Raw genomic sequence first — 227,815 nt, forward strand, 5'->3', positions numbered from 1 at the left:
CCAATTATATAAAGTTTCATGTATCTTGTGGTGTGTTTTCAAAGCCAAATCTGTTCAATGATTTGTCTGCATATGCAGATCACAGATGCGATTAAATTGTTTTATAAACAGAATCCTGTATGGGATTATGATTTGCTAGATGGCCACAGTAAAGTCTTCCACAACCTGCATTTTATGATAAGATATATTTGATATGAAATGCTGTTTCCCATTTAGGGGGAAGCAAAAAGCTCCCTGTATTAACTAAATGTGCCCTGAATTTACTAAGTAAAAGGAGAGACATTTTTAAACATCCCAAACCTACATATACAAAAACTCAAGGTCACTGATAAAAGTAGAATTTTTCTTCATGATTGGGTTGTGTCCCCTCCTCTTTTTTTTTTTTTTTTGCATCATTAATACTCATTTAAGTATCACATGCAGGACTGTAGAAGCGTGGCGAAAATCTCAGTACTTTCTAATGAGAGTTTGCTTTTCATAACTTAATGCTGTTAAAAGATTTTATGTTCAGCTTGGGCATTTAACCCCCTACATGTTTTCTCTCTCTCTCGTGTGCAAATCCTGCATCTTTTTGTGACATCTGCTACCCTTTTTATTTATCTTAACAATTAAACACACGGCTTTAAAAAGAGCATGTTGGATCACAGAGCTGGCTTTCACAAGCCAAAAGGAAAAACGATACTGGATTTAATGCTTTGGGGCTTTGGAAAAGGCTGTAGAGTGAAAACTGTCACAAAGCCAAGTTAATATGACTGTTTCCTTTATGCTCAAAATAACGCACCGGGGATTTGATTGCTTGCATACAGGAAACAAGGGTTGTTGTGCTAGAACAAGAACTTTTTTCTTACTATTCTTGTGCCAGTGCAGCACTGTGCCCACCCATCCCATTGCCCCGTGGAGGTCACTGCAGGATCCCTGCATAGAGCACAGTCTTACACTGCAGGAAAGGGGGAGGTGGCAGGTTCAAGGAGGTCCTAAGTGCAGGGAAATATGGGATAATCTAGCTAACTTTTTACATGCCCCTTGCAGTAACCAAGTGGAAGGGCAAGTCAGAGCGCAGAAAACATTTCACCTGTCCTAGAGTTATTGTGAAATGTCTCAATTTCAGTGAGACTTCATTCTACAGGGTTCAGCACCCTGTTATTTAATTATGACAATTTTTGACAAGCCAGAAATATGGAAGGAAACACCTGCAATAGTGCAGAAGGAAAATACTATGTGTGACCAGGAATGAAGGACTGCGGAGGCACCTCCCCTAAATCTGTTTCCTGGGTTGAAGCGCAAGCTTAGATTTATTTATTTGTTTGTTTGTTTTATTTAATTTAATTTATTCTATACTGCCCTCCCATACAGCTCAGGGTGGTTTATATACAGTTAAAATTAACAATAAAAAGAAAGAACAATAATCACATTTATAGTCTAAAACATAGTAAAAACCTAAGTAATCATCAGCATTTCAGTCATCGTCATAGCAGCCTTCAGATTTTTCAGTGCTTGTAAATCTCCTGGGTGTCTCTCTCTGGAGGTGTTTTTGTGGGGAGGGCCATAGATGTTAATAAGTCTTTGAGTCACTGGCCCCAACCAAAGGTTTAGTAGAAGAGCTCCATCTTGCAGGTCCTGTGAGATTGTGCCATTTGAACTGAATGTTGTCTTATACGTGTGTTCGTGTTAGGAACAAAAGAAGGAGGAATGAAATATCCAATACACTCTGATGCTTCATACAAACTCCTTGGGAATAGCACCATTTTCCTTTTGCCACACCCCCCTCATAATTCCTGGTTCACAAGTTGAATGTAAACTAAGCAAGACTTGTGAGTGATTTTCTCCATAAAGCGGGCCACCAATTGTGTCTGGTAACTAGAAACTAGATCCCTATATAGGCCCTGTCCTGTCCTACTTCTTCTGCATTCATTTAATTCTTTGATCCCAACCTCTTGATCCTCCTTCCCCCAAACAGTTACTAATGGGAAAGGAGAAAAGTGAAGTGAATAAAGCGGCAGGGGGGGAAAGAATATCTGCAGAAATAAAGTGACACCAGAAACTGGATTTATGCAGCCCTCATAAAAGTATGTGGCACTTTATTACACTTTTGTCCTGTTTTTCACCCCCAATTGGTTTCTCAAGCAGCTCACGGCTTTAAAAATCCAATACAAAACTGTACTTGAGATTTTCTACCAACAAATTGTTGAAAGTGAATCTCAGCTGAAGCAGGATCTGTTCTGGAACCTTGTCGACCTTTGTCTCTGTTCCTTGTGGGCTCCAGGAATGCAGCGGGAGAGAACAGAATCCTCTGCTGAATTTGGCCGGAATGGACAGGTGACAGATTCTACTGCTAAGGAGTTCAGTTGTGGTTTTAAGCCCTGTCACATTTGTTATCATACTATTCGCCCAAGATATTGAGACTTGGGATATTTTTCTTTCAGATGAGGCCACTGAACAAAGAAGTGATCTGAAAAGTGGTAAAGAATCTTTCCAGACAGAGATAAGTTTTCCACACGGCAGATGCTTTCAACATACACAATGGTCACTTTCTTTAGTCCTAGCAGCCGCAGAAGAAGAGCAGATATGCAGATTGGGACACAGGTTCCCGGACCATTGCACAGCACCTAAGCATATTGTACAGAAAAGAGAGATTTTAGTATATCTACACCCACACAGTCCCATAATGTACAAAGATAATCATCAAATAGGACAATAAAGAGAATGAAAGTAAGAAACATTAGGCTTTAAACAAAATTAATCATTGAAGGGGAGCGGTGTCCTTTCCCTTCTTGTTTTATTGGCTATCAGCATTTGAGTTCCTTGCAGCAGATACCAATTATTTGCTTATATCATTCTGTAAAGCACAATGTACTATGGATTCATGTATGTAGCTGATATACTCTCCATGATACCACTGGTCAGATTGTGATAACAGCCTCACTCCATGGTCACACCAGAGAACTTTCCCAACCCATCCAAAATGCTCCAGGTGCCAGGAATGTAACTTGGGATCGCCAACATGCAAATCATATGTTCTACCTCTGAGCTATGAACTCTGTATAATGCCCTTATATAATGTGTTTTAACACAGGCCCACAAACAATTTGGAGCACAGAGGAAAGCAGTGGATTCTTTTGGGTTTTTTTAAACTACAAAATATACCATACACATACTCCTACAACAGCCTTTCAACACCACATCACCATCGTTTTCTCTTGGCAGAGAAGAAACACATTTCCCTTGCTACTCAAAAGAGAGGGTGTATAAAGTTATATAAAGTTATAAAATACAAAGATGCGCCTTAAAGCTCAATTCCACACATACAGCCATCCCTCCGGAGCCAGCTTAGTGTAGTGGGACTGTTCTCCAGTGGACACCTGTCACTAGATGTGCATCTTTTCAGCTGAACCCCCCCCCCCGCCCACGAAAATGGTATTAAGAGCAAGGGACATGCTCCTTATCTGTCAAAAAGATTACAGGATGAGAATTAATAGAAGTAGGGAGCAGAGAGCAGAAAAAGATAAAAGGTACCCTGTATCTTTCCCCTATAAATATTCACAAGTAAGCAACCAATTTTTGTGTGTAGCTAGAACATACCTTCAGTTTCTGCTTTTTCCAGTTTACACTGTTTCAAATGCACAAATATTGCAGGAGCCCTCTAATGCATGTGGTTAATATGCACTGTGCATTCATATAGTCAAAAGATTTCCAAGTTCCCAGTAAGGTAAGGCAATATTAACACTGCACTAAACACACATGAGCTTTACCTCCTCAGCAAAGGAAAGCATCCAGAGCTACAGTTTGAGCAGAGATGGGTTGCTTGAAGAAAGGAAAATGAGAAGGTGGTGGTGTGGAAAAGCAGTTCTGTATGCATATACTCTGTAGGGACTTCTGATTGAGTGCCCTCTGACACCTGTCATTGCACTTGTATATGATCATAACTCCTCCCCACACGTGCTCCTATGGAGTATGTGCATACAGAATTTCTTGTCTGCAGTCTGTGTTGCCTCCCTGATTCATTTTGGCTTCAATGTACCATCATTCTGCAATGACACATACATAACACAGGATCAGAGGCTACTGCCTTACTGGACCTTCAGAAGATGGCTCTTACAGGCTCCTACTGGCGGCCTATATAATGCAACCTAGTACATAATTGTGGGGATACATTTTGTCTATTATAGAATCATAGAGTTGGAAGGGAACCCAGGGTCATCTAGTCCAACACCTGCAGAATGCAGGAAATTCACAACTGTCCTCAAAAATCCAATTCATTCTCAAAAACATTATAAAACTTTGATTTAACAGAACAGTTAAAGCACAACCCCTCCCCCAAAAAACACTGGCATAGCTGTTAGCATCTGTTTCTTCAGATTCTACATTGTCAGTTTGTCCCTTCCATCATTAATAATTAATTGCCAAAAGTAACCAAACGTTATTAACCCAACTCCACTATAGAACCCAACCTGCAGGAGGGCATGAAGTGTCAGATTTTAGAATGTCTGCATGGTGAAAATTAACGTGCAGCCTTGATTTACAATTCCCATGTTTTTGGGATCATGAGTAAGTCTTAATTCTTCTCTTAAACCAAAGATTATAATTTATTACAAGCTATCAACCCCTCCCCCCAATCAGGTGAGGTACAAAACCTTAAATAAGAACATATGCTTAAACATTAACCCAGCAAGCTACAGATCCTGATGAAATTTTCACACAAAAAACAAATAAAAGGATAAACTGCAGTGGGATATCCAAGATTTCTGCGGGGAGGAGAGGAATTGCAAATGTGGTTAGCATGAGTCATCCATGAATTTATTATAATTGTACTTCAGAGAACTATTTTCATAAGCCATGATGGGGATGAACAGCTAATAAGAAAAAGAAACTGCAGCAGCCTGCTTTGAAAAGACAAACATATTTGTATCCCCCTTGATTTAATTTACAACTGAAATAAGTGGGAACTGGGTCTTCCCATTTAAGGGAGAAAAATGTCTTAAGTCCTGTCACAGTAATTTAAGATCAGTCTCTCCCTTCCCCACAATTTCTTTTTTACTATAGTCCAAGAAGGAATTAGATTATGCATTTGTAGAACTCAAGGTGCCAGTTGATGCAATTCTCCAGACACCTTTATGGATGCAAGTGCCACTGAGAAACAGGGGACTTGCCACTGAGTAGACTCGCTTAGGATTGCTCCCTGTAACTCTGCCCCTATTATATTTTCACCTGGGTCTTAACTGTGATGCCAGTTACCAAAGTACAAGTCTCCTTATTGTTAAAGAACAGTTTGGATCATCCTCATTTCTGCTCTACTCTAGGGCAGTGGTCCCCAACCAGCGGGCTGCGGCACGGCGCCGGGCTGCGAAGGCCTCGGCGCCGGGCCGCGGCTCCTTCTTCCCTCCCCCCCGAAGCGAGAAGCTCGCCAGGCCGCGAGCAAATTGGCCGCCAAAGCGGCCGATTAGCTCGCAGCCCGGCAAGCTTCTCGCTTCGGGAGGGGAGGGAAGAGAAGCTTGCTGAGCCGCAAGCTAATCAGCCGTTTTAGCGGCCGATTTGCTCGTGGCCCGGAGGGGCCGGGAGGGGAAGCCGCGGCCGCCGGCATGGCGGCAGTGCAAACGTGCATGCGCGGACTGGGCACAAACGTGTGTGCGCGGCAGTCCGCGCATACGCGTTTGTGCTGGGGCTGCCACGCGTGCGCGGGCCCCCGGGCCGCCCACTACGCCGCAGCGGTCCGCAGCAAGCGGAAGCTTGTGGACCACTGCTCTAGGGCACCTCTAGTCATACCCGGTCCTCTGCAGCACTCCAGCTATCCTTTTCCTACCATTGCCAACCATTGCCAACCCGTCCCCAAGAGTGATGCTGGAAATGTATAATTTACTTGTGGAATTCACTGTTGCAGGGAGGAGTAATGGCTTCAAAAGGGGATTAGACAGACTCATGGAGGATAAGCCCATCAGTGGCTGTCAGCCATGATGACAAGGTAGAAACCTGCATGGTCAAAGGAAGCAAAACTCTGAATATCAGTACAGGGGCAGTAGCAACAGTGGAGTCTCTGGCTGCAGGACCCAGCTTGCAGGGCTTCCCAGAGCATCTGGTCTGTCACTGTGACCCTCTAGAACTGCCTTTCTCAACCAGGGTTTTGTGAAAACCTTGGGTTTCTAGACAGCCCTGAAAGGGTTTCCTGAATGGGTGGGAATTAATTTTGTATATATCTTTTTATAAAAATGTAAAACTTTAATCAGGTGATATGGCCATGTATGCTCATAGTGACTGGCCCTCCCCTCCCAAAATGGCAATTGATGTGGTTAGGTGTGCATACTTCTGGCAAGCCAGGTTTGATTCTGCACTCCCCCACATGCAACCAGCTGGGGGATCTTGGGCTCGTTAAAGCTGTTCTGACTGAGCAGTGATATCAGGGCTCTCTCAGCCTCACCCACCTCACAGGGTGTCTGTTGTGGGGAGAGGAAAGGGAAGGCGACTGTAAGCCGCTTTGAGCCTCCTTTGGGTAGAGAAAAGTGGCATATAAGAACCAAATTCTTCTTCTTCTTCTTCTGGAAGGGGTGGGAAGGGAAGGGGCCTCGGGTGGGCGTCTACTCAGCTATGCTTCCCAATGATAATCTGCATGATTGCACCACTTTTGGGGTTTCTCAAAGCCTGAAGACTGTTTCAGGAGTTCCTCAATGGCAAAAACGTTGAGAAAGGCTGCTCTAGAACAATTAGCTGGTGTAGTAGTTAAGAATAGAAGCATCTAATCTGGTGACCTGGGCTTGATTCCCTGCTCCTCGACAAGCAGCCAGCTGGGTGACCTTGGACTTGTCACAGTCCTGATAGTGCTGTTTTCACAGAGCAGTCCTGTCAGAGCTCTCTCAGCCCCACCTACCTCACAGGGTGCCTGTTGTGGGGAGAGAAAGGGAAGGTGATTTGAGACTCCGGGTAGCTAAAGACTCAGGGTATTAGAAAGACGCTTCTTGTTCTGGTTGCTGACTAGAAATCTGCTCTTGTAGCAGAGCTTTGTTGTACCCAAAAGTATCTTATCCTGGTGGCACCATGGCTTCCCCTACACTTTGTCCATATTCTTTTGTTTCTCTATGCTATTGCAGGGGTTCCACCCATCTTCTACGTTCATAGAAGAAAACTGCACATTAAAATAATAAAAGGGCTGCCGCCATGTGATACCTCCAGTGTGTAAAATGCCACCAAGTCACAGCTGACTTGCAGGGCAAGTGATTAAGCCAGTGCTTTCCTCCTTGGTGGGCTCCCCTCCAAGTACCGGCCCTACTTAGTTTCCAAGATCAGGTGAGACTGGGCTACACCATGCCACCATCACTTTCTGTGATGCCTTAAAAACTGTATTCCAGCATAAGCTTTCATTGACTACAGCCCTCTTTGGACTCTACACCAGGCTGACATTTATGAAAAAATACTGAGCCATGAATCATGCTCAGTGAAATCCACGCCATGAAATGTTATTGCCAAATAACCCTTCTTGTAATGTTTTGTTCAAGTTACATGGTGTCCTGATAAGGTGTGTTTCATTAGCTGCTGCCAGCAGAGGCATTGAAGCATACTTTATAATAGCCTTGGGATAAAGGTTATGTTGAACTAGACATTAGGGAGGTGGTCTCATCATGTATTCTATATATAATATAGAATATATAGTTCCATTAACACCCCTGCCCCGGATTGACTCCATACAATTGCATAGAACACCATGACCTTCTCAGAAAAGTGAAGGAAAAACAGATCTGGGTGATGCACATTCATTTGAGCCAGCCAGACTGGACAGAGATGGCAGAAGCCATTTTTTTTTCTAGGCTCGGCCCATCCTGAACTTTGACACTTTGCAGATGAAAGCTCTTTCAGTCTATTGAATGTGGCAATGTATTCAAATGACATTTAGTAGTTCCAGTGCAGAAACCAGAATTCCCAGCCTTACAAGGACTAAATGTCAGCCAAATTAGCTGGGGGGGGGCTTTCATAAAGCAGAGGACCAGTTTTAGGACATTTCCTGAGACAACTAAACTCTTTTGTATATTTTAATTGCACATTGGGGATCTCTACAAGTTCCAAACCCAGGAGAAACAGAAAGGATAAAATGTCCCCACGTTTCAATGCAAATGCTTATTTTAAGCTTGCTACCATTTTACTGAAGAAGGCTTTCAAAACTTTATCAAAGCTCCCAATTACCCCAGACACCAGATTTTGTGAGCCTGTAAGACACTCTGTTTCCATGTTGCCTGCCAAAGAGTAGCCTGGAATTCAGCAGTGTCTCACAAAGGTACCTAACAGACAGCTCAGCATAGCACAGCACAGCAGCTACAGGGTGTTGACAACAGCTGTTTCAGATCCCTGCTTTGTCATTTTTGACCATTTGAGTACAAGTGGATGGTTATACTTTATTTTTCAAAATTTCTATGCCACCCTTCCCTAGGGGCTCAGGGTGGCTCACAACATGTCATGTACATTTTGGTTAAAACATTTAACTTAATTATTAAAACCAGTTTACCTTAAAACCAGAAGGTCCCCACCTTCGATCTTATGGGAAGGAAAGGGTGTGCTCAGATGACATTAACTATATGACATTGGGATGTTATTATCTATACATATATGTATGCACTAGAAATAAAGCCCGCTGTCCTCTGAATACAGCGGGAGCTAGCTGGTGTAGGCCGGGGGTGCAGGCGGTTGTTGGGGTGGGCATGGGCGGCCCCGTGGGGACCTTGTGGCCACTTGAGAGGCCATAGGAAGGGAGTGGAGAGGGTGGCTGGCCGTCACTGCCATGCGTGGGTCGGGCTGTGCGGCCGGTGAGGGCAGGCGGAAGAAGGCCAGGGCAGCGAGGCGTGGCAGCAGCGGCACCCCGGCTCTGTGGCGTTCACGGGTGCAGCCCCGACCTGTGGGCAGGGGCGCGGCCAAGCTAGAGGGTCAGGCCACACTGTGGCGGGACGGCTGGCGGGCGCCCCAGCTCTGTGGTGTTCACGGCCACGGCCACGGCCACGGCCCCGACCTGTGGGCAGCGGTGCGGCCAAGGCTCGGGGACGATGTGGACGGCAGCAGGATGGCGCAGGGAAGTTCGTCAGCGCGTGGGCAGCCAGCCCTGGTGGCGTGGTGGTGGCGGCAAGGCGACGGAACGGGCAGGGAAGCGGCCAAAGCAGCAAGCAACAAGTGCTGGTGGGGAGAAGGCTTTGGGGGGGGCGGCGAAGGGACGTGCGGGGTCAGGGTGGGAAGGGCGCATCGGGCGGAGCGCGGAGAGGCGTTTGGGGAGCCACAGCCAGGGCAGAGGTGAGTTCCAACGGCGGGGAAGGGGTGTCACTGGGCAGAGGGAAAGCAGGTTTCCCTCAGCCCAGCGGTGTGGGGCGACCCTCCTCCCCAGCAGCCATCCCGGTGTTTGGGTGAAGGCCGCGGCTGACTCACTGTCTGGTGGCCGCAGAGGCTACAAAAGCGGCCTCGGTGGAGTGGAGAGTTGGCGGCACGGTGTTCGGGAGACGGGCCAAGTAGCCAATGCCATTGGCCACTTGGCCCTGGAGTGCCACTCGGAGGAGCGAATCAGGAGCTGCTTCGCGGCTCCTGATTTGCTCCTCCGAGTTTTTATCCCGGACAGCACCCACCCACTCTCCTCCCACTTACCCCTAACCCTTTTATTTAATACCGCAGAGTGGTTTAAAGATAAGGAACCCAGGTGGTGGTTGTGTTCTATAGGCCTCCACCATAGGCCTGGTGGAACAGCTCTGATTTGCAGGCTGCTACACGGAACTGTTTTAAGTCCCACAGGGTCCTGATTTCACAGAGAGGGCCCTCGTTCTGGTTGAAGCCCATTTAACTTCCCTGGGGCAGGGGATCTTGAGCATATTTTGTGTGCTCGAACATGTGGCCCCACAGGAACAAAGGTTCCAGACCATTTAGGGACTTAAAGTATCTTGTACCTGATTTGGTCCTCAGTTAACTATGGGCGGACTAGCATTGTAGTCAGTTATGAGGAAGCACACAGGGCAATGGCATAGTAAGCAGGTGGATGGATTCCAGTTAAAATTCCCCTGCAAAATTAAGGTGTCACTATTTGCTTTAAATTTCAATACCATGGGTCAAGGCAGCATGAACTGTATTGTTGTTGGGTACTTTCTTAAAAACAAACAACCTCAGTACATCATGAAATATAATTATTAAGCATTTTCATATAAAAGCAAAAGTGTCTCAGGTTCAAGACACTTACAAAGAAAAGAAAATTCCACAACTTATGGCTAACATTGAGAACACTTTTTAATGTGCCTCTGATATTTTGATTGGCACATGGCTGCCAGTTTTAGGAAAGTGCACTCAAGGGTCACAGGCGATACTGGCAAATGCATTAAATTATTTAGGGCATTTTAAATGGACAAAAAAAACACCCCAACTCTCCATTTTTGTCTTTTGTTTGTATGGAGCTTCTGTTTCAGTCAGATGGCAGAACAGTCAACAAGAAGGTGACAAGCCAAGCTACTGCTATACGCACCTGCTTGGCTCTAAGGTTGGGCTTGAAGAGAAAGATACTCCTCCTTCCCAACCTACCTATGCTACAAGAAGCGTTCTTGTGCTATGGAAGCTCTCCTGACTGACTGTGAGAGAGCTTCTATCTTCCCCATCTAGATCAGCTGCTTCCACTGCCTGGAGCTGGGGTGTGCTGTAGGCGAGCAGCACACACTGTAATGATGACAATCAAGTGGAAACAACCAAGATAAGAAGCTTCACCCATTCTCTACTCTATTGGCTAAGAGCAGGTTTCTGTAAGAAGGAAAGGAGAAGAGTTGCAAGCTTATGCAACAGAAGAACAAGTTTTTCTTGCTAGATGATGCAAAGATGCTCCAACCCAACAAAAAGACAATTTTTTTTTAATTTTAAGAATGTAGGAGGGCAAATGAGTGAAGACAAACCATGATGTGGTTACCTCAGTTCTGACTACACCATATTAGAATAATAGAATCATAGAGTAGGGTCCTCCAGGGTCATCTAGTCCAAACCCCTGCAGAATGCAGGACACTCACAACTACCTGCCACCCACAGTGACCTTAATTCCATGTCCAAATGATGCCCCCCCAAGCCTCTCCCCCCCTCCAAATGGAAGGAAATGAAGGTTTAAATGGCTCAAATACAAAAGCAAGATGCAACACTATGTTGGGCAAAATCCAGATTCATTTATATTAGGCGCTATAACATGCCACATAATATATTAAGTAGAGATGTAAAACATGCACGAAACTGCAGATTACATGATTTCAAATGGACAAAAGTTTTAAATGGCTGCCGATCATTTAAACCTCACAACTTGATTGGTTCGCTGGTCAGCTGTGAGGTTTTACTGCCATTTAAAACCTCTGTTTTACTTCTCCCCTTTCCAAAGGCAATGAAGGAAAAGCAGCCATTTAAATTGGCCTCACAACAGACAGGCAAACACACTTGCAGTGACGCTGAAATGGGTACAAGCAGGAGGGAGTGAAATGGATCCATAAAATGACTGGCAGCCACTTTGGCACTGTTTTGCTTCCCCTGCCTCCGCTTCTAAGCTGATTTGTTTCAAGGTTGGGAACATCCTGAACACTGAGGTGAACCGGAATCTTCCAGTTTGTGCCCATCTGTAGAAAATGATATTTGAGAAACACAGGGCCAAAGCACTGTGTGTGCGCGTGTGTGTTGGGGGGTGCATGTGCCACTACTTCTCTCCCCTCCTGCCTTCCTCTCCTTCCATGTGCTGCATCCAGCCTGGGGCTCCTGTAAGAAGGTAGCACTGGTGAGTGACTGGAACTGACCCAACATTTTGTGCCAGCTGCAATGCACTGGCCTTCTTCTGTAGCCTCAACAGTATCCCCACTGCCTTTCTCGGTGGCCATGCCAGGCCTGCTGCAAAGATTAGGGGTGAAGCTGCTGAAGCTACAGACACTGGCTGGGGTGCTGCAGTCCCCCCTGGCAACCACAGGATCTCAGCTGGACCTGGGAGTCTTGTCCTGAGATTAGGGGCGGAGGTTATTTGTTTATTACTTGACTTTTACCCCCGAAAAGGCTCAGGGTGGCTTGCAAATTAATTAAATACAAGTTGAGAGCATGTTGGGCCCTGTCTGGCTGGAGGTGGGGCTGTAGAGCCCATGGGCCTGTTGTATACTCCCTTGGAGGCTGAAAAGGGAGGAACCAAAATGCTGCAAGCCATCGCTTGAGTGCCACTGCCATACATACTTCAACAAAATTCCTCATATCCTTAAAAATCATAAGTGGGTGAATAGCTGCTAATGGTAATAACTTTAAAAATAAACTTTTCTCCCCTTCATTCCCTAAAAAAAGAAGAGTTAGTTTTAATACCTCACTTTTTTCTGCCCTCAAAACAAGTTACAATTTCCTTGCCTCCCTCTCCCTACAACCGGCACCTTGTGAGGTTGGTGGGGCTGAGAGTGGCCCATGGTCACCTCGTAGGCTTCATGTGGAGGAGCGCTACAACTTAATCCAAACCATACTTATTAGAAGTTTTATCCCCTAGAGCTAAAAAACGTTTACTTCCAAACAACAGAATAAACCCAGCTGAACACAGTGGGGTGTATTTCAGAATAAGCACAAACAGGGATTGTGGTTATGTTCAGAAATGCAAGCCCTTTGACTTGCAAATAAACTCTACCCAAAGATTACTTCAAATTAAAGCGTTTGGTATAAGGCTGCCAGGTACAGATCAGATGGACTTCTCTGCCTCTCGTAAATTTAGTTCTGTTTGCCAAAGTAACTACAATCATCCCCTAACACATATAGGACCAAGGAATCAACTGCATTCCCCCAAGAGTTTTCGGTCTGTTTCCTCAGAAGAGAAATAGCTGCAGAGATTTCAAAGGACAAATGACCAGCTTTCTAGATTCCAAATGAGCCTCAGGGCATACAGGAAAAAGTAACCAAGAGAAAGATAAGCCCAATGGAATCAACCATGCAAAGTGCATCAGGCAATTACAGGGGTTTCAATTTGGAACAAAAGAGAATACAAACATAGCCACTGCAGCCTTGCAATTTATATAACAAAAAGTCAAAGGCTCCGGGCAAGAAAGTGAAAGTGCTGGCTCAGTCATTCATATTGAGATACTGAACATTTGTGTGCTGGATTCCACAAGAGTATTTGTGTGAGTCCATTAAAGGGCCAGGCGTCCACTGCAGATGACTTGAAAAGGACGGGCTCTGGATCACCCGTTGGCAGCCCAGGGGTAATTGATATGTGTCCTGGGCCAGCGGTAATTTGCAGATCTGGACTGGAATCGGTTTGAAGATTTTAGTCTTGGCTTCCCTAGTTTGCCGGAGCCATCCACAGGTGGGTGAGGGATGGCAGATTAATGGAAACATTGTGCAAGCAGCATGTCCAGAGTAAACACTGGGCCTCCACAGCGTGCTCCGTTCCCATTGACATACTGGCACAGTTCAAACATTCTATTTTTAAAGAGTGGCTGCCGCCAGTATTTGCACTCGCGTGGTACGGCCAGGCCACCATACCCCAGGACTTTAATGTTGGAAGTGGAATTTTTTGTTTTGTTTTTAAAACATAGATTGCCTTGGAGAAATGCTAACGAGTTTCGGAAAATATTAGTCAGAACTAAGCAGTTATGATCCACTAAGTGGTTTGCTGGGAAAAGAAGATGTTATACTTTAAAAGAAATGTACTGGTTTGCCTGAATGTTCTCAAAGGTCTACATGAATGTATGAAGTCGGTTTAGGTGAACTGGTCCTTCTGTCTACTCTGAAAAGAGGCAACACTTCAGGGGTTCAGGCCAAGGTATTTCCCAGCCCTCCTACCCCCGAATCCTTTAAACTGAAGATTGTACCTGTGTCGTTTATGTGCTTATCACTGTGCTACAGCCCTTCAAAAACACTGGTCAAAGTAAAAACAAAAGAGTTAGGCCAAGGAAGTTTAGGAGTTCAAGAAATCGAATTCCTGAGCAATTTCTGCAAACGTAAGCTTAACTCCTTCGGTTCCATAGGAGCTACCCAGACTTTGGCACAAAATTATAAATGTCAGTTGAAATGGGCTAAGTAGTCATGGATATCCCATCAGTTCTCAATGGATAGCTTTGCTTGTTTTTACTACTGCTCATGAAAAGTGCCCTAAAGTTATGCCAACGGGAACTTTCTGTGATTGCTTATATATAAATAAAAAAAGGAGCCACACATGCCACGGCAAATGTGGGAAGGGGGTTGCGAACAGCAGCCAATGTAAAATACTCTCAACTCACTTCTTTAGTGGAAATACTTATGAATAAACAAAATTCCAGATTACATAAATACAGATATTGAGTTTTGGCCAAGAAACATTGTTCTGGCACCAGAAAGGCTACACTTGGAATACGATGTTTATCCATTCATGTCATCAGCAGCAAGAGAGCTAAGAAATAGGGCATGCCTAGTAAAAGAAGGCCAGAAGGATCCAGGCATTCCAGCGGCTTAAACGTTTAAAGGACTTGCTGCATACTGTTTTGAAGGGAACAGGGTTTTACGTGGACAGCTGCAGAACCATGCAGTCCTCAGGAGCCGGAAGGTTGGCACAATCCCTGGGTGCCTTGCACAGGACAGCAAGCTTGACAGTAGAAAAAAATTGGAAGCAATTGGCAGCACAATCTCAGGCACATTCACTCAGGAGGAAGTTCCACTGAAATTAACAGGAAAATACTCCCTAGTAATCATGCACAGGGTTGTAGTCTTAAACGTATTTGCTAGTTTATATATTCCCAGGAAAATACGTATGCAGATACAACCAACTATAAACAGATCTTCATTAAATTATTGCTTGTGTGAAAGCCAATGCTTCTTTATCATCCAGAGGAAACGGAAAAAGCAAAGGCCTTAATTTGCACAGGCAGGGAGTGTGATTGTTGTTCCCTGGCCACACTTTTTCCATGCCAGTTGTGCTGCTGCTGTTCCTAGGTTAGCTGTTTTCTAACGTGGCAGGGCTGTCACGATGCTCAGGCCCTTCTGTAGCTTACTTCACAAGTATCCAAGCATCTGCGTGTCCTCCAGAGCCCCATAATAGCTACACTCAACAGAAGCAGGTCTAGAGCCTCATGCAGGGTTAGGCAAGAAGATTTTTGGATCTGGTGAGGTATAGACGGGCCTAGGCTTCACGTAACTGGCTGCCACATTGCAGTATGTCTGGCAGAAGCCACGGCAGGGAAAGAAAGCGTCCCTCGGAGCCTTATAGGAGCACGTGCTCTGCCTAACGCCCCATGTACACACAAGAGATAAGACTGCCTCCTCGGCCACATAGAGGCTGCCTAAACTGCACTCTGTGATCAATTCCACAGCCTGACGTCTCAGATATTTCCAAAGCAAACATCTAAAAAAAAAGAAAAGTACAATCACTTTTAAGGACATTCAGATCTCTCTTTATGCTATCGGATACGATTACTTAGGTAATTATCAGCCATGCTGTGTTGTTTCTGGATTCTCGAGATCGTATCATAGCTTTCCCTCCCCCGGCCCACAGAGGTCACTGTATAAAACCAGTTAAAACTGCACATTCCTGTGCCATTAGAAGGTAATGACCTGAAACCATACACAGAAACTAACAAACTGCAGTAAGCAACAAGGCAAATTCATTCCTGATGTTAGGCTTGGAGGGGGAAAAATCATTTCAGAAGAGATTATTCACTTTAAAAAAATCAGTGCCTGGCTCCTTTCCGTAAGTATTAGCAGTATAAAAAGAAGCTCTGGCTTGAGATCATTCCTTCTTGCAAGTGGGGCGCATTCATTCTGGCACAAGTCAATGATAAAAGTCAGCCGTCTCCAACATACATTGCATTTATTGGTCACGCTTCACCTCACGATAAAGAGGGAGAAGAGTTGGTCTTTAGACCCTGCTTTTTTTTTTTTTTTTGCCTTAAGGCAGAGGTAGTCAACCTGTGGTCCTCCAGATGTCCATGGACTACAATTCCCATGAGCCCCTGCCAGCAAATGCTGGCAGGGGCTCATGGGAATTGTAGTTCATGGACATCTGGAGGACCACAGGTTGACTACCCCTACCTTAAGGAACCTTGAAATGGCTTACTATTGCCTACCCTTCCTCTCCCTACAACAGGCACCTGGTGAGGTAGGTGAGGCTGAGAGACCTGGGGCTGGCCCAAGGTCACCCAGCTGGCTGCATGCGGAGGGGTGGGGAATCCAACCCAACCCAGGGAGCCACTTGCAGCCTCTTAAGCCTGCCCTCCTGGGAGATGGCAGCATTCTGGGAGCCACCTGCAGATGGCAAAAGTGGAATTGCTGGTGGTTTGCTTTAAAAACAGACACCTCTGGACTGGGCTTTGGCAGAGGGGCTGCACATTTAATAATGACTGGCAGTTTCCTTCACTATGTGTTCCAATTAGATTTTAAAAATTTGGTCCCTATACAATTCTTCAGCATCTCTATAGCTAGATATACTGGTGTAGGATGCATGACACAATAGAGGGTTACAAAAAAAAATATGCACGGGAGTACTTTTTCTCCCGTTCTCATAATGCAAGAACTCATGGGCACGCAATGAAATTAATGAGCAGTCATTTTAGAATAGACAAAAGGACATACTTCTTCAATCTGAAGAGTAATTAACATGTGGAATTGACTGCCGCAGGAAGCGATGGCAGCTACAAGCACAGACAGCTTTAGGAGGGGATTGGATAAACATATGAAGCAGTGGTCTATCAGTGGCTATTAGCTGCACGGTATAAATGGAAAACTCTTGCCTGGGGCAGTGATGCCTCTGCATTCTTGGTGCTGGGGAGGGCAACAGCGGAAGGGCTTCTGGTGGCCCTCCTGATGACACCTGGATTTTGGTCACTGTGGAGCAAACAGTGTTGGACTGGATGGGCCATTGGCCTGATCCAGCCTGGTGTTTCCTATGTTCTCTGCTGAATAGACTGAACATTCTAGCAAGCTAATTTGAAAGGGGAAAACATCAGGTATGATTCAGCCCAAGCTAAGCATGTTTAGCGTTTATTGATTATTGGTTAATAGCGCAATCCAATATACATTGGTCTAGGAACTGGGGACCCAAATTCAAATCCACATTCTACCATGGAAGCTTACTGGGAGTAACCTTGTGTCAGTCTTTCTCATCCTAACATACCTCATAGGGAAGTTGCCAAGATAAAGGAGAACAGTGTTGTAACAATGGGAGAAAAGCAGGATATAAATATATCTAAATAAATGGCAGTAATTCATGCTTCTTCTAAAGTCACAGCATAGTGCTAGTTCAGCCATGGCTGCCTTCAGCAAGGTCATTATTCTTGAAATTATATGCATAGTACAAGATATTGAGAGAGATTGTTTTACAATGGGCATTGGAAACTACATGGTCTGCCGGCTAGGGTGGAGTCTTGTAATGGGTAGTGCTGACAAGTCACAACCAACAAGGCAAGAGATGAACAGCCTCTATAGCAACCCTGTCTTCCTTGGTGGTCTCCCATCCAACTAACCAGGCTGACCTTGCTCAGCTTCAGAGGTCTACAACGAAAAAAAGGACGGTTCAAAATTAATGCAACAGAAAAACAGAACCTATCCTAGGCTAAACAATTTTCCAATAAATATCAATAGACATTTCTTATCTCTTCCTAGGCTAAACAATTTTCCAATAAATATCAATAGATGTTTCTTATCTCTTCCAAAAGAAGAAGAGATAAGAAACGTCTATTGATATTTATTGGAAAATTGTTTAGCCTAGGATAGGTTCTGTTTTCTGCAGCTTCAGAGGTCTGACAAGATTGGGCCAGCCTGGGCTGTTCAGGTTTAGCATACCCTAATTCAGGGGTAGTCAAACTGCGGCCCACCAAATGTTCATGGACTACAATTCCCATGAGCCCCTGCCAGCTGACAAGGGCTCATGGGAATTGTAGTCCATGGACATTTGGAGGGCCGCAGTTAGACTACCCCTGCTCTAATTGTTCATTGCAAAGGGCCAGTCATATTAGTCTGCTGTAACAAAACCTTTTTACAAATCCATTGGCACCTTAATGATTTAACAACATTTCTATAAGCTTTGGGGAGTCACTGTTCACTTCCTCAGGTATATGAAGCAGGGATCTTGAAAGAATCCAAATACAATCCAGGCTTTTTAAAAAGATCATTCTCCCTAAAGAAAAAGAAACCTAACGATGTAAAAGAACAATAACTTCTTATCCATCCTCGCAAGCTACTGAAGTGCTGTGAACTTAAGACATTTGGAGAGTTGGAGAGAGAATGGAAAATCTTAGCTAAGTGAAATAAAGATCGTCTTTCATATAGTTCCACTGAGTGAGCGTTTCTATAACAAACGTAGCTGTTTGTTATACTGAGTTTAACAAGCTCTTGAATCTGGCGTCTTATAGGGCTTACTCATCTCCAAGGTTTAAAGGGATGTGGGGGAAGAGGGTGGGTTCAACCCTTCCATTTTAGGGTGCCTAATCTGGCACCCTTATGTGTGAAGCTCTTGGCTTCATCCCTGAACACTGCTTTGCATGCTGTTTTATGTGAGATGGCGACCTTTGGCCTATCCAGCTGTAAACAAGTAAGAGATCCTGCTACATTCCTCTTTTCCATGTAAGAGGCTGGAAAATGTCTTTGGATTGGTACAATCAAGCAGAAAAGCTTTCCTTGGGTTTTATCACTTAAAGCAGCAGCGGTGTTTTTAAAACCGTTTTTAAAAGCTTCTCCGCAAAGAACAAAAATTAGCACTTCCTTGCATAAAGAAAAGAAAAAAAAACACAGCACAAGGAAAAGGCTACAAGGGATCTTTCCATCTGATTTCCTGTCATGCTGTTGCAAGAACCTGAAAGGAAAAGTCTGTGTTGCTGGAACAGTAGCTTATAGTCATGGTGTTTCCTCTTATTGCTTCAGTCTCTGGAGTCTGGCAGAGGCCATGGCTCAGGGGCAAACCTTCGTCTTTGCATGTAGAAGTTCCTAGCTTCAACCCATGTAGAAGTTCCTAGCTTCAACCCCCGGCACCTTCATCTTAAAAGATGCAGATTGTGGGCCATGTGAAAGACCTCTCTCTGAGATTCTGGAGAGCCACTCACTGCCAGTCAGAGTAGACATTACTGACCATGACAGACCAGTGGTTTAACTCATTATAAGGCAGCCTCCGGTATGTGTTCCTTTGTGAGCAGCTACAGGTTCATGATAGGGTCTCTCACCATTTTCCAAATGACAAAGGGGAGGGGTTTTCGGGGGGGGAAAATTTGCTCAGACTATGGCATTCTGGAGGAGAGGGGATAATCCTGTTGCCATACTCTGTTTTCCCAATTTAAATAAAACTCCCCAAAGTGACTGTGTTCCCAGGGGACAATCAGAGTATTTCCACATCAGTCCAATGTAGCACAATGACCATCTTTTGCACACATAGCTATAACAGTAGTTCCAGATGACATTTTCATCAGTTCACTGTTTTTTAAAAATTCCTTCCCCACCCTGATCAGTTACATTATTATTACTTTTGTGCAGAACAGAGGGCAATCTCCGTGCTAGGTGGATGGTTTTTGCACTACTATTTCACCGTGTTCTCGATGAGGTGCATTTCAGCACACCTTGGGAAGTGTAATTCCAGTTATCAACCTACAAATGGTTTGCTCCACTTACCATTTAAAAAAAAAACCAAGACAGGTGCTATTATATCACATGCTTAGTGCCATTCCTGATTTTGTTGTACAAAGTGCATCATGTGAAACGGGGGATGGGGGGAGGAAATGCTTCCAACAGAGCTGCGGTCATGAACATAGTGGAACCTGTGTGGGTGGGAAAATCCAGGAGGCAAATTATTTCAAAGGGACACTATCCACTGATGATGTGTACTCTGTGGTAATTTGTGCACACGTTAATGCCAGAACAGCAGCAATTTGACTGCAGTATGAGCCACCTATATACACAAAACATGTTAGACAGATTCATGGAGGATATGTCCCTCAGTAGCTCCTAGCCAAGGTAGCTAAAGGGGAGGGGAAGCAGCAAATCTCTGAATACTTCTGCTGGGGCAAATATCAGGGAGGATATTTGCCTTTGTCCTGTTTGTTGGCCCTCTTGGGCAACTGGTCAGCTACTATGTAAAAACAGATGTTGGGCCAGATGAATCACTGTTCTGCTCCAGCAGGACTATGTTTTTCTCCATTAAATAGCAATTTTGTAAGTACATTTGAGTGGCTGAAGTCATTAACATATGGGATGTCCAGGTGTAAATTCTGGCTTACTCCTGGAGACAAATACCTCCCAGGTTTGTTGTGAGGATAAAAGAGAGAAGAAGAACCACAAATGCCACCCTGTTCTTTGGAGGGGGGTGGGGTGGGATAGAAATGCACTAAATGCATGAAGTACAAACATGGGAAATGACACCAGGAATCTTATCCCTTATGCCTAACATATGCTTTTAAACATTTGGGGAGAAAATTATGGGAATGTTGATCCAGGATGTCCAACCATCTCATCAAGTTCAGTTCTGTTTTGGTCCTAGAGCAGGCAGTGTTCAAGTGTTTCACTTGCCTGCATGAGGATGGTCAGAATTAACTCCTGAGGCTGAAGGATCGAAGCTTTAAGCATCCTGTTTGCCTTTTAGGCCATGGATGGTTGAGAGGATGCAGGCCCAAATACATTTTTGGTGGGACAGTAATATTGGAGGCCTGGTTTGGCAGGCTGTTGTAGACGCTTACTGGCACAAGGACAGGAGAAACATTGTGCTGTGTGCGCATACCTCTGCATAATAACCCACACAGACACTGAATTTCAGGGCTGCCTGTGGAGCAGCATGGGAATACATCCCATTGTATTAAGTGGGCTCTTATTCCTACAGGATGAAAGGGAAACCCTTCCCTGGGGTTGCTCAATCTGGCATTCCTTAAGCTGGTCTGACTGTAGTCATGGAGCTGGGGGAGGGAAGGGAAACGATGGGAAAAATTTGCATGATCAGTGACTTTTAACACAAGTGACTTTTTAAAAGCATTCCTCCATCCTACTGCTTCCTATTAAAATTACAGTAGAGACAAACAAAACAAAACCACCCATGCCGAGCAGCTCCACACATTCCAGCATGGTAGCTATATTATTTGGGCTTGGTCTGATCCTTTGCTCCATGGCTGCTCCTATTTTTAACACTTAAAGCCGGAGTCCCACGGGAGATCTCTGATAAGTGCTGTCATTTTGAATCCCAATTTTTTGTGGTCGTCATCTCTCCCCCCTCCCCCCGGCTTCCCGGTAAAGCAAAGGCTTGTTAATCCACTGAGTCTGGCAGCCTGCCAAGAATGTGGCACTCCATCCCGTTAGTAAACACTGTCCCCACCGAAAAGGCAGCTAGGCAGACACAGTTATTGAGGCTGTTTGGGGGCTCATGACAAAACACTCCAATTCTGATAAAGGACATGCAGTATATTAGCCAACCTACATGACAAAGGTTCAACAACGGACACCAGAGTAAGCATTTCAAGGGAGGCGGGGAATGATCAAACTCCTCCATTCAACTGGCATCCCGTTTCTCTCCCCCCCCCCTCCCCGAGTCCTTATAAGGAACTAAAACACAGTACTTTGGTTTTTCAGCAGAGAGAACAGCTGATCAATTAACTGTTTAGATGAAATAAATTAGTAATATTATTTATTTATTTTTGGATTTATATCCCGCTACTCCCAGACGGCTCGTTGCAGGTCACAAAACATAATAAAACCCTGATAAAACCCATCACAACCCAGTCATTAACCCAGCAGCAGCGATAAAAACTTCTTCCTTTACCGTCCAGCCAGCCCCAAGATGGTGGTGCATTGGGGGCATATAGGATGGACCAGATGTTAAAGATCAGCCAGGGAGGAAGGGCCCAAGATTTTTCTGGCCCACCTCAACCAAAGACTTGGTGGAAGAACTCCATTTTACAGGCCCTCCGGAACTGTGAAAGCTTCATTAATGTAAGTAAATTATTAATGTAAACAAGGTGTGTGATTAAGGTCAATTGGGGCTCCAAAGGGAAGAAAGCTAAATGCAAAAGGGGGTAGACAAGATATAACGTCTTAATTATAAGGGTGGTATTTCAGCTACAGTGTGCATTTCCTTCAAGGCCAATTCTGTCTCAGACAAAAGTCTCCCAGATGGCCAAAAGAAAACTCGAAAGGAGAAAATTGGTCTCTGAGGCTACATGCCCCACCTTCTTTGAGCCCAATTACCACCCCCTTTGAGGCTAAAGGGAAGCAAGGTGCCTGATCAGAGACTTTGATCATTCTCCAGCAGGATAATTAGATATCACTGTTCCAGGTTCTTCACAACACACATCATCAGCCTCCCAAAGCCTGGCCAGGTTGGGGCTCACACCTTCACAGAGCTCTGTTGATGGGGATATTCCCTAATAGTATGAGAGAGGTGTGGTATCAACCAGTTTCTGAGGATGGGGAGGGAAAAGGTAGTTGTAAGCCATGAGGGGCTGATACACATTTCTTCTGTGTGCTCTCTCCCCTCCCCCTATCACTTAGCAAACAAGGAGTGATTTTTACAAAAGTATTATGAAGGTTCTGGAATTTGCACATACAACTGATTGGTTCATTGCAAATTTTTATTAACAAGTCTGTGTATGCATACGAAATGCTATTTTAAAAAGCTATTCCTTGTACAGCAAGAACCTTATTTATTGGTTAACAAAAGTCATTTTAAATCCTAAGAATGAATTTTTGCTCTGATCAACAATTTGCCATCCTCACAATCTAACTAGCTTTCCCTTACGCCTGTGCCTTTCAGAAAGATCTTTGAGAGGTCACAGGGTGATCAGCCCACTGCAGACAAGCTAAGGCAAAATGCTAGGACTTATTAGTCTTGAAAATATTTATACAGCACTTGTTTAGTACAAGGGCAAAAGCCCAGTGGTAGTGCATCCCAGAGTAGCCCAGGAAATGGAAAGGAAAAAGAGTGCTGCCCAAGTCATTTAAAAGCCACTGCCAGGCACACTGGACAGTGCTGGCTAGTGCACTGGCTAAATGGACCAGTGGCCTGTTTCTGCCTATATACATGAGCCACCTGTGTGTTCACTCACCACGTGGGGAGATAGGACAGGGTAGAAGGAGCTTGCCCCCCCCCCATAATTGATGAGTGGTCTGCACAGAGCAAACATGCAGAGGAGGTGCCCATGCATACACCCCTCCCTGTGATAGCAAGGCTCAGGAAGATGGTATACACATGGGCACTTTCTCTGCACCACTCAGCAATCATGTGGAGGCAGAGGCAGGTCCGGCTTGATCATGCGGTGAAGTGAATGTGCAGACAGCCATCTGAATAGAGTTTGCATAAGGTTCATGTGAAGGCCTTTGAATATTCATGGATACCATATCTGTAATCTTAAAACCTCTCAGGGAGGTAGGCATTAAAAAGTGTAGGACCTGCAAGGACTTGCAGAGGACATTTCCTTCTCCTCTGTATCTCTTCCCCCACTATTTTCTCTTTCTCTCCTTCTGGCAGACCCCATATTTTCTCTCCTTTTTCTGCTTCCTTCTCGTTCACTCACCAGCAAACCAATCTAATTGCCTCCCCATCTTCAGCTATATTTATTATTAAATCCTTACTCTCACCAAAGGAGCTGACATTCTCTTCTCCATTTTAGCCTCCCAACAATTCTGTGAGGTAGATTAAGCTGGGCGTGGATGACTATCTCAAGGTCACTTAGTGAGCTTCCACAGCACAGTGATGATTCAAAACTGGATCTTCTTGACCCTAGTTTGAAACTCAACAACTACATCACATTAGCTTTTATGGGATGGCTGCTGTTGCACAGTCTGAGTGAGTCACGCAAACTCTAATGTTTGCTGCCAGGCCTGGCTACAATCCTTCCTTAAAGGCTTGAAAAGACCCTGCCTTGTCTCTATGCTTTTTACTCAAAGAAACCAAATTTTGAAGGCTGGCATTACTATTTTGGTTGCCTAGCAACAGCCACAAAGTTTAGGGCATTCATTTTTTAAAGCTACAGGTGTATTTTAACACCCCAACCTTAAAAAAAAAAAAGATTCCAGGTTTTTTTTTGTTTGTATTTTTTGCAAACATGGACATTTTTCAGATTTGTAGAAAGATCTGTCTTGTCTTTTTATGGCTCCAGTCTCTGGACAAGTATTTAAAGATATGGTCATGTTGAGAATGAGATATGTTGACAAATGGTGGCCCGTAAGACTCGCAGAGGGCGGGATTCCATCTTCCCCTCAATGGCTCCCAGTTTCTGGTGCAGCTACTGTACTCTTGGACTCCAATACAACCAACACCAGACCTGGCATGGTTCCTAGGCTCCCTCACAATCACGGGCTTGTGTGGCTCCCAGTCTCTGCCAACACTGGGCCCCCTGCAGCTCCCAGTTTCCCCTGTATAGCCACTGGGGCCATCATGCTTCTGGGGCTCCACCACTGGCTGACAGAGCCATTGCCACTGGGCCCAGCATGGGTCCCAGGTTGCTAGAATTAGTCAATGATTGTGCAGGAGGTAGGTGCATTCTCTGTGCAAGTGCAGAGGGGAAATTTAAACTCCCCAATGTATTTTTAAGGTTTCCGCAAGGTTGTAGTAGTATCTGTTTTGGGTAAGTGCGGCCCTAATTCACAGATTTAGGTATCCATAGACTTGAGGGGGGTGTCACATTTTCATTATTAGATATATACATTATAATCTGTTTCATGTTGTATTGGGGTAGTAGCGGATTTTCTACAGCCACCGGGGAAACCGTGGAGGTGAAATTTCTGGGAATTTGCAAATCACAGATTCAGTTTACATATCATGAAACCCATTAATTAGGCTAGTTTCATTGCTTGAGCCACTCCACTATAATTAGTTAGGGTCTGTCAAACCAACAGGTGAAATTGTAATTTGGTTTCTTAAGAACAGTTAATCTTAATTGTTACTTCTCGTGAGGATGTATGAATGCAGGAATCAGCTTAATTCTGGTTTATTCTCTGGCACCAGCATCCCTGGATTCAGAACCAATAATACCAAGATCTGTATAGATGAACCAGGATTGTACAAACTATTTTCAAAGTGATTCCTGGCTCCCAACACTTTAAAATCTTTTGGATATCAAGTCTCAGCTGACTTATTTTTGGCCCCATAGTGTTTCCATGGTAAGAGACATTCAGAGGTATTTTGCCATGGTCTGCCTCTATATAGTAACCCTAATATTTCTTGGTAGTCTCCCATCCAAACACTAACCAGGGCCAACCCTCATTGGCTACCAAGATCATGATAGCCTGGCCTATCCAGGTTAGGACTCCACTGACCATCTTTAAACCGCTCCTGTGGAGCAGATTAAATAAAAGAGTAAGGGCTGTTGGGAAGGAGTTAGGGCGGGCTTTGTCCGGGATAAAAACTCGGAGGAGCAAATCAGGAGCCGCAAACCGGCTCCTAATTCGCTCCTCCGAGTGGCACTCCTGGGCCAAGTGGCCAATTCATGCGCCTCCCTATTGGCCACTTGGCCCGTCTCCCAAATGCCACGCCACAGACTCCAGTCCTCCCAAGCGGCCATCCTAGCTGGATGGCCACCAGGGAGGAGCCTCGCCCCACTTTGCTGGCCTCGGGGAACATGGTTTCCCCTCCGCACAGCGACTGCCCTTCCCACCCAATGGGCCTCCGTTCTACTCGCCCTCGCCACCTGCTGCCGCCCAAGACCTTCCCACCCCCATCCCGGACGTCCGTCCACACACGGCCCAGGCCGCCCCCCCTTCCCACCCCGATCCCCTCCGACCATCGACAGATGCCACCGCCGGCCCTCTTGCCACCCCCAACACTTTCTGCCGCTTTCCCCCCTCTCCCTGCCCTTCCTCGCCGCCGCCGCACACACTCCCCAACCTCCTTACCCTGCTTTCACGCTTACCAGCCTGCCCGGACCCGCGCAGCACTTCCCCCCCCCTGTCCCCGCCCTTCGTCGCCGACACTGGGGCCACCCCCTGAGCTCCTTGCTCCACTTACCCGCTTCCCCCGCGCTTCTCCCCGCTTTCCCCCTTCGGAGCCGCTACCACACACACCCGCCTGCTCTCCAAAATGGCCGCAAACATGTCAAGCCTGCTGCAGAGCAGGCCGCCGCAAGCGGCCCGCCGAGCCCTCGCCGGCCACACACGACATGCCGGGACAAGCCGCAAGACCGCTGCGGAGCCGATCGCAAGCCACTGCTGCCCCCAGCCAACAGACCTAGCCTCCTTCACCACTGCCGAAGACCTCCGATGAGCCTCACCAAGGTAAGTGCGCCCTGGCTTCCCAAGCCCACACCTGCAACCGCGCCAGCCCGACCCATTCATGTTTCCTGCCCATTTTTATAAATGGGCTTTACATCTAGTGCTTATATAATGCTGAAAGCATGAAGCTGTCTTTTATGACTCAACCACTGGATGGTCAAGTTTAGGGTATGCTATGGATTGGCAGCATCTCTCCTGGCAGTATTCTGTCAAAGTCATTACACCGGGGGTAGTCAACCTGTGGTCCTCCAGATGCGTTAGCAGGGGCTCGTGGAAATTGTAGTCCATGGACATCTGGAGGACCACAGGTTGACTACCCCTGCATTACACGGTTGGTCGCCTTGCTGGATGATATCCGTCACCAGCTGGATTGAGGCGGGTCAGCCATGCAAGTTCTGTTAGATCTGTGGGCCACATTTGATGTGGTTGACTATGAATTGCTGGCTCACTGCTTTGCCGGGACGGAGATACGGGGCAGAGCTCTGAGCTGGATATGCTCCATAACCGGACCCAGAAGGTAACAGTGGGGGATGAGTTCTCCCTTGCAGGGTCCCTCAGGGCGCGGTTCTCTACCCCATGCTATTCAACATCTTTATGTGCCCTCTGGCCCAGCTGGTACAGAATTTTGGGCTGGTTTGTCATCAAAAAGGCCCCGCGGGACCTTTTGGCATTCCACAGGGCCTGCAAAACGGAGCTCTTCTGCCAGGTCTATGGTTGAGGCTGGGGCAGGGGGGAAGATCAATGGGGTCCTCCCCCCCTCCCCGTGTCAAGCTGCAACGCTGGTTATCTTGTCTCTTCGTCCTCTTCCCTCTAGAGGTAAGGATGGGGGAGAGTTTCCGTCATGTTGTTGGTTTATTTTGTGTCCATTTTAATGGGGCTTTTAATTGTACCTCTGGAACCTGCCATGAGCCAGCTCGGGAGTGGCAGGTAACAAATTAAATCATCATCATAATCTGATCCCTTTAGAACTAGGGAGGCCAGTGATGGTATTGCTTTTACTTTCTATCAAACTCAGAAGTTTAAATTAGGAAAGTCTATTTGGCAGAATCAATAACACAAAATAGGTCTGGTGATGTATTTGGATATCAAATTAAACTCTGTGCCACTGAAAACAGTGATAATATATTATTAAAGTGTACAAACACATTATAGCTTGTTAACTGTTGACATTTAAACAATAAATGTATCCCTGAAATACAGTATTGTCTGCTATGTACACAGGAATTATCATGACCCAATGCTGCAGTTTGTCTTACATAAAAATTTTCATGTTTCACACCTGAGTGACAAAAATCTTGTCTTAAAAAGCATTCCAGTAATTCCAAAAAAAGGGGAGGAGAGCTCAATAGAACAGGAAAAAAAATGCTGTCCCCCCCCCTTTACATCTTTAGTTATGTCTGCAATTAGTCTGTGGAGACTACTAGAAATCCAAGGACAGCTGGTGCACTTTTTAACTAAATAATGTGCTAAGAGCTGCAAAGCTTTGCCTCTCATCAGCAAATTCAGTTTGCAGTTACAGATTGATGGGAGTTCTGTCGCCACCTTTAAAAAAACACATAATGAAGATTTAAGCGCAAAGTCCGCATGGCACTTGATCAATGGCACAGTACCACTGAGCTTCACAAGGTAAAAACTAATACACTAGTTAAACTCTCACTAGCTGAGCAATCTTCTTTTCTCAGAGAAATGCCACAACGGAATCCTCTAATAAACAAGGGATGGATGGACTTAAGGTACAATCAGGTTACCTTGTGTTACCCTTTCTCCTTTCCCATATCAGCTCCTTCAGCACCATGCCAAACAGCTGTTTGATTTTCCAGATAATTTCCCTCATAATGGAAACTCAATACAATTGATGCTAATTAAACAAAACCACCAGCATAACACAAGGAAATGTCCTCTCAGAGAGGCTGATTATTTAAATTTAGATAAAAGACTTTTTATGTCCTATTTAATGAAGAGAAAAAAAATCAATGTCTAGGGAGGAAAAGTAGTGGTGGGTTCATAAAGTCCTAGTCCACATAAAAGGGAAGGAGAATGGCGGGCCATTTTATTGCTTCAAAACTGGTATTGTTGCTAGGATTTTAAATTGACAATAAATTTCTAGAACCTTACATTAAGCTGGTAGTCTTCAAGCAGTAGCTGGACAGATACTTATCCCAGATGCTTTAGGATGATCCTGTATTGAGCAGACTAGATGGCCTGTAAGGCCCCTTCCAAATCTATGATTCTATGAAACATATTTTATATTGCTTATACTCCAAAATACCTTTCATTTAGCAGCTGGGAGGTGGGGAACCCAGAATAATGGGTGGCAGGGACATAATGGGTAGCAGGGCAGGTCGACCTGAACCACCGCTTCCCAAGGGCCCTCCCCCTGAGCCTCCCCTCCTATGGCACCCACCATGATTCCACCCAACCCACTGGGCTATCAGTAGGAGTTACTTCAATGTTTAATTTTTCTATGGTTCATTATTGTTACTCTAAGATATCTGTATTGTTTCTGTTCTGTTTTATGTGAACCATCCTGAGTCTTCGGGGAGGGCAGTATAAAATATAATAAACAAACAAATAAATAAATATGGCTTTTAGCCAAGAATATTTGTGACAATGATGTTTGGAGCTTATTTCTTAGATTGGGTTTATACCCAATGATGTTGCTAGACAATAGATTCTGGACAGACAAAAAAAAATTCTGCACTCATTGAGTAATTAAACTGTAGAATCCACTGCCACTAGGATACAGTGATATAGATTGCTTTAAAAGGGAATGAGATTCCTGGAGGCTAGGTCTACCAATGGCTACTGGTGAAAATGACTAATGGGAACCTCCACATTCGGAGGTAGTGTAAACTTCTGAATTCCAATACTGAAAGGCATCATCAGAGCATGGGCCACAGACTTTGCCTCTGTGCCGTGACTGCTAGCCCTCCAGAGCCACTGGTTGGGCACTGTGGGATACAGGATGCTGGACTAGATGGACCACTGGCGTGATCCACCAGACCAGATACTTGTTTTGTTTTACAACATCACCTGTTCGTACTCCTGGCATCACATTTAAACTGGGTCACAGACAATTCTTACACCCCCATTAATGATGCTATTTAAGGGTCTGCTTGTTAATATGCCTGGGGCTACATTTACACAAGGCCTCAAATGCTGAGAATTTTTATGCTTAAAAGGTGCAGATCTTGGACAAAGGAAGAAAGTTTCTGCAGGGAAGGGCCAGCAAACTTTATACACACACACAAATGTGCCTACTTTGTATACAAGAATTGCCTTCAAGCAGTTATTTTCATTTGAAAACACTCCACTGTAACTCTGTGGACAGAAGTTGTTTTACGTACCATATCTGGCTTGAGTCTGAAGGTCAAAGGAAGAGCGTAAATGATAGAACGGAAGGTTGTGAGCACCGACGAGTTCCATGACTGACGGACCTCCCGACTTCTGGGAATGCGACTGAGGGTGAACTTGGAAAAAAAGATGAACACAGCAGAATCATTACAGCTCACCTTTCTAGGATGTAGCCACTTCTTATTAGTTGCTATAGAGCTATACCCACTCCCATAGATACACACAGTTCAGGTGCCAAAGAAGGCTGCACTGCTCCGATTTAGTCCTTTGAATGGCTTCAGACTGAACCTTTCTTCCATGGTAATCCAGAAGAGGAAATCAAGCCCTCTGAGCTTCTCGGGAATTTTTCTGAAGCAATACCCAACACCAACCTGCTTTAAAAACCTTGACAAGTACACAAGAACTGAAGCAGTACAAGCACTGCTAGGGCTTGTGGCAGCATCTGTGAAGAAGAGGGGTGCTTTTATACTCTGCTTTTTACTACCGGAAGTCCCAAAGCAGCTTACAAACACCTTTCCCTTCCTTTCCTCACAACAGACACCCTCTGAGGTGGGTGGTGTCCAGAGAGCTCTGAGAGAGAACTGGGACTGGCCCAAGGTCACCCGGCTAGCTGCATATGGAGGATTGGGGAAGCATACTTGGTTCTCCAGATCAGAGGCCACCGCTCTTCTTATCCACTACACCAAGCTAGCTCTCCACAAATGTAAAGTATCGCCATTTTTGTTCCCTCTTGAATACCACATGTAAACCACAGATCTTTAACTTAGAGCCCCACCTGGTGGACAAAGAGGCACATTGTTCACAGCAGAGTACGAGGAGGAAAACTGAGACTGAGAATTTCAAATATAGGAAGGGTGCTGCTATAACTATGGCTTGCAGTTTGCAGCATCACTTTAGGAAAGCAGGTAGACCAGGGATTCTCAAGGTAAGTCACAGTTATCTCCTCAAATACAAAGCAAGCACTGGTCAATATATGATTACGGTAAAAGAGCTCCCTAATGGACCTAGGAATGCGGATCCAGGCTATGTGGGAATCACGTTTGGTGGGCCAAGATGACTGTCATCTGGGAAAGGACAAGCCACAAACTAAGGATGCAGTGGTTGATTGATTACTCAGCAATATTAATTGACCCAACCTTTCAATAATTTTACAAAGGTGTGCCAGATTTTAAAATTTATATTTTCAAAATAATAATAATAATAAAATAACTTTGAGTGACAGTTTGAGAGAGAGTTCTGTCTTTGAGTGACAGTTCTTTTACAAGCCTAAGCAACAACTCTGAGAAACACTTTTCCAAAATATCCATTTCATGGTCTTCAGATCGCATCATTTGATCAACTGTATATGTGCGTTTTCCATTGCCGTACAGTATGGTGCATTAATCCCTCCCCCCAAGTGGAAAAAATGTGTGGTCTCCATTGGGAACAAAAGCTCCATCTTTGAAATGTTAAATGAAACTGGAGCATGGATCAACTCCTCGAGTGCTAAGCAGAGTCATAACTTTTAGCGTTTGATACAAATGAGATCAGACAGCTAATGAAAAAGCAACCTCATATTCAAGTCTGTGTTAAAAGTAAAGGATGGTTAGTGGAGATAAGCACGGCCTGAAAGTTCAGTGGGGGAAAAACCCCTAAAGCATGTATCAACAACAAAAATTCAAGTTTTCAGAAGCGCATCCAAGTCAAACACAGCTTTCATTCTCCTGAGTTTTGGTTACATAGAACTTGCTGGGCACTTAAAAGAAAACAGATGTATGTTAAAATGTGCATGTATAAAGATCCTATCAACTTAAAACCCACACTTCTATCTGATATTCTGCTATAAACCCACATAGAAAAAGACTAAAGAAATCTTTATTTGCCCACCCGACATATCTTTGCTGTATCAATGAAGTTGAATTGCTTATATCCTAGCTAAAATAATTAAAGCAGAGCTGCTGGCAAAGTTAGAGTGAGGAAAGGCCTGAGGCAAGATGCAGAGTTTGTGAGTAATAGCCCAATATTAGGCCTTCTTATGCAAGCTCTTGTGTTTAGATTCTGGCATACCAATAGTAAGTGAGACCTTGGATTCTTTCTATTGTTTCTACGTATTTTTCCCTGTGGACACTTAAACAGTACTGCAGGAATTGTAATACAAGAGTCTTTCAGGGAGAAACAGAAAGAAATCCTGGGCTTTGTGATGTGAAAGTCACAGAGATCTAAAATTTGATAAACAGAAGATGAAACACAAGGAAATGGCAATATTGGAAACCACAGCAATATTTTCAAAGGAAATGTAAATTATTATTTCAGAATCAAAATACAAATAAATCTATTGCTGATATGGATAGAAGAACTTACCAAGGAACCAGAACAAGTCTCTGCTTTTGTCTGTTCAAATGAACGGATTTTGACTTCACTCATCTTATCTGAATCAGCCAAAACATAATGCCTCGGAGAATAAGACTGGGAAAGACTACCAAGTAACCTCAGGATTTCTGTAGTATGCCCTCCTAAAAAAAGAAGATAACGTTAGTTTGAGAACCTGTTTTTTTATACCCCACTTTTCACTGCACAAAAGAGTTCCAAAGTGGCTTACAAACAACTTTCCCTTCCTCTCCCCACAGCAGACACCCTGGGAGGTACGTGAAGCTGAGAGAGCTCTAAGAGAACTGCACAGCAAGAATAGTTTTGAGAACTGTAACTGGCCAAAGGCTACTCAGCTGGTTGCATGTGGAGGAGTGGAGAATCAAAACCAGTTCTCCAGATCAGCATCTGCCACTCTTGGGTCTCACCGTGCTGGCTCTCTTGAGGGAGATGCTGTTCACAGCATCGTTTTTACCTTCTCCACAAGTAACCTCAAAAGTGGAAGCCTGCATGGTGATATGGCTGGAATGCCGGGAAACTCTGGTTCAAATCTCCTCCACCATAGACATGCAATGAATGACCTTGGGCCGTCTTCCTTTCCGCCAAACCTGCTGTGAGGATAAAATGGGAGAGGGGGAAATGGTTCAGTGAACTCTGTGAGGCCCCATGGGAAAGGAAAAGCAAAGTATAAACATCTAAAAAACAATATGTATAGTATAAGGTTTGTTATCCAGGGCGTATGGAATGGGCATTGCCATCTTGCCTTAAGGGCAGGAGTTTCTCGAGGGCAGGAAACATAGGTTGGCAAATCCCTGCCAGACCTGGGTAATTGGGAAGCCTTCCAGAAGATCAGGCTCCTGACTAGCTTGATGCTGGTTGAGAGGGAAGGAGGTACCTGAGGGCGACATCAAGCCCAGCAACTATCAGAGGCCTCAAGCCAGACTGCTGGAGAGGGACACATCCACGTGCCCTAAGCCACCAGAGTGAGGTAGAGCTTCCTTTCTGGGCAATGCTGGTTAACTGAGTTTTCTGGATATCCCAGTACAGGCTAATCAAACTTTTAATTAAAAACTTATTTTAATCATGATTGAAGCATGATGTGTTGAGTTATCCATTACACATCAAAACACCACAAACCAAATTTTCCTAGGGTTACAATCACAAAGCATGTCTGTTGCATAATTTCAGAAACTGACAGAAATTTTACACATTCAGTTTGAATCAGCAAATCTTGACTAAAGATCTAAATATTTATATACATGCAGGCTTCCTCGGGAGGTGACTGATTCTCCTTTTTTGGAAGTTTTTAAGCAGAGGCTAAATAGCCATCTGACAGAAATGCTGATTCTGTAAAGTTAGGCAGATTGTGAGTGGGTGGGCAGGAAGGGTTGTGTCAGTGTTTATCTCTTGTGGCCCTTTCTTGCATGCTGATCGCCACTTTGGGGTTGCAAGGCAAATTTCCTCCAGGCCAGACTGGCCAAACATTCTGGTTTTCTTGTGGGGAGGGAGGCATCATCTGGGCATGAAATGTGGGGGGGGGGGAGGTAGTTGTGAGTTTCCTGTATTATGCAGGGGGTTGGACTAGATAACCCTGGAAGACCCTTCCAACTCTATAATTCTATTCTATACACATAACCCCATTCTGTGACATGTTGTAGTTGCCAATCCTTCCTGTGGCAGTTAATTGGTGGTTGTGCTCACCACCTTGAGTCAGAATTCCAAAGGTGCCCACAGGGTCAAAAAGGTTGGGGACACCGTGTCCTCATCGCTATTGATTAATCTTTGACATTTGGAAACTTTTAATTCATAACAATGAGCTTCTTGTGGTGCAGGGTGGTAAGGCAGCTGACATGCTGTCTGAAGCTCTGACCATGAGGCTGGGAGTTTGATCCCAGCAGCTGGCTCAAGGTTGACTCAGCCTTCCATCCTTCCAAGGTCGGTAAAATGAGTACCCAGCTTGCTGGGGGGTAAACGGTAATGACTGTGGAGAAGGCACTGGCAAACCACCCCGTATTGAGTCTGCCATGAAAACGCTAGAGGGCATCACCCCAAGGGTCAGACATGACTCGGTGCTTGCACAGGGGACACCTTTACCTTAATTCATAACAATTTTATGATGGAGAAAACAAAACAAGGTCAATTCAGGAAATACAGTATTCAGAAATCTGCTGACGTGAGAGCACTGAAAGGTAATTAACTGGAGTTCCTCTGAAAACTGCAATCACTGTTATGACTCATTTGTATGCTAAAATAAAGCCTGAAGTCTGGATCAACTTCCCATTTATAGAAAACATCAAAGGATCATGGAAGCGTCTTTGTGCATTCAGTATGCAAATTAGGAAACTGTTACCTGAAATGCTTTATTATTCAGTCCCATAATAATGTAAATAAATGTGTCTTTACATTTTTATTCCACTCTTCCTCCAAGGGTCTTAGGGGTGGCATTCATTGGATTGGATCCACCAGTTTTTCTCTGGTGAAAATAGGTGATCTTACTTTAAAGAGCTTGTTCTCTTGACAATGCTATGCTGGGAGTCATGGGACCTTTATAGACTCAAGCCACATGAGTTGAAGGACTAGTAATGAGGAGAATTATGCAAGCTTGAGCCAAATACCCTGGCTGGATCCAACCCATTGCTCTCACCTCTCAATTTTATCCTCAAAGAAAAACAATCATGCGTATTAGGCAGAGAAAGATCCATTGGCACAAGATCCATCACAATATTTGCTGCTTAACTTTTCCCCAGAAGATGTAGATACAACTACTTAAAAATTATTAATTTTAAGCACAACTGATGTTTTAACTAGCTGAAATATTGGATATGGCCTTTTTCTTCCTAGAGAAATACATAATAATTTATTCTAATGTTTGCAACCTCCTTTTTCCTTATCACAGTATTTACACTTGTTTACAGTACAGTTTGCTACATTTTGTGGTGCATTTGGCACCTAAGACTTAGTACTATCAGAACAGGTGCCTAGTGCTAAGACAGAAAATGGAGAAACAGAATAGTTTCCAGCTGGCAAAGGGGTCAGGACAAGGAGGTACAACAAAATTGGAGTGAAGATCAAGAAAAATTTATTCAAGGTGTGAGCTTTCATGTGCATGCACACTATCTCCCTATTTTTCTATCTGTAGGCAAATCATATCATAAAGAAAGTGGATTAGATTTAGATGGTGGAGGGAAAATTGGAGGAAAAACATTAATAATTTGAGATATGCAGATGATACCATGTTATTGTCACCCGCATAAAATAGTGAAAACTTGAAATGATTTCTGCTGAAGATCAAAACAGTACCAAAGTGCCAAAGCGGAATTACAGGTGAACATCAAGAAGACAATGACTACTAGAGAATTGCAGAGCTTCACGGTTGGCAATGAAGAAATTGCTCAAAATTTTCTGTTTCTTAGCTTCACCATCAACCAAAAGGGAGACTGAAACCACAAAATCAGAAAACCAGGGGAAAATAGAAGGCAGTAGAAAAAAAGACCTGAGGTGGATTAATTCAATAATGGCCCTCAGTTTCCAAAATATGTGAATGGCTGTCAACAATAGGTCACGCAGAAATGACAGCACATTGGAGACATCAGGAAGGGGGCAATACTCTAGCTTTGAGGCAAAACTGTATGGTAGAACTGGCTTTACAAGAGTTTAACCCCAAACCAAGAGCACCAATCCCGTTTGTACCTAGATGAAGTTTTCGGGGTTCAGAGGAATGTGGGGTGGGGGATTTGGGGGGTGAGGATACCTACCCAGATCAGTACAGCTGGCAGCCCTACTTGACAGCAGTCCATACACACATATGTGTGCACATATACATGGAGGGTCGACTGAGTTCTCCAAGCATGTATACAGCTGCTTTTGCTAATGAACGAAAATGCTTCCTTGCCTGTATAGAGTTGCCACCCCCTCCCCCAGATGGGGTCTGTAGCTGTTCTGAAATTGCAACTGATCATTAGAGCACAGAGATCAATCCCCTTGCAGGAAATGTCAGCTATAGAGGATGAATTCTCCTACTGAACTCTCCTCGCTGGTGCCTCCTCCAAATCCCAATAAATTTCCTAGGCCAAAGTAATCTTAACTACAAGTGAAGTGCAATCTAGTTATTGGCGCCTCACTTTCAGATATATGTCCAGAGATGCTGCACTGTCTGAAAAGTGGGAAGCAATCCCTCAGCTGATGGGAGAGAGATTTGGGCTCTTTCCTTGCCTGGTCGGTTGACCTTTACAGTAACTGAAAACCTACATATGCAGTTTCACCAAAAGAACCTTGCAAAACGGTGCCACTCCTTAATCATACAGAACTTTTCTTTAAAGAATGAAATGGCACAGCTGCATTCATGTGAGTCAGTTTTCAAGACGAACATGTGACACTGCTGCAAATCCCATTGAACACACCAGAAAATATATACACTATATAAAAACATAGGTTAAGCAAATGTTCTTCCCGGATTCGTACGGATTTTTCTAAAATTCTGGCCAAATACATTAAAAATATACTGCAAGGGGTTAACGCGGCAAGGCTGCATAAGCTAGGACACTAATTTGAAAGCTCCTGGACACGTTTTGGCCAAGTTTAAAGCCGCGTCGCCACTCTAAACTACAAATCCCACGGTCGTCACCAAAAGTGGTCAAAGCGTCTTGCAGCGGCAGGGCCGCTCAGATTCCTGGGAATTGTAGTCCGGATGACCTATGCGAGGTTGTCGGGGGTTTTGATAGATTCGTCTGCTTCCGTCTTACCTGAACCAGCCACCACCAGGAGGCTGACCGACGTATTTGGCGGGTCACAGACTCGCTTCCCATAATAGAACCGGGCGACGTAGAGCACAGCGAAGAGGACCGCAATGGCCAGGACGGCATAGAACATGTCCACGGAAGAACCATGACAGCCAGGGGGCTGGGCGACGGAAGCCGAGACAGCTCGAAACCCTACGAAAGCGCTACGTTCGCACCTGAGCTGGGCGTCTGCAACGTCGCCTTTCCTCCCAGTCAGTGCTCGCAGGCAGAGGGGGATTGGCGGCGTGCGCGGAAGCGGGCTCCCTTTGAAAAGGGTAATGATTAAGCAGCGAGAAGTAAGCAGCCTACAGCTGTCAGTCACAAGACACCAGAGCTCATGTGTTAAGCTGTGAGGCGGATTGCGGTGGCCGGTTTGTGTAAGTGCTGAATTTATGGAACTGCGTTATACCCCTTAAGCTATTGGTCCAGTATTGTCTGTTCGGACTGCCAGCGGCTGTCCTGAGACCCATTTGAATGGAGATGCCGGGGACCGAATTTGGGACTTTTTGGAAGCCAACCATGTGCTTTGCCACATAGTCACACCCTTCCCCTGATTTGTATGCAGGATAGTGAGTACAGAAACGTTGTTCTGAGAACTCTAGCACACCCCTGGCGTCAATTCCAGAGGGGAGCAACAAAACAGAAATTGGTTGGCTCCTTTAAAAGATTAGTACAATTTTAGTGCAGTGTAAGCTTTTGGGAGCCAGCACTCACATCAGGATGAAGGGTGATATTATGATGTGTGTAGTGTTAGGATGAACACATACTAGCAGGGCTCCTCGCAGGCAGCTTGGTGTAGTGGTTATGAGTATGGACTTCTAATCTGGTGAGTCAGGTTTGATTCCCCACCCCTTCTTCACATGCAGCCAGCTAGGTGACCTTGGGCTCACCACAGCACTGATAAAGCTGTTCTGATGGAGCAGTAATATCAGGGCTCTTTCAGCCTCATCTACCTTACAGGGTGTCTGTTGTGGGGAGAGGAAAGGGAAGGCAACTGTAAACCACTTTGAGATTCATTCAGGTAGAGAAAAACAGCATATAAGAATCAACTCTTCTTCTTCTTTACCTGCATTGGCTATGGCCATCCCCTTAACCTGCCCCTCATTAACTTCCCCACTCTAATTACAACTGGTCTCTAGGCTACAGAGATCAGTTTCCCGGGAGAAAACTGAAGCTTCAGAGGGTGGACTCTTATGGCATTCTACCCCTGAGAGGCCATTCACATCCCCAAATTCTGCCATTCCTAAGCCCCACAAATCATGTGCCATTCCCTGGCTATCCAGGTCAGGTCACATGAACAATATTGACCCTGCATATTGATTAGCCTGCCCAGTGCTGCAAGGTTCTGTCTTGTTTTTGCAAGAGTAAACTCACTTGGCTTCTCTTTTAGCATTTTTCTCTTGCTCAACAGCAAAACAACAATATAGACTATAATTTAGATCATAAATGTGTTGTAACCACTATTACTGTCCTTGTTCACACCTGGAATTCCCGTGGCATATATAAACGTATGAAACCCAATGCTACCATTAGGGGAGCAGTGAATAAGGAGACTGACACGGCAGTCTAGGGTTAACCAAAAGGCCTCTGCAGAAATACCTTGTGCCTTCAACAGGCATTTAATGGGATGTTGTTTTCCTCCTACTTCACCTGCCCATTTCTAAGCAGAAAGGTCTCTTTATGCTGCTGCGGGGGTCGGTTATTCCTACTGAAGATATTCATGATTGTTTGGAAGTAAAGTATGCTGATTTTTGTAGGACCTTTAAACCCAAGAAAGTGTGACTAAATAGGGATGTATCCTTTAAGTCTGCTTTTATCTTTCCAGAACATCAAGGAGAATTATCTGGTTGTTCTTTATTTTGAACCACACAGCTGCATGGTGTTCCAGATTTCTATAACTGGCATCAGCCTTGTCCCCTATCTTTCTTCCTCTGTCCCTTCTTAGAATCTTTTCTCCCCCCCCCCTCTTCTCCACATCAAAGTCTTCCCACTTGTTGTATCCCCTCTAGAATTGTTTTATTTTGGATGTTGTATCAAGTGCAAAAAACATAGCACCAGCTTTGGTAGTATTTTTATGCATTAAAAAGGGATGCACAAAAGAAACCAGCTAGCTTTTACAATAAGGGTTCCTATCACAAGGCACATTTACTTAGAAGTTGGTTCATTATCAAGCTTGTAGTGCAGCCCCACATTGGGACTGCGCAGGCCAGCCACGGAAGTCTTTTCTAGCTAAAGCTCTATAAAGGGCACTACTGCCCCGACACAGTGTGCGGTTTCCTACCAGAACGCACACGTGATGTGGGCAGAGAGTCCCCTCATCACTCAGTTTCTTTTTTGACGCCGCAAAGAACAGTCGTGTATAGTTCAGCTCTTACTACCATGGCTTCAGAAGCCATTTTCAAGAAGTGCTTGCATTGTGGGGTTAAAATCCCACAAACTGACAAACATGAGATGTGTCTTCTGTGCCTGGGTGAGGCACGCAATGTTGGGGCCTGCAAGATCTGCCAACGCTTTACACCTAAGGCAAGGTCAGGTCGTTCTGCCAGATTAAAGGCAGAGCTTTGGGAGAAAGCCCTCCAGGATCCACAAGTCTCAGCCCATCCTAAGCCAGCATGCGAGCCAACCTCCGCTCCCGCCTGCGCTCCTGGGTACTTGTCCTTCCATTCCACTGTGTCCATTCCAGCCTTGGTTTTAACCCGAGTGGAAAAGCAAAAATCGGTTCCATCGATTCCGTCTGTTCTGTCCCTGGCTCCTGCAAACCCGGAGGCCATTAGGGTTCCAGCCACGTCGGCTCAGTCTTCAGAGCCTCATCCCAAAAGGCTAAAAATAAGTCCCATTCTGACTATGGAACGGCATCTCAATCTGCAGTTCCATTGGTTGTGTCTACATCCACGGTTCCTTTAACCCAGCATACTCCTTCTCTGAACCCCTCCCCCCCGGTTTCCAGCCATTCACCACAAGCCAGGTCTGCTCCTACGGTCTGGTACTCCGCTTCGCAGGCTTCCTATGACCTGTCTCCTGTATACATGGTCCAGTGGGACCAACCCTATGATGAGGAACCCACGATTTCATTTGGTTTTGGAGAACCTCACCCTCCTATGGAATACATTGATGTAGAAGAGGGCAAATTAATCCAACCTCCTCCCTTTCCAGTACCACTACTGACCATTCCCTGAACTCTAACGTCAGGGATCCCTCCCCCTCTGATGACTACTTCCTTCTTATCCAGAGTCTTATCAACTCTGAGCAGTTGATAAGAATGGCAAAGTCCCTGAAACTTGACATTTAATTCTTGGACACCCACCCAAAGGAAAAGGCAGCTTTACTCCGACACCCCCACTACCATCTCTCTCCCCATCCTGGAAGGTTTTGACGACCTCACTGTTCCCATTTGGAAGAAGCCAGCCTCAGCTTCACCAGTCCCTAGGAAACTTGATTCCTTTTACAGGGTAAAGCAGGACAATTCTGCTTTCCTTTCCACCCATCCTCCTTCTACTTCCTCTGTTCTGTGGGATATGCAGATCAAACAGCGCCCAGGACAGCACTCTGCTCCCTTGAATAGGGAGAGCAGTAAACTTGATGGCGTAGGTTGTAAGGCCTACTCTTCTGCAGCCCTCTCCTTCTGCATTGTCAATTACCAGGCAATAAATGCTAGATACCAGATGCTAGATACCAGAATGAGGTGGCTGGATGGAGTCACTGAAGCAGTCAGTGCAAACATAAATGGACTCCGGGGAATGCTAGAGGACAGGAAGGCCTGGAGGATCATTGTCCATGGGATCGCGATGGGTTGGACACAACTTCGCACCTAGCAACAACAACACCAGATGGTCCTGTGGGAAGGTATTTCCAAGTATCTGGACATGTTGCCTGAAGAGCCCAAATCCTTGGACAAACTGCTGCAAACCAAAGCTCTTTGCACGTCTAAACAAGCCATCAGACCTGGCAAACAGCAGAGGTAGCTGCTCAAGCTATGGCATCAGCCATCATTCTCTGGCGCCATTCCTGGTTAAGGGGTACCTCCTTGCCCCTTGATGCTAGGATCAAAGTGGAGGATCTTTCATTTTAGAAGCACACTCTTTTTGTCGCAACAACGGATGATTTTCTCAACTCACTGAAGAAAAGCCGTCAGACCGCCTGTTCTCTGAGCACCTTTCCTCCTCTGCCTTCTTTTCAACCAGACCAAGCTTCCAACACCAACATTTCCAGGCTTCATATCTCTGCCCACCCCCACCCCTTCTTCAGCAGTATTCTCAACAGCATCCTTCACGCCTGTTTCACCAGTTTCCTAGGAGATGCTAAACTTCCTGCCCTATGGGGCAGCAATATCCACAGAAGGATATCCAATATCAACCGTGCTAGCAAGGCCAAGTCGAATTCTGACAGTTAACAATTTAAACCAGCATTCAGGTGGATTTCAATAAACATTTGGCCCCATTTGCCTCTACATGGGGGTCTATTACTTTGGATTCCTGGGTTTTATCCATAGTCCAAAATGCGTATACGTTGGAAATATCCTCCCTCCCTACGTGCCTTATTGGTTCCAAGGCACATGTTAATGCATTTACTGAGTTGGATTTACAGGTTATTGAATTGGTGAAGAAGGGGGCTATTGAGGAACTACTGAATGGTCTCCTCCAGTTTGGTTTCTACTCCTGTTTCTTCCTGGTGGATAAAAAAGATGGAGTTTACTGTCCAATTCTAGATTTGGGGGATCTCAATAAATGTTTATCTGTTTCATGTTTCGGAATGGTCTCCCTATCTTCAGTTATCTAATTTCTCTCATGTGGGGATTGGTTTGTGGTCCTTGATCAAAAGGGTCCTTATTTTCACATTTCTATCCATGCAAGGGATAGATACTTCTTACGTTTTTGGAAAAGATCCAAATTCTTCCAGTACACCGTGCTCCCCTGTGACTTGGCCACAGCATGAATCATAGAATCATAGAGTTGGAAGGGGCCATACAGGCCATCTAGTTCAACCCCCTGCTCAATGCAGGATCAGCCCTAAGCATCCTAAAGCAGTGGTCCCCAACCTTATTATTACCAGGGACCACTCAATGCCGGGGACCACTCACCGGGGACCACTCAACGCCTTTTACTGAGGCCCAGTGGGGGGGGGATAGTTTACCCCTCTACTCTCAACCACTGCCCTAGCGCTCTCTGATTGCTATGGTAATGTTTAAACATCCCTTCAAAATAAGATACAGACACGTCACAACAATGAAGTGTGTTGTAAAGGGCTGGGGGGGGGGGATGAAGTAAAGGGCCGGGGGGGGGGGAGAAGGCGTCCTTCAGGGCCCACCTCCAATTAGTCGAAGGACCACATGTGGTCCACGGCCCACAGGTTGGGGATCGCTATCCTAAAGCATCCAAGAAAAGTATCCAACCTTTGCCTGAAGACTGCCATGAAGAGTGTTCACGTGGTAGTTTCATATCTCCATCCCCAAGGTACAGTGATATTTTCCTATTTAGATGACTGGGCCTTCAGGTTTTCAGAAGTCACATCTGACCCCTTCAAGGGTTGTTGACTTCATTGGATCCACTCTGGATTCTACCCAAGCTCAAGCTTTCTTACCCTGGAATCGCATCAGGTTAATTTCTGCCATGGTCCATGCTCCATCAAAAAGTCATTGGAAATATCTAGAGATTGTTGGACCTGTTAGCCTCTAGCACGGTGGTAGTTCCCTTTGCTCGTCTTCACATGAGGGAACTACAGCATTGGTTTTTGCATATTTTTCTCCTGTTAATGATAGCCCATTTAAAGGGGTTTCTGTTCCATGTGGTGTTATTAGGTTCCTCTTACGGCGGACTGAGGAGGCTAATGTCCTGACAGGAGTGCCCTTTGGCCCTGGTGTCACGACTTGACAGAGGCCTCCCTCTTGGATTGGGGAGCTCACTGTTTAGACAGAACAGTCCAAGGTTGCTGGTTGAGTTCTGAGCAACAATGCCATATTAATTTCCTGGAATTGCATGCAGTTAATTTGGCCTTGACTCATTTTGCAGATATGCTACGGGGCAAGAACATTCTGATTCAGACAGACAACACTTCATGTATGTATTATCTGAACAAGCAAGGAGGGGTATTATCATGGTGCCTATGTCTTGAGGTCATGAGATCCTGGGAAGCAGCTGTCAGCCTAGACATAAATTTCAGGGCCATTCATATAGCAGGGATTTTGAATGTGCAGGCAGATGCCCTGAACAGGATGTTCATACCACTGTACATACTACAAATACCTGCTTCCAATCCTGGAATTCTGGGGGTTCCCCACAGTAGATCTATTTGCCCTCCCCCCTGTCAGCCAAATTTCAACAATTTTGCTGGATGGTGGGCATAGGGCACAACTCCATGGGAGATGTGTTCCGATTACAGTGGGTAGGAACCCTGTTTTATGCTTCCCCCCCTCCTTACCACTCCTTCCCAGGGTCTTACAGAAGGCTCAAAAGGATCAAGCCTCCATGATTCTAGTCGCACTGGATTGGCCATGCCAGAGTTGGTATCTGGCACTGATAGAGCTTGCAGCAGGCTGGAGGATTCCTTTCCCAGAGAGTCCAGACCTTCTGTCTTCCTTTCCCCTTCATTTTTTAACCCAGAGAAGCTGCTTCTAACAGCAAGGACGCTCTACAGAGTTCTTTTCAGGATGTGATGGAGGTGCTTTTACAGTCTAGGCGCTCCTCTACCAGGTATTCATACAGCCTTAAATGGGCTAGATTTGAACAGTGTTGCCTCAAGAGTGTCCTTTGTCCTTTCTCTTGCTCCCTGCCTGCAGTCCTGGAATACCTCCTGATTCTGGCCAGGCAGGGCTTAGCAGTGTCTTCTGTCCACAGTCACTTAGCAGCCCTCTCTGCGTTTCATGAGCAGATTCAAGGGTTTTTGCCCATAAACTTTATCAACATTTTCTTAAGAGATTGCTTTAATATGTTTCCCCCTTCTCCGAAAGTGACCCCTAGTGGTCTTTATCACTGGATTTGTGTGCCCTTATGCTACTCCCTTTCAAGCCTCTAAACACAGTCCCTTTGGGCCTGCTTTCTGTGAAGATTGCCTTTCTAATATCTATTACATCAGCTAGGCAGGTGGGTAAAATTAGCGCTCTTAGAGCTGACCCTCCTTTTCTCCAGCCCTGATTTGCACTTTCTCCCTAAGATAGTTTTCAACATTCACTTGTCCCAGGCCATTACCTTGCCTATTTTCTTTCCTAATCCGACCTCCGATTCTGAGCGGTCTTTGCATTCCCTAGATGTTAGAAGGGCATTGTTATATTATTTACACAGGACAAAGGAATTTAGGAAGTCAAATTCTTTATTTGTTTGCTATTGGGTCCCCAATAAGGGAAACAAAGCTTCTCCCAGCACTGTCTCCAGGCGGATGGTGTCTGCTATCAGGTCAGCATATTAGGCCGCAATGGTTCCTTGCCCAGTTGGTATTTAAGCTCGCTCTCTGCAGTTGATGGGTTCGTCAGCTGCTCTTCACCGAAAGATTACTCTGAGGAAAATCTGTCATGCAGCGACCTGGGCAAGAGATGAGACTTTCACGAAGCATTACGTCAATATAGGAGAGTCTCAGAGTTTGGAAGAGGCAGTGCTGCAATCCTTGTTCTCCTAAGGACTCACCCCGCCAACCTCAGGTATTAGCTGGTGAAGGTCCTAATGTGTGGTTGCACTACAAGACTGATAATGAAAACGGGGTTTCACTTACCTGTAACTGTTGTTCATTGAAGTCTTGTGTGCAGACCCACATTCCCTGCCTCCGTCTCCACAGTGAGCCTGTGCCTTGGAGTCCTGGCTGAGATGTTCCGGCCTAGGCTCTCTGTGGCAGTTTAGAAATGAGGAATGAGGGGCACTTTCCCTGCATCATGTGTATGTTCCGGTGGGAAACCACACACATGCGCACCATGTTGGGATGGTAGCGCCCCCTATAGAGCTTTATCTAGAAAAGGCTTCCGTGGCTGGCCTTGCACTTGCGCAGTCCCAATGTGTGTCCGCACAGAAGGCTTCAATGAACAAATATTACAGGTAAGTGAAACCCCTTTTTCTATGAGATTAGGTGCCGCTAACTCAGCATGGGATTTTTTGCATAGAATTGTTCTCTTTGCAAGAGTTCACCTGGAAAGCATCCTTGCATATTTCCTTTGTGCTTGTTTCTCTCAGCAATCTGCCTTTGCCTGAGTGTCCAGTGGCTTCTTTGTCAAGTCTGCACTTTAAAAGAATCCTCTGGTTACAGAGATGCAGAAAATATGTTCTTCAGAACCCCTAAGCCAGTGCGCTGGTGCCCTTCAGTTATTCTGGTATTCATTGAGATGCTCTTAAGTAAAACCCTGCTGTGTTTGTAGTTCTTCTGTGGTTTTTTTTAACTTAGGGTTAGCTGGGGTGGAAAATTATGTGCTAAAGATTCTGATAAATGCATGTTCTAATCTCAGCCATGCTTGGGTATATAGGAGCTTCCAGTAGCTTTCTTGAAGAAAAAAAAGTGGCAGGAGGTAGGTGGTATAATAGGAATATTATAATAGGAATAGGAATAGCCTATAATAGGAATAGCCTAATAGGAATAGGCTTAGGAAATGTTTTTACACCAATGGCATATATATCCCACCCTATTGGTTTTTTCCTATCAATCATTTTGCCATGTGTGGCCACCAGGAGGTGCCTTTGTAGGTAATCATGTCCTTTAGTCAACTATTCTTTCCAGTTTAAGATGAGGGTTTGGGCGTCTTGTTCAGCAAGGAGGTTGAAAAAGCCCTGTTAAATCAGAAGAAAATGAGTAGTTGGGAGAGAGGAGGGTGTGGCTGAGGATTGTAGGAAGGGGAGGATGTAGGGAGAGTGGAACAGGTAGGGAAAAGGATTGAAAAAAGTAAGGAGGGACCTGGATTTTGAACCACCAAGAAGAGTTAGATTGTAGGGCAGGAAGATGTTTCAGATACTCAGTATACACACAGAAAAAAGCATACTGTTTATGGTGTAGTGGTTAAAATAAAAATGGCTTCTGATTTGGTGAGCTGGTTCCCCACTCCTCCTCCACATGTAGCCAAGGGCTCATCACAGCCTTTATAGGGGTGTTCTAACTGAGCTGTTAGAGCTTTCTCAGCCTCACTTACCTCACAGGGTGTCCGTTGTGAGGAGAAGAAGGGAAGGCGATTGTAAACCGCTTTGAGACTCCTTCAGGCAGTGAAAAGCGGGCTATAGAAACCAATTTTTCTTCTTTGTGGACCTCTAGGAGGATAATAAAAGATGTTTTTATTTAGCAAGGCCTTTGATTGCTGTTGAGCAATAATGATGTACTGTGTGGGGTTTTGTTGTATGTTTAATTGCTTGGGAGTTTTCTAATGCTATGTTAGTAAAGCAATAATTATATAATTGTTTTAGACTATTTTGTGTAAGTAACTGCGAACTGCCTGGAGATTACAGGAAGGTCTAAAGACAGGGTGCATCTTTAAACACACAGGAGGTATTTTCTCTATAACATGGTCATAAAGCAATGTGACATAACTAAATTATATTGATGACAACTCAGCCAATCCAGAACTGGGCTCTTAGCAAGGCAGTGTTATTTTTAGGCTTGCAGTCATCTAGTTTCAAAAGGCAGCGATGAAACTGGGAGGTGAGAGTTCACTTGTGGAAAAAAACCAGAGATCAGTGCATGCAGGGGCAAAGCTGCCCAACAGGGAAAAAAAGCAGGCTTTTGTGCCAGCAAGTAGTGTATGCTTAGCCCCCTGGCAAGTATGATACAGACATACATTATAGGCGGTCCGATCAAGAAATGCGGCAGCTTGAACTTGTCTCAGAATGAATGAGGAGGAGTTCTAACAGTGGCTAGGAACATAATTTTGAGTATAGGGTTGGCAAAACTTGTGACACAGTGGAAGCGGTGAGTGATCCCCTTTGTCATTTTTCCAGGGGAGTAGCTGTGTTGGTCTCCAGTAGGAAAGTTAGACCCAAATCCACTAACACCTTGATCAGGGGTAGTCAAACTGCGTCCCTCCAGATGTCCATGGAGTACCATTCCCAAGAGCCCCTGCCAGCTAATGCAGTGTTCGCTGTCAGGGGCTCATAGGAATTGTAGTCCATGGATATCTGGAGGGCCTCAGTTTGACTACCCCTGACCTTGATGATCAAGAAGAATTCCAGGATGCAAGTTTTTTTTTTTAAACTCAAAAGCTCTCTTTATTGTATACAAGTAGTAGTGAAGATTCCCCTGAGCTCTTCTTCTGACTGGGATATAAGGGCTCAAGGCCCATTACTACTCCTACCTTTTCCTTTTGAAGGCTTATACCCTGAAACAGAAGAGCCTCTTGTGGCGCAGAGTGGTAAGGCAGCAGACATGCAGTCTGAAAGCTCTGCCCATGAGGCTGGGAGTTCAATCCCAGTAGCCGGCTCAAGGATGACTCAGCCTTCCATCCTTCCGAGGTCGGTAAAATGAGTACCCAGCTTGCTGGGGGGGGGGGAAACGGTAATGACTGGGGAAGGCGCTGGCAAACCACCCCGTATTGAGTCTGCCATGAAAAGGCTAGAGGGTGTCACCCCAAGGGTCAAACATGACCCAGTGCTTGCACAAGGGGATACCTTTACCTTACCCTGAAACATCCAGAAACCTACCTGTATTATAGAATGAAAGCTGGTTTTACTATTGGTAATACACTTCTACTGTGGAACTATGATGGGGCTGGAGGATAGTGTTTGACCATAGAGTCAGAAACCCCCTTCCCCCTTGATTTGAACTATTTGCCTTCTTTGGTTTTGTATATCTTTCCGTACAGCTAAAGCAGAATAGGTTCAGGAGAAGCTTCCAATTTCTAGCTTTGTAGTAGCCGGTTTGACAGAAGACTTGAACGTGGCATGTTATGCAATTTGTTCTTGGCAGTGAATAAAGATCTTTGATACTAGGGCAGCTGCAGGAAAAAGAGCTCCTTTAGTGGGGGGAAGAAGCCACATTCACCCTGAAGAACATTCTTTTTTTTTTAAAGCCATGCCTAATACATTTCTTTCATTTTAGAAAGAGCATCTCTCCTAGAATGGCTTGTATTGTTTATTACCCATCAGAGGCAATGTTTTTAAGGAAAAATAAGGAAAGGAAAATAGAGGAAAGTTCATGGGAGAGTAATTGCCTTTAGGAATCTGGCATTGGTCTAGAAGTGTTAAGATGGAATGAGACCAGTTGAAATTAGTTTCCACATACCAGACTTGGGGGGCAGAGAAGTAAAATTTACATAAAGTATTTCAGTCACCCAGAGGCTGAGTTGTAGATTCTATAAAAGGTAGTGGTGGGGAAAACTGGATATTTAGTAAATAAAAGGATTTGCTCATGGAAAAATGCTTTTGTTACTGGTCTTTGCAATTTGCAAAATATTTGGGGAAAACTACTTTTTACAACCAGTTTTTAAATCAATAATGGGTAAAGAACTGACACAGCAACCTTGCTGAAGTTTATTGATTTATTAACTGAAAATATTTATACCCTGCTCAATGGAATAGACCTTGCAAGACAGTTCTTATGTTTTTGAGTAGTCTGTAGAAAGGATTTGTGAAACTTCCTAACGTAATGGCTTATGTTTTTCTAATCTTTTGTTCCTACGTTTTGGCTTTCTATGCTGCTTCCAAAGTTTATTGTTCCCTTTTTTCATCTGATAATCAACTTCTTCACATGTTGCTTTAGGACGTCCACAAAATATTTCCTTGCACAATCTTATCTTCATTATATCTTTGTTCCTCTTGATACCAGTTATGCTGCTCCCACACAACGTATTCATTGTGTCTTTACGGACTCCTTTTTTTGCTGCCATGCTTGACCTGAATCACAAATACTATGGGGATGCCACCGAAACCAGTCATCTAGTTTAAAGAAGGGAATCTAGATGTGACATTGTGCCTTTCTAGAAATTGCTGGAAACTGTGGTTTTACCATAGACATAATGCCATCAGGGCAATGGCAATTTTTTAGCTTATATTTCTCCTGCCACCTTACAGAGTATTGGCAGCCAGCAACTTCTGCCACAGTTGGGAGACCTGGCAACCCTAGGTGGGTACTTGCAAACAATATGGGCCAGACAAGGGCAGAGTCTGCACTTACTTTCTTTATCCCATTGTCAATCCTGTTGAATTCAGATCGCTTTGAACTCGGATCTTCCTCTTCCCCCCCTCTCCATTGAAACAGGAAAGTCTTCTGCACGTGGTTAGGGTAGTTCAGAAGGGGGGGGGGAGCCAAACCTCTTTCTTTTCTTGAAGGGGGTGGGGGAGAGGAGCCAGGCAGGAAGCCTCTTTCTTTTCTTGGAGGGGGGGGGGAGAAGATCAAAAAAGGCAGAGGAGGGAAGAAAAATCCAGTACCAACAGAAGTTGAGAGAAATCAGGGGCTTCTCCTTTAAGGCAAGCATGTCACATGACCAGGTGTGGCCTATCAGAGGTTCTCTACCACGGAGCTTGGTTTCCCAATCCAGATTTTAAACTATATTAAGAGCATTAAAAGCACTCTAAGATATTGCACAATAAAGGTAGGGTCACTCCGGATCAATCCTTCTTGCTGCAGAAGGAAATTTTAAATCGCCCCAAATCCAAACAGAAATCGCATTTTGTGTAGAGCGCAGGGACTGAATCGACCTGGGGTTGGAATAAAAGCTCCGTACAGTTTACACCAAGGATTGCATGTCACAAGAAAGCTGGTGAGAACCCCGTGCCAGACTTGCTATTTAGAAGTGCTGGGGATTGAACCCAGTACTGCGAGGCTCCTGCTGTGGAGTGGTGGATTCTCCTGTTTTCATTTTTTACTGCCTCTCACAGTAGCAGTGGGATAATTTTTTCAATGTCACACCTCTTTAGGAATTGTGGAAACCTCTGTGGTAATAGCACAGTTTTCCAGCAATTCCTAGAGAGGTGTACTGTCACTTTGATGCTTTTCTAGAAGTGGTGTCACACCGTTGTCATTGGTTATGCACCCATGTCCTCCAGTCTCCTGTTGATTGCAGCATAGTCTGACAACCCTAATTGAACCTTTAAACTAATGATAACATAATATGTGACCTGTTCTCCATTTTTGTATTTTCATTTGTACTTCTATACATATATGCTTTAAATATAGCATATTTTGTTGTTGTTAGTTGCGAAGTCGTGTCCGACCCATCGCGACCCCATGGACGATGATCCTCCAGGCCTTCCTGTCCTCTACCATTCCCCGGAGTCCATTTAAGCTCAATTGCATATTATTTATAAGTAAATCTATACTGATATGTTTTGTACTGCAATTCTATGCATACTTAATTGGAAACAAATTAAGTTGAATATAGTAGGAGGCACTCACATGTTTCACATTTTCAGGTCAATCGATCAATATATATTTACGGTCATTCAGACCAAAATTAAAATACAAGCAATTAAAAACTAAGACAATTTAAAAATAGAAAAAACAGTAATAGTACTATAAAAATTTAAAAGATCTGACAACATAAAAACTTTAAGATGTTACATTCAATATTTAAAACATAGTTTAAGTTGCCAGTGACAAATGGCTATTTGTACATTTGAAATTGGATCAGGGAGAAATTTTCTGAGCCACATACATAGTACGCAGTTTCATGGTGGCAGTGCAACATTTAGCTGTGCAGAGAGCTATTTGCCTGTCACCACAGTTTCAGGCGAAAAACAAGTATTCACAGAAATCTTTGGTGTATAAAAGCACATTCAAATATATATCAGTGGACTCCAAATAGCTTATTGGTTTATTTTATTCTTCTGAATATAAAGGAAAAAAGTTAGCAAAATGTTTCAGAAATATATTGTCCAAATTTGCACATGAATGATCAAATTCATAAAATAGTTATCAATATTTAGCAAGACTGTTCTAATTTATAATCAAGTTAATATGAAATTATATTCACAATGCTGTCACATACACCCTGTCCAAAACGTTGTTGTTAGTGTTATTTCTACAACCCAATCAAGATTTCTTTTCAAAAAATCTAACCTACATCAACTTTCCCATTAATTCTTTTAAAAATTAATCTAGCTTGTAAAATTCAATAATTTACCATCTCTATAAGCTGCCATATCTACTATCTTGAATGGGTGATTATTATGAGTCTTTTGTCTGCCTAGTAATGGGCTAGGGAAGAACTAGTAAGCCCAGTGCAGATAAAACTGAACATTCAGCAGTCAAAATTCTAGGCTGGGTAGTTTTCGGGGGGCCTGTAGAATAGAGGCTCAGGTCTCTTCTGTGGTGTGTAGCACCTTTTCATTATCAGTCTTGTAGTGCAGCCCCACATTGGGACTGCGCAAGCACAGGCCACCCACAGAAGTCTTTTCTAGCTAAAGCTCTATAGGGGGTGCTACCGTCCTTACATGGTGTGCATGCATGCAGTTTCCTGCCGGAACACACACGTGATACAAGCAGAGCGCCCCTCATCCCTCAGTTCCGATTTTACCTCCACAAAGAACAGTTGTGTCTAGTTCAGCTCTTTCTTCTAACATACCGCTGTGGCTTCAAATGCATTTGCATTGTGTGGTTAAAATCCCACGAACTGACGAACATGGGTAAGGTACACAATGTTGGGGCTTGCAAAATCTGTCAGTACTTTACACCAAAGGCAAAGTCAGATTGCTCTGCCAGATTAAAGGCAGCGCTTTGGAAAAATGTCCCCCCAAGGTCCCCAAACCTCAGCCCCTCCTAAGCCAGCATCTGAGCCAATCTTTGCTCTTGCCCGCACTCCCAGATCCTCATCCTTCCATTCCACTGTGTCAGTTCTGGTCTCGGTTCCAACCTGAGTAGAGAAGCGACGATTGGTTCTATCTGTTCCATCCCTGGCTCCTGCAGACTCGGATGCCGTTACGGTTCGAGTCGCACCAGCTCTGTCTTCAGAGCCTCATTCCAAGAAGGTGAGAAAGGCAACAAATAAGTCCTGTTCCTCTCACTCCGACTATGGAATACAGTCTCAATCTGCGGTTGCATTGGTTCCGTCTACATCCACAGTTCCATTGACCCAGCACACACCTTCTCTGAACCCACCCCCCTCGGTTCCCAGCCATTCACCACAACCCAGGTCCACTCCTATGGTCTGGTACTCCGCCTCACAGGCTTCTTATGATCTGTCTCCTGTCTACGAGGGTCAGTGGGACCAGGAACCCCACATTTTGTTTGGTTTTGGAGAACCTCACCCTCCAGCAGAAGAAATAGATGTGGAAGAGGGCCAACTTATCCAAACTCCTCCCTCCCCCAGTACCACCTCTGATCTTTCCCTGGATGCCAATGTTGGGGATCCTTCTCCTTCCCCCCCCCACCCCCGAGGACTACCGCCTTCACTCTGAGCAGTTGATGAGGATGGCAAGGGCCCTGGAACTTGACATTTCATCCTTGGACAGCTGCCCGAAGGACAAGGTTCTCAGTCACCTTTACTCAGACATCCCCACTACTATCTCACTCCCCATCCTGGAAGGCTTTGAGGATCTCACTATTTCTACTTGGAAGAAGCCAGTCTCAGTTTCACCAGTCCCTAGGAAGCTTGATTCCTTTTATAGGGTCAAGCAGGACAATTCTGCTTTCCTTTTCACCCATCCTCCTCCTACTTCTACTGTTCTGCTGGATATGCAGATAAGACAGCACTCTGCTCCCTTGGACAGGTAGAGCCATAAACTTGATGGCCTAGGTCATAAGGCCTATTCTTCTGCAGGTCTCTACTTCCGTATTGCCAACTACCAAATGATCAATGCTGGGTACCATATGGTGCTGTGGGAAGGCATGTCTAAATACCTGGTGCAAACTGAAGCTCTTCATATGTCTAAGCAGGCCATCAGCGCTGGCAAACATTTATTGGAAGTAGCTGCCCAAGCTATGGCATCAGACATCACTCTCCGGCACCATTCCTGGTTGAGAGGTACTTCCTTGCCCCTTGATGCTAAAACTAAAATTCCTTTTGATAAGGACACTCTCATGTGTCCAACAGATGACTTCCTCAACTCACTGAAGAGAAGCCATCAGACCGCCTGCTTTCTGAACACCTTTCCTCCTCTGCCTTCTATTCAACCCAGAACAAACTTTGAACGCCAGAGTTTCCAGGTTCCATATTTTTGTCCACTCCCACTCCCTCCTCAGCAGTATTCTCAACAGGATCCTTCACACTCCTTTTACCAGTTTCCTAGGAGACACCAACCTTCCTGCCCTAAAGGACAGCAATACCCACAGAAGGATGTCTAGCATCAACAATGCCAGCAAGGCCAAGGCGGTTTCTGACAATTAACCACCACCACTCTGGTGAATTTCAATAATCGTTTGGCTCATTTTGCCTCTGCATGGAGTTCTATTACTTCGGACTCCTAGGTTCTATCCGTAGTTCGAAATGTATATAAGCTGGAATTATCCGCCATCCCTAAATGCCTTACTGGTTCTAAGGCACATATTAATGCAAACTATACACTCCAAAAAAGACAATATGAATCTCTAATAAACACTAAGAAGCGCTCTTACTATCAGGCAAAATTGGACCATCTTTTAGCAGCATTTAAATCTAACAACAGCAGCTCTTTTTGGAAAACGATCGCAAACTACTTAGGTGAAAGGAACAGACCATTTAAATCTTCTATCCCTTCCCAAACATGGCACAATTATTTTTCTACACTTTTTGCTCCCTCCCCAATCCAAAATAATAATCTCAGCTTACCCTCTGCTGATTCTCTTCCTAGCTGGCCACCTGTCAGTTTGGATGAAATTGAAACCCTTATCCAAGAACTAAAACTAGGCAAATCTCCAGGGCCTGATGGTCTACCAGCTGAACTATTTAAACTAAACTCTAACTAGTGGAAACAACTCCTGGCTGTCCTTTTTACAGCTATCGACCAATCGGGAATATTCCCTGAATCTTGGCTCAACTCAATCATTGTGCCTATCTATAAAAAAGGTGGTGCCAGCTCTCCAGAAAACTACCGTCCTATTAGCCTTCTGTCCATCGCCAGCAAAATGTATGCCAAACATCTAGAACTTAAACTCCTAGATTGGGTGACTTCAAATGACCTAATAGGTCCTGAACAAATTGGCTTCACTAAAAATTGTTCCACTATAGACCACTGCTTAACCCTCTACTCTCTTGCAGACAAATATCTTCATACAAGTAGGAGGAAACTCTATGTAGCTTTTATTGACCTCAAGGGTGCATTCGATTCTATCTCCAGGTGTTTACTATGGAGAAAATTGCAAGATCTTAATATTGATTCGCGCCTATTACTACTTCTAATGAACCTCCATTTCAACAATACCTGTCAGGTTAAATTTACTGAAAAGGGTCATTTAACAAATCAAATCCCCATCCTGAGAGGAGTCAAACAAGGCTGCGTCCTTGCTCCTCACTTATTCAACCTCTTTTTACATGATCTTCCAAAAACCCTAAGACTCACAAATGGTCATCCACCCAAACTAGATAAATTGCCAGTCCCACTTCTTCTATATGCTGATGACACCGTCTTGCTTTCCCATTCCAGAATTGGTCTGATTAGATACTTGAATGCTTTCCATAAATATTGCCAACTCAATGACCTACCGATAAACTTCAAAAAAACCAAAGTGATGGTCTTTGCACAGAAGTGGTCTCCCTCAAACTGGCGCATTGGTGGTCATAAAATCGAGCAGGTCAAATGTTTCAAATACTTAGGAATCACCTTCCAACATAATTTGCATTGGACCAAACATAGAAATAGGATTACTTTGCAGGCTAACTGTTCCATTACCCATCTAAACCGGTTTTTCTTTCTTAAAGGCAATCAGTTTGTCCCAGCTGTCTGTCATGTGTTTGACTCTAAAATTATTCCCCAAATTTTATATGGCATCCCTCTGTGGATCTCAGGTTTTAACAAAAACATGGAGAGGTTACAGTCTGCCTTTTTCCGGCAGATTTTGAAAACTCCAAATTGCGTCCCTTACTCCTCTTTATGTCTTGAAACTGGACATAATCTTCTTGAAACTAAGGCCTGGATTTTCACCTTTAAATATTGGCTAAAACTGCATTTTAGGGTTCGATCAGATAGCCTATTGGCCTATTTACTGAGAGACTCTTTTAAATTTAAATGGTTCTCTACCATCTTGACTACACTCCAACAAATTGGCATTGACTACGATTACATCCTATTTTCCCCTCTACCACTGAGCTGCAGCCGCTCCCCTCTTATTGATGCTCCTTGTAGTACAACCCTAAACACAGTTGTATCGATCTAAGCCCATTCAAGAAAATGGACTTAGAAGAGTGTAACTGTATTTAGGATAGGGTTGCCAACCTCCAGGTGTGGCCTAGGGAACTCCTGAAATTATCACTGATTTCCAGACAGAAATCAGTTCCTCTGGAGAAAATGGCTGCTTTGGAGGGTGGACTCTATGGCATTATACCTTACTGAGGCCCCTCCCCCCAAACGTCACCCACTCTAGGCTCCACCCTCAAATTACCAGAAATTTCCCAACCTGGAGTTGGCAGCCCAAGTTTAAGATTATACTGCAAGTATATATGATTTTGTAAAATCTGCTTTTTATTGTAAAAGACTGCTATTTATGCTGGCATGATCTGTAATGTCATCTATACAATTGTGGAGCTTCAAGTTGATATGATAATGATGTTATCCATTCAGTCATGTCCGACCCTCGGCCATTCTGTAGGAAAGTCTTCGCCATGCATGTCTGTCAAGGTTAGTATAGCTTCTTTTAATTGGGGCCCATACCCATCCTGAGAAGGTGAAGTCGGGATAATGTTGGGGAACCTGGAAGAAGGTTGCAGATGAAGCTACTCCAGAGCCAGGTCAAGTGTGATTCAATAAAACAAAGAGAAATGTGTGTGCGTGTGTATGGAAAACAACGGATGGGTTTGCAGTTATAATATACTGTAATTGTCACTTTATGGTGAGTTCTAACTCCGCTAAAGCCATCTGATATTACTTTGTTTCTGACAGGCACGTGGATCTGGTTTTGTTGTGATCTGAAAAATCCAGAGTACCCATGTCTTCGCAATGAGGGTTTTGGGAATAGTTGAATGCTTGTCAGACTGGAAAGTCAGGCTCTTGCTGAGGTGAGTAGGCACAGGTTTTATTTTCCATTGTCTTTCCTGTTGTTTGTAATTATGGCCTTTAAATATAGTAAACAAAGATTCCCTGTGTATTCAGGGAAATGCAGGTACATGAAATATAGGGCAGAGATTCCTTTAGATATACGCCGCATTTACCGCATTTCTTTGTGGGTATGTTTGTTCCAGTGTTTGCAATTAGTAGAAACAGTCTGTACATTTCAAGATGCTTGCATGTTTGAATGTGCCCCACACTGCCCTGAGTCATTTCATAAGGGCGGTATATAAATCAACAATCAAATAAATAAAAAGCATGTGGGTATCGTAGCATATGATAGAGGACAGTAGTTTTGCCCCCTGATAGTGAAAAGCTATAAAGTTCTATGTGCAGAGCTTTAAAAATGTTTTTGCATGCCACATGTATACTGTACAAACACTTGCTTCACTATCATAAAAAGTAGCATAGCCCAAGAAAATAATTTGCTGTATCCTCACCTGTTTGCATTATTAATGTATTCTACTGTCTCTGGAGTGGCTAGACTCTTGAGGGACAGCATAGCAGTTTCCCAGTATGATTTGCTTTGGTTGACAGGTTGCTGGATACTATCTTTGAAATATTTGCATTTTTTATGAGTTTGCAAGTAGAGCACAGGTGGAGGCACAGCGGCAAATGACAGAGCCACAGATCTGATATCCCATATCCGATCCTCAAAGAGGTCTGCATCCCCCCATTGCTTCATCTCCAGTCAATACTCACGCATCTCTCCTGTCTTTTTCCAAGCTCCAAATGAGTGAGTTTCTTAGTGCGCACTTTCCCCTTCACTGCCCCACTCCAAGTTGTGCTAGTTAAAATATTCAAACTCACCAATCTTCTACCATTTGTTGCAATAGATGTAACATCTGCTAACCCTTCTGGGCTGTCAGCCCAAAGCAGCCATAACACCTTGCCATTCCCAAAGGAAATTGTGTGCTCTGGATCAGTTTTAAAGGGCCTGGTTGAGAAGAAATTTTAAAAAACATATTAGGTAATAAGCTTCACTAAAAACCCATTCCTCTGAAACTGTGGCATTTTCCCCTTTTAGCTTGGTGTAGTGGTTAGGAGTGCGGACTTCTAATCGGGTGAACCAGGTTTGATTCCCCGCTCCCCCACATGCATCCAGCTGGGTGACATTGGGCTAGTCACAGCACTGATAAAGCTGTTCTGCCTGAGCAGTGATATCAGGGCTCTCTCAGCCTCACCCACCTCACAGGGTGTCTGTTGAAAGGGAAGGCGACTGTAAGCCGCTTTGAGACACCTTCTGGTAGAGAAAAGCGGCCTATAAGAACCAGCTCTTCTTCTTCTAACCCACTTTGTAATTTCCATTCAAGCCATCACCATTGACAGTGCAAAAAGATAATGTTTACCTTTTCATTCAAAGCCTGATTTCACCAACACCTTTGTTTGCATGAAGTTAACTATTTGTTTAGACTTCCAGCTACTCACAAGCACAAGTGAAGCTTTATCAGAGTTGTGGCAAATAAATAAATAAATAAATAAACAAACAAAGAAACAAACAAACAAATAAATAGCCTGTAAATGGTTAAGGTAAAGATGTACAAATTCCAATTTGCACTATCTAAGCTGCATTCTAGAAAGGGACACGTTTAGGCATTCTACTTAGTTTACATTTCTTTTCCATAACCCCTATCATATGTCTATAATTGTCCACTTTGGGAATCTCTTCATTTGCTAGAGCTCCTGAAATACATTCAGCAAGCAAATAAGCTTCTTTAAAACAAACAAAAAACACACCCTGAATTCACTTGTATGCAAAACAAAGTAAAAAATCTTAACAGCATTACTTGGAATAACTTATTTCTGGGCCATGTGAAGGATCTCTAACCCCCATACTATAGGTAAGAGATCCAAACACTTAATCCTCAAAGCACCACCAAAATATGCAGGTCCTAGGGCCGAGTAGATATTCATATCTATTGTGTGTCCTGCTACCTAGAAAGGGAGCATTTCAATGAAGATAAGGGGAATGTTTCTGTCAGGCACGGGGGTGAGGTGGGCAAAGGGATGCTGCCAGACAGCCATTTTTCCTGGGACTCAACAGCATCATACCTGGCACTGACCAGGCACAATAAGGCTGTAGAAGCATCCTATAGAGATCTACACGATAACTCTCTCATCAACAGGTAGCCAACTGACATTTGGCAGTCTGGTGGCCCCACCCTGGGGCTGGGAAAGGGGAGCAGCACAGGAGAGATTGCATTGAGATTGCTCTTGGTGACTCATGAATTGGCTACACCTCCATAGTTAGGATACCACTGAACATGTCCCGGACAGGAATGACAGGTCTCCACTTCATCAGGAGAGTTTCTGTTGGCTAAGCTCTTTAAAAGGCTTCTGGGAGGAAGTTGAGGAAGATGTAACACCACTGACTCCAAGGTCAGAAGGGGTTAGAGCTAACGAAGAGGTTGGATAGGGTGGTAATAAGGCAGCTTCATGCATTCATACGTATGCAACTGCTTACTTCCTTCCCTTGTAAGAAAAAGTCGTCTGAAACTTGTAAGTCTCTACTTCATCCTTTTACTCTGCCTGTTTTGACCTCTTCCTTCAGTGATCGTGTGCTTGTGGAGGTAGGGTGAAATATCTGCATTCTGGCATTATAGTGTTGAAATATATTACTACCATGTGCTTGATATAATTCTGACTGTGTAAAGGTGTTGGCTATTTTAGTATAGTTTGCTTATACTACATTTAAGTGTCAATACTTCTTGCACACTAATATGAGGAGCCTTGTTCCCTTGCCAAAGGATCCTCCAGGTAGATTCAAGTGGGTAGCCATGTTGGTCTGAAGTAGCACAAAAAATCTGTTTCCAATGGAACCTTTAAGACCAACCAAGATTTATTCAACGCATGAGCTTTTGTGTGCAGGCACATTTCTGACAAGGGAGCAGGTATGGTAAGAGTAAATTACTAGCACTGTACTCTTATTACCAAGTCAGAATATTAATCTCTCACAGCCATTACCATATACTCTATAAACACTGAGCCACATCTAATTCCCTGAAATACCTTGGTTGGTATTTGACTTTCCAGGGTTTCTGCTATGTTTACTGTGTATGTTTGTTTACAGACATGTAAACAGACTATTGGAAGAAGGAAGTATCCCTAGAGCATATAGCAGAACTTGCTAATCAACTATTAGATTACTAAAGAGCAATTACATCCTTCTTAGTGTGTCCTTATCACTCAAAACGTAATGACTATTACATTGCTAAAGCCATCAAGATCAGTGCAACTCTTTTATTTATTTATTTCAACATTTCCACCCTATCAGGGTCCACATGGAGGCATATATAAAAAAACAATACAATATTAAAAACACAGTTTAAGAATTAAGAATACATAACACTAGAAGGAGGACTAGTAACTGCCAGGCCAACAAAAAAGTCTTCACATGCTGGTGAAAGGCACTGATGGAGGTTGTCAGAACTAGGGTTGGGCGCTTTAGCACCCAAAGTGGCCAGTCTCTCCTGGTGCAGCGAGCGCCATGCTGCGGGCGTGGTGCTCGCTGCGCCGGGAGAGACCAGTCACCTCAGGCGCCAAAGCACCCAACCCTAGCTCAGAACTCAATGTGGAAGTAGTTGACCAGGTTGCTCCCTGGTCTAGGCTCAGATAGTAGGGACAACCAGAGTGGGTTCTCAAGGATAACCAAAGTGAACAGTTGGTTCATGTGAGAGAAGACAATCCTTAAGGTATGTTGATTGCAAGTGGTTACAGGGCTTTAAAGTTCAACACAAGCACCTTGAATTGACCCCAGAAACAAATTGGAGTCAGTGTAAGTGGAACAAGACTGGAGTGATATGGTCCTTATTGTCAAAAGAAAGGAGACTCTTGTCAAAAGAAAGGAGAAGATTATGGAAATAGTAAAAGTGATTTGGAAGGAGAAGCTGGCAGACCTCATGTATCTATTAACTGTCCTGGTCCTGGATCTAATTATTTCTACTGTAGACCTAATTGTTTGGGCTCAGTTTGATTCCTGACTAGTGCAGTAGACCCTGTCAGAAGGATATGAAGAGAAAGAGAAAGTAAAGAAAGGCAGGATGCTAAAATTCTCCCTGGACTGGAGGACTTCCACATCAAATGTGGAGAAGAGAGTGAATTTCCTTCTTTCTTCTCACCTAGGGATGACAACAAGATGTAGCATAAGAGATTGGGGAGCACATAGCCGGGGTCAGGTTGCTCAGTGCAAGTGGAGGCGAGTGGAAATTGCTTCCAATATAAACTGGCTAGTACTATGAGCAATTAGACTAGCATTGATGGCCTTCCACGATATCCCAAAATACATTAGTATCCCAAAATACAAAGTATTAGTGTGCCCTGACAATACAATGGCAAAGATCCACATCAACAGACAGGGGGCACAAGATCAAAATAATTATCTAGGGAGATTGAGAGGGCAGAGAAACATCTTACTGGAATCAAGGCAGAACACCTAAAAGGTGTAGTGAACTTAGAAGCAGATTGGCTGAGCAGAAGGGACCTCCATCCAGGAGAATGGAATCTAAATCAGGCCATCTTTTGACAGGTGACCAAGTAATTCAGGATACCTATCATGGATTTGTTGGCTTCTCTATACAACAATTCTGGAAGAGCTAAGGGCCCTGATGGAATTAAATTTGTTCTGTGGGGCCTGTAAAAATCAAATAAACTAAAACTAAACTAAGATGAAACTCTTCCACCAGACATTTGGTTGTGGCCAATAAACATTGAGATGACTAAGCAAACATCAACTGAGCTCCCTGTACATAAATCCCTCTTGAATATGAAGTTAGATTACGATTAAAACATGTCGCAATAAATCATTTGGTGAAATAGGTGCTATGAGTGATCAACATTTTTAATGATTTTATTGCTATGCAATTTAAAATATAAATAAATGTAATTTTATTATGTTGCTGATTTAATCATCACTATCACTAAACATTATAAAGTTGCAGTAGCTTACAGAGAACTCCCTCCCTACCTGATTGATCCTCCTGGGGCTGTGCTGCCAATAGGCAGCGAGCACTCTGCCAGTGAGAACAAATCAGTTCAAAGTGCACTCTGTCAATAAGGGCCAATCAGTTCAAATTGCATGCAGACAACTTACTCCCTACCTGATTGGCCCTCTCTGCTACCAATAGGGAGAGAGCATGCTTCCAATGAGGGCCAATCATGGGGTTATCTGTCCTCTTCCTCTTCCTGCTGCTTGCCAGGTTGAAGAGGTACTGGCCTCTCTGAAAGGCCCTGCTGCTGATACGTTGTCTTATCCTCAACCTATTCTCATCCTCCATCTCCCCCAAGCAAGGGAGGTAAGCCAGCTGATTCCTTTGCTTTCTGTGTTGGCCTCAGGTTTCAACATTCTGTTGGAAGGAAGCACAGAGAGAAAGGTAGGCAGAGGAAATCAGTATTTCAAAAACAATGCCAAGGGACAGAAGGAATGCAATGAATTGTCTTAACTCAAGCCATTGAATCAAGGGTTCATTCAGATAGTCCATGGGCATCAGCAGAAGGAGCAGTTAACAGGCCTCCCAGCCTCAAGTTAATATAGGCAGTCAGCAGCCTCTCAGTCCTCACTCTGTGATGACTCACAGTATTCTGCAGTCAGCAGCTGTCTTGCTAATATGGTGTGGCGCCTTTTAGAATGTAGTTCTCTTCCAGCAAATAATTGGCATTGCTTAATTGGCTCAGGTGAGCCAGGTGGGCTGACAAGGCAGGGAGCTGCTGTTGGAGGCTGGGCAGAAGAATGAGCAGGTCCTGCAACAACTTTGGAAATCTAAGCCCTGCAGCTCCATTCTCTCCTGCTGGTGAGAGCTTTCTGCCTATTGAACATCTGATTGGGCTAAGCTCTCATCCAGCTGAGGCTCAGATGAAGCTGAGAGCTCCTGCCAAGACTTTTCCTCCAGGGAGTCTTCCCTAACAGTACCTGGGTTCACAACACCTCCCCATGACCATGCAGCAGTTCATTTGTGCGCTTTTTGCTTTCCCCCACCTTCCCTCTTCTCAGAGCGGCTGGGGGGATCCAGCAGCCTTTTTCACCCAGCCTGGCCCTTGGAAGATGTAGGGAATGAGAAGGAGGCAGCCCCCACCACAGTTTTACCTGTCCAGGCTGTCTTTTGGGAGATGTTGCAGATGGAAAGAAGGCAGCCCACCCACCTCCACAGCCTTCCCTATCTGGTCTGGCCCAGCCTTTGGGAGATGTGTGGGGTGGGAAAGAGGCAGTCCACTCCCCCCATGGCTTTCCCTGCCTGACGTGCTCTTTGGGAGATGGAGGGTGGGAAGGAGGTAGCCTATCCTCCATGGCCTTCCCCAAGCATTCTGGCCTTGTGAGATATGGGGGTGGGTGGGAAAGAGGCTGCTCCCCTGTGGCCTTCCCCACCAAGGCTGGCATTTGAGAGATGTGGAGGAGCGGGCAGGAAGGTGGTGGCCAACCCTGCAGCCTTTCCTGCCTGGACCCACCTTTGGAGATGTGGGGGTGGGTGGGAGCAGTTTTGTGACAGCCTTCCATGCATGGCCTACCCTTTGGAAAATGGGGATGGGTGGGAAGGAGGCAGCCCATCCGCTTTGGTATTTCCCAGACAGCCTGGCCTTTGAGAGATGTGGGTGTGGGTGGGAAAGAGCCAGCCCCCCTGTGGACTTCCCCACCCAGCCTGGCCTTTCAGAGATATGAAGGAAGGGGCAGGAAGGAGCCAGCCCCCTGCTGTCTTTCCTTCCTGGTCTACCCTTTGGGAACTGTGAGGGGCAGGAAGGTGGCAGCCCTCCCCCCCACACACACACGGCCTTTCTAGCCTGGTCTTTGGAAGATGTGGTAGGAGAGAAGGTGGCAGCCCACCCCTCCACAGCCTGCTTGGCCTGGCCATTGGAAGATGTGGGGTTTGAGGGAAAGGTGGAGACAGTGCACCCTACCCAGCATGCCGGTTCGGGGTTTGATTCCATATTGGAAGCCACCCCAAACTGACATGCTGGGTGGGGTGGGGTGCAAAGATAAATTAATAAATCATGAACCCATATCAGTTATTTGTACCTACTGTGCTGTACTTCAAAATCTAATGCTGAAATTTGAGACAGCTGTTTCCTGCTAGCTGGCAACATTTTATTACATGCATGTTGGCAGAGTTCAGGAAATATTCTAAGCCATGCTTTGGAGTTTGCTTTCAACAAATTTACTGCAAAGACTGACAGCACCCCACTAATATAACAGACAGGTCTTCAGAGTACAAGCACTAACACATACTAACAGACAGCAGAGAGAGAAACAAGAGGTAGGCTGAACTGCAAGAGAAAATATTCAATACACACTGAACACTAGAGGATACATCATAGCTCCCCCTACGCTGTAAGTGGACTGAACTACTCTTTCAACAGCATTTATATTAACTTGACTTTAGCAGGCTATTGCTTCTCCAGCAATGCATGCCTTCTTATAACAGTTCAAATGTTGCAAAAGTATTTTGCCTGATACTTTCCTTTCACTATTATTATTTTCTGTCCAAGTAAAAACCCTTTGGTTTTTGCCATTCTGATGTCACTAGGTTCTATGGTATCTGTCATCTGATTCTGTACTCTTTATGTTACTATGTGGCACATTTGATTAGAGACATGACAGAGTAGCTTCTCCATTCTGATATGCTTGTACCTGGACTTCTGTATTTGAGGTGTGAACTGAGTTAACATCCATTGAAGTGGGAGGGGAAAGTTGTATATATCGGGTTTCTGCATCTGTACATAGAAGTACTGTGGTATCACTGTCATGGAAGCAATGCAGGGTTCAAGGTATAAGTGGAGAACTGTTTGTAGTGGTATTAAAAAGGAAGTGGACAGATTAAGAAAATTGTAGAAGTAATACCCATGGAAAATAGAGAGGATTTCTTGTGGATGATCTCTTGTGGTAAGGAGATTACAGATTCAGACAGGAGCAGGAAAAACGAGGGGGTAAATATGTTGCTTCAAGACTTTTTAAAGATATGCTGAAAATATCTTGGGTTGGGAATAACAAGGGGAAAAAGAAGAAACAATGAGCATTTTCTCCTAAAAGAGCACGGGTAACAAATGGATAAATGAACAAGCTTTATGAAAGAAAAAGCAGAATATTTTGGGTGAGAAAGAGAAAAAGAGGGAAATGGATTTTAGGGTATGACTCAATGCTGTATTTGTCTGCTATAAAAAAATTGGTTATCTTGTGTGATGTTTGTTGTGTATATAATATCAAAATGTGACACAATGTGTAAAATATGCTGTTTTACAGGGTGTTGTTCTGATTCTTTGATTTGGGGCTCAGAAATTCCACTGAACAAGGGGCGACGAAAAAAAAGAGGACATTTGCTGCAAAATACATTGGAAAGTCTCAACAAGGGAAGGAGAAAGAAGAGTAAGATAATGGAACAATAACAGAAGAGAATTATAAGATTCATCCAGATCCATCCAGCTAGCAGTTCTGATCAAATGCTGATTGGGACAATTTATGAAGAAGTACTTTGTTTCAAGGTAGGAAATATAAATACAGTAATTACATAAAGGGCACATGATGTGGGACAGCTTCTGTTAGTGATCTATGTCCTTTAAAAATGTGCCATAGAGTAGCGATCCCCAACCTGTGGGCTGCGGACCACATGTGGTCCTTCGACTAATTGGAGGTGGGCCCCGAAGGACGCCTTCTCCCCCCCCCCGGCCCTTTACTTCATCCCCCCAGCCCTTTACAACACACTTCATTGTTGTGTCGTGTCTGTATCTTATTTTTAAGGGATGTTTAAACATTACCATAGCAATCAGAGAGCGCTAGGGCAGTGGTTGAGAGTAAAGGAGTAAACTACCCCCCCACCGGGCCTCAGTAAAAGGCGTTGAGTGGTCCCTCGTGAGTGGTCCCTGGCGTTGAGTGGTCCCCAGTGATAAAAAGGTTGGGGACCACTGCCATAGAGCCCTGAGTAGATGAGTTTCGGGGTGTCATAAAAAGTTGTGAACTAGAGCCTTCTTGTACTTTAAGACCACACGCACACGCACAGAGATACAGAAAGTTACCTTCTGCCTCAGAGATGCTCTCATTGAATTATTACAGAGCACGAGCACTAACTTTGAGGTAAATACAAATAGAGAAAAAGAAATGGAGCCGTACAAACAGTGTTTCATTTCTTCTGCTCGCTGCTGTGAAAAATATGTTTTGTAGAATCAGAGTACCTTAATTGACATAATAATGGTAAAGCATAGGAACTAACCTTTTAAAAAACATACTGTTACAAATACCATAATGAAAAGATTTTTATTTAAAACTGCCAACAAAAACTTAGCTCCTTTTACAAGTATTGCTGACTCCTTCACACTTAGTATAGTTTTTATCCCATTTTTCACATCAACACAGATCTCAATTTCTTCAAATTCAGCTAAAGGACAACAGTGTAGAACAAACCTAGGAAATTCCAAGAGGAAGTGGTATAGCGTGTCAGAGATATTACACCCAAGCAAACAATTTCTCTCTTGAGAAGGAATCTGCAGAAATATACTGAGTTAGGTTTGAAGGAAAGATGTTTAGGTGAGCTAAAAGAAATGCTCTTTTTAACGGGTGTGCCTCCAGAATTTGGAGGTACAAGGGCATGTTAAGGGAATGTTCCAGAATTAAGGAGAGCATACACTATTAGTAGAAGACTGAACATCCAGATCTTTTAATCTCTGAGAGATTGATTTTAGTATAACCCCTTCTTGCACACTGAGAACTGAGATATCCAAACCCATAGTTTGAAGTTTCTGTGATAGTTTACTTAACCAGTTAAGACAGTAGGAATGACTCAAAAATTAATTAGTAAACTATTTGGTTGAGCATAATAATGAATTTTAACCAATATTTGAAGGACTGGAACTCTGGCTTCTAAACTCCATTGGCCAAATTCTGCAATGTGTGTGATTTATCACACAATTAGGAACTCCTAGTAGATTTCCGAAAAAGGAAAGTTGGATGTCTTCTAATTTATGGTTAAAAGCTTCCATCCATATTAGAATTCCATGCATGATCTGGGAAATTCTACAGATTTCATTAATGTTCGGTTGTTTTAACACCCCAAATTATTTTTATTTTAGATTTCAGATTTTTTTTCTGATTTGTTGAAAGATCTGTCTTGTCTAATCACAGTCCCCATCTCCTGATTTAAGCATCTTCAGATTTGTCAGGGTTGACTGTTGGAATGTGTAAATGGGGACCAAAGATACTCGCAGGGGGATTGCTTCCCCCTCTTAGCCTTCTTCCCTTTGCTGCCATTGGTTCTGCCATGGCTGTTAACCACAGCATCGCCACTATTGACAACACTGCCTGACCTGTTGCAGATCCTGGCCACCTCTCCCCTCCCACTATTGGTGAACCAATCTGGCCTGCTGCAGCTCCAGGCCATGCACCATCACCATCACACCACCAGGCTTACTGCCACTTCCAGCCACCCCACCCTAAACTTCAGTGATGCTGCTGGGCTTACCGTGGCTCCTGATCACTTCTTACTACAGTCACCAATGTTGGTAGGCCCACTGTGGCTCCTGCATGTGCTGACAGTTTTCTTTTAAGGAGGGATTTAAACCCACCAATGTAACTGTATTCATTTGTTTTAAACTTGTGTTTAAATTATCCTGGAAGTGTAGGGAGTTTTGAAATGTGTTAGGGACTTATTTATTTCTGCTGGCTTGGTTCTTTCACTGTGTTTGGAAACAGTAACAGACTATGAAGAAGAATGGAATGACGTTCAGTTCGGACAGGATTGAAATAGCTGTAGTCTGCATGGTCTATACTTGGCAGAGAGAAGTGGGTAGGAGTAATCTAAAAATTATTGAAAGTATAAAGCAACTCCCTTTAGAATTTAAGGTAAACAGTAATGTAAATACTAATCATGAAGTTGGAGCTTCGGAGGGTTTCTTGAGTTCTGACCCTGCTGATGGACCTCCTGATGGCACTTGGGTTTTAGCCACTGTGACCATTTCCACACTGGGAACTTTGCTGCCACAGCTCCTGTGCAGGAGCACAATTCTGAGGTGGATGAGGAACACTGGGCCAAATTCTCCCCTGTGTGGGCAATCTGCCTCAGCCTGTAACCCGGTACAGAGCATCCATTGCAGAAAAGGTCTGTGTGACACAGAACATTATACTGAATGGGCCAGTGACATCACCCAATATGGGTTCTCTTATGAGCTTTGAACTGGTGTAAAAGGAATCTATTATCATAGCACTATTTCCACCAAAGTAGGTAGGCTCTATCATTAGCAGAACATGACCGCTGGAACTATCCTGTAATTATTTACTCCTAGCCGGTTGCTTCTGCTGCATGGTTAGCAATCCATGAACTCTCTTAAATTTCCTTCCTTGGAGTCCCAGATTGGACATTTTCTGGAATTTTGATCTGACAGGCAGTTAGTGGCTAGCGTAAAATTAGGTTGTAAAGTAAAGGTAAAGGTATCCCCTGTGCAAGCACCGGGTCATGTCTGACCCTTGGAGTGATGCCCTCTAGCGTTTTCATGGCAGACTCAATACGGGGTGGTTTGCCAGTGCCTTCCCCAGTCATTACCGTTTACCCCCCAGCAAGCTGGGTATTCATTTTACCGACCTCAGAAGGATGGAAGGCTGAGTCAACCTTGAACCGGCTGCTGGGATTGAACTCCCAGGCTCATGGGCATAGCTTTCAGACTGCATGTCTGCTGCCTTACCACTCTGCACCACAAGAGGCTCTAAAAAATTAGAGCAATTAGGTTGTAGGGAACTAGTATTTACATTTTTTTAAAGTTTGTCATGTCTAATTCTGCACCGGTTTCTTTGCCTGCAGCCCTCGAAATAACATGAGCTGGATGGTTGTTAAACTGCATAGTTGTATATGTACAATTGTAGCTATTATGCAATGCAAACCAATTTTGAAGCCTACTGAATTCGTAGCAACATGAATGTAGATTAATTTGGTTTAGCCTACAAGTGCTGATAACACTTGTACATTAGATCAGTGGTGTTCAAGAGCCACATTTACAATTATCATTTACATGTATTCATTATTTACACCCATCCCTTAGATGCAGGACTCAGACTAGGGAGACTCATAGTACCTGTTCTTTTGGTAGTGGCTGTTTCAAGGGAACTGCCTGCCAATCACCTTGCCCACTTTTCTGAAATCTAGTGTAGATGCAACATTGGGGCATGATGCTCAGAAGAACCACATGTCAAAGAGCCACATGTGGTTCTCAAATCACTATCACTCTTTGACTTCCTATGTGATAAAAGCTGCAGATCAGTATTTTAAAATGAATATAACATTCTGTGACTGGCACTTTGCAATGCTCAGAACTTTGTAAATAAGTCGATGGGACTGGTAACATAATTGCTTTTATTGGGGTTTTATTTATTTATCAGCATGAATTTTTGAGTATAGGCTCATTGATATAATGTGGATCGTTGTGATTGTAGTCTGTTTCCTGTATAATTCCAAGCACACTTTTGAGTTTTTGCTTCAGTCTCTTAGACCTTTGGATCTTGTGATTCCCTGGATCTCCCTTCTGTAAGCTTCGGGCATCAAATAAAGAAACATAAACATATTGTCAGTAACACAAGATATAATTTCATCTTCAGTGATGACAAATCCTTAGAAAACAGGCTGGGCCAGGATGTCAGATCTCAAAGTTAAGTGCACCCTGTCTAGAAGTCCTTGAGTCAGATGTCGTATGTGTGTTTGATGTGTGTTTGATTCCACTAAGGTGGAAACAGATGTCCATACTTGGCTAGCATAAGCAATATTTTGATTTAGTATATCAGTTATGCAAGACTGAAGCTTTTGTTTGAGGGCAGATTTGCTGCGAAAGAAAGATGGAGATATTTCTTCTCTGGCTTCTACAGCAAAGTTTATTTTATTTATTTATATATTGTATTTCTATACCACCTTCCCGTAAGGCCCAGGGCAGTTTACATAAAACACAGGGGTATATGTTGCAACCATAATAATAACCATAACATTGGGGAACCAAAATTGAGTAATGATATTATAATAGTTAACAGTACAATAATAACTTTCTAAACAAGAACCCATAGGGAGGTCAGTTGGGTTCAAGACATGGGAAGGATATTTGGGGGCCTGCAACCAAATGCCTGATGGAGGATCTCCATTTTACAGGGAGTTCCAGAGGAGCCTCGATCACTTCGGGGAGCTCATTCTACCCGGTGGAGGCCAGGACAGAGAAAGCTCTGGCCCTGGTTGAGGCCCCACTTGCTTCTTTGGGGCAAGGGATCAGCAGCCAATTGGAGGTGGCTCTTTGGGAGGTATAGGCAGAGAGGCAGTCTCTCAGATACACTGGGCCCAGACCATATATGGCCTTGAAGTTGATTATCAGAACCTTAAGTCTGATCCGGAATTCATTTGGGAGCCAGTGGAGTTGCTAGAGGGCAGGCCGGATGTGGGAACTCCACCGTGTATTTGTGAGGATCCTGGCCATAGCATTCTGGGCCAGTTGCAGTTTCTGAATCAAGGTTGAAAAGGCCTGCGTAGAGTGAGTTGTAGAAGTCTAGTCTAAAGGTGACCATTGCATGTATCACTGTGGCTAGACATTCTGTTGCCAACTAGGGCACTTGTTGCTTGGCTTTGCACAGATAGTAGAAAGCCTCCTGCGCTACTCTCATGAGCTGTGCCTCCATGGAGAGGGAGGCATCAAGGATCACACTCAGGTTTCTGGTAGAGTGAGCTACCTGATAGTTGCACTCCGTCCAGGTTGGGTAGGCGCATTTCCTCACTTGGACCCCTCCTGCCCAGCCACAGGACCTTTGTCTTTGAAGGCTTGAGCTTCAGACAACTCTGCTTGAGCCACCTTGTCACTGCTTCCAGACATCTGGTTAAGGATTTGGGGGAAATCAGGACGGACATCCATCAGGAGGAAGAGCTGGGTGTCATCCTCATATCCAAGGCCAAAACCTCACCAGCTGAGCAAGAGGGCGCATGAAAATGTTAAATATGATTGGAGAGAGGACTACTCCCACCAGTGACTCCACATGTGAGCTGATGGCAGCTAGATACACTCCTATAGCTACCCTCTGTCCATTTGAGGGCTGTCCCCTGTATCCCAGTTACAATATCTCTTCCACACCTCTAGAATTTCTAGCACATATGCCTTTGCCTCTGCTGTTTTTAATTTCATTTGTCTGTTTGCACTGAGCCATATTTGGATTTTAATGTATTCAATAAAACATTATGTAGCCTGAGGTATGATATTTACCCTCAGCAGCAATGAGATCACTTATGCCCAAAAAGCTTAGACAAATTTGTAATTTTAGAGATGTTAAAAAATTGTTCCCTCATTTTAAAGGTACTAACTTATAACTTGGTGAATATACTGTGAGCAAAAAAGACAGATGTACCAGTTGTTAGCTTCCACTGAAGTTCATAATTTGGAAATGTGTGATTGGACCAACATCCTAGTCATTGGCACTCGCAAACTTAATGCACCTACAGAAGTTTTTAGTTGTAGCTGGATGTTTTTTTGTAGACTTGAGAATGTGATTTCTGGTGAAGATTGTGTAACAAGACTTACAACAAAGTAGTGAGTGTTTTCTTCATTGTTGAAAGTTTCATGGATTTTGTTCTGTGTTTCTTCCTGGAATGTGGGTTTTTTGGTAATGCTAAAAAAAGTTAACTGTTGCTTAAAATGCTCTCATATTTCTCAGAACATGCAGTCATCACATACACTGATTTTTGTTTTGTCATACAATTTCAATTATTACAATATCATAGTGTTGTTAATCTGTTATTAATCTGGCAAAGAGAGCAAATATATCTAACATTAATTGTCTATAATGCATCTGCATCTGTTTATATTGTTAACAAGCCATATGTCCAAGGAACTCAGGACTGTATACATATTTCTTCCTCATTTTATCCTCCTAACAGCCCTGTACGTTGAGGTCAAGTTGAAAGAGAGACCAATTAGCCCAAGTATATCCAGCAGGCTTCATGGCAGAAAGGGGATCTGAACCGGGTTTTCCCAGATCATAGCTAAGCCCCTATACCACACTTATGTATATTAAAAATGATGAGTGTGTTAGTAGTGGTGTCCTGTTGTAACTACAAGAATGTTCCAGCAATCATATTGTCTAGAACAAATAACAAGTTTAAACAACTTGTTACCTATTTTATTACTTCCCTGTAAGTTAAATGGGCGCTCTACCTCCCCCCTGCCCACTCAAAAAAGCCTCTAAGAGGACTGGTTGACTTAGAGAGGTTGCAGATCTCAGCATGCTAGAGAAGTTTTAGCTGTGAGCTGTAGGTGACAACAGCAGCTCTTTTTCTGTGCCTGTCCTGTCCTGTAGAAGATTGCTATTGCCATAAATTCATTAGTCTCCAGTGCCAGTATTATTTTGTTATTACAAATAGCATGGCAGTATGAGCATCCGGTTCTCATGCCATTATGTTGGAGAGGGTTAACCATTAAGTGATATAGCTGGCTATGTGTGTGTAATGTATTCAGTGGTTCTGAATACTGTAGGAAAAAGGTGATTTGACAGCTTCTACAAAAAATGCACAGACTTAATTATAGAAGCCCTTTTTCGGTTTACAATCAGATTTTGATTGTTAGTATAAATACTTGTTCTTATTGGTTTATTTCTTTGTGAATTACCCTGAAAACCAGTTTTGGATGAGAGGTGGAATGGAAATACTTAAATAAAACATGTTTGTTGGCAGAGCACCAAGTGTTCTCTCATTGCTTGTAAGAGAAGAAAGCTGTGAAATTGATCTGAATATTCAGCAACCATAAGAAATTACTGTGCATTTGTGTTGGGGGGAGGGGGGTCTGACTGTCAATTTCCTGGAGGAAACATGGGTGACACTATTGCTGCCCGTTTCCACACATTAAACCTCTATTAAATGAACAGATGACTTTCCTCCAGGCCTTTTAGCAACCCTCACCCCCACCCCATAGTGGGAAGGTGTTAGGGCTTCCCTGCCTTTAGTCATCTTCATTGTGGCTTGTTGGGGAGCCTGACATTTGCCCTTATGTTCCCTCGTGCCCGTTTCCTGTATAATTTATGTACTCTTGATACTTACATAACTACACCAACTCCCCAGCTCCATGTAAGCCATCTTTGTGGATAATTTGATAGAATTAGCTTATTTGGTAGGATGTTAGCGTGTGTATAACCTGAGGCCCTCTTGCTGTGGGAGAGCATTTAAGGTGCCTTGTTTACTCTTTGTTCATGTACCACCTAGAGGGAGGCATTTTGCCAGGTCTCTCGAAACGAGGTCCCAACCAATCTGTGAGACCCCCACTGTGTCACCAAGTGTGGGGAAGAAAGAGGGTGAGAAAGTTTAGGCGGTTTTTAAAGGACCCCAAAAGTGAAGACAGCTGAGGGCAGGGCAGGGCGGGGCAGAGATGGTGCGGCGGGATAGTTCTGTGGCACCTGTCAACATCCCTGCATCTTCTCCTCATCCTCCGGGGTCAAGTCAGCTGAGCAGGAGGGGATTCAGCTTCTGGCTTCATGGCCTTCCTAGAGGGCGCCTTTCGCCCCCTTCCCGTAAGCCAACCCAGCGCCTTTCCCGCTTCTGCCAGGGGGGTGCTTGGCTGTCCCGCACGGCAGCTGCTCGTCGAGAGTGCTGCCTGTATGTGCTCTCCCGCCCGCCCGCCCCCCGCGCCCCCCGGCGGCGATCAGCGTGAAGGCGTCCGCCCTGCCGCCGCTGGGAACCGGGGACCGGAGGCAAAGGCGGCGGCTCGGCCCCTTTAAGGCTGAGGCTGGCGTAAGGCGATCCCCGCAGTGAGTGCCAGCCTGTCGCCGCAGTAGCAGGAGCCTCGGCCGGAGAAGCCCCGTGGGTGGGTGTGGAGGGCTCTCCCCGCCGCAGGACCCGCGAGGAGGGATGGGAGGGACGAGCGGCCGGGCACGGTGAGCCCTCAGGTGAGCGCCGCGTCTGACGGACGGACGGGCTGGCGGGCAGGTGGCGGCCGAATCCGTGGGGAGGGTTCCCTCGGGGCGGGCTGGGCGAGAGCTGGGCGCCGGCGAGGGTCGCAGGAGGGAGGCTGGGTAGGCCCCTGGGCGCTGTAGGAGGAGAGTAGTCCCTTTCGCCTCATCTGCCATTTGTGTGTGTGCTGAGTGACAGCTCAGGTTGGGCGGTCTGGTCGTGAGGAGCTGGCCCTCACCGTCGGTGGGAGCATTGATGGGGAGCAGAGCGGGGCCTCCGGAGAGGTGAGAATTCGGGCTCTGATGCTAGCGGCGAGGAGGGGGAGAGGGGGGGAATCCCAATCCTCCAACCCGGTACTTTTGTCTGTGAGTGGGAGCAGCATGAATGGAAAGCGGATGGCTGCAAAGCAGCTCCCCCTTCCCCGACCGCGAGTACAGAGAAAGAGGCCAAAGAGAAGCAGAACCTGTCACCTTCCAGCTGCTAATGAGTGTTGACAAAGGGATGCTGGGGTGGGCAGGCAGGTTTCCCTGGTGCTAGAGCATCCCTTCCCAAAAGGTGGGGATTTCATTGTATCTCTTTGTCTTTTTCCTCTCCCCACTCTGCCCCCAGGTTTTGTGCTGCCTTTTCTCTCTTCCCCACCCCCAATCCAGTCTGGTGTAGAACAACTTGTCCGTTATTCATTGGGAAATTTGGGGGGGGGGGTGCTGCTGCTGCTGAGGACTGGTACTGTATTTTTTGCAGTAGGATCGGGAAAATACCTGGAAAAGGAAACCCAATTTTATTGCATCCCGAGGTTTAAGTAACACCTGGAGAGGCATGGGCTCCAGCTATAAAGTAAGCTGGAAGGAGAGACCTGACTGCAGCTTCAGCTTCTGTCCATTTGGATCTTGATTTGACCTGCATCCTGTTGGCTTTATAGTGCAGTCTAAGTGTCTGGTATCTATGAAATCTTACACTGAGGACTCAACCTATATTTTTATGAGATGTTTTGGGGTTGTTAGTATTTCATAAAACTTTGAACGGCAAAGAGGAAGCAAAACAAGAGAAAACTTCCTGGGTGCTGTTGCTGAGTAGAACTGTGGAATGATGAATAGCATCTGAACAATTAAACCATATTATTTAATTGTGCTTGTAGCCTTTTTAGCTTTTTTCATGATGCATATTCCTCTGGGGCTGTTTTGTTCTAGTATTCAGAATTAGAATGTTTTTATTGTACTGAATTTCTGGTATGCTTCATTGTTCTTTGTAGTGTCCATACTAATTCACCATTGTTCTTTGAAGCTTACACCTTGCCTATTTTACATTTTGTTAAGAGGGGGGAATATTCTGTTACTGGACAAAGTGTTCACAGTCCTCTCTGTGCTTAACATGTAGAAGTATAATACATCTATTGCTGCTTTTTCCTCCATAAGAAGATAGAAGTGAAATTGCTGAAGTACATTGTTGATGGCCATTGTGCATAGATTTTCCCATGATCAAGACATCTTTGAAAGCATGAAGCATTAGACATGAAAACAAATCAAATCCAGGGGCATATTACAGCAAGACATTTTAAAAAGTCTTTTGGAATATGGAGAAGTTTGGATTAGAGCTGTCCTAAAGAAACTTTTTTCAGAATTATCATTTACGTATTTTGAGAGCGATTTGTAGTACAAGTGCTTTGGTTAGTTGCATATTTTTTCTTTGAAATGTATTTATTTGGTAAGGTATTTGCATTTGACTAGTTAGGACCGTAGTTAGTATTGTAACTTGTATTTGCACTGTCATATAAAACTTTTTCATTCTCTGACCTTTCACTCTTGTCAACTTCTTAATATATATAATTACTGCTGGCTCTGTTTTTCTTGATGCCATTGGCTGAGCAAGCTGTTTTGATGTCTTTGCCTCAGTGCTCGCTATGACACCTTTGATGCAACAAAGAGTATTGGCAATCTTGGATCAGATACCTGATTAAGGAAGGCTTAGAATTCAAAGGTTCATGAGTAATAATTGATAGCCACTGTTTAAAAGCAAGGGCCATTTTGAATAACGAATTGATTTGGCAAAGCAGTTTCAGATCATTTTTTGGGTGGCAACATACATGTTTATATATTTCATATTATTGATTTTCATGGTTAGTATATACAGGAGGGATGTTGTTTATACATTAAGCAATGTGTGATCTATATGCATAGGAGCTAGGCTGAAAGCTCAGTCTACTCTGATGTGATTGAATTTTAGAGTTTTGTGAAGGGGCAGGGAGCACTATCCCAAAATAGTGGCCCCTAGTTGGACAGAGGGAGAGGGTGGGGGTTAGAACTCTGTATTGCCCTCTTTTAATATTTAATGTTTAACTTTTTAAACGGGTTTTTATAGGGTTATACTGGCTTTTATTTTTTTATTGTAAACTGCCACGAGTTCAAATGGAGAGTGGCAGTATATAAATACAAAAATGAACGAATGAATGAATAAATAAAATGGCTGCCACAGGCGGCTGAGCCAAACACAGAAAGGGAATAAAAATAAATGAAGGAAAACCTGGGGGTGGCAGGAGAAAGAGTAAAGAAATAAAAAAGAAATTAAGGAATTCCCAATGGGTGTGGGAGGGAAAATTGAAAAAGAGGAAACAAAAAGAGAGGAAACCCGAGAGAGGTGGAAACACAAGCCTGGGGCGTCATCCTGATCAGTGAGTGTAGCTGCTATAGCAGATATAGAAAACCCTTTCATTTGAACGGGGACAGCCAATAACAAGCCCTGTCTTGGAGTGGCTCTGCCCACTTGTTAAAAAGCTTGGTGGGTGCTAGTATAAGTACCCACCAATACCATGGTGCCTATGGGCACCAGATTAGGGGAACCCTGCCTCACTTTGTCAGTAATGAATACAGACAGTATAAAGTGAAACCTGTGGTATCTTTGTAGTGGTCTAATCAAGGTATATGGTTCCCACATGCTGTATGACTAGGGGTAAGTAATAATACTTCCTGGCAATAACTGTTTCTTCAGCCATACTGGAAATACTTCCTCCAGCCTAAGGAGCCTTCGTCTTAATTTGTGGCTCTTTTGTTGGAGGGAGCACAGCAACCTTGGCTGGAGGAAAGCTTCAAACTTTGTTCTGTGTAATGGGAGGAGACACACTATTCATTTTTCCTTATCATTGAAGCCTGCTCATTTGGTATTTGTGAAAGTAGTTCAAATATAGAACTGGGGCATTTGGTGCATGCTTAGCATTACCTTTGAGTTGCTTGGTTTTGGTTTAATTTTTGAAGCCTAAAATCCTATGTTTACTTCGAAATAAGGCCTAGTGAAGTCAATGGACGTTTAAAAATAAGTGTGTTTAATACTGCAGTTGTACAATTTTATTTCTAAGCATCTGGGGTTCACAAATATTCAGCTGGCCTTGATAGCCAGCCAAAATGTGTGTTCAAAGACCTTGGCCATCTCCCACTGAGCTTTGGATGTGTTCAGAATGCCAATGCCATCCACCATGCCACACACAGATCTGTATTTGTGTACAATCCCTGTTGTACTAACTTTGGAGTACCTCCAAAACCAACACATCTGAGCCCTCAGCCCCCTCCTACTTCAAAGGTTTGGAGATGCAAATAGATGTTTCCTTGCTTTCCCCAGTATCCAAGCCTCAGTATGAAGTCTGGGAGAGACCAGAGCTCTTCCTTAAACTCCACAGAAAGGCAGAAACTTGCCCCAGATAAAAGGATGCAGCTGTCACTGATGTACCCATTATGGGCCCCTGTTAAAGCATTTTTATTTGAAAGTAAGTCTCACAGAATGGAATAGGATATACTACCTCGTGTACAATGAACTCTAAACTTGTTAGTACTGAAGTTAACTTGATACTGTTTCACAGTAAACACACAGAGTAGTTTACACACTTTGAATTTGGTAAAAGAGAAAACACCGACCTAAGGCACTCTAAGAAAACAGTTTGCAGTCAGTGATAATGTGTACTGAATATTGTGGATATTACGTTGCAAGATATAATGAAACCAGATAATCCTGTTCAAAATAGAATGGTAAATACACACATTGTTTGAGCCCAGGAGCAGAACTGTTTGCAGCATCTTTTGCATATTTATTATGAAGAGGAGCGTTACGATTCATAGCTCTGGAAAACTAATGTGTGGGTGAGGCAATAACACACTGAAGGTATGAACTTTGCTGCTGATTACAATTGAAACCTCCTTGGGTTTGCTGTCATTGAATTTGTAAGTTGAAGAATTGGATTGCATATGCTCTGACAATTCATGGTGTATATGCAGAGTATTATTAATAATTATTTTCAGTTACATTTCAGGCTTCAGCTACATGGGACATTGGAGATCCATGACTGATTCTCCAGATGTCTTTAAAAACATTTTTTTCAAAGCAGCTGCTGTGCTTTGGGAGAGCAGAGATTTAGACTGGAACAGAGCTTAAACTTTGGACTGGAATTCTGCTTCTGTTCCCCAAATATCTGTTAATCCCAGAAAGGGGGGGTTAACCCCTTCCAGCTCCATATCCCTGCACCACATTGCCCCAGCAGTTGATAAATATACTCAGAGTTCTGTTCATGCTTGTTTCAAATCTTGTCTCACTGAGCATTTGCTTGCATGGGGAATTAATAAAATAAGCAAAAAGTGATGGTAATATACAAAGCCTTTATGATTTTAAACAAAGTACTTTGAACAACAGACAAGTTTACTTGTACTTGGGATTTCTTCTGTTTTTCTTAACAAACAAAATCCATTTATCTTGAAGAAAGACTGTCTTATTTGTTAGCATTCTTCAAAAAGTTTTTATTTATAAACTGATATCAAGGTATGCAAATTGAATCTTATGGAAAGTAGCATCTCAGTAATGTTTTTGTTGAAATTAGAGTTTAGCTATACAAATTTTGTAATCTAGCCTTAGCAGACCACTGTGATAACTTTTGTGGTGCATTCATACATTTCTTTAAAGAAAGATACAGATACAGAAGCATTTCTTGGCATAATTAACAATACAAGTAGGGAGATTTCTTTAAAGGTATATTTAATGTGAGGCACAGATACTTCTTCCAATTAATACATAATCTGTGTTTATTATTTAAAATTTTTAATCTGCATTGGTGGCATTCAAAATGTTTCTTAGTGTTTCTGCAAAGCTTATGAGGATATCTTTAGTGCTTTCTTAGCATTGCCAGTCTTCCCATGCAGTACACAGATACAAGAGAGTGCTGAATATTGCTACCTGTGATCCTCCCCCCATAGGGATCCCTATATGTGTATGTGTCCCAGCATACTGTGCCATTAAAACACCAGAAAACTGGATAAAATATCCAGTTAGATATTAAAACAGGGCCCTGAGACTCACAGGAATACTCCTGGATGTTCTTGGATGGGAATAGCCTGGCTGTCTAAATGATCCAAAGAGCACATTAATCAAAGACCTTTTCTCCAAGCCACCCATGAGATCCATCACATATATGGCCATAAATAATGAGTCAAGTTTCCCAGACAATAACCTAAGGTCCCAGAGCCTCCTTCACAGTACAGCCAACTCCAGTAATTCAATTATAGACCCAGGAGATACCATCAATCCACTGCTCAGCCCTTCTTGAACCAGCTTTAGTCTGTCTGCCTTTCAGGTAAATCAATCATGCCAACTAGATTTTTCTGCTGTTCCTGTTCCCTCACCTCACATACCCATATTTGTATTCCCACTTCCCTTGCTTACTCAGAACTTCTGTTTTGGAATTAGACCCTGCATCTTGGACCCAGTCAATAACATGATAACAGGAATTTGGTCAATAACATGATTCCCCCACCCAAACCCAGGCAACTCTGAATAAAAACTGGCATCGTATACATAAAAAGGGCTATCTTGTAGTTAGTTTTACTCTTAAACTGCTGCTACTACTGAATTCATGGCAATTCGTACTGTCATTTGACCATTTCCATGGCTGAGATCACAGGAACAACATCCTAATAGTTGGCTCTGTTCCTTGCCTCTCAACCTAACCCCACCAGACTGTTCTGGACAGGCTATGTATGACTTTTATTTTCCTTATTCCTTTTCTCCTTATTCCCTTTTCCTTATTCCCCATACATATCCCCAGTTATACATTAACTCCAACTAACTCAGTTAGGATAATTCAGATCTACAAGGTTATTTAGCTACACTGACGCACTGTAACCTTTTGCTCAGCAGTTTGCAGATAAAATCTTTTGCATCCATTCCAACTTAGACTCTTCATTAGCAGTGATAAGAGTCAGATGGTGCCAGGGATTTGGGATGCTGCTTAGTTAACTCAGGGAAATTCTGCACCCAATATAGTGTAATACTTACCTTAGGTTGTCATTATATTCCAGATGCTCCGCATGACATTGCCAACATCCAGCGTCCAAGCAGCAAACTGCTCGCTACATCCGCCATTTTAAAGTGGTAGTTGGGGAAATCGCATAAAGTGGATTCCCCAACCTGTGTAGCGCAAGCTACAGGAGAGCAACCAGCAGGCCACACACTAAAGAAATGTATGGAGACGAAGAAGTACTATCTCCACCTCCAATGTCCCGCCCTTGCACCCTCCTCCCTCTCCCTTCTCCTAGGGGAGTTTCTTTTTTAAGCGAATGGCCTGAAGCAACTAATAGGCATACAAGTGTGCAGACAAAGCCAAAAAAAATTCCCCCCCCCAAAGTTGTCACACAAAGCATGCCTCTCTAAAGTCCCCACCCCCAAAAAACAAATCAGGAACAAGATTATTTTTCTTAAGTTTCAAGGCTTGTGATTCCTTAATAGGTGGCATTCAAAAAGCACTATGCATCTATGATTAGATTAGTTGCATAGGTGTTTCAGCGGGCATTGTGGGCCCTTTAAAACGTTGAGAAAGGGGATTGGTTGCCTAGCTGGATTGACAGGTGGAAGAGAGTCACATGTAAAGCACGTTGCTCTCTTCCGCCATTTCAGGCCGTCATGTGGAGCGTAAGAAGTGCGAAAAGGCGTCAGATGAAAACAAGAAGAAGAAGAAGAAGAAGAAGAAGAGTTGGTTCTTATATGCCGCTTTCCCCTACCCGAAGGAGGCTCAAAGCGGCTTACAGTCGCCTTCCCATTCCTCTCCCCACAACAGACACCCTGTGAGGTGGGTGAGGCTGAGAGAGCGCTGATATCACTGCTTGGTCAGAACAGTTTTATCAGTGCCGTGGCGAGCCCAAGGTCACCCAGCTGGTTGCATGTGGGGGAGCACAGAATCGAACCCGGCATGCCAGATTAGAAGTCCGCACTCCTAACCACTACACCAAACTGGCAGGAAGGTGAAGAATGGCGGGAGGCATGATTATTTTTAGTGTTACGCCATTACACTGGCGTAATGCTATTTTTTAGATGTGCAGAAATGTCCTCAGTCTGAAGGTGTGCACAGGTTTCTTGGAAGTTTGAGGCCTACCACCTGCTTGTATGATCTTTGCCCTTCTTGGTTACCTAGGAGTTGGAGTGTACGCTACTCCCCTATCCTTTCCTCTTCACCTCTTAATAATTGGGGGAGGGATGGGATTTTTAGCCGCCATGTTAGTAGAGTGATGTTTTAATGGGAATTTTAATGGGATTAGTTGTTGTGACCCGCCTCAAGCCTATCGGGAGAGGCGGGAAATAAATCTAATAATAATAATAATAATAATAATAATAATAATAATAATAATAATAATAATAATAATAATAAATCTGCAGAGGTGGGGACTGGCTCACCAGATCCAAAAAGTACCATAGTTAATTCTTAAGAAAGGAGGTGGTCACCCAAGCCTTGAAATGGTTCATCTCCTTCTGGTCACCCAAGCCTTGAAACAGTACATCTCCCTCTAAAGAAGCCTATCCTAGACACAGGCATCTCAATATTTACCAACCAGTCTAAAAGGTCATTGAACGGGTGGTCACTGGACAACTCCAGGCTTTCTTGTATGAGGCAAATTGTGAACTTCACTGTGGCTTTTGGTACCATCAACCATCGTATCTTTCTGGACCACCTATCTGAATAGGGAATGAGAGGCATTGTTCTGTGATTCCAGTCTTCTCTATGGGTAGATTTCTGCTCTTCAGGATCTACACAAAACCTCTGAGTGAGGTCATTTGAGCTGGGCTGTTACCAGTATGTAGATAATAATAATAATAATAATAATAATAATAATAATAATAATAATAATAATAATAATAATAAATTTATTTTTTAACCTGCCCCTCTCAGGATATTCAAGGCAGTAACAGCAATAGAATAACAGCAGTACAATAATATGTAATAGCATTTAAATTAAATAATTAGGTTTTAAAATCATTAAAAAATAGTTTTAATTGCAAGGGTTGGTTGGTGTTCTGATTGGGGGAGATAGGTGGGTTCTCAAGCAGGAAGTCCAGCTTCTTCCTGGCCTCAACCTTAGGACTGGTGGTTCTCTGGGAGCCCTAGCCCTGATCAAGGCCAGTTTTATTTCTTTGGAGCCAGGAACCCGGAAATATTTTGATTGCTCAATTTTAATGCTCTCTTGGAGGTATAGTGGAAGAGGTGGTCCTGTAGATACAGGGGCCCCAGACCATTTTGGGCTTTAAAAGTAAATATCAGAACCTTGAATCTGATGTGGTCTCCGATTTGGATCCAGTGCATCTAGGAGAACACGATGTAATGTGCACTCTCTTTTGAGTTCCTGTAAGGACCTGGGCTGCTGCATTCTGGACCAAGTGTAGTTTCCAGAATTTCCAGGAACTCGCAATAGCCATCTCAGTTCCTGTTTCTGTTTACACAGCTCCAGTGTATAACACAGAACTGATTTGGGATCTGAGCAGAGAGGGCACTGGAGAGCAATTTTGTCAATGACATTGACTGAGTCATTAGGGGCCATCAGATCCCACAGAGCATTCCAGAATCCAATTGGATCCATTAGTCTCTTTGGGTGAGCGTAAATCAGCTCTCTGCCTGTACAAAGAGGAAGCAGGATATCAATCCAAGCCTCAAGGGCAAAATGTTCCAACTATGGCACTCTGGTAGATTGTGCTGAATCAAAGATCGAGTACCCTGCCCCTAGATCAAATGCAGGGTGTGGTATACTTGGAATGCATTGCAAGTAACTAATTGGGAGAACCCCAGCGTTGCCCCCGGCGGACACTAGATCCAAGTTCTAGTTCTCAGCATTATCTCACACTTCCAGCTGATCCCAGGGAGGCTGTAGAAATCCTGAACTGATTCATGGAGGCTGTTTTGAAGTGGATATGGGCTAATAAACTGAAGCTTAATCCTGCCAAGACAGAAGTGCTATAGATCACCACATGGTCTGACTCAGGATTTAAGGTAGCTCTTGTTTTGAATGTGGTTGCACTCCTCTTGAAGGAACAGGTCCACAGTGTGTGGGTGCTCCTGGACCCGTTCTTGCTGCTGGGTAAATAGGTGGCAGCTGTGGACAGGAGTGCCTTTTTTCAGGTTTGACTGGTTTGCCAGCTCTAGCCTTTCCTAGCCTCAAAAGATCTGGCCACTGTGGTGCATGCTCTAGTTACACCTAGATTAAATTACTGCAATGTGTTAACCCTGATGCTAACTAGAGTTGGGTCAAAGGGACTGTATCAGTCCAGTCTTGGCCCATCTACACTGGCTCCCAATTTGCTTTTGGGCACATTTCAAGGTGTTGGTGTTGACCTTCAAATCCCTATATGGTTTGGGATCAGCATATCTGAAGGACTGCCTACTCTTACAGTTCCGACATGGTGCCTGGGAATGCCAGGGCACATGTCAACACCTTTCCTGGCACCTGCCAAGTGTTTTCAGAAAGTGGGTGGGGCTCCTGCCTAGTAAGCTTTTAATTGGTTGTGCAGGTTAAAGTAATATTTCAGTGAAAGCTGCCACTTACAGTATTGATTTTATTTTCTCTCTGAATCTTCTTCTCCAGTGCAATTTTTAAAATTTTCTCCCCTTATTCATTGCACTTGGCTCTACCTCCCACCTAGCCGTTTTGTGGTTGCATCCACCAGAGTTCAAAAGGTGCCCACAGGTGCAAAATTGTTGGGAACCCCTGGCCTACTCCCTTATTAACTTGCCCACTATAGTCATCTTCAGAGGCAACTCCAGAGGGATTTTTAATTTTTAAAATGTAATCTTATTATGTATATATTTTAATTTGTTAGCTGAAGGTCAAAAGGTAGTATAAATGTGCATGTGAACTTATTTTGCAGCATGATTCTGTTTTGCTTTCCTTTTTGGTTTCATATTTCATTTCTGTATCTTGTTTGGGAAACAAAGGTTATTACTGTGATATCTGTCTTTCTCTCCGCCTTCTAAGTGAGGTTTGTGCTAAATTGGAAGCCATGTATACAATACATTGGACTGTCCTATGTCTTTGCCCCACAACTTGTAGAGACTGCTCTAGGCTTGATGAAGGATGACATTGGATAACAATATCCTAGAGTGTATTCTCATTTCATGCAGGACATCTGGGGCCAAGGGGACTGGTAAATCCTCTTCATGACCTGACTGTGCAGCCTCAGACACGCACCAGAATAATTGTTTAATATACTGGGGGGGAGGTAGGGGGGCACCCAGCAGATGTCTATGAGCAAAATTGATGCATAGTAGACATATTAAGGCTCAATTTCATATTCAGAATTGGTGGAAAATAGACTTCAGTCAGTGTATAATAAAAGCACATAGTCAAATTGATTCAAGTGCTCTGCAGTTAACCAACTTTATCAGGATCCTATTTCTGATGTATATTTAATTTGATGGAATGCTGCCTACTGTTCCTTTCCTGCTTTGCCTTTTATGTCTGATCTGGTTATATCCCTGTGTAGGGAGGTTCTGTTCAGTGTGTGTTAAGGCTAACATCATGGATGTTTATTATTATTTTTAGGGCATTGTCATTTATTTGACCTTCCCAAGACATCATAATTCAGACATTCAACACAATCTTCCTTCCTTTGTATCTTATATTAGTGGGTTATTATGCATTAATTTCTTTTAATGAACATCTCAAAATAGTTTTGAATGAATTTTATTTACTTTATTTATAGCCTGCCTCTCTTACTGAGCCTCAAGATGGATTTAAATGTAATTTCTTACACATGGTGATGGGTATGTTCTTTAGCAATGAATGTTATGAAGGTGTTTACCAGTTCTTCTTTTCAAAACTTACCCAGTTCATTCAGTCTGTCTTCAAAAACAGTTTGCCTTTTAAATTGTATTGTTTATTTCCAATTTGTCAACTTCTCATGGGATAGAAGTTTGAATTCCTTATAAAAGTTTTTGGAATTTCAAGGATTCAGCTATTCAAATTAGGAAAAATCTTTAAAGGATCTATGAAATCTACTATCTCTCAATTGTTGGCTTGTAATTAAATATCATACACTAGAAACAGGTTTTGGGTTTTTGAGTTACCTAGTTTCTTTTTCACTTTTTTGTTATTTCTCCCCTTGTCTAGCTATAAATATACTCCAGTTTATGACCATTTACATGACAGCAACATGCAGAGTTTTGCATATTATTGTAAAAGTGATGGCTTCCATGTGTACAGAATCCTTTGAATTGGTTGAAATATCTAAAATTCCAAGAAACTTTGATGAATAATAAAATCTAATGTTAATATAGTTGCATTATTTAATTGGTATAATTATCTTAGAGTTCATGGGATGGATGCATAACTGTATGATCCAGCTAAGATAACTGCGACTATGTTAGAAATTGTGTTCATGTCACTAGTTCTGATTATTAGTGGCAATGGCCAAATCACATTAAAAACTGATGCAGTGCAGCAACATTGACAACTTATCCCAACAGCATCCCTGGCAAGTTGTTCTCCACCTATCAGTCTTGATGCTGATAACAAAAGCTCTTGGCATTTCTATTAGTATCCATAAAAATAAATATTTTGGAAGGAAAGCCAGTTTGATGTGGAATACACACTGCATAATCATAAGCAGCATCACCAACACCTGCCTGGTCAAGAGAACAGTTGGATTGTTGTATGTTTTGTGTTTTAGCCCTAGGAGATGTACATGTGGCCTTCCTGAAGCAAAACTGAAAAGACTTGGTTTCTAGCTAGCAAGAGTACTTTTAGATTTTTAAAAAGCAAGCTACCAGATTAGAACTGAGATCTCATCCTCCATATGGTGCCACTGAAGTCTCCCAGAAGTGCAGTCCATGATGTCCCCCATGCATCAGCCTAGGGATCCCAGCCATATGGTTTGTGTTAAAGGGGCCTTATGTGAAGCTGTAATGGAAAAGCCATTGGGGCCAGTCATATACTCTCAGCCTAACCTATCTCACAAGGTTGTTGTGGCAATGAAATGGAGAAGAGAATTATGTGAGCCATTTTGGGTCACCATGGGAGAGAGAGGTAGAGTAGAAATTAAATCATCAAGAAGTCCTACATTCAATGTTTTGGGTTCCCAGAAGGGGCTAGGTGATCCCATCCATACACACTTGAAACAATCACTGTTCATAATGTTTGGTGAATTAATAAATGTATTAGATCAGTTTACCTCTCTGGTAAGTTACCCAGATCATCCTTACATTGTGTTTTCGCCAACTTTCTTCATCCTGTCCATTCACATTTCCTTATTTTTGTATAATTAATTACATGTATCTGCTGGTTATTGCCTAGCATACATCAATGGCTTTTTCCTCTCTCCGTTTAATGGAACCAGCAATGCTTTTCTGCTATGCAAACATAATAATGAGGCAGAGTCAAGAAGACATTACAATGCTAAGTACACCCTCTAGCATCGTTTTTGGTGTTCCAGTGGTTAGGGCTGTGAGCAAAATACAGGGTAAACGTTGATGTCTGTGGTGAACTCATCTGTCCTTCTGCTGTGAGTTCCTGCATCATTAAGACACTACTAGAGGTAGGTAGTGTCGAGGGGTGAGGAAATGCTTTAAAATAAACCACTAAAGTGGGGTTGTCAACCTGGTACTTTCATGCAAGACAGAGAAAGCTGCAGGAGAAGGAGCAATCGGTATATGTCTGGAAAGGCATATCTTGATCTAAACAAGGTTTTAAAGTGTTATTACAAACATTACAAGTTAGATGTTTTAGCCAGCCTATGTAGAATTGTAATGTGCAGGGTTCAAGGCTAAGTAGATCACTATCATCCTCTTTTATAAGTTTTTTAACAAGCATTTTATGAACTGTGAGCTAGCTAGCTGCTACTGTAATTGGCTAAAGTGCTAGGGTGAGCTGTATATCTGAGAGACTGCTTCCTCCCCAACTTGAAGCCTCACAGCAACAAAATGTCAATAGGTGAGTTCAGCAACAAGGTGAGGTAGCCAAGACCCTAGATCATTCCTCTCATTATTCAAGAAAAGTATAGTTCCAACTCAAACGCTTTTGCTGCAAGTTCAAAGGCATTAAAAGATAGCACAGGAACTTCAAGAAACCTTCAAACAAAGAGGAAATACAGAAGAAGTAAAAGGCCACACTATTGGTAGAGACAGAAGTGTGGTGTGAGCTGGAAGTAAGAAGATGGTAACTAAACTCTGTAGTAGTGACCTGTACAGTGTGTGTGAGGTTTAATTTCTTGGCTAAAGGCATCATAGTTTACTGTTGCAGCAAGCGTATACTGATTGCATGGTTTTGTATATTTTTCAGCCTGCCTTGAGTCTCAGCAAGAAAGACAGGCTATAAATAAGTCTCTCTGCTTCTCTTGCAACAGAACAATAGACAGCATAAGATATCCAATGAACACTGAAGTAGGACTAGGATTACAGAATTCGAAAATAATGCAAACAAAAACTGAGGCATGATATAATATAAAAGTGTAGAAAGTAAGAATTGAGGCTTTTGTACTCTGGTGCTGGAGAAGACTCTTGCGAGTCCCTTGGACTGCAAGGCGAACAAACCGGTCAGTCCTAGAGGAGATCAGCCCTGACTGCTCTTTAGAAGGCCAGATCCTGAAGATGAAACTCAAATACTTTGGCCACCTCATGAGAAGGAAGGACTCCCTGGAGAATAGCCTAATGCTGGGAGCGATCGAGGGCAAAAGAAGAAGGGGACGACAGAGAATGAGGTGGCTGGATGGAGTCACTGAAGCAGTAGGTGCAAGCTTAAATGGACTCCGGGGAATGGTAGAGGACAGGAAGGCCTGGAGGATCATTGTCCATGGGGTCGCGATGGGTCGGACACGACTTCGCACATAACAACAACAAGAAAGTAAGAAGACAATGTAATAAAGCAAGATGGTGCATAAAGTAGGCTACGGTTCTGCTCTCTTATAAAAACACCTACCTTGATAGTTTCATCATTCTACAGTTGTAATCCACTTATAAAAATGCCCTGCTGAATGTTTCTGTTTTGCACATTCTGCAAAATGATAAAGATGTGATCTCTTCAGGGTGACAACTCAAGAAGGTAGGAACCATGGCAGAAAATGCTCATGTATGAACAGTTGTCAATATTACCAACTGCAGAGTGACTCCCTCAGAAGGTTTATTCAGCTGTCATGGTGGAACATAGCAGGACAGATGGTCCTGCAAATATGAGTCAGAGGCCATTAAGAGCTTTGTAGGTGATCATCAGCAACTTGAACTGAACCAAGTATCTGACTGACAGCTAATGGAATGACTGTTGAAAGGGTGTGTTACACATGTTGCATTTAGCACCCAATAGTAACTGTACCAACTAAGTTTTGAAGTTGACTTCAAGGGCAGAACCATGTATTACAATATTCTAACCTTGAGATAGTGCGGATAGCTACATGGCCAGATCAACCAAGTCAAGGAAAGAAGCCATTTTCCAAACTAAATGAAGAAGGAAAAATACATTTTTCCACAGCTGTGTTAACTTGCTTCTCCAGCAATAATGCTTGATCCAGAATGACCCCTGGGCTCTTGTCTAAGTCAGCAACTGTAAGCTACACCACATTAACAGTCGTTTTCAAGACCTCAGCCTTTCCAGCCATTATTATTTCTGTTGTGTCAGAATTTAGGTTCAACTTGTTCAACTATGGCCTTTTAACAGCCAGCTTGGTGTAGTGGTTAGTAGTGTGGACTTCTAATCTGGCAATCCGGGTTTGATTCCCTGCTAAAGCTGTTCTGACCGAGTAGTAATATCAGGGCTCTCTCAGCCTCACCTACTGCACAGGGTGTCTGTTGTGGGGAGAGGAAAGGGAAGGCAACTGTAAGCTGCTTTGAGACTCCTTCGGGTAGGGAAAAGCGGCATATAAGAACCAACTCTTCTTCAGTGAGGTGACTCTGTACCTCTACAGCATTACTGAGCAATTTGGATAAAAGCAATACTGAGCTGGGTGTTGTTAGCATATTGAAAGCAATCTACTCCAAAACCACAAATGATTTCTTCTAAGGGCTTTACTTATTCTTTATTGGAAAATATGGTTTCTTGGGCAGGATATAGGAGGTACTATGGCAGGAAAAAAAGCAGGATGAAACTATTAATGATGCAGTGAAGGGCTGCAGAGGGATCACTGAATTAGAAATAATTGTTGGAGTTTGTCAATGAGAATATCTGGGTATACTGATGGAGGACAGTTGCCACAGCCTACACCAGCCAGCACTGGCAAGGACTCCTGGGAATTGTAGTCCATGAACATCTGGAGGGCCGCAGTATGACTACCCCTGACACCATATGGAAAGAACGTTCACAGCCCTTCAGGGTGTTCAACCACCACCACCTGCAGTAAGTGCTGTTGTGGTTGGTGACCTTGGAAAGGCAAGGCTCTGATTTTTGCTTGCCTCAGTCTCCCCCCTTAAGGGAAATTATGTGTAACCTAACTACATTAAATGAATCCGAGTCTTCTGGACCAGATGATTTGCATCCTAGGATGATAGTTCTCAAACTTCTTGACGTGAAACTTGGCTTCTAAACTTACTCTATCCTTTCATTCCTAGCACCACAGTGCCACAGGTTGTTCATCAGTGGTGCAATCTGGGAGGCAGTGAGTATAGCGGCTTTATCCATCACCTTGTGCACTGCCTGAGGCTTGGAGTAAACAGATTCCCAGGAAATAAATGGGAGTGATGAAGGGCGATGGAAGGAATGTAACAGGTCCACACTTCTTCTCTTGTACCAGTTGGAAGAAGGGAGGCCCAGAAGTCTTGTCTCCTCACTCAGAAGTTAGCGCCTTGTTGCCCACATGTGAGAGAGTTGATTTCAGCAAAGCATTTGATAGTCTCTGTAATATTTTGGTCAGCATGCTTGTTAAACAAGGGCTAGATGATAGCACTGACATGTGGATTCCCAATTAGTTGGAGAGCCGTTTCCACATAAGGTTTATCAATTGCATTTTATCAACCTGGAAGGAGTTCTTACAAGATTTTTATTAAAGACTTGTATGAAAGGGTGAAGAGAATAATCAGATCTGTATATGTCTTAACACGAGTATAGTCTCTACCTTATACGATAGATCTAAAACTCAGAATGACTTTGGCAGGCTGGTAAGCTTGGGGGTATTGGATACAAATGCAAAGGTCTGCACTAAGACAAAAATAATGATATGTGCAGACCTGGTGGGGGAGAGGCTTGGCTTGGCAGTAGTGCATTGTGAGAAGGATCTCAGAATTGTGGCTGATTACAAGCTGAATGCAAGTCAGCAGCAGTGCAAGGCTTTACAAAAAAAAAGCCAATATGTTTTAGGCTTCAGGAATATGCTGCTGTCATCAGAAGCTTTTAGGGAAATGCCTTAGTTCTTGCGAAACTAAACTCACTGCTTTGTCTCAAGACTCCTTCCAATTAAGAACCACAGGCTTTTCCAGGGCGGCTACTGTAAATCCCCCTGATATAAGAAGCCTTGGGAACTTTGCTCTTTAGAATAATTCCTGTGTGGGTAAGCAGGGGCCAAGTGAGGCATTTATGTGAATGCAGACAGGCTGTCACAACACCAAATTCATTTAGAAAATAACTTTATAACTAGCCTGAAAGCCCGTTACATCCAGGAATGCAATGGTTGCTAACGGTGCCTCCCCCAAGGAGCACCCTTCTCGGCGGCCAGGGAGCATGTGAGTACAAGGCTGTGTATGCACCTCATGGCCGGCTTCTGGGGGCAGGAGCTCCAGGGGCCAGTCCAATCCTGGACATGCCCGGATTAAAACATTTTAAAATGAGAGTTTCACTGTACTTACTATGGTAGCCAACCTGGGGTGGCACTCAGTGGTACAATTGTGGTGAATCCTTGGTATAATATAGGAGCAGAAGGTCACCTGGTTGGATCAGTAGATGATACCTGTGGTGAGTTGCCAGTCCCTGGCCCATAATATGGTTTTATGAGCTCTTGTACTGTATGATGACCAATGAAAGTGGCTTTCCCCATACTATAAGAAGAACTGCCTTCAAAGGGTCATGTTCCCTTTTAAAAGGTGTTTGCATCAAGTTCAAATTTCATTTTAAGGAAGGAAACTCAGCAGGGATGTAATACCATAGACTCCAGCAGCCATTTTCTCCAGGGGAAATAATTGTTCTTGTAATTCTGGGAAATCTCCAGGCCCCACCAGAAGGTTAGCAGTCCTAAAGCAGATTGTGGTTTCTTTAAAGTTTTAAAATAGCCAATTAGATGGGTATATCTTCCTTCAGCACACATGCTTCTGCCCTGTGGCTTTCCGAAGTGCAGACTATGTGTTCAGTATCACTTATTGCTGATTTAAAAATCAGGATGGTTGTTGCTTTGTATGCTGAGCCACTGCTGAGCCATTGCTGAATTTATCATTTGCTTTTTAATAGGCTGAAGAATGATGGCTGCCTCCAATAAACTCATTCTGGGAGTTGGTGTTAGTAGTTTTGCTATATTTCAGCTTCTCTTCCATTTATTAAGTTCTTGGGTTTCTGCACGTGTAACTTCTGGTTTTAATAATCTTGACCAAAAGAAGAAGATTGAATGGAATTCAAGGTAAAAGTTGATAAACAATAGAATAATCTATTGTAAGTGTATAATTTTATATTTAGAAGATTTAGAAAATATTTTGTTATGGTGCCCTATATTTTTATTCGTATTATACTGAAATAAGTGCATGCCACCTGATCTGTGGTTTGTACCATATTTAGTTGATATTCCTTTTTCTTGCTTCTTTCGTTGTATTCTATTGCCTACCTGTTGCACTATAGGATTTTCGTGGGGGGAAATCCCTAAGAAACAAAACTGCTTATTAGAATTAAAAGTTACTGCTTTGAATGCATGTTGAATTTTTACATGGTAGGTCAAGGAAAACAATATAGTGAGAGGTACACATGTTTCTCTCTGCTGTAGTAAATTAAATGGGTATTAGATGTGTATTTAAACACCCTAGCATTAATGTGTATTCTTTAAAAGAATGTACATTTTCTGAAGTTTTAGCATTCCTAAATTGAGCCAGAAAGCTATTTGTAGGTAGAACACCGAACAAGCAATCTCTCTGAAATATTGAAGCAAATTACTGTGAAACACCAAAAGATATTTTCTTTATACTTTTTGTTCCCTTGAAATAGCTAATTACAGGGGCTAATGTATTAAAGACTCCATTCCAAAAATATCTATGAGTTCTTGATGTGTGTATGAGGCTCCTGAATATACAAGAAGCTCCCTGTTTGCTGCAGCAATACAATGATAGTTTAGAACAGAGAGCTGCTGCTGCCTTATTAAACCAAATGCAGATACACACAAAGTTATTACCTGTGCACAGACCTGCTGAATTGATGCTCTCTGTTTGATGCTTTAGTGCTGTAGTTCTTCAAGTAGCCCAGAAGCACTTTAGAAACTAATAGTTTTATTCCAGGATAAATTTTCATTTATTTACTTATTATATTTATACACTGCCCTCCCTTACATCATCAAATACATGAACTATAAACATTCATCAAGAGATGGATCCTCAAAGATTTGCAAGTGGCATATAATTTTTTCATCTCAAGAACCAATGTAGTGTAGTGATGAAGAGTAGCAGACTGTGATCTGGAGAACCAGGGTTGATTCCGCATTCTTCCTCATGGTGCCTGCTGAGTGATCTTGGGCCAGTCACAATTTGTTCCGAACTCTCTCAGCTCTCCCTACCTCACAAGGTGCATGTTGTGGGAACAGCAAGTTAAGGTGGGACTTCTTAAGGTAGAGAAAAGCAGATTATAAAAATCAAATTCTTAATTTTCCCCTCTAGCACTATTTCCTCTTTTTTTGAATGTCGTCTTTCTCTTTCATTAATCCCCTTTTTCTGCTTCTATCTCTCCTTACCACCCACCAGCCAGTTTACATGTATTATTCCCACCTTTAGTGTCCGCCCCTTCCCTCCCACTGGCAGTCTTTGTCTGTGAAAACTGCCCAGTTACATGGTACTAGTTTCCAGGTCGGGCCCAGTTATGCAGTGTTGGTTGAGTTGAGCATGGCTGCATGGTGCTGGCTATGCCAGTCCTAGTTGCACCATGGAGGATCTTCAAGGACTTGTGTAGTACATCTCACATTCCTTTCTGCAGCCCCCATATCTCAACTTTCCCTGCTTCCTTTTCTTCTTTTCTCATTAATCTACCTACCTTTTATCTGACCCCCCATCTTTAGCAATATTTATTTTCTTTGTACCCACCTTTCCTCCATAATGTGAACCAAAACAGCTTACATCATTCCTATCTCCTCCATTTTTATCTTCACAAAAGCCCTGTGAATTAGGCTTAGCCCAAAGCCACCTACTGAGTTTCCATGGCAGAGTGGGAATCTAAACTTGGTTTTCCCAGATGCTAATGTAAAACTTCTGCCATTACAACATACTGTCTGTTTTGGGGTGGCTACTGTTGAAAGGTAGTCAGAACAGTTTGGATGAGTCATACAAGTGGCTGGTGGTTGCTCTCAGACCTGGCCACAATAAATCCTTTCCCCCAAGGCCCAGACAGCCCTAGAAATGCCCCCCCTGCACCTTTTATAGACAGAAATCAGATTAGCCACAGAGGGCATTCATTTCTCAAAGCTACTGGCACTTCTTCTATCATTCTTGTATAGTTTTTAGCTTCCAATATTTATTCACTAATTTGTTTTTAAATTTCAGATTTTTCTGCAAACCTGGGGCTTTTCTCAGGTTTGTGGAAAGATCTGTGTTCCACATTCATGGCCCCAGTCTCCATATTTAAATATCCACATATAAGAAAAATGACAGGAGATGGAGAGAAGTTACCCGGAGAAAGAGAAAGATGCAGGCCTTATTACCAGCATTACACAGGAAATAACATAATTACACCAGCAACATCCAGGTGACACTCTGGGCAAAAACCCTGTGATAAAACCAGCTTCTAGAGTTTTTGCCTAAATGCCAGAGAATTTCCTGATGTCACTTTAGTGATGATATCACTTCCTTTCTGGCAGCAAGACCTGGGCCCTTTTCTTTCTTCAGATAAATTCCCCTGCAGGCCTGGTGATCAGCAACTGGAGGGCAGGGCCTGCCAGTAGGGAACCCCCACTTCTGGGGGTGGGGCTGGTAAAATTATACATTAGAGTGTAAGCTATAATTTTTCTTAGATATAATTTGCATACTCCATCAAAATAGGCTGTGTTGTCTGATGGATCAAATACTAATTTTCTTTTGTTTCTTTTTTTGCAAATACTATATTGTAACTGAGAATTTATACGAATAGCTAATTTAAATTGTAATATAGCTTTAAACTGGAACAACCAGAACATTCCTAATGAGACTGTTTTTGCCTCTTCTTTTAGGACAGCGTCAACATTCCATGCCTTGGTGGTTGGAGCATTTTGTTTGTATATTTTATTATACGACGAGGCTGTTAATGCTGACCATGTTTGGTAAGGCGGATCCTTGCTCATAAATCCAATTCTCTACTTTATTTTCTGTGCCCTGCTTGTACCAAACTTAAGTCTTAAACCTTAAATGGAGGAGGAAAATAATATAAGTCATTTGGGGTCCCACTGGGAAGAAAGGTGGAGTGTAAATGAATTAAATAAATGGTCAAATGGTTTTTTACCTTCACTTAAAATACAAGATAAGTAGATTTACTTGATTCTACATATCATTACAGTTATGCAATTGTGAACATTTTAGAAACAATATTCTACAATTGGTGAAGTAAAGATAGAGGCTCTTCTCCGAATTGTGTTCATAATACTGAAATCTTTAAGCATTCTAACTCCTATGTAACAACTAAATAACTGTATCACTCAATAAAATATCTCACTGTTTCTTTTGCAGTTCAAAAATAAAATAATCCATGGACTGGAATTAGTGAATGGAAACTGTATTGCAGCATTAGCACCTAGACAAATACTCTTGTGTTCTTGTTCTTAAAAGCTTATGTAGCCTGAGGGGGAAATACTCAACCAATATAAGCCCCGTTTGAAAATAATAATTATATTAATTGATTTCCTCTTCAAGAGAGTGTTTAATGCCAAATTCATTGCAAACCCTGTAAAATAAGACAATGTCTTCAGCAAATAAATATTGCTGTCAATATTGCTATGGATTTCACCAAAAGAAATGTGACTGGAATCTATCTGAAGCAGCCCAAGTGATTTATCCATTGTGTTCAACTTACTTGCCAGTAGTTCGTCCTGTGAATTCACATAATTATAATGTTGAGATTTTAATACAAGCTTGAAAAAAGGGCTAGTTGGTTTGTTTTTGACATTGAAGAAAAAGTTGGGGAATGGAATGAACATAAATCAGCCTTTCACTGGAGTGATAAATGCCTGAGGTTATAGAAAACTTAAAAGAAATCTTCCTGCAAATGTTTGTATAATTTTAAACTACTTAATTGTCGCCTAGAGCTATGATTCAGTTAACATCTGATAGAGCAGAACTAAGGTTTAGAGGTCATATTGATTTCTTTTAGTGTGATGTCTTTATAATTCAGGAAAAGTATAGCTGATTCTTGCATCCCTACCTCCAAATTAATAATATTAGCAAGTAAAATACACAAGTCCACTTTAGTGCACTACAATATGCTTTTTAAAAAATTAATTGCTTCTGAGCCACAGATAGAAATTATACTTATGGTACTTATACTTTTGCTGTGAAATTTCAGGTTTCTATCTGTGGCTCAGAAGCAATTAATTTTTTAAAAAGCATATTGTAGTGTATATACATAATAATTTCTATGCAGTGTTCATGTGGTAAAATTTTTACATAGCTTGTGTAGCCAGTATAAGACTTTTAAGCTACATCTATGCTACTAAGGTTTCCCCCCAGCCTGCACAGTTTCGTTATGTGAAACCTTGTCCACAAGCCAGTCATTCTGGAGTTCTTAGGTATAATTCTAATGGGTATGACTGACATGTCTTATATTACATACTCTTCATCTGCTGAATTTCAGTTTCTTTAAAAAGAGAAGGATCAGCACTTATAAGAGTCAATCATAGATTCAACATTTTAAGACTTTGGGTAGTCCTTAAGTAAAAAGCTTCATCTATGCATTCTGTATTAACTTACATTCTACAAGCATATGGTCTGACAGAGTCTGGAAATACCTTTGTTGAGTACACTAGTTTACGGTCCCAGGTTTCCTGGACATCCTATTTTCCATTCATAGGTTTGATTCTTAGTTGGAGTCTACAATATCTTGATTGAATTGACCAAGATGTAAAATAAAGTTTTGATCATTTTGATTTAAAAGACATTTCTTCCCTAGGAAGGCAGGCCTAAGCTACGTCTGGGCTGTGTTACTTTTAGAGCACTAGTGACCTCTTTAGAGCTATCATATAGTCAAGCTTAGGAAATTGCAACTAAGATATGAATCACTACAACCAAAGTGTGAAGATCATAAGGAAAAAATGGCTAAGGGACCGTTTAACATGTATATTCTTTCATGCTACATTCTTGATCCACAGGACCCTGCCAACTACCACCCTGTATCGCATCTTGCATTTCTTGGGAAGGTGGTTGAGAGGGCCGCTGCAGATCAGCTGCTGGCATGCTTGGATGAAACTTTGGTGCTTGACCCATACCAGTCGGGTTTTCTTCCTGGCCACGGGGCAGAGACCATTCAGATCACCTTGATGGATGATCTCCAGCGCCAGCTGGATCAGGGCGGTTTGGTTAGCCTTATGTTATTGGATCTGTTGGCTGCTTTTGATGTGGTAGACCATGAATTCTTAGCCCACTGCCTTGCAGTGGGACGGAGATTCGGGGGACAGCCTTACAGTGTCTGATATCCTTACTCCAAAACCAGACACAGAGGATGGTGGTGGGGGAAGAGTTGTCGCGTCCCTATACACTCCCTTGTGGAGTACCAGAAGGGGCAATACTCTCTCTCATCCTTTTTAACATGCTCCCTCTGGCATAGCTGACCTGGAGCTTTCGGCTGGGCTATCACCAATATGCAGATGACACCTAGTTTTCTCTCCTGATGGATGGCCAGCCGGACTCCCCTCCTGCAGAAACACTTATTAGATGTTTGGAAGCAGTGTCTGGGTGGCTGATACTCAACCCCTTAAAAGCAGATGTCCTGTGGCTGGACAGAAGGGGGCAGGACAAGGAAGCACACCTCCCCTTCTTGGATGGGGTGCAGCTTTAGGCTGTACCCACTGCCAGAAATTTGGGGGTGATCTTTGGTGCCTCCCTGGCTACAGTGATCCATACAATGGTCAGTTCCAGACTAGACTTCTGTAATTCACTCTATGCAGTCCTTCCCATGTACTTGACCCAGAAATTACAATTGCAGATGCTATCTGGTGCTGAGGCAGCTGAATTGGTTGCCAATTGTGTTACGGATCAAGTTAGGTTTTGGTATTAACCTTCAAGGCCATTCACTGTCTGGGGCCCGCATACCTGAGTGATTGGCTGTCTCCTTATGCCCCCTGCAGGGTTTTTCACGCTGTGGGTTTTAATATTTTGGTGGTTCCTGGCCCACAGGAGGTGCACCTGGCCTCAACTAGGGCCAGTGTCTTTTGGTCCTGGCCCTGATCTATTGGAATGAAGAGCTGAGGGCCCTGATGGAGCTATTACAGTTCCACAGGGCTTTCAAGATGGAGCTCTTTCACCAGGCATTTGGCGGAAGCCAGGCTGTGAAAGATCTGGGATCCCTCCTCAGGATGCCCTGAACATCTAGGGCAAGAGGTGCCCCCCCCAGGCCAGCCAGGCAGGTGTAGGGGGCTGGCTATTCGGCCTTTGCAGACTGATGAGTAAGGAGGGAGCAAAATGGGTCATACAATTTATAATTGTAATTTTACTGATGTTTTATTGGTATTTTACTGTAAACCACCATGGGATTTGGCCTGGGAGTGGCGGTTGATAGATCAAATAATAAATAAATACATTTGTTTACATTTATATTTAAATCAATTTATTTAGGATGTTTATATGGTGGCCTGGCCAGAGCCTTGTTCAAGGCATAGAAAGACATTGTATATTTCAGGCACCAGGTTATGTGATGTTACATAAATTTTTTTCAATGCCTGATTTTAATCAAAGCCACAAGGTGGGATATAATAAATGTGAAATTCACCCTTCTATTGGAACTTTTTATCTGTGTAAAGTGCAGCAGGTTAACTCTGGTATTTTTTAGAAATCTTCAAATTTGTCAATTGCAGCTGCAATCTTTATCTTTTTATGCCACTAATAAGCCCTAAGAATCTTGATTGTTCTCCTCCCTCACCAGACTTGGTGACTCATAGTAGAAGAAAACAAGGCACATCTGATCACTAATGGCTGGTGCAGGGAGGAAAATAGGCTTTTCTAAATCTAGAACATAATTTTACATTTACTTCTCTAATAGTGAGTTTTTCTGTTATCTTCTGTGGTCCATTAATTAAACTTAAAAATATCTTCATGTTCAATAACTGCTGTTTCTGCAGCTTGTCATAAATCCAGGATAGCTAAAGAAAACTTTGCCTGTGCCATCCTCCATAGTCCTGCAGTGTGGGAGGGGGCAAATGGACATAGGGTGAGGAGTGGAGAAGGAAGCTATGCTGGCAGTGTAACTGCGCCAATAAAATAATCTGCCATGAATGGATATGTAATATAAATTTTATGTCTTTATTTATAGGGGTGATCCATCTATAGTGAAACTAAATCTTGCCATTACTACAGGCTACCTCATTTCAGGTAATTTATGTGTCATTAGTCATTTGTCAGAGAGAGGGGAATACAAAGTTCAAAATAACATAGACAATGTATAATAGTTCATATGCATATCTAAAAGTTTTTTATTAGAATTATTGGCATTTAGGAGAGACAGTGTCTAGGATGCACAACCATTACAGTAATTTTACTTTCTGTCTCTTTCTTGTCTTTTGCATATGAGTAAAGAACCACGTAGGAAAAAAAAGTGTGATTATGTGATTGCTGATATCCTAGAGCAAATAAGCAAAAAAATGTTTTGTTATTATAGATTACATCAAATCAAACTGGTATATAACTTTTAGTTCCTTTGTTACCTTCTTGTTTTCTCAGGCTATGCAAGTACCGTAGTTGTTTTTAACGGAGCAGCATGAATTAATTTTCTTTTAGTGCTCTTGTAGAGGTAACTCTGGTTTAGCATCACTTGTTTGTAATGAAGGAGAAGGGAAGTTGCCATTAGAGGAAATTTGTTCTCATAATTACAGTTGTGCTCTTTAGTTCCTCTAGAGACAGACCTGAAGATGTTTGTTGTCTGAGCAAACAGTTTTACTCCCAATTTAAATTTGACCCTACCTGCCTTTCCCCCCCTTTTAAATTAGCTGTGTGAACACACCTATTTTTTCATGTCATAAAACCAAATTAGTTTTAAAATAGTTCCAGAAGTGCTTCAGGCGTGGCAAGGAGTGCTTGTTATACATTGTAGGTACCAAATATGTATTCGTGAGTATCAATGTCATTCATAGCTGTTTTGGTTGTACCTCAGGGGACTTATTTCATTTTTCCAGTTTATGAACACTAGCAAACACTAGGGGCCAAGCCCGTTGTATTCAGAAATACAATGGATGCTAGATTGGGGTGTGGTGTGGTAGAACTCTGCAGATGGCCTCCCGCTCCCTGCAGGACCTGGAAAGACTGCAGGCAGCTGTTAGGGAACTCACTGGCCGGGGCAGCTCTCATGCAGCAGGGATCTGCAGCCTCAGAGGGAAGTAGAATGAGGAGAGGGTGGTCAGGGGTGGGGAACGGAAGGCGATTGGCTGGCCGCTGGACAGACAGGCAAGCCGGTTGGAAGAAGAGGCACTTGGGTGAGACAGCTGCCCTGAGTGGGTGTTAAGTGCTGAGTGGCACTTAAGCCATAAGACACACTCCTCCTCCTAGCCCTTACCAGAAATATTAAGTGGAACACATGGTTTGTCTAAATACAATGGCAGGATGCAAAAAAACCTGAGTGTATCTACCATAGAAAATAACTGCTCTACAATACTGCCTCGGGCTGTCCAAAGAGTTACTGTCTGTACTCCAACAGGCTTTATTTGATGGAGTTGCTTTCTGGGAAACAAATAAGCTTCAGAAAGGAATATGACAACAAAATCATATGAAAATGCTTTGAATTTAGGCAAACTTGCACCAATAGAAGAATGCATTCAACACAAGGGATTTTTTAATTGCATTTTTTTAAAAGCTCATTGTAAACAAAAGCAAAAGAAGAGCATCCAGATAAAAAATGAATTATCAAGTAACTTCAGAAATGTTTTGGCATCAATTTGAGGTTTATATTAATGGGGAAGAGAGATAATGTATGCTAGGATGCTACTGTCCAAGCCTGGGGTTCTGTTTTACATTGATAATCTGGTCAGCGGGGGCAGCTCCAAAGCAGATTTTCCTGACACTTCACAAAAAGATGCTGCCTGTTTCATAAGTGCTCCTTCTGTTGCTCCTCTCTGATTTTTTGCTGCCCTTATTTTCAGTACTTTAATTGGAGTGCACTCTTTCTGAAAGTACCACCAGAGCTTTGATTTCCTGAATGTATTGAATTCAAAATGTCCCCAGTGAAACTAATGGTAAAATAATGTTCATTAAATTCTGGAGCTCATTGTTCCATTTATTGCATTATCTAGTTTCTCTCAGCCACCACCATCTTTGTGTTCTCCTTGAAAAAGCAGTATGGACAGCTGTATTTTGCAAAAGAAAACAAATATACCTGAAAGCATCTGAAATATTAGTTGTGTATAATAATACTTAATATGTTCCGCAACATATTTGCTCACCAAAGGCTTTTTGCTTGAAGAAGTCTCTTCCTCCTAAAAATGGACCATTGTTTGCCACACCTGGCTTTCTGTACTCTTCCACTCCCCCCTGAACGGCATTTGCTATACTTGAGGCCAGGAAAAAAAACATATCATCCAATTCTATGAAACATGTATTATTTCTTGGATTTAGTGTACCACCATAGTCTGGCATGGCACTGCAGTGGTGTTGGAAAGGCATTACAGTTGAATCATAGGCAGAGAGTCCGCCTGGAGTGATCTTTTGTCGGATTAAGACTTGAGGCAACTGAATAGAATTATAGAATCATAGAGTTGGAAGGGGCCATACAGGCCATCTAGTCCAACCCCCTGCTCAACGCAGGATCAACCCAAAGCATCCAAAAGCATCCAAGAAAAGTGTGTATCCAAGCTTTGCTTGAAGACTGCCAGTGAGGGGGAGCTCACCACCTCCTTAGGCAGCCTGTTCCACTGCTGAACTACTCTGACTGTGAAATGTTTTTTACTGATATCTAACTTATATCGTTGTAGTTTAAACCCATTACTGCGCATCCTTTCCTCTGCAGCCAATGGGAATAGCATCCTGCCCTCCTCCAAGTGACAACCTTTCAAATACTTAAAGAGGGCTATCATGTCCCCTCTCAACCTCCTTTTCTCCAGGCTGAACATTCCCAAGTCCCTCAACCTATCTTCATAGGGCTTGGTCCCTTGGCCCCAGATCATCTTCGTCACTCTCCTCTGTACCCTTTCAATTTTATCTACGTCCTTCTTGAAGTGAGGCCTCCAGAACTGCACACAGTAGGTGTGGTCTGACCAGTGCCGTATACAATGGGACTATGACATATTGTGATTTTGATGTGATGCCCCTGTTGATTCAGCTCAAAATGGCATTCACCTTTTTTACCACTGCATCACGCTGCCTGCTGATGTTTAGCTTATAATCCACAAGTACCCCAAGGTCTCGTTCACACACAGTGTTACCTAGAAGTGTATCCCGCATCCAGTAGCCATGCTTTTCATTTTTCTGACCCAGATGCAGAACTTTACACTTATCTTTATTAAATTGCATCTTGTTCTCATTTGCCCATTTTTCCATTGTGTTCAGATCTCGTTGAACTCTGTCTCTATCTTCTGGAGTATTTGCCAGTCCTCCCAATTTGGTGTCATCAGCAAACTTGATGAGTAGTCCCTCCACCCCCCTCATCTAGATCATTAATAAATATTTTAAAAAGTACCGGGCCGAACACTGAGAATTGATGTGGAAGCTCCCTGGGCAACCTTGTGCTACTCCTAATCTACTCACATGACTGCAGTTGAGTTTAGTTTTGCAGTCCTGAATGTTGTATTTATGGTCGTCCTTGAAACTTTTGGTTACAGAATTATTAAAAAGCATATTTGCTTACTTTTAAATTTTCGCCATCTCTAACTATTGCAGCTATGTTTCAGGTTCTTGTGTTATAGAAACTTGTAGGAAGGAAATAATGATAACTGTAATAATTTAGTGTGTGTTTTTTCTCTCCCCCCCCTTTCTAGATTTGTTGCTTATTATTTTCTACTGGAAGGCGATTGGAGATATATTTTTTGTAATTCACCATTTAGTAGCACTCTATGCTTACTATTTTGTACTGGTGAGTGTCTTCATAATCTTCTAATATGGGTTAAGCAATAGGGGTCAGGCCGGGATCGATCCAAGCCTCCCTCCCTTACCTTCCCAGTGAGGGGAAAAAAAGGAGAGGTCAAATGGCTGTCAGGCTATCTGGCCAGGGTCAATCTAACTCCCCTTGCCTCCACCCCAGTAAGGGGAAAGGAAAGGGGGAAGGTTAAGTAGCTGGCAGGTTTTCTGGCTACCATTGATCCAAGCCCTGCTTTTCCCTCCCCTTCAGGAGGAGGGAAACAAAGGGGTTGAATAGCTTGGATGAAAATCAATAGATGTTGCAACTTTTTGATAGTGTGTAGGTAGATTTCTAAGTATTGTCCCTCACTGGGAATCAAATATTTTTTGCTTTTAAGGTATAAATGATGCACATCAGAAATTTTCCAGTATAAATTTTTGTGGAGCTACAGCTAACATTTGTAGCTTTTTAAAAATCTTGTTTGTAACAAGAGAAATTAGTGGTAACCAAGGCTGGTAAAAATGCTTATTAAGTTGATACTAATCCATACAAATCCATTTTTCAAGTTCCACAGCATGTTGTTTCATAGTTCATATAATGTGTACCAGTCTTCATCAGGTAGATTATAAAGTATAGAATACCAGGTTTAGATGCAGGACACTCTTGCCATAGATTTACACATTTAATGATTCCATACTCCTAAATTTTGCTTTTCTAGATTGCTATCAAGTAGCTGTTTTTTGCAGTCCTGATGTTAGCTATAGATTATGTCATGCTAAGATCACGTTGACAACAGGCCTATTTTATGCTGTCTATGTGAGGCTGATTAAACATAAATCAATACATAACAGCTCTTTCAGTAGCATCCATCACTGCATGTATCCTGCAGTTCTGCTCTAGTTTTTTCTCCAGGAGAAGAGCTACTGATGTAGCAGTATTTGCAAGTTTATAATATGAATTACTTTTCCAAGATACACATTCCTGATTGTTGTTAATGCTTATTTTATTATCTAGGATAGAGGATTATTGGCATATTTTGCTAATTTTCGCCTGCTTGCAGAATTCTCTACCCCTTTTGTGAATCAGCGGTAGGTGATATTTCTCTTACTTTAATAAGTTTCCTACCTTTTAATAATCTAGTGTCTGCAGATCTGGGAAGCCTGGGTTCAGATCCTACTTCTGACATGAGTGAGTTGCAGTTTCCATCTGTAAGGCATTAATTGTAGGGCTGTTTAGATAGCAAATGAAAGATATAAATATAAATCCAATTACTAATTGGAATTATGTGGTGTATTGAATTACTCCGAATGGCTACTACTAAACTTTCTAAATGGATAACTGCCTTCATAAGTATTCTCAAATTGCTGTTCATTGTCACCAACATCCATTTAGCTAGTTATTCAATCCAGGCAGGACTTCTTAACAAGTTGACTGTACATGGAAAAGAAGGTGAGTTCTGGGTTAAATTAAGATTTCTTTAGGAAAATATGCTTAAAACATATACAAACCAGGTGGCATTTTGTGGCAGTTTAAAAACTAATAGTTGGATTTAAAATTTGCATCCTGCTAGAAGTGGAGACTTTTTCTGACAGAAGGATTCACCATTAGGGTTAGATCCAGAGTTTCCATTCCCCTAACATTAAATGTAGCATGAGTTTTAATGAGCCTGCTCCATGAGATGCATGACGTGTATCTTTACATATAATAAACACACATAGAGATAGAATTGTAGGGGGGGAAATGTAAAAAATATGAGGGCAGTGAACTATCAAGTATAAGAGTATAGACTTTGATATTTCTATGTAAAATTAAAATGTATTCAAGATACAATAAAGATAACAGCAGATAGCCTAGGTTTGTTAAACTGATTATCACCTTTAGTGGATAATAAATATTTAGTCTTTTGGCACAAATAGTTAAACTTCTTGAAAATTCTAATCTTGCATTTCACTAGAGATTTGCTTAGAAACTCAGCCTAGAAATGATGATTTACTGTTGAACTATATATTTTGGAATATTTTAATAATTTCCCTAGAGAATCTGAATATTTCCTCTTTGTTTCATTTATTTATTTTTGCATAAACTGCCATATTTCTCATACGTAGACAACAGAAAGTTATTAGGCCCCTTATGTTGATATATCTATGGCAGATTTAGGGCTGCTCTTGTTGCCAAACACTACTGAAGAGACACTGATGAGACCTGAAAAATCTAAACCAGCCTTTCTCAACTTTTTTACTATTAAGAAACCCCTGAAACATTCTTCCGGCTTCAAGAAATTAGAGGAGTGGCACAATTGTGCAGAATATGGTTGGGCAGCATAGCTGTGTACACACCTACCTGGGCCCCCTCCCCTTTCCACCCCCTCCAGGCCCATCATTTTGGGAGGGAGGAAAAGGTCAACATGACTATATATGGTCATAACAACCAATAAATGCTTAACAAAATTTTAAATATATTTAAAAATTAATTAACTCCCACCCATTCAGGAAACCCTTCTAGGGCTGTCAGGAAACCCCAGGGCAGGGGTAGTCAAACTGCGGCCCTCCAGATGTCCGTGGACTACAATTCCCATGAGCCCCTGCCAGCGAACGCTGGCAGGGGCTCATGGGAATTGTAGTCCATGGACATCTGGAGGGCCGCAGTTTGACTATCCCTGCCCCAGGGTATAACAAAACCCTAGCTGAGAAAGCCTGAACTAGGCTTTCAGGAAGAAAGCCCTTGAACACATTAAACTGTGCTACATTAAGTCAGACTATTGGTTTATCAAGATCCTTATTATCTGCTTCAGTTGGCAGAATCTCAAGGTGGAGTCTTTAATACCACATGCCATCTCATCCATTTAACTAGAAATGACAAGGATTGAACCTAGGACCATTTGTGTGCAAGGCAGATGCCCTGCCACTGAGCAGTGCCCTATCTTCATACAACTAATAAGCATTAGACAGTTCTACATCTGAAAAACTAGACTCTAGCTCATGAAAGTTTAAATGTTAATTTTATATGTGTCACAGTTTTTGCTGCAACTACACTAACATGGCCACTTCTCTGGAATATGAAACTCTATTTGGTTTGCTAAAGGGATGCATTTTCAACAGTTGGACTTACTTTGGCATGATGCATCCCCCTCCACCCTGTTAGGTGGTATTTTTGTATATATACTTTATCTCATCATAACGGCATCAGGATACATACAAGTCAGAAGAATGGTTCCAGTCTTGAGAATTAAGATGGATTGTTTTCTAAATAAATTGATTGTAACATGCATACATTCATCGCTGTATATCAATAAAAGTGTTTACTTATAATGAATTATTCAAGTTATAATGGGCACACTGTAACTAAGCATAATGCACTTTTGCTATCGAACAGCTAGGCATATTTTTTGAAAAGTCAAGCATTCCTATTTCTGCTTAAAATGTGAAGGTGCTAACACATCATTTTTCCTTTTTAATTATTTTGAATAATTCATACCTTCATTCTCTTTTTGACTCTAGATATTTTTAGATAGAGAAGCTCTCATGTTTTAAGTCTTGAAACTCCTGTTCCTTTAGTCAGTGTAACTTAAACAGGGAACATTGCAGAAGCTTTTACCCTTTTGATGACAGGTCAAATAAGTATGACATTTCGTCAGCTATACTGGAGCTGTGATGCTTCCTTTGTGCTTACCTTTTCTGGTACACAAGTAAGAAATAATATCCCCCAAAGTATTTATTTCTGCTGGAAGGTACACTGGCCTATTGAAAATAATGTCATTAACAATTACAGTGTGAATTCTTCTCATAGCACAATAAATAGTCCCTGAACAACACACTTTCCCCCCAGTGAGCCTCATTTTTTCTGGAAACAGGGACAACACTGACCATGAGAAAGAATCGTGAAGCTGGATATTCCAGCATAATAGTTTGGGTCAGGTTCTGAAATTTCCTTCATGGTAGAGAAAGAAGCCATGTGGCAGCAACTCCTGTATACTGAATTTCAGAAGGGGTCTCAGGGATAGCTGTATTTGCCTCTTGTAGCTGGGTATACAGGACAGTTGCTTGTTTGGAGGAAAGAGCAGATGGGATCCTTAACACTATTTTGTTCCCTTATATATTTGGGAAACAGCCTCCTGGGAGGAGACTGTCCGGGGCCCTGTCCATCCAGGTCCACCCTGATTGACCCTCCCTCCTTGCCTGCTAGAAGCCTTGTGGCTGTGGCCTCCATTGTCGCCCACAAGGAGAGAGCCAGCAACAGGGCTTTGCTACCCGCAGGTACGCTCCTGGTGGGTGGGAGCCAGGGGGAAGTTTTCAGCATCCCTGTGGGCCACAAAGCCCTGTCATTGCTGGCGGGGGGGGGGGGCTTTCCACTCCCTTTAGCCCGCTTTGCAGGCCAAAGGGAGCCACGGCCACCCTCTCACGCCCTTCTGCCCGCCACCGCTTTCAAAGCCCATTTTTAATGGCTTTAATTTTTAAAACCATGCCAAGGTTTTGAATATAAGTTATCCAACTTTTTTGTGGTGACCATGTTGAGCTATTTTTCAACATGCTGTTGTGAAACCTTATCAATGTAAATGGACAAAATGTCCCCAAAATAACAAAGTGCTAATTATCTGACAAGGGCAGAATGTGGTCTAATAGGCATTATACTGAAACTGTTTACTATTCCATCCGTTTCCATATATCAATTAATTAAGTATGAAGTGAACCAGATGGTAATGTTTATCATGCTAGTTTACATTCACACATCTGTTTGTTACATTAACAAAAACAGCCAAGCCATGCTGTTCAGTTGTATTTTTAACTTGTGAGCTTGGTAACCTTTATAAACCAGAGCATCTTTCTCAACTTGTCAGCAGAAATTATTGAAGGCAGCATATTGTGTTTAACTACATTACTTTCTTAAATTCAAAGCAACATATTTGATGTGCTTGCTGAGAATATTTCTCTGCTAAACCAAATCTAAATTTCCATTCTAAATCTTAGAATTCTGTTTTGAGTATCACTTTGCTGGAACCACTGTGATTGGATTTGCCATTGGTTATGTGACAGGGCTCCAGATAAAATTTACTAGCCCTCTAACACACAATATCTCTGGGACAGCCAAGGCATGTGCCCAAACAGTATTGGCTGTCTGCTACTATGAAGAAACCAAGAGCTTTTTATGGTGGACTAGCAACATGATGGTTCTAGGTGGCTCCTTTGCCTACACATGGGTAAAAGGGTTGGAAATGAAGAAGGTTCAGGAGGAACCTGTTCCAAAATCAAATGAGACTGGTGTCTAAATTAATCCAGCCTGCACCTCACTACGCACATGTCTCGTCTCCCAGTGTACATGGAACTGAGCCTCACTGGAAAGAGAAACTGGATTTGAGGAAGACCCTGGGACCTGAAAGTGGTGGGAGCAGAGCCAAAGTCTTCCACATTAAATAGAGTTTGCTGCAGTAAAAGGGGAAAGGGTGTGAAATAAAGAAGGTGGTGGGATGGTTAGCTCCAGTAAAGATCTCTGTCTACCAATGCACTTTTTCAAATGGCTGCTGTCCCCTTTAGGTCCTGCTTATTTGTAATTGGATTTTTACCCCGGTGAAAGAGAAAGCGGTGTTCTGTTCAAAGACCAATGAATGCTAGATGCCTTGTGGCTGTTGTCCAATTTGGAGTATGCTTTCTGTGTAGATGCATCTTTTTACTCTTTGGCATCTTACACAACATACATTCTGTGTATCCTTAGAACCAGTCTCTTGGCCACCCAGGGACGTCCAAGGTTGGTTGTTATCTGTTCCTGCCCTTGTGGGGCATATCTGCAGTAAGAAATAAGGCCTCAAGTGTATGAGTTAAATGAATGCTGAAGAGCATTTCAGTTAGCGGCATTCTTTCCAGCAAGTTTATTTACATGGGGAAATCTTTCCTCTTGATTGCCTCATTGTAATAGAATAGAAACGAAAGTCAGTGTAAAAAGAAATAGGCTTTGGAATTTCCTCAGAACTCACGGATAGATTCTAGCTCCACTGTAACGATGCAATGATACAGCCTTCTCACAATCCAAGATTAGTGATGAAGTGGGAGGTATTTGTTGCTGACCTATGTAAATATACATTGAAAAAAGCAAAAATATTGCTTGTTCTCAGAGCAAATGGTTTCTGGTTTGTTTATTTTTACTGTCGCCTTTGCTGACGGAGAGCCTCTTGTGGCGCAGAGTGGTAAGGCAGCAGACATACATTCTGAAAGCTCTGCCCATGAGCCTGGGAGTTCAATCCCAGCAGCCGGCTCAAGGTTGACTCAGCCTTCCATCCTTCTGAGGTCGGTAACATGAGTACCCAGCTTGCTGGGGGGTAAACGGTAATGACTGGGGAAGGCACTGGCAAATCACCCCGTATTGAGTCTGCCATGAAAACGCTAGGGGGCGTCACCCCAAGGGTCAGACGTGACCCAGTGCTTGCACAGGGAATACCTTTACCTTTTTTGCTGAGGGAGCTGCTGTGGGCTCCAAGAGCTCCAATCTGATTGGATGTCCCACTTGCCACCTGGCTATCTGATTTTGACTGAGGGAGTAGGTTTTCTACAATCCAACCCACCTCTTTCCCAGTCCTTTTTTTTTTTTAACTGGGAAATTAATTTTGACTTAAACTGTTGATTTGTCATTATTAAACTTTAATAAAAGTGTGATTTGCTGGAGCCGCTGTAACTTTCAGATTTAAACAGATGTCATGCTTGCTAGAGGGTGTCACCCCAAGGGTCAGACATGACTCGGTGCTTGCACAGGGGATACCTTTACCTTTACCTTTACCTTTACCATGCTTGCATACAAAAGAAGTCATGTGCTCTACCATAAGGTTCCACTTGCACTTACCAATGTCCTGTACCCTCCAAGCTGAGCCAAGGCACAGATCCTACTTAGAAACCTTAGTGACATCTTACTTCCTTTCTGTGCCAAATTATAAATTATAGAACAGGTCCATCCCAAGTGGATCTAGCTATAATAATGCAGAGGTAAGAGAGAGTATCATATAGGGAAATCATGCCAGTGCTAGGAATAGGGTTGGATGTGTGTATATGGTGGGGACACATTCCTGTTTCACCCATGTGATATGGAGCTGAACCAAAAGAAAGCATTAACAATCCCAGTCTGATCATGAAAGTCTGTTTGTCTTGTCCATTTAGGGAAAATTGTGAAGGGAGGAAAGCTGCATGGTTGATGGCATTTGGATAAAATGGGGTAATTCTGCTTTCCAGCACTTTTTTTGCAAACTGAAAGGGAGCAATGTTAATATGTTTATACTTTCATTTAGATCAGAGACTTTCAAGACATCTAGTTTCAATTTAGAGCTCATTGCTAAGACTCCATTCATTTTGATCTGTTAGCCAAAATCAAGCACATCCAGTTACAAGAATAAAAACTGCATTATTTGGCCATGTTTTTTAATGCTATAAATCAAACAAAACAAAAAGCAGTGGTTTGTTTAAACAGTGGTTTGCCTCCCAAATGCAAGTAACACATTTCTAGATGGCATGTAAGCCTGGTTTGTTTGCTTCATATGTTTCCTCTCTGTATCTTGACAGTGGAGACATCTTCCCTATACTGCCATCTCTCAATGTGGTTTGTAAATTCAGATGTTCCAGCAAACCACAATTGGTATAAGCCATGGTTAGTAAACTGAACTCTCATCTGGTGCAAACCAACAAACCCTGCTTTGTTGGTCTGTCTGTATTTGGATGTTTTAACTAACTGAGGTTTGATCAAACCATGGTTCCTGAGCCAGAGTTTAATATGTCTGAATGCTTGGTGAGCTATCAGCTGGAGAGAGGAGGTATGGTTAGAGAGAAAGAATGTCCTTTAAAAGCACTGTGCAGCAGAAATTGCAAGAGTTTCAGTTGGTCCATGCTTGTATCCCTTTATTCAGGAGGCTAACACTGCAATTCTTTGCAGTATTACACCCTACACTATTCCAGTATGATGCAGTAAGCATGACAGAGAGGAAACACTGGTGTAAGAATTGGCTTTCCATCCTGTTTACGATACTAACGTGTATTAACTTCAGTAGACTTAGAAGGGTGTAGTTCTACTTAAGATTGCACAGTAAAAGGATTAGTGCAATTGAATAAACTAGTATTTCTGCATTCAGACATAATAATAAACCACTAGTACAAACCACAGTTAGCATATCAGGTACAAACCATGGTTTAATATTCTTCATATCAACAGATCACAGTTCCTGGAACAACCCGTTTGTTAAGTCATCACTAAGCCATATTTGGTTAAACTGTGGATTGTCAAGAACACAAACTAGTCACAAAACGCTTGACTGCAGTAAGCAATATTGCCACATTTGCTTTGTGTGTCACACAATACAGTCAAAACAGAAAGGCTGTGCTATTAGAAAACGCTTCATATGTTTGGAGAAGGCATCTTAGAGGCTGTTTTTAGAAAGTTTTTAGATATAAAGCATTTATAAAAGGCAGGAATTGATAAATGGGATGCTAGTATAGCTGACAAATTCTCAGGTCCCAATTTGTGTTTATAAAGAATATGACAAGCATGTTATCTACTTGATTTGATTTGTGTGAATGTCTTTTCTTTCATAGGTGGTTTTTTGAAGTGTTGGGGTATTCCAAGTCTTCAAAAGGCAACATCGTCAACGGTGTGCTCATGACAGTTGCGTTTTTCCTGGCAAGGATTGTAGTCATGCCAGTGTATTATACTTATGTTGCTTTTGAGTATGGAACAGAAGCTTTCCACAGATTAGGATTTGCAGCTCAAAGCGCCTGGTTTATCTCCAGCATTGTGTTGGATGTCATGAACTTAATGTGGATGGTCAAAATTACAAAGGGATGTTACAAAGTTATTTGTCTTATTGGACGAGGAGAAGTCAAAGCTCATAAGAATGGAAAATCTGACTAGAAGACTTTAAAAACACACCCTCAGAACAGCATTTTTTTGATTCATCGAAAGAACAATGCACACTTTTGCCATAAAAAGTTCCTCTTAAGGAAAGAAGGTATTACCTCTGTTTAAATTTAGCCTTTCCCTTATCCAGCTGCCTGGGCACTTCATTTAAAGACTTAACATTTGGTGGAATGGGAAACAAAGACATGTTGCATATACCTTGGCAGCGTGTTTTAATTACAAATGAACCTGTAAAGGAACAAACTCTTCTAGCACTATGTTCCTAAGAATTTTCACTCAGGTTTCTTAGACTAATGTGTTTTTAATTGCCTGTGAATGTCAGGGTCTCTAGTTTACGTTCTGTTAATAAGACAACTTTTCCTGGCATGTTTCTCTGCTTTCTCAATGTTTGGTGTTCATAATCAAGGTTCCCTTGTTTTGACAACTTTTTTTAAAAAACATTTTTGCAAGTATTTTGCTTTAACTCCGTGATCTCTTACTGCATTTTCTGCTGCCTTACATGCATGGATACAACCTTCTGGGATTTATAGTGCAATTTTACATAACCTGATCTAAATTAGAATTTGGGGTTTCTTTTAATTAATTCTTTTTTATTATTATTATTATTATATTCTGCTGTGGATAAACTGCTGCTCTTTCCATCTTTTAACAAAATTATCTAAATTCCATAACATGTTAGCATGGTACGCTGTGTGGAGATAAAAGCAAATTCTTACTTCAGTGTTACTTCAGTGTCATGACTATTGGGACCTGTGTATGTTTTTAGTGTATTGTCATATAACCAAGACATTGTTATGGTGTGTAACTTACTGAAGGAGAAAACGTTAATAAGTTTGGAATGTAAATGGGTGTCAGAAAGCTGCTGAGCTTGTTAAGCAACGTTTAATGTTTTACTAATCACATTCAATTTTCATTTAAAATATGTTAGAAAAAGGGCCCATTGACACAAAATTACACTTTTTAAAAAACACATTTTCTTTCATTTTTTCCAACATTCTAGAGCAGCTGTACAAAGCGCATGCATTAACTGGCATCGTAAGAAACAACTATACTTCAAAGTTGCTCAGCCTTTAACAAAATTTTGCAAATGTGTGTTGCTGATGAAGACTGTCTGAAAAGGAAGCATTTGTAAAGAAAATTTATTGAAAAACATGTTTGCATTAATTGTACACAAATTCTCTTCTACTATGGCCTCCAGAGTATCTTTGTGTATTTATTCTTGAACTGTTTATCAAATGATGAAATATTCACCTGTATTTGTGTTTAAAGTTTTTTTAATATTGGATGTCATACTTTGCTGCTAATGTGGTGTTCATTTTTATGTTTGTGATGCAAATATGCAGGAACACTAGAGAACAGGCTGTTTTGACTTCTTTTTTTTGAACAGACTTCATGTTTCTATTGAGTATTGGCTTATTGTTGCTTTCTTAGCAAATCTTATACACAAATTTATATTTTGAAACAGATAAATAGCCTGTGGCTACTAGATAATATAGGCACAAAGCAAGTGTAACTAAAACATGCAGATTCTCCCATTTTTTCAGAGATGTCCAAATTCTCTGTCTTGGTTTCAGAAGATGTCATTTTAAGTATCCAGTTTTTGTTATATCAGTTAAGCCAATTCCAATCATTATTGGTTCAAATCATGTTTATCTCTTAAAGGTCTGGCAGAACAAATAGTAACTCGCATGTGTGAAAGACTGGTCATATTTCAAAGCCACTGAGGAGGTTTCCCATTTCCTTGAATGCAGTGCTTTCGGTAGAGGCCACTCACACTTTCAGCTCAGAGTCATCCATTATGAGCATCAGTGTGTGAATCAGCCTATAGCAGGGGTAGTCAAACTACGGCCCTCCAGATGTCCATGGACTACAATTCCCATGAGCCCCTGCCAGCATTTGCTCGTGGGAATTGTAGTCCATGGACATCTGGAGGGCCCGAGTTGGACTAATCCTGGCCTATAGTTATTGTTTTCCAAACCGTCATTTAATATCCTAGAGGTGGGGATGGGGGACAGAAAAGCCTTGCAGAAATTCAGTTATAAATATCTGCTTTTTTTTCCCTTGGTGGAAATGCAATGATTGTTAATGGTCCGTAATTTTTATAGTCCAGGCTTGTTACATGATAGAAGTTGGCTGTACTGTACTAGGTGCTGTTTAGGTTTGATTTGCCATTTCTGATTTGGCAAAAGTGCCTTCTTACAGGTTCTAACACATTTGCTATTTGCAAATTGGCTGCCTTGAGTTAATAGTTGAAATAGAACTGAATATTTTTGTTAACGTCTTAACATTAAAATCTTTTTGAAAGTAGTGACCTGATCTAATGTGTTAAGAGCAATATTCAAGAAAAGGAGTTGTTACCAATACAATAAAATCGATGGAAGTAACTCTGAAGCTCTTCTTGCTTCTACAATCTACCATTACAACCTACCACAACCACCTGGAAGCAGTAACAATATCCATCCTTCTTTGAGAGGCACTCTTCTTTCCTTACTACTGGTAAAAAGACTGCTACAAAATTGCATGCAGCTGTGGATACCAAGAGGAGTAGCTGGATTTCACTGAACAGCAAAATCAAAATGTGCGTGTTGATGGCTGGCCAAACCAAGAAGTCAGCACTTACTGACTTTGTGAATGTGGGCAAGACCTAACTGGGTGGCTGTGCCTTTTGATATTTTGGGGAGTTTGCATTAGGAAAGAAGGAGCTTCTCAGATAGTCCACATAGCATCACGTAGCATCCCATGTTTTATAGCAGAACATTACTGATATATTTTGCAAGTCACTTCACAGTTGAATTGGAGCATGATAGTACTTTGCAATATCTGGAAATCCTCGTCAAAACATTTCAGTTGTGCAGTTTGAAATAGCCTTTCATATCGCTGGCAGGTATCCAAGAAGTCTATTAGGCAGCTACAACCTTCCTCCATTTTTTCCAGCTGCATTATGAGGGTTGTGGTCTGAAGAGAAGAGTTTGGGGGGGGGATCACAGTATGTGTAAAATCTTCCTACATGGCTTTCTATACCCCAGGCTATAACTTGGAAAGCTTAAAATATTACGATCAACCATTTGGACAACTGAAAGTGCTTTATCTAACATTCCAATTAATATGTACCGCATGGATTTGGTTTAGATCAGCAGTGTTTATTACTGGGGAATCATCTAAACAGATCATTGTCTTCCCATTTTTTCCTTTTACTTACTTGGACAAAAGAGTATGTTCTTTAAGTTTTTAAAGTTGAGATGCCATATAAGAATTTAATGCAATTTTCTTATTGTAGAAGGAAATGGCATATATATTTTAGGCTGCTGTCATATAATATGTACAAGTTGCATAAGTAGAAAACTTACTTTGAATATTTAAAAGTGGTAAGTTGCTTTCTATTAAAATACCAAGGCTGTGTGCACTTTTATACATTTCAGCGTAAGATATTTTAAAAATATGATATACCGTGAAAGAGTGAATAACAGTGAATATTTCCTTGCAGTATCCATTGTAAACAGATTTCTATCCAACTACCTTAAGTTTGTAGTGTGTATCTTCACAATCTGATGTATTTTCCAATGCAGATTACTATGATAGGGATAGCCAAAATGTGCCCTTTGGATTGCATTACATTCAGCCTTTCACATGATTTTTCTGACCTTCATAACTACACCTGTGCATAAATTTTATATGTGCAGTTGAGGGTAGGTGTGGAAATCATTCTCAGTAAAGGAGAGATGGCATGAAGACAAGAGAGGAAGCTGAAGCCTGCTTGAATGGTGGTATGTCTAGAACACTCATGAGTCTTTCCTGTCTACTGTGAATGTGGTACTGATGGTCTAGCTGTACATGCAGAGCTCCTGTCTGACATTCCTTCATATTAAATAGCAGCCATATGGACCTCTGATTTTGTCCAGGGGCATGACACTGGGTAGTTAACTAAGTCTAAACTGAAGTAGTGTTAGGAACATTAGGTTTGAGTGTTCTGGTGGAAGAAATTACTGTTAAACAGTACCAAATGATGGGTGTCATTCACTGGAAAATCCTTTTGTCCATCTGAAGGGGTTGTACAGCACATCTGTACATATATTTACTGACAAAAGTATCCTATGGAGTCCAGTGGTTCTTGCCTAGCAAGTGTGGTTAGAACTGAAGTGTTAGGAGTGAACTTTCTGGTAGTGTATACATTTTGGTAGTGTATAACAAGGGAAATGTTATTGGTGGCTTGAGTCCAATAACTTGCCTGTTAAGTCCACAAATGACTTAAACTGATAGGACCAACCTTAGCACTAACAATTTTTTTTGCATAATTTGCTGCTGTAATTTTAGTTTTATCTTTAGAAAAACATCACTTTAGCATGTTTAAATTCAAGGGGAAAATTTTGTTTTTTAGTGTTAGAAAATTCTGTGTCTGATGAAGAACTAAAAATGCATGAGAATTTCTGTTCTGGTTGCATTTGGCTCCTCTGCACTGAAGGAGTTTTCATGGTCAGAAAGATGTCTTATGTAATACTAAATAGCAAACACCTTTACTGTGTGCTTGTTGTGATATTAAATCATCTGCAGAAATAGTAGTAAATAATAGTAAATTAGTATTATGAAAATTGTTTTCAACATCTAGACATTGTTTAATGACTGAGATATGAATGTATGTTGCTGTGCAGAAAATCTTGTGGCTTAGATGGAAAGAAGTGTGCCAGTAGTTGCATGATTTTGTGTTGGTTTGGGACTGTTTCTTAGATCACCACGCTTTATGGTAATCTTTTAAAAATGTAGATATTTTGAAAACAGTTCAAGAATGGCTCTTAACATTTGGGGGAGGGGGGAATTATAATTATCCGTACATGTGGGCAAGACTTAAGGTATGCCTGAAGTAAAAACTCTGCCAGTGACAGATTGACAATCATTTTCGAAACCTGTTTGTCTTTATTAAAATTTAGTCTGGCAATATCTTAGATGAGTAAGTATGAAGCAACAAAATATATCTTGACACACTAGTTACTTTGATTTGCTATGTTCTCCCTCTGAGGCAGAGGACATCTTGGTGGGTGATTCCCACTATCCACGCAGAAGGCAGGAACTACTTCTTTTTTGCTAAGGGAATCGCCTACCCTTCAGTTATGTTTCTGCCTCATCAAAGAGAGCAGTTTGAGAGCAGGCTTTAATACAGCCACTCTAATATTTCTTCTGATTCTGAATTCCTTAAATTCTAAGTATCACTTCTTCCTTACTTGCTCTACGTCTGAATTTTCACTTACCTCCTTTCTCCTCAAGCCTTTTTACTTAGCAACTCAGGAAAGAAGCAAGTTAAGACCAGCAGACTGAGAAAGAAGGACTGGTTAGGCATCTGCCTGTTCTATGGCTTTTTCAGTGACAGAAGTGTCCAATTTCTTCCCTCATGGATTGTCTAGTGAGGGAGATAAATTCTGGAGAGATTAAAGAGCCAAGAGTCAGGTATGTTACTCATCCATTGGCTTAACATGGTATTTTCCTGATTAGCTGTTGGATTGATGAGCGCTTTGATTAGCCTTTCGTTCCTTCTAGCTCCTGTATTGTCAGGATGGCTTATGGAGGCAGAAGGCTTTCCTCCGCAGCCAGCATTTGAGTATACAAAATAACCACTGTTCTTAGTTAAGAAGCTTGAATGAGCCATAGACTCTGACTGACTTCAGCAGGTATCAGAGATTTTTTTAGCCCTTTTGTGGCTCTTGACAGGGCAGCATTACTGCAGGGGCTAAGGCAAGATTGCTAGGGTCCTTGCCAGTCTGAATGGAGATCTCCCTTGCTCCTGCTGTGAGGGGAGCCTCCAATTCCTCTTCTGGGAAAGCAGTTGCTGCTCCCTCTCTGTTTCATGACTTGATCAGCCAAAACTAACATGTTATGCATACCTGTTGATAAAAAAAATGGCCACCATGGCTGTTTTCTCCTTTCCCTTTAAGGCATGAGGATTTAGGATAAGCCCCACTGGTTAGCAAAAGCTCTACTTGGCCAACTAACAAAAAGTCTATTAACAGAAAAGGAGGGAGAAACAGCACACAATGGGAAGTGAATCCTTCACAGAGTAACAAAGATTATAGGGAGGAGGAGGAATGGTTGAAGCCTATGGTTAATAGGCAGTTCCCAGGTTTCATAAAAAAAATTATATGCCTTACAGTCATATGACAATGAGCTTTTCCAGGCATTACAGTCTTCAGGATTTTTGTTGGAAAACAGTCAAGGTTCCATAAGAGAGCCTGGATAAAAAAGCTGATTGTATGTTAAGGAAAGCACACAAGGTCACAGCCATGGTGTTCAGAACCTCTGGTATGGCCTTTATAGTATCCAGGACAGCCATATTCTGAGCCACAAATGTGCTTCAACTGATCCCTAACAACAGTCACCTTCTAGATGAAGACTCCTCAAGCCCACATCCTTCACAGTGGATGCAACCTTGGACTCAAAATATTTTTTCTCCAGGGTCATGCCTTCAGTAGCAGCAGCCTGAAGAATATTATGGCTGCATGCCTGGCAGGCATATTACCATAGTATTGGCCTACTGATTCAGGTGGGAAGGGGCAGAGTGTTTGGTGATGCACTCTATAGGATCCTAGTGGAGACTAGGGATAAGAAGGCCCTCACTAGAATTATAAGATGCAACAACAGAAGGCCTTTTGGAAAATCTTCCTTTTGTGCCCAGCATGTATTTCCTGGATTTACATGAGTGGGAAGATCCAACTGGAATTAGCCAAGACAACCATTCATGAGGGAAACTTCAACATGACATCATATTGGACAGGACCAATCAAGATGAGAAAACCTCTAAGGCAAGACTGTTTCGCTTCAGGGACATCTGGATCAAGTCCCATGCTAACATCTGGGCAGTGGAAATAGTAACCAACTGTGCTGGTGGGTGGGATCTGGTGTGCTGCTGCTGCAGCAGTAGCACAATGCTGGATCAGGAGAGAGGCCTTGAGCTGGAACAGCTGTTGAGTACAGGTTGTGAGTGGAACCGGAGTTCCTACAGCCACAGGGCTGCACTGGAAGGAATGTCTGAGAACAGGATTGTTAACAAGCCATGAGTCAGAAGCCAAAGGGTTACCAGAGCCAGGGAAGTCCAAAGAGTAAGCCAAGAATCAGAGCTGGGTAATCACTATGCCAGCAAGGTGGATCCAAAGACATGGTTACCAGTCCAGGCCATCAGAAGCAAGAATGTGAAGCTAGGCTGTCTCAGATATGACCACATTGTATCCATGCTGTGTTCTTTCTGGCCCTACGTTAAATCAGACTTGTAGTCTGTACAGGAATGATTCTGCAATTACTGTCAAGAGTCTTGCACACAGCACTGGGTTTGTAGGTGTGCTGACCTCTGCCTTTCTTGTGAAGCTACTCTAAGCTTCTGTCAACATCGTCAGACTGGGAGGAGGCTCCACAGAATTATCAGATGCTGTAAGTTTATCAGAAGCGTTGCTAGTTCCTATTGGCTGAGCCTGGAGTTGATTAGAATGAGTTGATCCAGCTGGCCGCAATTCTATGGGACTGCCAGCTGCTTCAGCTTCCTCTGCAGGCAATTCTACATTCTCTTCAGAGGAACTGTGATGATGTGAGGGGGGTATGACACCAAAAGATATACCATAGAATTCCACAAATACCCATTGGAGCAATTCATAACTTCCTGTGCACAGGAATACATGAAATTGATTAGAACAATAAAAACGATCAAACATCTTCTCAACATCCAAGCCATAGAGCCTGTTCCTCATTCAGAAATGAGACATAAAATGTACTCTATTTTCTTTACAGAGTCAAAAATATTGGTGACTGGAGAGCAATTCTTGATCTGAAATGCCTCAACAGATTCATGAAATTAAGACATTTCAGAATCAGTCACCGAATCCTTACAACCAGAAGATTACTCCTATTGATAGACCTGATAGACGCTTTCCTTCATGTACCAAACTTTCAAAGTCACTGGAAATTTCTACAGTTCTGTGTAAGAGAGAACAATCTTCAGTTCAGAGCTTTCCCTTTGTTCTATCTACAGATCTGAGGGTTTCCTCAAGTGTTGCTCAACCCAATTGTAAGGCTGAGAGAACAAGGAATTCATATCCACCCTTAATTTGAAGATCTGTTAATCATGTCCAGCTCAAGACACAAGTCAAGGGAGGACACAGAAAAACCATACAGTACTTACAAGCCCAAGGATTCCTTGTGAATCTGCATAAGAACTCCTAGACCTGACACAGAGATTGGAACATCTAGGTGTACTCATAGACACCATGCCCAACTGTTTCATAGACAAAAAGATCAAGAAGACATGGCTGCATAAATAAATAATAAAGAGCAGGTCCTCATTGTTAATGACTGGCAACCAATGCAGCCTTTGCTAAACAAGCCACAATGGAAGCAGTATAAAAAGTAGCAACATGGTCATCCATCTCTATATTTTATGGCATTATAAGATAAATATCTGTGGTTCAGCTGCCACTGCCTTCAGCAGGAGAGCACTGGGTGCATATTAGGCACAGAAGATGATGACCCAGAAAATGAAGACATTGCTATGGGATGTCCTATCTAGATTTCCTCTGCCTCAGAGGGAGAATGGACCATTGGATATTTACTGTGAAGAGTCCTCCTCTGAGGAAAAAAGGACTTCTTGTGTCTGCCAAGTCATTGTCAATCAATCAGTCAATCAATCAACCAGTTATCTGCAGGATCCCTACCTGTCTTAACCATTCTACACTTAACTGTTCTTATAATTGCACTAATGTTATATGTTAATGTTTCTGTCCAATTATAGAGTAGCTTCACTGATTTTGGAGTTACCAGAACTGAAGGATGGATGACTCCTGCAACAGCGAGGAAGGAGAAAAGTCATTCATACCTCCGAGTGGATAGTGGGAATCACTCACTAATATGTCTTCTTTTCCTCAGAGGAGAACCCTTAACTGTAAATGTCCAGTGTCCCATTTTTATGCACTGATTTGGTGGGAAAACCAAGAACTCAAGCATATTTGCACTAGTAGTCTAGTATTAGCTGAGAAACCAAGTTGAAAGTCCAACTGGTATTATTTGAAGATGTGCACTTTTTATCCAGAAATTAGATACTAAAACAAAACTAAAAATTGTTTGTCTTATAATATATACCTACACTAGAATTATCCAGAATTAAAGTACTTGCTTCGATTCCTCTCTGAAGAAACAAACTCTTAGAACTGCACAGATTAGTTTGTATAGGGATTGTGTCTTACAATTTCAAAATAAAGTATTAAAAACATTTAAAAATATAACACAGAAAGCTTTTTAAGGTAGTTGTAACTGGCAATTGAAATGTATAGTTGAACATTATTAGTAATCTGATTCAAATGTACAACCAGATGTATGGTGGTACTACTTCTGTTTAGTGTTACGTGTGTTTTTTTAATTCACAAAACTAAAATCCATGCAACAGATCAGAAGCACTAGTTTGTAAATTCATGATGGGAAAAGAGTCTATGATATGAGGCCTTACTAAACCATAGCACAAGTTCTATAAAGGTAATAATGAAATTCCATACAGGGGTAGAAAGAAGATGGCATCTGTGAATCCATTTACAGTCAACTGAAACCCTGTAGTGGCATTGGTTGTGTTGCCCCTAATTATGATGGCACAGGAAATGGGGAAAGATGTATTGATTCAATAGACATAAATGGCTGTACAATTTGTGAACTGTAATAAGATCTGACCATCTGCTTGATTAGTCTTACATGTTGCTTGTGAGAGAGGCATATACATGAGTTCACACTTCACTGGTATTTGAAAGCCTTGCTGTTTTGTATAAATCGCTGTAGGCTGATCTTGTTCAAGGTATATGCAATAATGTCTATAAGCAATAAGGTGCATGTATATTCAAGGCATTGGTTAATAAGAATAAAAGGAAGAGAACACGTTATTTCCCGGTGAAGTTCTTTCATTAAAATGGCAAGTGTTATGCATCTGAATCGTACTATAATTGACATAATTTGGTATTTGTTTGAAACTTTTCAATGTTATTTAATAAAAGTGCTTCAAAGCTGAGAGAATGGTGTAGCTACAGTTTTCTTCTGAGAACAGAGTCCAAAACTTCTATGTATACAGAGCAGGCATCTCCACGAAGCAGAGTGACGTGGCAGAATATGGACCCCATTAAAAGGTAGTAAACTACCAGTGACTTTTTAAAGTGTGAAAGTGATCTTATGTCAGTGTCTTTGTATCATGTGCTGTAACATGTAGGTAATCTGTTATTCAGACTTTACTACACATATTATCCTCCATTTGAAAGTTAGGGCCTCATTACACAATCCATTCGTTTCCTGTCAACTTCTCATTTTTCGGTTCTGTAAGGCGGGGGTCGTCAATCCTCAGTAACAGGCTGCTGGCGGCCACGCCTGCCTCTCCCCACACAGCGAGAAGCTCACCAGGCCGCGAGAGAAGCAGCCCTGCTAGCTTCTTGCTACGAGAGGTGGGGGGAAGAGGCAGGCGCGGCCCCCGGCACGCTGGTGAACACAAACGCACATGTGCGGAGCTGCTGCGCATGCACATTAGCGCCCCCTGGTGGTAGTTTCTGTGTAAGCTACAGTATTGCACATCACAGTTTCAATGTGTTCCCTTCTGCCATTAAATTTCCTTACCTTTTTACTAGCAGATTATCATGACGATAAACAGGGCTTAATCCCCAAACCATAAAACTAAATGTAGTTCATGAGATGTCAACACTTTAAACCCCCCTTCCCAGTTTTTGTTGAGTTCCTGGAAGCCAGAAAACTTCTGCTGAGTTATTAAACAGGATTGATGGCCTGTGTTTTGGTTTCTCAGAACTGTATGAACCTAATATATGCAGAAGTGGTGCTGTGTGCGGGAAACATTTCAATAGTAGTTCCACAATCATCTCTATTATTAGAGTCCTATAGTTACATTGTTCTCTAGCAGGGACTTTCAGACCACCTTTTCCCAGTTTATTGGTGAACCCTTTTAAGTCTTCCATGCACATTGCATAGGATTCTGACAAACATTCAAGGAGAAACGAATGTTTATTGCTGCATTAAGAGGTTTGGGATAATATTTAACATGCTTTTTGCAGCTGTGAATTACCACTGCTACTAATAAAATCAGAGTCCAGTAGCACTTTTAAGACCAACAAAGATTTATTCAGGGCATGAGCTTTCGAGTGCAAGCCCTCTTCTTCAGACTATGAACTCCTTACATGACAGGTACATATTTTATTGTGCTACTTCAGACCAACACGACTACCCATTTGAACCTACAGATAGCACTTGCAACCTTTTGACACTTCATTTCGGATTATGAAATATCAGCTCATTAGTGCTGTCTCAATATATATTTAAATGCAAGTAGTCTAAACAGTGAGAAGTTCTGCGGGATGCCGCAGGGGTGGTCAAGCGGTGGCTCGCCAGATGTCTATGGACTACAATTCCCATGAGCCCCTGCCAGGATTAAGATGGCAGGGGCTCGTGGGAATTATAGTCCATAGACATCTGGCGAGCCACCGTTTAGCCTCCCCTGTGTGATAGTGGGACGTCGCTGCACAGCTGAAAATGTAGTCAGGTTTCAACTGAGATCGAAGCTTCTCCGCCGTTCCAAAATTTAGCCGCAAACACAGCCAGCTCTTCTCTCCGGCAGACTCAGAGGAACAATCCGTGCGCGGGTGAAGAAAAGCAGCCTCCGCAGTTGCCACGGTTACCAGACACGGCATTCCTCTTTCCCCCTCCTTTCACACACCGCCGCAATCGAAACCCCGCCCATATCGCCCGCGTGCAAATCTCGCCGATGGGAGCCGCTTCGGTATCCTTGCTCGCCGAACTCTCGCGAGAGGTGGCGCCCGGCGTGTCCTAGTGACTGGGCCCAAGGAGGCAGCGGTTGAGGTAACTCGTGCTTGTTTCTCCCCTGAGCAGAGGCGACCTTGTCAGGGTTGCGGGTTGTCGGGGGCTGGGGGGTTGTCGGCGGCTGGTCGCAGAGAGACTGTGATGGGACTTTCCTCTGCCCGCGTGTGGATGAGAACTGGAGAAGGCGGTCTGGGATGCGTGTAGCAATTCAGTCGGGAAGGATCCCCGGGTGTTGAGGCGGTGACCACGTTTCAGATTCCAGTTCAGCCTACCTAATAGGGTTGTTGCGAGGATGAAACATATCGTTAATCTGAAGCTACCTGGAGGCGGACAAAATAACAAAATGAAAAGGGTTTTTTAAAATGGAGGTATTCTAATGAGTAGCCTTGTTGGCCTGAAGTAGCACAATAAAATCAGAGTCCAGTAGTACCTTTAAGACCAACAAAGATTTATTCAAGGCGTGAGCTTTCGAGTGCAAGCACTCTTCCTCAGCACTCGAAAGCTCACGCCTTGGATAAATCTTAGTTGGTCTTAAAGGTGCTACTGGACTCTGATTTTAAAATGGAGTTTATCTTGCTGAATATGTGTTAAAGACGGTGCTTAGCAAGGTTACCCTGAGATTATCCATCCAAGACTCCTAAATATTTCCCAAGGGCTAATATTTTCCATTTCATTCACTTGGGATTGTGTTTTGTGTATTTAATAGTAATGTAAAGGCACTACTTGGCAAGGTGACCTTACGATTGTTTAGGGCACTCAAATGGTACCTGTCTCTACCTGATAATAATATAATACTAAACTAAACTGAACCCAAATTGTCATCCTCTCCATTTGCCTCCCCTAAGGTTTGGGGATTTTGTTTGTTTATGGTAAAGAATTGGGGTCTTCCAGTACCTAGTCTGTAGAGACACTCTTATAAGAATTATCATTCTGTAATTTTCTAGCCTTCAGGTATAAAAATATCTGATCTGTTTTTTTCTGTATCCCAGGGATGATTCCAACCATCCGGTAACCTTTAAAATAATAATTATTGCTACCAGTCCAAAACACCCAGATGTGGGACTGCTTTATGTGTGATCAACTTCCTACACAGAAGTTTGAAAACTGAGTATGCGATTAATGTGTGATATTCTATAGGCAACCTTGTGCATAAATTAATATATTTGTATGTAGGGATTCTTTATGTAATTCCAGTATACAGTATTTATTTAGAATCCCTACGAGGGGCTCTGACCCCATTTCTGTGTTAATCTGCAGCTGTTTTAATGATTGCTTTACTGGTGTTACAGTGGTTCCTTTTGAGGTGGCTGCCAGCAAATCTAGAATAGGCATGGGCTGAAAATCAGGAATATTGCTAGGGTAATGAGCAGTAGACATTACAGTGCTTCCATCAGCAGTCATATCCTGTAGAAAAATATATCTTGCCAATATTGTCATTTGCCTCAATTAAAGCTGTTTTACTGTGTGTCAGCTTTAAAAAAAAGATAGGAAGTTATATTACACGGTAAATGATATGTGTGCCTTATGTATATCACACAAAAAGTACTTTATTCTTTCCACAGAGAAAGAAGTAGCTTACTTTCACTCACTTATAAATTGGGGCTCTTTCAAAGGTACGCATAAGTTTTTTTTCATGAAGACATGATCCCTAGGATTTAAGGTATTCAACATTATGCATGATAAGTAGGAAGAGCATGCAGAAAATCCTAGGTCTGGTCCTGGTATTTCCAGGTAATGAATCTCAGATAACCGTTGTGAAGAAAGCTCTTACTCTGCTGGAGACCCAGAGAGATGCTGTGAATTACATGACTTGATATAAGGTGGCTTTGGGCATGAGATGCCAGTCTTTCTCAGAATAAAATTTCCCCAAAGTGTTGAAACTTGCCATTAAACCCACAAGCTGGCACTCTGTCTAGTCACTTGCTTGTGGTATTGTTCATATATCTGCTTGAGCAATGTAGTATAATGATTTTTCAAATGTGATAATTATTATTGCTTCCCATCTCACTGTTGTACTTCTCTGTGTGCTTGATGTTAGCTTTAAAGTAGGCCAAAGAGATGTGAGGAGGAAAAGGGACAAAAAAAATTAAAACTAACAAAGGAAGCAGGATTACGTAATGTGGTTTTTGAGGAATTTGCAAAAAATGTTGACTCCCCATTACAGAGACATCATCTTGCCATATTGGAAGCACTTCCTTGTGTTGCAGTCATATATGTGAAATTTGTATTTTTTTAAATGGGGATATTTGATTAAACTTTATCAATTCTTTTTTTCTTTAAACTGTAGCTTTTATAGTTCATGAAATCCATGCTTAATGTTTGTGAGAAAGCTGGCAGTCCCCTCTTGGTACTACATCACCCTCCAGAGTTCCACTTCCTGGGAGAGGCAGCTTCACTGTGTGTAGACCAAGCCTGATGGAAGGGATTCAGTCATTCCTATTCACCCTCTGTCCTCCTGTCTAATGTCTCTTAATTGTCAGAGACCTGTCCTGGAAGGGGAAGCAATGCCCTTGCTAATAGGGAAATCCCTACTCCTCTCTCTCCTGGCCTCATCATGGTGATCATGCCTTCCCTTTCCTCTCCTCACCAGCTGGGTGGGAAGGGAGCAATCTCTCGGGGACAGAGGTGGGATCCACTGTCACTGCCATCTCTCTCATCTTGTTACACAAGTCCACGCTCCCTTGAGGAGCCCTTAATCTGGAGTGGATCTCCCTTGCCCAGCTGCCCTGTGTGCAAGGCATACCCCAGCTCTTCTTGAGTGAGTCCAGGAGAATGGAGGCAGCCTCCAGACAGTGTTTTTGATGCAATTAACCTACCTGCCCCTAGCTGTGTTCAAATGCTCTGCTTTGCATTTCAGATGTTCTGTCCCAAAATCTGATTTGAAAGAAAAATTGGCCATGGGTCTATCTGCATCTTCTCCTTCATTACCACTTCAAGCAGATGTATCTCAGCAGCCTCAGACTGCTCCTTCTGAGTGTCCCATGCATCAGAAGAAAATGGAAGGTAACTTGCTCATTCAAGCAAAAACAAGCAGAGCTTTTGAAGAGTTCTTCTAAAACTTTGTGTACAGACAGCTTCCATATTAAATCCATGTGTTAATATGACAAGAATTTTAGGCTCTAAATGTGTAACTTAAGGTTGTTGTTGTTGAAATGAAAAAAAATAAGACATGCTAGCTGTTCAGTGAACAATTAGCCACCTATTTACCTGAAATCAGGGTTTTTTGATGGGAGAAAACTAATTCATTTGAGTTGTAGATATGTAAGAGACTGCTGATTTTCATTAGAGTTTATTAGAGGTCCAATTCTGTGAGAAGGTACATAAGCTTGCATTTAGTGCTTTTGAACAGTGTTTTGAGCAAGGGAGCAAGAGAGGCTGAAGGACAGCAGGAGAGTGCTCCTGCTGTCCCTGCTGATGAAGAAGAAGAAGAGGTGGAGAAGAAGAAGAAGTAGTGACGTAGCAAGCCCAAGGTCACCCAGCTGGCTGCATGTGGGGGAGTGCAGAATCAAACCCAGCATGCCAGATTAGAAGTCCGCACTCATAACCACTACACCAAACTGGCTCTCTACATAAAGGGTCATGTATTACTGGCTCTCTACATAAAGGGTCATGTATTACATTATCCTTCCAGCTGTGGAAATCTGCACAGATGCATGTGACCTTCCAGCTTCAAATTTCAAATACCTTTAAACAACCAAACCACTTATGAAGGGAGTAGGGGCTATCCAGTGTTTTGCAGGGAGTATCACATCTGTGATTATCTGCACATTGGGCAGAAATCGTGGGCATATGCTTTGATGGGCAACAAAATAACAAATTAAATTTAGTGTGGGTAAGTGAAGTGATGTACATTGGAACAGAAATTCCAACTTCAGGTATTTGCTAATGAGGTCTGAATTTGCTGAGTTTGAGTGGGAAAAATATTGGTACACTTTTCTTATTGGGAGAGGCTGAAGTTTCTGGCATAATTTTACTGGTTTGTAAAATTATGAATGGGGTAGAGAGAGTGGACTGAGAGAATTTTTCTCTTTCTCCCCTAATTTTTAAACTTGAGGGCATCTAGGACGTTGATGGGTAGTAGATTCAGGATGGATAGAAGAAAACACTTCTTTACTCAATGTGCCATTAAAGTGTGGAATTTGTTGCCAGAGGATGTAGGTATGGTCATAGGCAAAGAAGATTTGAGAAATCTATGGTGAATAGTCTGGCTACTAGCCATGGTCACTAAAGGGAGCCTCTACACTCAGAGGCAGTAAATCTCTTAATCCTCAGCCTCTCTGTTCTGTTGTTAGCCCTCCAAACTAGTTGGCCACTGTATGAAACAAGATGCTGGTTTAAATGGACCACTGGTCTGATCTAGCAGGGCTCTTCTTATTTGCTTAGAAAACGTACCATATTTTCAGAGAGCTCATTCAATTGAAGTAATTTTTTGTTTCAGAATGGGTTAGTAATTTGCCATTCTTGTGCAGTAAAAGGTAATTGCTCTGAATGGAAAGTTACACTGCCATAAACCACGTGTGTGGCTGGGCTGTGTGCTTGGCATGAGAAAGAATACCACTGCCAACTAGGTCGTGCATGTGGCTCTCTTCCTTTCTGTTTTTAGGCAGAAAGAGATGAGAGTTATGCTCTGCTCCCTTTTGTGGCCTTGATTCAAGAGGAGATACTGTGGAGAATCTTTGTACTTTCCTTGTCTCCATAGTGGCAGTTTCAGGAACAATAAGTGATGTACTGTCAGTCTCCTGTCTGTGTCCTCCATTTTTTTGTGATGGCTGACCTGATTCTGTGTGCAGGCTCCTGACCTAACAGTGGAGATGGGAGAATTTTGTTGCTGGATCCTCCTCTCCCCCCTCTCCTTTTCCCACCATTACCAAGAAAGGGAAAAGATCTGTATTTCAAGACCATGGAATTCCTCCAGAAATTGCTCTTCCAAGTACCCCCCAACCATGTAGTATAAAGGTTGTCTTGCTAAATCTATTTCCAGCAACACTGGTTGGCACTGTATTTATAGCAGCAGCAGTAAAGTTTCAGTTAAGGGCTTGATGGGAGATGAAGCTCCTAATTCAGTTGCCTTTAAATTTAAATTCCGTTGCATAATTGCATGCTTGTTTTGCTTTAGGTTGCCCAATGCACATGAAATCAGCTGGCAGTCTTGATGAGAACCAGAATGTTTCTAGTCCTGTGCATCAAGAAAGAGCATATGAATATGTTGAATGTCCTGTAAAGTCTCAGGGGCACGAGAAGCTTGATCCCAGAAACATGGTAATTTTCTTTTTATTTCCAGTATGTTTTCTGTGAAATGTACAAGTGCTGATTTAAACTTCTGACAAGAGCAATGGCTCTCTTGAGGCACATGTCATAGTTCTTAATACATATTTATAAAGGCAATGTTTTGATATGTATGTATGATGATAACATAGCTGAACTGAGAACAGCATGGATTGCTCATCCTGTAGTTTGGGCTGAAAAAGCCAGCCGTGCTGGGGTTGATCTTAGACAATGGTATTTATCCATTTGAGACTGCTGTCAAGAATAGGTAGTGTCTTCCATTTGGATTGAAAGCATAGCCCTCTTGACACACTTGTGGATGGTGTGTGGTTAAGCTTTTAGGTCGTGCTGTACTTTGTTCTTCTTGGAATATGAGTTGAGTTGAAATAACTACTGCCCCCCCCCTTCTTTTTACTCTTGTTTCTTACCATATTATTGGAGACTTGACTAGCAGTGTTTTTAATAAGTTTATCACCTGGTCAGTTTGTATCCTGCCCCCCTTCCATGTTTAAGCTGCATATTAAATAAGCTAAACAGAAAATTCTAACAGATGCTTGAGACCTCCCTTAGTTCACATGGCTTGGTAATTGTTCATCAGATTCCCTAAGAAATCTTGATTCCTTATAGAAAGAAAACCCACTATTATCTAGTTATCACTTTTTTGGGAAAGAGAACTTCCTGGGTAAGTGTCGTGTTGAAAAATTCCAAGACACAACATTGCATTTAAAATGTAGTGTGTGTTTATTTTAAAGGTGGTGAAGGTTGAAAAATTCAAGATGCTGCAGGCAATTTCCTATACTCTGATGACGAATTAGGATACTGAGCAGCAGGATTTCGACATTTTACACCATTTTAGGAGTTGATTTTCAAGCCATTTCAAAGACGTTTATTATGGAGCTGTCCACACAGTAGTTCTAGGGAAACATGAATTTCACCTTGTCATCAAGAAAACTCATTGGGTAAGGTAGAGAATTGAAGTTTTCAGATGACTGGAGTCAATCCACTGGAAGTCTCCACTATTGGCAAAGGCATCTGCTGTTCCAGTGTGAGTTAAATTAATAGCTAACAAATTCTTAAACCGAATGTAAAAGGGAAAGGCTTTGGGTAAGCTTTTTAAGAAATGATAAAGCCTGAATTACATGAAATGTCTACAGAAGGAACTGGATAAGCGTTTTGCTAGGATGTGGGCTAGAATCTAAGTGAAAAATGTTAAAATCTGCTCTCTGTTCTACCAAATAATCTAATTTCCCTGTTTTCCCCCCTTTGTTGTATGTTTTTAGATGCCACCCCCTAATCAAGTGCCATCCCCTGGTCAACCATTTCCTCTCTCTACCAGAAGAGAGGAATCTACTATTCCTAGAGCTTTTTCTCAAGAAAACTGGGTTTATCCTTCAGAACAAATGTTCTGGAATGCAATGCTTAAGAAAGGGTAAGTGAAATAAGAATAGAAGTACGTGCTAATTTGCAGAGCTCTTTGGTAGTCCTGTTGTTCTTAGTCGGGTTAAGAAATGCCTTGGAACACATGCATGTGCTTTTTCATTCTTGCGTGGTAACTGCAGTCCGCCCCAGCACGTCCGTCCCAGTACTGGGGCTAGTCATAATTATGCCACGATGATGAAAAAGCTCTGACTGACAAGTTGTCTAAGCATGTGCTCACAGTCATCCTTTGCTGCATTTGCCTCTTCTTGTCATCACCTCTTCTCCCCTTTTCCTTCCTGTCAAAATGTAGATTGTAAGATCTTTGGTGAAGAGGTCACTCATTTTTTTGAATTCTTTTAAAACCAATTATTTAACATTATTATTATTTATTACATTCCTATTCACCCTTCCCTTAAGGCTCAGGGCAGCTTACATCATCATTATATAACAATTGAACATTAATTAAAGCATAAATATTAATCAGTTATAAATCTTTTTAAAAAATCTCACAAACAGCCAGCTTCGGTCCAGTGGGGTAGAGAGTGCTGTGTTGGTAAAACTATTTGACATCTAATATCATTCCTGTATAGCTGCTGTGTAGGGAGGCCAGTTTTGTTGCTGATCTATCTATGGGACTCAACCATAGGCCTGGTGGAGCAGTTCTGTCTAATAAGCCCAGAGAAAGCCCTGGTTCTGGTTGAGGCCAGTTTCTCTGGTGCTGGGGATCCTGAGCAGATTTTGTGACCTCGAGTGTATGCTTCTTTGAAGGGCATAAGGACAAGAGATAAAAGCTAGATATCGCCCCCAAGAGAACATTACCAGTGATTTGTGAGATAACCATCCAATCATTACTTGATGCTGCTTTTCTCAGGTGATTGAAATATGCATATGAGCACAATGTAGCCAAGGCTACTAGGTGTGGAGATATGACTTCTGGGCAGATTTGAGCCCAAGTGCTACTGTTTCATTTGTTTTAATATAGTGCATTGGAATCTAGGCAGGTCTCTGCTGATCATTTTCCAGCCCACTACCAATTGAGTTAATGAGCAAAGATAGCTTTAGACTCTGCAGCAGGTAGGCAGCCAGTGTGATGTAGTGGTTTGAGTGTCAGACAGGATTTTGGTAGACATGAGTCCGAATCCCTACTCTGCCATGAAGCTTATAGGGAGATTGTGGACCAATCTTACCCTCCTAACAGGGTTTGTTGTGGGGATAAAATCAGGAATCTTGTTGGTGGAAAGGTGGGTGATAGATTGGGTGGTTGGATGGTAGCCCCCAAAAAGAGCATTCTCTGCCATAGAACTAAAAGTCTTGATTTGTCAACCTCTATTGATGTCTTTCATAAGCAAGTGATGACTTTTTCTTTTGTCTGGTATAGCCCAATAATGGTTATTGGTTCCCCTACTGTTCTTTGCTTCTGTGTTCACAATTGAATTTTATAATTAACTATTTTAATTGTTCTGTGTTTCTTATGTTCATTGCCTTGTGGACTCTGGCAGCCTAAAAATGTTTTAAATAATATGAAGAATGTGTAGGTACCACATTATGTGCATGAGCTGACACGCATCTTAAATTTTTACCCAATCCACAAAGCCTTTTTTCTCCCAGTATGAATGTGCAAATCAGCTTTATTTAAATATTTGTACACTATCTTTTCTTTTGGATCAAGATGCTTTGTGTATTGAGCACCATGAAAAATGGATCAAGTTTTATGAAATGTCCTTTGTAGACCTTATGGAACTTCATTAGAAGTAGAACTTTATAGAACACACGCTCAATGCAGGCATGCCCTTGACTCTGATCCGAAAGTTACAGCTAGTAAAAAATGCGGCTGCCAGGGTCCTCACTAGGTCCTCGCTCTCCCCATATTCAGCCGGTGCTTCGCCATCTGCACTGGTTACCAGTCTGTTTCTGAGTCAAGTTCAAGGTTTTGGTATTAACCTTTAAGGCCATATGTGGCTTGAGTCCTACTTACCTGCGGGACCGCTTGGTTGCTTATGCCCCCCACAGGGCCCTTTGCTCTGTGGGTATGAATCTACTAGTCATCCCAGGCCCCCAGGATGTTTGCCTGGCCTTGACCCGGGCCAGGGCCTTTTCGTTCCTGGCCCCAACCTGGTGGAAGGAGCTCCCAGAAGAGCTGAGGGCCCTATTGGAATTGTCAGCTTTCTGCAGGGCCTGCAAGATGGAGCTCTTCCATCAGGCGTTTGGTTGAGGCCAGGGTAGACCCCCGGTGTTTCCATCAAGGATCCCTTCCCAAAGTCTACTAGAGTCTATTAGACCTGCACCCACTCCCTCCTAATGGAAGAAGACTCGGCCTCCATCTGAACCATCTGAATGAGGTAGGATGGGATAGATTATTAGTCTTTTTGACCACTTGTTTGTTTTATTATAAATTGGGGGCTTTATGGGGTTTTATTGTATTTTAATGTTTTATTCTGTGAACTGCTGTGGGTTCCGAGGAGATGTGCCGGTATATAAATCGAAATAATAAATAAACCAACAAACAAATAAATAAGGTTTTTTTCAGTTCGTTTTTTCCTTTTTCAGTAATAGATATCTAAAATGGAGGCTATTCATGTAGTTACATTAGATGCTTAGAACAAATAATCCTTAGAGCGTGCATGTTATTTCTTTGTTCATTAGGAAAATGGACAGTGCACATGACTTCAGTCTGTATGTTCATTGAACTCATTGGCAAAGGAAAAAAGTACATAGAACAATCTTTAGTACTTTCTAACTTCTTCAATATTGCTTTCTTTAGATGGAAATGGAAAGATGATGACATAAAAGCTGAAGATATGAGTAATATCATTAAGATTCATAATCAGAATAATGAACAGGCTTGGAAGGAAATTTTAAAATGGGAAGCACTTCATGCTCGGTTAGTATATATGTCATCTTAAGCAGTAAATAATATTGGTAAGAACTGAACATGGTCATCATGGAAAGATATGTAGCTGAATGTTACCGTTCCTTTACCATTCCGGCTTTGGCTAGAGGCTGACCTGTGTGTTTTTGAAATTGCTTTTCAGGGAGTGCCCATGTGGACCAACGCTCGTTCGGTTTGGAGGTAAAGCAAAGGAATATTCACCAAGAGCCAGAATACGATCCTGGATGGGGTATGTTTTGGCTTTATTTATAACAGAAAGTCCTAAAAGTCACCTTCAAAAGAAGGTGAATAGAATGAGGCAGATGAGCATCTGAATACTTGTTAAAACATAATATATACTTTTGCTGATTATCTCAGTATTTATAAAAACTGTATTTCTTTTCAGCTACGAACTGCCTTTTGATAGGCATGATTGGATTATTGAACGTTGTGGGAAAAACATCAGATACGTTATTGATTATTACGACGGAGGAGAAGTAGATAAGAACTATCAGTTTACCATTTTGGATGTTCGCCCTGCTTTTGATTCTCTGACTGCTGTGTGGGACAGGATGAAAGTGGCTTGGTGGCGCTGGACTTCCTAACTAAGCTTTCCCAGTATGGGAAACAATATTAGAACTGTATTATTTGAAGTGGTATTGAGCCTTTTGACTTGAATAAAAATTCATGGTGACTACAGTTCTATATAATAGCATTGTTCTAGCCACCGGGGGATAAACTGTACTGTTTTAATCAAGGTTTTATTTAAGTAATATGGTGCATATGAGTGTGTTTTTTCCTTCCTGCATTGACCTTTTCATCACATCTGGTCTCAGCTGGAAGACATTATGGAACCATTATGCCTCAAGGGGTAGAGACAGCACTAAAATATAGATTTAAGCATTACTGCTGTGGAATGGGAATAGCTACAATCAGGCAGTAGAGCAGTTACGCCTTACATTGCAGATAAGTATGGTCATACATAGTTTGAAATGGTGTTTTATTTTTGTCAAATATGGAAAATATATTTGTCAACCAAAATGTACATTATTAAATGCTTTGTGAGTGCCATATAAAGTCCCCATAGATTGTCATATGCTGGACATACACATTCACAGATTGACCAGATTATATATTATAATAAAAATAATCAGAAATCAACAACGTGACAGTTTTCACATCCTGCCTTTTTGGAAGTTGAGGTGGTGTTGGACAAAAAAATAAATATTGTGCTAATGTCTGTTTTGAAATACTCCACTATTTAAGTTAAAAGTTCAAATGTACAGTACTACAAAGAATATTAAGTGTGATAAATGAATCAGAGTATCAAGTTTTTCACTTTAAATATATTTCATTGGGTAGCATATGGTTTAGACCTTGTGGCGCTGGGGTCCTCTTGAAAACATACTCTTAAAGGTGTTATAACTGTTTTCTGCACATTCTTCTAAAAATTCAGTAAAGTGTTGGACTAAGCACTTAGATTAAACTGTAGTATTCCCTTGCATGAAGCGAGATGTTGAATAGAAACTAATACCAAAGGTTCTTATGCAATATGAAAAGTTATTTTGGATTGAATTTTCCTGTGAACTGCCTTTGAAGAATTTTGTAGTGCTAAAACTATTTTTGTGCGAACTTTGAAGGATGCTTGTATAACAGCAGTGAAGACAAGTTTGGCATGCAAAATCCAAATTCATGTGTAAACCAGCTTGGGATCAATAAAAAAAGGCATCCAGAGAAATGCTGTACTGTCCCAGCCTGACATTTTGCCCCTGGGTATTCTTGGTCATCAATCTTGGATTCTCTTGTGCTCCTTTTTGCATCCTGTACAGTGTTCTGATGGCTTTTCCTTTTTTTATTCTTCTCTTCATTACCACCACCCTCCTGTCTGGCTTCAAAATGAAGCAGAGAACATGGAAAAGCAGCAGACAAAAGTGAGTGTTAGGGAGTAGTGGATGAGTATTGCTCCCAGTGGGGGTAGCCAGAGTAATACCAAAACAAAAGGAGGGCTTTACACCACCAATTTTTAAAGAAACAAATGTACTGTTGTCCGATCTGTGAAGATCTGGACTCAGGAGGTGTTTTATGCAGGGAGTGAGTAACCAAAAAATGAACAGTAGATTAAAAGGCTTAGTTCATGACATTTCTGTGCAAAATTGCATCTGGTTCATCTGTAAACTGCTCTGAATTATCATTTGTAAGGTTGTTGTATATGAACCCTTGGCTCTTTTCACATCTCTGCTGGCAGAATCTTTTCAATAATTTCTGAAAGTAATAAAATGGTAGCATTTGTGAGGAAATTTTAGGGGAAACCAACAAAAGTTTGTATGTTACTGGCAAAATCACTAATGCAACTTTTAATTATTAGGATATTAAACAAATGTGAGTGTGTGATAACTATTCATAGCTGATTTTGAAAATGTAAAGCCATGATTTTTGATTTGTAAAAACTAAAAAAATAGAACTGGAAAACTCTTCATGATGGTCACTGCATCTGATGGATGTTGTCAGATCAGTATTAGCACCTCTGCAAAGTATGTTTGCTGTAGTTCACATTTTCAATGTATATAGATGGATTCATTTGCATATCATATGGTGCTTCCTGATCTGATTTTTTAAATTAAAAATACCTTTTATTTTTGACCTTATCACATGTCTGATTGTAATATCTTGATATCAGCTCTGATAATAACAGCCTTTTGAAATACACAAAGCATTCTATAAAACTGGACTTTCAGATTTGCAGGCTTGTAGATACTTTTGTCTTCAAAGTAATTCATTTTCTACGAATTGTTTGAATATTTTCATCTGAAAAGTGGCTTGGGATGGACTCGAGATTTTTGACACAACGTGTGCTTGTGCGTAGATGTGTGGAGTAACTGCTGTAATGTTCTGCTCTATAACCCCACCCCCATCTCCTGCAGCATGCTGCTACTCTCTTAAGTGCTGGGGCTCTGGCTATTTGGTTGCAGTTGGATCCTCTCTGTGTGGTCATCAGAATTCCCAAGTCTTCACTACTGAAGTGACTCTCAGCAAGGCATGGGGGGATTTCAGCGACAAGTGAATGGCCGAGTTGAAGCTTGATTGGAAGAGCAAATGTGTGCCGGGACAAGTTATTTGGAAGAAGAGCTAGTTTTGTATAGCCCACTTTTCACTACCCAAAGGCATCCCAAAGCAACTTACAAAATGTTTCCTTTGCTCTTCCCAAAAGAGACACCCTGTGAGGTAGGTGAGGCTGAGGGGGCTCTAAGGGAACTACTCTGCAAAAACAGCTCTAAGAGAACTGTCTAAGGTCACCTAGCTGGCTGTATGGCTTATAACAGGAATCTACAGGATGTGCTCTGAACCCTGTTCTCTGGGTGTTGGATCTACCTGAAAATAATCTTTGCCATGTGACTGATCCTGCCAGCCCAATGCCTTCAACATGTTCTAGCTTGGTGCATGAGTTGCTCTTAGACTTCATGTAATAATACGCTTTACTAACTTAATATGATAGTACGCATCACTAACATTTACTAACTTTGTAGGCTGTGCTCTTCTAGACATAGGTACTTTGGAATCGGTAGCAATTATATTCTTGAACCTCTCCAGAACTCTTAGGGCTGTTAGTATGGCTCAAAGGCCAAAGTGTGCAAGAAAGAAAATCAATTGACTACTTATTCATATTGGAGAAAAAGCAAACTGATACAGAGTAGGTGAAGGGTTACCTCTCATTTTCTGCTTTTGGCCCCTGAAAGAGGCAATTATTAGAATTTTAAGTTGCTTTCATGGGTCAACAGATTGTAAAGTTACTCTCAAGGGGAAAATTGTGACCAATATAATAATTATACCTCCTGGCTGATAACCTAATACAGGGATCGGAGCAAATTATGTTACTGAGATTTATTTGGAAATGGGTCCTGTGGTGTTCAGAGCAGCTGACTTCAAAGTAATCTGGATAGGTTTGCAGGCTTCTTTTTGACAAGATCGACAGTGGCCCATCTGTTGTCATATATGCTAAACAGGCACATTTAGAAGATGTGTAGTGTTAAACCCAATATGATAAACTGGTACATTTCTTGGGTGGTTATGTTAGGATACTTGATAGGGCTTCATCTTATTGGTAGACTATGGGAAATTAAAGGAAATGGAATCTTACACCATGCTTTGTACACTCAGGTTTATCCTGCATTGACAAATTGCTCCCTCACCCCTAATATGTATTTTCATACAACTATACAGCGCTTTTTAATGAGGGTAGTCATTACGGAGTACTGGCAACTTTCTTGGAGGTTCTCCCAAGGTCTGAGGGGGTATTGGTGGAAATCAGTTCAGCCTTATACATGAGTCCCAGCACCTTTAATTTTAGCCTCACTTGGCGTAGGTGGTAGAAAGCTTGCCACGCTACTCTCGTAACCTGTGCCTCCATGGAAAGGGAGGCATCAAGGATCAAACCCAGGTTTCTGGTGTAGTGAGTAGGCACCCTGCTTTGTACCCTTCCTGCCCAGCCACAGGACCTCAGCCTTTGCAGGGTTGAGCTTCAGAGAACTCTACTTGAGCCACATTGTCACTGCTTCCAGGCATCTGGCTAAGAATTCAGGGGGAGAATCATGGTGACCATCAGTCAGGAAGAAGAACTGGGTGTCATCTACGCATTGATGGTATCCTAGCCCAAACTTCTGCACCAGCTGAGCAAGAGGGCGCATAAAGATATTAAATAGGGTTGGAGAGAGGTCTGCCCCCTGTGGGACTCCCCATGTGAGAGGTGGAGGCTAGATACTATCCTATAGCTACCAGGTTGCTGAAATATTGTGAAACTACCTTTTCATTTTTACATTTTTGGTTTCCTCCAACTATAATCTGCTTCTTATCCTGCTTGATTTGAGACTCATGGCACACAATTCTTGTTTTGGATGTCTCGTTAATTTTGATATTTCTTTCAGGAATATGTTAGCCCCCAGTGCCATTTGCTCAGATCTAAATGACTTAATTCACTTTGCAAAATTCAGAAACTAATTTGTCTTCGAAGATGACAGCTGTGAAATAAAATGTGCAGGTGAGACTCATGAAGATGCAGATTGGCTTGCTTAAATCTGACCTTTCTCAAATTGTAGATACGAATTAATTCCAAAGCTTAGCTATTGTGATTGCATTAACACCAGAAATGTCATGGTAGGACATCAGATACTCCTGAAGTTCAAAAGTTGTAAAAAAAAAGGAAAGAAAAAAAAATTCAAAGTGTATTTACAACTTTTAATCTGCTCTGACCTTCAAAGATTATGGTTTGTTTTTGCAAAGAGATATATGCATGCTCCTTGTATTTAAAAAATCTTAAAATATAATAGCAGTATTTCAAATGCAACTCCCACCAATGATTTATTCAGTATGGCATTGCACAATCTATAACACAATTTTTATCTGTGGCATTGCATAATCTATAACACAATTTTTATCTGTTCATTAAATAAAGTTCTCTTTAAAGAAATCTAAGTCCACATAACCCTGGACTGTGAGCATTCTCTTTTTTAGTTCTTCAAAACACCTGCCTATCTATGTTATGCTGCAATTCTAAGAAGACTTTAATTGGAAGAAACATGATTAAATAAAATTCGACATTGTTTAGGATTGCTTATTTAGTTACATATAGGTTCAGACATTTTCCATTTGTGAAAGGTGGGGGTTATGGCATCACAAGGAGTAGAATAGTCCTAATCTATTTGGATGTATTTTGAAAAGCCCCTTTTGGATGTTGAAATACCTTTCATTTAAAAGTTTTAAATGCAGAAACATTCACAAGCAATGATTTCAATGAAGTATTAAGTAATACATCTGTTAGGTGGGAAGGATGGGGTAACAAGGGGCCTCTAATTTCAGGTAGTTACCAGCAGTGTATATTCAGGTGGGTAATTGTATTGGTCTTAAGCAGCAGAACAAGTGACACCTTTCAAACCAAACAGAGTTTTATTCAAGGCACACTTCTTCAGATACAATAAAATGAAAATTATCAGTCTACCTATTATGTATAGGTAGATGGTGGGCAGTAAATTAGCAGACAGCATAATTAAGATGTTTAACAGATACAAGAACCAAACGGGAATAGAACATAGAAAAGGAAATATGTCAAAATTGGAGATTGATGGGCAGATGTAGTCTTAATGAGTGATTACTGAGGTGCCGCCACAAAAAAAAGCTCCTTGGCTAGTTGCCATCCACCTCAGTTCTATAGTGCCTGAGACCCTGACATCACTCGCCATCTTTTTTCAAGCTTGGAGGCAACCTTACACCATCTCTGAAGTAGAGTCTGTATAGAGTAATCTTCCTTGTTCCAGGGTAATGGTGATCTGAACAGGAGCATTTTTTAAAGTTCCAGTTGATAGATAAATCCACGGTGTCAGTTAATGAGAGAGTCCATCTGGGTGGAGATAACACCAAAATCAGAGAATTAGGGGGCTTTTGCTGGCAAAGGTTGATCCCTCACGTTATATTTTCTAAGTGAAATTTATTACAAGCTTTTAAGAGCCAATAAATCAAACCAAAAGATAATTTTTTTTCTTATGTTCTTCCATTTTCAATACCATTTTCAATCAAACTTAATGTAAAATCTTTCCCCCATTTTTATTTTCCCTTTCGCCCCTCTCTTCCCATTCCCTTTCCCCTAAAAAATAGAAATCTTGACTTCCATTGTGTAGTAATAATACAAGACAAAAGCCAAGCTGTAAAAGACGTCTCAAATTTAAATATTTAGCATTTCACAGGTCTGCAAGTATAAGAAAATGTATTACCTTTAGATGGAATTTAGATCTTAGAGATTAAGCTGGCATTTGCATAGTGTGAAAAGTATCAAACTGATGTTCGGCTGACTCATGTGATGACTTCCAAATGTCAGAGAGCAGCAACTTCTGCTTGGGGAACTCTGTCTCTAAGATAATGTCATCCTAGAAGGTTTTTAAAAATGTATAAATTGATTAAACAATGCATAGGAAGGAAACGGGTGTGTGGGGGGTCACACAAAAGGAGAGTTTTTCATGGTGGAAATAAGGTGCATTTAGGCTATTTGCAAAGTGTTTCCCTGAACTGGCTAAGTGAGAGTTGCTGGCTGCAGTTGATTAGAATATGGGCATGCAGGGTTATCAGTCACGCTATTTCTTGCTCTTTCTCTGTGCAAGGTTTCTGAAACATGGGAACTGGGACTTGAGGGCGAGCACCTAAATCCAGCAGCGAGCCAAGTTTTGTGTGTGTGTTTTTGAACTGTGCTGGAATTTTTGTTTGTATATCTTTGTATGCACACTGAAGTGATGTATGACCAGAGAATTCAATTTATGTTACCTTTGACTGTTTTGTATAGCGATGTTTATAAATCAAGAAACAAAAGGGTTAGGGATGAACACAATTATACAAATGGAAGTATTTTATTGGAGCTCATATATTTAAAACCATTTAAAATATCTATTGGCACACATGAAATATCTGGGTGACTAGTATTGCCAAATTGTTAGGACTAGTACCTAACGCATTTCCATCTAACAGATCTTTATCAGAGATAAATAGACAAATGCACACACATAAATATATATTTCTACACGTGAATATATATTTATATATTAAGGTGACCAGATTTCAACATTGGTAAAGCGGGACACCATTGACCAAAGCGGGACACCATTGATAGAATTTGGTCTATATGGAGCAACAAAAAGTTTCATAGAATGCATAGAACGCAAAAATAATATTGTAATATATATTTTAATTTCAACATAAGTACAATTTGCCAGGTGCCCCTCCAAAAGTGGGACAATCTGGTCACCTTATTATATATACACACAATATTACGGGGGGAGTGAAAAAACGTATTTGTTATTTAGAAGAATCCTCAGCCAGTTTGTATCTTATACTTCCACTGGATATTCAAGAGTCCTGCATCCTGACGTCAGATTGAAATGTTTCAATAAAAAGTTTCTATTTTTATAATTGTTTTCATTCCTAACCCTTTTGGTTCTTGCCCGTTTTTCAGGTTGCGTTTTTTTGTTTCCCTTTATGGTACCTCATCTTTATAAGTCTGGAATGTCAAAAAGGAAACAGTGTAACAGAACCAAGTTGTGACTTGATGTAAAGAACAACAACAATAACAAAAATTTCCCAGTTTTACCTCAGAAGAAAGTTACAGTTGAAGCTTTATGTTTGAACCTTTTACTAGCGTGTAAGTAAACATATTAATTCTTACTTATTTTCAAATAAGAAGAACTTAGCCAAGGAAGAGCTGTTGTCACCTGGCAATTATAATACACAATTCCCTCACTTTGCTGAATAAACTCTGTCTGGGGGGGAAGTGCAAATTAACCAACTTTCACAAAGATTTCCTCCTATTGCTACAATTCAAATATCACCCTCAATATTTACCATCAGAAGACAAGAAGCGAAAGAAGCGCAGCGCCCCCGTGTGGTCACCAGGGTTCTTTCCAACCCCCTCTTTCGTTGCGGGCGGAAGGGAAGCGCCTCCCTGGCCTTTCCTGCGCTTCCTGCCGGCTGGAGGCGGCGATTTCGCTGCCATGTCGGAGCTGGCTTTGGAGGAGCTCTCGGCGGTCGCCGCTATTTACTGTGGGCAGGGGGAATGCGAAGTGCTGCACGTCTCAGGTGATTGTTTTGCAGTCTCAGCCAGGGGGTTTCTTGGCGCAAGTTTAGCGTTTGGACTCTGCCGCAGGCCTCTGCTGTTCATGAGAGAGGAAGCCAGCATATGGGAGGGGAAAGTATTCCGTTTCTTCATTCTGCCCTTGCCCCCTTCAGAGGTACACAGCGCCTCAGGAAACTCGAAGCCATCACAGGAAGCTCCGTTTCAAAAGCGGTGCAGTCCGTGGGGCGAGGCAGCGCGGAAACATTGAATTCACATTTGAACCCACCGTTCTCTTGGCTTGATATTTGTTCTTGCGCAGCAAGGATGAGCTTTGCCCAATTTCGTTTTCTCTCTGCTGTTTCTCTTGGCGTTCCGGTATTTAGTGGAAGGAGTAGCGAATCTGCTGGTAACACCTACAGTGTTGTTGAATTTACCCCCAGATGTGGCTGGTCATTTTCTGAATTGGCTGGAGCTACAGTTTCTAGCTCTTTTTTCCTTCCCCAGATCAGCACTTTTACAGCGTTCTGTTAAATCAGACAGGGCCTCCAAATGCTACCTGTGTTGTTTGTATCCTTGGATCAGGAGGAACTGACTCACTGTGAATACCTTGAGTGTGACTTTCAGGGATAGTTGAGCCCTGACGCCTCCTTCTCAGTTAGAAATTGCGCTGCCTTCTGGAATCCACACATTTTGGGGAACCAGATCCATTGTGGAAGACCAGAATAACATGACAGGGAAGACATCTAGCTGATTGTATTCCCCCCACCCAGGAATCTGTTTAGCCTCTTAAAACAAGTCAGTTGTGTTTCTAAATTTGAAAGAAGTAATTATATCAGTGCCAGGGACAAACATACTGGTTTAGTTTGAGCAGGATCCATCAGAGTTTAGAATGTGAGGAACCTCCTTTTAGTACCATGACTTAATCCTGAAAGTGAGAACTCCTAACTTCCATACAGGTGCACTTGGGAAATGTCTCGCACAGTGGAGGGGATTCTAGGATGCTGCTGTGAGAGCCAGTTGCCACCCCTTTTCATTTAGAATTTTAATAGTAAATAGGCTCATAACTAAACTCTGCACACCAACCCAGCTACAACTGCCATTGTTGGCTGCAAAGGGGAGGGGTTTGTACCATTAAAAAAGTCACTTGTTGCTTTTTCTTGCTTCCTTTCAATACACCTCAAGGTAAGGTGATAGCTCCTCCCCTGAGGCAGCCATTCAAATAACAAACAATCCCAAGAGTGATATTTTTATCCGAACTGGAAGGTGGATTTGGCATCTCGAATATGCAATAAAAAGGGCTTTGGATTAAAAAACAAAACAGCCCGGCTGAGCAAAGCCTTGATGTGTTCCCTAGTGGTAGATCTTTACATATACGGTTTCCATCATGCAATCATGCATGAGTTTGGGTTCCCTTGGTTCTTGTATGCAGTACCCAGTGGGATCTGGATGACAATGTGTGTATAAAAGGGCTTTAGACTCCCCCCCCCCACACCCTGGATTTTTTATTTTGTATATAATTTGTGATGTTACTGGTCCCCTATTTGCAAATTGATAAAACATGTACTCTTCACATGTTAATTCAGACTTTGAGATTCTCATCTTACATTTTGTGTTCTTTGTTGTCCTCAAATGTAGGGATTGTCCAGGATCAATCTGGTAGTTGCCATGTAAGGAACAAGGACTTTCTGATACTGTGAGACAGATCCATGGCCTTATGAAAGGAGTATCTAACCTGTTTATAGGAAAATATTTCCCGCCCTCCTTTTCCTCTTTTAGCTTGTTCCTTCTGTGTCAAACATGGTGAAAAGCCAGTCTCATAGTGCCTGTGTTTACTCTTTTCTTTATTCTTATCATGAGGATACAGGCAATGATTTTAAGTAAAAAAAAATTCCCTCCTCCCTCAAATGTTTGTAAACATGCAGAGTGATCGCATTAAGTTCCCTCTTCTCTTGTCAATGTTGCCCTTTTACCCGGCCTCGTTCTCAACACCTGCTGGCAAGCCGAACTGAGTATCCTTTGCTGCCTGCTAGCCTCCAAAGACCTCTAGGCTGCTTTGAAAGAGTTTACTGTTGGACTGCTAAGCATCACTAATGCACATTAAATATGCATCCAATATGTTGCAAAAGCACTTTAGTTTCTCCCAGCTGCAATGTTAGAAAAATGCCTCCCTTGTCAACGTTCATGTTGTGTAGCCCAATGGTTTTTGGATTCCAGGGAGCCTGGGGTTTCTCAGAACATCATGGCTTCCTTAATGAGAAGATCAGTCATGGCAGAGATATTTCCCTGAAAAATACCATGCCCACCCACTATGGATCTTCCATTCCAGTAGGCAGCTCATTACCCTGTTGTCAGTCTTAACTTGTTGTAGTTCTGCCAGGCCATTATAGTGCGAGCTGAACTCTCTTATGAAACTAAAATCCCTGTTAGATAAATGGAAAAACACAGCAGAAGCTGTTGCCTACTTGCCTGAAACTGCTGAGATAGTGGCCAATGTCTCCATGATGTAACACAGAGAACTGATATGGGACAGACAATTATAACAGGTTGAGGTGGCTTCAGGCATTCCCCTTGCAATGTTTTATAACATCCTAAATGGAACCTACCCTAGTTGAGAGATAGGCTATGAAATCTTCCCTTACAGCTTAATTGGTTGGTTGCTTGGGGAAACATCCAAGAGACTAGTGATGTCCCTCTTACATAAATTGTGCTAGGTTAATTAAATATTAGTTTGTACATCTTGTTTATGAGTTAGAACTTGCATTCCATCAGCAGAAGGTTGCAGATCTTTCCTGTGCCTGCCCTGCAATGGTCTGTTTTCATCCTAGGAGAGTTTATTCTTGGGATGTTAAAACCCACATAGTGTAATATCCAGATGGGTTGGGATGCTGTGGTGAGGAGGGGTAACTGGACAAAATCACCTTTCCCACCTTTTCTGTAAACCCAGCTCTGCTTAATGGAAAAGATATTGATTTCACCCCTTTTCCCTCACCACTGTAGTATTTCAACCCATGTAGATATTAGACCTCAGGGATTCCAGGAGTCTGGAAATAAACGTTCCTGAGGTTGGAAAGTGTTGCTGGAGAAGCCAAACATGGGTAACAGTTCTTGTATCCATTGATTATGTGATCCAGCCAGTTGTTTACAGATCTAGTGGTCGGAATCTTGTGCATATCCAGAATGGATCCGGCGTTCCCTTCTGATGGCTGATAGAGAAGACTGGAACTTGATGTCTTCGTGAGCTATTCTCAATACATTAGCAGTCAATTTAACATTGTATAACAGTATTCACATAGGTTAATTACCACTCCTGTCTCTTCCATATTTGGTAGAAATCTGATGAGGCCTAGTTGGTAGGGGTGACAGACAGCACTTTAAAAGCCAGTCATCAAGTGCTGAGGTACCAGAAGTGAAGGGTTAATTCCTCACTGAAGCAAGGAGCTGGAATGACAGGTAGCTCCAAATATTCTGATTTGCCAGCAGCAGTTTAAGGGAATTGATATTAGAACTGTGTGCTGGAAGGAGATAATTCTTTTCAAATTTTGATACAACCTGAATCTAGAGAACACCTGACTGTTCCTTATCTAAGCAATAATTACTCTGAGGAGAAATTTAGTCAGTTCTACACAATTGGGAGTACTGGGACTGATAATTGACAGAGTATTTTGGGTAGCAACGTGAGACTCCCAATTCATGTCAAAGGGAGGTGTGTGTGTGTGTTGAGAACTCTAATAGGGAGAGAAGAAGCCTCCTTGCCCAGTTAAAAATGGGGAATTAGTTGAAGATTTCCTTGGACTGGTGTGAAAGGTTACTTGATTCAGATACTCAGGAGTTAAAGGGAAGCTGTGGTACTAGGAAGGAAAGTGAGGTACTAGCTGAAGGTACCCGTTTTCTAGAAAACCAGAAGAGTTCCGAGGAACTCAAAAGTTCAAAGAAAACACAGAAACAAAAGCCTCTCAGCGAGAACTCTGAAACTAAGAAAGACATTTTCTACTAATCTCTAAAGCCTGTAATTCAGATTCTACAAACGGTATAATAATGGATTTTACAACAAAGCTTTATCTGTTTATTCCATCTACCCCTCCTCTGTATGTTAAATAAAATCTTTTGTTTGTTGGATGTTAACATGGGCTCAGTGCCATTCTGGAAAGGGTTTTAAGTAAAGAAGTTGTTTATACCTGCTCATAAAGTTCTGAGGCTTAGTTAAAGCCAAATCTTCTGTCAAGTCAAAGGATGGGACAGCCAGCTTTACTAAATACAACAAAGAAACCAAACTTCTTGGGCTGCTCAGTCAGTGAGGAAACAACATTTTATTTTTGGTGGGAAAAATTTTCCTCAGTGTGGGGAAGTGTGAAGGGGGCTTGTCAGAATATGTTTTAATGTGTGCAGGGTAGCAGTGAGACCTTACAGAGTGCATCTCAGTGCATGTCATAGAACAAATCTCAGAAACTCTGCAATGTGCAAAGAATCCTTCAGCAAAAAAAGCTCCCTAAAGAAACAGAATTTGAAAGCCACTGTTATAGTAGTATGACACTCTTTAGCTTCAGTAATGTATATTTCCCCATTTCTTAAAAAAAGTTAGTGGAGTAACTTTTTTCATCCCCTTTACCACTTTTTTAAACAGGAGAAAATCTGGATGATTTCCCTTTTTTGCTGTCAAAACTCCTACATCTTTACCATTTTCAGCTTTGACACAGAGCAGATTCTAATGGGTGTCACTTTTCTGTCACAAGTTTCTATCTCCGATTCCTGGCATTGTAGACTGCAAGTTGTGATAGGTGAATGAATGACAGTAGTCAGAATTTGCTACATTTGCTAAAGGGAATCTGAGATTTATGTTCCGTTTCCTAAGAAAATGAGTTTTCTAGGTTAAAAAAATAATAACTACAGGGTATTTCCCCCAGCACTTTTGAATCCATTTAAGAGTGATTAATCTTAGGGTTTAACCCTGAAGTAAGTGGTTCTTAATTTTTTGGAACGGAGACCTATTTCTAAACCTAGTGTATTTTCTAGGATTTTCTTGCGAAATAACTGTATACTACTTTCCCTCTCCTTGACATAATACACAGGCATCTCACTTCAAGTCAAAGATTGAACAAACTTATATTTTAATACTTAAAATACTTAAATAATAAATTTAATACTTAAAAACCATTATTGGGCTGTGTTTCATGGCCATTTCTCACAATACGCAAAGAGAAACCCAAATATGCCTTTGAACATCTTCTCATAGAGAGTTTCTGCACTAGCAATATCGTTTGGATTTGCATTTTTAAAGGGCTGCCTTTTCCATCTGTTTCTGCATTAAAATTTGCCTGGCCATGTGCAGCCCTGAATTGCTGTTTGTCTTACTGTGCGTTTTGTGAATTTCCAATTACAGCAATTTCATCAGTCAAGGCAGAGTCTAATTTGGGACAGCTCAATGCGGAAATTTGTGCAATTGGGTTTTCCTCCGCATCCTCCATTTTTAAGTCATTTGGCCATGCCCCTTTCCTCATTGCCATCCCAAATCACAATATAATAAAAATCATGACTTCTTGGTTCAGTAAAGAGACCAGTAGCACCTTTAAGACCAACAAAGATTTAATCAAGGCGTGAGCTTTCGAGTGCAAGCACCCTTCGTCAGACTATGATCTTCTTACATGACAGGGAATATATAGCAAAATCAGTTCTGCTACATCTGTGTCACAACCAGATACAGCCAATGATAATCCTTTGTCAAAACAGCCTATGAATCCCCTAGAATTCAGTGTACTTTACAAAGATCTCTCTACCAGCAACACTTTGGTTTCTCTTTCAAGTTACTGTTTGCTCTGTGAGGTAGTACATATTTTTTCTTGCTGTAGGGCAAATACTTGGCCGGGAGAAGGCAATTTCAATTGGGAAAGGAATGAAGAGCGAAAGCATTAACCCATACTCTATCCTACTCTGAGCAAACAGCCCTCCTTCTGTAGTTGTATTTTAGTAAAAATAAGGGGGGGGGGATCAGCTAATCAGCTATCTCTCATTTAATGAATGCTTGGGCTCTGAAATACAGGGTTTATTATATATTATTTTGACTTTTAAGAATTCTGAAATTATTTAGATTGTGCCCATGTTCTTTAAAAGAAAAAAAAATTATCCGGGATTTGATGGATGCATTGATTAGCACACAAAGTTGCGTTTCCTTAATTCAAGGAAAAGTTTGTCACCCTGTTGTAATATAATGATCTCACACTTAAGAATATTTTTATATATCATGAGGGGAAGGAAATTGCCTTCTTGCCCCAGTCCTCAGGAGACCTTTATGCTGATATTTTAGGTCATCTTATTTACCACGGCAACCTCACAGAAATGTATCTCTGGAGCATTGTTTGTTAATGACAAATTATACTCAGGAGAGATTTCTCTGTGAGGTTGAAGTGTTAAATGAAGTGACCTTAAAGATCAGAGCAGAGATCCCTGGAGAACTGAGGTAAGGAGACGCTTCCCCTCCTCTCATAAAACATACGCTTTCCAAAGCTTTAAAGTGTAATGCCCAAAATGCAGAAGACGCTTTATTGAAAATGATGTGTGTGTGAATTTAAATAAGCTAATTAACGAAGGCCCTGTTTTCCTATACTTGTCTGGTACCAAAGATTAGTGTTGCTGATAGAATGACATAATTTACTTGTTAATCCACTCTCTCCTTCTCTCTAGTTTGCTCAACTGTCTCGCAGTAAAATATATATTTGTTCATCAAAACTCAGATTTCTGTAGGTAACTCTCAGAAATGCAAAATGAGCGAGTGACAGAAAGTTTATGGATACGGAAGCTTTTGTGTCTGACACGGAACACAGGAAGCAATTTGAAGTGTGGCAGCACTAAATTTCCAGATGATAAGCATGCAGCTGGGAGAATGAGTGAGAATCTGCTGAGTTCCAACTTATTAGCACAATAAATGTCAACAGAATGGTAATTTACTGCTCTCTGTTTCAGATAGCACCTCTTGTGATAGAGCCAGGCAAATAGAAGGAGCTGTTGCTGGTAGTCAATAGGAAGAGCTGCTGTGTTCGCTAACTTCAGCTGCGAGCAACCCTTCCAAGTCAGCCTGATATAATGTTCAGCCTAAAATGCAAATATCACTTTGAAATATAAAAGAAAAACAATGTCAACTCAAGACACAAACTGCGGCTGACTGGTTTTGCATTATGGATTAAGTGTTGCCAGCAAAATGTTCAAGCTGTAAATGCGGCAATTCGTTAAACATTGGAGTATTGTAGGCTATCAGACTGCTTGGAAGACTCCTGAATTTAAATTCAGCTAGTTTTACACTCTGGTGTGTGTGCTGAATGCAAAAGGGGTCATTTCTTAGCAGTGGGCAGGCATTTTTGAGTGTACACACAGGTCCAGTTCACGCATTAGAAACTCTGTGTTCCCTGTGCATCTGGTTGATAATAAGTTTACAGCTTAATGCATGTAGGTTTCCCCAGCTGAGCAAAGTAGCAGCTTCCTGGGATTTCAGGTTGGGACAATGGCACAGGAGAAGGTTTAAACCCCTTCTCCTCTCACACAGTCCCAGTCTGAATTGCACCTCCACACCTGGGAATTATTCTTCAGGTAGGGTTGCCAAGGCCTCATGGGCCCCCAGGCGATGGTTTTCCCTGGGGCTCTCTTCCACTGCCAGGACCCATCGCCCAAATTGTGTACAAACAAATGAACACATCACTTGCCCAGCCTCTTGGACCTGCAGAGTGATGATGACTCCTTTTGTCCGCCTCTTCCTCCCCTGCTTGGCTCTGAGATCAGAATTGTAGGCATGTGTCTGATTGCAGAATCTGTGAGAATAGGGTTGCCTGGTCCGTTCTGGATACTGGTGTGGGAAAATGGGATAGAGTGGATAGATCCAGGTTAAGAAACTCCTGGAGATTTGGAGAGGTTAGGGACTGAGATACAATGCTATGGAGTCCATCTTTCCAAACATTCATTCTCTCCAAGGGAGCTGATCTCTGTATTCTGGGGATGACCCATAATTCCAGGAGATCCCCAGGTCCCCCCAGGAGGCTAGCATCCCTTTATGAGGGACAGAAGGTCTTGGTTACATGTGAAATAGCCATCAGTGTTCATGTTTAGTGTTTATCAAAATATGCTCCAGAAGAGGCTTCCATAACTTTTTGTCTTTATTTCTTTTTGGGGACCTCTGGGGAATTGCTAGGGAAAAGGAGGGATAAGTAGTAGGGAAATTCTATTACCATAGTGCTCAGGTTTGGGGTTGGGGTAGTAATTTCAGAGGCTTCTAGTATGGCACAGGAAGCAGAGGCAATTCCTTTCCCAAAGTGTATGAGGGCGTTTGGAAATAAATTGGCATGCAGGCCAAATTGATTTTGGTGATAGTCTCTGAAACAGACACTTCTGAGACCCATGACTTTAATGAAGGGCTTTGTCCTCTGTACAAAAGAGGAACTGAAGGGATTATTCATAGGAACACTTGTGCTTATTTTCAGTCTACACTGACCTCGTAGCAAAACAATCATGAGTGTTTTTATATGTCCCTGGCTCCTGCTTGACCATGTTGTGGACCCCTGAGATCTGGGTGTGATTGCTTTTTCCACCTCCGCATTCTGTTTGGGCATTTTGTCAGGGTGCTTGAAACAAAGTGTCTCTGTGAATTGATCTTCTTGATTCTTTCAGACACTTCACAGTAAGACAAGGCAAACTGTAACTAGACAACATGGATTATTGTTCTGAATTATGCGTTTCAGGAATATGCATGGATATTTTGCCTCTTTGGTTTTGAATCTTGTGAGCCTTTTCATTTGTGATCTTGCTGTTGCGAGCTATTTTTGTTCTGGTGCAAAGCAGGAAACTGATTAATGAGAAATGATCTTGGGATTGGGACAGGACAACACCTTAGTTTATAAAGAGATCTATTCATGTGACTTTATTGACTTTTTATTTAAAAAATGTGACAATTTGTTTTTAAAAATCTGATAATTTATGCCTGATTGTTGCTGTGTTGCAGAAGATATGCCATTTAAAGTATACTTAATAGCTTACTTTACCACAGCAACATTTTGATTTCTAAGGACAGCCAACTTCTGGGGAAACTAGGATTCCTGTTTGGATTTCTCATCTCGGGCACCAAGAAACCTCGAGTTGTCACTAACATTTTTGCTCTTTTCTGAGATTCCTTATACATAACACCTGTAAAGGAATCTTTCTGTAGTGTTCTCAGGTGACATATGTTATGCTACTTCCTTACATTCCTTAGCATTTTGTACTTATTTTCACTGCCACCAAAGGGTCTCACCTTAGAATTCTTAGTTGGACCTAAAGAACAGGATGACTTAGTTATAAGTGGTACAATGACAGGATGGTCAGTGTGTGCGGGTGGCTGTGAGGCAAAAGGGGATCCTTTACTCTAAATAAAACAGTTGTTTTCTCTTAAACATAAATACAGATCATTTAGAAGTAAAGCAGCACAATGATTTCAGGCAAGATAAGTGTAATAGTTTCAGATAGGTACAGCTTCTTTCTCTGAAGTTCCTTAAATGGACTTAGCCACAAAGGTTTCTTTACTCACTTGACACTTGGACTAAACTTCTACAAAGAACACATATTTCTCTCACACTCCACAGTACCTCTCTCAATTCTCTTCCTTCCAAATTTTTACACATCCTGAACTCAACTCTTGTGCTGCAGACCAGTCTACTGCACCTCCAAGGGTAGAGCTACTGTGCTCTACTTCAAACACTAACCAGACCCTCAGTTTTTACTCTACATTTTAACCCACAGCAATATATATATTAAATCACAGAAATAAAAACCCTACCAAATATTTACCTAGAAAAATACCAAAGACACAATGAAGCTTTGATGAGGTGAGTGGTTGTGGCGATATAGACTTTGTGTATATTGCAGTGTGGGAGGACTGCACAGTTTGCTGCCACTGAGTTGGGATAGTTTGTTAATATAGCCCTTCCAAGGGGCACAAAATGAGTTGAGACATTTATTTGCAGAAAGTTCAGAAGCTGTTTATTAAAGTCCACAGAGAGCACAAGTCACTTTATGAAAGCTAGGCATAGCTGAGTACGAGTTGTTAAGGGTTCATGTAGACAATCCTCCCCCCCCCCCCATTCACACATTTTGCGTGCCAAAACACTTTCCCACAGAACACAGTTCCTTATCTTCAAGGTAAATACAGAGCAGAGAATTGACACATTAGTGCCAATGAGCTGGTACAATCATTTGGCCTTCAGACAAAACAGACAAGAGGGTACAGATAGCACTACAAAGAAGCAGAACTTCTGAGAACCAAAATTGACGGCAGGAAGGGAAAAGTGGCTAACAGCTACCGGAAAAGGAAAGTAAGGGTCCCCAGTAGAAGTAAGCATATAGCCAGGGGCAGGGGCTGTATGACAATCAATCTCCCAAGGAATATATTGCAAAAAGGTAAACTTGGAAATGTCCACATTCTGTGACTGTTTCCATAGCAGCCATTTGGTAATCAGCTATGCCCTTCATGGCAACCATTTTTGATGGTGCCCATTACCCATCCTCAAAATCAAAAAATACCCACAGGTTCAATAAGTTTGAAAACCTTTGATCTGAATTGACTGCTTGTCCAGTGCCTGTGTTGGCCTTGTCAAATAGTCTTTTGAGCAAAAATGATCACTATAAAATGAAACTTTAACAAGGCAAATGGTTATCTCATGTTCCCATCAAAAGTTCTATTTTCTTTTTCATACAAAAATGTACTTGTAGGCATTGCTGCTGAGGTGCTCTCTTCTGATTTTTGCCTTCACAGCTCTCTTCTGCTGCACACAGAAAAATGCAGGATTAGCTCTTCCTTGGTCATTCCAGAAACAGTAATATTGGCATATTCTGTGTTCATCATGCTTGATGCAATATACGGGATCTCTGGTGTAAGGGGATGCTACAAATTCATTTGGACAAATTATTCTGCTGTGAAAGTTGTACTTAAGTATACTAGAAATGAAGAGTCATTGTGAAGTTGTACAACAAGCAGTTTCTGTTTTTAAGAGGCTGGACTGGATCCTGGTGACACAATGTGTTTGTTCTTTATCTGTGTGGCGTATATGATTCTAATACTTGAATTCTAATACTTGAAATATGATTCTAATACCACTAGGCTTGCCTCTGTGAAGGAGTGTAGTACCCTTGTGTGGTAGCCAAAGGTAAATAGATGCACCGTGGAATTTGGAAACAAAACTTTGCCTCTGCTGTCTTGTTAGCAGTACTCTAAGTTGTCTGAACCATTTCAGCTTACCTTGTTCATTAAACAGGCTTTGCCTCTGTTGTTGTACAGAGGGCAGCAAAGGTAGCACATCAGTGTCAGCTGTGAGGAGGGGAAATCAGGCATAATTCCGTTGCCCAACATGTGAAGGGAGAGTAAAACTTGGGAGGTAGAGAAGAGACAAGCCACTTCAAAAGAACTCATCTGAAACTCAGGATTGTTCTGCTGCACCTTTCAAAACTGTCTCTCCCTGCCCCTGTAGAATGAATCAAGTTGACATTTTAGCAACTTTTTGAAGAAAAGGGGTGAAATGGCTGGAACATATCAAAGAGCTGATAGAGTGAAGATCTGAAAAAGAGCAGCTTTCATCTCACACCCTAATCTTTCCCCCCCATTGTAGTAGAAGTGGGTGCGATCTTTGTCCCTTTTTAGTTTAGTGAAAGGGCAGTTATTGTTTTAACCATATGACTATCAGAAGAGAGCACAGAATAGAATTTATGTGCCATAACTCCTTTCTTTCTCTTTATATTATGTGGCTTCTTAGATAATCACAACAGTAGAGTTTCCATTATTATAGTAATCTGTTCAACAAACCTGTAAAGTAGGACATTAGCAGAAGATGCTGTAATGACCAGGAGAGAGTGTGATGACTTTAAAGGCTTATATATTGCAAGGTACTCTGGGGAGGGTGCTGGCAAATATGCCCACAGAGATGCATTGCATCTTGCCTGAAAGAAGCGGTTTCGTGCTTGGGTGGGGAAATTTGTGGCCTTTCTACAACACGGGTCCCAACTGGGCCACTTCCTTTTTAAGCCATGGCAGCAAATAGCAGCCATTGGTTTATTTGTGGGTACTTACATTTGATTTTTCGTAACAAAAATTTCCCATAATGAGGAATAACACTTCGACTAAATGATCAATAAAATCAGCCAACTAAAACTAAATGGGACAGAGAGGAGCCAGAATTATTCTGCCACCAGTAATGACTGCCTCCAGAACATGTTAGCGGAGCTGGTGTTAGGGGTGGGTGTTGCTGGGCAGCTGCTGAGGCTCAAGAATCCCAGAAGGGCCCATCCCTTCCCCGCATCCTGCTGCAGGACAGCAGCAGAAGCCCCTGTAAATGGCCTGATTGTAGGGCAATGGCAGGACAGCCGTCTTCAGGACAGTTCCTTTCTGCACTAGAATGTGGAATAGCAGCTGCTACCATTTACCGAGCCTCAGGATCCCCCAGAATTATTTATTTGATTTTATACCACCCATCCCAATAGACTGGCTCATCTCCAGATGCTTTGAAGGGTGGAGTCTGGCATTATACCCCACTGGGGTCCCAGTCCTCCCCAGGCCCAATCCCCAAATCTCTAGGAGTTTCTTAATTTGGGTCTAGTGACCCTGCCCTCCCATCCCCCATCAGTAGCCAGAGGGGACCTGGCAACCCTCAGTGAACAGAAATAAGCTGCTAGGTCTGATGTAAATCAAATGGGATCAAGTTACCCAGAGGTTGCTTTCAGGCCTATGGTTGCCATCCTCTAGGTGGGACCTGGAAACATCCCAGAATTACAACTGAACAGACAACAGAGACCTGTCTCTCTGGAGAAAATGACTGCTTTGGGGGGTGGACTCCGGCATTATATTCAGCTGAGGCCTCTCCCCGCCCAGACCCTGCCTTCTTTGGATCCTACCCCACAATTTCCAGGACTTTTCCAACCTGGCAACCTTAGCCAGGCCTCATCCTAAAGAGTCCTATCCCCAAGGAGAAAATAGGCCTGGAAAGGGCCCGGCCTTCTCCTTCTGCCTTTTATTGACAGAACCCTGCCTGGAATTCTGTGATTGTCTATCAACAGACACTGAGGAAATCAATTGCTTAAAGCAAAAGGTGCGCCTTTTATCTTTTTCAGATTGAAGCTGCCAATTTTTTTTTTAAGATTTCACATTTTTCTGCAAACCTAGGATGCTTTCCAAGATTGTAGAAAGATTTGTCTTGCCTGTTCACATCTCCTGTCACTGGCTTGCAGTGACTATAATACCCTGACTATAATAATATAAAATAGGGGACCTGGATTTGCCCTCCATTTTCATTGTACTTTTAGGTGGTTTGTTCAGAATTCTGTTTTTACTTCATATATGGTTCTTCTTATGCCCGTCCAGTGTTGTTCTGGTTGACTGGGTATGCTATAGGAGCAAGCAGTTAAAAATAATATCATAATACTTCAGCATTTACACTTTGTTTTTAAATATTAAGAGTGCTTCACACATATTTATCTTTATTTATCAAAAAATTACATTCTGCATTTTAAATGTTTCCAGGGTTTTTGTCACACCATTTCAGTCATTATTCAACTAAATGAGAGAGCCAGTTTGGTGTAGTGGTTAGGAGTGCGGACTTCTAATCCGGCGAGCCGGGTTCAATTCTGTGCTCTCCCACATGCAGCCAGCTGGGTGACCTTGGGCTTGTCATAGCACTGATAAAGCTGTTCTGACTGAGCAGTGATATCAGGGCTCTCTCAGCCTCACCCACCTCACCGCTTTGAGCCTCCTTCGGGTAGAGAAAAGCGGCATATAAGAACCAACTTCTTCCTCTTCTTCTTCTTCTATTTTTTTTAAAAGGTCAGTTTCATTGTCCTCATTGTTATCTATGGGAATGTCGGGAACCCGCTTGCTAACTGAAAAAACAGGGTGCCCCTTTGAAGAAAACGTCACGCCAGGCCGGGTGAACGATACAACAGGAACAAGCTTTATTTCAGCAACGTGGAGTCCGCTGGTATGGAGTAAGAGCTTCCACCGAACTCCAGGTGGAAGCTCCCTTTTATACAAAACCCACCTCCTTAGGCTGTATTGCCCCACCCAGTACTTGCGGAGGGAACATGCTGATACAATCATGACTCATGCACATATGCGGGGTTTTCCGGGGTTCCTGATGGCCCATTTTCCTGGAACAAAGGGCCATCTCCGGGCCCTTGTCAAAAGGTGGAGGGGGACATTGAGGTTCTTTAGCGGCCATTGCCACCTCAACGATCGGGTGGGGCGCCCAGCTGCCGGCTTGCCTATGATCACCATGCCCTACCTCCGTGATCGCGGGCGCCTCTGATGGCGGGGTTCGGTCCCGTTCCCAAGCCACCAAGGACCGAACCACGACATTCTGCCCCCCCAAAGGTCCATTCTCCAACCCCCCGGGACGGCCAGGATACTGCTTGTGGAAACGTTCAGTGAGTCGGGGCGCAAGGACGTCCGCTGCCCAGACCCATTCCCGGTCCCCCAAAGCGAAGTCCTTCCATTCCACGAGGTACTGCAACTTCCCCCTGTGGAGTCTAGAGTCCAGGATATCCGCCACCTCGTGGTGCTCCCCCCCCGGCAGGACCTCGGGCGCTGGCGGGGAAAACACGGGGTGCCAAACGTCACCGTCCGGAGTTTTTTTTAGAAGGCTCACGTGAAAGACGGGATGGATGTGCCGGAGGTTCTTGGGGAGCTTGAGCTTGACCGAAACTTCGTTGATCGGGGCCAAGACCTCGAAAGGCCCCAAAAACCGAGGGCCTAGCTTCTTGCTGGGCAAATTCAACCGTAGGTTCCGGGTGGAAAGGTAAACTCGATCCCCCGGTCGGATCTCCTCAGCTGGTCGTCTCTTCCGGTCGGCGTCCTCTTTCTGCGCTGCCTTGACTTTGTGGAGCTGCTCCTGCAGCGACTTCCAGCAGCTCCCGGCACGCTTCCCCCACTCGCGAAGGTCGGCCGATTCCCGGGCGGGGACCTCTCCAAGCTCCGGGAAGTGTCTCAGGTCTGTCCCGTAGACGACGGCAAAAGGCGACATCTCCGTGCTGCTGTGGTCTGCGTTGTTGTACGCGAACTCGGCCAGGGGGAGCAGGGGCACCCAGGTGTCTTGATGATAGGAACCGAAACACCGCAAGTACTGCTCCAGTACTTGATTAACCCGCTCGGTCTGCCCGTCCGTCTGGGGGTGGTAAGCGGAGCTCAGCCCTTGCTCGATGTCTAACAGGCGCAGGAAAGCTTGCCAAAACCGGGACACGAATTGTGAGCCCCGATCGGAAATCACCTTGTCCGGCAGCCCGTGCAGTCGGAACACGTGATCCAGGAACATCCGAGCCAACTGTGAAGCACTGGGGACACTGGCGCAAGGAATGAAATGGGCCTGTTTGGAAAATAGATCTACCACCACCCAGATCACCGTTTTCCCCTTGCTGGGAGGCAAGTCTGTTATAAAGTCCATGGAGATCACTGACCACGGCCGGGTCGGGACCTCGAGCGGGTGCAGCAGACCTTTCGGCTTGCCAACCCCCGGCTTGCAGGTCAGGCAGACAGGACAACCACTGACGTAAGCTTTTGTGTCCCGCCGCAGACTGGGCCACCAAAACCGCCGCCGGGCCAACTTCCAGGATTTTACGAAACCGAAGTGCCCGGCGGTCTTAGCATCGTGGCAGAGGCTGAGGGCTTCCCGTCGTAGCCCTTCCGGGACGTAGACAGCCTCCCCCCTCCGCCAGAGACCGGAGTCCAAAATCAAAGAGTCCCGGAGCTCAGCCAGCTCCTCGTCTGTCCCGTAGGCTGCCACTAGGCGGTCTCGGAGCGGGGCGGTCGCCGGGTCGGGCTCCCATTCCTCCCTGGCCCGACGCCTAGTGACGACCCCCCGTCCCAGCTGCTCCTCACCAAACACGGACCTGGTGCAGGGAGCGTACCCCTCCCCATAATGCGGCAGACGGGAGAGGGCGTCCGCGAGGAAATTCTCTTTGCCGGGGATGTGACCAAGCTTGAAATTGTACCGCGAAAAGAACTCCGCCCACCTCATCTGCTTGGCGTTCAGGGATCGCGGTTGCCGGAGCGCCTCCAGATTCTTGTGATCTGTCCAGACCTCGAACGGCTCCTCTGTTTCCTCCAGCCAATGCCGCCATTCGGTGAGGGCGAACTTAATCGCAAACGCCTCCTTCTCCCAGGTAGACCAGTTCCGCTCCGTTTCGGCGAATTTTCGTGAGAGGTAGGCCGCCGGCCTCAGCTGTCCCGCCTTGTCTCGCTGCAGGAGAACCGCCCCGGCTGCTGCGTCGCTGGCGTCGACTTGTACCACCATCGGCTGGGTTGGGTCGACGTGCAGTAGCGTGGGCTCAGACGCGAAAGCTTGCTTGAGGGCCAGGAACGCTGCCTCCGATTTCTCATTCCAGCCGAGCGCTGCGCTGGGCCGCGTGGCGCGAGGACCTCTCCCCTTGGTACCTAGCAAGTCCGTGAGGGGAGCCACTACGGAGGAGTATCTGGGGATGAAGCCTCTAAAAAAGTTAGCAAACCCCAGGAAGCTTTGTAGCTGTTTCCGGGTGCGGGGCCTTTCCCAGGCCAGCACCGCCTGCACCTTCTCGGGGTCCATAGCTATGCCCTGGGCTGAGATGCGGTAGCCCAAATAGTCCAGGGAGGGACGGTGGAATTCGCACTTAGCCAGCTTCACGTATAGGTGGTTTGCCAGCAGGCGCTTTAACACCTCCCTCACCAGGGTCACGTGCTCTTGGGGATCTTGGCTGTAGATCAGGACGTCATCCAAATAAACCACCACCCCCTGAAACAGAAGGTCCTGCAACACCTCATTAATTAGACTCATGAAAACCCCAGGTGCCCCGCTTAAACCGAACGGCATCACTTTAAATTCGAATTGTCCCAATTGACAGTTAAACGCTGTTTTCCACTCATCCCCCTCCCGGATGCGTACCCGGTAGTACGCCTCCCTTAGGTCCAGCTTAGTGAACAGAGTCCCTTTGCCCAGCCGGGCCAGCAAATCCGGGATCAGCGGGAGGGGGTAAGCGTTCCCCGCTGCGATGGCGTTGAGGCCCCGGTAGTCCTGGCACAGCCGTCGGGACCCCTCCTTTTTCCGGACGAACAAGACTGGAGCTCCCATGGGACTGGAAGCGGGCCGGATGAAACCTCGGGCCAGATTTTTACCCAAAAACTCCCGGAGGTCCTTGAGCTCACCCTCACTCATCTTGTAGATGCGCCCTTTGGGTAGTACCGCCCCCTCTGGGATGTTGATAGCGCAGTCCGTGCGGCGGTGTGGGGGTAGCTCGTCCGCTTCCCGCTCGCTGAAAACGGCTGCGAGGTCTCGGTACTCTGGCGGGACCTCGGGCTCTGGTTTCTCCTGCTGCGCCGCCGCCGCTCCCCTGGGACGCGCCGCCGTCCTCTTGTGGCTGGAATTCTCGTGGGGGACCCGATGCCGTGCACCCACCGTCAAGTCGAACTTCAGGGTCCCCGCCCGCCAGTCCACCACGGGGTTGTGTTCCTTCAGCCAATCCAGGCCCAACACCGCCCGATATCCCGCTACGGGGACCTGGATCAGCCACCGCAGCTCTTGGTGGTCCCCTATGTGGATGGCGATAGGACCCACCTCCTCCCCGAAAGGTCCCCCCTGAATCGGGCTGCCGTCCATCTGGACGAAAACCAGGGGAACCTTCCGAATGCGCTTCGGTAGCCCCAAAGCCCGGGCTATCTGGGGGTGGACCATGCTGTGGTCGCATCCAGAGTCCAAAAGAGCCTCCCCCACCCAACTTAGTCCGTTCTCCGGGTTCCGGAGCTCTAAAATTACCACGTTCGGAGGTCGCGCCTCATGCTGTAGGGGTTTTCCCTCGCACCGCGGGACCTGCTGCCCGGCGCCGTCTACAGCAGGTCCTGGCCGTTTCCCGTCGCCTGGGCGCTTCCCGGTTCGTTGCGGAGGTCCTCCGCCCGGCGTGCCTGCTGGGGGCGTGTCGCACCTCCCCCCTGGGAGAGCCCGCGGTCCTCCCCCCCTTGCCGTTGGCACGCTGCTGCGAAATGTCCTGACCCCCCGCATTTCAGGCACAGACCTTCCCGGCGTCTCCTTTCCCGCTCGGGGTTCGGGGGTCGTTTGGGGCGAGAGTTGTCGGGGCCTGGTCTCGGCGCCTCGGCTGACCCGCCTTTGGCCTCCCGGGGGGGTGCGGCGGCCCAACCCAGGCTGGCTTCCAGCTTGGCGACCACAAAACACCACCCCTCCAGTGTAGACAGATCTTCTTCCGTCCCCTTGATCACGGCCCATTCCCTGAGCTTCGGGTTAAGGCCCTCCCGGAAGTACTCGATTTGGGTCTCCTCGTTCCAGGAGAACACCTTGCCTGCTTCCCTCCGGAAAATGTCTATATAGTCCATAACCCCCCTAGTACCCTGTCGAAGTCCCTTGATCCGACTCTTTGCCTTGTCCTCAGCCTGGGGGTCCTGGAATCGTCGGCGGAGCGCGACCACGAAGTCCTGCAGGTCCCGAGTTGCCGGGTCGCCGCGCTCGGCCAACCCTAGGTACCACTGACCCGCCTTGCCCTGGAGACACGAGGCCACCCCCCAGACCAAGTCCTCGGAGTCCTCATACCGGTCTCCATACCTCCGGGCATGCGTCAGCGCGTGGAGGAGGAACTGCGGGAGGTCGTCCGGCGTCCCGTCGAAACGCGCCTTAAGCTCTGGGGGGGAACGTTTTGGAGAGTAGTCCGACCCCCTCCGGATCCGGGATTCTCGGCGTCCGCCGTCTCGTCCTGCTCCGCTCCACCGGCTACCAACTTGCCCAACGACGCCGTGCCGCTCCCTGCCTTGCACGTCGCTCCTGCGTTGGTCCGGCTCTCGCCGCCCCGTCGGCTCACCCGCTCCCCCGAGATCCTCTGCTATCTCGCCTCTCCGCTGGCCGTCTCGCCTACTCGGGACTGAAAACTGCTCCGGGTCGGGGTCCGGGGCCCGCTCACCAGTCCCGGGCTCGTCCTCGTCGCTGGAGACGTCCTCACTCGACGCGATCCCCTCCGCCGTTGTATTACCAGTCCCTCCGGGCCCGGCCCGAGCTTTCTCACGGGCTTCAGCTGCCTGCAAGCGCCTGGCCAAGTCCGCCATGGCCCGCCGCAGGTCCTCTAGGGATTCCTCAGGTCCTACCGGGCGAAGCGCCTGCCTCAGCTGGGTGTCCCAGGTTGGGGCCAACCCCCCAGACCTCGGCGCGCTCCCCGCCGTGCTTGGGAAACCCATGGCCCGGCGCCTTCCCTTGGCCGCCGCTGCCGAGGGTCTCGGGGTCCCGGACAGCTGCTCCTGGCCCCCCGATTTTCGGAGGAAATCTCCCGGGGACATTAAACTCATGTTCCCGGGGTTCGTGGGGGTCGAGACCGCCCCGTTGCTTGAAAACGCCATCTCTGGATCCGTCCCGATAAGCGCTCGGATGCGATGCCGACCCTGGAGTTCGGTGGGAAGCTCTTACGATGTCGGGAACCCGCTTGCTAACTGAAAAAACAGGGTGCCCCTTTGAAGAAAACGTCACGCCAGGCCGGGTGAACGATACAACAGGAACAAGCTTTATTTCAGCAACGTGGAGTCCGCTGGTATGGAGTAAGAGCTTCCACCGAACTCCAGGTGGAAGCTCCCTTTTATACAAAACCCACCTCCTTAGGCTGTATTGCCCCACCCAGTACTTGCGGAGGGAACATGCTGATACAATCATGACTCATGCACATATGCGGGGTTTTCCGGGGTTCCTGATGGCCCATTTTCCTGGAACAAAGGGCCATCTCCGGGCCCTTGTCAAAAGGTGGAGGGGGACATTGAGGTTCTTTAGCGGCCATTGCCACCTCAACGATCGGGTGGGGCGCCCAGCTGCCGGCTTGCCTATGATCACCATGCCCTACCTCCGTGATCGCGGGCGCCTCTGATGGCGGGGTTCGGTCCCGTTCCCAAGCCACCAAGGACCGAACCACGACAGGGAAGATGAAGATGAGAGAGTAGCCAGCCAACTAAAACCACCTAGTGAGTTCATGGCAGAGATGAGAGGTGAATAGGGGACTTCTTGGTACACAGCTCAGCCATTGCAGTCTATTTTGTGTCATATGTGTGAATGTTATACTCTGGTATCACTGCTGAATTCAAAACAGTCTTGCAATAAGTAGCCCTTAATTGTCTGGAGAATTGTATGAAATATTGATATATGCCATTGAAGTATTTCAACAAAGACCAAATAAAACATACTGATGCTATGAGTTTAAATTAATGTTCATTTAATGATTACTTCTGGATACTTTTCAGAGACGGAAGGAATCTCATTTCGGATTCAGACCAGTGTGAAAGGACCTTTGGAGACAGATGTATTGTTGAAGCTGCTGTTTTCTTTACCAGTCAGTTACCCATCAACCTTGCCGAATATCTCTGTCTACTCTGAGCAGCTTACAAGGACACAGTGTATGGCGGTGAAAGAAAGATTACTTGAAGAAGCGAAGAGACATTTTTCACAACCCATGGTACATGAGCTGATTCTCTGGATACAAGAGAATCTGAAGTACATTGTTGAGCAAGACGAAACTTCAGCCTGCAGTGCGAGAAGTACTCTATCAACTAAGGCAACTACGGACAATGGTGTATCGACTGTCCTTTTGCATTTAGATCACATGAGAGCTAAAGAAAAATATGTCAAAACAGTGGGAAAATGGTGTGCAGATCTAAGGATCACTGGAAGAGTGATGTTCATGGGCAAGATGATTTTTATTCTTCTTCAAGGAGACAAGAGCAGCATTAAGGTGCAAACGATGCTGTCTGTTGTTGGCAGGGCAGTATGATATATCCCTATAGGCTCTGCAGGGGTTTTTTTTTGGGGGGGGGGTAATACTACCTGGCTAAAGAGCAATAGTGCTTATTTGTCTCTGACCATGAAAAATGAGGCATGTCTTTCCATCTAAGTGGGGGGTGGGGGAGATGGTGCAACAGTAAATTTGCCTCTGTGTAAACTCCTGAACTGAGCGTGGCCTGATCATGGCTGTGGCTGGCAGAAGTAGAGGAGGAGCGTTTTCCTCTCCCTTATTCTCCTTCAGAAATCTTTCTATGTTTAGAAGAAAACTCAATACTATATGTATAGGACCCTGGGCAGCAACTCAGTTCAGTATCTGGCCACTGCTAAAATTAGTTATTGACCAGGACCCTATAAATACAGTGCTAAAGACAGCTGTCAGAGACATATGCTTACTTTCCCATGAGTTTTCTGATATCACCTGGACCCTTACCTCAGTTGAAAAGCCAGCAATGTAAACTTGTCCACCTATTCATTCCTATGCACAACCAGAAACAAGTATGATTTCCTTCCTTCCTTCCTTCCTTCCTTCCTTCCTTCCTTCCTTCCTTCCTTCCTTCCTTCCTTCCTTCCTTCCTTCCTTCCTTCCTTCCTTCCTTCCTTCCTTCCTTCCTTCCTTCCTTCTACTCCAAGTCATGTTGTGATAGGCCATTTCTTGGAACTGACGGGGAGCCCACTCAGCCTCTTATGTTTTTGGGGAACCAGGTTTGTTTAGAACTGTAAACCTTTTCTTCAGTTACAAAATGTTATTAGGGCAGTGTGCGCAAAGGCTTCATGTTTGCTGCCGTAGGTTTTGTGGCGAGCAAGTCAAACACGGAGATCAACGAGGTCAGGAGTTATATGTAAGTGACGCACAAGATTTATTTATTTACAGGTTATTTTTAAAGAACAGATCAGCAGCACAGGTCTCCAGACGGTTAAGGAGAAATCTGACTGAGGCACGTACATTTAAGCTAGTTATGGCTTCAGAGTGTGGGCTGAGTTGTCTTTAATACTTGCAGGTACAAACAGGTTTTGACTGCCTAGCTGTGAGGTTGGATCTTCTCTCACACACAGGATTCTGCCCACATCAGCCTGTTCTGTGTGACGTCAGATTAAATAGTTCAAGGCTTGCTTATCACCAGAGACACACCTAACAACTAAGATCTTCTACCAAAGGTAGAGGTAAACCACACTGCCACACTACATGGCAGAGCTACCCTTCAAACTGCTCTTTCCCTCAGGTTTCCGTCCAGTGGTCCATCCGCCCTCCAAAAGGTGGTTGGATGGAGAAGCAGCATGTGCATAGAGTCAGCTGAGTGGACATTTTTCTCTTCAGGACAGCCTCCTGTCTATCACCCAGGTACATAGGGCTTTCCTTCCAGGTGCTGGTTTTCAGCATTGCATAGATCATATTCTGTGCTGCTCAACGGATTCCTTATCCAATGAGATCCACTTATGGAGCAGACCTTGTAGACTAGGAATTTTCTGCTTCCCCATTCTGTTGTAGCCTAGTAACCTAGCTTTGTTCTGGGGCCGGTCAGTTACTCTCATGAACAGCATAGGTGACAAAATGGAAGGTGATCTGCAGTGCATAGGTTGCAGATGATTTGGCTGAAATTGCCACCCACTGTTCCAAAGCTGGAAGTGCCCTTAGTCTTTCAGAACTGCATAATTGGATACAGGCCAGTAGGTATGGAAGCAGGGCCAGCCCAAGGTTTTAATCCTGTCCCATGCGATGAAGACCCCGGCTGTACTCAGGCTGATCTCACAGGGGATGGGATTTTGGTTGCTGGAAGACAAGTCCTCTGTGTTAGGAAACTGGAGGTTTGAGAGTTCTTTTCTTGGATGGGCTAATATTTCCCTGTAAGTGCCAGATTCACATCTTGGGAGTGCTGCTTGACACAGCAGTCATCTTAGGAAACCAGGAGATTGTGTTGGCTTGGAGTGCTTCTGCCAAGCTTTGACTGATGTGTTAGCTGCGTCCATTCCTGGTTCTGTCAGACCTAGGCACACTAAGCCATGCCGTAGTTACATCTAGACTGGATTACTGCAATGTGCTCTACTTAGGGCTACCCGTGAAGAGTAACCAGAAGTTGCAGCTAGTGCAGAATGCTGTAGCTAGACTGCTGGTTGAGCCCATCCGCTGGAAGAATGTGACCCTGATACTACAGTGATTACACTGGCTACTGATCCACTCCTGAGCCCAGTTCAAGTTGTTGGTTTTGCCCTTTAATGCTCTACATAGTTTAGGACTGGGTATCTGAATAACTGCCTTCTCCCTTACATTCCTGCCTGGGAATTAAGATCACTAGGAGAGGCCCTCTGAATTCTCCTACCAATCAAATAAGCTTGTCTGGTGGGCACACAAGGGAGAGCATTTCACTGACAGCTTCACAATTAGGAAACAACCTTTCCAGACAAGTGCCCACTTTTGCTCTTCAGGAAGCAGCAGAAGACAGTTTTATTTAGGAGCCCATTTACTAATTCAGTTTTTATTTAGTCCTAAATGGAAAATTTAAAGGAATTTTGTGGGTTTTTTAAAAAGTAAGAATTGTTCTATTTATATCAGGCTTTCCTAACCAGGGTTTTGTGAAACCTGGCATTTCTTGATGGTCCTGGAATTGTTTCCTGAATGGGTGGCAGTTAATTAGTGTTTAATATATTTTTAAAATTTGTTAAACATTTATCGTGATATGACCATGTATGGCCACGTTGACCCCTCTCCCAATATGGTTAATGATGGGCCTGGAGGGGGTGGGAAGGGGAGGATCCTCAGGTGGGTTAGTACACAACTATGCTTCCCATCTGTATTCTACACCAGTGGTCCCCAACCTTTTTATCACCGGGGACCACTCAACGCCTTTTACTGAGGCCCGGTGTGTGTGTGTGTGGGGGGGTAGTTTACTCCTCTACTCTCAACCACTGCCCTAACGCTCTCTGATCGCTATGGTAATGTCTAAACATCCCTTCAAAATAAGATACAGACACGCCACAACAATGAACATAAGGAACATTTTATTTTCATGAAAATTTTAACTCATGACAATGACAAATCAATGGGAACCCTGAGCTTGTTTCTCTGCAACGAGATAGTCCCATCTGGGAGTGATGGGAGACAATGACACCCGAAGTGTGTTGTAAAGGGCTGGGGGGGGGATGAAATAAAGGGCCGGGGGGGGGGGGAGAAGGCGTCCTTCGGGACCCACCTCCAATTAGTCGAAGGACCACATGTGGTCCGCGGCCCACAGGTTAGGGATCGCTATTCTACACGATCGTGCCACTACTGGGGATTCTCAAAGCCTGAAGAATGATTCAGGGGTTTTTCAGTGGTAATGAAGTTGAGAAAGGCTGATTTATATTGTGAATCTCACTGAATATCACAAGGTTGATAGGCATCTAATAAATGTTTGATATAAAGAAATGGTGCCACCCACCAATCTGAGATCTGGTGATGAGGGAAAGCCCAGCCTAGGTGCCTCGGTGCAGTGCCTTCTATAAGCAACCAGTCTTATGATACTGCGAGAGGTCTGGCTTGGTGACTTCCAACTCTGGGATAGACTGCAGCCCTAGGCCATTCATTGGTTGGGTTTGTCGGTGGAAGGACTGGCTCTGTATGACAGAGTTAGGTAACTTCAGCTCTTCACTCCTAGTAGCCTGTGTTTGGCTAACACAGGGGAGTAAATCAGCTGAGGTACACTAAGTGAGCATTCTGTGATGACTGCTGGTGCTTTCGATATCAGGAAGACTGAGATTATTTCGCATGTCTCTGCTCAGAAGAAAACAGAAGCTACAGTGGAGACATTTGGGGTTGTAAATAAATTGGAATTCCTATTGGAGGTATCTCAGAGCTGATTGCTTGCCTATCATTTGTATAGACCAGAAGGAAGGTGATATTAAAATTTACCAAAGTTTAGGAAGGCTTCCAGTCCAGAGACCTGTGGGGACAAGCAGAAAACAGCTGAATGTTGTTAGTGAGTTGTTATGTGTCAGGCAGAGTAGTGCACAAAAGAGTGGATACATTAAGGAAAACTGTTTCCCTCCCTCCATGCAACCAGGTCCTCAACAGCATTAGATTTGTGCTAGATACCTGTTTGCTGGATTAGCTAAAATGTTTTCCTAAACTAAGGGCAATTCTGCACATCTGCCAATGTTGCTAGATATCCACGGCAGCCTGAACCGCTACAATTTGTAGTGGAATTTTGACATTTTGCACAGTGCAGTTTGTAGTGCATGTACAGATGCATGTACAGATTCATGCATCTGTAGTGCTTTTTTGATAATGCACATGTTTCTGGACTTGCAGGAATTGCAAACAAGGCGCTCTAAATTTGTGGTGCTTCTGCCTGCCTCTGCCCGTCAATCAAACTGAAGAGCCAATGAAATGGCTCCTTTGTGGCTCTGAAATGCCCTTTTCCTTTAAATTTTATTCTTAAAAAATCCAAAAACATACGTGGCAATGAATATATTTTAATTCATTTCTTCTGTGCTTCACATGGAATTGTATTTTGTGGTAATTCCCCCCCCCCCAATTTTGAAAGTTGAAAGTATAAAGTTAAATACCTTTGGCTGAATAAAAAGCATGCTCGTTTGTTCATTGCTTTATATGGTTTGTAGGGGGGGAAAAGGCATTCCCATCTCTCAGAAGCTTGGGGGTGGGAGTGGAGGAGGAACCTTCTTTCTAATACTATTTTGAGAATGCACATGGCTTTTGCTGATGTGTTGCAGGTTGTTCTCAGAAGTCAAGTGCTTTTTAAAGGGGGAATCCACTTTTTACCATTCCCCCCAAGTGCTATAAAAAAAGCAAATGTTGCAGGAGTGTTGCTGGAGAGTTGCAGTTGGTGTAAGACGTCGCGTGTAATGTCAACAATGTAGCATTTACAAATGTTACAATTCAGCTACATTTAAGTTGTGTGGAATGGACCTAAGAATTTTCTATTTAAGAAGTACCAAATTTGAACAGTCTTGTCAACTCATTTTTCATGACTATGAAAGGAACTTTCTATTTCTTTTTAGCTTAGTGTCTCCTTTAACTGTTCCTTTTATCGCTTGAGGAATCATACTATAATAATATTTTCACCACAATTGATGCAAGAAGCCTGATATTTAGCAACTTATCCCATATTACCCATTGAGCTTAGGACTGAGTGGGGATTTGAACCTGGGTCTCCAGACTGGTTCACCCTTTAGTGGGTGTTACAACTCTGTGTGTGTGCGTGTAGGCCTGTCCATTTGGAAATGTTTACTGTGAATAATAGTGCCATGACAGTATAATATCCCATGATGTATGGATGCAGGGTTGAGTTCCCTTCCCCCATAAGCACTTTCTCAGTTCTCCTCCAAATTATGGGTTGGAAGATCAGGAGCGTTGCATCCAGATTGATTCTAAGTCGTTGACAGGTGCAATCACAGTGTTGTGACCATTAAAGTATATTGGAATTCTTCAGTACTTCCAGAATTAATGTGGCAAACAGAGTTGATTAGTTTCCTGCCACAGACATAAAAACTGTTTACAGACACATTTAAAGACACGTATTCGGTCTTCCAGACATTATAAGGAAATCACAATACCTCACTAGTGTTTTGGCAGCAGTAGCATTCATCTATAAAGCATGGAGCTGTTGTCTTCAGCAGAATACCGAAACCTTCAGTAGAATACGGAAGTAGCTGGATTTTAATAGGGATGGTAGTATTTAAGATGGAAGGGTTTAAAAAAACCATTTTTTCATTGTTTTTCAATCAGCAGGTTGCTATGGGCGGCGCTGAATGTTCTGATGTTTTGCTTTTAATTCATTTTTCTTTCTGGGCACCTAGGAATATCTAGTTCTTCAGAAAACTAGCAAAGTAGATGTGGATTCAAGGGGGAAGAAGTGTAAAGAGAAAATGATTAGTGTACTCTTCGAAACAAAAGCACAGGCCGACGACAGAAGGTATAATTTAGTACTGTTTCAGCTATAGAAAAGCAGCTTTGAATTGTTAATTACATTCTGACAGAAGTGGGCATATTCACAAAGCCTCTCTTGTACAACACAGGTTCCAGACGTTTGAAGTCAAAGAGTATTCCACGTTGGATGAGTTACAAAGCGAATTTGAGGCTGTGGGACTGGCAGAACTGTTCACTGAGTTTGTGCTGCCTCAATTGAAATAATTTTGAAGCAAACGCATACACCCGTGACTAAACTGTCACTGAATGTACTGAATGGTTGCTGAGAGAAGATAAAATGAAAGGCTTGGTGGCAAACAGCTCTAAAGCTTCACTGCAGCGAAATGTCAGAAAAAGCCATCTCCTTTGCAAGACACAAAAGATCTCTCACATTCTGAACAGCTGATAGTTTTGACTGTGTGCACTGACAACTTTTGCTGGGAACTGCTGAGTCTGAGCAGTTGATATTTGAGAAATGTAGGTCATAAGTGAAAGATGACGGGGAAATCACCGTGTTCTTGTTGGAGCTGGATTGAACTCTTATCCCTAATTGTCTTGTAATTAAACTATATTTTAAAGAGGTTTGTTTTCAGTGTGGCATTTTTGACTGCTCCTTAGAATGCTACAAGAAAATCTGTTCTCTCTTCATTAAAAAAACAAAACTGAGAATAAATAAAACATTTATTTTCCGAGTCTGGGGCACCCTTAAAGCAGTACAGTTAGCAGAATTTGAACAGTAGAAGATGTCCATATGCACGAGCTTAAATAAATTTGTGGCTTGCTTATTCCATTCTTGAATTGGGAGGACTGAGTTTCTTAAAATTTGAAATCATTTTCCAGATTGTACTCTTTTTACTGCAAACTTAAATGGACTCCGGGGAATGGTAGAGGGCAGGAAGGCCTGGAGGATCATTGTCCATGGGGTCGCGATGGGTCGGACACGACTTCGCACCTAACAACAACAACAACAACAACTCTTTTTAGATTAATTTTCAGCGCTCATCATTATGACTTACTAATATAATATGTATTGGTCCTCTACTTTCAGTCCAGTTTTATATATTTTTGCTGCCATTTCTTTTTCCCTGTCTATATTAGTAAACTCCAGTCTCCAGACTGTTTACTCCAGTCTTCTGCTGCTATTTTGTCCATTACCTGATTCACACAATTGACAATCTATATGTAGCTGTGTATGTAGCTATGTGTTGAAAGGACTGGTATGAAAGTGAAGTCCAGATGGCCAGCTAGCTCTTCTCAGTGATTGTGGCTGCAGTATTTCCAGCATCCAAAGCAATGCACGTCTGCCAACTCAGTACATGTACCATAGAAGAGAAAGCAAGCAAAGTATAGTTTTAGCATGTAAAACTTCCAGTATTATGTCTGGCATAGGTACCTGTAATATCATGCAAAATCATATGTTCTGAACATTTTTCTTTAACTTGCTGATCCACATCACTGGTCTAGGTAATCCAGGGCACATTCTGGCCCCCCAGCATCTGCACCAGGTCTCCATCAGAGATTACTTCCCCCTGTTCTACCTGAGATCCTGGAATTGCTGGCTTTCTACCTGGAATGTTCTGCAGTGTTAAGCATGCTGTGCATTACTGAGTTATTGCTCTTCCTTCATAATGAGATTTAATTGAATGTGAAGAAGATTGCAAAGCTTCTTGTATCAAGGAAGAGCTCTCTCACCCCGAAACGTGTTATGATTTATTCAGCAAAAACTGGCTTGCCATTATTCATCGTATCTGTCTCCAGCATTCATCTATTTTTCCTCTCTCTGCTTTAGTTTTCTCCTGTAACACCATGTACTACGTAGGGGTAAGATATTTCGGTATTCACAGATCAGGGCTAGCCCTTGTGTAAGTGCTATTGATATTAGTGGGGAGGGGTTATTAATTTTGTGGAAAGGCACCAGGAGTATAAATCCAATGGCATCTGTGTAGCTCTGAGCATGCATTTGAAGGTATGTTAAATAGATGTTTAGTACTAAAAGTGTAAGAAGTATTATACAAGATATTCATATTTTTAATTCTAGTGCTAGACAGAGGCTATGTCCTGAGCTGCTTCCACACAAAAGATTTCCCATGTTTTAGCCACCCATGTTTCCAAATGACATTCTCCTGTATTTGTGCATAGACTGTTAGCTTGTCCTTTCTACACACAAGAAATCCGCTGATTTATTTTAAACCTGAATAAAACCATTTCTTGGGCAGGATGCTGTCGGCAGGAGCAGTTTCTTGGGTCTGAAAGAATCAGTACAATTGCAGGACTCTATTAATTTGCCGCTCATTGCAAGGGGCCAATTAATGAAAACAATGAGCCGAACAGAAGAAACAGAAACCTTCCTTTTAGACAGAGGAGAGGAATCATCAGAGACTCTGCAAATAACAGAGTTTTTTTAAAGGTATTGCTTTATTCATATCTAGAATTACTCATGCTCAGTTTTTTTTAAAGAGCCTGCCCTTCCAAGACAATGGGAGAAGAGATCACCAGATGTGACTACAAATACACAGAGTTTTTAAAAATCAAAGTATTGCATTAAATCTATGCAGCCCTTCACTACTCATGCTCTAAATTTAAAAAAAACCCGAACAAATAAAAAAATGATGGATAGAGGTCATCTATGGACACAGCTTTTTTTTTTGGGGGGGGGGCTTCATTGCACATCAGGTGTGATGCCAATAGATAACCCTGGACCGCCTGGAATCTCTACTGTAAGGGCCATTATGAAGAACTAGACTACCATGGAAAACCACGCTGACTGGGAAACAGCCCTGGAGATCCTTGAATTATCTTGAATGTGCTGCTTTCTTTTTTAATGTTGTTGGGCTGATGCTGCTGTTGCAGCACTTACGGAAGGATAGGATAAGTAGAATTAGTTCTCCCATCCCAAGTGGGTGCTTATCATAGTACTGATAGAAACTGCCACCTGTTCAGCAGGAGGCACCACACATTCAGCTCAGCACGCTAGAGGCAACTTTCCTTCTACATAGTACTGTTCCATGTGCACAGGTGGCAACCTGGGTCAGAAAACCTCCTCCAGGGTTTGGATGACCCTCAGTGGATTGGAGTGTAATTTAGTTTCCTGTGTGATGCAAAAAGTCAACCATTCTCAAATGCATAAATACAGTAGTTAAAGTTCTTTTGGAGTTCATCAAGGTTTAATGAGCTTTGTAATTCTTTTAATGGTCTCCGCTTTGAAGCATATGGTAGATGTCATTTTAATCCAGGCAAGCTTATTTAATGGGACAGCACTAAAAATAAAACCCTCTTTATAAGTTTGTATGGGACCGATTATGCACTGGAGGTTTCATGCTGTGCTGCAGGCTGGAGTTTTAGTTGTGTCAGGTTGCCCCACCTCTTCCTGCACCCACATGGGGGAGCATTTGGCCTGGTGTACCTCATCCACCCCCGATTTGGCCTCCTGTGCAGGAGCTGGGGCAGTGAAGTTCCCAGTGCATAAACGGTCTGGTAGACACCTTTAGCATTTCATCGACCGCTTTGTGTTGTTTTGAAATGTCTTTGTGAAATCAAATATTTTTCTGTGTTTCAGATGGGAACATATGCCTATGTGACACTGAAGAAGCTATAATGATAAATGCATAAGAATGGGTAAGGGAAAGCAGGGCACATGCAATAATGCAATAATCACGAGAATGTGGCATCTTAAATGGACCAGGATAAAGCAGTGTTTCCTAAATTGTTGGGATATACAGAACACCATTTGGATGTATGTGGGTACTTTTTACTTTTATACTTCAAAATATCTCTTTGCTGTTTCATCCTTTCATCTGTCTGGATTAACCTAGAGGTCTTTGTTGAAGCCCACAGAGGATAAAATATATCTGGGAGGGTGGAGTGTTTCTACCCCGCTGTCTCTGCTTGTGTCTGAGATGGCTGGTAACTAGATACAGGACTTTTTCTGCATCGGTACCTTGCTTTTGGAGTGCTCTCCATGAGGTTTGCCTGGCAGGCAAAAATATCCTTTTATGTAGGCTTTTAAGTTAGAGTTTAGCTGTTTTGCAGTCTGCTTCTGGTTCATCTACATCATTGTAGGCTGCTCAATGGCTGCTTTATTCTGGTTCTCATAGCTCATTTTAGTCACTTGATTATTGATTATTCTTGTGATTTTTATTGTATTGCGTTTACTTTGTTAGATGGCACAAATTATATTTTTAATTTTTTTAAAACAGCCTCCCATACGGATATTCTCTTGTTGGCAATCACAATTGGAATTAACACTGTCCATTCCATTGCCATAAGACTTTTGTCTGATATTCCAGAAGGCCTCATTTCTGTCATTTCTGACCTGGAAGTTATGGCTGGTACAGAATACAGCTCCTAGGGTCCTCACAGGAACATCTTGGAGACCCCACATCCTGCCAGTCCTGAGGCAGCTGCATTGATTGCCGGTCATGTTCCAGATCAAGTTCAAGTTCTGGTATTGACTTTAAAGGCCTTACATGGTCTGAGCCCTACATACCTGAGGTACTGCTTATCCCCCCTATGCCCCCTGCAGAGCACTTTGCTTTGTGAGTACTAACAAGCTGTTTTTTCTCAGCCCTCATGAAGTACGCCTGGGTTCTCCCAGGGCCAGGGCCTTTTTGGGGGAATGAGTTCCCAGAGAAGCTGAGGCCCGTGCTGGAACTAACACAGTTCTGCAGGGCCTGCAAGACAGAGCTCTTGGTTGGGGCAAGAGCTTGGAAGGTTGCTGGGTCCTCCCTCCCTTCCCTCCCTTTTGGATGATATTCCATCTCAGACATTGCATCCTCCTTTTTTCAGCTGCAGCACGGGGGCCCAGCAAGGAAAAATGTTACACTGTACCGCATTATGAAGGTTTTCAATGTAAACCACCCTGAGCCACAAGGGAGGGCGGTATATAAATATAATCAAATAAATAAAAAAACTAAAATCTGGCTTGGCAATTTTTGGTGCTGTCTTTGTTTATTACTGTTACATTACTGGGGGTTTATATTGTTTTTTAAAAATCATTTTAGCTCATTGTATTTTTTCTTATTATAACTGTAAGCCACCAAGAACAGCAGCCAACAAATCACAAACAAATAAATAAATTTAAGGCCCTGTTAGAATCTGTATTAGAATCTGGAAACTTAAATGGACTCCGGGGAATGGTAGAGGACAGGAAGGCCTGGAGGATCATTGTCCATGGGGTCGCGATGGGTCGGACACGACTTCGCACCTAACAACAACAACAAGAATCTGTATTGTTAGAATCTGTATTGATCTATCCAATCCCTGTTACTATAGATGGCGGTGCTTGAGGTTGATGAAAGTTCTTTCCATCATGACCGGTTCTTAGGACTGGAGTGAGAAAATTCTTTGCCACACACACAAGGTGCTATTCGTACATTAAGTAAAATGATCCCCAACACAAAGATGCTGGGAACCACATTGCGATTGCCTAAAAGAATTTCTTCATTCGCCAGGCAAGAAGTGTTGATTACTTGTTCTAAGGAGCCTGATTATCTGTCAGCTCTAGAGATAATAACAGACGCTTTGTGCATCGATCTTCTATCACCTGCTTAATTTGTTACTCACTGTTCTTAAATTGTCCAAATCAACCTAGCCATTCAGCATAAGCAAATGCCTTGAGTTTTTCTGCTTAATTTGACATATTTTAAAAGAGCATGATGCTCTTCAGACATTTGGAGGGGAACATGAAAGTAGATGTCAACCTGATTCTGTCAAAGCAAATGCTCTTGTCTCTCCGCTGACTTTAAAGAATATGTGGACATCTTGTGTTCAGGCAAATAATTGGCACTTTTAAGAGGTTGTCCTTTATGAGCTAAGATGACAGCTAATGTGCATGTACTATAGGTGTGTTCTGTGGGAAAGATGGGCCAATGCCCTTTGGGTTTACAGGCCAGAAAAAATGGGGAGAATATATTAAAGTATCATCCATTTTGTATCCAAGGTAAGAAGAAGAGCTGATTTTTGTACTTTGCTTTTTTCTACCCAAAGGAGTTTCAAAGTAGCTTACTATTGCTTAACCTTCTTCTACCCACAGTAGACACCCTCTGTGGTAGGTGGAGCTGAGGGAGCTTTGAGACCACTGTGACTGGTCCAAGGTCACCCAACTGGCTGCATGTGGAGAAGTGGTAATCAAGCCTGGTTCTCTAGATTAGAGGCCACAGCTTTTAACAACTGCATCAAGCTGGTTCTTTAAGAGTACACTAATACATTAAGAATCTGAAATGTAAAAATAACTTCATGGTTTCATAGACAGCAAAAGTCACAAACAAAAAAATACTACAGTGCATGAAGTCTGATATATCACTGATAGGCAAAATCACAAAACTCTGTCTCACTTACTTTGGCCGTATCATGCGATCCAACTCAATGGAGAAAGCAAATGTCAGGATTGGTCAGTGGGAAAAAGAAACCAGGATGACAAAGAACACAGTGGTTAGACACGATCAAAATGGACACCGGCCAGAACATTGCACGGCTGAGGGAGGGAGTGTGGGATCAGGGATTATGGTGACAGCTGTGCCATGGGATCACCACGAGTTGGACTCGACTGAATGGTTGACAACAATGCCTTTCCATTCTTATGCCAATAAAGGCACATCGACTCTATTTCATTACAGTATAGGGTTGCGTGTAAAATAACAACTCCAACATTTTTTCATAGCTTGGTACTTACCAGTTAAGTTCCTCCTGAAAGAGAGTGGGGAGGAATCCAAACATACTACCAAAAATGTCATCTCTCCTCCCAACAGCATCCTCAGATCTTTATTCCAAGATGGTCCCTGGAAAATTTGTTCTAGGTTTTGCAGAAATTAGTTGTATCCCCTGCTGGTCACTAAAGACTGAATTAGAACCAGTTGAAGATCTTTATTTTAAAAAATACTGAAGTTACTCTGTTGATATTTAGACATTGTTGTATTTGTTAAAGTAAAGTATCCCCTGTGCAAACACCGAGTCATGTCTGACCCTTGGGGTGACACCGTGTAGTGTTTCCTTGGCAGACTCAATACGGGGTGGTTTGACATTCCCTTCCCCAGTCATTACTGTTTTACCCCCCAGCATTACTTATTTTACTGACCTCGGAAGGATGGAAAGCTGAGTCAACCTTGAGCCAGCTGCTGGGATCGAACTCCCATCCTCATGGTCAGAGCTTCAGATAGCATGTCGGCTGCCGTACCACCCTGCGCCACAAGAGCTGGTTAATCTGATTTATACAGTAAATGTGTAAAATATATTTGTATGCAACTTTCTTTTAAACAGTTGTTCTGAGTTCATAGTTGAAACCAAGAATGGAAACCCAAATAACTAAAAGAAGTGAAAATCACATACAGGATATCTTTCCTTTTTAAAAGGCAGGCCTTGCCCCCCCCCCCCCATGAAAGACCCAGAGAGGCTTTTTTCAGAAGAAGAAGAGGGGTAGTACCAGTGGCTGATTGGGTCTTAGATGGCTGAGGGTAAATGACAACTCAAGCTGCATCCAATCCTGGGGGGAGGCTGTTTTAAGACTTGAAAAGGCATGGTGGGGAGTATCACCTGGTTTCATCATGCTGGTTTGTTTATTTAAGGATTTTTATACTACGCCCTAGAAGGGGAAGAAGTGGAGATAGTGACAGATTTTATTTTCCTGGGCTCCAAGATCACTGCAGATGGGGACTGCAGCAAAGAAATTATAAGACGCTTGCTCCTGGGGAGGAAAGCTATGGCAAATCTAGACAGCATCCTAAAAAGCAGAGACATCACCCTGCCAACAAAAGTGCGTTTAGTCAAGGCTATGGTCTTCCCAGTTGCAATGTATGGCTGCGAAAGTTGGACCATAAGGAAGGCCGAGCGTCAAAGAATTGAGGCTTTTGAACTCTGGTGCTGGAGAAGACTCTTGCGAGTCCCTTGGACTGCAAGGCGAACAAACCGGTCAGTCCTAGAGGAGATCAGCCCTGACTGCTCTTTAGAAGGCCAGATCCTGAAGATGAAACTCAAATACTTTGGCCACCTCATGAGAAGGAAGGACTCCCTGGAGAAGAGCCTAATGCTGGGAGCGATCGAGTGCAAAAGAAGAAGGGGACGACAGAGAATGAGGTGGCTGGATGGGGTCACTGAAGCAGTAGGTGCAAACTTAAATGGACTCCGGGGAATGGTAGAGGACAGGAAGGCCTGGAGGATCATTGTCCATGGGGTCGCGATGGGTCGGACACGACTTCGCACATAACAACATAACAACATACTACGCCCTCATGAATGGTCGCCTCAGGGTGGTTTACAGCTGAGCTACAGTAACAAATAATCTGTGAAATTAAAACAAAACAGTGATTATAATTTAATCTCTATCTAAACTACTAGCCCCATGGGTTGGGGATAAAGAAGGGGAGGAGGAAAGGGGGGAGGGAGGCCTGAGTAGATGTTCAGTCAGTTTTTCTACTGGTCTCAACCATATGCTTGGAGGAAGAGCTCCATCTTGCTGAACTCTCTGGAATTCAGAGAGTTCTGGCAGGGCCCTGATTTCTCCTGTCAGCTCATTTAACGAAGTGGGAGCCAGGGCCAAATTGCCCTGGGCTCTGGTAAATGTATTTCTTTGGGGCTGGGGACTTTGAAACGATTGATATTAGCTGATCGCAGAGCTCTACGGGGGACGTATACAGATACAGTCCCTCAGTTACATAGGGCCCGGTCTGCATATGGCCTTAAAGGTTAAGACCAAGTTCTTGAATAAGAGCTGGCATTCAACTGGAAGCCACTGCAGTAGCCAGAGAACTGGCTGTATATGGGCCCTCCAAGATGTTTGAGTGAGAACCCATGTGGCCGCATTCTGGACTAGTTGCAGTTTCCAAAGCAGGCAGAAGGGAAGGCCCGCGTACTGAATTACAGTGATCAAGTCTGGAAGATATAGTCACATGAATCATTATAGCTAGGTGCTCCAGGGCCGGATAGGGTGCTAGTGGTTTAGCTTGGTGAAGATGGCAAAAAGCCAGCTTCATTACTCTTGTTACTTGTGCCTTCATAGATAGGGAGCCATCAGAGATTAAGGTCAGGTTTCTGGCTATCTGTTCAGTTGATAACCACCCCATCCAGCCTTGATAAGCATACTTCCTGATCTGGCTCTTTCCTATCCAACCATAGAACCTCCATCATCAATGGGTTCAGCTTCATACAACTTGCTCTGAACCATTCCACCACTGCATCCAAACACTCCACCAGGGAGTTCGGAGGGGCGTCTGGCCTGTCATCCATCAGGAGATAGAGCTGGCTGGGATTAGCATATTTGTGATACCCAAGGCCAAAACTCCAGATTAGCTGGGTGAGGGGATGCATGAAGATGTTAAAAAAATGTTGGGGAGAGAATTCCACCCTGCAGAACTCTGCATTGGAGTTATCAGCAGTGCAACTGGATCTCCCCTCAATTGTGGAAAAAGGAGATCAGTCACTGAAGAGCTGTCCCCTGTATCCCTGCATCGATGAGGCAGCAAGCAAGAAGCTCATGGTCTACCACGTGAAACACTGCTGTGAGATCAAGTATCACAAGCAGTGCTGACCTGCCATACTCTAACTGTTCCTGGAGCTCATCTGTCAGGGTCACCAGCACTGTCTCCACTCCATAGTCAGGGTGGAAGTCAGACCGACATGCCATCCTAGATGGCTAGCAGTTGGTCTGCAACTACCTGGTTGGACTCATGGATACTGTAACATTTCATCTGTAACATTTCATCTGATTCTGATACTCAGCTTAAATACTTGGGGCAAGCAATTGAAGAACAAAACTCAAGGTACTGAAAAGCAACACCATCTTCTCACCAAACCAATTGTATCAATTATATCTGACAGCAAAATACAAGTGTTATGTATTAGAATCCTTTTCTTGGAACTGGTCTGTTGCTGTCCATTAGACTGATAGGTCAATGCTGTTTCTGTGTCTGGATTTGATCTTAAACCGGTAATAGCCTTCATGACAATAAACTGTAATTATTGTAATAATCTCGTACGTTTTGTGGTATTAGAATGTATTTTATCTTTTTAATGTTTTACATGAGTTGTATTCTTGCAAATTTGTATATTTTTGCTTATTTTTATGTTATCTAATGCAGGAAATACATATTATGTAAGTGAATTACAGGATTTATAGATGTAAATGTAAATTGAAATGAAAATATGCTAATAGCATTTGAGACTTATTGTTCTGAGCTGTGCCAAGATATATGCTCTTGAATCAATATTAGTTTGGCTGTCTAGCCTTCTGCAGAGCAGTATCCTCAAGCGAAGAACAGTCCTTTTTCTCCAGAAAGAGAAGAAAAGCAAAGGTGGAAAAATATGCCTGTAAAATAAGGCAGTTTTGCATATTAATTTGTGAAAATTCTTTGTACATTAAGAGTAAAATCCTTTAATACTTTGGATGTGGAACAATTATGCATTCATTGGCTTTAACCTTATGCTAATAAGGGAATGAAGCTTTAATTTCTTTCTTTTGTCTTGTTTGTATTCCGTGTGCATTATTTAATGCAAACAATCTGTTCATATACGGTATTAGTGTTCTGCTGATCGTGGTTTAGAAGTATTTCTGTTATAAATCTTGATTATCCTTGGTTTGTAATATGAAGGATAAAAATAACTTTAGCATGGAATTAAGCATGCCTCAGAGCAAATTTGACTAGCTGCTTCTCCTTTTCTGTTACTGGATACTGTATCTATGAATGGAGAATTATGGTACAGGTTTGCATTGGATTCCACAAACACCAAATTTCAAATGTTGATTCCCCCACCCAATTTGATGGAGAAACCCAGTCCCCATCACAGAGGAAATCAACTACTAACTATTAACTACTCAACTATTAACTGGCCACATCCATTAATATATAAAGGTAAAGGTAAAGGTATCCCTTGTGCAAGCACCGAGTCATGTCTGACCCTTGGGGTGATGCCCTCTAGCGTTTTCATGGCAGACTCAATACGGGGTGGTTTGCCAGTGCCTTCCCCAGTCATTACCGTTTACCCCCCAGGTACTCATTTTACCGACCTCGGAAGGATAGAAGTAACCATCCATTTTTGACCAAGTAACAGGTTTGCTGGATCGGGGAAATTCGGTTGATGTCATTTACTAGGATTTTAGTAAAGTTTTTGACAAGGTTTCCCATGTTGTTCTGATGGATAAATTGAAGGACTGCAATCTGGATTTTCAGATAGTCAGGTGGATAGGGAATTGGTTAGAGAACCGCACTCAAAGAGTTGTTGTCAATGGTGTTTCATCAGACTGGAGAGAGGTGAGTAGCGGGGTACCTCAGGGCTCGGTGCTTGGCCCGGTACTTTTTAACATATTTATTAATGATCTAGATGAGGGGGTGGAGGGACTACTCATCAAGCTTGCAGATGACACCAAATTGGGAGGACTGGCAAATACTCCAGAAGATAGAGACAGAGTTCAACGAGATCTGAACACAATGGAAAAATGGGCAAATGAGAACAAGATGCAATTTAATAAAGATAAGTGTAAAGTTCTGCATCTGGGTCAGAAAAATGAAAAGCATGCCTACTGGATGGGGGATATGCTTCTAGGTAACACTGTGTGTGAACGAGACCTTGGGGTACTTGTGGATTGTAAATTAAACATGAGCAGGCAGTGTGATGCAGCGGTAAAAAAGGCAAATGCAATTTTGGGCTCTATCAACAGAGGCATCACATCAAAATCACAAGATGTCATAGTCCCATTGTATACGGCACTGGTCAGACCACACTTGGAGTACTGCGTGCAGTTCTGGAGGCCTCACTTCAAGAAGGACGTAGATAAAATGGAATAGGCTGCCTAAGGAGGTGGTGAGCTCCCCCTCACTGGCAGTCTTCAAGCAAAGGTTGGATACACACTTTTCTTGGATGCTTTAGGATGCTTAGGGCTAATCCTGCGTTGAGCAGGGGGTTGGACTAGATGGCCTGTATGGCCCCTTCCAACTCTATGATTCTATGATTCTATGATTCTATGAAGGCTGAGTCAACCTTGAGTCGGCTGCTGGGATCAAACTCCCTGCCTCATGGGCAGAGCTTTCAGACTGCACGTCTGCTTCCTTACCACTCTGCGCCACAAGAGGCTCAATATATATAAATATATTAATATAGGAGGGGGGCTTATGAGAATGTTACTAGCATGTTACTGGATTTGGGAAGTGGAAAGCTTAAAGGGGTGGGTTTGAACTGCTGAACTGCTGCTGGTCCAGCACTAGATTCTGCCTACCTTGAGAATGACCATCTGTATCTTATGAGCTGAGGTGGTCCAATGTAGCCAGATGGGAAGGAACCACAGTCTGACAATACCACTGACTAGAGTATCTCATTTAGGGTGACCCAGAACTACAAAGCAGTTATTACTCTCCTAAGCAAAGTTACACCCTTCTAAGCCCAAAGTCTCTTTGACTTGTACATGTTTTTATATTACTTGAGAGGCCTGATATGCATATAGTTTGTTTGGGCACCTGTGGTTTGTGGCCTTTCTCAAAGGCTACCATCATAGCCAGAAAAGTCTATTTTCTATATATGTTTGCAGAATTAGTAATTGCTGAAAAAAGCATTTCATGTTCTCTCTTACAGACAGACCCAGCATCTATAGAAGACATCTGTGCCAACAGTCTTTCAGTGGGTGATATTTATGTACATGACAAATCCTGGGGGAAAATCTTGTCATGTAAAATTCACATTGTGTTTAATAATGTCAACATGTTAAGCAAGATTTTGTTTTAAAATCCTTTTGATGTTTTAGTAAAACTAGCTTGGGGACCAGTATACTAAAAAAAATCAATACACTACTTGTTTAGGAGGTCATGGATGCAGGTAACTATCTACCATAATAGCTTACAACTGTGACAGATAGCCAAAGTTAATTTAATTACAATCACTGTGGTAAAATCACCCCATTAAACATAACATAGACATTATAACTGGCTTATCCAAAGGCATCCATTGTTTTTGAAGAGCTAATCAGTACACCTAATTGTCACTCTCACACTTTTGGCCAGGTTTGTTTTGAGTGAGCAGAAGAGTGTGCTGGCAATGCAAGCAGCACTCCTAAGATCACACCTGTGGCGTTTCCAGCAGCACACCCTACTGGGTCCTCTACTACTCTCTGCCCAGCATCCCCTGAAAACCTGGAACCAGGCTTGTTGACAGGCCATAATATTTAGAGGAATGTATTGTGGAGCTGTAGAGAAATGCACTAACAGAGTCTCCTAGCGAGGCATAGGCTAGGATTGTCTCTGTGCAAGTCAGGTTAGGAGGAGCCAGAGAGATGTTTTCTCTAGGATCCAAGCCCCATTCTCACAATAGCCCCTGACAACTTATAAGTGTTCCAACAGAGGGCTGTGGACAGGGAGTCCCCAAGGGAAGCACTGATTCACCCTACCTATGCTGTGCTTTTAAAATTCGTGACCCAAGAGATTCAGTAGCATTTTCTGTTATAACAACGACATTGTAGACTGACTGACCACTTCCACTCTCTCAAAGTGATCTTACTGCAAACTGTATCCACCTGATCCACCCAGCAACACCCACCTAAGATTCTTGCTGACAGACTGGGTTTTCCAATTACACTGTTCTCCTTATCATGCTTAAATATGCCCTCCTCCTTTAACTGTTATGATTATCAGCATCACAGGGTTCTTAAATAGGGAAAAGGCATAATTTTAGGAGGTCCTTACTAGTTGAAAGATTACAAGCAAGTATTGAATTTCTGTAATTGATACTAACAGTTCCTTAGATACTGATTTTCATTTGTAAATGAGGATGGTGACTGTGTTTCTGTTTCTGTTGGTTATGAGCTAACTACAGAGCTCCCATGGATTTCTTCAAAGCCCAGTAGGGAAACATGGATGCCCCAGCTGGGGATAAAAGTGGTTTGTTGCTGAGAGTTGCAGGATTTGAGCAGATCGAATGGCAGAGCAATGCCATGCAGAATTCTGCGGGGACATTAAAAAGCCCTAGAAATGTCCTGAATAATGTCCCAGACACTGCTTCTGTGCTAGCCTCCCTAAGTAGTCCATTATTGCATGGTCCTGTCATGGCAAGCAGAGGTATGTGTCAGAGCTCCAGCTGACAAGTGCTGGAGCAGATGTAATCCTAACTGGCAAAAATGTTGCACATGTTAATGCTTTGAAAGCTTGTAAGCAGTAAAGGGTGAAACAACATATTATGTGTTTCCATAATAAGTTTTCTTGACTTGATTTCTCCCCTTAATGTAGCCATGGAAGGGAGATCAGCACAGGAGAAGGAGCCCTATTGAACTCCTTCTCCTTGAGCCTTTTTCCTGCTGAAAATGCTACTCCCTTCAACTAGTGCCTTTGCTCTTGGCTCTGGGTGGCTTACAGATAAAAGATGATACACATTAAAATGAGATAAAACAAACCCCAGCTGTGAAGGACTTTAGACCAGCACCTTCAATTGAACTTGGGAACAAGCTGGCAGCTAATGTAGCTGTCTGAAAATGGGCAAGATACATTCCTGTCAGCTAACCCATGATAATAGTTAGGCTGATACATTCTGGACAAGCTACAGTGTCTGGTTTGTTTTCAAGGGCAGCCCAATACAGAATGAATTACAGTAGTCTAATCACAAGGTTACAGAAGTATGGATCATCATGGTCAGATAGATCAAGGCTAAAAAAGGAGAGAGTTGGTATACCAGATGTAGCTGATAGATGGCAGTCTTGGCCAATGCACCAATAACCTACCTTTCAAACAGTGAGGCTGGATCACCAGGCTCCTAATCTGCTCTGCAAAAGTCAACTCCACTCCACCCAGGACAAATAGATACAGGGGTCCCCAACCTGAGGCCCACAGGCTGCATGCGGCCACTGACCTCTTTCTGTGCGGCCCGCCATCCTGCTTGTCTGCTGCTATTACCTTCAGGGCATTTCTCCTCAGACCCATACTATTTTTCCTGCCTGCTGTTCATCCTGTCCCTTTAACTTTTTCCAGATGGAACCAATTGATTTGCAAGTCAGTGATCATCTCAGAAACATTTACAAAGAAAATAGTCCGTTAGATTTCAATTCTGGTCTCTCTGATATATTTATCAACCTCAAGATATTTGCTGCAGGCATGTTCAAGTCTTTGGCACCACATACATCTGGTAACAAAAGCTTTTCCAAGATGAAAATTGTGAAATCAAGGTGTAGGCAAGGCTTACAGATGAACATTTACATGACATTTTAAGAGTGTCTGTCACAAACCTTGACTTGGACATCAATGCCTTGGCTAACAGAAAACAGCCACAAAAATCACACTGACTAGGTAAGCATGTGTAGCCAAATAAAAGGATTCTACAGTACAATATTGTTCCAAAATGGATTGCATTAAAGTTAACATTTTTTCATTTACCTTTGAATGTTTACTTTTGATCTAAATAAGTAGGTTAATAATCTTGTTACATTTTGGTTTAAGATGTGGTCCTCTTTAGGCACTGGGCACACTAATGCGGCCCCCATGTACCAAAAGGTTGGGGACACTTACTCTAGAATACCAGCCTTCCTGACCAGTCCTACCTCTCTTTTGGATTCAGCTTTGGCCTTTTCTGCTTGAGCCACCTGATCATGGTTTCAGACGCCAGTTTAGAACCATGACAGATGCATCTGGAGGCATGGTAATGAAAGACAGTTGGGTATCATCTGCATGTTAACATCCAATCCCAGAGTTTCAGATGATGTCATTCTGTAGCCTCATAAGTATATATTGAAGAGCTTGGGTGAAAGAACAGAATCCTGTGACACTCTATAGAACAAATCCTAACCAACTGATTTTGCACCTCAGACAGGAAAGACACCTTTTCCTGAATGGGAAAAAATGAGGATGTTCTTTCCTGCTTGAATAAAACCACATATATCCTTGTAGTTACATACTATTAAAATAAATTATTGTGAAGAGATGTGTCAGGAGGGATAAAGTAATAACAAAGGCTTAAAGGACTAATGACTTTTTAGATGGACAATTGTTTCTTCAGGAGTCATAAGGATTTCTGGGTCAGCCTAAAATATTATTTAGCAATGCAGCTTATCCATGTCATTTACATGACCTCACATTCAGAGGCCTACTGTAACCATCTGGCCTTACCGGTGAGCATCCTTGGATGCCTAATTGTCCCCAGCTGGTGATACAGGTGTACCTTTGCCCTGATCCAGTACAGATAGTTCTTACATGGGAGAGGAATTACTTTTATCACCTTTTAGTTCACCCATCCTCCAAAGAGTTCAATGCAATATACATTGCCCAGTGTCTTGTTTCAGAGCCAGTGTGATATACTGGTTAGAGTGTTCGACTAGGTTGGTATGAATCCCCACTATGCCAGGAAACCTCCACCTCAAAGGGTTGTTGCAAGGATAAAAGAGAGAAAAGGAGAATGATGTAAACCAGTGGTCCGCAACCTTTGTCAGGCTGCGGACCACTGCGCCGGGGTGCGGGGAGAGGGCGACTCGGGGCCCCTGTGCGTGTGTGGCAGCCCTGGCGCAAACGCGCATGCGCGGACTTGACGTGTGTGTGTGTTTGCGCCCTCGCCGGACGCAAACATGCACGCGCTACAAGTCTGCGCGTGCGCGTTTGTGCCACCGGCATGCCGGCATGCCGGCGGCTGCGGCTCCCTCTCCCTGCCCCTCCAGGCCGCAAGGAAATCGGCTGCCGAAGCGGCCGATTAGCTTGCGGCCCGGCAAGCTTCTCTTCCCGCCCCCTCCCAAAGCAAGAAGCTTGCCGGGCTGCAAGCTGATCGGCCGCTTTGGCGGCCGATTTGCTCACAGCCTGGCGAGCTTCTCGCTGTGGGGGGGGGGGGCGGGAAGAGGGAGCCGCGGCCCAGCGCCGAGGCCTTCGCAGCCCGGCACTGGGCCACAGCCCGGGGGTTGGGGACCACTGATGTAAACCATTTTGGGTCACCACCAAGAAAGCAAATAAGTAAATTTGCCCTCTATTTTGGTCCCACAACAGCTGTGAGAAAAAAGATTAGGTTGACAGAAAATGATTGGTCTAAGGACACCCAAGAAACATCATGGTTCTTGGGAACCAAGGAACTGGGTGGGGCCTCGGGATCCCCCAGAGTTACAGATCTTCTCCAGACTACAAGGATCATTTCCCTTAGAGAAAATGGATGGTTTGAAGGGTGTGCTCTATGACATTGTACTGCACTGAGGTCCCAGTCCTCTCCAAGTTCCATCCCCAAATCTCCATGAGTTCCACAACCTGGATCAGGCAGCCAAACACTCCCCATTTCCTGTCAGTGGCTCTGTGTGTGTGTGTGTGTGTGTGGGGGGGGGGATAGAACCCTACAAGGAATTTGGGCTTCTCAGGCCCTGGTCTGACCTTCAAACCACCACAATACAATGACATCTGGGCTTAACAGAATGTGACACCTAAAGAAAATAAGGAACCAGGAGAAAATAGCATATTACTTAGTGTGGCATGGAGAATGCCAGCTTTGTGATGTGTAAAAGCAATACACATGAGAAACAGTAACATTAAGTTTGCCTGAGGGATGATGGTTCTCTTTCCTCTTCTGCTATCTGTTGCGGGGACCTGTCTTGGTGTCTCAGCTGAAGCTCCATTAATTCTGCTGCAGCTCTGATAAGGCCTGAATCCCCTGCTGCCTGGAAAGACATCTTTTATGGTGCGAAAGATCTATAGGAAGATGATATTCATTGTCTTTAATTAAACTGGGAATTTCCACTTGCTGTGAGTACTCTGGTGATATATATTTGTGGCATTATTTTCCCACATTGCTTTTGAATTTACAACAGAGAAATGAATAAATAACTTTTAGAGGGTTGCCATAAACATTGTGTTTCAAAACAGCAGGATGCTTCGGTTCCCTGCCTCCTTTCAGAGGAATGAAAACAGCAATAATTTTTAACTAGAGTTGGCAGATCTGAATTAAATCCACTAATGGTAGCTTGCTAAACAAGCATTATTAGTGCACACAAAATATGAAGCTTTGGTTTCATTAGCTCCTTTGCAGAATGTTACAAACTATTGGCAATGTGAATTTGTAATCGAATGTCTGCTGTGTTCTTAAAGAGCAAAATCTGTTTGCCAGCAATTCCAATAGGTACGCTTCAACTTAAGAAAAAATCTGTCTGTTTTACATACCTGCTTGTGTTTCTAATCGCTGATGACAATGTTTTTTACACAACCTAGTAGAAAGCATCCTGTAATGTAGACCACATTCAGGGTGATCTCCTGGACTTTATCTGCTTTCCATCCTTTTCAAACTTCCTGAAGTTGTTGGCTTGGTCGAGAAGATTGGATCCTTTCAGCTCAGGTGGAAAAACAAGATAAGTTCTAATGCAGGGGTAGTCAAACCGCGGCCCTCCAGATGTCCATGGACTACAATTCCCATGAGCCCCTGCCAGCGTTCGCAGTTTGGAGTGCCACAGTTTGATAAGAGCTGAAGTAAGTATGTAAGTCTGCTTTAGGACCGGCAACTTTGAGTTGGGAAATTCCTAGACATTTGGAGGTAGAGTCGGGGGGGGGGGCAGAATTTGGGGAGGAGGAGCTCGGCAAGATATGCCATACATACACCCACTAAAGCAGCCACTTTATCTACGAGAACTGATCTCTGCCTTCTGGGAATCATTTGTAATTCTGGGAGATCTCTCGGCACTGCTTGGAGTTTGGCTGCTCTAGTACAATTTCCTTTAAAACTTTTGTGGGTGCAGGGGAGGGGCAAGAAAGCCTAGATGCATCTCCTTGCTGTTAATTGTAGGGAGTATTGTAACTTGTGTTTTGGAGATGTCTGCTAGTCTGAGGCAAGCTTTTTAGAGACTTCCTTCTCAGACTGCAAACATAGGCTGATGTGGAGTACAGCCATATATATATTAATTTGGCTTTCATGTATTATGTCTATTAAAAACTATTATGATAACTTTGGGCAGTATCTAGCCAAAGTTAAGTGCTTTGAAGTGCCATTGTTTTCAGTAGTGTTGAGTAAAACAAGAGTCCAGGTGTTTCCTGGGATAATGTCATCATTACTAAGGTGGGGCAGTGGGAAAAGAAGTCTCCTAGTTTTTAAAAAATGTTTGAAACCATGAGGAAACAAAGGGAGCGGTCCCCACCCATATATGACAAATGGGAATAAGTAGATCAGTATAATTATTGTAATGTAAATATCTAGTGTTGCCACCTCTGGCTTGGGAAATTCCTGGACGTTTAAAATAGGGGTCTGGGGAGGACAGCATTTGGGGAGGGAAGTTGTGAGTGTGTGTAATACCATAGAGCAGGAATGGCCAAACTGAGGCTCTTGTGAGAACATATACAGGGTGTGTTACTGGTAGTACAATTTTTCAAACTACAATGGTAACCACTTTGTAACAAAAGATGTTACATATGCACTAATTCTTTTGACAATTTATGTCTCAGTGGTCTTTGGGAAATGGCTAATATTCAAAACAGATATGTGCATATTCTGCTTTCTTCTGCTTAATGTGGTATTCTTTACAAAAAAGAAAGAAATTCAAAAACATTTACCCGCTATATAATTATGTAGAAATTAAAGTTCTTTTCACAGCTATTAAATAGTATTTTAATTGGGCTTAAAAATTGCTTTTGGCTTGCATTAAAAGTCATTTGTATCTTATTTCTAGTAACAAAATAGTAATCAATGTTAAATTCTGAAATGTAACCAAAGAAGGCTGTATTTTTATTAACTGTAGAAAGATAATGAATTTGCCCTATATAAAGATTTGGACTAAATCTTCTGAGATGCTGGGAATGGTGTTTTAATTAAGGTAATCCTTATTTGCATCTAACAAACACTATTGCTACTTACAAATTTAAGACCTTGGTGATGCATATTAGTGCATTACCTAAACAAATCTAATAGTGACTTAATACTTGTATTTGAAGTAGCAATCTGTCATAAATTAAGGGTATTTGCATAATGAATTTACAGGTTGTTATTCCTCATAGGGTTTTATATAAATATAAGGTACACGATAAGCCTTAACATTCCATAATTATTAATGGTGCAAGAAGCTAGGTTTTGATGCTAAAGTGGTCCTCACTTCAATCAGAATCTTTAAAAAAGGGAAAGAAATGCTCCAGCTTTTGAAAATAATAATGTATGCAGACTGTGGATATTTTCCACGGCTGCTTCCTCCAGTACTGTTAGTAACAAATAGGAAGGTAGGAGGGCATTTATCTACTGGGGAGGGGTTAAAAATATGCACTCAAAATGTAACAAATATTTGAACTTTACATGACTTGCTTGTTAACCTCAGAATGGTAACTTATCTGAATGAAACCTGCACCTTCATTTTCTTAGGTATTTTCTCTGTAAACGAAACCTAAAGCAGCTCACATTTTTGTCCACTTTGTTTACATTTTATCCACCGAACCCATGTGGTAGGTTAGACAGAAAGAGAGAGACAGTGAATGAATGGCCAAGTCACCCCACAAGCTTATGTGGCAAGGTAGGGACACAAATCAGGTCTTCCAGATTTTAATAAGACACAGATAGGCACACCTTCTACCTATAATATTTACTCTAGAAGATTGATGCTATGCAGGATCCTCCCTGGCTGGTATTTCTGCACTTAGCATTCCCCCCAGTTGTATTTCTGGCTCATTGGCTTATAGAGGACTCTTGCTCTGTGTGAGTACAAGTGCTCCTTGACTGAGTGATTCCAGCATTAGTCTGATGGTGGTAATGTAAACAGGGAAAGTGACAGAGGCAGAGTATTTGTCCAAAGCTTAATGCCCCCCCCCCCAAAAAATAGCATTTGTTGCAGGCAACTTTCTCTTTTAAAATGACTCTTGTATCAGGTCTTTTGGCGAATATAAAAATTAAAAAAACACAGCCAGTTGCAGCATCAGAGAGGTCAATATGCTTCACATTAGCTGTAAATTCTCTGTTTTTGATATGAATAGCTTTTGTATGATCAAGCAATATGTCCTTTGCATTGACTTGACTTCAATGATATTAATTGGCAAATTACAATATTTATTGTGTTGACTACTTTCTGAGTGCAAGGGTCCTTCTCTTTTCTATTAATTTTCTTTCTTTTTTTCTAAAATTCTGAATGGATGATGGAATTAAAAGTTATATTTTATTCCCATGGAGGGAGACCTCAACTGTCAGGGTCAATGATTTGCAAACTTTCATGGGTTATAGACAAATTTCTCTCTTGATCCTCAGCAATAGAACTTGAAATAAGAGTTGCAAGTCTAATAGTGTGAGTCACAGGGTTAGGTCTCAGGGTCTGCAGAGAATTTGTTTGAACTCCTGGCTGAATGCATTGACGATTTTCCATTAGCAATAAATTACAGTAGTAATTTCATTAATTTCTTCACCTCCATAAGGATATGTTAGTATGAGTTGCTTAACCAAGCATCAAAGGAACTATTGCATTTAACCTTTAGTCCTTTACAGTGTAACTAGGACCAGTTAAGAAGTAAATTAGTGTAACATCCCTTAAAAAAATTACTTTAGATAAGCAGTGAACATAATTTTTGTGTGTCTTTAATTTAATAGAGGGTTTATAGTTTTATGCAAAACCATTCACATTACATCTGACCCTCTGGGATCTGGCTTTTTTTTTCAGTCTGTATAATTTGGTGTCTAATAATCTGCTGTCTGTTAAATCCAGCACAGTCTTGATTAATGAATTGTGATGAACCAATGCATTCATTTACAGGTTTGGTCTAATACCCTGAAAGGCTATATCAGCTCCTGCAGTTATTAATGCAAATAAACTCTGGGGAGAAAGCTATGTGAGCAGGGAGGAGAGAACAGAGGAACAGACAAAATTTGCCTTTGATCCAAGTGTTCTTGCGTGAGCAGTGATCTATCCTGGCTGAATCTGTAAATGGACAAGTCTTTCATGCAGAGGCCTTTTAAATACACCACACTGTCCCCTCTTCTGCTTTTTATGTCCCCATCAGACAGATGTATGAACAGTTTATGTGACTAAATGTATATTATAAGCATTCTCATGCAACACGTTCAGCCTGAAGTATCCAGGAAAGTCAGCCTGGATGTAAGGCAACCAGGAAGCAAAAGCATCCCTTGTGTTTACCATAATGCTCTAATGCTCTTGGTCTCACATATCAATGCTCAAGGTGATCTCCCACTATCCTCATGCTTTTACCCTTTACTCAGGTTATCAAGGAAGCACTCTTTTCTAGTATAGTATACCAGTACTTTAAAGCAAGAGGTGTAGGGGCATATCAACAGAGGTTATGAATTTTTGGAATGTGCCAGCAACCTGAAAGTAGTCACTGGTTGGTTTCTGTGACTGTATGACTTCAGTTTTTCCTTCATATTTCTGTATCTGTGTGAATAATTCGTCCTTGGGCTCCTTCTGCTCAGATATTGTCAGTTTCCTTCATCTTTCTTATAATCTCACCACACTTCCACTTCAGTTTCAATCTATTCCAATTTTTGTTATGCCATATTTCTCATTTTGGACTGATTCACACATATATGTTATCACTAGATCACTCAGCATTTTTAAAAGGGTGGTTTGTGGCTCATGATGTGATGCTCTGTAGGTCACTACACAAACCACTCATGTTGCCCTACACACAGCCAAGAGAGTAGCGGCACATCACATAGGAAGAACTGTAGTTAATGACCTTGAGGAACTTCTAACAAGCTTCCAAGGAACCCCAGGGTTTTCTGGAGGGTAATATGAAAACCACTGGATTACTGTGATATCCACTATGATATAGGTAGAGTGAAATTTAATTCTAGTAGTATGACACAATTTAAATTCCTTTACTTCTGGACAAGGGCTGGCTTATGCTGTTATAGCTTCTTTTAGCTTTGATATCATTCAGAGCAGTTGAGCTCACCTGAGGCAAGGTCTTTTTACATTTGTGATAATTACATGCAAAAGTTTCCCCCTCAAGAATATGGCAATTAATGTTGATAAACTTTTAAGTTATGCTGTCAAGTCATCAGAAATTGACAGTTTTCAACATTCCATGTATCTTTTTACACTATACTAAATTTGTATCTGATAAAGTAAACTGTTAAATATTTGTCAGATTACAATTTGACAATAGCATTTTCTATAACTGATTTAAGTCACAGACTCATGTTCATAAATCAATCCATCTGTCAAATTTTGATGCATATTTACCAAAGAAGACAAGAGATCAAATAGGGAAAGATTCAAAATGTACACATTTGGGACTCATTCTCTCCATCTGTTCCTGCCACGAACATGACCCTGGAGCTGTCAAAGTTGACAAGGACCTCAGTCTTTCTGTGAGATAGATCCCTCTCCTGTGTTTGTATAGGCTGCTGTTCAAGGATATGGGCTCTTGCATCCTGGTATGTTATAGGCATATTGTCTATCCTATACAATGGTTATATAATTCTGTATAGGTTTTTTCAGTTCATATATATGAAGAGATCAATAAGATAACCAAACATCATTATGGATCTTTGTCTATTGTTCTAAAGAATTTTACAAGGACAGAATAAGTTTTCATATATGCTGTAAGAAAAATAACCTATATTAGAACTAATTTAAAGGTGAATTCTTTTGGGGCAGATCCTGCTAGTTAACTGGGAAAGTAAAAGGCTTTAAAGTTTGCATTCTTTTCCTCCTAAGATTATGCTTACATGCTAGTGTTGTGTTTTGTAAAGTTTACTCAGCCATACTTTAAAGCTTTTGTAGTGGTTTGACTGTCAGCATGGTGTAGTGGTTAAGAGCAGCAGACTCTAATCCGTAAAACTGAGTTTGATTCCCCAACTGGGGTGACCTTGGGGTAGTCATAGTTCTCTTGGAGCTCCCTCAGCCTCACCTACCTCACAAGGTAGGGGGAGAGGAAGGAAAGAAAATGGTAAGCTACTTTGAGATTCCTTTGGATAGTGAAAAACAGGATATAAAAAACAACTCTTCTTCAAAAGCGGTTGTCATGAGAACAAATTTGAGGGTTGCTGTAAGCTTTCTTTGGGTCTCCATTGGTGAGGAAAATGGGGAATAAATGAAGTAAATAAATAGTAGCTCATGTACAACTTTGTTTTCATTGTTCAGTTTATATTTGTGTTTAATTTTGTTTTTCATCTCATTGGAACTGTAGGTATGAAATATATAAGTATTGTCTTCCTTCCCAATAGGTGGCAGTGTTGCAGAGAGAGGCATCCATCTTTGATTTGGGCCAAATAGATTGATGATGATGATGATGTTATCCATTCAGTCGTGTCAGACCCTTGGCAATTCTATAGGAAAGTCTTTGCCATGCATCCCTGTCTCTGACTGCTTCTTTTAATTGGTTCATGGTCATCCCTGTATCTGCTTTGATTGTGTTGAGCCAGCAGATCCTTTGCCGATCACGTTTCCTTTTGCTGCTGACCATACCGAGCATTAATGATTTTTCTAGCGAGTCTGATCGCATGATGTGTCCAAAGTAAGTGAGCTTCAGCTGTAATATCTTCCCTTCTAATGACATAGTTGGTTTGCTCTTTTCTAAAACTATCTTGTTGGTAACTTTGGCTATCCATGGTATTCACATAGTATTTATAGCTGGGTTCAAAGAGCTATCTTGGACATGTAGATATTTGGCTTCTTTCAGTGTAATCTGAACCACCTTTCTAAGCCTATTGACTTCAATGGATTTAGAAAAAGGTAACTTCGTTTAGGATTTCACTGTTCAAAAGGTAAATGCATAACATACAACTTCACAAGCCACTGTGGTGACTTCCCTTAGTGAAAAAGTAGCTTGTCACATAGTGAGATGCTGTTTAAGACATCCACATTCCTCTTCCCTCTCACACACTCCAAATTAGTTGTGAAGATTCTTGAAACCTTGCCTCAGTCTATAGGAATACAGCAATATTGTTTAAATTTTCCTCAAATATCTCTGTTTGTGTATTTATGGTAAGGTTTTCACAGTTCTGCCACTGCAACCCTTGGATGTCTGCAGCTTATGTTGGGGCTCAAGTGAGCTGATCATGGTAATTGATAGACAGATTTTGAGGGCTGGAGTTCCCTGCTGGGAGCTTCATTGTATCAGTACCAGAGCAAGAGGTATTCAAATAGTGGAAGGGTGAAGAATAACATGAATGGGGAGATCACAAATAATAGCTTTGCTTCAAAGCGTCCGTGATGGATGCTATGATACCAAGTGAGACTTAGCAATTTTATATTTTAGCTGGTTGAAGAAAAATGATGTTTGAAATTCTAACTATGGAACTTACCCTTTTTAGTTGAGTCTATTTAGCTCGCATTCCGCGACTCCATTTCTCGCTCATTCATCTAAATCCCCAGGTAACACCGGCTTTAGATGGTGTTATTAGGAATTCCAGAATCCAGCTGTACCCCTCCCTCAGTGTTGATGTAAGTGGAACTACCCAGACATTTGTTACTTCAGATTTTGTATTCCATTGAGTTCTCTTTCATATCTCTTTGCCTTTCTTGTGTATTTCGTTTATATCAAATGCATGCGAAAATTAGATTTTTTTTCCTTGAGCAAAGAGCTCTTAATAACAATGCTTTTCAGCCATATAGGGAAATATGTACTGTTCACTTGCCTGCTGAATGATTGTTTTTTATAGAACTGTTATTACAGTTTAATTTAGCATGATTAGATCCCTAGACATTGTTCAGAATATAGTAGAGATATGGCACTTGCCTAGACTGGATTGGACAGCTGAAAAGCTGGTGGTGTACCTGTGTCTGGGCTTTACAACTTCAAAACAGAGACGGGAAGGCTCCTATTGTCTGGTTCTATAGGGCCAGAACACACAGGATGCTGAAATTCTGTGAATGGAATACTGGAGCAGTAGTGTGGTCTTTAAAAGCAATCACAGGCAGTATAGTAGGATGCAAATGGGACCATAGTGGGGCTGAAGTAGGGGTGCCAGTTCCAAGGGGCCCTGGGGTTCCCCTGAAATTACAGCTCGTTTTCAGGCTATACAGATCAGTTCCTTTGGAGACAATTGGAAGTTTTTACATGGTGTTTTTCCTAGAGAGGTAGGAAGAATGCATATGGATCTCCTTGAAAAAGGATAGGATGGATTTAGAATCGTAGGACAGCTCAACGTGACGAGTGTAGTGAGTGAGTTACTAGGGTACCTACAGAACCATCTCTTTCCTTATAACACCTCAAGAGCGTAAAGATCTTTGGATCAACATTTGCTCAGGGTCCCTGGCCCAGAGGAAGTTAAATTGACCTTGACCAGGGCCAGGGCTCTTACAGCCCTGGCCCCAGCCTGGTGGAATGCACTCCCGAGAGAGATCAGGGCCCTGTGGGACTTTAATCAATTCCACGGGGCCTGTAAGATGGAGATGTTCAACATGGCTCATGGTTGAGGCCTAAGATAACATCCACCAATGAGGATGGTCTCACTGCTCAAAGGAGGAGAAGATTCAGAAGTTCAGCTCCTTCCAAAGGACAGTCCATCTCAGAATTTTAGTCAAAGTAGTTTTTTGAAATAACTAGAATGTTTTGAACTCTTAATTTTGTATGCTGATTTTATTGTTGTTACCTGTCGTGAGCAAGTTGGAAGGGTTAGTTAAAAATGAAAATCGTGACCGTACACCTTGACAAAATGTTGAAGGCTTCAAAGCTTTTCATTGGTGGAATCTCCCCCTCCCCCAGGGCCAATTGCTGCTCTTGCTCAGGATTCTGACCCACCCCTTCACTTTCAGGTCTGCTGTGAAGGAAACCTCTAACAGCCCCCCCCCCCCTGACTGAGGTGAGAGATGCGTTTCTGAGATCAACGCAGAAGAGCCTGTGGACATATTTGTGCTTTCCTTTTGACGGGGGAAAGCTTTCCCCTTCTGCCTAACTGTTGGCTGACAGGGAGGCCACAGAAAAGCCCCATCGCACTTAAATTACTGCTGTAGTCAGCCTCGCTATTGGAGGGAAGACACAGCCAAGCCATGAGTGTCTCTTCTCCACTACTCTCTTGACTTTTGAGGCCTACTGTGCAAGATTGTTGTGCAAAGGAAACAGGATACTGTTGTGGGGGTTATTTTGCCTCCTGTTTCATCTGCATAACAACCCTGTGAAGTAGGCCTCAAGTGTTTCATCTCCACAACAACTTGTGTGGGAGGCTTAAATATTTCTTTTGCACAACAGCACTGTCTACCCTCTAAAGTAGCCAATTCTGCCTGGAGAGCTGATCTTTATAGTCTGGAGATGAGCTGTAATTCAAGGAGATCTCCAAGCCCTATCTGGAGGTTGGCTACCCCTGTGCTGGAAATATTCCTTGAGGTTTGCAGGTGGGGCCTCAAAATGGTACAATGCCTTAGAGTCCTACCCTCCTGCAGAGGAGGGTTTCTTGCCTGCAGAGCTGATCATAATAGTGTAGAGATGAGCAGCAATAGTAGAGACAGTGACCAATTATGCAAGGGCCGGTTAGTCCGGGGTGGCGGTGGTGGGACTAATCCCCAATTGTGCAAGATGTTGCCGATATCCTGGCCGCATGATGCCGCGGTCACCATCCGCGGTCACCAGATGGCCCGCCCCCCATGCCTTTGGGCCTGGCTCCTCCCATAACTGACGGTGGCCCTGCAGGGAGCTGTGGAGCTGACCTGGGCGGTCTCTCACCCCCATAATGGTGGGAGAGTGACATTCCACTCTTCTGCAGTATGTAGTGGGGCCCCTGTGCCTCCCGCTCTGCCCTGCTGCCATTGCCATAGCACAGCACGGTGGGCCCTCCCAGTCCTGGTGGTGTGTGTACATATACACAATGTCAGGGCACTCTGCTTGCGCCCTTGCAGATTCCTTCTCCTGTATCTTCTCTGGATGCAGCAGGGCATGCTACCCCACCGCTAGCAACTGGCAGTGACCCAGTGCAGCTGCTGCTGTGCATAATAAGTCAACAGTTTATATTTTTTGGTACAAACAGGCAGACAGACCAACTGGATAGTAAATATGATGGTAGAGCTTTCAGGCTGAGGTTGGGGTCGAGTGGCACAGGTATGTCTCACCTGGGCTGTGGGCTTTGGCCAGCCCTTACCAGTAACAGTTTGTATTTTTTTGTGCAAACAGGCAGACCAGCAAGGGTCCAGTGAATCTGGAAAGTGCAGGAAAATCTAAATAAGAAATATTTAGACCCTGTAACTATAAACATTGTACAAGCAACTGGCAGGAGTGACAAAGGGGCTGAAGTGACTTTCCTCAAGCCTTGCCTGATAAATAAAAATTAGTATTTGCCATGAAGGTCCTATAAAATAAAGGGCATAAGGGGCCCAGAATTTCAAGTGGAGTTAGCTTGGGAGTTCACATAAAGATTTTACAGGAAAGTAGACTGTGAGGCTTTGGAGGGAACTCGGTTTTCCAATTTTATTACGCAACGATTTGACTTTGCGGACAACAACAGGAACTGCTAGCAGTAGGCCCCAGGCTTCAGAAGGGCAGACATCACCAACCAAGCAACAGACTAAGTTAGCTAAGCACAGTGAAAGTGAAGTTTGGAACTGTGGCTTCAAAAGGGTGCCATGCCTCAAGAGTCCACCCTCCAAAGCAGCCATTTCTGCCTGGGGAGCTTTACAGTCTGCAGATGAGCAGTAGTTCCAGGAGATCTCCAGACCCCACCTGGAAGTTGGCTACCACTGGGTTGGAAATATTCCATGAAAGTGGGGCCTCAAAAGGGTATAATGCCTCCACAGCCACCCAACCAGCCACATAGTGCCCCTGGCCTATTTCAGGTCAAGAAAACATTGCAGAGAGGAGGTAAGGTTGCCAGGTAAGTGTAGGTTTATGTTCTCGAATTCTGCACTTTCTAGGTGTGCTTGAACCTGATTTGGATCAGGGCTGCTGTGCACAGTGAGACCTCCTCTGAGGGTTTCCATCTTCCAAGTGAGGCACAAACCCCATACCAAACCATGAGCTAGCACCCATTGCATTACAGTAGGCAACGGGCTTTACTACTAGTTATTTATAATTTATGGAGGTGAATGAGGTAAGAATTCAGTTGAATTACAGCTTCATGGAAATGGATAAAGATGCAGTTAAAAGTTAATAGGACTGATGCATTTAAAACAACAACAAAAGCAGCCAGTGGTCAGGTGCCTTTAAATATCTTTAGTATTTAGGAACCAAATAGAAGAGGATTGACAGTTTCTCTGAGGCACAGAGGGAGCCACTTAATGGCCTTCCCAGCAATTAACAGGACAGAACTTGTTAGATGATTGTTAGGTCACAGAATATTACGTCATAAGTCAGGGGGAGAGTCTGGCATTAATGGAACATGGTGAATGGGATGGAGTAGGGTGGAGGATAAAGATAAAAACTCCCAAGTCATGTAGAAAGTAGCCCTTTTCACTACATTCTGGTCCCTCAGCCTCCTTCTGGAAACCCTGACAAGAAAACTACAATCCATGAAACTTCAGGTCAAGAACCTGAGGGATGGCAACATGAAATGTTTGCATGATTCACCCCATTCCTTGCTTAAGTGCATCCCATGATATCCAGCTACAAAAGGAACATGTTTTAAATGTGTCTGGAAGACAGACAAGGAGAATATGAAGTAAAGAGGCTTCTTCTCCTTCCTGCTAATATCAGTTCAATTCACTGGCCTCCTGCAGACAGCTTCCCCAAGGCCTTAGCGGAAACTGTGGAATTTTAGTCAGGCAGTCATGTATGTGGAGATGGCCACCCCTTCCTGTGGTTAAAAAAAAAAGGTTGCTGTAATAATAGTTTACAAAGGGGCTATGAGAATGTCTGCAGTGTACTTACTTTTATTCTCCTCATATGCATTTGGATGGCCATTCTGGGGATGGGTGAACTTTCCCCCTCTGCATAGAGGTTGCTTTGCATTTTTCATCCGCAGAAATGTAAAGCAGAGCCTGTAATCACGATAGGTACTTTGCAAAGGACCACAATGATCTTATGCTCCTGGGTGCTCTTGCTGTGACTTCAGCCACGGGGAACATTATTCTGAAGTGTGCCCTCCCTCCTTCTCAGTTTTTTCCCCCCACTGCATAATTATTAGTCTTCATGCACAAAATGAATGTGACAGTCCAGACAGATGTATAATGTTGGCTGTGTATCTTTTTCTTGCTCAGAGTGACAGTGGTCGAAATTTGCAATGATTACCATGACAAAGGCCGGCATTTTCAACGTCCTGGAGGTCGTGCTCCGACTGGTGACGCTGCCAGTAGCAGCAGTTCATGGGGGCCGCCAGCAGAATTTGCCTTTTTAATGCAGTCTCTCTTGGGTGCTTGGGGTTTCTCCAGTGCTGCTGCTGGTTTTGCAAGCTGCTGGGCATAGAGAGGGATGGATATTTGTGCTTGGATCCCAGGCTTCCACTAGGGGCTGCTGTTGAACTTCCAAAGGACAAGAGCTTAACCAAAAAAAGCAAAACAAAACAAAATCTTGAAGAACAAACTGACAGATCATTCTAGTGTCGATCAAGCTTTTCTGATGCAATACATGAAATCTTTTGGATGTACCTGTAATAAATACTTCTTTCAGAAATCTTCATACCCTGTATAGCTGCATGTCATACCCCAAGGAAAAGCAATACAAAGATATTACTGGCAGTGTCTAATTTTGGCGTGAAAACTATACGGGGAGGAGGGGGGAGTTGTCAGGGTGATTTTCACGTTAATAAAGTTTATCTCTTCCAAACAAATGAATACAGGTTTTTAATTAATTTCAAAGTGCCTCCCATGACGTCTTTTTAAAAACCCTAATATACTAATACCATGATTTAAACTTGCATGATAAAGCTGACAAGCTGTTTTGAAAGGCTTAGCCAGTGTTCAGTCTTATCTATAATCTCCACCTTATTGTGTTTACAGGAGAAAAATAACATCAGTTCTTATTCTTTTTTCTTTTTTTTAAAACCCCTACCAACCCTCTATCAATGGGATTTAATCTTGAGTGTATATTAAGGATTGCCTCCTGGTTTGTGAAGGTTTTTGTGCCCTTACTGCTGCTTACTTATAAAAGGCATTTTTTTAAAATGTGGTTTGAAAATGCCACAGTGAAATTCATCAAAACAACATAACTGAAGAAGTAGATTTTTGTAAGCTGAAGAGAACAGAAATAGCTGTAAGGCTGGATGCTGTGAGAGAAATACTTCAGGCAAAGGGACACCGATTCTTTTTTACTTTAGAAAAAATGCAGCCCAATAGCCCATGTTTAATAGCTAATGAGGAGTATTAGATTTTTTTTGAGGGAGAGAGAGGTTGATTGAAATAGGGATAACTTTGAAACAAGGCTAACATTGTACACATTTCAACAAATGGGCTACAGCAAATCAATATGGAACAACTCAAAATACCCTTTCATGTTATTGAAAACAGAGCCATGCTCATTACAGAGTATTTCTGCAATGTGTTTAATGCTGAGATTTTGCAGTGAAAAGTTTAATGGTTAATACTGTGGCCACAGCTGCTGCTTCAGATACATGAGTACACAGAATATTTTCAGAATGATTGTCTTTACAGAGTTAGGTTTTTTCTTGGGTGTGTGTGCATGATTTAATATGTCAAGTTAAAACTTATTCTTTGCTTCAGTTCTGTTTTTAGATTTCTGATTGGTGCTAAACCCCGAACCCTATTGTATTGTTTAATGAATCTTCCATCCTGTTGATCTTACTGACTCACTAAATAATCTGCCTTAGATCCAAAAAGAAAGGCAGATTAATATGACGTAAATCAAATAAATAAAAAAATTGATAGAATCTAACAATTTGTGCTGACAAAAATACAGTACTGTTAATAGTACACCCAGTTGTCAAACAGTAAAAAAAATTAAAATATTGTAAAATAATAATATTTAAGGATGTTTTTAGATTACAGAAATATCCAATATTCAGTGGACTTCATAGATATAGGGAGTATTTAAAGTTGGGTTAGTTAACCTTTATGCTAACTACTCTGAGTAGGGACCCATCCAGATGATAATTGAACATCTCTGACATAAGAATTTCAGAGGAAAGTTTGGGCTCAAAATATAGAAGTTCTTCCTTCCATCACTCAAAGATGGGGAAGGGGGGGTAGTTTCCATGGGCAGAGAAGATAAAATATAGTCTGTCCTATAGAATGGAAGTACAAGTAGGGAAGTCAGTTTTGTATCTGAATAATGCCCCCAGTATAGGCCTGAATTAATACATTGGAACTGCAGATGTTTCCATTTCCTGTTTACAACAATATAAAGCGAGATCTTTTTGATACATATTGAATATGGTCAGCCTTAGATCTTGTATTTCATTTCTTAACACCTTACACATGTTTGTCAAAAGTTGATTTAGGGCTTTTTCATCAGTTGTAGACTGCAACCCAGTAACTCCCATATATGCAAAAGCATTTATGACATGAACCATCACAGATCTAATACCATCAGGCAGAACTTTCCTATCAGCATATTATGCACCTCTGACACAATGCTTATTGGTCGAGTCAGTTCACACTTTTGAGTCATGAAGTGTTAAAGGGTAATAGGTGATACACATCATATGTAAAACAGCCATTGGAGTCGGGTAATGAGAACATGATATTTTAGATTCTGTTAAATACACTGCCTTCAGTAATGGTAGACGTGTATTCAGACAGCTAGGTTGCAATTGCCAAAGTGTGAAATTTTGCTACATGCCAGACATGCCACTTCAATGCACAATGTTAAACTGAAGTTAAATCTATCATAAGTATTCTTGTAGATTCTATTCTTATAATTGTCCTTTAAAGACTCATTTCCCCCCTTAAACCTCCCACCTACTTGTACATGAACAAAACTATTGTAACACATTGTACATGTGTGATGGGGCAGAATAAACTAGAACTACTAAGGCTGCAGATTTCAGGTTCACTTTTCAGTCTTACCTAACTTGTAACTTTGCAATGAAAGATTCAGAAATTGGAGCCAATTACCATAATATGTGGTGGTTTGGTAGGAGCATGTTCAACATCAGACAGTTAAAAGGTTTTATTGCTATTAGGAGCATGTTAATGCTCTTGATAATGTCTCTGGTTGCTTTGTAATGTCTCTTGTTGAAGTATAGAATTCTTTTTATCTTATTACATTATGCAGAAACTTAAATTCAAAAGATATTTGCAGGAACATTTAAAGGAGTGCATCAATCAGTTTCAAAGAAGAGAAAATGTTCTTAGAATAGCTTATGAAAGGATAACTGTCAGTTTCCTTTTGGATGAACAAAGGAACCTGCGTAAAAGGCACTTTATTGTAAAAGCACAGTGTGCATTTCAATAAATATTCCATATAAATATAAAGGAGAAGAAAGTTCATAATTATCCGATGACTTAAATGTAATTTATGTAACACTTGCAGAAAACAGTAAGCCAAAAAGAAGACATCTTCTTTCCACATAATTCTTTGCCCTTGGTAAAATTGGAAGCAAGCAATAGCTTAAATCCTCCTAATAGCAACTTAAACTGATAGCCACGATTTTAATAATATCAGCATGAATGTAAAATGCCAAGAAAACCACCTAATTGTGAATAGGGGGAAGAGAGCACCCTTACCACACAATTCACCATCGTCTTTCTCCACCCTGAAAATATACTCTTAAAAAAAATCAAGCTGTTACCTCCTGACAGTGCAAATATATTTAAGCCCTGGTAATTGAATGATGGAAGTGGATGTTTGGATAAACAATGACTCCCCCTCACTTTTATGACTTTCATAGACTGTTTACACACTGGAGGTTTCATGCTGGGCTGCAGGCTGGAGTTTTAGTCATGGAAGATTACCCCACCTCTTCCTGCACCCACATGGGGGAACATTTGGCCTGGTGCAACTTATCTGCCCCCGATTTGTGCTCCTGCATAGAAGCTGAGGCAATGAAGTTCCCAGTGCGTAAACAGTTATAGAGACCAGGGGCAATGAACCACTTTAAGCATGCCTCAATATGTTTCTGTTCCTTAGAGCTGCAAAATCTTTCCCCACAGCCTCCATGCATCACTGAAATGCCATCCATGAGCTCCTTTGGGCTATCTCACTCCCTTCTTTCCCTCTCAAGGACAAAGATTCCAATACACGATGTTCCATGTAGCAAGGCTGCAAAACTCTGGATAAGGTACAAACATCAATCAGCAACATCCATATCTGCCTACTCCCTACCAGTACTGTACAAATAGAAAGCACTTGTTTGTATGCACACTGAAGGATAGCTATTAACGCCTCTCATGGTACTAAAGGGTCCCCCCAACACTGAGCAGTGGGTGGAGGCAGTGGAAGGAAGTTTGTCCATGAGCAGAATTCTGCACAGCACTTAGGAGCACAACCCACAAATGGTGCCATTCCATAATAGTTTATGTGGATGCTACCCTGCAATGATTACCTGTGACGTTCATTGTATGATAAGGGGATAAATTGTTGGACTCCATCCTAACAAGGTACTTTCTGATGCTGAAAATTGTCTTGCTCTGTTACTGGCTTTTATGTTTTGCTTTGTGTGGCAGCTCTGATTCATTCCTATTGCATCTGCAAAAGCCCTCACAGCGCTGGGCCCTTTGACAGGAGTACAGACACTACTCTGCTTGGGAACATGAATACAGGAAGTTGCTTTAAAGCGAATCAGAATGTGGGCCCATCAAGGTCTCAGTTATCTACTCTGACTGGCAGGTGCTTTCCAGGGTGCTAGGCAGAGGACTTCCCATTCCAGCGACCACAACTTTCTCTGGAGATGTTGGGACTGAACCTGGAACCTTCGGCATGCCAAGCAGTATCACTGACTCATGGCTCCTTCTGCAGAGTCTGATTGAGTCTGAACTATTATTATCGTATTTTTCAAATGCATTTATGAGAGTTGTTTTTTTTTAAATAAGAAAACTGGGGCATGATCTATCCCAGGTTACACACATCTAAAGTCCCATTGGTTTCATTTGGAGATAATGGAGCCTAGGCTTGATATCGCCATTAAACCAATGGGACTGAAAACTGCAACATTAGCTGAGCTAGTTTTCAGTCTAGCTGGATTGTGTGCAGCTCCCCCTCCCCAGTAAAAACAATAATTTAGAAATTATGTAATTAACTGCCTACATTTGGTTTTCATGTTCTAAAAAGCCAGTTCAATAAATAATTTGGGTGCTTGGCTAATTCTAGATTTTCGTCAAGGGAAGTGTTTAATGGAATATTAATTTAAATGTCTATTCAAATATCCTTATATGGGTTTTAGACATCTGGGCATACAAATAGCAAAATTATGTCTATGCATTTTCCTTACACCAAGAGAACTCAGAGGGTGCATTTTATAAGAGGAAGGAATTTTCACTTTTAGGGAGGGGTGAGAATAGTTTAAAAAAGAACCTGGACACATGATCCAGCCAAAATGAAGTGCTTTAAAAAGAGAAAGAAACATGGCTTCTTTTAAAACCTGTCGAATTGTGAGGGGTATTCCATGGTTAGGTTTTGCTGTCAGTTTCAAAGTACATTTCTGTGTGTTTCATCTTGAAACAGCAAGAATTGTACAATGTACATATTTTTTTAAAAACCTGCTAGCGAATAATTCACTGGTAATGATTGCTTGCAAAACCCTTATTAGCTAGTTCACAATACAAATGAACCTGGAGTTTTCTTAAAACTGCAGTTCTACCTCAAATTTGGTTCTGTATTTTTTGTTTCCCCCCCCCCCAAGTAGAATGTACATGAATACTTCAAAAACAAAACAAAAGACAGAGTAATTTAACTTAAATATCTCTATTCCACAAAGAAAATCATTTATGTCTCCTCAGCCTGCCTGAAGATTTCAGCAGTCGTCTTTGCATGGGTGCAATTACCCTACACACACATAACAGGAAAACTTGGAGTGGTTTCCCCAAAAAAATAAAAAAGGAAGCTTCATAAGTTATTGATACTCCCTCCCCCTCAAGAAAGCAATAATTTACAGCCCGTAAGTTCATGAATTGTACACATCTGTACGGCTTCAGAAAATAAAGGTTGTTACCATAGCAACTGCTATATAGTATGGAACATGCTTGTGAAATTCTGAGCTTCATATTAAGGGTGCCTGTCGGTTGTGCTTCTCCTCCTACCCCCATAGTCCATGGATTTGTGCCTGGCTGCTGTGTTTTTCTATGCAGTGTTTTTAGCATTTGTGTGTAACTTTAATTACAGCTTTTCCTCTTGCTCTTTGTTCTAAATTACACTCTTATCACTTGAATTTTGTATTGTGTAATTTTAAAATCAAAGGCATATAATCACGGTGCTTTAATGATGATGAAAAAATGCAGACAACCCCAGAAGAACCTTGCACTCTTGCTACTGGAATCTGACTGTGCACTCCCTGTGAAAAGCATCCCTTTCTCTCATATGATTAAAAGCTTTCATTTCTAGCTACTTTATGGCTCCCCGACCCACTCTGCACTTTCTGCTGAAACATGAAGGAGGGTGGTGGTAGTGATGGGTAGAAGCAGCAGTAGTTATCTGTAAATGCATGTCCCCAGGGAAGAGGGGACCATCAGACCAAGCAGCAAGAATTGTTCATTGTTCTATGGCCCTTTTTGTTAACATTTATAGCATTTGAAATATGAAGGGTAGGGGGGCTGCCAGTTTTTTTTAAATATATATATATATATATATATATATATATATATATATATATATATATATATATATATATATATATATATATATATATATATATATATATAAAATAGGTGCTAGGGGCCATTCCCGAGGGAAGCCCTTACAGGAGGAAGGCTTCCCGGGGGTCTGGGATGCGGGGGCGACAGCGGGTGGCAGCACGGGGAGACTGAGCTTGCGGGATGCTGGTTGGGCGGGCCTGGCTTGCGGGGCTGGTGGCTATCGCTCAGGGGCACGGCTTGGCTTGGGGGAGACTTACCGCGGCTCGGGCGTGTGGCAGGGGGACGGCAGTGTCCCTGCGGCGAGATGAGCATCGGTGTGGGCCGCGATGCATCGACGTGTCGGCCGAGCGGCCCCGCAGCGTCGAGCAGTTGTTGGGCGCCATGTTGGGGCCTGGAGTGGCCCCGCGGTGCGCAGTCGTTATTGGTGTCCATTTTAGGGCTGGGGCGGGATCCGTCGGGTCGGCGGTGGCTGCAGAGTGGCTCAGCGGCGTCCTCTTGGTCTGTGGCGCCATGTTGTGTGGCGGGGCTTGGGCGCAGCAGCGGCCGCGGAGGTCGTGGAGAGGGCACGAAGCTGGGAAGCGCCCTCAGCAGCTCGGGAGTGTCAGCGGCAGCGGCAAAAGTGGCGGAAAGGGAGCCAAGCGGTGAGCTGTGACTGGGGGGTGGGGTTGCTGTTTGGAAGGGTGAGGGTGGTGGCGGACGGTGGACGGCGGACGGCGGTGGAAGGTCAGGGTGGGGGTGGGAAGGGCGTGGGTGGCTCGAGATGTAAGTGGGGGGTTGGGGGGTGGGAAGGGTGCAGACGGCGGTGGGGGGGACAGATGCTCAGGTTGGGGGTGGGAAGGGTCAGGTGGTTTCGGGCGGTGTAGCCAGATGACGTGGGGAAGGGTTGCCGCTGGGTGGAGGGGAAGTAGTGTTCCCTGAGGCCAGCGGCATGGGGCAAGGCTCCTCCCTGGCGGCCATCCGTCGAGGATTGCGGCTTGGGAGGAGTGGAGTCTGTGGTGTGCCGTTTGGGAGATGGACCAAGTGTCCAACAAGGAGGCGCGCTTTGCGTGCCTCCCAATTGGACACTTGGCCCTGGAGTGCCACTCGGAGGAGGGAATCAGGAGCCGCGAAGCGGCTCCTGATTCGCTCCTCCGAGTTTTTATCCCGGACAGAGCCCGCCCTAACTCCTCCCCAACAGCCCTTACTCCTTTATTTAATCCGCTCCGCAGGAGCGGATTAAAGATAGCTTACATGATTCTAATGCTTATTAGACTATCACTGACAATCTTCAAGCAAAGGTTGGATACACACTTTTCTTGGATGCTTTAGGATGCTTTGGGCTGATACTGCGCTGAGCAGGGGGTTGGACTAGATGGCCTGTATGGCCCCTTCCAACTCTATGATTCTATGATTCTAGACTGTACTGCATGGCAGTGCTGGATTAAAAACTGTGCTAAATTCCTGCGTATAGTGTTTTCCAGTGTGTTTACCTATCTGGCAACCTGGAAAGCTTGTTGAGATTCTTCAGAAAGATGATCCATAGTGATGGCCATTCCTTCCTGAAAAAAAAAAAAACAGGAAATGCTTGGTTTTTAAGCAACACTGAGTTGGGTAACAGTGTAGGGCAGGGCAGTGGCTATACTTGTAGTATACCACAGAACATGAGTCTAGAACGTTCTCTTGCAGGCAAAGGTCTTTCTTCCAATGTGCTTTTGTTGGAAGGCAGTGATCAACCCATCTGCTTACTCTTGAGCCACATAGAACAACCATTTTTGATTTGCTGTCCTGTATTTCTGGAAGGGCCAGTTCCTAGATAACTTTATAAACATGTACCATATGTTAAAAAGCAGTATAAATATAAATTCTAATAAAACCATAAAACAGGAAAGCCATTAAAATTATATTACTGCGTGCTCCATTATCTATGCTGAATTACTCTGGAGGGCTATATTTTGAGGGGGTGGGGGAGGAGGCTCCATTGATTTTATTTGTTTGCTCTAGCCTCAACAGTATGCCAGGCATAATGCAGAACTTGGATAGTTTGGTCACGTCCTGGATAGCAGGTTGGGGCCACGGCTGAAAAGGCCCTGACCATGGATTGAGGCCAGGTGCATCTTTTTTGGGCCATGGACCAACAACATATTGCCACTAAATGATCTGAGCGCTCTTCTGGAGTTATATTGGGAGAGGCGGTTCCTCAGATATTCAGGGCCTAGACTGAATATAACCTTGAAGGTCAAAACCAGAACCTTGAACTTGGTCTAGAATTCAAATGGTAGAAGAAGAAGAAGAAGAAGAAGAAGAAGAAGAAGAAGAAGAAGAAGAAGAAGAATTATAGAATAATAGAGTTGGAAGGGACCTCATGAGTAAAGAAGAAGAGTTGGTTCATATACCTGAAGGAGGCTCAAAGCAGCTTACAGTCGCCTTCCCTTTCCTCTTCCCACAACAGACACCCTGTGAAGTAGGTGAGGCTGAGAGATCACTGATATCACTGCTCAGTCAGAACAGGTTTATCGGTGTGATGGGGAGCCCAAGGTCACCCAGCTGGCTGCATTTGGGGGAGTTCAGAATCGAACTTGGCTTGCCAGATTAGAGTCCGCACTACTAACCACTACACCAAGCTGGCTCTCAAATGCATTTAGTAACAAATGCAGCTGCTGAAGAACAGGTTGAATATAGGTCATCCACAGTGTCCTTGCAAAAACCCAAGTGGCTGCATTTTACACCAGTTGTAGTTTCCAGGGCAAGGCCAGGGGTACGCCCATGTTACAGTAATCTAGCCTAGAGGTGACTGTTGCATGAATGCATTGCAGACTTGTTCAAAACAGCTTAGATCTGCTCCATATCCTCCCAAAACTACTGGCCTCCTATCTCTTACCATCATTCATGGATATTCCCTAAGTTTTACTTGCGGAGCTTGCCCAGATCAAAATATGATTCATGTTTATGAATCAAGAGATGGCAACCCAAACAATAGAAAGGCAATCTGGTCACTCTGTTTTCTTATGATGTCACTGAAGAAATTAATGCTTGAGCACCCTGGTTTAGTTGAAAGTTCTGGTTTAGTTGAATGTTGTTTCTTATGGTTCACAGGTACTGTATCTGGGATGATAAGAGTATAATGCTGTGCCAGGATGCTAGGTTTCTCCATAATCAGTCTAGAGATGCAGATTCCTAGAGATTCTGAAAGCTAGCATTGGTAGTGGCTGATCTAAACCTAAGTATATTGCATCTGAAACAAGCATCTAGGACTTCCGGGCTTATTACTTACACCAGTGGTTCTCAACCTTGGGGTCAGGACCCCATTTGGGGTCACCTGGCCCCTTCCCCGGGGTCACCAGGTTACCCGCCGCTGAAGCAGCGTGTAGCGGCGGCAGGTAGTGGCGGTGGGTGGTGGCAGAGGCAGGTGGAGGCAGCAGCTGGCAACCAGCAGAGGCAGCAGAGCCATGGCAATGGCTGCCTCCACACTGCCTCAATTGTTGTGTGCATGCACATGCCACCCATGCACGTGCATTTCCAGTGCCCCACTGGCTCCTTCTGTAGTTGCCCAGCCTGCTCAGAGAGTTGCACCGGCGCCTGCTGAGGATTGCGCCGAAATGCTTCACTCAGATCTTTTAGAGCTGGCATGAAAGTGACCCCTTCCCTCCATGGGTCCAAAGACACCCCATCCTGCCCGACTCCACCTGGCAACTCTCTGCAGCAGGACCGCCATGGAACCCCCCCCCCCCCCGCAGTTAAAAGAAGGGAGAAAGTAGAGAAGAGGTGAGCCAAGGGAGCAAGATGCGCGCACAAGCCCGGCCCAGGGCCCTCTCCCCCCTCCATTGACCTCCTGCGGGGGGTGGCCCATGGCCATGGGTGGGGGGCCAGAGGAAGCGCCTTTACAGTGCTAGCTGGCAGCTCCAGTTGGGTTCGTGGAAAAGAAAAGGTTAGAACTGCTGGCTTACACTCTCAGCTACCATGGTCCATCAGTTATTATTGCAGCTTGTTAGAAAACATTTATCATCTGAGGAAACTGCTTATTTCTCCCTGCACAAGGCTCTTTCCAACCCTGGTTATCTAACCACGACTGCTTCAACACAGTGGCAAGACACCTTGTAGTGCCAGATACCACTTTGAAAGCAGAGTAACTACAACAGGGTTTCCACATTGTTTGCTCTGCGTCCTTCAGGACTGCCCTTTCCCCTGGGAGATTTTTGGCAGTTGCTAGATCAGTCAAAGCAATGTAAGCAAGACCTTCAAAATGTATCTTTCTGCTCACAGAGCATACAAAGGCACTTAGGCAGTATATTGGTTCTACTGTATTTTAACCAAGAGCAGGATGCATTGTACAAGTGACCAGAGGAAAAGGAAGACGGGCTCATGGAATTTTAAATGTTAGATAGAGAAAGGAATTCTGACAGGGGCTGCTATCCTGAAAGATTCCTACTAAGTGAAAGTATTAACTATAAAATTAGTTCTCAAAGACACCCAGGCCTGTCAAAGATTAAAAAGGTCAAACAAGGAGTTCTAGAAAATGATGACATGTTTACATGGAGGCTTTTAGTTTTACATGCAGTTGGGTGACATGAAAACAAGCGAGAGTTATAATTGGCAATGAGAAAAGATCTTCTAGTTCTGACCCATAACTTCATCTTTTTTCGTATACCTCCCCTCACTTCCAAATTAATATCTTCCACAATAGCTTGATTGCTAGATCTTTCTTTCTCTACTTTTGTATTCCAGTAACTCCAAAAGTTTTTCAGATAAGTTTTAAGAAGAAAGTCTTCTGAGCATAGAATTGTAGTTGGGCAAGTAGTTGTGAATTTCTTGCATTCTGCAGGAAGTTTGACTAGGGCGAAGTCTGCACTTACTTTGTTTATTCCATTGTCAATCGTGTTGAATTCAGATCGATTTGAACTTGGGTCTTCCTCTCCCCCCCTCATTGAAACAGGAAAGTGTTCTGCATGTGGTTAGGGTAGTTCAGAAGGGGGGGCAAGCCTCTTTCTTTTCTTGAAGGGGGGGACAGGAGCCAAGCAGGGAGCCTCTTTCTTTTCATGGGGGGGGGGGGGAGAGGATCGAAGAAGGCAGAGCAGGGAGAAAAAAAATCTAAGACTGACAGAAGTTGAAAGAAATTAGGGGCTTCTCCTTTAATGCAAGCTTGTCACATGGGCACCTTTGGCCAATCAGAGCATCTATACCACGGAGGAGAGCCCAGATTTAAAACAGCCTGCTTTCTCATTCCGAATATTAAAATATTGAGGTTTAAAAGCACTCTAAGATATCTCATAATAAAGGTAGGGTCACTCTGGATGAATCCTTCTTGCTGAAGAAGGAAAATCAAAATCGCATTTTGTGTAGACAGCAGGGACTGAATCGACCTGGGATTGGAATAAAAGTTCCATGCAGTTTACACCTACATCTGGAGATCCCTTCCAAACCTATGATTTTAATGACAACACAGGCCAACACAGGTTCAGGTTCTGTTGTGTTATTGCATTGTTTCTGGAAGACAGTATTCAGCTTCAGAATTCTGGACACAGTCACTAGTTCTTTCTTCAATTTTTCTCCCTAGCTTTCCTTTTTGTACTACTCGAAGAGTAATGGCGCCCAATATCTTGTCCCTAACTTGTCATTTTAATCTGTAATAGTAAAAAGGTTACATTCCTAACGAAACAAAAGAAACACTAACAGGAATGTTATAGACTTAGCAAACAATTTCCTACTTAAAATCTTGAAAATGTACAGTGTAATACTCAAAACACACAAAACACAATAGCACTAACACAGTGTTCATCAACAGCATTCGCTGGCAGGGGAATTGTAGTCCATAGACATCTGGTGGGCTGCAGTTTGACTACCCCTGTTATATAACTATAAATAAGAAGAGTTGGTTTTTTTACCCTGCTTTTCACTACCAGGAGTCTCAAAGTGGCTTACATTCACCTTCCCTTCCTCACCCTATAAGGTAGGTGAGCCTGAGACAGCATTGAGAGGGTTGCTCGGTCAGAACAGCACTATCAGTGCTGTGACTAGCCCAAGGTCACCCTGCTGGTTGCATGTGGAGGAGCAGGAAATCAAACTCAGTTCAGCAGATTAGAGGCTGCCTCTCTTAACCACTACACCATGTAATACTTATAAACACGAAAAGTTAGCTATGATTACCTAGAAACTCCCCTTTGTTTTGGGAATTGTGATGAAGGAAAGTATAGTCAGAGTACTCACATTCATCCTGCTTGTTTCTCAAACCTTGGTGGGACATGCAAATGCATTGCCCCAATATCTATGTGGCCCTTCACACTTTTGCAGATTGTGGTCAGCACACATGCTTAACAAGCAATGCGCATGCTCACTTAGATGTTTATTGCCCGTTTTTCATTCTTGTGGCCCAGAAACTGCATATGTATGAAGACCCCCTAACAATCACAGTGTGAAAGAACCCTTGTAACAGCACCATGGGCTGCCTGGAGCTGCGTAGCCTGTAGGACGTGCTACATGGGCTACCAGGATAAACATGAAAGCTCACATCTGGAATAAAACTTTGTTGGTCTTAAAGGTACCTTTGGACTCACACGTTGTTCTGTTTTGTGTTGTACTATTAATTTATAGCAAACAAGGTGGCAGTGCCTATGTATGTTAACCTTTGATTCTTGACCTTTAATCCAGGTATCTGTGGCATCAAGCTCAACAATATAATTTCATCTTTCTGCATGTGGATCTTGGAAACTGGCAGTTAACAGTTTTATGGATTGATTGAACAGAAGATGGCTGCTTGCAATACCATTTTGTGTAAGGTGCAATCTAATTCAGATATTGTTGTGCCAAAATCATTTCTTTATGCTTGTTTACTGTGTACTTGAAAGATTGAAATTCCCAGTATAAATAGACCATCAGAGAAAACAACCCTACAGTTTGGACTATCATGTTGGCACACATCCAGCTGCCAGTCATCAACTGTACAGTAATAACAGGAAAACAACAGTTATCCTAAGTAGTTATAGCGTTCTAAATTCATTGAAGGTGATGGTTTTAACAGAGTGTAAATCTGTTTAGGATTGTATGGAAATCAGGCACCTTTGTGTGAGCATAAACCAGGCTTCAATATCTAGCAGAATTTTTTTTTACAGTTTAAAATCCAAATATAGTCACATAAAAATGTTTAAAATATTGATACAATCTCAGTTTTATCTACTGTACCTCCCTTGCTACGCAGAATATACAATTGAGATTTTTACCAATGTTTTTAACTTTTATTATGTGCATGCAGAATGGTAAGCGGCAGAAATGTTGTCTGAAGCTGTCTGTCCATGAGGTTGGGAGTTCGATCCCAGCAGCCGGCTCAAGGTTGACTCAGCCTTCCATCCTTCTGAGATCGGTAAAATGAGTACCCAGCTTGCTGGGGGGTAAACGGTAATGACTGGGGAAAGGAATGGCAAACCACCCTGTATTGAGTCTGCCAAGAAAATGCTGGAGGGCGTCCCCCCAAGGGTCAGACATGACCTGGTGCTTGTACAGGGGATACCTTTACCTTTAATTATAATAAACATTTGGATTTTAAACTGTATATTTTTTGCAGCTTAACCTTTAGGTTCCTAACTTGTCTGGTTGAGTTTTTTGTTTCCCTTGTTTGTTGTCAATGTCTAGCAGCCAATTATTTGACCAGAACCCACTGAATGAGGTTGTGTTTGAACTTGTGTTATATACATGGTGATTCTACTAGTTTCTTTTTCAGCCCTTACCTACAGGGGTAGATTGACCATTAAGGCCACTTGGGAAAATATTTACACTACTGATGGCAACTTGGGCCAAATAGCAACTCCTTGACCATTTTCAGCTAAGAAAATGGCAAGAGGACATTATTCCCTTCCCCACCTGCTGTGGATTAATCCAAATCAGACCTCCACACACCTGGGAACTGTGTTCAGTGCACAGAACTCCCAGACCTTAGCCAAAAACTCTTGCAATGTTGCCAAGGAGGACTCAAAGGTAACGTAAATGAAAAATGCATAAGATGTAATGTAATGAAAGAATAGCCCAACATCAAAAGTGCTCCATGTTTCAAGAGTCATGGTTGTGAGGCTCTGTACTGATTTACCCCAACTGGAGGAGGAAGAAGCAGCAAGTGGCCGCCACCTGCGAAGCAGGAACTGGGAGTGGCAAGAGTGTGATAAGCTCATCATTCACTACATTGTAAAGGTGGGCTTGCAGAGCAGTTGAATGTGTGCGGTGGTCTCTCCTCTTGATTACATCTGTCTCCATCCTCTACAGTGACATCACAATCTTCCAATAAAAAGACTGTCCCTTAAAACAGGGGTAGTCAACCTGTGGTCCTCCAGATGTTCATGGACTACAATTCCCATGAGCCCCTGCCAGAAAATGCTGGCAGGGGCTCATGGGAATTGTAGTCCATGAACATCTGGAGGACCACAGGTTGACTACCCCTGCCTTAAAAGATCAACAGCATTTCAAAATGCTGACCCCCCTCCCCTGGTAAGCATTTCATTTGCCCTACGGAAGAAGGTGTAAAGAGCATGACTTCTTTTTCAGGATCCATTGGAGTCAAAAGAAGACTCCCACTGGCCTTTAAAGGGGCTTGGATCAGATTCTGCCTCATATTCTTGTTTTGACTATGCAGTCAGAAATCAGAGGGAGATGAGAACCATTAAAGCTTCACACTCATGAAGAGGAGTTACGTATGGGAGGGGGAGAAGAAGATGGGAGGATGAGGAATTAACAAGGGAGCAGGCTGCTGTGTAGGATGAGCTCTGTGAAAGAAGTGGCAACGTCGTATCATTAGCGAAAAAATCTATCATTTATTTTTCTTTTAAAACTCCAGAGGAATATATAGGACCTAAAATTGCAGAGATTTTTGCCCATAAAAATGATTCTCTTGTGAGGTGCCGCTGAAAGAAGAAGAAGAAGAAGAAAGAAACCTTGGCAATCTTACTTCTCAACCCTTAATTTTTTCCCCTGTTAAGGATTCTTTGATAGCATTAGCAAAATTTTAAGAGCTCCTCATTTCAGCCTCTATTCATATCTAGTGTATACTGGATTTAAAAAATGTAATTTGAACAAAAAAAAGAGGGTTGCTAAGCAACAGCCTTATTCAAGTTTGCATCTTAGAATTTGGGAACCATCTTGAGGAACTTGCCTATGTTTAAAAATTGGGGAGGAAGAAAGAATTTGTTTAATCAAAAATGCAGCATTTATGTAAAACATACTTGTTTGGATGAGCCAGGGGTTGCTTGTGTGGTATTTGAGACAGGCCAGATTGAAATATCAGGCTAGATGCATATAATGATCATGGCCTAAATTTTGCTTTATGCAGAATGATTGCCTCTTTGTTCTTTAACAAGAAATGTGGACACTATAGCACACCGACACTTTCTTTCCCCTCCAAACTCCAACAATTTATTTGCCAGAATGTTTTATGCAGGAAGCAACTAGCTAGCAGAGAACTCAGAATGAAGTGCGACTCCAGTTCCCCTAGAAGTTCCACAGCAGAATCCTTTTTTGTTGGGATGGTGGAAATCTCAGAACATTCACTTTACTGAACTTGCTGCCCTAAAATACAACCACCTTTGAGAAGTTCCCAGAGGGGAAAAATCCTAGGCAGGACAAATAGCGAATCAAAAGTTTGAAATCAGTTACTTTCTTTCAGCATGCATGGGGCTGTTTCAGAGCAAAGGTGATTGTCAGAAAAGAGAAAGGAATTATTTGCAAAGCTGTCCTTTTTAGCAAAATGCAAATTAAAGGCAATTTTTGACCACAAATGATGTTTTTCTTCATAGCTGTGGCCAATACAAGCTGGCATACAAGAAGACCTATTTGTTCCTCTCATGGTCCTGCGAATACTGAGGTGCGGGTGACATTCCTGGAAATATGCATAGTCACTTAAAACTGCTTAATGTATGAAATACGTTTATCAAATGGATTTTTTTCCATAGGAAAAAAAGCATGATTTCTTATCACTGGAGCAACCTGTTTGAGACATGGAAACAGAGAGCCATAGGGAGAGAAAATTTTCTCCTGATAGAGGCCAGAGTCTGACATGGCCTGCTGTTTTCCCCATAGCTCAAGAAGAGCAGCATGGGGGCCTGGAGAACAACCGTTCAGAAAAACAACAACAGCGTTTTCTGTGATATGAAATGTCACAATGAAAACAGGAAGGCTAGCTCATTGTGCTGAAACCACTTTGTGCTTCAGAATCAATTTTAACGCTGTTTAAGCCCGATTGCCTTTCCCAGCTGGAGTTTGCTCCAGGGTGTAGAGAGGACTGCCCAGTACGTAATTTGCTGGGCATCTCTCTTCCAGCACGGGGTGCATAATATGGGGAAGCCTCCCATTCATAGAACCCACTAATGGATTCTTGTCGTGCCAGTCTGGTTACACTCACAGCGTTGCTACTGATGCTGCATGTGACCTGCCATCAGCTGACAAAGTGAAGCAGCACCACTGCTGTCCTTGCTGGGCAACAGGTTCCTCCCCTCAGTTGAGCACCTCCGGCCCGGCTGCTGCACCAGGCATAGTTTGGCTAGGAGAGGGGAATTGGGGTGGGGGTGGGGGGAAGGTGGCAGGAGCAAGGAGGGAGGAAAGGATGGATGCCGTGCAAGCTGCTTTCCCCATAAGGCTGTTTTATAGCGTTGACTGCACAGCTAACAATGGGACGCGGGTGGGTAGGGGGGTAGTGGGAGTGATGAAGGAAGATGCACTTAGTAAGGCAACAATGGTGGCTGTGCTTTGCCCATTTGGCCAGCTTCATTGCCCCCTTGTCTCTCCCTTCTCCCCACCACGAGGCATCCGGGAAGAAGCAAAACCCTTGAATCCTTCCAGCCCTGCTCTTCAGCAATAATCCTTTAGCAACAGGATTTGACAACGTAAGAACAACTTCTCCTCAGTGACCAGGCTTATTGTATTTCCTGTGCCCTCAAGGAAGCAAAGCCTCCAACTGTTCCTACCAAAATGTACAGACCTAAATCCATGCATGCTAATTAAACACACAGGTCTGACTTTCAGAGCATTCTGAGCTTTGGTGAATGGTAAGGAAGGCTAATGTTCGTATTTCTCTACAGACATTTAATTAATCATCATCTTGATGATGGCTGCTACTATCATACAGTTTTCTAGTGTGTGACAGTAACATGAAGTGAAAGTAGGGTTGCCAAAGCTGGCAACTGTTTCACCCCTCTCATTGCCCTTTCTGTAAAGAATCTCTAAGAAGCCCTTTGGTGGTAGAAAGTGCTGTCAAGTCATAGCTGATATATGATGTACATCAGAGGTCTCCAACCCCGGGTCTGCGGCCCAGTGCTGGGCCGTTAAGGCCATGGTACCGGGCCGCTAGCAGCCGCGCCTGCCTTCCCCTCCCCCCACAGCGAGAGGGGGGGGAAGAGGCAGGCGCGGCCGCTGGCATGCCAGCAACGCAAACGCGCACATGCAGCTGTTTTGCGCATGCGCATTAGCGCCACCTAGTGGCAAAAACGTGCATGCGTGGCAACTGTGCGTGTGCGTTTACGTGCAGCTGCTGTGGCTGGGCCACCGGCTCTCTCCCACCCTCGGAGGCGGTCCCCGACTACAAGAAGGTTGGGGACCGCTGATGTACATGATAGCTAAGGGCCCCGACGGAGCTATCAAAGTTCTGCAGGGCCTGCAAGACAGAGCTCTTCTGCCAGGCATTTGGTTGAAGCCAGGGAAAGGGTGCCTGGAGTTACAGTCTGGGGTCCCATCCTATGGCTGGCTGCTATGGAAAATCTCACCACATTTGAACTGTGGTAGGCAATGATGGCTGGAACGGCAGAGCTATGGGGTTCTTTTTGTATTGTCCCACCATTTTGTTGTTGTTTTAAAAGTTAGGATGTCTTACTTGTGGCTGGGGATGTTTTGTTGATATTGGATTGTTGTTTTTATTGTTTTATTGTGAGCCACCTCGGGCCGGCACCTGCCAGGAGAGGTGGGATATAAATATAAAAATAAATAAATTTAAAAAAATGTTTAAACGTAAACGAAATTAACATAGTATGTATGTTTGTATTTTAATAGGTAGACTGCCTCCAGCCTTATGGGAGAAAGGCAGTTAAGAAATCAAATTAAATCATCATCATCAACATGTTTTCAAAGCCAGAGATGTTCAGAAGTGGTTTGCCATTGCCTGTGTATTTAAATCTGCATATTGACCCAGAACTTCCTTTGGACCCAACCAGGGCATCCCCTGCTTAGCTTCCAAGATCTGATGAGATGATTTGCTTGTGCCATCCAGGTCAGGCAAGAAGCTTTTAGACCCATATAAATCTTTACCAGCCATTCCATTAATACATTCTGCCTATTCTAGCATTCCACCTACCTCCCCTATGCACCTTAACTTAAAGATTTCATTTTCTTTTGAAAGAACTGCATATGTTTCTGCAATATTGTGTTGGACTCTGGAGCTATAGATTGCAGATGCCTGCCGTATTCTAATGCAGGGGTAGTCAACCTGTGGTCCTCCAGATGTCCATGGACTACAATTCCCATGAGCCCCTGCCTGCGTTTGCTGGCAGGGGCTCATGGGAATTGTAGTCCATGGACATCTGGAGGACCACAGGTTGACTACCCCTGTTCTAAGGTACTTGTGTGAGGACTAGTGTGTTAAATGTCCCCTAGACCAGCAGGTCAGGATCACCTACCTGGATCACCTGAGCATGTGGTTTATCAGGTGACTGGTGCAGATTTCCAGCACTGGTCTCTAACTAATTGGTTGATATGGAGGTCTCCTTAGTAGTTTTTAGGAGTTTTGAGGACAAGGTGCAATTTCACAAAGTCTGAGGTGTGCTTTGCTTCATTCCTTGTTAGGAAGCCAGACTTGCACAGGAAGGAAACCCTACCTACCTCTGGCAGGTTTGCTATTTAAAGCACACTTTAATGAAACTCAGGTATTTTGATATGAGGGAGCTGGCTTTATTGCCCGCTTGTTCAAGAACTCTCAATGAACTCCCACCTCTTTAAATAGGAACACGTCGCAGCATGTTACACATTGTGTAGCTGTGTTACATAAATACAAACAAAAATGCAAGTTGTGCTATAAAACTGTCACTGAGAACCCCCTCTCCCCCTTTCCCCCCCTAACTGACATTCATTTGGCTGAGAAGATTTATAAAAATGGGTACTAAAAACAGCAGAAAGACAAGCATGAAAGAGAGCTTAATCTTAGCAAGATTCTCTCTCTTTCTGTTTTTAAAAAAGTGACCAGAGCTCAGAGATGCTTAGAAGGAAACTAATTAAAATACTGCAGATCCACAGATTTTCGGGGTGTGGGGGTGGGGTGTGTGTGGGGAGTCACATTTTTGTGTAGTTTGTCTTGCCGATTCATTTGCTAAAACAATTATACAATGCAAATATTTATGAATCTCTATAAAGGTTGCAATCTTATTTTCAAAACAAATATTCCTTTGTACCAGGGGTAGTCAAACTGAGGCCCTCCAGATGTCCATGGACTACAATTGTCCATGGACTACCCTGCTGGCAGGGGCTCATGGGAATTGTAGTCCATGGACATCTGGAAGGCCGCAGTTTGACTACCCCTGCTTTGTACTGTAACTGCTTAATACTCCAAGGGGAGATTTATGCCAATAAAGGTATTCTGATTCTGATTCTGATTCTACTCCAAGGGGAGATTCCTCGATTTTGGCATTCATCTTATTTCATGCTATGAATTTCAGGGGATAAATCCTGAGGCGCAGGCAGAGGTAAAGGTACCTTTCAGTTGCTGAAATGGTTTGCTCAGGCAAACTGTGGCTCCCATCCAACGGCATGCTCCTAACTATATTTAACTGTGCTTTTAATTTAATTGGCTGTGGATGTCATCCCCCTTTGCTGAAGTCAGTGGCAAACGTCATTGGTTTCAAAGGAGCTGGGTTCCATCCTATATCTGATATTAATTTAGACTTATGGAAATGCTATCATCTCAGCCATAGGCCAGATACATTAAAATTTGCCATGGATTTTGTAAAGCTTGAGTTAACAGACACTGGGGTCTTAAGCCTGCTTGGTACCCCAAGTGTGTGATAGTGCCCATTCAGTGGAGAAAAAGCATCAGTCTATAACTAAGAACATGAGCTCTGCTGGATCAGACTAATGGTTCAGCATCTTGCCTTATACGGTAGCCAACCCGGTCCTCTGGATGGCCAATAACAGGGCATAGAGGCAGAGGCCTTTCTTCCCCTGGCGTTGCCTTCTGGATCTGGGATTCAGAGGTCAGAAACAATCTTCTATTTAAAGGCTGAATGCTGGCACTGAGTGCTCAAGAAATCTTTCATAAAATTCAGTCTTGCTAAATCTGTATATTGATGATAGCTTTTCAGACAATATGAGAAAGCCCTTGTAGCCTGGGGGTGCACAGATGGTTCATTTGCCTGCTTCAGTACTATGTCTGGTAAAACAAGTTTTTTTCTCTCGCTCTCTCTTTTGGGAAACTTTGGATTTGTTTCCCAATAAAAATAGAATAAACTAGTTACTCTCCAAGGACTTTAAACATGTGTGTGTGTGTGTGTGTGTGTGTGTGTGTGTGTGTGTGTAAAAAGAGTTCATGCCTAGTGGCTCCATGACATCCACATAGGTTCACAAGCTACAGTGAAGGTACATAGGAATAGGGCCATTGAGTGTAATCTCATCCCTCTCACACTGTTGATCATAACTTCTCTTAGATCTAGAGCACTACTTCTCCACCATCTTCTGTAATGAGGTAGCCTGGTGCATGATCCAGAACAGAGCCACTCTCCATGTGGCTAACGTCAAGCAGTCACTCGGAAGCTCATTTGTTTCATGCTCAAGTCCCTGGCTGTCTCGGGCAGGAATGGTGCATATAGCTATTGAGAGCTTCATGGCAGACATGCTTGCCAAACCAATGTACCTTCTTCTCAACTGCCACAACGGACTCGCACGCTGAGCCTCTGACTGATTACTCTCACTCTTGTTGTTTACCTTCTGACTCAAGGCCAAAGCTCGGCACCTGGGCACCCAGCAACATTCAGAGACGGTGTCCAGGAAAGTTTATGTGGCTAATGTAATTTGTGCCTATGCAGAGGTAGCATTTATGTGGTGGCTGTGTTTGAGCTGTTTGAATGTGGGCACATGATATAGTCAGCTGAGGTTACTATTTGAGCAATATCAGCCTTTCTTGGGAGTTCTTACAGGAAGCTCGTCAATGTTGGGCCGAACATGTTCTTTTTCACCACCACCAACAAGCCTTTAATAGCATATAAAAGTACAATATAAGAAGGGAAAATGCAAAAGGATCCACTGCTAGTGAGAACAAAGGCAAAGATCATGCTTTAGACATAATACATTCACGATTTCTCATGGCAGGATATAAAAACTTTGCAACTGGTTCAATTATATCAGGGTTCTGGGATGTCAAAAGAAACTGAGTCTTTCGTTCATCCGAATGCAGTTCTCTTTTACACAGCAGTGAGTTAAGAAATTTAGCTCGGATCGAAGAATAAAATGGACAATGGAAGAAAATGTGTGTAATGTTCTTTTTCATTGAGGCTTTTGTTCAAGGCCTTGTAGAACACTGACGTTATCTTCAAACCTTCTAAACTCCTTTAAATCTATTTGATCTTCTTCACTAATTTAATACAACGTAGTCTGCTCACAGATCCACCAGATATTCAGTTCCCACAGATAAACACCAACAAAAGGCCCACAGGATTTGACTTGCCAGATAAACTGTGGAAGAAGGCTAACAGAATACAAATAAGCTTTGGCAGTTGTGCAGATCTGTTGGGGCAAACTGTGGCAAAATACCAGGTCCTGAATGTGACTGTGGTACAGCCTGCCAAACTATTTTCCATCTGTCATAGGACTATGAGGGTCATGCTTTCCAGGGAGATGTGACAGAGCTTTTTGTACTATCCATAGCCGCAATTCAGTGGACTGAAAACGTAAATATTATTATTTAAGGGGATTTCTCAATCTGTCTGCATATCCATTGTACTTACTTGGCTCCATATATATATATTATATTATTTTATGCTTCCTGGGTTTAATTCTGTCATACAATGAATAATTTTCATAGTTTAATTGAGAAGACCTACACAGGTAGTATGTCAGTGATGTGTTGGTCATTTTTTGGACAAAGAAAAAGAAGCAAACCCATTTCCGTGTATATCTATTCGTTTAACTCATTTAAAACAGTTGCGTCTCACCTGAGCCAACACATATTCTACATAGTGACTTCTGCTTCAGACTTGAACAAAAGTTTTCATTCTAGCTCTTAATAGTTTTCAGTTAAAATTTAGATTGTGAAAAAAAGGTGTGAAAAGCTCATTATTATTTTCCTCTACAAATGTACTTCTTGGTATGATCTTTTCTGAGACAGGTAGAAAGGAAACAGAAGATGCAGGAAATCCTCCTCCTTGCTTTGGGAGTACAGGAGGTGTCCTATAAGCCCCTCTGGTCCCCTTTGCTAGCAATGGTTGCTAGTAGTATTACAAAATGGGCAGAGAAAGCAGAAAAATCCAATTTCTGTGGATGAGGGCATTAACCAGTGCAAGTGCCACTTTAAAAAAAGTAATGCAGATATTTGGTTTTCTACAGCATATAGGTATTTTCTGTTGCAGGTTTTGGGAGTGGCAGCTTTCAGCACCCCTGAAACTCTCAAGATGTACGTGCTGAGTACTGTGCTTTTCCCTGCTAGCCCAAGCAGCAAACAGTGTTAGCGCTTATAGTACATCTAAAAGAAACAAGTGATTCTTGCTTGGTGCCTAGTACGCTGCTTTCCCCACTTTTGAATAAATGATAAACCAATTGATGGGGGTGAGGGGCTGTTCTATTCTTATTCCAGAAACAGTTTAATTAAAGTAAGAACAGAACCACACAGCAAGCGGGTACCTCAGGAGCTGCAGGTGTGGTTGGAAGAGGGAGCTGGATGGTACCTGCAATGTTAACAGGTGACAGCAGATTTCAAATTCTATATCCACTGAGTACAGTATTGAAATGATTTTCTTATGGGATGAAGATCTGTCATGAATAGCAACCCTAGATACTTTTGAGAATATGAAATCTGCAAGCCTTACTTTTCTTGCGTGCACGGTTTGGAGATCCAAGGACAGCTGCCCCAAAGTGTTTCTGACAAATCCAGCTATTCTTCAAAGCATCATCTTGTTCATATTAATCGGATAAATTTAATTTGCCTTCCTCTCTTTCTCCATAGTGTGCTATTGATAATATCTTTGGTGTGCTAGGATACCTTTTGTGTGCCATCCTTTTGTGTTTGCATGAAGTATTTCTTCTCTATTGTATTCTGGATGTGACAAAAACCATTATAGTTTTTTTTCTTTTCCTGAGTCAGGCAGTTTCTTCTTTCTCCTGTTCAGAGTAGCACTCTTGTAACACTTTTTAGTCTGCCATACTGTTATGTAAAAGCAATTTCATAATGCACTGAGCAATATTTTTAAGGATGTACTTTTAAAACAAATTTTTAAAGATCCTATTAGTTCAGAAAGCAATCTGTGGCAATATATTAATTAAAAATCCTTCAAATGAAATATAAGTCGGAAAGTGACAAGAAGCTTGAGGTTGCCACTTAACTGTCCATAGTTCTGCCTAATTCTGTATAAGGGCCATATGCCTCTCTATTACTGTTTCCGCACTGGGAACTTCACTGCCCCAGCTCCCATGCAGGAGAACAAATCGGGGACAGATGAGGCACACCAGGCCAAATGCTCCCCCATGTGGGTGCAGGAAGAGGTGGGGCAACCTGCCATGATTAAAACCCCAGCCTGCAGCCCGGCATGAAACCTCCAGTGCATAAACGGTCTATCTGTAATACATTCCTTCTTTTACAGATTCTCCTCCCTCCCATTTGTTGTTTTGGTATAATTTTTGTGATACCACACACCACCTTTAATGGTGATGTTAGGCTGATACGTCCCAGTTATAACCTTCGCTGTACAAGGAGGAATGTGGCTGCAAATCTCCATTTTATTTCTGGCTCATTACAAGCAAGAATGCTCAGGCTAAGAGAGCCTACCCAGAAAGGCTTGTGTGTCAGGAAGAAGTCAAAGCCTGACTCTTTGAAGTCAGTCTCACTCAAGAGACTTTCTGACTGTCACAAGAGTGATGCAAATAATCTGCACAAAGAAAGGGCTGGGCAGTATGCCACTTTCCCCACCCTGGCATAACAAGAACAAAGGAATAGGACAACACCTGGCCAATGGCTAAACCTCATAATGACCCTGTATTGTTTTATCTTAATGTCTCTTCCTGTTGAAGTGATTCTTCTGGCAGCTTCCTCCTGTCTTTAATCACTAATACACCAAATTCCACCACACCTGGACACCTCTCCCAGCCAAGATGCCAATATGGCTAACATTTCAAGACCACAAAAAGACGAACTTTGTCGGTCTCCCTAATAAGCGCTGTAAGGCTTCTTAGTCAAAGTCCAATTTGACCATTAATAGATCCTCTGTTTCTTTGACATTGATCAATTAATTTTGTCAGACTGTTCCTGCCCGAAGCCCCCAAGGCACAACATTTGCTATCAAAAGAAAACGGAGAGAAGCCATCTCCATTCTTGTATTTGGCTCTCCATGCACAAAACGCAGCTTGCTGGATGGGCTCTTCCTCCTTCGAGACTCTTCTCTACATGTCGCATGGTCACTATATTTTTCTTTGACTCAAATTCCTTGACCCCTTTCACACCTGATCACCTCTTTTGCTCCCTTTGTATGATTGTTTAGCTTAAACTGAGTGTCTGTTGTTAGTGTCCTTTTTATTTCTTTTAATAAAAATCCTTTAAATTAATTTTTAAGAACTGTCCCTGCCTAGTATTTTTTCCCCAGATACTCTTTTTGTATACATTGGTGAAGTTTTCTCACTTGTTGCCCCTCACACATAGCTTATCGCCTTCTAGAATCACTAATTCTCCCATCATAAATTCAGGAGACAGGTCTATTTCAGGCAACAATGCAGATTTTTCTTGAGGGTTTTGCTGAGTGAACTCTATAACTTCTTTGTTCATCTATGCTGATTTAATTTGGGGAGGTTAATGCACAGTCACAGCTTATATGGCTTTTAGAACCAATGGGCTTTTAGCTTAATGTCTTTCCCATGTGGCAGGGATGGGAAGTGGATGAAACCTTATATAACACATTAAAGATGGGCCTACTAATACTTCTATAGAGAGTGAAGCATTCCTTGCACTGATGACTCTGCTGGATACCCAATATCTGTCTTACCAGACTTCTCTGTTTGCTCTGTTCTTGTATTAATTTAAGCATTGTTGTTGGCCTGTATACACCAAATTTTTACCATGTTGTAAATTGAATGGCTCCAGTTTAAAATTTCCTTCCCCTCCAAGAAAGACTGTAATTGTTGAAGGCAACTTGCCTGATTGATCCCAGGGCTATGATTGGCTGAGACAAATGCTGTTTCACACAGAAAAGGGAGAAATGTTAATAAACAACAAGCTTTTGTTAAAGTCCTGAGAATTAATTCAGAATGCTAGGAGATACAACAGTCATCCCAGGAAACTTTGCTTGCCTCAGATATAACCTCACTGATCCACTGCCAGATAAGTCAGAAGATATTTTGGCTTGGGAATACTACATTGCCCCTCAATATGAAGTTTCATTATGATTGTGGTGGAACTGGCTTGCTCCTGCCTGCAAACCCTATTCCACCCTGCCTTACAAGGGTTTCCCAATACCTGGAAAGGCTTTTATTTTTCTCTTTGGTAACCAGCTGCCACCACATAACCTTTATAAGGAATTGCTTGCTGGGAGGATCAGGTCTTCCAGCTTCCCTTTCCAGATCACAGGCCTTACCTCTGCTTCTCCTGCTGCTTAGCACATGGGACAGCTTGCTGCCTTGTTCACCCTGAAGGAATAACCGCTTACCAACTGATGGTCTTCTTCAGTCCTTCGACAATAGCATGTCTGAGATGGTGGAGGTTTATGTGGTACTGAGAATCACTACCAGCATCAAACGTTATCAGGTATCTATTAAAAGGAAAATGTTCACAACTATACTTTTAGCCCCACTTCAGATGAGGAAATGGGATTTAAAAATGGGTAAAATGCAGTTTCTCTGTCCTTCTCTCTATACATGCTCCATCAGATGTTAAAATATAGGACAGGCTTCTTAGCTTAGGAAGTCACAAATCTTTACAGAGTTTCCATTATCTTGAAGATTCCTTCAGCTCTCCAGCAAGCACATGGTCCATGGCTGCTTCTTTCAGACCTCAGTTAAGAGTTCTATCTACTCTGATGGACCCAGCACCAAAGAGAGTTTCCTTCTTGCTTCCAGGAGTTTTATTATCTTTCTTTCCCCCCACCCATTGACCAGTTCAGGCTGGGTCAGGGAAGTTTTCTGGTAGATTCTTCATAAATTCCTTCCTGCAATATTTCTAGTGTTTAACACCTCCCAATCTTTGATCCCTGCTTGAAACAGGGGAGCTTGGCCATCCCACTGTCTAGACACATTAACATTTGTATGAAGGTAGACTAAGGTAAACCTGGAAAGCAATTAAACAGACTTCCCCCTCTTAACCCATTCTCTGCTCAGAGAGAGGGGGAGGGAGAGGGAAATTTCAAGACAGAGTGAAAGTTTTGCTCATTTCAAACCTTTAAAGAAAAAATGCATTTCTTCACTGTGATATTTTAGTGCTTGATGTTGATATTGTCTTTTTGATCCTTACCGTCTGCCTAAAACATTTCTTTTGTGAGGCAAGCTACTATTTCATCTTTACTACCTTTCTCAAAACAGGCACAGGAATCAGGCTGGGTTTTGAGCCAGAAATATAAGGTTAGGCAATAAATGTGCATATCAAGTTTTAAATATTCTCTCGAGCTTTATAAACTGACAGAACACTTAGCCCTGGTTGAAAATACCAATTTTGATAAGTTCCTACAGCTTAAACAGCAATAAAGTACACAAAAAAGACATCACAAAACCACACGCTGTATTAAACAATCCACTAAAACAACAGTGGACCCCACAAATTTGGCTAAATATGTCCATGGGATAGAACATTAAGAACAAAATGCACGTTCAGTAAATGTAGTTGCACAAGGGAAAAGTAATACAGAGATAAACCCGATAAACCTTGCAAAATATTACAACACACAATGCAGCATTTAGAAAAATCCTTGAGAACAGCTTCAGAGTTGCAACTTAGTCAAAACAGATGTGATGAAGATCATGGCTCTCCACCAGTCTGTTAAAGTGAAATTGTGCATATGCACAGCCTAGTTCAGGTTAGAACTATGTGGGATAAGCAGAAGTGATCTACCCTGCAATTCTATGCAGAGCTATTCCTGTGTTAAGTCTACTGAAACCACTGGTTTAGGCTGGAGTAACTCTACAGGGGATTGTATTGTTAGTTCTTCAAACCATGCTAAGCTTTGTTAATTGAAACCAGATTTCTTGTGCTATTTTTAGCAGTTTAAAAGGGGATGTAGGGTTGCATTTTTAGTATATATATTTAAAGTTGTCGGCTGCCTTGGATAGCCCTTGTGAGGGCAAAAAGGTGGGGAAGAATTTTTTTAAAAAAATACATAAAACAAACAAATAAATTATCTTTTCCTTTCCCATACGGTTCCAGTCTGGATCATACCATTGTATACATACACAGAACTTCTAACATACTGATGAAGATGTATGATCTTTGTCAGTCCTGGCCTTATTCAGACACTACTGACAGAATGTTGGAAGTGGGCAAGAAAAAAAAAATATTTTTAAGCCCCTAGTGAGCAGCAAGCCTCAGAATTCATTGGGCCAGTATTATTTCCCACTAAGGTCCCTCCCCACCCACAATCCTGCCCACTTCTGGCTTCATCCCCAAAGTTTCCAGGTATTTCCCAACCCAGAGTTGGCAGACCTGCTACGAGGTCAAAATGGGTCATCTTCCATATATGCTAATAACTTGGAAAGGATGGGATATGAACATGGATTATAATAAATAGAATGGAATTACAAGGAATCAAATGTGGGGAAATAAATTTGGAATGCCTACCCTTTAGGATATCCCCATTCATGACACTAAGTCCTCAAGGGTCTGAGCATGTTCTGTTCTCCTTCCACTCTTTTTCATGTTAATCAACAGTTGCTTCAACATTCCTTGCTCCTGTATTTACAGTCCACATCAAGAGGTGAACTTTTAAGGTTCCCCTCTCTGTTTTTCTTGTGCTTAATTTATAACATACTTTTCTGTGCATTTTCTGCCCTTTTTTATTGTTCTGACATCAATATAGGGGCCAGCCAAATAGATATTAGAGTGATCATTATACTATACTAGAGCTAAAGCCTGTTGTATCCACCTAGCACATACACCAGCACTGTGACCTTCCTGGGTTCTGGCCCTCCTCCCGCCCCTGCTCGATCTTGAGATCCAGAAGTGGATAAAGAGTAGCAGACTCTAATCTGAAGAGCTGGGTTTGATTTCTGACTCCTCCTCCATATGCAACCAGATGAGTTGCTAACTTCCAGATGGGGGCCTGGAAACCTTCAGGAAGATGAAAGAGAGAAAGACAGGATGAAAGAGAGAGAAAGAAAGAGAGGAGGGAAGGAAGGCATCAGTTCTCCTGGAGAAAACAGCTGCTTTGAAAGGGCACTGGCCCTCCTACCCCCAACCCCATGCAGCAGTATCTCCTTTCTGAACAAACACCACATCTTCCAAAGGCCAGGAAGGCCATGGAGGGGTGGGCTGAAAACTTTCTGCCCTCTGACATTTCCCAAAGGCTGGGCCAGACAAGGAAAGCAGCAGGGAGGCTGCCTCCTTTCCTCCCTGTTCTCAACATCTCCCAAAGGCCAGGCTGAGTGGGGAAGCTGCTTCTTTCCTACCTTTCAAAGGCCAGGCTGCTCAGGAAAGACCATAAGTATGGACTGCCTCCTCCCCATCCATCCCACATCTTCCCAAGGCCAGGATACTTGGGAACAGCTATGTGGGATGGGCTTCCTCTTACCAACCTCCCATCTCCAAAAGGACAGGCTGTGGCAGGCTGGGCTGCCTCCTTCTTGCCACCCCACATCTCCCAAAGGCTGGGCCAGACTGGGTAGGGAAGGCCATGATGGGCTGGGCCACCTCTTTCCTGTCCTCCACATCTCTCAAAGGCTGGACCAGGTAGGGAAGGTTATGGAGGGCCTTCTAAACCCCTGCATCTCCCACAGGACAGGCTGGACAGGTAAGGCTGTAGGGGGGTTGCCTCTTTCCCATCCTCCCTCACATCTCCCAAGGGCCAGACTGGGTGGGGAAGGCTGCTGGATCCTCACAGCTCCTCTGAGGAAAGGGAAGGTGGGGGAAAGCAAGGAGCACTCCAATGGCCAGCTGCAGGGCCATGGAGAGGTGTTGTGAACTCAGGTCCTGTTAGGGAGGACTCCTCAGAGGAAAAGCCTTGCCAGGAGCTCCCAGCTTCACCTGAGACTCAGCTGTATGAGAACTTAGCCCAGCCAGATGTTCAACAGGCAGTGAGTTCTGACTAGCAGGAGAGAATGGAGCTTCAGACAAACCAGGGATTAGATTCAAATGTTGTTGCAGGACCTCTTAATTCCTCTGCCCAGCCTCCAGCTACAGTTCCCTGTCCTGTCAGCCCACCTGGCTCACCTGAGCCAATTAAGCAATGCCAGCTATGTGTTGGAAATGAGGTCCTGTTTAAAAGGCATCACACCATGTTATCAAGATAGTTGCTGCTTGCAGAAGATTGTGAGTCATCACAGAGTGAGGACTGAGCGGCTGCTGATAGCCTAAATTAACTTGAAGCAGGGAACCCTGGGTTGTGGAACTGTTCCTTCTGCTGATGCTCTTGGACTGCCTGAACAAACTCTTGACTCACTAGACTGAGCTAAGACATTTATTGCATTCTGTCTGTCCTTTGGCATTCTGTTTTGGGTATGCTGACTGTCTCTGCCTTCTAACAGAGAGCTGAAACCTGAGACGAATACAGGAGGCAAAGGGAGCAGCTGGATTCCCTCCCCTGGATGAGGCAACTTACTAGCAGTGAGGCCAGCACCTCTTCCAATAGACAAGTAGGAAGAAGAGGACAGATAAGCCCCACGATTGGCCTTCATCAGAAGAGCCACCCACAGGGAGGGCCAATCAGATAAAGAGTGAGTTGTCTGCATGCAATTTGAGCAGATTGGCCATCATTGGCAGAGTGCAATTTGAACCTTGGCCCTCATTGGCAGTTTGCTCTCTTCCTATTGGCAGCACCCCCAGGGAGGGCCAATCAGGCAGGGAGTGGGTTGTCTGCATGGAACTTTAACCTTATAATGTTTACTGATAGTGATATTTCATGATGATTTTTTTAAAGATGAAAATCATATGAGGAAAGCATACATTGGTCAGGATCCATGGAAATAAAAAAATAAACTGTACCAGAAGGGTTTCTTTATACTGTCCCAGCAATTGCTGGTGACATGAAACATTTTTACCCCACTAAAAATCTGCTTTCATATTTTATGTGTTATATATAAACTATAATGCTTTAATATTTTTTTCAGTAAAGTAATCAAAGAGCATAGAATCAAAAACAAAGCAGTAGTAATTGGCTATCACTTTGCAGTAGTACAGAACAAATGGGGTCAAGTAGGATGATTAATAGTTTCTAAAACAGTGTTATTAGCTGAGCCTGAAAAGATTTCATGTGCAGATGATTATATTATATTGCAGTATGAACTAGCTAGAGCATTTGGTGGTAAGAAGATGGATAATGAGAAAAGCTGGTTAAAAAAAGCTGAATTCTAGAAGTCAAAGTAAGTTTTAAAAAAATGAAGTTTGGTAGTGGGTTAGAGTTTCATCCAATTCTTGTAAATGAGAAGTAACAAGC

At 42.9% G+C, this 227,815-nt stretch overlaps 4 protein-coding genes and 1 long non-coding RNA gene across 23 annotated transcripts; 3 read left to right on the plus strand and 2 right to left on the minus strand.

Annotated features, from left to right (window-relative positions):
• Window positions 1-2,046: 2,046 nt before the first annotated feature.
• Window positions 2,047-36,749, minus strand: ALG14 (ALG14 UDP-N-acetylglucosaminyltransferase subunit). The gene is made up of 4 exons (XM_077332977.1): window positions 36,561-36,749; window positions 31,813-31,964; window positions 29,466-29,588; window positions 2,047-2,606 (listed from the first exon to the last, which is right to left on the minus strand). Exons 1-4 carry the CDS (start codon window positions 36,685-36,687, stop codon window positions 2,376-2,378), a joined length of 633 nt encoding a protein of 210 aa, XP_077189092.1. The 5' UTR covers window positions 36,688-36,749; the 3' UTR covers window positions 2,047-2,375.
• TLCD4 (TLC domain containing 4) lies at window positions 36,708-119,879 on the plus strand. Of its 10 annotated transcripts, XR_013230129.1 has the most exons (10): window positions 36,708-36,973; window positions 55,496-55,611; window positions 63,885-64,123; window positions 90,162-90,327; window positions 93,103-93,192; window positions 97,386-97,444; window positions 101,035-101,129; window positions 102,129-102,202; window positions 109,673-110,085; window positions 110,995-119,879. XR_013230129.1 is itself a non-coding variant. In XM_077332967.1 (9 exons), the coding sequence occupies exons 4-9, from the start codon at window positions 90,170-90,172 to the stop codon at window positions 109,986-109,988; spliced, it is 792 nt and encodes a 263-aa protein (XP_077189082.1). In that variant the 5' UTR covers window positions 36,708-36,973; window positions 55,496-55,611; window positions 63,885-64,123; window positions 90,162-90,169; the 3' UTR covers window positions 109,989-119,879. The 10 variants fall into 10 exon arrangements, 9 of the variants coding, with proteins under 9 accessions (XP_077189082.1, XP_077189083.1, XP_077189084.1 ...); XM_077332967.1 differs by having other exon boundaries at window positions 109,673-119,879; XM_077332968.1 differs by having other exon boundaries at window positions 63,918-64,123; window positions 109,673-119,879.
• A 1,821-nt stretch (window positions 119,880-121,700) lies between these two features.
• HCCS (holocytochrome c synthase) lies at window positions 121,701-134,012 on the plus strand. 2 transcript variants are annotated; one of them, XM_077332957.1, is made up of 7 exons: window positions 121,701-121,853; window positions 124,672-124,817; window positions 126,931-127,073; window positions 128,360-128,508; window positions 131,260-131,379; window positions 131,531-131,617; window positions 131,774-134,012. In XM_077332957.1, exons 2-7 carry the CDS (start codon window positions 124,712-124,714, stop codon window positions 131,970-131,972), a joined length of 804 nt encoding a protein of 267 aa, XP_077189072.1. In that variant the 5' UTR covers window positions 121,701-121,853; window positions 124,672-124,711; the 3' UTR covers window positions 131,973-134,012. The 2 variants fall into 2 exon arrangements, with proteins under 2 accessions (XP_077189072.1, XP_077189073.1); XM_077332958.1 differs by lacking the exon at window positions 121,701-121,853 and adding an exon at window positions 121,927-122,182.
• Window positions 134,013-136,675: 2,663 nt separating this feature from the next.
• On the minus strand, window positions 136,676-139,930 carry LOC143835413 (uncharacterized). Its single transcript, XR_013230130.1, has 3 exons — window positions 139,741-139,930; window positions 138,126-138,278; window positions 136,676-137,755 (listed from the first exon to the last, which is right to left on the minus strand). It is a non-coding gene; the product is annotated as an uncharacterized LOC143835413 (long non-coding RNA).
• On the plus strand, window positions 139,850-179,191 carry RWDD3 (RWD domain containing 3). 9 transcript variants are annotated; one of them, XR_013230128.1, is made up of 5 exons: window positions 139,850-139,974; window positions 160,185-160,672; window positions 168,838-169,028; window positions 170,178-170,236; window positions 170,818-172,747. XR_013230128.1 is itself a non-coding variant. In XM_077332965.1 (4 exons), the coding sequence occupies exons 1-3, from the start codon at window positions 139,890-139,892 to the stop codon at window positions 170,214-170,216; spliced, it is 612 nt and encodes a 203-aa protein (XP_077189080.1). In that variant the 5' UTR covers window positions 139,850-139,889; the 3' UTR covers window positions 170,217-170,236; window positions 179,174-179,191. The 9 variants fall into 9 exon arrangements, 8 of the variants coding, with proteins under 8 accessions (XP_077189080.1, XP_077189079.1, XP_077189075.1 ...); XM_077332965.1 differs by lacking the exons at window positions 168,838-169,028; window positions 170,818-172,747 and adding an exon at window positions 179,174-179,191; XM_077332964.1 differs by lacking the exon at window positions 168,838-169,028 and having other exon boundaries at window positions 170,818-172,745.
• The last annotated feature ends 48,624 nt before the right edge of the window (window positions 179,192-227,815 follow it).

This window comes from Paroedura picta, chromosome 4, assembly GCF_049243985.1.
Source record: "Paroedura picta isolate Pp20150507F chromosome 4, Ppicta_v3.0, whole genome shotgun sequence".
Taxonomy (NCBI): Eukaryota; Metazoa; Chordata; class Lepidosauria; order Squamata; family Gekkonidae; genus Paroedura; species Paroedura picta.

Bases quoted from the DNA above. Each gene is read 5' to 3' on its own strand.
- HCCS (XM_077332957.1), top strand. From the start codon at position 124,712: ATGGGTCTATCTGCATCTTCTCCTTCATTACCACTTCAAGCAGATGTA. The intron at 127,074-128,359 runs GTAATTTTCTTT...GTATGTTTTTAG, and splicing joins AGCTTGATCCCAGAAACATG to ATGCCACCCCCTAATCAAGT. The intron at 128,509-131,259 runs GTAAGTGAAATA...TGCTTTCTTTAG, and splicing joins AATGCAATGCTTAAGAAAGG to ATGGAAATGGAAAGATGATG.
- RWDD3 (XM_077332959.1), top strand. From the start codon at position 139,890: ATGTCGGAGCTGGCTTTGGAGGAGCTCTCGGCGGTCGCCGCTATTTAC. The intron at 160,673-166,512 runs GTGCAAACGATG...CTGGGCACCTAG, and splicing joins GAGACAAGAGCAGCATTAAG to GAATATCTAGTTCTTCAGAA. The intron at 166,629-166,731 runs GTATAATTTAGT...TGTACAACACAG, and splicing joins GCACAGGCCGACGACAGAAG to GTTCCAGACGTTTGAAGTCA.
- TLCD4 (XM_077332967.1), top strand. From the start codon at position 90,170: ATGATGGCTGCCTCCAATAAACTCATTCTGGGAGTTGGTGTTAGTAGT. The intron at 90,328-93,102 runs GTAAAAGTTGAT...CTCTTCTTTTAG, and splicing joins AAGATTGAATGGAATTCAAG to GACAGCGTCAACATTCCATG. The intron at 101,130-102,128 runs GTGAGTGTCTTC...TTTATTATCTAG, and splicing joins ATGCTTACTATTTTGTACTG to GATAGAGGATTATTGGCATA.
- ALG14 (XM_077332977.1), bottom strand. From the start codon at position 36,687: ATGTTCTATGCCGTCCTGGCCATTGCGGTCCTCTTCGCTGTGCTCTAC. The intron at 31,965-36,560 runs GTAAGACGGAAG...TTCTTTTTTTAG, and splicing joins CCTGGTGGTGGCTGGTTCAG to GAGGGCATACTACAGAAATC. The intron at 29,589-31,812 runs GTAAGTTCTTCT...TTTTTTTCCAAG, and splicing joins AGACTTGTTCTGGTTCCTTG to TTCACCCTCAGTCGCATTCC.